Here is a 288,358-nt window from a genome sequence, read left to right as displayed (position 1 = left end):
TTGTTGCTGTGTTTGCCAGGTTTCAGAACAGATATTATCTTCGCCTTTTTAAACTCGGATGGAAGCTGGCCAGTCAGCAGGATGTCAGTGAAGAATTCTGCCAGCCATTTCTTAGCTTTTCCTCTCATATGGACCAGGAATTCTGGATGGATACCTTCGAATCTAGGCGCCTTAAGAGGTTTGAGGTCCTTCAGTCCAGAGGCAATGTCTGAAACTGTGAAGGGACAGGCATACTCAGCTGAGGAGATGCCGTCTTTTTCCGGTATGTTTCTTGTCGGGAGGGACTCTCGAGGTAGTAATGATGTGGGAAGCAATTTGGTCTGGTGTTAAAAATGGTTCAAATGGCTCCGAGCACTATGCGACTTAACTTCTGAGGTCATCAGTCGCCTGGAACTTAGAACTAATTAAACCTAACTAACCTAAGGACATCACACACATCCACGCCCGAGGCAGGATTCGAACCTGCGACCGTAGCGGTCGCTCGGTTTCAGACTGTAGCGCCTAGAACCGCACGGCCACTTCGGCCGGCGTCTGGTGTTACTTCAGAATTTTTTCTGCATGCTGGTGCACTTCCTCCCAGTCTTCTCAGAAGACTCCATGTTTCCTTGCTCGAGTGGGCATAATATTTGGAGGCTGAGGTCAGACAAGGGAGTGTCGGACTGCAAGGAAGAGCCACTCGACGTGGAACGGATGTGAGTATGTTCTATAGTGACAATAGACGTCATAATGAAGGCTCGGATGTGACTCAGAGTCTGAGTTGACAGTAGATTAGCATGCCTCCAGAAGGCAAACTCACTTTCGCTTTCCTCCTGTCTGATTCCCCATTGTCTACATTACTGATCAACTGACTGGCTATCAATCTCTGATGCACTGCACTGACTAATCTGACCACAGACTACCTCTCTTACTGATTGACCACTGACTAACTGCAACTGCTACTGCTTGGCAGTTTTATTACTCGCTCTAAATTTCCCATAATATTGTCTTTGTCATTTTTCAATAGCACCCAGTGAACGATCTATGCTTCATAACTGTACACCCCAGTCTTAGTACAGGGTGAAAATTTCTGATCTTGAGGCAGCTGACGTGTAATCTGGGAACTCACATGCCACTCTCAGGTGTTCCATGCTGTGGTACCTCACACTGTGGGCTGCAGCTCCCTAGCATATTGCATACCTCAAGGATTTTCTTCAAGTGTTTGTCTGCATTCCTGACTTGTCACCAAAGCAGTGACCCAGCACCAAATCTGCTTGTTTGTAACAGGAACGCTTGTGCTTTACTCAAGTGTCCCCAGATGTTTGGGACTCGACTGCATCCCTTTGGTTGTTTGACAGACTTTACACAGGGCAACCCTTTCAGAGCACAGCAAACATTTCAGTTAAGCTGTACCTGTCTGGTTTTCAGAAAAATCTCGTATTGCGGCTGAAGTGTCCTCTCTTCTCCTCAGCACATGTTGGTGAAGGTATACCAAAAAAACACCACCGGCAACGTCTAGTGTGTTGTGCGGCAAGGCAAACTGATCGGTTTTCAATAAGGAACCCATACCTGGAAACTGACGGCTTGGGCGCTGGAGAGCGGCGAAATCTGAGAAGAAACAATTGCGACAGTTTGCCCGATTCGTTTTTTGTTTCTGAATACGGAAGCGGCCGCGAGGGGTAGCCACGCTGTCTAAGGGGCCTTGTCACGGTCCGTGCGGCATCCCCCGTTCGAGGGTCGAGTCCTCCCTCGGACATGGGTGTGTGTGTTGTCCTTCGCGCAAGTTAGTTTACGTTGGATTAAGTAGTGCGTAAGCTTAAGGACCGATGACCTCAGCAGTTTGGTCCCACAACACCTTACCACAAATTTCCAAAAATACGGAAGCTATGCAAGCCTTCAGACGTCTGTGTACTGCGGATGGACGACTTGGGCCTAATAACATTCCCGCACATGCGCTACATTCCTCCTACTCCGGACCTTGCGTGCTCTGCCAGTGCAGTAACACTACTGACATCAGTGCAACATGTACCAGTACACAGATGCGAAAATGACCGCCATAATGTTTGTATACGGTAAAGCGGATTGCAATGGGAGAGCTGCTGCTGGTTGTATGCGGAACATTTTCCAAACAGACGTACCCCACATCATTCCACGTTTGTGGCCATCGAGAGACGCCTCAGAGAAGCCGGAAAGTGGCACGAAGTATTTTCTGTCTGAGGTATGTTCATTGCACGGTAAAGTTCAAAAATGTTCAAATGTGTGTGAAATCTTATGGGACTTAACTGGTTCAAATGGCTCTGAGCACTATGGAACTTAACATCTGCCGGCCGCGGTGGGCTAGCGGTTCTAGGCGCGCAGTCCGGAACCGCGAGACTACTACGGTCGCAGGTTCGAATCCTGCCTCGGGCATGCCTTAGGTTAGTTAGGTTTAAGTAGTTCTAAGTTCTAGGGGACTGATGACCACAGATGTTAAGTCCCATAGTGCTCAGAGCCATTTGAACTTAACATCTGCGGTCATCAGTCCCCTAGAACTTAGAACTACTTAAACCTAACTAACCTAAGGACGTCACACACATTCATGCCCGAGGCAGGATTCGAACCTGCGACCGCAGCAGACATGCGGTTTCGGACTGAGCGCCTAGAACCACTAGACCACCGCGGCCGGCTGGGACTTAACAGATAAGGTCATCAGTCCCTAAGCTTACACACTACTTAATCTAAATTATCCTTAGGACAAACACACACACCCATGCCCGAGGGAGGACTCGAACCTCCGCCGGGGCCAGCCGCACAGTCCATGACTGCAGCGCCTCAGACAGCTTGGCTAATCCCGCGCGGCGCACACTAAAGTAGTAGCACTTTGTGCTTGGTACTTGGGAATACTATCCTCAGTGTACTGTTAGTCCTCTAGTAGGTGCCAAAACGTGATGCGGGTCGTCCACTCTCGGTCCTGACACTATAGCTGGAGGAGGACGTGCTGTCAGTGTTGGAAGAGGTCCCTGCCACCAGCGCCCTGCATGTGGCACAGGCGCTGGACACGGATAAAAGTGGTGTTTGGCTCAAAATGGCTCTGAGCACTATGGGACTTAACATCTGAGGTCATCAGTCCCCTAGAATTTAGAACTACTTAAACCTCTAACCTAAGGACATCACACACAGCCATGCCCGAGGCAAGATTCGAAGCTACGACCGTAGCAGTCGCGCGGTCCCTGACTGAAGCGCCTAGAAGCGCTCGGCCACCGCGGCCGGCAGTGCCGTTTGACGTGTTATCCATGAACACCGGCACCATCCACACTTTCTGCAGAAAGTCCAGGCACTACGGGAAGAGGCCCACCCACGACGGATAGTTTGTACAGTGGTATTTACAACAAGGCATACTTCAGCCACAATTCACTAGCTTGATGCTATTCACAGAAAATTGCACGTTTACTAGAGACAGCTTGTTAAACTTGCAAGACATGCATGTTTGGGCGGATGAAAATCCGCGTGCACAGGTGATTCAATATCAGCAACACAGGGTCGGTATTAATATCTACACAGGGATAATTGATGACCGCAGTATTGGACTATGTCTATTGCGAAACAGACTAACTGGACCGATCTACCTCAAATTTATTAGAGATGTTTTGCCTACCCTATTGATGCAGTGCCACTACACGCTCGAGTGGACATGTGGCTGCAACACGACGGAGCTCCAGAACACTTTGATGTCGATGTGCGTAATCACCTGAACATCGCATATCCCAATCGATGTATTGGTAGAGGTGGGCCAGTTCCATAGCCAGTACAGTCGCCAGATCTGACACCTCTCGACTATTATCTGTGGGGTAGCATGAAAAGTATGGTGTATGATACACCTGTAACGTCAGCGGAGGACCTTATTGCTCGAGTCCACAGAGCGATTGCAGTACTTCAAAGTCAACTGCACGTATTTTCTCATGTGCTTGAGGCTCAGCATCGCCGATGTACCCTCTGAATCGATGTAGGAAGTATGCAGTTCGAAGCCCGTTTGTAATATGGACAGCGTGATGTGCTACTCATGTTGGGTTCATTTATATAATGTGGAACGCACACCTATCTCCGACTTCAATACACTCCAGCGCCCAAACCTTGCGTTCCCGAATAGGAATCTCTTCATGAAAACTGATCAGTGTGCCTTTCCGCACAACATACTAAGCGTTGTCAGTGTTTCTTGGGACACCTTGTATAAAGTGTGTTTTGTAGAATGTATACAAACATTTCTTCCGTCATTCACAATATTTGAAGACCTTACGCTGAAAATGGAGAGAAATAATTACCCATTGGTCCTTAACCTACACAACATATTTTATGCAAAGAACTAGTTTGTAATCAGTGGACAAAAAAAGTGGTTCAAATGGCTCTGAGCACTATTGGACTCAACTGCTGAGGTCATTAGTCCCCTAGAACTTAGAACTAGTTAAACCTAACTAACCTAAGGACATCACAAACATCCATGCCCGAGGCAGGATTCGAACCTGCGACCGTATCGGTCTTGCGGTTCCAGACTGCAGCGCCTTTAACCGCACGGCCACTTCGGCCGGCATCAGTGGACAAAGTTTGACAGTGTACTGAATATTCTCGCCAGAACAGATTCCAGTGTAAGAGAAGCTGAGAACAACATGAAGGCAGTAATGTCGGTTCTTAAAGAGTTTAGTACCAATAATGAAAAGCTGAAAATAAAGTAGAATTCTTCAGGGAATGGTAGCTGTTGTTCGTAAAAGAGTAGAATATAGCTCAAATTTAGTATACGCGGCCAATTTTTATTTTACATATTTCCTTCTGGCTACACTTTCTTAGAAAGAGTGAAATGCTGAGATTGCAACATCCAAGATATCTAAGTCAGCTAAAGGCAAGTTTCAGTTTATGACAGATTGGGACAAGAAATAAATAATAAAGAACTGAGTTAGCACTTACATAGAAAAACCAGCTCACAGCTTGCATAAATGAAAAATTATCTTTATATACACATTTGACAAGTCAGAACTATTCTACTTTAACACAACCATACAGGTTAAACAATCACAAATTCTGAAAGGTTGTAGTTGTAGTAATAACGGTGGCTCAACAGATTTTGGTACAGTCTGCGCTGTTGCCATGTTTCTGATTATATCATCAACGACATCACCATGCGTGGTCGCTAGACTTTCCTCCCATCTTCCCCCCCTCCCCCCTCCCCCTCAACCTCTCCACCCCTACAGGAAAATTTATAAAATTGTGGTAAATTTAAAACTATGGGAAATTCAAAATAGGCCACTTGTTCTTACTTTAAAATCCAAGATGGATGACATTAGAACAGCCTCTATGATCTGAGAATCCGGGAAGGTGGACCTAGTGGATGCCAGAACATCCTGCATGGTTGCTGTTATAACTAGGAATAACACAATAAATATATCACCGGTCTACGGTTTATTGACACAACACAGATACAAATAATTCTGTTACCAAGCGCCAAGTGATAGATGAACACTTTATGGAAAATTATATAAATTGATGGTGGTAATACCAGTGTCCAGAAGTGCAAGTCAGATGCAGAATTCCGGCGGAAATCACAAGTCAGTTGACATACTAAGCCTAGTGAACGCTGAGGTCCAAGTTCCAGTATAGCATTCGGATTCTAAGTCCAGACGCAGCCGAATCAACATCGAACAGCCGGTCCACCGCAGCGAACTGTGGAGTAGAAACATAGCGCGATGACAACTGTGTTGTAGACGTCAGGAGCGGCGTTAAATAAGGCTGTACATTCTGGCCGGCTAATCCATGGAGGTAAGAATAAGGGGAGATGGCGCTACGTATCCCAGCCGTACTACGTTTTGAAGCCATGGGGGCGTGGCTCGCTGCCATGACACTCTGACCAAAACATTGCCAGTGTGCTATAGCGCTGCGTGTATTACAGTCGCTAATTGCACCATGTACGCATGTAACGTCATCAGATTGGTTGTTTCAAAGTTTTTGTTTAAAATAAAATCTCGTAAAGGCGAAATTCCGCGTTTCTTCTGATTAAAAATGGTTTTTAATGTAATATTACGAACAGCTAGCCTTCAATGTAAACGATACAATTTTGTTAATTCAGTAATAAACGTGTAACACAAACTAAATAATAGAAACTGAAAACTAATTTAGCTATACCCTCCCTCCAAAGCCCCATAAATACATCTTGTTTGTAATACGTACTGGGACATTTCAGTTACGTTACACTACTGGGAACCACTGTTCATTACCACCAATATTTACTAAAATACGGTACATAGAATGGCAAATCTACACAGTGTCCTGTTTAGGCCTATACTTTACGCCAATTAATGTAGTGTTAGCTTTTAATTTTGTACATGATGAAGACAAAGTGAGTTACTCAACACTTGGATTATCGACGATACGTACGTATTATACTGAAACGTGAACTTGAAAACTAGGAATTTAATTCTTTGAATTAACATACCTTTTGCAAATGTTTTGGGTGTGTAGGGAAAACTGATGGTACAGCATTTTCTCGCAGCCTTACTGTTGAAAGGGAAGTTCGGTCTATGTCCTCTTCTCGGAAATGCTGAGAACATATAGTGCTCCATTTAGACGCACGCCAGTTCTTCCTCCTCACGGCATTCTCCCACAGAGCTTTCCGACTTTCATTTTTAGGAAATCTAAAATCATACAGGAGAAAAACGGTACCGATGTAGCACACGTTCATTCACAATGAAGTTGTAAAATCACACTTAAAGAGACAACTTACACATGAAATGTTATTCCCTTCGATTCGCATCACAATCAGAACGATTCGTACATCCGAACACCACACAAGTCACCATAATAGCGCAAAATCCTTCCAAAAGCGAGCGACAAGCCTATGCACACAAGCTTACAGCAGCAATGTTTTGGTAGGATTGAGATGGCTACCCTCGGCTTCACATGGCTTCGCAGCTGTGACGTCACGGCGTCTCCCTCTATTCTTACCTCCATGGGCTAATCGCTGAGTGTTATGAGTGGACAAATGCTGTGTTTTGAAGTGCGCGAGCGTGAAGGCGGCCTGTGATGTTAGCAGGGGGTCCCGCACGAAGAAGTGCCGGCAACGATGCATTTCTCGGCCGCGCGTAATGGTGCGCGCCGCTGCTCGGTGCGGAGATTTAATAGTGGTGTAAACCACAGTTGCCAAGTCGCTTGTGCTGATTATAGAATTCAAGATAACGATCCAAGATTCCCACATGGTTTTCCCCAGCCCTATAACATCAGAATCCAAGATGGCCGACCTGAGGATACTAAGATGTCCTATATTGTTGTCAGATTTCCTGTGTTCCCCACAGACCTGTGACATCAGTATGCAAGATGGCACAGCTGGTGGATACTTGGACAACCTGCATGGTTGACAGGTCACTTGTGCTAAGAACAGAATACAAGATGGTGGACCTGGGAATACTGAGACATTCTGCATGGTTGCCAGGTCACTTGTGCTAAGAACAGAACCCAAGATGGTGTACCTGGGAATACTGAGACATTCTGCATGCTTGCCAGGTCACTTGTGCTCAAAACAGAATCCAAGAAGGTGGACCTGGGAATACTGAGACATTCTGCATGGTTGCCAGGTCACTTGTGCTAAGAACAGAACCCAAGATGCTGAACCCGGGAATACTGAGACATTCTGCATGGTTACCAGGTCACTTGCGCTAAGAACAGAACACAAGATGGTGAACCTGGGAATACTGAGACATTCCACATGGTTACCAGGTCACTTGTGCTAAGACGGCCGCGGTGGCCGTGCGGTTCTGTCGCTGCAGTTCGGAACCGCGGGACTGCTACGGTCGCAGGTTCGAATCCTGCCTCGGGCATGGGTGTGTGTGATGTCCTTAGGTTAGTTAGGTTTAAGTAGTTCTAAGTTCTAGGGGACTTATGACCTAAGATGTTGAGTCCCATAGTGCTCAGAGCCATTTGAACCAACTTGTGCTAAGAACAGAATCCAAGATGGTGAACCTGGGAATACTGCGACGTTCCACATGGTTACCAGGTCACTTGTGCTAAGAACAGAACCCAAGATGGTGAACCTGGGAATACTGAGACATTCTGCATGGTTGCCAGGTCACTTGTGCTAAGAACAGAATCCAAGAAGTTGGACCTGGGAATACTGAGACACTCTGCAAGTTTGCCAGGTGACTTGTGCTAACAACAGAACCCAAGATGGTGTACCTGGGAATACTGAGACATTCTGCATGGTTACCAGGTCACTTGCGCTAAGAACAGAAACCAAGATGGAAAACCTGGGAATACTGAGACGTTCCACATGGTTACCAGGTCACTTGTGCTAAGAACAGAACCCAAGATGGTGAATCTGGGAATACTGAGACATTCTGCATGGCTGCCAGGTCACTTGTGCTAAGAGCAGATTACAAGATGGTGGACCTGAGAATACTGAGAAATTCGGCATGGTTGCCAGGTCACTTGTGCTAAGAACAGAATCCAAGATGGTGGACCTGGGAATACTGAGATACTCTGCATAGTTGCCAGGTGACTTGTGTTAAGAACAGAATCCAAGATTGTGGACCTGGGAATACTGAGACATTCTGCAGGGTTACCAGGTCACTTGTGCTAAGAACAGAACCCAAGATGGTGAACCTGGGAATACTGAGACATTCCACATGGTTACCAGGTCACTTGTGCTAAGAACAGAATCCAAGATGGTGAACCTGGGAATACTGAGACATTCCACATGGTTACCAGGTCACTTGTGCTAAGAACAGAACCCAAGATGGTAAACCTGGGAATACTGAGACATTCTGCATGGTTGCCAGGTCACTTGTGCTAAGAACAGAATCCAAGATGGTGGACCTGGGAATACTGAGACACTCTGCATGGTTTCCAGGTGACTTGTGCTAAGAACATAACCCAAGATGGTGTACCTGGGAATACTGAGACATTCTGCATGTTTACCAGGTCACTTGCGCTAAGAACAGAACCCAAGATGGTGAACCTGGGAATACTGAGACATTCCACATGGTTACCAGGTCACTTGTGCTAAGAACAGAATCCAAGAAGGTGGACTTGGGAATACTGAGACACTCTGCAGGGTTGCCAGGTGACTTGTGCTGAGAACAGAACCCAAGATGGTGTACCTGGGAATACTGAGAGATTCTGCATGGTTACCAGGTCACTTGCGCTAAGAACAGAAACCAAGATGGAAAACCTGGGAATACTGAGACGTTCCACATGGTTACCAGGTCACTTGTGCTAAGAACAGATTACAAGATGGGGGACCTGAGAATACTGAGACATTCTGCATGGTTGAATGGTCAATTGTGCTAAGAACAGAATACAAGATGGTGAACCTGGGAATACTGAGACGTTCCACATGGTTACCAGGTCACTTGTGCTAAGAACAGATTACAAGATGGTGGACCTGAGAATACTGAGACATTCTGCATGGTTTAATGGTCAATTGTGCTAAGAACAGAATACAAGATGGTGGACCTGGGAATACTGAGACATTCTGCATGGCTGCCAGGTCACTTGTGCTAAGAACAGAATACAAGATGGTGGACCTGAGAATACTGAGACATTCTGCATGGTTGACAGGTCACTTGTGCTAAGAACAGAATACAAGATGGTGGACCTGGGAATATTGAGACATTCTGCATAGTTACCAGGTCACTTGCGCTAAGAACAGAACCCAAGATGGTGAACCTGGGAATACTGAGACTTTCCACATGGTTACCAGGGCACTTGTGCTAAGAACAGAATCCAAGAAGGTGGACCTGGGAATACTGAGACACTCTGCATGGTTGCCAGGTGACTTGTGCTAAGAACAGAACCCAAGATGATGGACCTGAGAATACTGAGACATTCTGCATGGTTACCAGGTCACTTGCGCTAAGAACAGAACCCAAGATGGTGAACCTGGGAATACTGAGACATTCCACATGGTTACCAGGTCACTTGTACTAAGAACAGAATCCAAGATGGTGAACCTGGGAATACTGAGACGTTCCACATGGTTACCAGGTCACTTGTGCTAAGAACAGAATCCAAGAAGGTGGACCTGGGAATACTGAGACACTCTGCATGGTTGCCAGGTGACTTGTGCTAAGAACAGAACCCAAGATGGTGTACCTGGGAATACTGAGACATTCTGCATGGTTACCAGGTCACTTGCGCTAAGAACAGAAACCAAGATGGTGAACCTCGGAATACTGAGACATTCCACATGGTTACCAGGTCACTTGTGCAAAGAACAGAATCCAAGATGGTGAACCTGGGAATACTGAGACGTTCCACATGGTTACCAGGTCACTTGTGCTAAGAACAGAACCCAAGATGGTGAACCTGGGAATACTGAGACATTCTGCATGGTTGCCAGGTCACTTGTGCTAAGAACAGAATCCAAGATGGTGGACCTGGGAATACTGAGACATTCTGCAGGGTTACCAGGTCACTTGTGCTAAGAACAGAACCCAAGATGGTGAACCTGGGAATACTGAGACATTCCACATGGTTACCAGGTCACTTGTGCTAAGAACAGAATCCAAGAAGGTGGACCTGGGAATACTGAGACACTCTGCATGGTTGCCAGGTAACTTGTGCTAAGAACAGAACCCAAGATGGTGTACCTGGGAATTCTGAGACATTCTGCATGTTTACCAGGTCACTTGCGCTAAGAACAGAATCCAAGATGATGAACCTGGGAATACTGAGACGTTCCACATGGTTGCCAGGTCACTTGTGCTAAGAACAGAACCCAAGATAGTGAACCTGAGAATACTGAGACATTCTGCATGGTTGACAGGTCACTTGTGTTAAGAACAGAATACAAGATGGTGGACCTGGGAATACTGAGAATTTCTGCATGGTTGCCAGGTCACTTGTGCTAAGAACAGAATCCAAGATGGTGAATACTGAGACATTCCACATGGTTACCAGGTCACTTGTGCTAAGAACAGAATCCCAGATGGTGAACCTGGGAATACTGAGACGTTCCACATGGTTACCATGTCACTTGTGCTAAGAACAGAACCCAAGATGGTGAACCTGGGAATACTGAGACATTCTGCTTGGTTGCCAGGTCACTTGTGCTAAGAACAGAATCCAAGATGGTGAACCTGGGAATACTGAGACGTTCCACATGGTTACCAGGTCACTTGTGCTAAGATCAGAACCCAAGATGGTGAACCTGGGAATACTGAGACATTCTGCATGGTTGCCAGGTCACTTGCGCTAAGAACAGCACCCAAGATGGTGAACCTGGGAATACTGAGACATTCTACATGGTTACCGGGTCACTTGTGCTAAGAACAGAATCCAAGAAGGTGGACCTGGGAATACTGAGACATTCTGCATGGTTGTCAGGTCACTTGTGCTAAGAACTGAATCCAAGATGGTGAACCTGGGAATACTGAGACGTTCCACATGGTTACCAGGTCACTTGTGCTAAGAACAGAACCCAAGATGGTGAACCTGGGAATACTGAGACATTCTGCATGGTTGCCAGGTCACTTGTGCTAAGAACAGAATCCAAGATGGTGGACCTGGGAATACTGAGATACTCTGCATAGTTGCCAGGTGACTTGTGTTAAGAACAGAATCCAAGATTGTGGACCTGGGAATACTGAGACATTCTGCAGGGTTACCAGGTCACTTGTGCTAAGAACAGAACCCAAGATGGTGAACCTGGGAATACTGAGACATTCCACATGGTTACCAGGTCACTTGTGCTAAGAACAGAATCCAAGAAGGTGGACCTGGGAATACTGAGACACTCTGCATGGTTGCCAGGTAACTTGTGCTAAGAACAGAACCCAAGATGGTGTACCTGGGAATTCTGAGACATTCTGCATGTTTACCAGGTCACTTGCGCTAAGAACAGAATCCAAGATGATGAACCTGGGAATACTGAGACGTTCCACATGGTTGCCAGGTCACTTGTGCTAAGAACAGAACCCAAGATAGTGAACCTGAGAATACTGAGACATTCTGCATGGTTGACAGGTCACTTGTGTTAAGAACAGAATACAAGATGGTGGACCTGGGAATACTGAGAATTTCTGCATGGTTGCCAGGTCACTTGTGCTAAGAACAGAATCCAAGATGGTGAATACTGAGACATTCCACATGGTTACCAGGTCACTTGTGCTAAGAACAGAATCCCAGATGGTGAACCTGGGAATACTGAGACGTTCCACATGGTTACCATGTCACTTGTGCTAAGAACAGAACCCAAGATGGTGAACCTGGGAATACTGAGACATTCTGCATGGTTGCCAGGTCACTTGTGCTAAGAACAGAATCCAAGATGGTGAACCTGGGAATACTGAGACGTTCCACATGGTTACCAGGTCACTTGTGCTAAGATCAGAACCCAAGATGGTGAACCTGGGAATACTGAGACATTCTGCATGGTTGCCAGGTCACTTGCGCTAAGAACAGCACCCAAGATGGTGAACCTGGGAATACTGAGACATTCTACATGGTTACCGGGTCACTTGTGCTAAGAACAGAATCCAAGAAGGTGGACCTGGGAATACTGAGACATTCTGCATGGTTGTCAGGTCACTTGTGCTAAGAACAGAATCCAAGATGGTGAACCTGGGAATACTGAGACGTTCCACATGGTTACCAGGTCACTTGTGCTAAGAACAGAATACAAGATGGTGAACCTGGGAATACTGAGACATTCTGCATGGTTGACAGGTCACTTGTGCTAAGAACAGAATACAAGATGGTGGACCTGGGAATACTGAGACATTCTGCATGGTTGCCAGGACACTTGTGCTAAGAACAGAATCCAAGATGGTGGACCTGGGAATACTGAGACACTCTGCATGGTTGCCAGGTGACTTGTGCTAAGAACAGAACCCAAGATTGTGTACGTGGGAATACTGAGACATTCTGCATGGTTACCAGTTCACTTGCGCTAAGAACATAACCCAAGATGGTGAACCTTGGAATACTGAGACATTCCACATGGTTACCAGGTCACTTGTGCTAAGAACAGAATCCAAGAAGGTGGACCTGGGAATACTGAGACACTCTGCATGGTTGCCAGGTAACTTGTGCTAAGAACAGAACCCAAGATGGTGTACCCAGGGAATACTGAGACATTCTGCATGGTTACCAGGTCACTTGCGCTAAGAACAGAATCCAAGATGGTGAACCTGGGAATATTGAGACGTTCCACAGGGTTACCAGGTCACTTGTGCTAAGAACAGAACCTAAGATGGTGAACCTGGGAATACTGAGACATTCTGCATGGTTGACAGGTCACTTGTGCTAAGAGCCCAATAGCCCCAAGTATAAAATGGCAGGAAATTCGAAAGCCCACTTGTGTTAAGTTTAAGTTCACTTGTGCTGTACTCATATTTAATGTTTAAACAATTACATCAGTGTGTTTACTAGGATAGGAACATTCACTTATTTAAACAAATGCGGGGAGAGAGCTTTCATGGTCTGCATGCAAGATCTCTAGGTTCCAAATCTATCCAGGCAGTGTCCACATAAGTGCGAGCAATACCTCCTCGTGTCGCTCCATTGACCGTGTGCCGGCTCGGCATTACCTTGCTGCGCTGTTACCAGAGGATCGCAGAGGCATGCTGCAATCTACTCACCTGTGCTGCCGGCCTCCCAATTGTCTGGCGAGAAGTGCAATAAGTATGGAAAGTGCTTAACAGTCGTTTTTCAACCCAACAACACTTTTCATGAAGTGTAAATACATCCCCTTTTATGGAAATACCACGTGCAATGCAGATTTGCCTGGCCTCTGTGTGTGGTAAAATTGAACCCAGAAACACTGTTAGTCAAGTGTAAATGCATCCCTTCTTGTAGAAAAGACATGTGCAATGCAGTTCTGTCTGTCCATTGTATGTCTAGCAATCTCATGTGTAAACATTTATAAGAAAGGTTTGATGTAGGAAGAAACACGAGTAACCACAAATTGCCGGCGCGGAGTGGCCGCGCGGTTAGAGACGCGATGTCACGGACTAAATGGCACCTTCCGCCGGAGGTTTGGAGGTTCGAGTCCTCCCTCGAGCATGTGTGTGTGTGTGTGTGTGTGTGTGTGTGTGTGTGTGTGTGTGTGTGTGTATGTGTGTGTGTGTGTTATTCTTAGCATAATGTAGTTTAAATAGTGTGTAAATCTAGGGATTAATGACCTCAGCAGTTTGCTCCCTGAGAAATTCACACACATTTGAACAACCACAAATTAACAAAGCACATCTATTTTTTCTGGTCTTCTTTTTCAAAATAATTTTTACAGTTAACAGTTCAGCCACTTTAAAGTTCGGGTAATGATATGTTTTTGAAATTATACATCCCACAAGTTGGTTCAGTTCATACACCTTAACATTTCAGATAATAATTTATTTTTCAAAATCTATGTCCCACAAATTGGAGCAGTTGATACACTTTACATTTCAGGTAAGAATATGTTTTTACAGAAAACAAGGTACAAATGTGTATAGTACCTACAAATATGCTTTACTTTAATAGTATACCAAAGATGTACATCTACAGAAGGATCCAGAAAAATGTAGACACTCTTTGATAGTTAATATCTTTGAACAAAATGACGTATCGTTGCAATTTTGCGCGGTAGTGCAGTCTATTGTTTTCCCAAGAGATCTTGGCCCGCGTTTTCTATCAGATGGCAGTGCAATAATGAATGAAGTAAGATTGTCGTTTGAGCAACGCAAAGCCTTAGTAGTTCTGGAAGTACGAAACATAATGGAGGCACAACGGCAATGGCGTAATGTGTACAGAACTCAGCCCCCATCACGTACAGCACTTTACCGTATTCGGGATAAATCTGAAGCCGACGGTACTCTTCAGGATGTGCACAAGGAAAATTCTGGCCGACCAAATACATCACCAAGTCCAGCTTCTAGCGCTACTGTGTCGCAACATTTTACTAGCTCACCTTAAAAATCTGTGAAGTAAGGTGCACGTGAAAGCTGGGTAAGCCGACCAAGCGTACGATGAATTCTGAAGGCTACAGAGTTAAAAGAGTACATTCAAAGATCGCTGCACGCTATGAACGAGGATGACCCGTATCGAAGAATGCAGTACTGCGAGTGAATTTAAGGCATGCTTCGCGAGGATGAACGGTTTGCAGGGATGGTTATGGGTCTGACGAGGCGTAATTCAGACTGAACGATACTGCAAACCGCCACAACCGCGTGTACGGGGCTCCTGAAAATCCTCCCGCTCATGTGGACAAACATGTTAATCTACCGGTTATTAATGTGTGGTGTGATCTGTCATCGCACGGTTTGATTGGTCCATTATTCTTTGACGGTACTATAAATGGTGAGGTATATCTTCATATGCTGCAAATATTAATTTTACCTGCCATCCATGGAGGGTTTGGAAAAGAAAGTTGGCGGTCCGCCTCACTACCATAGAGATGTCACAGCCTACTTGGACGAAAATCTACCTGGACGATAAGACTATTACCTCCTTGGTCGTTCTTACTTCCGTTTTAAGTATACTGACATTCGCATTTAACCAGAAATCTGGTACATCTTGTTTTAAATGTACGTTTAAATCATCAACGTTTTATCCTTAGAAAGTGTGGTCTCATCCTAAATCACCCACACATTCTGTGACCATAATAGCGTTGAAACAAAGGATGACACAGAGAAGGCCACAATATTAAACTTCTCTTTCCAAAATTCTTTCACGGAGGAAGATCACATTGTAGTTCCTCCTTTACATCTTTACACGAATGTCAGGATCACAGGTATCGAAATAAGTGATCATGTGATAGAAAAGCAACTGAAATCGCTGAAAAAGGAAAGATCACTGGTCCTGATGGGATACCAATCCCATTCTATATAGAGCGTGCGAAAGAACTTGTCACTCTTCTAGTAGCAGTCTACCGTAGGTATCTGGAAAAATGTAGCGTTCCTAATGATTAGAAAAAACCACACGTCATTCCTATTATCAAGAAAGTACATTAAACAGTCGTCAAAAACTATAAATGAAATGATAACTAAATCAAGACCCTAGGCTGCCGACATGCGTTGATATACATCAACGGGGACAATTGAAAATGTGTGCCCCGACCGGGACTCGAACCGGGGATCTCCTGCTTACATGGCAGACGCTCTATCTATCTTTTTTTTATCTCATTTTGTTCGTTTTCGTTCGTTGCAACTGATCGGGGCGGATGTCGCAAGACACCCATTTCAGTTTGTCGTTGATTCATTAACTCAGTTTTTTTATTACAGAGGGGAGCTACCCCTCTGACGTCCATCTGAGCCACCGAGGGCACAGAGTATAGTGCGACTGCAGGAACTTGTCCCTTGCACGCTCCCCATGAGACCCACATTCCCAACTTAATGTCCACACACTAAATTCGTAGTACCCCTGCCCATTACACTCATTACTCGCGGCAGACAATCTTACCGAGTCCCGTAAGAGTTCGGACAATACGTGTGCATCCGCATAGAAGAAGAAGGTCAATGGCCGGTTAGCCTTAACTATATGAAGATGGTATCTGTTCTTTCGGTCATGTCCGGAAAAACAGATACCATCTTCATATCCAAAACTATAGGCCTATATCTCTGACATCGATCTGTTGTAAAATTCTGGAACGTGTTTTAGGAAAGGGGATTGAGAGTGTACAAGGACAGCACGTAAAACGCTGAAACTAATCATCAGGAATCATTTTCCTCAGTGTACTTTGACAGACAACATAGATCAGGACGAGATCCCTGTGAGATATCGGTTTTCAGGTATTCGAAGGGACAACTGGGAATCTGTCAGAGAATGTGTTGATCACTGTAAAATCCAATGGGCAGTGGGAACATTCCAAGCGTTCAGGTCACCTGGCCCATATGGTATTTTCCCAGTGCTCCTGCAACAAGCAGGAGTGAACTTAATAAGATTCCTATGCAGGTTACTAGCAGCAGGAATCATTCCTCACGACTGGAGAGCAGTGAAGGTTGTCTTCATTCCAAAGCTAGGGAGAACTGATCATACCAAGGCCAAGGATATGAGACCAAACAGTCTGTCCTCCTTTCCTCTTAAAACATTAGAAAAACTGGCCAACGTGCATGTTAGGGAGTGGTGGTTAACTAGGGTCCCTCTACACATAAACAAACATGCATACCAACCAGGAAAATCGGGTGAAACTGCACTCCACCAGCTTGTTGGGAAGGTGAAGAAAGCACTACACTTTCAGGAAATAGCCCTCTGCATCTTCTTGGACATCGAAGGGACTTTGAGCAATATGACCTACGAATCCATGGTTAAGGCAGCACAGGTGCATGGCTTGGAGACCATCATTTGCAGGTGGATTAGAGCCATGCTTAGTGATAGAAAGATATAAGCCACCATGATGCAAGGAAAAATGATAATCAACACCACCACAGGCTGTCCAAAAGAGGTGTCCTGTCCCTCTACTGTGGAACGTTGTGGTGAATGAACTCATTGTAAAATTATACTGTAGACAGTTATTTTGCCAGGGATATGCAGACAATCTTATCATAGTAATACTTGGCAAATTTTCAAGTACAGTCAGAGCTATGGCACAAGGAGCCTTAAAAATTGTGCAAAACTGGTGCAGGAAACAGGATGTAAAGGTCAGTCCTAAGAAGACTGTTGTAGTACCATTTACAAGGACTCAGATCCAACACACATATTGGAATCTCAAGCTTCTCGATGAAACTCTACCAGTGAAGGGGATAGTGAAACGTCTACGGGTAACCCTGGATGAGAAACTATTGTGAACCCCTCATGTAAGAAGCACTTGTTCCAAGGCGAAAGGTACTCTAATGAGTACGAGGAGAGCCTGTGGTAAAAACTGGGGCTTAAGCCCCAAGAGTATGTACTGGATATACACCATGGTAGTAAGACATATGATCACTTATGGAGCTACAGTGTGGTGGAAAAAGGTAGAACAGCAGGTAGCTGGGAGCTTGCTAAGGTGCAGAGATTGGTCTCCTTAGCCATTACAGGCGGAACTAGCAGCACACCCACTGCTGGGAAGGAAACCATGCTGGCCATGCCCCCGTTACATCTGTGGGTAAAGTTGGAGTCAGCAGCTAGAGCAAGCAGCTTAAAGACTCGCAAAAATTGGAACTCACTGGGGTATACTGGATCTCACACTAAAATACTGAGTGAGGCAGACATAGGTATGGCTGGGGAAATGCCAGACGACTATATAATAACTCCCAGCTGCTTCAACAAGCCTTTCAATGTAGTAATTGGAAGTAGAGAACTCTGGGAGAACAATTTCGACACCGTACTGGGGACATAGTGTGGTTAACTGACGGTTCAAAAACAGACCAAGGTCCTGGGGCTGGGGTATACGGGGTGCAGCCAAGGCTGGAGAGTGCAGTCTCTCTAGGGAAGATGGCCACTGTGTTTCAATCAGAAATATCTGCTATCAGGGTGTGCGTGGAGGAGAATTTGCGCAGGTGCTACAGAGGTCGGAGCAGTTTCATTTACTCAGAAAGCCAAGCAGCCCTGAAAGCACTGGCAGCCTCTGCAACAAGATCAAAGATGGTGGCAGAATGCCACAAAGTCCTTGTGGAGCTAGGGGAAAGCAATAGGCTAAACCTATTGTGGGTCCCTGGTCACTCAGGGATTAGTGGTAATGAGCAAGCCGATAGGTTGGCCACGATAGGGGCGACGACACCATTTACTGGACCGGAACCAGTCCCGACAATCACCAAGGCGTTGATCAAAATAAAACTACGAGACTGTACAAGGAGACAGCATGTAGAATATTGGGCTAATGTCCAAAAGCAAAAACATGGCAAGGTAGTGATGCCAAAGCCATGTTCTAAGAGATGTCTCTCAATCTTGGGCTCGCACAGGGGAGAAATGAAACTCATGGCTGGACTATTTACAGGCCACGGGAATTTCAGAAAACACCTACATACAATGGGGATAATAGAAGAAGACCCCAAATGTAAGACGTGTGGTGTGGACGAGGAAACCGCATCACATTTGGTCTTCGAATGTGAGGCATTGGAGACTAAAAGACACAGAATATTCGGATCAACCAGACCTGAAGAAATTGTGTCTAGCAGAGCACAGGTAAAGGATCTGCTTGCACTGTTCAAGGGCATTGGTTGGCTTTACTAGAGACACCGCACAGTTAACTCTGCAGCAGCGGGCTTGATCGGTGTTGTTTTTGCTTCCCTCACAAAATCAAATCATCAAATCAACCACGGAAATACCCAGAAACTGCAATATTCGCTGGAGGGGACTTCAACCTTCTGAGAAGATTGGGGCGTCTATGGATTCATTGCATGAGGTATGGACAGGCAGTTTTGTGACGCGCTGTTGAATACATTTTTTGTAAACTGTCTCGAGCAGCTAGTTTGGAAGCACACAAGCACTGGAAATATTTTAGACCTTGTAGCTATAAACATGTCTGATCTTATCAACAGCGTCAGTATAGGTTCAAAATGGTTCAAATGGCTCTGAGCCCTATGGGACTTAACTTCTTTGGTCATCAGTCCCCTAGAAATTAGAACTACTTAAACCTAACTAAACTAAGGACATCACACACATCCATGCCCGAGGCAGGATTCGAACCTGCGACCGTAGCGGTCGCGCGGTTCCAGACTGTAGTGCCTAGAACCGCTCGGCCACCCCGGCCGGCGTCAGTATAGGGACAAGAATTATTGATCATGATGTCACCTTAGTGACAATGGTTACTTAAGTTAATAAATCAATCAAGGAGGCTAGGAGTGTATTTTTGCTAGAAAGAGCAGATAAGCAGTTGTTAACTTCCCATTTAGAAAATTAATGGACATAATTTAATTCCAGTATGATGGACGTCGCCGAGAACCCGAGAAAACTCTGGTCCTCTCTTAAAATAGTTGGTTCAAATGGCTCTGAGCACTTTGGGACTCAACTGCAGAGGTCATTAGTCCCCTAGAACTTAGAACTAGTTAAACCTAACTAACCTAAGGACATCACACACATCCATGCCCGAGGCAGGATTCGAACCTGCGACCGTAGCGGTCTCGCGGTTCCAGACTGCAGCGCCAGAACCGCGCGGCCACTTCGGCCGGCTTCTTAAAATAGTCAAGCCGGTTGAAAACTCTATCCAGTTATCCAGTCACACGCTGACCGGTATGGTATGGCAATAGAAGATATAAAAAAAGGCAACCTGAAGTTTTCATTTCACGTTCAAGAAATCGTTCACCCAGGAGGATCGTACAAACATGTCGACGTTTGACCAGCGCACAGACGAACGAATGGAAGATATAGTAATAGGAATCCCCGGCGTAGAGAAGCAAATTAAAACGGGAGATGACGTCATAGCTTTCTTCACTCTCTCATCCACAGGCACTTCATGGCCTTCTTTAATAGCTACGTGAGTAGTCATACCACATCTGTGAACCCCTTTCACAAATTTCCTATAGTAATTTGAGATCCCTAAAAATGACTGTAGCTCTTCACCCGACTCTGGAACCATAAAATCCTGTACTGCTTGTATTGGTCTCAGGCTTGTCTTTACCCCTTCTTTACTAATTATATGCGCCAAGTAATATACTTCCTCCAAAACAAAATGATATTTTTCCGTGCTCAACGTCAGATAAGCGGCCGTAACCTTTCAAAAACATCTCTCAACCATTGCATATGTTCCTCCATGGCTCTCGAAAAGACAGTTATGTCTTTGAGGTATATCAAACATTGCCACCTTTTTAACGCCTTTAGTGAACTGTCCAGCAATCGTGGAAACATTGCTGGGCATTCTTTAATTTGAATAGCATCCTACAGCATTGATAATGGCTTCAAGGAAACGAGACTGCTGTCTTCAGTGGGTCCTCCAGAACCAGCTCTTTTTTGGAAATTTGTGGTAAGATGTGTGGGACCAAACTGCTGAGGTCATCGGTCCCTAAGATTACACACCACTTAATCTAACTTCAACTAACTTACCCTAACGACAACACACACACCCAGGCCCGAGGGAGGACTCGAACCTCCGATGGGGGGAGCCGAGCGAGCCGTGGCAAGGTGCCTGAGACCGCACGGCTAACTCGCACGGAGAACCAGTTCTATATTATAGTTATCCGCTCCTTAAACCCATGATAGAGCAATGCAGGCACTGCCCCACGTTATCGATGGTCTCTGTGATACTGGGTATGGGGTATGCATTGGTTCCCATCCTACTATTAAGATGATGGTAGTCACTTCTTGGAACCGTCTGGCGACTTATGAAGCATGGCCACAATGGTGGTCCCCCATGGAATAGTGCTCTCCTCTATCAGTCCATCGGTTAACTGGTCGTTTATGTAGTCCTCCACCATTGCCTGTAAATGCTGGGGTGTACAATACAGTTTATGATACACCGGTGCTTGATTTTCCATTGGAATTCAGTGCTGAAGAGTCACTAGCAGTGGACCCTGAGCATAAAAGAAGTCCTCAAATTCCAGTAGTAACTTCTCCATTTCTGCTCTCTTGTCCACTTCTAGATGTTCCAAGAGCATCTCACTAGCTGCAATAAGTGCTCTCTGCAGTTCTCACGAAACTGCAACACATGAGCTGGTTCTACTGATTTAAATAACGCGAGTTAGAAATTCTCTCACGTGGACGCTATCTCTTCCATACACAGAAGTAGAAGCAACAGTTTGCTCACTCACCCCACTGTGTGATGACACTGTATGCCACAGATGTGACGCCATGCTGTGTGGGGGCCAAACCTACCGATGCCCACTGAAGTTGATCTCAGCGTTTATGACACCAACTGAAATCTACTAGGGTGGGCGGGGCACTTCAGCACAACTGAGCTCATGTTGAGATTGTTGAGAATGTAGGCCGGAGGGGACAGCTCGTTACAACAGTACCAACAAGTCAATTTCTTCACTATAACTCATTAAGCTACACTCAGGTGCCTCAGTGTGGCAGCCATTCCCGTCACGAACGTGGTAAGGTAGGTGTGTGTGGTACAGTGTCAGCTACAGGTCCTGACGTATCAGCCTGGATTGCTGACACCCACAGCCTGCTAGCAGCACACATCCCAGTCAGGCTGCCACGCTGTGCAACTGCTGTCAGTGGCTCAGTAGATGACTGGAACACTCACAGAGGGTGCCAACTTCCGAGTGGGAAGTCCCACCTCCTTGAGTGGTGGCACTATGTGCTTCAGCGCCCACACAAGCCTAGAATGGAGGCTGGCTGAACTGTTCCAGTCATAGCCCACTGCCCCTTGGGCTGCTGGGCGAGCCTGGAGTGGCCCATCAGTGTAAAAGCACCAAGTTCCAGAAGGTCGGCTTGGCACTGGTAGATGGTGCCATTGTGGCAACTATCCAGGCTCATGGTGACTGCTTGCTGATCCATGGTGCGACAGTGTGTGCTGTAGCTCTCTCGTCATAGTTGTCTGCCAAGCTGTGAATATATCTGTCAAAAGTTATAGCTATTTATACGAAATAGCGGCTCATTCATTGTACCGACGTACCATTCCTCGCCACATTCCTGACAACATTCCCATAGCCAACCGGTGGAGAAATTGCTTGGTCCGATCTTTAAAACCCCTATCTTACCGCCGTACTGGTAGTTTCGTGGTGCCATGCCTGGTCTGTCTCGCAATGTATAAACAGTCCTGTCGCTGTAACCATCATTCCGACATCCTCCACCAGCTGGTTGCCTATGGCTTCTCCAGTTTTACCCTGTAAAAATAGTGGCAGCACAACAATGCGACGAGGGGTTCTAGGCGCTTCAGTCCGGAACCACGCGACCGCTACGGTCGCAGGTTCGAATCCTGCCTCGGGCATGGATGTGTGTGATGTCCTTAGGTTAATTAGGTTTAAGTAGTTCTAAGTCTAGGAGACTGATGACCTCAGCTGTTATTCCCATAGTGCTCAGAGCCATTTGAACCATTTAAACAACAATGCGAAGACCCAAACATCATCAGGAAAGGCGATGCTGTGTGTTTTCTGGAACTGCCATGGATGGCGCTAACTGATTATGTCTGTAAGAGGCGAAATGTGACAAGAGCATACTACCAAAATGTCCTCACGAGATTAAGGTAGGTTGTCAGTAAAAAGTCTCACCTAAACCTCAGCTGATTTTGTACAGGATACATACCGTATTTTTGGACTATCAAATGTTGCTTCATCCTTCGCATTCTCCTGACAGGACACCCAGTGCTTCTTCCTTTTTCCTCGGATTAAGAAACATCTGCGAAGCTAACGTTTTCAGAATGATCAAAAAACGTTCAAATGTGTGTGAAATCGTATGGGACTTAACTGCTAAGGTCATCAGCCCCTAAGCTTACACACTACTTAACCTAAATTATGCGAAGGACAAACACACACACCCATGCCCGAGGGAGGACTCGAACCTCCGCCGGGACCAGCCGCACAGTCCATGAATGCAGCGCCCTAGACCGCTCGGCTAATCCCGCGCGGCCTTTCAGAATGACTGAGGTGATGTTCGAGGTGGAACGTTTCCTGAGTAGCCAAATTATGGACTTCTACAACCAGTCTCTCCACCAAGTCATCCATCGTTGGGACAAATGTCGCATTGAAGGTTGAATATATAGAGAAGGACTGACACCATCAAAAAGTTTCATGGTTGCGGCTTGATTATTTCGAGGTTTTAATGAAACTACTGAGCTACAAATCTGGCTCAGCCTCTGATGTCCTGGATTCTTGGCTTCCACGGTGGATAGCTCTCTAGGTAGTGGGAAATTGTGCTACAGTATCACGTTTACAGATAATTTTAATGTGCTAGTGCTATTTAAACTTATGGAAAAGTGAAGAACAGCACCAAGGGATTGTGCGACATAAACGAAAGTTGGTAGGGGTGTTTCTACATATTATAGCACCACAACGAGGGTGCAAATCAGGTTTGCTTTAAATACTCGTTGTAACAGCTGTGGGCATTAGTTACATCTACATCTACATCTACATTGATACTCCGCAAGCCACCCAACGGTGTGTGGCGGAGGGCACTTTACGTGCCACTGTCATTACCTCCCTTTCCTGTTCCAGTCGCGTATGGTTCGCGGGAAGAACGACTGTCTGAAAGCCTCCGTGCGCGCTCTAATCTCTCTAATTTTACATTCGTGATCTCCTCGGGAGGTATAAGTAGGGGGAAGCAATATATTCGATACCTCATCCAGAAACGCACCCTCTCGAAACCTGGCGAGCAAGCTACACCGCGATGCAGAGCGCCTCTCTTGCAGAGTCTGCCACTTGAGTTTATTAAACATCTCCGTAACGCTATCACGGTTACCAAATAATCCTGTGACGAAACGCGCCGCTCTTCTTTGGATCTTCTCTATCTCCTCCGTCAACCCGACCTGGTACGGATCCCACACTGATGAGCAATACTCAAGTATAGGTCGAACGAGTGTTTTGTAAGCCACCTCCTTTGTTGATGGACTACATTTTCTAAGCACTCTCCCAATGAATCTCAACCTGGTACCCGCCTTACCAACAATTAATTTTATATGATCATTCCACTTCAAATCGTTCCGTACGCATACTCCCAGATATTTTACAGAAGTAACTGCTACCAGTGTTTGTTCCGCTATCATATAATCATACAATAAAGGATCCTTCTTTCTATGTATTCGCAATACATTACATTTGTCTATGTTAAGGGTCAGTTGCCACTCCCTGCACCAAGTGCCTATCCGCTGCAGATCTTCCTGTATTTCACTACAATTTTCTAATGCAGCAACTTCTCTGTATACTACAGCATCATCCGCGAAAAGCCGCATGGAACTTCCGACACTATCTACTAAGTCATTTATATATATTGTGAAAAGCAATGGTCCCATAACACTCCCCTGTGGCACGCCAGAGGTTACTTTAACGTCTGTAGACGTCTCTCCATTGATAACAACATGCTGTGTTCTGTTTGCTAAAAACTCTTCAATCCAGCCACACAGCTGGTCTGATATTCCGTAGGCTCTTACTTTGTTTATGAGGCGACAGTGCGGAACTGTATCGAACGCCTTCCGGAAGTCAAGAAAAATAGCATCTACCTGGGAGCCTGTATCTAATATTTTCTGGGTCTCATGAACAAATAAGGCCAGTTGGGTCTCACACGATCGCTGTTTCCGGAATCCATGTTGATTCCTACATAGTAGATTCTGGGTTTCCAGAAATGACACGATACGCGAGCAAAAAACATGTTCTAAAATTCTACAAGAGATCGACGTAAGAGATATAGGTCTATAGTTTTGCGCATCTGCTCGACGACCCTTCTTGAAGACTGGGACTATCTGTGCTCTTTTCCAATCATTTGGAACCCTCCGTTCCTCTAGAGACTTGCGGTACACGGCTGTTAGAAGGGGGGCAAGTTCTTTCGCGTACTCTGTGTAGAATCGAATTGGTATCCCGTCAGGTCCAGTGGACTTTCCTCTATTGAGTGATTCCAGTTGCTTTTCTATTCCTTGGACACTTATTTCGATGTCAGCCATTTTTTCGTTTGTGCGAGGATTTAGAGAAGGAACTGCAGTGCGGTCTTCCTCTGTGAAACAGCTTTGGAAAAAGGTGTTAAGTATTTCAGCTTTACGCGTGTCATCCTCTGTTTCAATGCCATCATCATCCCGTAGTGTCTGGATATGCTGTTTCGAGCCACTTACTGATTTAACGTAAGACCAGAACTTCCTAGGATTTTCTGTCAAGTCGGTACATAGAATTTTACTTTCGAATTCAATGAACGCTTCACGCATAGCCCTCCTTACGCTAACTTTGACATCGTTTAGCTTATGTTTGTCTGAGAGGTTTTGGCTGCGTTTAAACTTGGAGTGGAGCTCTCTTTGCTTTCGCAGTAGTTTCCTAACTTTGTTGTTGTACCACGGTGGGTTTTTCCCGTCCCTCACAGTTTTATTCGGCACGTACCTGTCTAAAACGCATTTTACGATTGCCTTGAACTTTTTCCATAAACACTCAACATTGTCAGTGTCGGAGCAGAAATTTTCGTTTTGATCTGTTAGGTAGTCTGAAATCTGCCTTCTATTACTCTTGCTAAACAGATAAACCTTCCTCCCTTTTTTTATATTCCTATTAACTTCCATATTCAGGGATGCTGCAACGGCCTTATGATCACTGATTCCCTGTTCTGTACATACAGAGTCGAAAAGTTCGGGTCTGTTTGTTATCAGTAGGTCCAAGATGTTATCTCCACGAGTCGGTTCTCTGTTTAATTGCTCGAGGTAATTTTCGGATAGTGCACTCAGTATAATGTCACTCGATGCTCTGTCCCTACCACCCGTCCTAAACATCTGAGTGTCCCAGTCTATATCTGGTAAATTGAAATCTCCACCTAAGACTATAACATGCTGAGAAAATTTATGTGAAATGTATTCCAAATTTTCTCTCAGTTGTTCTGCCACTAATGCTGCTGAGTCGGGAGGTCGGTAAAAGGAGCCAATTATTAACCTAGTTCGGTTGTTGAGTGTAACCTCCACCCATAATAATTCACAGGAACTATCCACTTCTACTTCACTACAGGATAAACTACTACTAACAGCGACGAACACTCCACCACCGGTTGCATGCAATCTATCCTTTCTAAACACCGTCTGTACCTTTGTAAAAATTTCGGCAGAATTTATCTCTGGCTTAAGCCAGCTTTCTGTACCTATAACGATTTCAGCTTCGGTGCTTTCTATCAGCGCTTGAAGTTCCGGTACTTTACCAACGCAGCTTCGACAGTTGACAATTACAATACCGATTGCTGCTTGGTCCCCGCATGTCCTGACTTTGCCCCGCACCTGTTGAGGCTGTTGCCCTTTCTGTACTTGCCCAAGGCCATCTAACCTAAAAAACCGCCCAGCCCACGCCACACAACCCCTGCTACCCGTGTAGCCGCTTGTTGCGTGTAGTGGACTCCTGACCTATCCAGCGGAACCCGAAACCCCACCACCCTATGGCGCAAGTCGAGGAATCTGCAGCCCACACGGTCGCAGAACCGTCTCAGCCTCTGATTCAGACCCTCCACTCGGCTCTGTACCAAAGGTCCGCAGTCAGTCCTGTCGACGATGCTGCAGATGGTGAGCTCTGCTTTCATCCCGCTAGCGAGACTGGCAGTCTTCACCAAATCAGATAGCCGCCGGAAGCCAGAGAGGATTTACCTTTGAGATTGGATGTGATGAGCCAATGTTAGGCAATAATGCCTTTAAAGTGTCCAAAAAGCCATTATCAACACCTCATTGAGTTTCAACAAGGTCGCATAATAGGGCTACAAGTAGTTGTATGTTCCCTCTGCGATGCTGCAGGAAGACTTGGCAGGAATGTAGCCACTGTACATGACTGATGGCAGCGGTGGTCACTAGAATGTAAGGTCGCAAGAAGACAGTTGAAGGCCTGCAACCAACCTGTCTGCATGCTGGACACACTGGACCGACACCTGGAATTATCGTCTGAGGTGCGATTCCGTATGACAGCAGGAGCACTGTCATGATTATCGCATTCACCCTGATTGCGAATTTGTGCATCAATCTGGTGATTCGTCCTGTTGTGCTGCCATTCATGAACAGAATGGGTATTTTCCAACTGGACAACGCTCGCCCACATACCGCTGTTGTAACCCAACATGCTCAGCAGAGTGTCGACATGTTGCCTTGACCTGCTCGATCACCAGCTGTCTCTCCAGTCGAGCACATACGGGACATCATCGGATGACAACTCCAGCGTCATCCACAACCAGCCTTAAGCGTCCCTGTATTGACCGACCAAATGCAACAGGCAAGGAACTCCATCCCACAAACTGACATCCGGCACACGTGCGACACATTGCATGCATCTTTTCTTTCTTGCATTCAACGTTCTGACGGTTCCACCGGTTATTAATTTACCAGCATTTCACCTTGGAGCATTTCTCGAGCTTACATTAACTTGTGATGGTAAAATGTTAATCACTTAAATATGTTACCTAGATAAATGTAGCCCTGACATTTCATTACTCTACATTAATAATTTTTTGCTGCTGCAATTTTTTTCCGTCAGTGTATATTCTGTATTAAAGTCAGGAGCTTATCTATAGGTTTAGTAATTTCCGAAAGCTAGCCTGATTTAACTGAAACGCTATTATCATTGTGATGAATGTGTGCAAGTTTTCCAACGCTGCGCTTTTGCTAGTAAAGGAAAGAAAGTCATATTGTGATGTCACACCCTCAATGGACAACGGTAAATCTTTAGAAGTACACTCCTGGAAATGGAAAAAAGAACACATTGACACCGGTGTGTCAGACCCACCATACTTGCTCCGGACACTGCGAGAGGGCTGTACAAGCAATGATCACACGCACGGCACAGCGGACACACCAGGAACCGCGGTGTTGGCCGTCGAATGGCGCTAGCTGTGCAGCATTTGTGCACCGCCGCCGTCAGTGTCAGCCAGTTTGCCGTGTTATACGGAGCTCCATCGCAGTCTTTAACACTGGTAGCATGCCGCGACATCGTGGACGTGAACCGTATGTGCAGTTGACGGACTTTGAGCGAGGGCGTATAGTGGACATGCGGGAGGCCGGGTGGACGTACCGCCGAATTGCTCAACACGTGGGGCGTGAGGTCTCCACAGTACATCGATGTTGTCGCCAGTGGTCGGCGGAAGGTGCACGTGCCCGTCGACCTGGGACCGGACCGCAGCGACGCACGGATGCACGCCAAGACCGTAGGATCCTACGCAGTGCCGTAGGGGACCGCACCGCCACTTCCCAGCAAATTAGGGACACTGTTGCTCCTGGGGTATCGGCGAGGACCATTCGCAACCGTCTCCATGAAGCTGGGCTACGGTCCCGCACATCGTTAGGCCGTCTTCCGCTCACGCCCCAACATCGTGCAGCCCGCCTCCAGTGGTGTCGCGACAGGCGTGAATGGAGGGACGAATGGAGACGTGTCGTCTTCAGCGATGAGAGTCGCTTCTGCCTTGGTGCCAATGATGGTCGTATGCGTGTTTGGCGCCGTGCAGGTGAGCGCCACAATCAGGACTGCATACGACCGAGGCACACAGGGCCAACACCCGGCATCATGGTGTGGGGAGCGATCTCCTACACTGGCCGTACACCACTGGTGATCGTCGAGGGGACACTGAATAGTGCACGGTACATCCAAACCGTCATCGAACCCATCGTTCTACCATTCCTAGACCGGCAAGGGAACTTGCTGTTCCAACAGGACAATGCACGTCCGCATGTATCCCGTGCCACCCAACGTGCTCTAGAAGGTGTAAGTCAACTACCCTGGCCAGCAAGATCTCTGGATCTGTCCCCCATTGAGCATGTTTGGGACTGGATGAAGCGTCGTCTCACGCGGTCTGCACGTCCAGCACGAACGCTGGTCCAACTGAGGCGCCAGGTGGAAATGGCATGGCAAGCCGTTCCACAGGTCTACATCCAGCATCTCTACAATCGTCTCCATGGGAGAATAGCAGCCTGAATTGCTGCGAAAGGTGGATATACACTGTACTAGTGCCGACATTGTGCATGCTCTGTTGCCTGTGTCTATGTGCCTGTGGTTCTGTCAGTGTGATCATGTGATGTATCTGACCCCAGGAATGTGTCAATAAAGTTTCCCCTTCCTGGGACATTGAATTCACGGTGTTCTTATTTCAATTTCCAGGAGTGTATTTAGACTAATGAAAATGAAACGCCTGAGGCTAAAAATTATTTCAGTAACTTCGATAATTAATGAGTAGACAAATTTCTATATCAGTTTTGTGTGCGAAACGTGGGCAGCTGAGAGACGATAAAAAGATAATGATGGCACACCCGTATTTTTCCCTGATTTTTTTTCCGAGTGAATACCTAACTGGATTATCAGTCATTATCAATTACCGACAAGATGGCGATTTATATGAAAACGAAGTCTTTGCTGGAACGTGAACAATTTCACATGCAGCGATAGATCAAAAGGTGAAGTTCACCGTTAGGAGACGGCAGTGCCTGACAACGTTTCAGCCGGCCATTGTGACCGAGCGGTTCTAGGCGCTTCAGTCCAGAACCACGCGGCTGCTACGGTCGCAGGTTCGAATCCTGCCTCGGGCATGGATGTGTGTGATGTCCTTAAGTTAGTTTGGTTTAAGTAGTTCTAAGTTTAGGGGACTGATGACCTCAGATGTTAAGTCCCATAGTGCTTAGAGCCATTTGAACCATTTTTGACAACGTTTCAGAGTGGCCCTTGCAGAACTGTTTCAAAAGACACGGCTATGTTGACCATGAAAAGTAGTGCCATTTTGAGCTGTTGTTTTCTTTGGGATCTGAGGTTACAAATAGCGTTCAAAGCGAGCAGCGCAGCTCACTTTTTGTACCGCCGTCAGGTTGTCAATACGCTTTTCCTTGATAGGCACAATCAGCCTACAGGCCACATAGACCAATAGTTGAGGCTCAATGTTGTAATAGTGTTTCTGAGGCGTTTATGTAAGGCTGCCAGTTTTCAATGAGCAAACCAGTTAAGTATTCTGTTTTTCGTTCTTCGCGAGAAATTCGTTAGTAAATATTACAATGATACCTCAAAAATAAGACCACAGCGAAATCTCGGAGTCATCCACGCAGCAGTTCAGATAATGCTGAAAGATGTACTGCTACCGTAGCATTGTCTGACAGGGTTTCTCATTTGCCTTCGCTTTCTCGTACATTTCATAATTTCGTGTGGTTTTCTCCTACTGACCGACCAGTGACTGCCGGTCCAATAACCTGTCCAAGTTGAATAGTTTAAGCACTCGTTTCAGCACTGTCACATTACTTAATTTAGTGATCATCTCTTTCTCTGAGTCTGTCTACACCACGTATTCACGTAGCTCTCTAACTCTCTAATCTTCTCGCCTGTTCGTAATTTCTGTTAGCAGCTTAATCATAATCAGAGTGACTGAGGTAGAGGCCATGGGTAGTTACGCCTGCAAGTGCGATAGCAAACTGATACTGTCAGGACAGGAAGTTTAAAAGCTGGTACTCATTTTAGCAATAGCAGACAGGAGTAGGAGGGTTTTACAATAGGGAATTGTTTACTAGAAGACTATGAATGATAAGTTCTGCCGCCTAACCGGACAAGATTTTTTCCCTTCATTTACAATGGTCTCTTTGACATGCCCAAACAGGCGCGGGTGTTAGTACGCCGCTTTCGGGATTCGGGGAGACGCCCTGGCATTGGATCGAATCTGCCCACTGGACTATCGGCGAGGTCTCGTGTGGGGGCCAGCTTGGATGTCGTTTTTAGGCGCTCTCCCACATCCGACTTGATGATTGCTGGGCTGATACCCACGTCCCGCCTCAATTACACGATTTACAAAAATTTCGAAAAACGTTCTCACACTTTCACATGGGACAACACTAGACGTGGACAGATGTGGGGTACTCGGGTACACAAATTCCGTCAGGTTTGTAGTGTATTACGATGAGACAAAGGAGAGGGTGGAACGTGGTACTGGCGCATAGCCTGCTCCTCTTGAACAGCACCCAAGGGGTTTAGAATAACCTCATTGATGGCACCAGCGAAGCCAATGAGCAAGATGTCCCCATCCGACTGACGGATCATCACCAACAATGACACAAGCCCTCACTACATTTACGTCTACATCATATTCCGCAAGCCACTTAACGGTGAGTGGCGGAGGGTACTTCTGGCACCACTAACTGATTCCCTATTCCAGTCGCGAATGGTGCGTAGGAGGAATGATTGTTGGTAAGCCTCTGCAGTTGCCGTATCTTCTCGTCGTGGTCATTTCGCAAAGTCTGTGTAGGAGGAAGCTGTGTGTTGTCCAACTCTTCCCGAAAGTGCTCGCTCGAAATTTCAATAGTAAACCTCTCCGTGATGCACAACATCTCTCTTGTAACGTCTGCCATTGGAGCTTGTTGAGCATCTCTGTTACGCTCTGGCACCGATTAAACGATCTGGTGACGAAGCACACCGCTCGTCGTTGGACCTTCTACGACTCTTCTATCAGTCCTACCTGGTAGGGATCCCAGATTGATAACAATACTCAGGAATCCATCAAATAGGCACCTTGTAAGCCACTTCCTTCGTGGGTGACTTATATACCCTTAAGAATCTTTCTATGACTCTCAGTCTGCCGTCTGCTTTCCCCACTGTTTGTTTTATGTGGTTATTTCACTTAAGGTCGTTTTGGGTAGTTACTTCTAGATATTTTACGGTAGATACTGTTTCCAGCAAGTTTTCATCGGTAGCGTAGTTGTACATAGTTGATTTCTTTTGCAGTGGCTGGCCAATATGTTTCACTTATTTACGTTCAGGGTTAACTGCGAGAGCTTGCACCACTCATCAATGGGTCGGTGACTTTCTCCGCCCAGGGACTGGGTATTCGTGTTGCCCTCATCATCTCATAATCATCACATCATCATTTGGGTAGTGGTGAGACTGGAAATGGAAAGATTGGAACTTGTACGGACGCTGATGACCATGATGTTGAGCGCTCCACAAACCAACATCAACACCATCACCATTCATCAGTCATGTGTAGATCATTCTGGAAATCGACACCGTCTTCTGGAGTTGTTGCTTTCTTACAGTTTACTGCTTCGTCTGCGAACAGTCTTAAAGAGCTTCTGATGCTTTCTACTACATCATTTATCTACATTGTAAACATTAAAGGTCCTATCACACTTCCGTGGGTACTCTGGAAATTACCTTTCCATCTGTCGAGTTTGTTCCATTAAGAACGACGTGTTGAGTTCTGTCTGCAAGAGAGTCTTGAATCCAGTCACAAATCTGGTCCGATACTCGGTAAGCTCGTATTTTTTCACTAAACGGCGGTGCGAGATGGTGTGAAATGCCTTCCTGAAGTCAAGGAACTTGGCATCAACCTGAACGCGCTGTGAATCTCATGGGGAAACAGAGCGAGCTGAGTTTCGCAAGATCTCTGTTTGCGGAATCCATGTTGATTTTTATGGAGAAGATTTTCAGTCTCCAAAAATGTTATAGTTCTTGAACATGAGACTTATTCCATAATTCTACAATAGACTGACGTCAACGATATGGGCAAATAAGTATGTGCATCCGTCGTACGACCCTTCTTGAAAACAGGAATGACCTGCGCTTTTTTTCCAGTCGCTAAGTACCCTTCGTTGCTCCAGCGATCTACGATAAACTGCTGCTAGAAAGTGCGCAAGTTCTTTCGCATAATCCTTGTAGAATCTTGCAGGTACCTCATCTGGTCCTGATGCCTTTCTACTACTAACCGATTGTAGTTACTTTTCTAATCCGAAATTGAGTATTTCAATATCTACCATTTAAATGTTCGCACGATGACTGGATGGAGGGACCGTATTATGACTTCGTAAGACCAAATTCAGTATTTCGGCCTTCTGTGTCTTATCTTTCGTTTCGGTGGCAGTCTGGTCACTGAGTGACTGAACTGAGCATTTCGAACCACTTACTGAATTTACATAAGACCTATTAAGGTTTTTAGTCATTTTGGTTGAGAAAATTTTACTTTCGATGTCACTGAACGAACGCTTCTCTCATCGCTCTCCTTATGCTCATTTTCACTTCAGCTTTTGTTTGTCAGCTAGGTTTTGACTTCTCTTGAACCTTTGGTGAAACTCAGTTTGTTTACGTAGCAGTTTTCTATTACGGCTATTAAACCATGGTGAGTACTTCCCATCCGTTAAGACCGTGCTCGGCATATACTTGTCTAAGGCATATTGAACGATACTTTTGAATTTTTTTCCATTTGTGCTCCACATCTTCGTCCTCAGCACAACATTTGATGCTGACTACTCATATACTCTGCAATTTGTGTCCTGTCTCTTTTCATCAGCCTTTCTTAACATTTCCTGAAGTACTTGTAGTCATAGATGCTATCACATCCTTCCTCTGTGTTAACTGATAAATGAGACACTACGGAGAAGTTTGAAATTTAACCCAGGGCATCGCCACCATCTCTCCTCCCTTTGTCGACCAAATACTGGTGGTGAAAATTTCTTCCACGAGCAGGGGTTGAATCGGCTGCCCCCAATTTGAGTGCAACAGCAGAGGTGCGCATAGAAGCCTCGACTACAGAGGTGGGTATAATCATCATTTCTCAGCATATCGGCACTGCTGGATACTGTGGCTATGTGATGTCTGCTTTCTGATGCCACAGAAGTCACAAATGCACTCTCAACACTGCATTGACCTAAAGCGTCACACGATATCATCACACGACACCACCTAGCTAATTGTAAAACTCAGTTCGAGGTCTTCTTCGCCATGGTGATACTTCAGTTGCAGTTCTGCAGAGACCTTAGCATTTATTATGTTCAGCTAGCTCCAGGGGACAGAGTCCTGTGCTGCCATGCACGGGGCGTACCCTAGTGCAAACCTGTAAGCTCTATGCATGTTACATTGTAGAACTAAGCGCCCCAGAAAACATTAGTAACCCCGAGGAGAGGTCACGCTAACACTATGCAACACCATCTCTAGCTTTGACAATGATTCAATGCAGCGAGGAAGAGAGTCCACAAATTACTTCAGGTACTCTAAGTCCAGCTGAAACCACTCAATGATGATCACATGCCGTATAACTACCAAACTGCAGTGGTATATATACTACTGGCCATTAAAATTGCTACACCACTAAGATGACGTGCTACAGACGCGAAATTTTACCGACAGGAAGAAGATGTTGTGATATGCAAATGATTAGCTTTTCAGAGCATTCACACAAAGTTGGCGCCCGTGGCGACACCTGCAACATGCTGACATGAGGAACGTTTCCAACGATTTCTCATACACAAACAGCAGTTGACCGGCGGTGCCTGGTGAAACGTTCTTGTGATGCCTCGTGTAAGGAGGAGAAACGCATACCATCACATTTCCGACTTTGATTAAGGTCGGATTATAGCCTATCGCGATTGCGGTTTATCGTATCGCGACATTGCTGCTCGCGTTGGTCGACATCCAATGACTGTTAGCAGAATATGGAATCGGTGCGTTCATGAGGGTAATACGGAACGCCGTGCTGGATCCCAACGACCTCGTATCACTGGCAGTCGAGATGACAGGCATCTTATCCGCATGACTGTAACGGATCGTGCAGCCACGTCTCGACCCCTAAGCCAACAGATGGGGACGTTTGCAAGACAACAACCATCTGCACGAACAGTTCGACGACGGTTGCAGCAGCATGGACTATCAGCTCGGAGACCATGCCTGCGGTTACCCTTGACGCTGCATCACAGACAGGAGCGCCTGCGATGGTGTACTCAACGACGAACCTGGGGGCACGAATCGCAAAACGTCATTTTTTCGGATGAATCCAGGTTCTGTTTACAACATCATGATGGTCGCATCCGTGTTTGGTGACATCGCGGTGAACGCACATTGGAAGCATGTATTCGTCATCACCATACTGGCGTATCACCCAGCGTGATGGTATGGGGTGCCATTGGTTACACGTCTCGGTCACCTCTTGTTCGTATTGACGGAACTTTGAACAGTAGACGTTACATTTCAGATGTGTTACGACCCGTGGCTCTACCCTTCATTCGATCCCTACGAAACCCTACTTTTTAGCAGGATAATGCAAGACCGCATGTTGCAGGTCCTGTACGGGCCTTTCTGGATACAGAAAATGTTCGACTGCTGCCCTGGCCAGCACATTCTCCGGATCTCTCACCAAATGAAAACGTCTGATCAATGGTGGCCGAGCAACTGGCTCGTCACAATACGCCAGTCACTACTCTTGATGAACTGTGGTATCGTGTTGAAGCCGCATGGCAGCAGTACCTGTACACGCCATTCAAGCTCTGTTTGACTAAATGCCCAGGCGTATCAAAGCCGTTATTACGGCGAGAGGTGGTTGTTCTGGGTACTGATTTCTCAGGATCTATGCACCCAAATTGCGTGAAAATGAAATCACATGTCGGATCTCGTATAATATATTTGTCCAATGAATACCCGTTTATCATCTGCATTTCTTATTGGTGTAGCAATTTTAATGGCCAGTAGTGTATATTAGGGGTGTTGCAGGGTACGTTGTGCTGAGAAATAATTGTTATTAAAAACAATTGCTACGTGCGCCGTTTCCGAGTTAATTAGAATTTAAGTTAGCCAGTCAGCCTATTGCGCACGCAGATTCATGCAGCCCGTCAAATAGGTCTACAATTAGTGACAGTTGTTATCATAGTGTAGGTGATAGCGCACGAGACTGCTCAGCTTTTGGCTCGGGTTCGATCCTTACTACCGTCCCATGTCCAATGTTTTTATCTGTCTCTTGTTCGGTTTTAGCAAATCAAACGAAGAACACGTTTGGTGACACCGACTCTGGCAGGCCATTTGAATTTACTCGTACTTCAATGCTAATTAACTCGGAAATGGAGCAATATATCTGAAGAATTATTTTTCAGCGCAGCCTACCCTGCCACTCCCTTACAAGCCTTTCAGACTATTTCTAACTACCCTGTAGACCTCTGTGTTTCACCTTTTGTTCCATATATTCCCAGGCATATTCTATGTGACTGATCGGTGTGAGTGTTCGCCAAACTAGGAAGGTTACATGCAGCCGTATGAACATGGCTGTTGTAATCTTGAAAGACAGAAGTATTTACAGTATATTCATAATGAAAGAGTAAATTGCTGTAGCCGAGAAGATTGAAATAAACGTGACAGTTCACGTTCACAGTAAACAGAATGATGGGTCCAAGTCATGGTGTGGAAAACACCTTCTGAAATATCACAGAACCATCACTTACCTCAACTAAACCCTCCGCATGCTGGGGATAATCCCGTCATTGGTCTGTCATTGTCTCGCATTATTTAAATAAGAGGCAAAATCACGACTCCCTGGACCACACTGCAAGCGTGCAATCTGCTGCTATCCGGTTTTCGCGTTTGTCGCACAGAAGACGAGACCCCTTGTGTGCCTCTGTGAACAAATGTGTGTGGTTCTCTTACCAATGTGCACTTCGAAACATGTTGAGATATACTTGCATGCACAGACAGCAACAACTCCTGTTGGGTTTGAAAGTGATTGTTATTGACAAGGCATGGCACTCATCTCTAGTCCGTGTTGGTTGGGGTCTTCTTACCACCACTATAACTGTGCATGGTACACCATTCACTGTAGACACATTGGACAGTTAGTGATGGCACACCAACAAATCTGGAAACTTCAGTTACAGTTTGATCATGGTAGCTCCTCTCTGCCATTCTGACGTCTTCACATCTTACTGTATTGAATGCACACAATTGAGTGTCACCACACACACACACACACAAAATCTTACATGCTACGGGGCTCTAGTTTCTTCACAAACTCTGGCTCCTCTCTGGCTGATTTCAAATCTTTCTAAGTATGTCAGATAATAACCACTACGAAGTGCACCATACCCTACAGGGTTACACGTCACAACCTCATTCTTTCCTGGAACTTTGGGATGGAAGATTACACTCTTTGACCCTGTCAGTGGTATCTCAATGATAATGTTAGGCATTCATCCGCGATTTTTTGTAACTGATAATCATTCCACTTACCTCCTGGGTCGTTTCTAAATCTCATTTTTAAGCCCTAAGTGGATAACTAACATCTAACAGAGAGACGGCAAGCTGCCTTCACGATTTACCATAAATCCACCCACCACTATACCCTTAGGCATTGCTTACTCTGGTCATCGTCCACTAGTATTCTCCCAGCCGCCCCACTCCGAGAAAAAACGCGAACACAGGAAGTACTCGCAGTCGCACCAGAGGGCTGCAAGCGTGCTGTAATCTACCTGAGCGGCACTTCACACACTTCGGCCACTTCAGACTGGCCATCACGGCACAATCGCGTCACCACACCGTCACAGCAAGGTGTATTCACACTCTCCGTCACCTCACGGCCCGTTAAGACAGTTCGAGTCACGTAATGTCAACTCGAATAGCTTTCCTCAACTGCTTCTTTCCGCGGGAATTGTTTTTAACGCAAAGTGCATATTCACAACTAGGGATGGGTAGTTCGCGAACTAACGGATCCAAAGGAACGGTTCACCAAGATGAACGAAATGACCGAGGAACGAATTCCAAGGGACGGTCTTTCATAGTTCACTTCGGTCGCAGCGGTCTACTTATAGTTCCCGGGAACGAGGAATGATCGGCCTCGCTCTCTCAACGGCACTTCGGCAGGTCTCGTTCCAGCCTCGGTCCCGTCCTCATCTCTGTCTCCTTCACCCTCGGCCACACTCGTCGCAGATCCACTGCCGACTGCTCCTAGTTAGTTCAGTATCCAGTTCTTCGATCCGTTCACCGCGCTCGTCCGTTCTACATCTGTTTGAAACTGTTCTTGAACTCTGGTTCTGGCTATTCAGCTTCCACGACCGGTAATTAAAAAGTATTTTATAGTTACGTTAATTACATAAAAATTACGTTTTATGTAATAGGTACATATTTTCAGGTAACAAAAGGGTATATCAGCTCATTTCATTATTTCGATAAATAGCAGAAGACATAATAAGTCAAGTTTTTTTGTTATTCATATATTTTTTGGTTTTATCGATTTGATTTAACAACTAACTTTTAGTAATTTGCTTAATTTGTAGTGTAAGAATATTCATATAAAACGTTTTTCGTGTGTCTTTCATATATAAAACATTCCATTTAGGCAGGCTCTATTTTTTTTAAGTTTGGTTGTTTCCAATTTGCATTACCTGCTAGTTTGGTTTCTTCACAAAAAAAAGGAAAGGTTGGTTCTGGGTCATTTTGGCTCAGTAGGAAAAGCGGTGCCTCTCCATTTGAAAAGACGTAGATTGCCATAAAATCGCAATTATTTACTATCTCAAAAATATTTGTTCAGAAGGAGCTCTCAAACCAAAAGCTTTTTTACTGTGAACTTAATTATTATTACTGCTGCATTAACTTTAATAATACAACATAAAAACTTACTTTTTACTAAGCGTGTGAGGCAAATATGACGAGAAAACCACATTTTATTTTAGAACTATTTATTCTTCCATAAAGTCTCTACTTCGCCTAGGAACTTAGAGACAACCTGAAGTATGTATAAGGTTTAAACGATAATTGTTTACAACGTAGCACAGTTGTGTAGAGGAAGTCGAGACGAAGAATTTTATACAAGACACTTTTGGTCTATTAAGTTGGGAAACAGCCACAAACAGGTTTACAAGACTACTTGAGCTATAGCCCATGCACGTCGCGTGAGATTTTCATGTTCTCTTCTCCGGCTCTCTACACGAAAACTATTAATGCTAGAAAAAATAAATAGGACCTTTTTTATAGAAAATTTAATGTAATTAAATATTATACCGGGATTCGTTTTCGCCAGAGGCCATGGTTTTCCACTTATTAAAGAAAAATATAGAGAAGTGACTTTGAAACTTTTCCATTTTCCGTTGAACACAGTTATCAGCATTGAACTAGTAATAGATTTCGTTTTTATTTTATTTTCATATACATTTGTGTAAAGTTTATATTTTAAGTGTAGTAAAACGTAGTTGTAAAATTACATATTCATTTCACTCTCGTCTGTTAATGGCTAGCCGGCCGGTGTGGCCGAGCGGTTCTAGGCCCTACAGTCTGGAACCGCGTGACCGCTACGGTCGCAGGTTCGAATCCTGCCTCGTGCATGAGTGTGGGTGATGTCCTTAGGTTAGTTAGGTTTAAGTAGTTCTAAGTTCTAGGGGACTGATGATCTCAGATGTTAAGTCCCATAGTGCTCAGAGCCATTTGAACCATTTTTGAACAGGGGGTGTGAGCCCATTTACAAATTTTGACCGCAACAACCATGTTAGATGCATTGTCGGTTACAACTGCCACTATTTTGTTGTTTATCCCCCAGTTGGTCGCTTCTCTTTGTAGAAAATTAGCTATGTTTTCGGCAGTGTGCCGAGACGAAAATTCCAGGAAACCGAATACATTCGAATGAAGTTCCGTGTTGTCATCCATATAGTGTGCAGTAATAGCAATAAAACTTTGATTGTTCGAGGAAGTCGACCCGTCAGGTGTCAGAGGGACTGCTATCGCCGAATTTAGTTTTCCTCCTAAATTATCCCGCAGTTGATTGGGTAGTTGTGGCACACCCCCTGTTACACCCACACTATAAATTTAGTTGTCAAGTCGGGTATAAAACCAACCACAATAGAGTGGTCGAAAAGATTAAATGACTGGTTCAATATTTCAAAAGAAAGTTCATTTGCAATGAATAAACTCAAGGAAACGCAAGTGCAGATGAATCTGCCGATACTAAAACTAGAACAAGAAGTCCCCACGCGATGGAATTCGCTTTTCGACACGCTAGTCCGTGTTTTGGGAACAAATTGCCATAATTTCCACTTTAGCTGTTCTCGGAAACAAACATAAACCGACACCAGAGGAGTGGGATATCATAGAACATTCAATTACGTTACTTCAAATCTTTTATGAAGTAACTAAAGAGGTGAGCGTTGAGGGAACTGTATCGTTGCCCAAAACGGAGGTTTTAACCTGGACACTTTTAAACTTCATTTCTACGTTTAAAAACCAGGAAGAGTTGCCCCCATTATAGTTGCAATGTCTGAGGCAATGATAAAAGCTGCTGAAGAGCGCCTTGGTAATACGTCGTGTTAACCAAGCGACGTTACTTGATACACGAAAAAAAAAAAAAAAAAAGGAAAAAAAGGGTTCATAGCAGGCAGCACGAAGTATATGCAGGCATACGATGGAATTGTGAGTTAAGTTCATCCGCTATTAGCACAAGAACAAGCTAATGAACCTACTTCAGTAACTTCCTCTTCAAATGCACTTCCAACATGACCATCTTTTCCAACATTAACAAATTTTAATTTATGGAAACTCTTTGACAATGAAGTGGCAAAAACAACACAAACTTACGATTTTAAGGCTATGGCTGTAATCTAAATGGACAAAGACATTTCTGAGATGTTGCTTCCGAGGAATGGTGATCCTCTATTGTGGTGGGAACAAAGAAAACTTCTTTACCCGCATTTATATTCATTGCCCCTAAATAGGCTGTGCGTAACAGCGAGTTCAGTAGCTTCGGAGAGGATGGTTTCGAAAGTAGGACAAACACTGACAGAAAAAAGAACTCGATTGGGGCCATCAAAAGTTTCAGAAATTATATTTATCAACAGCAATGTTTCAGTTTGTATGTATGTGTTCTAGAATCTGTTAAAAAATAAAATTTTAACAGCAAGAGAAATAAAATTATCTAAATAGTACCCTATAGCATTTTTACATTTAAAATTCTGTTTGTAATACTTTGGAGGAATTATAGAGCAATTTGACTACTTTGAGTTCATTCTAATCTCATTTACATTCACTAGCCACCAATTTTTTAAATACCACGTGTTTCGAAAATTTCTGACCACACTTGAGTTTGTAAAATGTAAAATATTTATTAAAATACTACAGTTTTTGTATTACCTGTAATACTTTTTTGTTGGAAATGAGTGTTTCATGGAAGAAAGAGATTTATGAATTGTAATTTTAAAAAATTGTTTCTACAATTTTTATCCAATACTCTAAAACGTAGTGCTTGTATGGTACAAACAGAAATTTTTCCAGGGGGGGGGGGGGGGGGGGGGTGAGGGAGAGGGCGGGGGGCAAGACTCTAAAATAGCCATTTTTGATATAAATTAATTTATCAGTTTTGAGATGCATCATGCCACCAGAACTCTCCGCGAAATGATGGATATCGACTCAATATTCGTATTTGTTATGGGTAGACTACTTTGATACTTACAAGACAGGCGTGATTCACAATTACCTTCTTTGAAGTAAACCTTTCTGTGTTACTAATATGATTCTGGAAGTGACACATTTCTGAAGTTGACGATCTAACGTTATATCATTTTACGATAGCATTCAACATGTATTCAAGAAAATGACCAGTAAGTTAGGAAATAAAACTGCAAAAATTTAGAAAACATGTTTTTATCAAGTCCCTGTAACGTTAAACTGATACTGAAAGAGAAAAATGTGAAGTATGAAACGATCAGAAATGAGAATACTATTGGTTATAAACAAAATGAATCAGTCTTACAGAGCCTTAGACTAATCTTTCTGGAAAGTGATAAAGCAGAAAACAAATTTTAAGGCATAGCGGAATGCTCACAGCACTCTGTTAAACAAAACATTGCTCTGGGAAACCCTACCTTTAGCTATTGCTGATTACGTTAAGAAAACTGTGACGTGGTATTCGGTTCCACGACAGCGGTGAAAGGCCTCATGCGCAACTCCACAACAATATTTCCAGGCAGGCAGTGAAGGAAGTCGGCACGGCACAGACGAGCGGCTATTTTCTGTATTGTTTTTGATCCGCTGTAAAACGGCATGTTCATTGTTATGGAAGGCAGCCCGACTTACAACCGAATGAAGCCCGCGCTCCATAATCGCGTGTCTCGTGTCATATTTTGTGAAGAGAATACGGTAACTCCTACAATACTATTTCAGGGGTACAGGCTGGCGCACGAAAAATCGGCCCCGAGTACTAGACTGCCCATTGTCGCCCACCAGTCGTCATCAATTGTTTCGCAGTTGGTGCTTGCATTAGCTTATTTGTTATTTCTTTATTGTCTAAGTATCACATGTTTATGTGTTTGTTGTATCTGCTCGTAACGGGCAACAAATCGTGCGTAGTTGGCGAGCACTCTGTACTCGGGGCCGGTTTTCCGTGCGCGACCCTATATTATTTCACTGCGAACAGCCACGTAACGCTACAATTTGCTAAACGAGAAATTCTGCAGAATCACGGAAATTACTTCTACTAGTGTCTGTGAGTCCATCCTTCACTCACCTACACTACTAGTTTTCAATTTTTCTTAAGAACCGTATACCATGCGAAAATGAACGGTGAACTAGTAAAAATGAACGGTTCCCAAAAAAGAACGATCACCAGTGAACTAGTTCCCAAGGATAAAAGAGTTTACCCATCTCTATTCACAACGCGGTAGCTTACATACGTGGGTGCTGGAGTGCATATTTGTACGAAAACGACATTTACAGGACTCAAATGGTTTGCAGGTTGCAGGAATGGCTTGTATATTAGAAAATGAAGACAGAAGTGCAAAATAACATAAAAAAGTGTGTGGGTTCGAAAAATATAATTATGTGGTACAGAAGAGGAATTTCACACACTATACAAGGAGCTCAAGGAGGAGCATCAGTTTTTTTCATTTGTTACTTTAAATTGCACCTAAAATTATTAAAAGGAACCTAGTGTTGCGTGCTGCCGTCAGTTTGTGAAAGGTTAAGATTAGTTGCTCGTCCAGTGCAAATTTTTGTGCAATAGTCACATTTCCCTCAATACCTTCCCTTTAAGATTTAAAGGTTTTCTTTACAACTTGTATTTGGCTTTTAATAGTTCAAGTGCCTCATTTGTGCTGGGGGTTAGCTATTGAAACCACATAAATATTGTCAACGAGTGCTTGCAAAACTGTTTCGCACACAATCCAGAGACCTACTTATAAATAAGTAAGCCTGCCACAAACACTTATTGAAACAAACAACTTGCAATGTCAATGTTTCAGTCCATTTCTTCTTGAAACACTACAAATGCGTGCCAACATTATTTTCTACCTACTAATCAATCTGATTCACACGCAGTACTTTTTTTTCACTTCAAGTTGCAGCCATATTGTAATCCATTTCATTGTAAGATATTAAATACAGTACCGGCATGTATAAAAATCCACTTAATAAATGTAGTAGAGGGCAAGTAATTCAGTATGCTCGTGTCGTACAATTCAGATTGCTACCTCACTGGTTCAATTAATCTTTCGTCATTTCTTATAAATTTTAACGAAAGAAATAATGAAACGAGATAATTTATAACAAATAACGAACATAAACCGAAAATCACGACCAAACGAAATTTGGAGATCTGCGCATGGCGATGCATTGGCATGGAATGAGTTTGGGGTCACGTGACCAACAACGGACGGATGACGTCAAACGTCAAAACTTTCTGCCGGGAAACCTTGACGGTGCCGTGGTGTGACGTGCCGGGACCAACGAGTTAAAATTTCATAGAGTGGCTACAGGTCCGCCATGTTTGAAGCAAATTGAAGTTCTGGCCGCCATGTTTTCTTTAGTCAAGGCATTCGTCTGCTGTGTCCCGCCCCCTTGTAACTGCGTTTGACTTACTTGAAACAGCCCATACTACCTTTATTTTTTCTAGAACAAGCAATAGACAGCAGTGATTTCAGTGTACACTGACAGCAAAAAGGGATGTTTTTGTCGAAATATGGCTAAACTTTTCGATGTAGATAACACTACAAGACAACTCAAATAAGTCTGTCCATCCACTATAACGTTACTTGTTGCCCATAAATTAATGCAATTAGAGCAGGTACCACCAGAATATTACGGTGAAACATCTAAACATGCTGTGGTTAACTATTAGAAACTGTAACGGGCGCAGAAATGCGATATTTTTGTCGCTATTTCAAAGTAAACAGTCAAAGCCTCAAAAACCAGTACACTGTGAACGAGAATTTATTTGAATTATGTATTACAAGTAGTTAACACAAGCATAGTAATTCAATAACAAAGTCGAAGCGTTCTTGGGTGAGGTAATTTCACAAATTTTCGTAAGTAGCTGTATTCCTTGGCAGAATAAAAGTGTAGGGTCAGGGCAAATTTCCTTATTTGCTGAGAATAATGGCATACTTTAGCACTGCACTGAAGTTCCAATAGCTCCTTCAACAAACCAACTACATGTTCACTGTTTAACATATCAGAAACTGAACTACATAGCCTTCTTCTCAAACCAGCAACTAAAGTCTGTAACTGCACTATTCTTCTTTTGTGTCGTACACTAAGTTGCTTCATTTGCTTTATCCGCTTCTTTAGTCGCACATTCTCTGCTTGTACTCTGTTATATTGTGTTTTCAACTTCTTAGGGCTTGGTAGACAGTAATTGTGGTCAGCAGAAACAGATGTGGGTCCGACAGGCACTGAAAGAATGTAGTTACATCATAAGTTTATAACAGAGTTACACCATAAGATTGTAATAGAAAGTATGTAATTCAAAGTAATAAGCACACGGAGTAAAATTAAATTATTGACTTACTTTGTGCTAATGATGTCACTGTAATAGCACTATCTTGCAAATTGTCGAAAGATCGCTTTCTGGGTTGTGGTCGTAATACTTTATCTTGCTTTTGTAAATGTGGTGGAAAGTTAAAGATAGTAGGTACTGGTCTTGACAAAAGGCGCCTCTGGACATTTGTGTGGTACATATATTTCTCTTGAAAATGAGCTGAACAGAGGTAACTGGCAGTAGTAGGAAACCAGTTTTCTCGCTTCATATTTATAACCCATCTTTTTGTAATTTCCTTATCTTTTAAAGGAAATCTGTAATCAACGATAAATAAATTACTTCCTGCATTTGTCTTAAGCATAATTACAGTTCCAATGCAAATGACTCTTTAATAAACATTAAAAAACGTGTCGTATTTCGGTACTAATATACTTACTTATAATATGAAATATTTGTTGTTTTATCGCTGCGATTTGTGCAGTTGAACGCTGAACACACTGCAGGCATGTTGACTTCATATTTTGTAACAAAAAAGTCAACTAGAAAAGTTAAATATTGCAGTAATATCACAACATCTGACACACTTCCAACACAAACAACAGCAACGCTTTCCTAATGTTTTGACTAAGGAGAACATGGCGGCCGAGTTAGCGTTGGTTGCCGCTAGGAGCGCTGTAACTAGTATCTCAGCCACTCTATGAAATTTTAACTCGTTGGCCGGGACGGACGACCAATGTGGATGCAGGCAGCCATTTGAAATTCAATGTAGAATGTTTTGACAGGACGGAACGCGATGTGATTTGACCACCAGTGTGAATTAGCTTTTAATCACATCTGTTGCAGTCGGATGCCTTTTCTGTTTATCGACGTGTTTAAATATTTCACCCTTTCAAAACGTTCAGTCCAGGTTCGAATCCCCGTTCGACACAAATTTTCATCTTCGTCATCCCATTATGCAGCTGATGGTTGTTCGTATTCGCAACAGCGAATACTTTTCATGTATTTCATAACGGCTGTAGTCGCCACAGAGCCTGTTCCATTGGACAATGCATGCATGTCCAAAGATATATTGCATCGTAATTGGGAATACCACAAATTTGCAATATCGTATTTATGCATAGCCACCGGGCAAGCGACTTTCAAGTAAAATGTCTCCCCTGTACGGGAATATACGTAATGGATGTATTAGTACATGTCGTAGACACATATTGACGACATAGGAAGTTTGTGGGTGGTGCTCGGATATACTAACGGTAAGGCAACCAGGGGCGGTGGCAAGGACGAACGGTGGGGGGGGGGGGGGGGGGTGGGGGGGGAGGGAATTTGGGGGCCTCCATGGGGCCTATAGCCCCCCCCCCTCAATGTAGTATCATATTATACTGGATAAAATGACTTCAGAAAACAGCGAATATATTACTTCAACAGATTCAATAATTCTTTTATAATTCTGTTGCAATGTATTTCATTATTATTTATTAATATACATAGGTTGTATATTAATGTACGAGTACCACTTACAATAATCTAGAAAGCTAAATATGCCTACCAACATTTAAATTGCTGACCGCAGACAAAAACTTTGAAATTGCCGGACATCTGGCTCAAAACGTATTATTTCCCGGGCACACACATTCTGTAGACACGTTTTTACCCTGAACTCCAAAACAGTTACCAAAAACTACTTTAAGCAACACCAAATTTTACCAGTTTGTCGGTGGAGGACCCCAACTCCCCTTTTGTTAAGCGATATTCCATTCCCCCAACCCCCGCCCCCTGGACCAACTTCTAGAATCGCCCCTGAAGGCGACTGCTCGCGAAAAGCGGGAAATCCGGTTACGAGTCCCGGTCAAGTACAAATTTTCATTGTTGTCACCCCATTATACAGCTGGTGGTTGTTTTCATATTCGCAGCTGCTAATACGTTTAGGGTATTTCATAACGGCTGTAGTTGCCGCAGTGCCTGGAACAGGCATGCATGTCCAAAGGAATATTGCATCGCAATTCGGAATAACACAGGAACTGTAATACCGTATTCAGTCACTTCACCTAGTCTAATATCTCAGCATGATCTGATGTCTCACTTGAGTCGCACAGTAAAACCTTTGAAGTGTCCAAACATTAAGACCTGACGTAGCTAAAATTGTGCAAGCTTGGGTACTGACAAATTTGGCAGCTTCACACACGAAATCAAATACAATGCTTACTATCCACGCCAATAATTGTGAAGGATAGGAGAAAACATTACACTCATCTCGTTTAAAAATAATGTCCTTTAATGAAAAACTACATTTTTCTTGTTGACTTAGGCTACGACACGATTCGAAAGTTACTTCTTTTCTAACTTCACTCACAGTGAAATCACAGTGAAAAGCAAGCGATGCATGTTTAATAGTTACTATCCCCGTACCTGTGACAGAATACAGACATCAGATTTATTTTGTAATGACAATATTGCTGTTATTTATAACATTATCATCAAGCAAACTGTTAGTAAAGAAATTTTTTGAAGAGAATATGCGCACCTTGAGAACCATTAGGTTTCTGCAGGATTTTTGTCACTGTTTCTGGGACCTTAGGTATATAATGAATAGGAAAATAGGAATGCGGGTAAGCTACTACAAACAGCATAGTGAACGCATTATTGTGGCCAAGATAGATACGAAGCCCACACCTACTACAGTAGTACAAGTTTATATGCCAACTAGCTCTGCAGATGACGAAGAAATTGAAGAAATGTATGATGAAATAAAAGAAATTATTCAGATAGTGAAGGGAGACGAAAATTTAATAGTCATGGGTGACTGGAATTCGCGTGTAGGAAAAGGGAGAGAAGGAAACATAGTAGGTGAATATGGATTGGGGCTAAAAAATGAAAGAGGAAGCCGCGTGGTAGAATTTTGCACACAGCACAACATAATCATAGCTAACACTTGGTTTAAGAATCATGAAAGAAGGTTGTATACATGGAAGAACCCTGGAGAGACTAAAAGATATCAGATAGATTATATAATGGTAAGACAGAGATTTAGGAACCAGATTTTAAATTGTAAGACATTTCCAGGGGCAGATGTGGACTCTGACCACAATCTATTGGTTATGACCTGTAGATTAAAACTGAAGAAACTGCAAAAAGGTGGGAATTTAAGGAGATGGGACCTGGATAAACTGAAAGAACCAGAGGTTGTACAGAGTTTCAGGGAGAGCATAAGGGTACAATTGACAGGAATGGGGGAAAGAAATACAGTAAAAGAAGAATGGGTAGCTTTGAGGGATGAAGTAGTGAAGGCAGCAGACGATCAAGTAGGTAAAAAGACGAGGGCTAGTAGAAATCCTTAGGTAACAGAAGAAATATTGAATTTAATTGATGAAAGGAGAAAATATAAAAATGTAGTAAATGAAGCAGCCAAAAAGGAATACAAACGTCTCAGAAATGATATCGACAGGAAGTGCAAAATGGCTAAGCAGGGATGGCTAGAGGACAAATGTAAGGATGGTTGGTTGGTTGGTTGTTTTGGGGAAGGAGACCAGACAGCGTGGTCATCGGTCTCATCGGATTAGGGAAGGACGGAGAAGGAAGTCGGCCATGCCCTTTCAAAGGAACCATTCCGGCATTTGCCTGGAGTGATTTAGGGAAATCACGGAAAACCTAAATCAGGATGGCCGGACGCGGGATTGAACCGTCGTCCTTCCGAATGCGAGTCCAAATGTAAGGATGTAGAGGCTTATCTCACTAGGGGTAAGATAGATACTGCCTACAAGAAAATTAAAGAGACCTTTGGAGAAAAGAGAGCCATTTGTATGAATATCAAGAGCTCAGATGGAAACCCAGTTCTAAGCAAAGAAGGGAAAGCAGAAAGGTGGAAGGAGTATATAGAGGGTCTATACAAGGGTGATGTACTTGAGGACAATATTATGGAAATGGAAGAGGATGTAGATGAAGATGAAATGGGAGATACGATACTGCATGAAGAGTTTGACAGAGCACTGAAAGACCTGAGTCGAAACAAGCCCCCGGAGTAGACACCATTCCATTGGAACTACTGACAGCCTTGGGAGAGCCAGTCTTGACAAAACTCTACCATCTGGTGAGCAAGATGTATGAAACAGGCGAAATACCCTCAGACTTCAAGAAGAATATAATAATTCCAATCCCAAAGAAAGCAGGTGTTGACAGATGTGAAAATTACCGAACAATCAGTTTAATAAGCCACAGCTGCAAAATACTAACACGAATTCTTTACAGACGAATGGAAAACTAGTAGAAGCTGATCTCGGGGAAGATCAGTTTGGATTCCGTAGAAACACTGGAACACGTGAGGCAATACTGACCTTACGACTTATTTTAGAAGAAAGATTAAGGAAAGGCAAACCTACGTTTCTAGCATTTGTAGACTTAGAGAAAGCTTTTGACAATGTTGACTGGAATACTCTCTTTCAAATTCTAAAGGTGGCAGGGGTAAAATACAGGGAGCGAAAGGCTATTTACAATTTGTACAGAAACTAGACGGCAGTTATAAGAGTCGAGGGACATGAAAGGGAAGCAGTGGTTGGGAAGGGAGTAAGACAGGGTTGTAGCCTCTCCCCGATATTATTCAATCTGTATATTGAGCAAGCAGTAAAGGAAACGAAAGAAAAATTCGGAGTAGGTATTAAAATCCATGGAGAAGAAATAAAAACTTTGAGGTTCGCCGATGACATTGTAATTCTGTCAGAGACAGCAAAGGACTTGGAAGAGCAGTTGAATGGAATGGACAGTGTCTTGAAAGGAGGATATAAGATAAACATCAACAAAAGCAAAATGAGGATAATGGAATGTAGTCAAATTAAGTTGGGTGATGCTGAGGGAATTAGATTAGGAAATGAGACACTTAAAGTAGTAAAGGAGTTTTGCTATTTAGGGAGTAAAATAACTGATGATGGTCGAAGTAGAGAGGATATAAAATGTAGACTGGCAATGGCAAGGAAAGCGTTTCTGAAGAAGAGAAATTTGTTAACATCGAGTATAGATTTAAGTGTCAGGAAGTCGTTTCTGAAAGTATTTGTATGGAGTGTAGCCATGTACGGAAGTGAAACATGGACGATAAATAGTTTCGACAAGAAGAGAATAGAAGCTTTTGAAATGTGGTGCTACAGAAGAATGCTGAAGATAAGGTGGGTAGATCACATAACTAATGAGGAAGTATTGAATAGGATTGGAGAGAAGAGAAGTTTGTGGCACAACTTGACCAGAAGAAGGGATCAGTTGGTAGGACATGTTCTGAGGCATCAAGGGATCACCAATTTAGTATTGGAGGGCAGCGTGGAGGGTAAAAATCGTAGAGGGAGACCAAGAGATGAATACACTAAGCAGATTCAGAAGGATGTAGGTTGCAGTAGGTATTGGGAGATGAAGAGGCTTGCACAGGATAGAGTAGCATGGAGAGCTGCATCAAACCAGTCTCAGGACTGAAGACCACAACAACAACAACATAGGTATCACTTCCGATGAAACTGGCTCAGATGACTTGTCGCAGCTAATAACATTCATTTCACGAGCGTTATGATTTCGTTGTTGGAAAGGAATTCGTATCTCCAAGATCCTGTTGAGAGCAAGTACTACATCTCCTGAATCCAGTATATCATTGTTGCCTGAAGATCTCCTCAAAGTGCTAAAGAACATTTCTATAGAATCACTGTTAAATACTCTGGTTAGCATGAAATGGAAGCCCGATGACAATAAGTATCAAACACACAGTACTGTAGAACAAGTAGTCTACCGAATTGCCTCGTAAGTCTTGTTGCTGAGGAAAACCAAACCCTTGCTCACAGCATGCTTTTTTCGCATCCTTGCTTTTTCCTCGTCCTCAAGACACGTAAGGAACTCATTTTCCAGCCAATGAAGACAGGCAGCATCTGTGTTAAAAAAATGGATCTTCTCATTTCAAAACTTAACATTTTTATAACTGTTAACAACATTAATGTTGAACAATTTCTGAATCATTTTCATGAAATATATGGTCTTTGAACAAATGAGCTTTTGGATATCCAGAATGTGTTTGCAGATATATTACTGGTGAAGAAAATTTGTGATGTTGGAATGTTGCTCTTCAATCATACAACCCCCTCCCCCTGCCACTCCCCCACATCCTCCTCACGCCCGAGACATAAAACTCTGAAGTTTTGATTTTTCAAAACTTGTGATAAAAATTACAATGAGAAATCATCTTCTACAAAATACTGTTCTGACATTCAATAAAACCACAAGACAACAGGTACTGTCCCCATAGCAGTGTCACTTTGCTCCATAGTTCTGCATGATACATATTGGCACAAATCAGTAGTCTTCACGAGTTATAGTTACATTGTCATTTAATACACATGTATTATTTTTAATCTCCGGTGCTGGCTTGTTCTAGTGAGATCAAAAAAAAATTCCCTGAGAGGTGCTAGAATGCCGTTCTGGCAGAAATTGAGCCCTTTAACACAAAAAAATTGTTTTCAGGCCATCAGGAAGCAGTGAAGTCTGTTCAAATATTGGAAAAAAAAGTGCACCATTTACAGATGCTGCCACTGAACCTTTGGCTGTAGCTGTTCCAAAGTCAAGAAAAAGGAAATACTCTCCAGAACACATTAGAGCAGGAATTTCTCACTGTAATTAACAATAATGCAGAACAACTTCATCAGAATGTAGATCCTGATGAAATGTTTTTACTGTCTCAAATTCCAATGATAAGGAAATTCAGTCAGACAAACATGAGTTTAAAGGGAAAATTTTGCAGTTGGTGAAGTCTTATTCAGAATTCCCAGCCATGGCACAAATTTTAATTCATTTCTTCAGCTTCTGTCATTATCATAGATAAAGATGAGACTCAAATGTCTTAAGGAAAATTTAATTATGTCAGATCTTATTCACAAATATCAGCAAATTCACCAATACAGCCTAATTTGATGCCTCCCTTAGTAACTTCTCTTCAGGCTGCAACCGAATTCCAGTATCGTAGATTCCCGTAACTATTGTCCTGAAGCACAATTATGGTCCATATTGGTTATGAAGTCTCCACACAATACTATTTAGTAATAGCCACGTGCTACCATCATTTCTAAAATATTTAGGTGGTCTACCATCTACTGACAGGATAAGAAACTGCAAGGCCCTGCATGTTAAAAAAGCATTATAGCAGCTAAAACATAAAGATGAAGATGCTTGTTTTTAACTTGGTCATCTTACTTTCATTCATGCTGAAAGCAAGATAAGAGTTCCCTCAAGTGAATTTTCTTTATTTACCTTATAATATATTTGGGATACATTATCTTTGGTTTGTTGCTTATCTGCTGATGATGAGTGAAAAATATGCAATAAAAGTAAAATGTGCAGGGCCTGACCTTGAGTAAAACAATGGTCCATGTTCCAGGGTGGAACATGGTTGTGTTCTATGTCCCTGACTGATGAAAATAGCTTTCTGGGCAAGTAATTCAAAGTATAAAGATAAATTAAGAGTGATAAAGTATATCTGGATTGTTTTAGATAATTTAAAGACAACATAGCTGACCCAACCTCTGGACTTATTTCATTTTCACCCTATGAAAATCTACCGGCATCAGACATAGGATGTATACAAAATAGTATCTTGTGGAAGAAAATACCCAACAATCCCAAAAGACATTTCTCCATCACTGTTAAAGAAGTTGGTGAATAAGTTGGCTAACAATGGAACTTCTAATTTGAAAGCTAGTTGTAGAAATCAGGACCCTACTGTCTCAACAAGAATGACGTTTTAAGCAGGTTACCAAGTAATAAACTTGATTCCTCACTGCCATCAGTGAGTGCTTCCTTCACGGATTATCTCAAATCAGTGAAGACAAAAGACACTCTCACCAACTCTGGTAGTACTATCAAAAGGACAGAAACAGTCAATGTTGAGCCATGGAAGAGTGTATGTGCTACAGATATTGCTGATCATTCAACCAACAGTGACCAAGAAGATGAACCTCTACCTTCAGGAATTTCAAAAAAAGAGATATACTGTATATTTACAGTATGTGTATATTATGTACATTATTCTCCTTTACTTTTTATTATTTGCATGAAGGCAATGAGATTTATATTAATTTATAATTTTCAGATTCCCAAAAACCCAGTGATCATCAGTAGTGATGAAGTTACAGCATGATTTATATCTGTTGGTGATAATGACTGACTTGAACAGATCAGAAGAAAGTGAAGACAGATTAATGAAGTCTGCTGATGGGACACAAGTATATGTGTCTCAAGTGGGTTATAATGTGACAGTTCAGTATGAAGGGGAATTCTGGCTTGGTGGTTACTGACAGTGTGTAAATCAGTCATCATAGTCAGCTGCATGGGCAAAGATGGGAGTTTTTGGAAATGACCATCTCTAACGGTTATTTTAACACAAAGAACATCATGTGAATGGAAAATTAGTGTGCTGGTGAAAGTCTCTTTGAAAAAGGGTGTGTACTATATCCCAGAGCTCAAAGACAAGTGGGTATAAGGGAATAGATTGTCCATTTCCTATAACATTGTACCACCTATGCTTACAGAAGTTTGAGAAATTATTTTCTTTGTACTGTAATTTTATTTTTTTGTTAAAATATTCTCTACATACACAAGAGTGTGAAAAGAGTACAATAAATTGTTTAAAATAACTGCATCAGGGAGACAGCAAGCAAATCAAAAGCAAAGTGTTCTTTAATTGGGCACTTTGGTCTATAACAATGCACCACATTTTGATACAATTTTTCACCAATACATTCACATTGTTGAGTGCAACACTCACTGTGTCTTAATTTCCTACATGACTTTCTATCTGTAAAAAATAAATTTATGAATTTCAGGAATCATACAATGAAGTTATTTATTAAAATATGTCAAAAGTGGAACATAATTGTAGGAAGTTACAGTACCAGGAAAAAATCCTAGCCGAATGTAACGTGGGATCTGAGTGGGATACTGATGATTCTGCCCTATCATTTTTCAGTTCATAATTCAACATGATAAATGTCAGTATAACAAATATTGTGATTACAATGGAAAATCCAGGATGGGGGCAGTACACACACACACACACACACACACACACACACACACACACACACACACACACACACACGACTGCAGTCACTGGCTGCTTACTTGCAAAGTCCTGCATGTGAGAGAGAAATGTGAAATTTATCTGAATCTGAGATTAATAGAGAGTGAGGCACATCCTTGAGATGCAGTGTTAAATTTAGTGTGTATAACAGATAACATTATGGTTTATTATCAAAAACACATCAATATTAATGCAGTAAATCACTACTCTGATGACAAGAACACTACACTATACATATTGCTAACTGAGCTGTGAGTTGGCAGTGTTACTGAAAGAGGCAGAGTTGTATCTTGGCTTTAGCTCTGCAAGATAGACACAATAGCCTGACTATGGTGATCAAAGAGACAGTTTGTCTAGGGTAAACACCCAAAAATCCTATGGAAACTGAGGCAGTATTGATAAATGAACAAGTGGCAGATACATTGTAATTTAAACTGCAACACTCTCAGTTTCCCTAACATGTCAGGTCTGTAAGCAATGCTTACCATAATCTTCTTTGAACTGTGAACAGTGTGGAGACACAGTGGCCCCACAATTTGAGAGCACAGCCGCAAATCAGCCTCCATATTTCTCGATTGACGGCTCTGTTCCGCATCCTGGACACGACTCTCCTCATCTGTGTCATCCGACTGACTCTTTTTTGCATATCTAAAAATGAAGCTTGCTGCTGTCTTCCCACCAACACTACACATCCACCAATCTTGTAATAGTTGCCAGCAGCACTAAGTGACTGTTTCTAGCCTAGACTTTTCACCCAAAAATGCAGAAACACCAACAGGATAATGACTCACATTCACTCCCCTCTTTTCTAAAAAGCTTGCTGCCATGTGTTACATACACGTGATGTCACAACTAACTCATCAAACAGTGCTCATTCTGCAACCAGCTAGCCTCACATTACAGGTCCCTTTGAAACATAAAAGGCTAGTAGCTGACTCTGCTACAGTGTCCATCCATAAAGTAGCTTAGAGCTGTTTTCAAATTTTTTTGGAACACCATGAGATGTTTATAGTCCCAAATATGTCACTTCCCAAGCTCCCAGCACCTATCACCTAGTGGCAAAGTTCTGTTTCTTGTTGGAATGAAGGCCTTAGTATCTCAGCGGCCCGCTACTTATTATAATTGAATAATGGCTTGTCCACCAGCACTCTGGCAGCCCAAATGACTGGGCAGTAGGCAAGGACCCCACCTTCCATTTTTCCCTGTTTCTGTGAAGGGCCGGTGTGCCTCCAATCTCTGTGGCTTGTTTCACTGGGCCTCACAACGTGGTGCCGGTCTCATGTCCATAGTGCTCCTCACTTCTAAAGTAAACCGAGAGCACAATTGAAAGTACCCAGCACCAAATTAGATTATAACAAAATTAAGAAGGGAGAGTGAACTCGTCACATCCTGTCACTGTAGTAATACATATCCCATCAAGGTAATTCAACTCCCCACCATTTGCATAATTAAATATGCTGAAAGAATGAAAAGAGGCCTGCCAAATGGCTTTCCACATCTCATAACATTCTGCTTCCACGAAAATTTTGTGTATGGGTGTTCCTCTAAAGAATATAGTGGGACATCAATAAGCATAATTTTACAATAATCTTTACATGGTGTGGCCTACAAGTTAATCTATAGGACCACCAACTGTCGTCATGCCCAAGAAGATCACAGAAGTATAAGTTTTGCTGCAATTATTGACATCTGAATGCTAAGACTATATCAGATGCCTGTCTTTTGCTGAACATTTGGAAATCATACACTATATGGGCCAGTACAGAACATTTTCAATGATGGACATAAGGAGGGGCAACCTGCTGCATTTCAGAGACTGTTAGACAAGAGTGCTCAAAGAGGGCTGAAACCACATCGAAGCTTGGTGTACCTTCATTATATAATTGTCTATGCGAATGATATGGAGCAGCCCGTGCAGTGCTTGAGGGATGTATTGTTAAGATTGAGGGCAGTGAATTTAAAAGTGTGTACAGAAAAGTATAATTTTGTGTTGGAAGGGTTGGCATACCTTGATCACATAATTAGTAGGGATGTGGTTAAGACAGACACAAGATTGACTAAAGCTATATGTGAATTTTCTGTGCCTAAGTCAGTGACAGGACAACTATCATTCCTTGAGGTCACAAATTATTACCAAAGGTTCATAAAGGTATCTGCGGATGTTGTCAGACCTCTGACACAATTGCTGAAGAAAGGTTCATTATTTGTTTGGTCAGAATTGTCAACATGCTTTTCAAAAACTGAAAGAAGCTATGAGATCAAGTCTGATCTTAGTGTTTCCATATTTCAGTAAGGAATTCATTCTGTTATGTGATGTGTCCAACCATGCACTTGGTTAGTTGTTATCTCAAGACATATAGGGTATAGAGAACCCGACAGCCTATGCGTCAAGACAAATAAAATCAGTAGGGAGGAATTATTCCATGACAGAAAAAGAGATGTTGAGCCTTATCTGTGAAAGTGCCTACTTCAAGTGTTATTTCTATGGGAAAAAGTTCCGAGTGATAGTGGATCATGGAGTGTTGAAATGGTTGCTGGGGCTGAAGGATCCTCCCAGTAGGTTGATAAAATGTGTGGTACAATTGAGTGAGTTTGATTTTGAGGTTGTACATAAACCTGAAAAGAAACATAAGAACACAGATGGCTTTAATAGGAGAGTAGCAGTGTTGCAAGTAAGTTGGTAATGAGCTTAAGGAGTGGCAGACATTGCAGAAGACAGACGACAAGTGTAATTAGTGTAGTAAACAACCAGCCACAGTTCTGTATTCATGGTACCATGAGGATCACATGTTAACAGATCATGGAGGATGCAGGGCTTCCAACAGTATTATTGCGGAGAGGTATTGGTGCAAGAATAGGAAGACAGATGTGAACAAATAAGTGCATCAAATGAGGCTACCATTGCAGAGATTACCTGAAGCATTAGCACCATTTGAATTTCTTTGGACTGATATTTTAGGTCCTTTAACAAAACAGCTGCAGGGAATACATACATACTCACAATTACAGATCATTTTCCAAGATGTGGAAATGGTCACAATGCCAAAACAACAGGCAGCAACAGTGACCCAAGCACTAGTAAATAATTAGATACTGAAGTTTGGGATACGTAGAATGACATTAACAGATCAGGGAACCAACTTTACGTTGGATTTGTTCAAGAAATTGTGCAGGCTGAATGTCTGAAAAAATTGAGGATGAGTGCTCTACATCCTCAAGCTAATGGGAGAATGGAAAGGGTGCATAGACATACAGGGAAGATGCTAGGACACTATGTGGACACACACCATTCTAATGTACGAGGTCTGTTCAAAAAATTCCAGAGCATTTGTAATTTTTTGCCAATGTGTGGAGTTAAATGTGGTTGGCATCCCTGCACATGCCTGTTTTAATGTTTAACTGCCAGAAGTTTTGTTGTTATATGTCTTTTAGTTATTGTTCAGGACAGTATTGAGTAGAACATTGAGTCTCACAGCTAGCGAATTTCGAGATGGCAGGGTTAGAGGAGCAACATTTTGCATGAAGCTCATGAAAACCTTTACAGAGACACAGTAAATGAAGCAGGAAGTCTATGCTGACATGTGTTTAAACCATACTCAGTGTTATGAATGTTCACACAGTTTAAAAGTGGCCGTATGGAAGTTAAAGATAACCCTTATTCAGGCTGCCCTTTGACATCTACTGATGATGCTCATGTCAGGATCATCAACGAAATTGTGTGTGCCAATCAAAGACTAACTGTCAGAGAAATTTCGGAAGAATGTAACATTTCAGTTGGACCATGTCACGAAATCCTGACACAGCATCTTGGAATGCATCATGTTATCATGAAATTCTGACACAGCATCTTGCAATGCATCATGTTGTCATGAAATCCTGACACAGCATCTTGGAATGCATCATGTTATCACCAAGTTCGTCTCACAGCTCATGAGTTCAATACCAGAAAGACCTTCACTTCACAATCTGTGAAGAGCTTTAGGATTGTGCAAATGAGAACAAGATATTCCTTAAGAGAATCATAACTGGTGATGAGACGTGGGTCTAAGGACACAAAGAGACCATGGTTCAGTCTTCACAATGCGTCAGGAAAGATTCTACAAGATCAAAAAAAGCTCATCAGATCAGGTCAAATGTCAGCACCATGCTGAGAGTTTTCTTTGACTTTGAAGGGTTAGTTAATCATGAATTCATGCCACAGAGACAAACTGTTAATCAATGGTACTAATGGGACATGCTGAGACGCTGTGAGAAAATGTGGAATGAGGTGATACCGCTAGAGGAAACCTTCGATAATTTTCAAAAGGTCGGTAGAGAACCCTCGAATAGGTGCACCTATGTATAAAGTGCACCAACCACAAATAACATTGTCTTGTTATTTCACAATTGTGAGACCATACCTGTTCCTTCATCATTGCTTCAGCTAACGTAGTGATAAGTTGTATTTTGATATGTCCAAGTGAGCAAAACAGCAAGGTAGGTGAGACAAAATTTGTGGTCCATGCAAGAAAATGACCCAGATTCTGAGCTAGCAGTACAATCACACAATGAGGCAGTTGTCTAAGAGATAACCAGTAATTGCGTAAGCATTTGGCAGGGATCTGATCCAGCTATACTGTTTAACGCTCCAAGGGGTCATTACTGTGGGGTAACACTTGTACACAGCAACAGAGTTATACAATGAAAGGTTACTTTATTATTGTTTAATTAATCAGTGGTTTAGCTCATATAAGTTTAATTTACCATTGTTTAACTAAACTAAGATTACATTGTGAATTTGCTCATTTATGTTTACTTTGGTAACAAAGTCAGCTCATGTTACAAAAATCGGCACAAGGTTAAAGGTTAAAGGAGTTACTGGAGTATGTAGGAGAATACAGATTTATAAGAATTTGAGGGATGAAATGATGCAGATTCTGGGGATTATGCTGCATACAGGGAGGAGGAGATGTTGGATCAATGCGGGAGGCTGAATTTTCAAAACTGTGTTTGGGACAAATGACAAGGAGGACATTACAAGAGTGAACAACACAGTGGAAGTAATGAAATGATGGGTGAAAGGAAACATAGCAATGATCAAATGGTGTATCACACATATCACAAGTTTAGAGAAAGATGTGTTGAACAATACTCTGTTACTAAGCCAGCTGACTGGGGATGTGATGAGCTGTGCAAAAACTGGAGAAGAATCAGTGAACAGGAAAATTAAGAGATTGCAAATTGACATAGATATACTGGATGAGGAAGTAGTGGTAACAAAGTGATGAAGTCCTTGGAGAACAGTGTGTAGGAAGCACAAACCAGGTTAGCAAAGTTACAAGAAGCCATGCAGCAAGCTGTGTGAGGCTACCTAGAACTGAGCTCTTTACCACCGGCACAGTACCTGGATGGGTTACGGAAAGTGCAAAAATAGCTACCACCAGAGTTGGAGTTGGTCTTGGAACTGAAGTACAAAATTTTACCCTTTTATTTCAACCTAGCCACGGTATAAGCAAGGACCAATGGAGCAAAGTTATACGTTTCAGTTTCTTTTCCAGTAGCAGGGAAGTAGATATGGTACCCATATCATGTAGCCCACACATATCCTATTAAGTGATGGATACTGAAGAAGTTTGTCAGAGTAAAGGTACAACAGGTGTTACTGGTTGCAGAAGATGAGGGCAGACATGTGAAAATGGAAGGAGTGGAGTTGCAGAAGTGTTACAGGGGTGAGATTACAGTTTGTCCAAACAGGGTAGCAAGAGTGGGTCTGAATTCCTGCACAGTGAAATTACTGCTGGGTCAAAAAGTGGAGAAAGATTTCAAGGAGGAGGTGATTAGGTGGTTGGTTCGTTCAGGGAAGGGGACCAAACAGTAAGGTCATCAGTCCCATCGGGTTAGGGAAGGAAGTCAGCCGTGCTCTTTCACAGGAACTATCCCGACATTTACCTGAAGTGATTTAGGGAAATCACAGAAAACCTAAATCAAGATTGCTGGGTGCAGGTTTGAACCATCTTCCTCCCAAATGTGGGTCCATTGTGCTAGCCAATGTGCCACCTCACTCAGTAGGTGATTGGTCCCGAGTTGTACTTCTGGCAGATTGAGGCACATTGATTGCACTCTACCTTCAATAAAGTAATACCCACAGCCAGTTTCTTCAAGTAAAGAAACTCGTGACAGCAGAAAGTTTGGAGTTAGACAGGAATGGATTATAAATAAATGGGACATAATGTAAAATACTGGGACCTACTTTCCATCTACCTGCCACAGTTTTGTGGGAACCCATGTAAGCATCCCACAGAATGTTACCAGCCACAAATCTGACAATGTTCATCCAGATTTTGGGACCGAGTTAATACATTCCACAGACTGACTCATTAGTGAGCAGGGGGGCCAAATCTCCATGGAGACACTGAGGCAGCATGCAAGTCAGTACAGGGAGAATCAGTAAAACAGGGAAACAATATTGACCACTGTCATACGAACTACTGCATCAACACTTGGTCTGCTAAGTGTAGCCCTTGTTTACACGTACATAAAGTGGAACACAAGACAAAGTTTGGACCCAGCCATTGTTCAAATTGTAGTGGACTGGATTCACAAAGTCTACAAGGTAGTAGAGAGAACTGTAACACTAAGTTAAGTTATGCAGAAAATTAAGGGACAGGGTATAGCAAAGCCCAAGTAAGCCCATGAGCATATAAATATGTTGCCACTTTTGCTTAAATCATCTTCTGTTCTTATCGCACCACTACCACCACAGAGCAGTGACACTTTGAACACAATCTGGAATGCTGTACAGGGTGCGTAGCTCGATCCCATGTCAGGGCGCCTGCCCTAAGACACGAGATGCAAAGCCACTGCTGCTGTGGGGTCAGCTGAGCCGTGGGACACAGTGCGCCAGCCACAGTGCTTCTACAATGAGTCACAGTTACTGCATCACCCCTTGACACCCCAGCCGGGCACTGCTGGAGGTATCAGGTGCACCTCACCCACCATCGTCTTACCTGTCGAGTCCAGCAATGTCGCTGACATTAGCAGTGGCATAACACCACCATTCAGCCATGTTGCGCTCCGTCAGCTCAGCATTGGGCGCATGTGTTTCCACACGTTGGGTACTCTTTCCATGATATAGTGCATGAGGACTTGACTTATTCTACTCATTATGTTCCTCCAATTTTCTTCCTAATAACATTTGCACAATGGTTCATCAACATGCCGTAGTTTCTTTGTATCTTGCCAGTAAATGACGTGACAAAAATATGCATAGAGTGATACATACATACATACATATACAGGGTGTTACAAAAAGGTATGGCCAAACTTTCAGGAAACATTCCTCACAAACAAATAAAGAAAAGATGTTATGTGGACATGTGTCCGGAAATGCTTAATTTCCATGTTAGAGCTCATTTTAGTTTCGTCAGTATGTACTGTACTTCCTCGATTCACCGCCAGTTGGCCCAATTGAAGGAAGGTAATGTTGACTTCGGTGCTTGTGTTGACATGTGACTCATTGCTCTACAGTACTAGCATCAAGCATACTCAGCATCAACAGGTTAGTGTTCATCACGAACGTGGTTTTGCAGTCAGTGCAACGTTTGCAAATGCGGAGTTGGCAGATGCCCATTTGATGTATGGATTAGCACGGGGCAATAGCCGTGGCGAGGTACGTTTGTATCAAGACAGATTTTCAGAACGAAGGTGTCCTGACAGGAAGACGTTCGAAGCAATTGATCAGCGTCTTAGGGAGTACGGAACATTCCAGCCTATGACTCGCAACTGGGGAAGACCTAGAATGACGAGGACACCTGCAATGCACGAGGCAATTCTTCGTGCAGTTGACGATAACCCTAATGTCAGTGTCAGTGAAGTTGCTGCTGTACAAGGTAATATTGACCACATCACTGTATGGAGAGTGCTACGGGAGAACCAGTTGTTTCCGTACCATGTACAGCGTGTGCAGGTGCTATCAGCAGCTGATTGGCTTCCACAGGTACTTCTGCAAATGGTTCATCCAACAATGTGTCAATCCTCATTTCAGTGCAAATGTTCTCTTTATGGATGAGGCTTCATTCCAACGTGATCAAATTGTAAATTTTCACAATCAACATGTGTGGGCTGACGAGAATCCACACGCAATTGTGCAATCACGTCATCAACACAGATTTTCTGTGAATGTTTGGGCAGGCATTGTTGGTGATGTCTTGATTGGGCCCCATGTTCTTCCACCTACGCTCAATGGAGCACGTTATCATGATTTCATATGGGATACTCTACCTGTGCAGCTAGAACATGTGCCTTTACAAGTATGACACAACATGTGGTTCATGCACGATGGAGCTCCTGCACATTTCAGTCGAAGTGTTTGTACGCTTCTCAACAACAGATTCGGTGACCGATGGATTGGTAGAGGTGGACCAATTCCATGGCATCCACGCTCTCCTGACCTCAACCCTCTTGACTTCCATTTATGGGGGCATTTGAAAGCTCTTGCCTACGCAACCCCGGTACCAAATGTAGAGACTCTTCGTGCTCGTATTGTGGACGGCTGTGATTAAATACGCCATTCTCCAGGGCTGCATCAGCACATCAGGGATTCCATGCGACGGAGGGTGGATGCATGAATCCTCGCTAACGGAGGACATTTTGAACATTTCCTGTAGCTGTTTGAAGTCACGCTGGTACGTTCTGTTACTGTGTGTTTCCATTCCATGATTAATGTGATTTGAAGAGAAGTAATAAAATGAGCTCTAACATGGAAAGTAAGCGTTTCCGAACACATGTCCACATAACATATTTTCTCTCTTTGTGTGTGAGGAATGTTTCCTGAAAGTTTGGCCATACCTTTTTGTAACACCCTGTATACATAAGCTGCTCCTATCCCCCATGAGGTGTTTAGCAGCACAAAGTATATCGCATAGGTAACCCAACCCAATACTATACTCAAATCAATTTTCTCTTATTGTGGGTTTTGCAATTCTGTATACGCTGATCATTCTCATCAAACACAATCCAACCCAATTTCCCTCACCTTCTCAGACCAATTTAGTGCGGTATGCATAATCCCTATGTTACCTAATAAAATTAGTATACTCATAATTTACTACTTAACGATATGTGTGACTACCTTCTCCTGTGCATCGCCAGATACTCGTATTCCTTGCAATCAATAGCAAGCTGAGCATATCTCCTACAAATAGAACATCGATCTGGTACAACTGGTAGCACAGAGTGTGGTGTCCTGTTAAGTAACATTGAGAGCACCATATTTCGTATCAGTCACCCTCCATTTGCCTAGTGTTTCCTCAAAATTTGCAACATCAATATCCATATACTTTCTGGTGATGGTATGTCCTAATTCCTGATAACACGATGGGCTCACAAATTTATCACTCAATGACAACATAAAAGCTATAGCTCCATTTGTATCTTTAACTGCTTATTGGTGAGACCAATGTTTAACAATATTACAGAACAGAAAAAAAAATTCAATGCTGATATTACAATGCAGATAATCACTCCGACATGGAACAGAATCCACGAAACATAGGCAGAAAGCCAAAATAAATGCACGTGTTATTTATTCATACCAGCAAAGATGCTCTACAGACTATTGCAGTTTTCAATGTGTTTCATTAATGACTCATTAAAACACAATTAGTTACTTACATGACTGCTTCCCAAAATGTCATTATTTCAATCTGATCCTGAAAGGATAAGCCAATTTAAGCAAAACCTTGCATGTGAGAGAGAAATGTGAAATCTATCTGAATCCAAGATTAAGCAACATCAGATGTATCCTTGAGAATCAGTGCTTAATTTAGTGTACACAACTGATTTACTAACACTGTAATTGAATGGCCCTAGAAAATAATCTGAAGGTGGGGAACTGATATAATATCCTTTAAGGGAATTGGTTATGGTAATGAACTTAAGATTTAAATAACACTATGGTTTATTACCAAAAACATATGAATATTAATGCAGCGACTCACTATTATGAAAAGAATGTTTCAAAGATGATTCCTACTACATGTATTGCTAAATAGCTTCCTGAGTTTGCAAAGTTTCTGAAAGAGGTGGAGTTGCATCGAATTCTGGATCTATCACAGTTTGTCTAGAATAAACACTGAAATATCCTACAGAACTGAGGAAGTGCCAATAAATGGGCCTGTGGCAGCTATCTTTCAATTGAACCACACCACTTTCAGTTTCCTACTATGCCAGATCTAACAAGGGAACCTCCCCATCGCACCCCCTCGGATTTAGTTATAAGTTGGCACAGTGGACAGGCCTTGAAAAACTGAATACACGCAATCAAGAAAACAGGAAGAAGTTATATGGAACTATGAAAAAAATAGCAAAATATACAAACTGAGTAGTCCATGCGCAAGATAGGCAACATCAAGGATGGTACAAGCTGAGGCGCACCGTGGTCTCGTGGTTAGCGTGAGCAACTGTGGAACAAGAGGTCCTTGGTTCAAGTCTTCCCTCGAGTGAAAAGTTTCTTTTTTTTATTTCAGACAATTATCAAAGTTCAAGCTCTCACACAATCAACTTCGCTCTCCAAAATTCCAGGACATGTTCAGATTTGCTTGGACATATGCAGGATTTGACAGTCTACACACAGAAAAATTTGAAGACGTTAAAAACATGTTTTGACAGAGCACAGAGAAAACTGTGCAACTGTGAAACTGTTGCATTCATTTGTTGCAGTTTATGTGACAAACTCTTGTGTTTTCATCACTTTTTTGGGAGTGATTATCACATCCACGAGAAAACCTAAATCGAGCAAGGTAGAAGAATCTTTTTACCCATTCGCCAAGTGTGCAAGTTAGGTGGGTCGACAACATATTCCTGTCATGTGACTCACATGCCATCACCAGTGTCATATAGAATATATCAGACATGTTTTCCTGTTGAGGAATCGGTTGACCTATGGCCTTGCGATCAAATGTTTTCGGTTCCCATTGGAGAGGCACATCCTTTCGTCTACTAATCGCACGGTTTTGCGGTGCAGTCGCAAAACACAGACAATAAACTAATTACAGTGAACAGAGATGTCAATGAACGAACGACAGATCATAACTTTGCGAAAATAAAGAAAGTAAAATTTACACTTGAGGGAAGTCTTGAACCAAGGACCTCCGCAGCTGCTCACGCTAACCACGGGACCAAGACACCCCTGAGCACATATTATCCTTGATGTTGCCTATCTTGCACATGGACTACTCAGTTTGTATATTTTGTTTGTTTTTTTCATAGTTCCACACAACTTCTTCCTGTTTTCTCGATTGATGTGTGTTCAGTTTTTCAAGGCCTATCCACTGTGCCACCTTATAACTAAATCCGAGGGGGGTGCGATGGGGAGGTTCCCTTGTAAGCAATGTGAACAGAGTGGAGACATAGTGGCCCGACAACTTGTGAGCACAGCTACAATCTAGCCACCATGTCTCTCGATTGATTCCTGTCTTTTACATCCCAGATACAAATCTTCTCATCTACATCTTCCAAGTGACACTTTTTCACATCTCTAAAACTGAAGCTTGCAGCTAATAAAAGTCTTCCCACCAACAATACACATCCATCAACCCTCTAAAAGGCTGTCAGTGCCACCCAGTGGCATAATTGTTTCATTGGCAAGATTTTTCACCCAAAAATTCTGAAACACCAAAATACCAATCAATCATATTTATTCCCTCCTTTTCTAAAAACACTTGCTGCCATTTATTATGTCTACATGACATCAAAACTAACTCACCAATTGGTGCTCAGTCTTCTACTAGCTAGCCTTGCATTACAGATCCCATCAAAATGTAAAAAGCTTGAACGAAGCTAATAGTCGACTCCACTACAGTGTCCAACCATAAAATAGGTCAGAAGTGACTTCCATCCCCTGGGCAGGAGGCAGGCACCCCCTCCCCCACCACCACCACCACCACCACCACCACCACCGCCCGCCCTTCTTTCCCAATTCAGCAAAGAGCCAGTGTGCTTCTGGCCTCCATGCCTCTGTAAGACAGGCCTCACAATGTGACACTAGTCTTGTGTCCACAGCATTCCTCACCACTAAAGTAAACCCAGAAAGCAATTGAAAGTGCCCAGCACCAAGTTAGATTGTAACAAAATTAAGAAGAGGAATTGAACTCATCACATCACACCACATCCCATCACTGTGATAATGTGTTTCCCATCAAGCTTATTCAACTCCCCTCCATTTGCATAATTAAAGCAGCCTAGATAAGCTCACTGGAGGGCTTGCTGTGTTTCACCCTCGTGTCCCGTTCCAGAATTATCAGTTTTCACCATAGATACATTTCTTGACTAAATTAACTGGCTTTCATTAATACTAAAAAAATGTACTGGGGTATTCCTTCAGTTCCTTATGTAGAACAAACTGTCACTTAATATACGGTCAACCCACAATTTCCTCTGCTGCCTTTCACTGTGACGATGATGATGATGATGATGAACAAACAACAGTGCAAAAACTGAATTGCTATGTAACAAAACACTCTATTGCTGTTCTCATGAAGTTGCTTCTCCGGCAAATGTAGCTGGTCATCTGAATGCCAATATCCGGCAGTTTTTCCCAGCCTGTGGGGCCACCACACTTGATAAAACTCCTGCAGAGTTTTCCCGGCTCAAATTCTCATGGAAAAATTGTGCATGTGGTCATAGCCCAAGCCAATGCCATAAATGGAGCTTCCAATGACCACTGAGAGAATTCTTCCCAAATGCCAAACAGAGGGAACAGACTGACAGCTACTTGCCAAATGTTGAGGTTCAGTGCCTGCCTTCTTCCAAATAATGGCAGTCTTTCATCCTAAATAAAAGCAAAATAATTGATCTAGAAGTTTTAGTTAACACTGTCTACACATTCGCTCCACTTGGAACCCTTTGGTGAGCACTCTTTCATCAACCTAATGACTTATTTATTGTATTTACTCCCAAGAGGACATATTCAACACATTTATGCAAAAAGTATCATTAAATTTATGTGCATTTGTATTTCATTGATTGTCATTTTCTTTAACTGATAATTGGAAATTTTAAATAATCATTCATCAATTTGCTTTTAATGATTCATTTTTATTATGCATCTGTTTTTATATTTACACACATTCTCCACAAACCACTGTACAGTGCATTGTGCAGTGTGTTCCCTACAGCCTTCACTCACGTATTGACTGAGGAAATAATTGCTAGTGGCATCCCCAAAACTTCTGGTCTGAGGTGAAAAAGACGGCATTTCCATGATCCTTTTACTGTTATTCATCATTAATGCAGTTAAAATGTGCATTAGACATTTCATTTCATGTATATTTTCGATGTTTCCAGATGGTTATGTTAGCCAGTCTGACATTGAGTTTGTACCACCACCACCACCACCACAAATAAATGTGTAAAGAAGGTAATGAGCAGAAGTGTATGTTTAACTGATTAATACATTTGTTTCTTTGCTTTGACACCATCCCAGTTCTTCACGCACTGCCAAATGATGGTACTACAGGAGCAGCTACACTAACAAGTTTCTAACCACTTTCCTTTCCATAGAGATATTAAATGACTAATATTTACAATTCCCAAAGTGACTATGCATGGCAATGTTCAACAATCAGGTTCAAGGCACTTACAATCTGGCCTGATGGTGAGGCAACCATTACTATGAGAACACCAGTTAAAGATTAAAATAAGATGTTCCAAACATTTCAGATATAGAGAAAGTAGACAGTACAAATAGTACTTACTCAAATAAACTACAAAGTGGAAATTTAGTTGATATACTTTGCCTGCCATACCCTCACGTAAAGACAGGATTAGGAATATTAAATGCTAAATGTTACATGACCTGATATTTTATTATCAGCTTCCTAGTGCACAAGCAATATAGATGGAGGAGGAGGAGGAGGAGGAGGAGGAGGAGGAGGAGGAGTAGTCAAATACATGAAAAATACTCACAGACTTGAAACCAGTGCTTTTTTCTGATAGACAACAGTCTTTGGAAGCGGTAACATCCATGAAGAATCTGTGTGTGACTATTCGAAATGATCTCAAATGGAACAATCAGATTAAACAAGTAATGGGTAAGGCAAACTCTAGATTGTGCTTTATTGGTAGAATCCTGAAGCAATGCAGTCCTTCAACAAAGGAAGTTGCTAACAATACTTTAATTCGTCCAGTCGTAGAGTATTGTTTATCTGTATGGAACCCTTACCAGCTGGGTCTGATTCAAGAGATTGAGAAGATCCAAAGAAGAGCGGCAGGATTTGTGACTGGTACATTTAGCCATTGCGAGAGCATTACAGATCTCATAGAAAGTTTGAAGTGGGAAACACTTGCAGATAGATGACGTGCTAAATGGAAGGGGCTGCTCACTAAATTCCAAAACCTGAACTTCGCCGAGAATGTAGAGAATATATTATTACCACCAACTTTCAAATCGTGCAATGATCACCATTCAAAGATAAGGGAAATTAGAGCTCATACTGAGGCATTCAGACAGTCGTTTTTCCATTGTGCGATCCTTGAGTGGAACAGAGGGGGGGGGGGGGGGGGGGGGAATACGACTTTGGCGCGAATAGTGCCCTCCGCCACACACCACTTAGTGGCTAGCGAAGTATATATGTAGATGTACTCAGTACCAGCACCTTACATTTTAATAGGTGTTCAATTTATTTAGAATGAAATGAGTGACAAATATTCCAGTAGAGGACACTGTCTTCGTGAATGAAATTCCTCGTAAACTGGCACCATATTTTTATGCTTTATACATTGGCATCTGAAACAGGAAGCTCTGTGCAGTTCACATGCTACACTATGTGATCAAACATATCTGGACATGCACAAAAACATATGTTTTTCTTATTAGGTGCATTGCACTGCCACCTACTGCCAGGTACTCCATATCAGCGACCTCAGTAGACATTAGACATCATGAGAGAGCAGAATGGGGCGCTCCACGGAACTCATGGACTTTGAACATGGTCAGGTGATAGGGTGTCACTCTTGTCATATGCCTGTATGCGAGATGTCCATATTCCTAAACATCCCTAGGTCCACTGTTTCCAATGTGATAGTGAAGTGGAAACATGAAGGGCAAGTACAGCACAAAAGTGTACAGGCTGACCTTGTCTGCTGGCTGACAGATACCGCCGACAGTTGATGAGGGTTGTAATAAGCAGACATCTATCCAGACCATCACACAGGAATTCCAAACTGTATCAGGATCCACTGCAAGAATTATGACAGGTGAGAAAACTGGGATTTCATGGTTGAGCGGCTACACGTAAGTCACACACCGCGCTGGTAAATGCCGAATCGCGCCTCGCTTGGTGTAAGGAACATAAGCATTGGATGACTGAACTGTTGGTAAAACATTGTGTGGAGTCGCAAATCACAGTACGCAGTGTGGCGATACAATGGCAGGGTGTGGGTATATGCGAATGCCCGGTGAAAGTCGTCTGCCAGTGTGTGTAGTGACAACAGTAAACTTCGGAGGCGGTGATGATATGGTGTGGTCATGTTTTTCATGGAGGGGGCTAGCACCCCTTGTTGTTTTGCATGGCACTATCACAGCACAGGCCTACATTGATACTTTAAGCACCTTCTTGCTTACCACTGTTGAAGAGCAATTCGGGGATGGTGTCTGCATCTTTCAACACGATCTAACACCTGTTCATAATGCAGGGCCTGTGGCGGAGTGGTTGCACGACAATAACATCCGTGTAATGGACTGGTCTGCACAGAGTCCTGACGTGAATCCTACAGAACACTTTTGGGATGTTTGGGAACGTCGACTTGGTGCCAGGCATCACCGACCGACATAGATACCTCTCCCCTGTGCAGCACTCTGTGAAGAATTGGCTGCCATTCCCAAGAAACCTTCCAGCGCCTGATTGAACTTATGCTTGTGAGAGTTGAAGCTGTCATCGAGGCTAAGGGTGAGCCAACACCATACTGAATTCCAGCATTACCGATGGAGGGCACCACGAACTTGTAAGTCACTTTCAGCCATGTTTCCATATGCTTTTAATCGTATAGTCTATATCAGTGTTTCTTGTTCTGTGGTATCTTCATCGTTACAAGCAGATGTTTGGGTTCTAACTTAAATCAGTGCAATCATTCTACAAAATAAGAAAAATAAGTAGTTTTTTTGGCCAATTAGTAGAAGAAAAGGAGGACAAAAAAGCAGAAATAGTTAAATCTGCACTTGGTCAAGTCAATGAAGATTCTGATGACTGGTCCGAATGTTAGACGCTGTTGCAGAAAAGTGAGTTTTGGGAGAAAAACAAGTGGCTGTATGTGAAGGATAAAATATAGGGCTGTAAACTGTGCCACAATGTTGGGAGTCTAGCTGTCGATAAGCATATGGGAATGAAAATTTCAACTGAGTCAGGAAATGGTAAATAAGTCATTCTGGAGAATCACAGAGATAACAGTTAGTGTCACTGAGAAAGAGATACACAATCTTGATTTTGACCTTATGAGTTGTACTCTCTAAGAGCTTAGGAAACTAACTCTAGGTCTAAAAGAGAAACACTGCCTTGAAAAAAGCACACTGGAAGATAAAGAATGAAGTCCAAATTTTTTTCAGGAACTGAAAATCCTGGTCCGTAATATAGTACCTCTTTTCAATGTAAGGAAACCATGAAGTTACAAACAACTGAACTAAACAAGAAGTCCTACAATCAGTTCATCTAATTTCTATATATAAGGGACAGTCGAATGAAAACAAAACTGACAAAAAAAGTTAGTTAGCTGTTTATTATTGTAAAAGTAATTGCCCAATGTAAGACACGACAGTCAATGCCTCCATGGAAGAATGTCTGAAGTTGCCTACCGAACCATTACTGCACACAGACATGCACCTCTTTGTCCAAAACAAATCAACAGCCCACTGCTTATTGACTTTCTGGAAAACAGCACAATTAACACACAGTGGTATGTGGACACTTTGCAAAAACTGAAGTGTACCATCAAGCCAAAATGCCCAGGAATGTTGAAGGATGGCATCATCTTGATGGAGGATAACACCTGACCATGCGGCAAGGTTGTTTCAAGAACATTGCAGAAGTTCCATTGGGATACCCTTAAACATCCTTGGTACATTCCCCATCTCTCTGCACGAGATTTCCCTATTTTTTGGAGTCCTGAAGAAAGACATTTGTGGCTATCAATTTGCTTCAGATGAAGAAGTGTATGCCTTTGTATAATCACAGTTATGTAGGCAACTGCAAACATTTTCCCATGAAGGCATTAACCTCATCTCACAGGAGCATACGCATACTAACAGTTACAGTGATTACATTGGAAGTAACAATAAGTTTATTTTTTTCCTATCAGTCTCATTTTCCTTTTACTGGCCTCTTACAAGCCTGTTGGTAAACACCTGCTTCAAGGAGATAATGACTTGCCTTAATGTGCCAAAATTTTAGATTCCAAGAATTGACCAGGAAATCCTGAGAAGCACCTGACATTTGGTGAAACAAAAATTAAGAAGTTAGCTTGCAAATTGCTTTTCTGGCATTAAAGAGATACTCGTGGCTCCCACAGATATCTTCACAAAAATAAATTCCCAAATATACTTCTTCCATTGAAGCACGCATTGAGCACAATTGCAATGAACCGAGGCGACGAAACTCATGGGATAGTGACATGCACATATAAGGATGGCACTAGTATCGCATACACAAAGTATAGAAGGACAGTACATTGGGGGAGAGCAGTCATTTGTACTCAGCTGATTGATGTGAAAAGGTTTCTGACATGATTATGGCCACATAACAGTAATTAAAATACTTTGAATTTGGAATGGTAGTTGGAGCTAGATGTGTGGTACACTCAATTTCGGAAACTGTTAGGGAATTTAATATTCAGAGATCTACAATGTCAAGAGTGTGTCGAGAATACCAAATTTCAGGCATTACATTTCATTATGGACAGCGCAATGGCCAAAGCAACACTGCACGAAATAACCACAGAAATCAATATTGGATGTATGATGAATGCATCCATTTGGACAGCGTGGTGAAATTTGGGATTAATGGACTATGGCAGCAGACGACATCCCCTGCAATGCCTCTCCTGGCTCGTGACTATGGTCTACAGATGACAGGGAAACTGTGGCCTGGTCATATGAGGCCCGATTTCAGTCGGTAAGAGCTGATGGCAGCGTTCGAGTGTGGTGCAGACCTGATGAAGCCATGGACCCAAATTGTCACAAAGGCACAGCGCAAGCTGAGGGTGGCTCCATAAGGATGTGGGCTGTGTTTATTTGGGATAGACTGGGTCCTCTGTTCCAAATGAAGTGATTATTGACTGGAAATGATTATGTCCAGCTACTTCGAGACCGTTAGCAGCCATTCATGGACTTCATGTTCCCAAACAACAATGTCACATCACTGGGCCACAATTGTCCAAGTGAATGATTTGGCCAACCAGATCCCCCAACATGAATCCCATCAAATATTTATTCACAACGACTTGCACCAGCAATACTTTCACAATTATGTGCAGCAACAGAGGCAGCATGTCTCAATATTTTGGCACGGGACTTCCAACAACTTGTTGAGTCCATGCCATGTTGCGGTGAGTTGCTGCACTACACTGGCCAAAGGAAAGTCCAACATGATATTAGGAGGTATCCCATGACTTGTCACCTCAGTTTATATTTCATCGAATGTGTATAGGGTTTCTCCCAAATGAATCTCTTGGTTACTTCATCTAGGTCATTACATTTGTAAGGGCAATTCATGTACTGCCATTCATCAGGGTGGTAGGGCCTCCTCTCACTCAGTTCAAACCTGACAAATATGTAGATTCACGGTTGTTCCAACATTCCCATTCTGCAGCTGATAGTAAAACGAAGAAGCAGTCAAGAAACAATGTGTGTTCATTGGAGGATATGTTAAAATTGTGAAAGTTTCAGGGATGATATTTTTTTGAGTACCAGCATCTTTTTCTAGAAAAAGCACTGTTCAAAATAAGTCTTATTGACTAACAACATAATTTTAATTATTGCAGTTTACAGGTACCCAGAGGAAAGTTTTCAGAAATTATTAGAAAACATTGAAACCCTAGTACCTCACCTATATGACAAAAAGGATACAAATAATAATTTGTAATGATTTCTGCAACAATTTTTTGAAGTAGACCGAGTAAAAATGTGATATAAAAAAATTACTTGAGACAGTTGAAATGCAGTCTTAAATTTCCCACTGAATTTGTGCAGGGTAGTAGCACTTTAATAGAAAACATTTTCACATGTGAGGACATAATCAACAAAGTTACTGCTCATACAGTTTTACAGTGATTACCAGACACTAACTACTCAAATGGTTTTCCTAGTTAACACAAGATTTAATGAGATCACAACATATGCCTTTAGATGGAAGCTGGAAATTACCAGCTGGAATGTGGTATGAGGCAGTAGATGTAAATTTTAAATTTACTGCCTTTCTTTTAAAAAAATTCCACCTTTAACAAAATGCATTAAGAGGATCAAGTAGCAGAAGAAACTACACAAATTTGCCAGGATAAGCACAAATGTACAGCTGATTTATATTCTTTACTAGAAAGTGTTTAAAAAAAGTTGATTTGTCACACCAGAGTTATAATTGAAAATTTGAAATAAAAAAGGCTCTCAGTGTCATAATCAGGAATTTTGAAGTTTTGTGCAAAACGGGTCTACGTACCAAGGCCAATAGCACATAAAAAGCTCAAATGCCATGAATAAAAATATAGTACCAAATGCAATCAACAGATGGTACATACACTCCTGGAAATGGAAAAAAGAACACATTGACACCGGTGTGTCAGACCCACCATACTTCCTCCGGACACTGTGAGAGGGCTGTACAAGCAATGATCACACGCATGGCACAGCGGACGCACCAGGAACCGTGGTGTTGGCCGTCAAATGGCACTAGCTACGCAGCATTTGTGCACCGCCGCCGTCAGTGTCAGCCAGTTTGCCATGGCATACGGAGCTCCATTGCAGTCTTTAACACTGGTAGCATGCCCTGACAGCGTGGACGTGAACCGTATGTGCAGTTGACGGACTTTGAGCGAGGGCGTATAGTGGGCATGCGGGAGGCCGGGTGGACGTACTGCCGAATTGCTCAACACGTGGGGCGTGAGGTCTCCACAGTACATCGATGTTGTCGCCAGTGGTTGGCGGAAGGTGCACGTGCCCGTCGACCTGGGACCGGACCGCAGCGACGCACGGATGCACGCCAAGACAGTAGGATCCTACGCAGTGCCGTAGGGGACCGCACCACCACTTCCCAGCAAATTAGGGACACTGTTGCTCCTGGGGTATCGGCGAGGACCATTCGCAACCATCTCCATGAAGCTGGGCTATGGTACCGCACACCGTTAGGCCGTCTTCCGCTCACGCCCCAACATCGTGCAGCCCGCCTCCAGTGGTGTCGCGACAGGCGTGAATGGAGGGACGAATGGAGACGTGTCGTCTTCAGCGATGAGAGTCGCTTCTGCCTTGGTGCCAATGATGGTCGTATGCGTGTTTGGCGCCATGCAGGTGAGCGCCACAATCAGGACTGCATACGACCGAGGCACACAGGGCCAACAGCCGGCATCATGATGTGGGGAGCGATCTCCTACACTGGCCGTACACCACTGGTGATCGTCGAGGGGACACTGAATAGTGCACGGTACATGCAAACTGTCATCGAACCCATCGTTCTACCATTCCTTGACCGGCAAGGGAACTTGCTGTTCCAACAGGACAATGCACGTCCGCATGTATCCCGTGCCACCCAACGTGCTCTAGAAGGTGTAAGTCAACTACCCTGGCCAGCAAGATCTCCGGATTTGTCCCCCATTGAGCATGTTTGGGACTGGATGAAGCGTCGTCTCACGCGGTCTGCACGTCCAGCACGAACGCTGGTCCAACTGAGGCGCCAGGTGGAAATGGCATGGCAAGCCGTTCCACAGGACTACATCCAGCATCTCTACGATCGTCTCCAGGGGAGAATAGCAGCCTGCATTGCTGCGAAAGGTGGATATACACTGTACTAGTGCCGACATTGTGCATGCTCTGTTGCCTGTGTCTATGTGCCTGTGGTTCTGTCAGTGTGATCATGTGATGTATCTGACCCCAGGAATGTGTCAATAAAGTTTCCCCTTCCTGGGACAATGAATTCACGGTGTTCTTATTTCAATTTCCAGGAGTGTAGTTTAACAGCCACTACTGTCAACATATGAAAGGCTCTAGGTCTCATGCTTACCCCGTTGTGCTTGATAAAATGGTGGCGACAGCACATGTTTGTAACAGTCTGAAAGGAAAGAAATGGAAAAATTCAAAGAGAAAGTATTGTGGCAACAATGAGGAAAAAGATGAAAAATGGAAGAAATGAATACTTAAGTCCAAATAAGAAATGTATTCCTGCAAAAGTTCATCCAACACAGGAAGTCTCATTACTGATCACTAACTTACAACATAGCTGGATAGACTGTTTATTCCTCGAGTTACCAAATGTATTGTTCCAAAAGAACATGATACAGCAATCACGACGAATAAAGCCAGTTATCAGTAACATGAACACATCCGACTACTTCGATGTCAAGAAAACAGCAGATAGTAAGATAAACACATTAAATCTAAACATATCCAAAGTGTAGCGGCTATAGTTTGATAAACCTACACCTCATGTAGTTGAGATGAGGAGAAGCTTAAATGAAACTGAGGCTTGGAAAGGTATCTCTATTTTAAGAAACCACATCGGTGAAGTAAAGAAGATAAGATTTGATTGAAATGAAACAGTACCTGAAAATGACCACATACAATTTTAGAAAAGCAGAATGAACTTTTACAGTCTCTTTGCCAAGTACTGAACTATGGTTCTTAGAGCTTTTCATTGCATTTCCACTTTAAGTAAGTTTTTCATACTATTACGAGGGGGAGTTGGAAAATAAGCTTCCCCTGTCAACTGTGGGCAGAGTTGTGCGATATGGGTGAAAGACGACACAGCAGGTGAATGTGCACATGCAAGACACTGATACACCATTGGGTACAGGTCGACTGCGATCAAGCAGATGGCACTGTCGTACTGCCTGTGCAAAGCAGATGCCAGCTGCTCAGGCTTTTCGAGAAGCTATGGAGAGAAGGTGCATTTAGGAGTCGTGGTCAAAGGCGGAAGTGAGAGCTGTTATCCATTATTAATTGGCATGTGGAGTATCAGGCACAGAAATTCATAACCACCTTGTTGAGGTGTATGGGTCAGGTGTGATGTCAAGGCAAATGGTGCAGAGATGGTGCCAGCAATTCAGTGATTGGCGTCTGAAAGAGCAGGACATACTGAGACCCGGACGGACGCGTGCACGGCCACTACAGATGCAAATGTCAGTAAGGTGGAAGACATGATTAAAGCGAACCGGCGTATCACCACTGATGGAGTAGCAGCAGAACTTGGAATCAGACATGAGCGAGCTCACAAGATCATCCACAACATTCTTCAATACAGGAAGGCGTCAGCACGATGGGTGCCCCGCCAACTGACCCCGACACACATGGAACAACGCACAGCGTTCAGCCTGGAACAGCTCATGCGTTACCATGAATCTGACAATGATCTTCTGTTTTGGATTGTGATGGAGGATGAAACGTTGGTCAACCATTACACGCCCGAATCGAAGGCCGCATCCATGGAGTGGAAACATCTGTCATCACCTGTCCAAAAGAAGTTCAAAAGCACTCCGTCTGCAGGTAAAGTGCTACTCACAGTTTTCTGGGATGCCAAAGGAGCTTTGCTGCTGGATTTTCTGGAGGATGCAACCATCAATGCTGCACGGTATTGTGCCACTCTGTCGAAATTGAAAGAGGTGATTTGGAAAAAGTGGCCTGGCCTTCTCATGTCTGGTGTTGTTCTGTTTGATGACAATGCGAGCACACACGGCGACGGCAATGCAAAACCATATTGCAACTCTGGGTTGAGAGTGCCTACACCATCCGCCTTACAGTCCAGATCTCGCACCAAGTGACTTCCATTTGTTTTCTGCTTTGAAGAAAACTCTTGGCCGAAGGCGCTTTAGCAGCAATGCTGACATCAAACAAGCCATTCAATGCTTCTTCCATATGCAATGTCCTGATTTTATCCTGGCATGCTTTTTGAAGCTTATAAAGCGATATGACAAATGTCTCAATGTACTTGGAAATTATGTAGAAAAACAAAGATATGTCATCTTTAATCTCTCTCTCTCTCTTTTTTTTTTCCCCCTTTCACACACAACTCTGACCACAGTCAACAGGGGAAACATTTACCAACTCCCCCACGTACAATACAATTTTTGTAATTTTCTTTGGAAACTAGATTCATACTATGCTTAACTTACAAATGAAACACATTAATAGTGTAGTTATGGCTATTAATTAGCTAGCAAACTTAAAACTCATTTTCTTCAAATTCATGATTTTGGCACTTAGAGCCTTTTTCTATTTCAAGTTTTCAATTTTGACTATTAAATCTAAATAATATGAAGCATAGTTAGAAGAGAAATGGTTAAGCCTATTAGGGAACAAGATGATTAGTAATTGAGGATAATTAACAAATGATAAATGACAAACACAAAGCACACTTCTTTAACAATCACTCCCTAACCGAGAAACATTTATGGGCAGGTCAAAAGAAAAAGCATTGCAATGTTTGTGACAATCTGTACCACAAGCATTTACTCAGTTTGAAATTACTCCAACTTCTTCCAGGTAAACCCGGTAAATAATTAACTCTAATTCTATGGGGTTGATATGATTGACAGAAAATTTTTAAAAACATGTTGCTCTGAAATAGCTACTGTATTTAATTCCAGACACCACAGTATGCAATAATTAAACATGTGATTAAGGAAGGTAGTAGTATAGATATTACCACCAACCATATTCAGTATGTAATTACCTTAAGTTTTACAATATGTCTAATTTAAGAATGGATGAACATACCTGCTAATATAAGATTCTGAGTCAGTCACGATTTGGATTCTAGCAAGTCTTCTTCACTGAATATGTTATCTGCCGTTTCACTGACTGTATATCAAAATATCTGAATGAGAAGATTTCACCTACCACAATTTTTTGTTGTCTGTACAAATCATTCTTTTGGAGAAATAAAGTTTATTCAGTTAGTGGTTTGTTTCATATATGATATGAGGCAAGAGTAATGTCAGACTCTTTGTGCAATACAATAAAATCATCTGAGTGGACACGAACTACTACTGCATTATTGCACAAGGTTTAATTCTCGGACCACTCTCATTCTTTTTATATGTAAATTATCTGTGATCCTACACTAGTCAAGCAGAAATAGTGCTTTCTGCTGATCCAAGATTCATAATCAAGCCCAGCAGAGTTGCAACAACATAAGGGGTGATAAATGAAACATTCGAAAGTATTATCAACTGATTTTTAGTAAACTGAAGAAGTAGTTGTAGTAGTAGTAGTAGTAGTAGTAGTAGTACATTCATCTCTGTGCAAGGCAAGATGCATTAATGACAACACCTACACCTGGCAAACCACTGAAGTGCATGGCAGACAGTACTTTCCATTGTAAAAGTTATTGGGGTTTCTTCCCACTCCATTCACAAATGGAGCACTGGACGAATGATTGTTTAAATGTGCATGCTGCAACTGATCTAATCTTGTCCTCACAGTTGATATGTAGGAAGTCTTAGCATATGGCAAAGATTCACAACTTATATCCGGTTCTTGAAACTTTGTAAGTGGGGTTTAATGGGGTAGTTTTCATCAATCTTCAAGAGTCTGCCAGTTTAGTTTCTTCAGCACCTCTGTGACACTCCCATGGGTTAAACAAAACTTGGACCATTTGTGATGATCTTCTCTGTATATGTTCAATATCCCCTCTTAGTCCTATTTGTCATGGGTTCCACACACTTGAGCAATAGTTTAGAATGGAATGCAAAAGTGATTTGCAAGCAATCTCCTATGTAGACTCATTGCATTTCCCCAGTATTCTACCAATAGTCTTTCTTTATAAGTTTCTTTACAGTGACTATGCAGGGGAGGGTCCTTCCCATTATGAACTGTCCTGGGTACATTTCTAGCCCATACATGGTCAAGCATTCTTTTAACTTGAGCCGTAGTTAGTCTACATGGTCCTGTCCTGTGCTGTGCTGAAAGTTTCAGGTTCCTCATCAAGATATGACATTACTGCCTCTCTTGCTTGCTTGACATGTAAATCTTTCTACTTGCTTCAGTAGCCCTTTGTACTTTGGTAATCATTGTTTCCACAACCATATCATGGTCACCGATACCGGTTTTTATGTGGACATCCTCAAAGAGGCAGGTCTATTTTGACATTATTGTGTGAGGTTCTAAACAATCACAGGTAGTTTTCAGAGAAAGTATTTAGTAATGTTGTACAGGTTGTCTTGTCATGCCCACTACTAACAAATATAATTTTCCCAATTGATTGTTGGACGATTAAAGTCTCCACTGACAATATCAGCACGATTGGGAAACTTACACATAAGCGAAAAGACATTTTCTCAAATTTAGCATTTTATTCCCACCCCTGGCTTGCCCAAACAATCTCTCATTCCCTCCAATTTTCTATCTATCTGGATTTGAGAGTCTTGTCCGTTGTGACAAATGCACCACCTCTAGTTCCCATTAGCTGTTTCAATACACACTTTAATTTTCCCCAAAAATCTCACTACTACCAATTTCAAGTTTCAACCAGCTTTCTGTACCTATTATGTGAATTTTACAGCTTTTTCAGGAGAACTTCAAGTTCTGGCACTTTGTTGTAAATGCTTCAGTAGTGAACTACAAGGATTTTAATGCCCTCACCAGTGGAAGGGACGGCATTCTTTTAGATCTTACACTTGTACTTCTGGGTCTCAAACAACTGTCTTGTCAACTGGGTAAAGAGTTGAAAAAAAAAAAAAACAACAACAACAACAAACCATATTCAGTCAGCTCTCTGAACTTCAAAGTCTCTGGTTCAGTCCTTCCACTCAACTGAGAACAGAGGGCGACCATCTGTTTTGGGGACTATACTGCACACTGTCAGCTTCGGTTAAACTCCCTGGTCAAAGTTCGTCTCATCAAGCTTCTCAATATATTATTATTATAATTATATTATAAAGCAAAGGGAAATGAAATAAGTAAAACATATCATTCAAAATTCATGGGTGTGTATATTAATCAGAACTTCAATTAGAAATCAGATCTTATAGACCTCGTCAAACATTTGAGTTCATGCACATTTGCTCTATGTGTAACTTCTGATACTGGTGATTAAAGCAGTAGAAAATTAGTTTACAAATAGCCTCTCCACTATCCGCAACTTAACCTTACTCTTGCACAGAAAGGACATTAAGTTTTGGCAACTTACTTGTGGATTTAAAGTGATGGCAGTAACTAAAGTGTTTGTTTGTTTGTTGGGGGGGGGGGGGGGGGGGGGGGGGGGGAACACACACAAACAGCTCCTTCTTCATCCGACTCTTTGATTGTATGTATGTGGTTCGGTTATATTTATCAATTTTTGTAGAGGACTAGGATTCAAAGAGGAACGATGTAGTCCTGTAAATGAGCCACATGTAGCCATGTTTTCACAGAACAAAATTATCTTATTTGTAAATCTACTGACGTGTTCAACATCATAACGCATTTTCACAACTATGATCCACTGAACACAGAATTTCATTGCACAAGGAATATGTGAACATACCATACCTTACTACAAAGCACAGGGGTATGGGATATAGAGAACCTGTAAACAATCAACTTACACCAAATACAATATCTCTGAGAGTGTACCTATATTTTACCAAAATTTCTTTACCTTCAACAACATATTACTTTATTAGGTTTAATAAACACAATCTACATCCCATCCAAATTTTAGCAAACACATAATAAAAAACACGCAATAATGATGGACATCTTTTATTGCTTTTCTCTCAATGACAGAAATAAGGAATGTAAACTGACAATGTAACAGTGTGCACAGCTCCTTAATGAAGAAGGGAGTTAACTGCTTTTGTAATGCACTTGGCCCCAATTCCGAACTGTTCCAGCAATACATCTGAAGGCCCAGACCTTGGAATGCCTGTAACTGCCAACTTCTTCACAGTAATATTTTCCTGAGCTACAACAGAGAGGACTGCTTCACCAATTCCACCTGTAAATACACAAATTTTCATAGTAACACAAACACATGTAGATCATTGGAAAAGTCATGTCATTAAGAACACATGATGGTAATATTTTGAATTGCTGTCTTAATTAAATTCAACAAATATTTTGGTAATCAACTATTGCGAGAACCTGTAGCAGAGTGTCACATCAGGAACCTACTGACTATAAATACAAGAACAAAAGGTTCATAAAACTCAATACAGTTTCTTACAAACCTTCAGGATAGTGGTCCTCCACAGTAACTATTTTGTTGCCTGCAGCTTTTGCATTCTTGATTATAGCTTCAGCATCAAGAGGTTTTATCGTAAAAGGGTCAAGAACTCTGACATGAATTCCTGATTTTGCAAGTTCATCAGCTGCTTTGAGGGCTTCATATAGTGTGACTCCAGCACCAATAATTAGAACTTTGTCATTGGAACTTTGTTTCAGAATGTGAGCTTTTCCAACCTAAGGAAAAGAAAAATCAATGAGACACAAATAGTGACATTCCATACACAAAACTTGAGCAATGAAGTACTAATGAGATTCTGACTTCAAAAGGTAATGCAATAAAATTACCATACAAAATAAACTGCAACCAGTTAAATAAGGATTACTGTTAACTAAAATTTTATACTTTACCAATAATTTTCAAAAGACAAGAATGAACAAATCTATGACAACATTATGAAATGGATAGTTTGTACTCACCATATAGCAGAGTTTCTGAGTTGCAAATAGTCACAACAAAAAGACTGTATGTGAGTTTTCAGCAAACAAGGCCTTTGTTGGAAATGGGGGCGCACGCACGCATGTGTGCACAAAAACCACAGTCCCTGCTGCTGAGGCCAGCAGCCAGAAACTGGCTGTGTGTGTGAGTTGTGGTTTGTTGTGCCTATCTGTGACTCAGCATCTCCACTATATGGTGAGTAGCAATGATCCTTTTCATAACAGTGTTACATTCAATTCCATTGTTTCAAATCTATTATGAGATCCGCCTGCTGTAATTCCACAGCAGACAGATCTGTATAAAGTCACTCTGGAACAGTGGAATAATAAAAACCACTTTTTAAAAATGGGGTGGCTACATTTTTCCACTTTGTCCTACACAGTAGGACTATCAGTACGAAGTTAGTGGTAGTTAATAAGAGTGCATTACTTGCACATAAAACTGCAACCTTCATTGATGCTACTTTCCCTAATTTCTTTGCTCCCTTCTATTTTACTAACAAATTAAACATCACTTCTCAGCCATTCCTTACTGATTGATGCTCTCTTACTGCATTCACTCACTCACTAATCAAATCAAATCAATCCAAACCAATCAATCAATCAATCAATCAATCAAATCAAATCAATCCAAACCAATCAATCAATCAATCAAATCAAATCAATCCAAACCAATCAATCAATCAATCAAATCAAATCAATCCAAACCAATCAATCAATCAATCAAATCAAATCAATCCAAACCAATCAATCAATCAATCAAATCAAATCAATCCAAACCAATCAATCAATCAAATCAAATCAATCAAACCAATCAATCAATCAAATCAAATCAATCCAAACCAATCAATCAAATCAAATCAATCCAAACCAATCAATCAATCAAATCAATCCAAACCAAACAATCAAATCAAATCAATCCAAACCAAACAATCAAATCAAACCAATCAAATCAAATCACTCACTCACTTTCATAATTTAACTCCATTTTTCCATGCATTCCCTTTATTTCATTACAATGTGCATGCATGCCCCTTTAACAAAGTGACATGACAAAGTGGATTTGTTTTTCATTGAGAGATGTATTGAAGGTTGTGAGCACAATCTGGTTCACAATGTGTGAATTACTGGAGAAAACTAAGGGAAACCAATGGTAACAAGTTAACAGACTGTGATTGTATCCAATGAACAAGCTAACTATTTCCAATACAGCGTCTAAGCAAATTATTTATACCTAACACCAGTTGTGTATGGGAAACAATTACAGTATCGTACTTCAAATAAAAAAGTATCATTTTTTAGTAAACAGAACAAAAAAATTAATAACCGACTCGAATATTCTCCTTTACTTACCTGGAAATTTTCATCATTCTTGTACAATATCGATGTGGATGGACGGGACGTACGAATGAAACAAACTCCTTTAGTATTTGCAGCCAGCTCAACAGCACGTTCACAACTGACTGCATCACTTGGATAAAACACAGTTGACCCTGTTAACATACTACCAATTAATGTCTCAGGAAAAGAAAACGAGCAGAGAACTAAATATCAGTACCTTTCTCATAAGGCACTCAACCACCTAACACAAGATGACTCCAAAAGTGCAAACACATTGGTATGGTGTCAACAAATCCATAACCAAGTTCTTCACCGTGTGGTGCTACACCGATTTTTAAGTCGTCATTGTAATGCCTTATGATCCATTATTTGATTTGTGAGAAAACTTCTGGTGCAGTAAACACTGCGGAAAACTGCAGACTGTATAGAATGGTTTAGTTACATCAAAGTTGACTAACGGGCTCAATAACTGGTTGTTGAAACAATGCTCAAGCAGTATTTAGAGGGGATTTGAAATTTTATCAGTTCCAATAAGATTATTTTCTAATTATTCCCACAATAAGTTCATTAGTACCCCATATGAAAAAATTTTGGCATTAAATTTCAGTCTCCTAGCCATCACTTTTTATTCACGTGTGCTCACCACAGTGACTAATTGTATTGATCTTCATATTGTACCACATACAGACATCATTACAATGAAAAACAGGACAGTATTTGTATTAATTTACAATCCGTGTTCATGGCTTGGCAGGACACAGATTCAACATATTGGCAATATAACTTGTACTGTCAATGTTTAAAACAGATTTCCTTACGAACTCCACATTACAACATTTTGACACTACTTTTGTTTTAATACTGAATGCTGTACCATATTGCACAGAACTTGGGTATGGATTATTTGACACACCACTATATGTTTGTCAAGATAAGATAAGTATAGAAGTTCTACCACCTTTTACATTAAAACTTTAAAGGAGCAGGTTGAATAAAAAACAGTATGAAGTTGCAAATGTCACTGGAATGAAATGGCAATTAAAAAGAGAAAAGCACACAACAGCATGGATATTATTGAAGCCCATTTATAAATAAAAAGGTTAGGGAGTGGGCAATAAAGTATCTAAAACTGCCACTCTCAGACAAATCTTAAAGAGAGAGTGACTTACAACCAACTTTTGCCATAATGTCCCCTGTATAGGCAAAGTCTCAGCCTTAAATATCTGGGCCTTACACTCAATGAAGGAATAACAGCAAAATTTGTAGCACCACTACCAAAAGCATCACACTTGACCATATTGGTGTTTTCCCACTAAAGACCGGTGACAAATTATCAAATTTAATTAGCAACAGCTAAATCCATCGAGGATATCATTGGTGCAGTATGAAAGGTTATCTTTAGCTTCTTTCAATATCAGGTAAATTTGCATCTCTTAGTATACTGAACATTGTTTCACAGATGTAGTTCCGCAGCACTCTTCAAACAAGGGGTGCTACAAAGGTTTTATAATTGACACTAATGTTCAATACACAAAAACACAAGATTGTAACACCAACAACCGCACAACACACAGGCATCAACTGAAGTGATATTAAAAAATGTATCTCGTCCCATAGGAGACTAGCTTACAGAATGATCTACCAGGTCAGAATGTCAATTGGCAATATACCATAGAGGGACACCTCAAACCCACAGGTTACAGCTTTTTAAATGGGAGCTCCCAACAACTGTTTCAATTTTTCTGAAGCATTCTCTAACATTTACCACTTAATCTCTGTATTTGTTATTAACTATCTTTACAAATAACAAAACTTATTTACACTCTTCCACACAAGCCCTAATATACATGTAGTTGCTGAACTATAACTGAAGTGTAAATAACGGTGTGTGAAATTTACGATGAGGAGTTGCTCCCAAATTTTAACAACATACTACTACAAATATTCACAACTAAATAACTGTATAGTTTAAAACTATCTGTCTGTTGCCAGTTAGAGTCACTTCTAGAAGAGAAAGGAAAGTTGAAGAGGAAGTAAATTCTCTTCAAACATTGAGCTCTAAAATAAATTTTGGAATATTGTACCACAACAGAACTTAATAAAATTAAAGCTATGAAATCTGTAAATTTCTGACAGTTCATTGCAGAGGAAACTCAAATATGATAACGAAAACCTTAATGGAAATTGGAACTGAAGTGTGCACACAAGCAAATTATTAGTGATGTTTACAAGCACAAAGTTCTCAAAGGAAGCTTAAAAATTGAGGTTAATTCTTTTTGATGAGGCTCCTGCATCCTTTCATGTCAGTTATACAACTTTTGTTATGAAGCAGGTAAAAGAAAATATTTTTGCTGTGAATGGAAGAAAGAAGATATGCAGTATTAGATTATTCACAATTTCATTTCTATAATATTTAAGTTAATGGCAAAAAACAGGACACACAGAAGAAAAAAAAATACTAGCAATTAATGAGAAGCTGGGAATTACAAATAGAGCCACACGAGAAATTAAGATTTTTCACAAGGGGAGCCTGTAATGACACGAAGACTTTTCACTGAGAAGTTTATCAAGATTATATTTTGCATCAGGTCAATTGGCAGCAAAATAAAGTGTATTTAAAATATGATGCAAGCACAGTGTCCCTGTTCGGGAACCGACACCCACACAAGCACGCCCCAGTCACATGATGCTCCAGCCTGATGCCAGGACAGTATGGCAGCCGGCATATCAGTTTTAGACAACAAACTAGAAGAATTACAGAGGGCCTCAGAAAATATTTTACAGCATTTAGCATTTCAGACTGCTATGCCAGCAACATCTGCTCACTGAGCTGCACTAATTCAGACTGATACCTTGCAAAGGAACCGCAGTGCACCAGCTAACCAATTCACATACTGCTGCTCAACATTAGTGCTGGAACGGCCTACTGCAGTTTATGTGCTAGACTATGCTCTTTTACAAACTAACAACACTTAAGTTTACCAGATATGAACTCTCAGAACAATTTCAGTTCGCTGTACGGTGTGGAAACAAATGTGGTATGCAATTAATCTAACAGAAGTGACTGTTCTATCATTTTCTATCATTTCCCCATCAAACTAACTTGTGATAGGTAAGTGAACAATACATTGCAATTTTTCTTTATATAACTAACAACTAACACAAAAAAAGAACCTAAGTTACTTCATGTAGGACAATCCGAGAGCACACACAGCAACAAAATGTCTACGACAGACCTAAAAGGGATTTTAGATGGTAGCAACTAAACCAACATTGAGCTACAGTATCTGAAATGATCAGCTGATGCACTACCATTATTTTTTTAAAGGTTTTAGTCAGAGTTTGTGCACAGTTTGAAAGTGCTAAATGGCACAATTATTTTATATTACTTTTTTGTGTGGTGATCCCAACCAATCCAGTCAATTCAACTAAAATCGATATGCCACCTACCACATTGTCCAAGTATCAAGTCTCAGTGTCATGTGTAGGTTTCCCATTCATACCCACTTTTCCAGAACAGTTCCAAGTTTTAACAAAATGTCATGGTGTCCTCAAACACTCTTAGGAGAGAGACAGAAATGTCCCAGATTGTCATTTTATGTAATGTAACCTTTTGTATCTTTCTAAACTAAGCACCTTTCTTCATCTGAAGTTTTGGATCAGCATTCACACTAAAAGATGAAATTAGTTGTCAAATATGATATATCAATTCTTTCAGAAACTTTACAGTACCACAACCTTGTAGTGAACTGCATGTGTTCTGACTTTGGTGTATTGGTGGCAATGACTTAGATAATAATAAGATTCATAAATTACTATTTTAATCATGGGGAACAAGTGCAAACAGACCATCGTATGTACAGCTTGCGGTGTGAAATCTATCACTGGACACTGAGTATGCACAATGGTTGTGTCACTAAGTTCAACAAAGCTGCCCATCAGATGAACTCTTCAATATAAAAAAACTGGGAACTATTTATCAGTTACAGTAGTTTCAGAGAGAGATAAGGGACTTTCAGCACAAGAGAGCATTTGCATATCACACAGTGATGCACAACTAGAGCTTCTAAGTCCATGGACTGCACAACTGACTTTGTCAAATCACTGTTCAACAAGTAGTTCATCTGCTCACAGACAAAAACCAAATTTATTATATAAAATATTTGATCAGACTAACATACACAACTCATGATTCAATTCCATCAACAAGTCTCTTCTCAATGTGACTGCACCATTTACTATCAAATAAATAACAAAGGAATCACACTATTTCATTGATGAAAGATTCTTCCAGCCATGTGTACTTAAAGCGGGTTCATTTAGTGGTTAGGTTTTACCATACAGATAAAGATGTTTTAATATGAGTGTTGTAGTGGGTGAAATGTGATGCTAAAAGAGCAGAGCATTTGGTGTAATATGTCTTAGGATTCTGAAAGATTTGATCTTCAGAAAGATCAGCAGCAATTTTGACTCAACACTATTACGAACTATAGAGAAAAAAGTAAAGGTAGAATGACTAAGCTGCAAGAAAAAGAGTCACAGTAATTTAATAGACGTAGGATGTCCTGGTCCTATTATGCGCAATGTTGTCCAAACTGGCACAGACAGATTACCCACTGATACAAAGCACACAATTGGTGGAATTAACCATTTCCATATTTATGCTGCACATTTTGAAAAACTAAAATCATTCTGTAAATTCACTTAAGTGGATCACAAGAAACTAAGGTCATAATAAAACTAGATAGTTATCTCTCCTACCAGCTGTTTAAAGAGTCTGATGTTTCCCAAGCATTAAAATGATACAAGTATTTTCTGTCCCTTGGAAAGGGTCTTAGTACCCTGAATTTTTTTTCCTCCTCCAAATATCCACTCTCTGTCTTAGCCTACAGTTCCTTTCAAGCCAGCTAAGTTTTTTTTCTACAGCTTTCAGTGCACTGAAGAATAAAATATAGCTCTAATTGATATTCCAAACAAAATAAATATGCTGCTTAGTAAATCAGGAGTCAGAAAATCTGAAACATTTGAAATCTGTAGCAAAACAGCAGCTACACGAGTTGAAAATGAGGGGCTACTAACATCATCAGTTCAATGGAATCACCACAGTTTTCTATGTACCTGCACTGGATACATTCTTGAATAGTGTGAAAACTTATGGAATCTCTGCAGCCAACGGAATTGATTGCCCTGAACAAAACTATCAGCTGTAATATTTTTGTGGAGTCCAGTGCCATGAACTTAATTATGGATGAAACAGAACCATTTGAAAAGTAGTGTTGTGTAAATAAATACTGTGGAGATAAACTGTGGGCTGGAAGGAGAACTCAAATGTTCGTGCCACTGAAAAATGACATGACATTTTTACTCTTTTTACAATGAGCAAGTATGCCTAAAACTCATCAGAAGCTTTGTTGAAATTTTGCTTCCGTTTCCAGTTCTAAGGCATCTAGCAAAAAGATTTTTCAGCAATTAATGCTTTGTGGACAGATGAGGAAAACCAGACAAGCTAAAAATGGTAAATGCTCTGGAAATAATAAAACCTACATTTGCTAGCTTCCTCTGTATGGGCTTCTACAATTTGATACTTAATGAAAAAACTTCTAGAGCAATACACAGCACCAAGAAGTACTCGAGTACCAGTGAATCATACTATCGTCTTTGATGCAAAATTTGTGACATTTATATTTACATCCAAATTGCACATGCAATACTGCTGTTTACAGCAGTGATACAGCAGATTATGCTAAAATAAATTATTACAATGCCAATACTGAAAGTAATCATACGAAGCCCTGATTGTCATTTATTTGTCTAGATGTTCTGTGTATTATTTTGAAAATGTCCAGCATTTCGTTAAAAATAATACGCTAACCCTAATCAGATCTATATTTTTCTTTGAACTCACCAGTAGGACCTACAACATTCTCAAACTCACCATCTTCATCCTCTCCAAGACTACTATCCAGTTTCTACCACTGCCCGCATAACCGGAAAAATCATCTAGAGTGTCAGGTGCAAGTGGACAATATCAGCCCAGGAGAGAGAGAGAGAGAGAGAGAGAGAGAGAGAGAGAGAGAGAGAGAGAGAGAGAGTGAGTTTGGAAGTATAATAAGCACTTGGGGCGTTACCTCTACAGGCAGAACTTTATGGTATAATAATTATTATTTACCAAAATAATGACCAATCAGTGCACTTTTTTCCCTGGAGACTACTCTAAATTTACTAAACAAGAAAGCATTTGAAAAGCTTTGTACGTTCTTCATCATGTGGACTACAGCACTGAATTTTTTCCTCTGTATCACTCTTCCTCTTATGGAGAAAATTTGCATTTTACACACTGGATCAATTAATGTTCATCTTACACTCACAATAGTTTCTCACAAACAGCTTTGTTAGAGGCTGTCTGATGCAGAGAGCCAGTCTTCTCACCCTGCCAGTGCTACACTACAACAGCAAGATCAGGCACTCAATATCCATGCTAAATCATAACTTTACACTTTTGTACCTTTAGTAATGGGGAAGGAGTCAACGAGTGGTAAGAAGTGACTGCAACATAACTTATCATACTCACAGAACTACAGTAGGAAGGAGGGAGCAGTATAGCACTGACATAACAATTGATAACATGATTTATAATGTATGCAACTGTCAACATTGGACTTTTATTCACTCCATTTCTGATTACTGGTGGCTGGCCATAGGGGTATTGGTCCCAGAGCAATACTGAAGACAGCACTTGTTTCACATTTTAAACATCTTGTAGAAAGGCCAACAGTAGTAAACATGAAGTGCTGTTATTAAATGGTGTTTCAATTAAGTAAAAATATATGTATATTTTTCAAATTTCCTGGACAAGGATTCCCCCCCCCTTTTTTTTCCTTCACACAAAAAGCAGTAAACAATTTTATCCCTCCCCTTGGAAGTCCCTAAATCACACTTTACCTTCATCTTATATAAAATGCTAAATTAACAAAAAGAGCAATAAATTCTCTTACACAGTTAACATTATTTCCCTATTTCCCCATAATCTGTACTATATGGTTTAAACTCTGGTGGCAACAGTCATTTCTGAAAAGCAACACCTTTGTAGAAATTTAACTGACTGAGTGCCCATTAATGTTTATTAGAAGAGCAGTTCAAAAGAAGGATGAGCAGTGATATATGATTTCACCAAATGTAAATTTAAGTGCATTTTTTATTCTATCCACACAATAAGAAACAGCTACCAGAAAAACTGGTAGCTTTCCATTTATAGAGCAGAGGCTCAAAATAGCACTGGTTCAGCAGTCTAATAATCTCTAAAAACATTTTGTCAATTAGTCTGAATATTCTCAGCACACAAAACCATGTACCATCCTAATTAAAGTAGCAGCCTAATTATCCTCGGTGAATTTAATTTAATACCAATAAATCTTATGGTTGCGTAGATATATGTCACACAATCAATCAAGCACAGCTCACACAAAATAAAAGAAATAGGAAGGAAGATTAGGATTTAATGTCCTATTGGTTGAGAGATCAGAAGAGACTCAACAGAAGCTCAGATTAGGGAAGGATGGGAAAGGAAACTGGCTGTGTCATTTTCAAAGGAATAAGCCCAGCATTTGCCTTACATTATTTTGGGAAACAATGGATAAACCTAAAATCTGTATGGCCAGACTGGGATTTTAACTACCACCATGCAAGTCCAGTGGCTTAGCACAGTGCCACCTTACTTGTTGCTTGCACAAATGTTGATACAACTGGAGGAGAGATGCTGTGTCCACATCACACGCCCATTTTAATCTTCAGTGCATTACATAACTTAGGCATGGCAATTAAGTGTGTATATATTAGAAAACCTTAGACCAACATAACTCAGAAGATTAAATATGTTATGCAAACAGTTAACATGAATACACACAAACTTTTTAATAAAAAAATCTTTTTGGGTGGTAATGTAATGGCATGATGGGTGGAATATAAATAATCCTCCCCCAAAGGTAGGTGTGTGTGTGTGTGTGTGTGTGTGTGTGTGTGTGTGTGTGTGTGTGAGTGAGTGAGTGAGTGATTTAAATGTTGTTTCGTATTGCTTCCTAACTGTCAAATGCAAATTATGTATTATTGCTGCAAGGCTGGAGAAAGACCAAAAAATTGGAACTCATCCAAAAAATAGCAATATATTGAGCCATTACGGTAAGGACATACTATTAATACTAACTGCGAAAGTGACCACATCTAATTCACTGCCTTGAGGAATGCAGTCCTCAAGGAAAGTTAAACAACAGGATTTCACTGACTCCTCCACACAAAGTCAAGCATAGTTCCAAGATCAAAGGGACCATTCATTAGGTGATGCCTGTGCAGGGAAGCTTATTGTATTAAACTCTTTGACAGTGATTATAAAAAATGGTGGAGTGATCTCTCCCAAACGCATGCTGGAAGTGCTCCCTTGATTATACAATCAAAAAAAATTGCAGTTAACTATTCATTCTAAGACTGAACTTGTGCTGTTGTTTTCAACCTAAAACAGGGGTAGAAAATTTACTGCCTGACAAGAAAAAGTGAAGCACCAGGAGACACGGTCAGATGCCAGTGTAACTTCATATATGTACAAATCATCTATAGGTAGATTAGAGTGCCAAGTCTCAGTGACAGCTGGGATGGCCACCTAAGTACATTAGTGTTGTTCGCGTTTAGTGCTGTTACCAGGCCTGATAGTGTATATTGGGGTACATGAACAGCATTAGATGTTGAGCTATCACTGTCAAGGGGGGCAGACAGTGTACTTTTATGATACATCATTATCAGCAGCTGATAAAGAGTTTGAAAGGGCCCTCAATGTGTTTCCATTTGGCTCACTGGTCAAACCAAGCAAAATCCAAAATTGTGGTGCATTCAGGTGTAACAGTTGCCCAGTGATTGATTGCATGGGAATGCAGGAACAGGCATACTAATCATCAAGGTTCCAGTCAACCTCATCTGACCACCACAAAGGAGGGTCTCTACTGTGCACCAAGCACTACTTCATGTCCTGGCCAGTACAACAGTACACCTGCATCCTCATGTGCTCTCAGGACACGATATCTTACTGTCATTTTTCAACAGGAAAACATTCATCCACAGACAGAATGTGTGTATGAACTGTGCACGGTTTTGGCATACCACTGTTGCCAGCAAGATCCCCAGATGTGTCCCCAGTAGTATGTGCAGGACCAGCTCAGATATAGTCCGTCGGTAAACTGAAGAGCTAGCGAGTCCCCACTCTGCCAACCTAGCTATGTCACAAGGCGCTTCTACAGGCTGTTTCACAACGTAGTACCGGCCCTGCCGTGGCATGCGCTTCAAATCTGTGGTGAAGCCATCTACAGATACGTTTATTTTTAGACAAATGCATAGAGACCATAATGAATACAAAAACGATAGCTTCTTCCGAAACACAACATTATAGAGTAAATAATATTAAGATAAGAGCGGAAGTCAGGATTATACTACAAACATAGAACCAAATGCCTGTTCATGTGAATGTATGTTCCTCTATTGCTATTCATAAAACGAACCCCATATAATGCAATCAGTCTACAGAATTTAATGCTTGTTCTTATTTTGTGTTTCTACTAAAAGGTAGAAGTTTTCTTTGAAGGACTCAAACAGAAATTTATAATTTTGTGTGTTGTATTAGTCCAATTTGCACCACTTTTGAGGCATGTTTACGAAGACAGTGACAAAAAAGTAAGTGTTCAATGTGCATATTGGGTATTTACTCTGTTAGCTGTCAGAAAGGTTACATGTGCTTTGGTAGCATTAACGATTTTTTTTGTATAAAAATGAATTCATGTATAAGACTGGAATAAAGTGTATGAAATTTTTAGAAATGGTAAATATTGCTTTTGGCGAGCCTGTTATGAGAAAACCAAGGGCAGGCAAGTGGTATAAACATTTCAAAGCAGGCCTTAAAGGACAGCTGTTTTACAAGCATGGATGAGATTAAAAATGCACAGTTACGAGACTTATAAAGAATCCCAAGGAAACAGTTCCTAAAGTGTTTCAGAAATTGGAAAAAGCACTGGCATATGTGTATAATATGTAATGGGGAATATTTTGAAGAGGATAACATTGCTGTAGATTAACAAATAAAGTTCTTACCAAAAAATAAAAATGTGTGAGCACACCTCATATGTCAAGGTTTTTGCTTAGAAGTCCAGAATCTGTGTACATGTTTCGAAGGAAATTTCAGCAGTGTTTAGAATAGCTATTGCGCAAATGTTTTAAGCAATATGTTTTAGAATCAGGTGAACAGTGGCCGAGATAGAGATTTAATGTTCCATAAGCATCAAAGGTTTTACGTGATTTTGAAACTGTCTGTAACTATGGGTTTGCTCCCAAACTTATTAGTTTTCCTTCGTGACGATTCCATTAAACCATGCGGCTTATTTTTCCATTCCTTACTTATGCGTCCAATTAGGCGAGGCTGACGTTTGCATAAATTGCAGGCCTTTGATTGGGACTGGTAATATTAGCCAACAGTTCTTTTTGGGTCGCCTCTATTACACGCTGTAATAACATTAGAGACGATCGAACACTCGTTACTCCCCAAATACCTCCTCTTCTTCATATTCTGCACATTTTCTTGCAATGCTAGACGATTATCCATCACTTCCGGATATAGAAGTACATCTGTAAATATACAAAGTTAACTTACTGACACTGGCAACTACGATCCCATGAACAGAAACGATGCATATCACTGCACGCCAATCTACACTGCTAGACAGATGACGGGCAACAGATTTTGGGTGCCCCTGTAGGCCGGTGGAAGCGTTCTTCCAGGAAAGGCCACTTCCCCCACCAAAAGCGCTGCTCGCTCTTGAGTTTACAGAGACTGCAACTCCATTCTAGTGTCTTTATCCACAATATCAAGAACCAGTTACAACAGTTGTGGGTCTGCCTGAATCAAGGGAGGTACAATGGCTTTATAACACCCTTCCCAACCAAATTAGTGCCTGCATCCATGCCAGAGGGAACAGAATATCAGATTGACAAGTGGACTCTTACTGTTAAGTTCTTTGTAAATTTGACTATTTTTTAATCACTGCAATGGCAATACCTCTCCTCTCAACCCGTGAAGTTTCATTTTGTTATAATCTCCCCTTCAGAGTGCTTCACTTTTGTCAGGTAGTGTATATCACTTTGCAAACAAACTTAAAATTAATGATTCAGGAGGGTTACTATGTGCAATACATATGAACACACACACACACACACACACACACACACACACACACACACACACACACACACACAAAACTGCAAACTGTAACTCTGTTCAAATCATAAATGCATATTTAGCAGCTTTAAAGCGGATGTGCAAAACATTAAAAACACCCAGCATTTGAACTGTGGGCTACAGGAAGAGTCTGTAATGATAACACACACTAAGTTGAACTACACAAGCAGAATATGATAGCCTTGTGGAACTACGGGTACACTGCATCAAAGTGAAACATGCAGGTATATTAGCAATCCAGAGGATGGATCATATTGGTTATCTGAAACTCCCAAGAGACTCTACCTTACAGTAAATACTTTCTTGTGATGCTTTAACTTGTAGAGTCAGTAGCTGAATGAACATCGCTGGTTGTCTCTTCAAATTTCCTTCCGGCTTGTTCAACTTAATTAAGTCATGTCAAAGAAAGAATCACTGTTAATTCAATGCATTTTTGTGATATTTCATTATTTACAAATTAAACAACACAATAATCTCACCAAAATAACGTTAATAATTGAAATTTATGTATCAAAATGTTATAAATAATACTGCTTTAAAAACAGACAGCACTTTCCTTCATTTGGACAATTCTGGTTTCTCACAGAAAAGAATTCTGATATATTAATCAGTGGTTGTACTAGTTACATATTATTTAAGCTGTTCAATGTATTTAATCACTTCTACTGCTTGTGGCCACCTCTAGTGATGTATCTTGCACAATGAAGATAACATAGAACACAGGCAGGCTTGCTTTATTTTCATGTTGATACCAATAAATTATTTTACTTTAAACTATACTGCTGTTTCAATAGCAGACATCTTGACCATTTGAAGACTGTAGCACATTAGCATATTATGACAAAATGCAAACAAAAAATTACTTGATATTTCAACAAGTTCCTTGCAGTACTGAAGTCAGCCAGCCTTTAAAAATAATTCATGAATGAATAATTAACTACATACACATTTTCAGTGTTTTTCCTGAACACATACGAGAGATAGCAAAAATTTCTATTCAGTATGCACATAGGTCTTGTATACAATTATTTCTGCTAATATTCAACAGACTTCAGTTTACCTGGAATTGTGCGGAACATGGCAATGTCCTCAAGACCCATCTGACTTGGGCCATCCTCACCAATGCTGACACCACAATGGGAACCAACAAAGTTCACATTGGTCTGAGAAATTGCACCCATACGGATCTGAAACAAAAAACCGGGGAAGTCTTACTTTTATGTGACTTATGTGAATGTTACAGAGCATTCTCGTTCTCATCTTTAGTCTGGAGACTCGTTTGATGCAGCTCTCCATGCTACACTATCCTGCACAAGCCTCTTAATCTCCGAATAATTACTGCAACCTAAATCCTTCTGAATCTGCTTACTGTGTTCATCTCTCAGTCTCCCTCTACAATTTTTACCCTACACACTTCCCTCCAATACTAAATTTGTAATCCCTTGATGTCTCACATTCTTATGAAAGGAGAATTAGGAAATGTGAGAAAGGCACTTCCATAAGATAGATAGATAGATAGATAGAGAGAGAGAGAGAGAGAGAGAGAGAGAGAGAGAGAGAGAGAGAGAGTGTGTGTGTGTGTGTGTGTGTGTGTGTGTGTGTGTGTGTGTGTAAATCATCTTCAACTTTTTGCACTGTCCATTATGATGCTGAAACAAGGCTTATAAACAAAGGTCTTATTTCTATAGTGATACACCTCAAAGTTTTGGGATCTTGAGGCTTATATGTACCCGAGTGGCGACAATTCTCCGACATATCTGAAACATTGCAAGGGATTATCATTTATTTCTATTGTCATCACTATGTTTAAGCCTCAGTATCTCAAAATGAACAAAATTGGAAGTGTACCACTAGTGAGATAAGACCTTCAAATGTCTACCATGGTCCCATGTAACTAATGACATTTCTGTTGCCTTTTGTAATCTAACCATCTAAGACTAACCATCATGCAACAGTTTTAATTATCTGATAAATGGTAAATGTTAGTTTGGAGAAGTGCCAACAATCTCGTACTCCTCCATGTCTTAAGGCATCAGTAAGATAGGACCCACCTCTACCGAGCCACAGTAGTGTCAGTTTGGACATACATGGGAAACAGTCCATTTGAGAAAGGGAGGGCGTTTCACGAATACTTTGCCCTACAGTGAGCCACAAGGTGGTTAGAAGGGTATTGCAATCCCTCACAGGCAGCAGATGCAAGTAAGATTACCAAAATCACGTTATCAAGCAAGAGTTTAAGACAGACATACAAAATTAAAAACAAAAATGGTTACTAAAATAACTATGGAAACTAGTAAACCAGATTTATACCTTCTGTAAATTTCTGCACAGTTTTTGGGGTAAACAGACTGCCCAATTTGCTTAAAAGGGCCAGCTGAAATAAGTTGCCTATAATATAAGTTAATATCAGGCAATTTGCAAAGGGTCAAGTGAAGTTGTTAGTGTGATTAACTATGTGATTGTCAGCACTGACAGATTCATTAAATATTCAGAATCTAGGAGTCCAGGTGCAATGATTTAACAACATGCCACAAGTAAAGTAAACACCTATGACGTCAAAACAGAATATATATATTATTTTTACACGAAGTCCAAATGCAGGTAAGCTGTACCAACAAGTTTACAACCAGCCCACCTACACATCACATGCAGAGTGTTATCAGAACTGGACCAAAGAATTTTATGTCAGTTCTGTTACCAACTATGGGTGGATGGACACACACACACACACACACACACACACACACACACACACACACACACACACACAAAATTTTGGCAGAACAATGTGGCATCAGCAATGCATGTTGTGGACTAAATAAAAAGAGAACATACACCCCAATCTATTTTGAAGGAAGTGTCAGAATAATAAAACCTTTGAGAAATACTGAATCTTAATAACCAATTTCTGAAGGTACATTTTAACCTTTGGTCTTACTACGCTATTTTATCCTCAAAATTCCTCTAATAACAAAAGTGACAATTCCTCAATGCCTCAGGGTGTATCTTATCAACCGATCACTTCTTTTGGTCCATCTATGCAATAAACTTCTCTCCAATTCAATTCAGTACCATTTCATTAGTTAGCCTATTTACCTATCTAATCTTCAACTGTCTCTTCTCAGCTTTTATTTTTTTTCTTGTCTAGATTGTTTACTATCGACATTTCACTTCCATACAAAGCTATAATCCAAAGAACTACCTCCATAAAAAGACTTCCTAACACTTACAATTTGTGTCTCCTAATTTGATTCCCTCAGCATTAATTGATTTAATTAGATTACATTACATTACCCTTGTTTTACAAAGCTGAATTTCCTCTATAGTTCTCTGTGTGGCTTGATTAAAGAATTTAAGATTCTAGCTAGTGAAAAATTGCACCACAGTTCAGAGATCAGGTTAAACACCATGTACCCATACAACTAGCTGGGTTATGTCAGCTCAAAGGTGACATGAAGTAAATTACATACCACCCCTCCAATGAGATCATGCCTAGTAAATCACTATCTTGCCCAAACCAGCCTTCAGTGCCACTTTTGATAACCAGTCATTTAGACACCAACTAGGGCTTTTCCAGACAACAGGCACATTTGATAAGTTAATTATGAACATTATTTGCTACTCATTTTAGTGAATTTTTGTGAGTTGATGGTTTCTGTGCACTGCTGTCTAATACGCATATGTGATAATTTAATTTTAGAAAATACCAAAATAAGGGACAATGTGCCAACGGTGTATCCTTTTTAAGATACAAACTTAAACCATACCTATAAATGCTACAGATGATCTAACACCACACTGCTATTACAAACATTCAGAGTTAATAAGTGATTATATTTTACAGTAAAATATTAGGATTACCAAATTTCACAGAACAACAGTGTAATTTTATCCTTTTGTCAAAGTAGAGTGAATATTTATAATACTAAACCACTATCCCAGAACCCAGTATCAGTTGCAGGTTGCCTAACAGTACCCAGAGAGGGGAGGGGGGAGGGGGGGGGGGAGAGAGTGTTTTCGATATATCAATTATTGCAATTATTGACCAAATTTAAAATGCTGTCATAATCTTCTTATTAAGAGGCAGAATCTTACGTTAAACTTTTAAACACAATAAGACAAGTTTTACAGTCAGAAACTGCATGTTCTTAAACATTTAGTAACCAGCAACAAACTTTATATATGAATTCAAATCTTTCCTAAGCTTTTTCTCATATGCTTTAAGTCAAATATTTAACACATTAACTCATTTATTAAGTAATCAGACATTTGAAGCCATTTCATACTTGGGAGTTTGATTATTTATGGAATTGGAGTTAATTGGCACCTGACTAAATAACTACAATGTGTGTGTGTGTGTGTGGGGGGGGGGGGGGGGGGGCGCGGATAATTCAACCAAGAGGAATGTGTCCAACAGAACTGAATACTCTGTAAACTTAATCTGCCAATATCACAAATAATTAGCAATAAAAAGCAATGAGCCACCATGAAACTATTTACACCAGTCTTCAATATTCAGAATCTAAACTAGGTAGGTATAATACATTTGTTGTTCACACCTGATCGAATGCCCTTGTGAAGAATGTAGCAAAAGTTGACACAAATGCCACAGTGCGGTCACGACAAGCAGCTCCAATTGCTATGCCCACAAGATTTTGTTCTGCAATGAAGCACTCTATGTACCGGTCTGGATACACCTGCAGAAACACCAAAATCAAATTGATAATCTGCTGTCACAATGGTAGGAACATCATTCTACCAAAGAGATTAACGCATAAAAACTTCACAATTAGGTACCATAACTGGACTATAACAGGACATACCTTCCGAAGCTTGTCAGAGAAGGTAGAATTCTTTGTATCACCATCAAGAGCTATGACACGACTATTGTTGGCAGCAATTTTTGCCAGTGCAGTCCCATATGCCAGTCTTGTTGCCACACTTTCTCCTGTCTTGTAGTTTGGAGGTGAGGATAATTTCACATTTGTTATGTCAATAATAGGAGCATCTTCTTTCAGAGGCTTTTGGGGATGCAGTTGCAGTGGACCTTTATTTTTTATTAAAGATTTTAAATGCTGAAATACAACAAAATGGGAAACTTGAGAGATGAGGTAAAAAGTACATTTACCTGGTAAGTTGATGGCTAAATGACAATTTATCATTCTTTTTTTATTCTTGACAAAAAAGAGCAGCATACCTCAAGAACTGTATCTGCCTGAGCACCAAGTGGTTTACCATGCCAATTTTCTTGATCTTCAATTGAAGGAAAATGTTTTCCTTTGTATGTTTTTGCCACTATAGCAGTTGGCTTTCCTTTGGTGGTGGAAGCTTCATGGAATGCCTGTTAGGAAGAGCAACATTCCCCGTCAACACCTTCGATGAGAAAATCCCACAAGCATACATAATATCAATACCATAAATAAAATTGTGTTCAATTTATCAGTGCAAACATGCTTTCCCCCTTTATTAGGGGAGTTTCCTTCTTTAATCCTCTTTTCATAATTTTATTATAAATACTCTAAGCAATGTAACAATAATACATTTTTACACACATGCCTAAAACACCAGACTTAACAATCCACAGCTGTACAAAATTCTTTGAAGTTTATTCACTGCCTGTTAATTGCTTAACAGCAGATACATTTGGGTTGGTCCAGGGAAAGGGCACAGATAGCTAAAGGGGTAAAGGGGACCACTTGAGGTAAGTCAGAAATCCTGATTTGAGTCCCGGTCCAGCAGAGATTTTCACGTGTTGCTGTTGGGTGTTAGATGTATACCTAATACAGCTGATGTCGAGGAAATCACAGGCAGCGAATAAATTTTAAAAACAATCACAGAATAACATACTGTTCTGAATACCTACAATGATAATTTTATGGGACAGCCAAGAATATGTTCTATTTTAGGGTCAATTTTATTTAGAATTATGTTAAACATTTATCTACAAAATACATTATATTTATTAGAGTCTATATTGGAACATGGGAGGTATGTTTTGTTGCCTGCAGATGTTTACAATGTCCACATATTATTGCTGGTATGGAAAATAGTTTTCATATAAATGAAGGTACAAGTAGTCCTTTAGAATATCTGCATTGCCTGAACCTGGTATGGAAAATAGTTTTCATATAAATGAAGGTACAAGTAGTCCTTTAGAATATCTGCATTGCCTGAACCTTTAATTCCACTTTGTCTTGTCAATATTGACAGAGTTCATTGGTATTATCCTAGTGTTGGAACAAGAACCTACGTCTGTTAACATAGACTTCCATGGAATGTGATCCTAAGAGTTGTCAGCCTAGCTGGAATGTGCAACCCACTGTATTTCAATGTTTGTTTCACTTTTCTGTAAACTTTGTGACTCCTTCACCTTTCTGTGAACTTTGTGGCTTAAGTTTTATAAAATCTTGTTGGTTTCATCACCTAAAATTCCTTTTCCCACAATAATTAAGCCATCTTCAACCTGTTTTGACTTTGAACAGAATTCATGATAAATTGCACATTTTGAAGTTTAGTATAATGTCATAAAATTAATCCACAGGCACATTTTTAACAAACCTAGTGTCCACAATAGAATTTACATCATCTGAAAGTCACTTAAAATATGCAATGCCTGCATTTGTCAAGTTCCATATATCATCACTAAGGAAAGAATTCCACTATGTCTTCAAATATTGTGCCATGTAAGTGGCTATGGAACACCAACAATTCCAGCATTTTAATACTGACACAGGAAAGAATCTCCCAATTTATTTTCTCGTTACAGAACTGTGAATACTAATGTTTTCTCTTTTTATTGTGTTCAGAAAAGCACTCTAAGTTCATTATTGTAGTGTTCAACTTTGAAGGTTAATTAGAAAATACTATTTCCAACTAGATTCAGTTAGTGTGCCCAACACTAAACATGGCTCAAATAGTCTCCAAGTATTGTTTCTGAAGGGATCAAGCATTTGCTCATATATTCACACAGTGCAACACACAATGCCATAGATATGTAAACAATATTGCATTATGTTATTGTGACAGACATGCGAAGCCTGCTTCAAATTCACTTTAACTGTCAGATAATCTTGTGCTGTATGCTCTATGAGGTAGCCAGATGCAATTTTGGGGGGGGAGTACAATTTCACAATCAGTCACAAACTCTGAAAGTAGCACCTATTGTTATTGTTCATTTATTGCCATGAAAATATTCTTATACTTTATTCATAATGATATGGAAATAAGAGAGGTAAGTTCATACCTAACATGGAAAAGTTCCTCAAATCTGGCTCCTTCCTAGTAAGATCAAAATGACGATGTTTTACACAATAGACAGCCCCATTTATTTACAAAGCAAATAACTGAACATCGCCATCAAAGCTTACTATTTTCCTGTAGGTCTTTTGTCACACTAACATTTCTGGGGCATCATTTATGTCCATAAAGTTAACCTCCACTTAGAGGAACAAGTCAAGATTCAATTTCCAACAATATTAGTAAACCACATCCCTTAGATTTTGCAACACTTCATTAAAATCCACAGCTTTCACTTTGCCATTTTATCACACACACAGTATTTTCCTTTACCGACTTACCATTAGTAAGAAAAGGTAACTGAGCAATATGGAAACAATTATTCTTAGTTCACTAGCATCAGCAACAACAGACAGCTGAATACTACTGAAACTTACCTTGCTCAATTCTTCCACATCATGGCCATCAACAACTATGGCATTAAGTCCAAATGCATCCAACCTTTTACGATAGGTTTCCATGTTGTGCTGCAGCACAGTTGGATCAGACTGACCCAGACGATTGACATCAAATATAACACAGAGATTGTCCAGTTTATAATAACTGGCAAAATTGAGAGCTTCCCATATGGATCCTTCTGCACTTTCTCCGTCACCCACAAGGCAATACACTCTGTAAGTAATAAATAAAATATGCATCATTTATCACACACACAAAAACAAGTGTGACATCTACGTCAACTTTGAATGCTGTTGACTAATCCATATCGTGTTACATTACACTGCTGCTAGGACCACAGCCAACACTATCCATTTTCAAAATATGGCCTAATAAGTAACATTTTGCTAACTACCGTATTTACTCGAATCTAAGCCGCACTCGAATCTAAGCCGCACCTGAAATTTGAGACTCGAAATTCAAGGGGAGAGAAAAGTTTTACGCCGCACCTCCAAATCGAAACAAAGTTGGTCCATTGCAATATGAGACACAATTTAGGTCGAATGAATGACGATACACCTACAGTAGTTTGGTTCGAGTCGTAAGCTTAGCAGTTAAGCTTTACCAGGTAGCCATTGCTATGTGTCAGACGCTCCGTCCGTATTTATACGGGTACCCTTTCTTTTTCACGTGCTTCGTCTGGTTTGAATCAATTGCTTATTTTGCTTTGATCTGATAAGTGTCATTCTCTTTGTTATAGGTGTTTACGTCACCCTAAGCTGAAAATGCATTACTATACTGTGTCATGCATTGTTTGTCGCATTCTGATAGTGCGTATTTACGACCTGTCGGTGCTCGCAGCATGGCTTGCTTACAATTAAAAAAAAAAAAAAAAAAAAAAAAAAAAAAAAAAAAAAAAAAAAAAAAAAAACAAAGAAAGAGAGGAATCGTCTCATTAGTGAAACAATGGCAAAAGAATGCTATTTGTTGTTACTTACACTGCTGCTTTCTTTGATAATGATCAACAAGAACCAAATAATAGACTGCGTATGATAGAACATGTTCTGAACGAGAGTTAGGCGAAAATTTTTCTCCGTTTGAAAATCTTTGCGGCCGCTTCTTTAGTACATCAAATTCAGCACAGAAATTAGAGTCATCTTAGATTTAAAAATCTAGTCAGTTGCCATGCTTCATTTCTGACTGTATCACTACTAGGCATAAGAATAATACGAATATAAACATGACACGATACGTATATTCTTCCGCGTTTGCTGTTGTCTCACTCTAGTTTCGTAGTTTATTAGGCAGACAGGATTTAAATGAGATAGCAGCAAACATGAAAGAATACATGTCAAAATGTTTATATTCGTATTATTTTTATGGTGAAGAGAATACTGTATGTGATTCACTTTTCATGAGGTTCTTATTAGCAACCATCACTTCTCACAGGTAGGAAAAAATTCAGAACGTAGAGTTGGCCATATTGACAAACATCCCAAACAGTCTTGCCAGTCGGATTTTCGTAGTACATTGTAATTCTGCTACATTCGAAGATGAACAATGCGGAATTTATATTTACTTCGTTGGATAATGTATGAGAATGCAGTGGTTGAAACTCGGGGCGGAGAAAAAAAGCTCGTCTTCCACCTTTTTTTTTTAAATTTATTTACAAACGCATAGGTTCTGGCGCCAGTATTTATCTTTGTGCCTACAAAGCATGCCTGTGTAGCGCTACATATATTCGGCGGCAGAACTTCCGCTTGCTTTGCACTCGATTCTAAGCCGCAGGCGGTTTTTTGGATTACAAAAACCGGAAAAAAAGTGCGGCTTAGATTCGAGTAAATACGGTAGTATCTACACAAATTCTCATTTTTATAATAAAATCATCACTTCTAACATAAATACCTGATTAGTTGACTTGTGCAAAGGAATATCTCAGAAATGTTTGTACACAGAATGCCAACAGAGAATGGTTTGCTGGTGTATTTTCCAGTGGTAACTATACTCATTTGCCACAAAGAAACTTAAATATGTGTAAAAATAATTTTTGTATTTGTCCTTTGACAATTCTATATGGTAGTAATGATCTTATCAAATACCTACCACTTGGAATTTTCCTACTTTAATCCACTTGCCCAACTACATCTCATTACAAAATACAACTGGATTATACACAGATTGTTGGTAGGAAATTCACCATGTCCTTTTTTAATGGAACTATGCCAGCATTAAATTAACATTTATAAGCTTCATGACAAACCTAATACTTAAACATGAGGGAAATTAAAATTTATTCTCTGGTATAATTAATTATTCAACTTTTTATTAAAACATTCAACATTAAGGTTATTAATACAACTACATGTGCTTCCTATAGTCCCACTGACGAAAACTTTGTGCTTAGAACAAAACACAGAAGTGTTGATGTTCTACAACAACCTATTTAATTTCATAAAGGAACCTGTAAAACCAGCCTCCTCTTTGATGACAGGCTGCTATTGTTATGACTAAGCAAACCAAGAAGTCTACAAGTCACAAACAACGTTTACTTTCAAGAAGGTAGATTGCAAAATCAAACTGCTCTTTGTACAGTACATCTAATACTGGAAGAGTATAACAATTTGAAGACAATATCTGGTTTTTTGAGTTATCACCAAGAATGGAAACTTACATAGAACCATTGGATAATAATGAACTGTGCATAATACCAACCATACAGAAAACATACATAATTTTGAATTTGAGAAAGCTTTGTTGAAAGCTTACATTAGCACTGTAACAAGCAGTCTTTACAGCTTACATACAAGAATTCTAGAACCTGAAAGATGATTACAAAACCCAAACTAAAAAGTAAGGAGACGAGATATTTACTTTTAGACAATTCACGGACAGAAATGAGAAATATCAAGTGAAAAATTAAAACAGGTAGTGTTAGGTAATGGTATTCATCTCAACTGATCAAATGGAAAAATCCTCCATTGCATTCAGAAGTTTCCCATTTAGCAAATGTAATGTGTCCTGGACTCCTCTGAAGCATATATTAACATTAGGCGTTATGAATAGTTGGGGACATGAAGCAACAATAATATTTTTAGCAAATCACACTTTGGATTTCATAAGAGTTGTTCTACCGAGACTGCCATTTATGTGTTCACTCATCAAGTTTTGTAAGCATTAAATAATAAAATAGCATCAGTTGGTATTTTCTGCTCCCTACCTATGGTATTTAACTATGTAAATTACAATGTTTCCCTAGATAATCTGATGTTTTATGGGACTGACAGCATAGCCAACCAGTGGATAATGTCATATGTAACCAAAAGAATACAGAAAGTTGTACTTAGTAAATAAACCAATCCAGTACAGGGCATTATTCTGACTGGGGAGAAATCACATATGGAGTTCCCCAAGGTTAAATCTTAGGTCCACTATCTTCCATCTAATATACAAGAAAGTTAGCTCTTTCTGCAGATGACATTAGTACTGTAATCAGTCCTAGCAAACATACAGAAACAGAAGAAATGGTAAACAAAATTCTTAAAGTAACATCGATTCATTTTCTGGAAATAGTCTCACCTCAATTTTAAAATGGCACGAATATACTCTTATTCAGTTCTGCACATGCAGGGGTACTACACCAATGATGTGTATAACACATGATGAGGAGGTAATAAATAGGGCATTAACTTCAAAATTCTTACGTACCCATATTGATGATAATTTAAACAGGAAAAAGAGCATATTGGAACTCCTAAAACAACTTAGTTCAGCCATATTTGCACTTAGAACAATTGCAAATCTTAGGGTGAGACAAATCAGTAAGTTGACATATTTTGTCTATTTTCATTCAATAATTAATATGGCATAATGTTCTGGGGTAATTCATCTTTAAGAAAGAAAGCTTTAATTGCTCAAAATCACACTATCAGACTTGTGGTGCTCACCCATGCTCATCTTGTGGACATCTGTTTAAGGAGTTTGGCTTTCTAACGACTGCTTTGCAGTATATTTATCCTGTCATGAAGTTCAATAGGAACAATGATGTGCATAATCGCAATACCAGAAGGAAAAATGACATCCATGACTCCACATTAAGGTTGTCTTTAGCACAAATGGGGGGTGCACAACACTGCAACAAACGGGTTTGATAACTCACCCAGGGATATAAAATGTCCAACAGATAGCAAAGTAAAATTTGAAAACAAAAAGTTTCTCCTGTTCTGCAGAAAAAATTCTATTACTTTAATGTGTAGACTGTAGAAGGTGGTGGGTAGGAATTACTAACTCACACCTGTAGATATTTAAAAAAACTCCGTTATTCCATTGACAATCTCTTCTGTCACCTTTTTTCAAGTTGTTCATTACATTTGACATGCTTTTGATCTGTCAAAGTTAATGGGACCCTCACTGTGTCAACATATTGCATGAAGGTGCGAGGCCAAGAATGACACACTATTATTGCACAATATTTATGCTGGGACTCTTCAGAAATCTGTCAGCATTCGATGACGTGCAACTCTCATGTACTATCTTGGACTTTTAACCTCCAATATAACCAACTAGCTACTTCATTTTTCACACTTTTTCTAACAAGGATAAAAGTCCTCATGAAAGTTATTTGCACCTCTTAAGTAATTGCATATATATCAGATATCTGACATAGTTTACTGAATGCATTGCCCTACAAATGAAGAATTCAATATGGCAACACTGCACAAGCAATAGTGAGCAGTCTTGGTTGTTTGTAGTAGGTCTATGATTGTTGAGAGAGAGAGAGAGGTATCTGGGGTTTCTTAAACAGTTAGAAATTTCATTTCTCAAAGTACCGCACAATGCTTTAACATATATCCTCCAGCTTACACCAATATTTGGCAGTTACCTTTTTTTAGCTTTTTATGTTAATTTGTTTGGATCAAATTTTAATTTCTCTCATTCTTGGCAGGAACTGCCATGTATTGCACAATGTATTTTGCAATATGTTGAGCACGCATCAATATTTTTACAGCTCATCAGGCTCCTTCAATATATTGCGCAAACTGTCAATACTCATAATCAGATTTCATTAATGCTGCACCTGGCAAGAGCGCTACAACACAATGTAGTCACCAATAAACTGTTCTCAGAAATGTAGCACACTATCCTTAAAAATGCTACAGACACAACACCCTGTATTGCACAAAGCACCACTTGCTACTTTATATGACATGCTTAACCTTAAACTGCTTTTTTGCAGAGTGATCATTGGGTCATTTGTATGCTCTATTTGCAGGTGACAGCACTTTGCATGTTGCGCATATTTAGGTTTTGTATTTGAAGAGAGGGGTGTGGTGTTACATCATGCAGAAATGAAACCAATCCATAGGAATTTTTATTTTAGTTACCTATAACATTCAATAATAAAACTCTTTAGGTTGCAATACCTAACACTGGAAGACACTTCCATGTTCCTTTGCTTTAGTCATAAATATTTTTCTGCTGTTGGCAACTGAGGCCAACAACTGCAGAACAGCAGTTGGTTTGATGCAGCTCTCCATTCCCATCACTTGCCATTTATCTTCTTCATTTCAACATACACACTGCACAATAATCATCAAAACAGTGTGTTACACATTCATATGTAGGTCTGCCACTGCATCTCTTTCATTCCATCATTCCTTCTACAACAGTTTTGAACAACTTACATTCTAAGACATACACAACCATTTTATCTACTTCATATTCTTTGCTATTCTTTTTTTTTTTTTTCTCATTGGCTCAGTTCAGGACTACTACATTTCTTACTGTAACATCACATTTTAAATCTTTTAATCACTCCACTATCATCCCCACATTTTGCATCCATGCACAGGTCTGCTCCAAACTTAGCTTACCACAAACATTTTTCTGGTCTCACTGTTTATCTGGCTTATGATGTCTGCATATATTTAATGCAACCGGCCACAATTGCTATTAAAATGCTTTATTTCAATGCTAGAACTGGTTTCAGACTGCCATGCTCATCTTTAGATGGCTAACTTTTCTAATTACATTGATGTTTTTGTCAGCAGCATCATCTACTTAGGCATTTTACAAGAATATTTGAGTATTCAGAGCCACTTTGTATGTTTTTTTTATTATTGAAACAATGCCAGTGCACCTGTATTTATTTAGACATAAGATGAAACAGTTTCAGAGACTTGCATATCTTCCTGTGGACAGCAGTTCATTCTGTGGTGGTCCTTTAGGTTTTCAAGGACACACTACAAGCTGTTGCATTGCAAACAGCACGCATTACAAATATATCACTGTAGCACACTTCGTGATATTCTTAATGTCAGTTTGAGCATCACACATAGGCCTTACCCTCAATGATTTTGTATACAGTGAAAAGGCTTTCCATTAATCAAAAACATAAAGGGTACCATTCATTCCTATTGAGCAAATATGGTGTATCAGATGTGCAACATGTTAGTAACTGAAAAATGTTATTTTGAGAGTTAAAGTGCTCATCAACTTTTTTTATGGACAAACCTACTATTGAGCAAGTTTTTTGCCCTCATCCCAAACACCACTTCTTTTTTTAAAATTTTTTTTGTAATGCCCTCAGATACACTATGTGATTGAAAGTATCCAGACACCTGCTTGAAAATGACTTCCAAGTTTGTGGCGCCCTCCATTAGTAATGCTGGAATTCAGTACGGTGTTGGCCAACCTTTAGCCTTGATGACAGCTTCCACTGTCACAGGCATATGTTCAATCAGGTGCTGGAAGGTTTATTGGGGAGTGGTAGCCCATTCTGCACAGAGTGCTGCACTGAGGAAAGATATAGATAGAAATGATAACTACAGATACCAATCTAGTATATATTCTTCCAGAACAGTTACTATCTTCATATATAGTTGAAGGCTACCCGGCCATTGACCTCTTCCTGTGCCAATGCGCACACTTTGCCCAGACTCTTAAGGGAATTGTCACCTTAGTTGGCGCAAGTAATGAGTGAATGGGTAAATATCCTTTAGGAACATTACGTATGTAGGTTGTGGACAGTTGGGAATGTGGGTCTCACGGGAAGCGTGCAAAGGTTAAGTCCCTGTAGCTGCGCTATCCTGTCCTTGGTGACTCAGATGGATAGTGTCTGCCATGTAAGCAGGAGATCCCAGGTTCTAGTCCCAGCCGGGGCACACATTTTCAGATGTCCCCATTGAGGTATAACAACAACACCTGTTAGCAGCCAAGGGTTTCGATTAATTATCATTTCTTTCTAGAGAAGCTGCATGGTCATCACTGGTATCTGTTCTTTCGGAACAGTTACTATCTTCATATTGAGCTATAGATGTCTGTCTGTGAGGCCTGGCACAAAGTTGGCGTTCCAAAACGTCCCAAAGGTGTTCTATAGGATTCAGATCAGGAGTCCATGCAGGCCAGTCCATTACAGGATTGTTATTGATGTGTAACCACTCCACCACAGGCCATGCATTATGAACAGGTGTTCGATCATGTTGAAAGATGCAATCGCCATACTGGAATTGCTCTTGAACAGTTGGAAGCAAGAAGGTGGTTAAAACATCAATGTAGGCCTGTGCTGTGATAGTGCCACACAGAACAACAAGGGGCCAAGACCCCTCCATGGAAAACGCGAACACACCATAACACCCCCGCCTCTGAATTTTACTGTTGGTACTACACACACTGGCAGATGAAGTTCACTGGGCATCGCCATACCTATACCTTGCTATCGGATTGCCACATTGTATACTGTGATTCTTCACTCCACACAACATTTCTCGACTGTTCAATCGTCCAATGTTTACACTCCTTACACCAAGAGAGGCATGGTTTGGCATTTACCGGCATGATGTGTGGCTTATGAGCAGCCGCTCAACCACGAAATCCAAGTTTTCTCACCTCCCATTTACCTGTCATAGTACTTTCAGTGAATCCTGATGCAGTTTGGTATTCCTGTGTGATGGTCTGGATAGGTGTCTGCCTATTACACATTACAAACCTCACCAACTGTCTGCGGTCTCTGTAAGTCAACAGACAAGGTCGGCCTGTGCGCTTTTGTGCTGTCCTTGTCCTTTCTCATCTCCACTTCACTATCACATCGATAATAGTGGACCTAGGGATGTTTAGAGTGTGGAAATCTCTTGTACAGACGTATGACAAATGACACCCATTCCACCTGACCACACCTAAATTCTGCGAGTTCTGCAGAGCACCCCATTCTGCTCTCTCACAATGTCTAATGACTACTGAGGTCGCTGGTATGGAGAGTACCTGGCAGCACAATGCACCTAATATGAAAAATATATGTTTTTGGGTGTGTATAGATACTTGTGATCATGAAGCGTAACTTGTCAATTATAATCATCAAAAGTTCTATATATATAAATGTGTGTACAGATATGTATAAATTTAAAGTATACAATTTGATGTGTTTATAATATTTTGTTAAAAATGCTGGAAACAACTTTTCATATCAAAGTCTTAAAATACAAGCATTTTTCTGTCTCATATCCCACACGTCTTTTTTACTTCGTTTACATCTTTGGTCAACAGGAAATTAATATCTTTATATCTTTTACTAATGGATAAACTGTCACATAATACTGATCAATTAAAATCTGGATGGTAAGTCAGGATTTGAAATCTGCCGTAACCACCTAGTTCCCTCACTTAGAAGATAATGGAACACAGATTCACCATTCCTATAAGAGGCTGCTCATGTCTAATAGGAAACTTCACAAAAAAATGTCAACAAGATCCACCAGAACATTTATCGCAAAATTGGTGCTGACAAAACTAGATGAGCAGTTTGAGTTGAAGAAAGTATATGTGGCCAGAATAAATTCAGGAGTCTGGGGTCACCCAAGTTCTGGATATCTCCTGCATAACCTACAACTGACTGACAACCAAAAGAAAGCAGCCAGCTCACCTTCAAACTGTCAGCTACAACTGAGGTTGCCACAAATGTAGTGGGTTCCCATGGTTAGCTCATTCATAACCAGAAATTTACAGGCAATACCTGACACCTTTTGGGTGTGATGCAAGTTTGAAGTTAACAGTATAGACATGTAGTAAAAGTGCACTATTCATGTACCACAGGTTTTCTGTTGTGTGCTGCAGCTAGCAACAGTTTGCACAGCGAATGAATGGAGTGAACAAGGCGAATCACAAGTGGTTATTAGTCAATATGGTAGAACCAATGAGAAAATAGCATTGAATAAATGTCTTACAGATTTACGCACACGCACACGTCACAAGTTATTGATAGTGAAATTAATAATCAACAGTGAAGGTAGCATTAACTCTGTCCCTCTATTTTCTGATAAAGGAGAGAGCAGGATTCCACGCAGAATTTAAAGAAAAACCACAATCCCTCTTTATAAGGTTAGTTGCTAACTTAATTTCAACAGCTTCCTGAATAACACTATCCCAATGGCTGGAAATGCATGCCAGAATCTCCATGTTGTTATACTCCACAGGGTGACCAGCGCCAAGACAATGTTCAACAATGGCAGATTTGCTCGGCTGTTTTAAGTGTGTGCCACTTATGTTCAGCACATCGGACCTCCACAGTCCTGATAGTCTGCATGAAAAACTGCTCTTACCCTTGTCAAAAAAAATAGAACAGAGTTAATGCTACCTTAACTGTTATTAATTTCAATCTCAATAACTTTATGTCTGTCATCTTTGATTTGTGATGGTGCTAATGTTTACACGGTGTGCGAGTGTTAACTTTCCGGAGTTTCTCTGAAAACCAAGGCTGTACACTCCATCGCACAGCACTTACTTGCTGCAATTATTGCTTGAAAATAGCAGTGTGTGCTCCTGTTGAAATTTCTGATGTTGTCTACGACATCACCTGGCTGCATTCCTGCAAGTTATTTGAACACTGTACACGCCGGGAGAAACTCTGGTCTCAGTATTGAGGTAGCTTTCATGACATCAGTGTGCAGTTGCATTATGCAACAGTTCGGCAAAGCCTTAAAAAAACTGCAAGCCAAGGTTTTAGACATTTCAGCTTCTCTTTAAATATGGCACACCTGTAATGTTTTTAGCTGAGCTTTACACATTTTTTTCAGTTTACAAGGATTGATCTGAAAAGAAACTTATGGAGGTCAGGAATTCAGAATCAGATCCACCTCCTTCAGCTGCTGATAATCAAAACTGGAAATCTTCAATAAAATTCTTCAGGGTATCAGACCGCATCATCATAATTTAAAATGCGCCAACGTTCAGCCAATGATAGATAATAAAGGAAACACCAATAAAGTATACCTTTCACCCCTCCTCCTCCTCCTTTTACGGCCAATCAAGTAACGACACGGTTTTCTCGTGCAGCTATTTAAGGAATCAAGTGTGTTCATTTAGCAGTTAACGTAAGGCCCTGATGAAGGCTAGCTGCAACGCTGGCCAAAACGTTGGCGCATTTTAAATTATGACGATGCAGTCTGATACCCTGAAGAATTTTATTGAAGAAGACAACGGCCGCGGAAGCCTACGCTTACAAAACTGGAAATGTCAAATTAAATACCAGGGATTCTTTGACAGATTATCTGACTCTGAAGAAGAACCCATATGTCATAAAATAGAAACTGGATCAGATAATGTTGAGATATGGAGAAGGATCAGAAACTGATTCTAAGGTGATACAAGGACTTGCTGAAAAATGCCTCCCATTTTTTAATGTGAAAATTCAAAGTTTTTTAAAAAATAAAACCAACACTGTTAACATTTTCCATCTTTATTCTTCATTTTTACAAATTTATTCCACACCAGTCATCCTGACAACAAACAAATTTTTCCCCATGAGGGACCAGTTTGGTGGTAACATCACTAAAATGTTTGACTGTTAATGGAGCTCCAACCCTCACCTCTGCTTGCACCACTTTGTCACTATGAAAGTGAAGTTCTTGAAGGTGTTCTTTAAGTTTTGTAAACAGAAGAATATCAGATGGGGCCAAGTCAGGACTGCATTGAGGATGACTAGTGACAGTGAACCCAAAGCATCGGGAAAGGAAAGGAATGTAGATGTTGCAGCATTCTCATGTGGTTTGGCATTGTCGTGCTGAAGAGGAGGGCATTCCATGTGCCATGTGTGGACTAGTACTTCAAATTCTCAGCTAGCTTTCAGCACGCTGTTCCTCACACACCAACAAGTTACATGGTCATCAATCTTCTGACTGGTTTGATGCAGCCCACCATGAATTCCTCTCCTGTGCCAACCTCTTCATCTCAGAGTAGCACTTGCAACTTACGTCCTCACTTATGTGCTCAGAACATTCCAAGCTCTGTCTACAGTTTTTGTCCTCTACTGATACCTCTAGTACCATGGAAGTCATTCCCTCGTGTCTTAACATATGTCCTATCATCCTATCCTGTCCCTTCTCTTTGTCAGCATTTTCCACACATTCCTTTCCTCTGTGCAGAACCTCCCCATGCCTTACCATATCTGTCCACTTAATTTTCAACATCCGTCTTCTCAAATGCTTCGATTCACTTCCGTTCTGGTTTTCCCACAGTCCATGTTTCACTATCATACAATAGTGTGCTCCAGACGTACATTCTCCTAAATTTCTTTCTCAAATTAAGGCCTATGTTTGATACAACTGCTCTTGGCCAGGAATGCCCTTTCTGCCAGTACTAGTCTGCTTTTGGTGTCCTTGCTCTATCTGTCATTGGTTATTTTGCTGCCCAAGTAGCAGAATTCCGTAACTTCATGACCATCACTCCTGATAAGTTTCTCGCTGTTCTCATTACTTTTGTCTTTCTTCGATTTACTTTCAATCCATCTTCTATACTCATTAGATTGCTCATTCCTTTCAGCAGATCCTGTAATTCTTCTTCACTTTCACACAGGATAGCCATGTCATCAGCAGATCATATCACTGATATCCTTTCACCTTGAATTTTAATCCCACTCCCGAACCATTCTTTCATTTCTATCATTGCTTCTTTGCTGTACAGAGTGAACAGTAGGGGTGAAAGACTACATGCCTGTCTTACACCCTTTTTAATCTGAGCATTCTTGGTCATCCACTCTTATTATTCCCTCTTGGCTCTTTTACATATTGTGTATTACCCGTCTCTCCCTATAACTTACCCCTATTTTTCTCAGAATTTCAAACATTTCCTCTTTCATTTCATTTTACATTGCTGAACACTTATTCGGGGTTGACAAATGCTATGAACATGTCTTGATTTTTCTTTCATCTTGCTTCCATTATCAAACAATGTCAGAACTGTCTTTATGGTACCTTTAGCTTTCATTAAGCCAAACTGGTCATCATCTAGCACATCCTCAATTTTCTTTTCCATTCTTCTGTATATTATTGTTTTAAGTAATTTGCACACATGAGCTGTTAAGCTGATTGTGTGATAATTCTCACACTTGTCAGCTCTTGCAGTCTTCGGAACCGTGTGGATGATATTTTTCCGAAAGTGAGATGCTATGTCACCAGACTACCAGCACCTTATAATGCCTAATGCCTCAATTTTGAATGTAAAAACTGAAAGCTTTTTAAATTAAATAAACTTCACTAACAATCTACATCTTTATTCGTCATGTCTACATATTTGCAGCCCTCTGCCACTAGAGGGTTCTGAACTGTAGTGTGTAAATATCACCTAACTACAAGCTGCTCCAATGTACAATGCTGCAGAGAAACAGAGACATCTATAATTTAGACAACAACAACTTTGGCGAAGAATGTACACATTTCGAAAGCTATCTGTTAGTTATGAAGATAGAAGACAGTAACAAATTGTTGTCCCCCTTCATTTGTTTGTGGAATTTATTTATTTATTTTTTTTTAATTAATGTCTATACAAATATGTACACAACATTCATTCAAGATTTAAAACTTTATTCGAGCAACAAAGTGTATTGCTGCAAGGTTCTTTTCTGTTTTCAAACAGATTAAGCACGACCTATGGACAGCAGAGAATAAAGAACAACTGGTTAATCGTCAAGTTCTAGCCATAGAATCACGCATAACCGTCAGTCTGGATTTTGAGGAAGTGGTAAATGAATTTGCAAATAAAGTGAAAAGGAAGTCATTTCTTCACGTTCAAAATTTTGGGAGAGGTCAGTTAAATGGTGTTGTACCTTAGATTTGTACTAATTAAATTTCACATTTACGTGAAGTAATTCTGGTGTAAGTTATTAAACTGTTGTGATTTTCTTTGTATTTTACCATATCTTGTGTCCAAGTTTGGTGTTTCTGTGGTAATTTTTCACTGAAATGGGCTATTGAAATTTAGTAGTTATTTTATTATTTTTGAACACTCATGTGCCTTGTGTCATTTAAATACTTCAATAAAGTTTAAAGTTGAGGTAAATGAGTACAAAGCTTTATTCAAGTAGTCCATAAATGAATAGCAATATTGAAGTTCATGAAAATAAATTACTGTACAGGAGCTTCCCACACCCTAAATGCAGTCTGCTCCTATTCATTGACTGCCAACTCTCAACCAAAGTGACATTTTAACTGAACCTAGACCTCGGGCTATGCTACCAGTAACCACAGCCCGTTTCCAGGCATATTTGTTGGCTTTGCCAGCTCACAACCAAACTATAACACTGGAATGTTTAACAATAGCCCAAGGAAGCTTATCATATTCCAAAAAACATACAGTGCAAGGAATAAATACAAAAACCAATAATCAGCCTTATAATTCATAATAGGTAGATCAATAATTTCTCTCTCTCTCTCTCTCTCTGTCTCTGTCTCTGTCTCTGTCTCTGTCTCTGTCTCTGTCTCTGTCTCTCTGTCTCTGTCTCTGTGTGTGTGTGTGTGTGTGTGTGTGTGTGTGTGTGTGTGTGTGTGTGTGTGTGTGTGTGTGTGAAGTTACACCTTTGTGTATTATGGTAATGTATGTTCACAACCTTTTTCATAATTGTGGGACCTTCATTATCCAGCATGATATGATCCATATGAGAATGATTTGTATTGTATGATATACAATGGAGCATTTCTTCTCAATGTCTTACACTATTTAAATTAGTCACATTAGTTTATTTACTGTAGCTGTTATTGTAATTTTAACAGATGCTGATGCAAAGAATTTATTATAATGTCTTACATAATCCCAGATATATTCAATTTACTAAGTACAGTAAGTGATATTAATACAATGATGAAGTAAATTGAATGCATCGGATTTATTATAAGACCTTAGGATTAATTTTCTGTATCATTGGGTCAAAATTACAATAACATACGCAATAAATAAACCAATGTGACACCCAGTTTAATCCAATGAAAAAGACATTCCCCATTGTATATAAAATATCATTAGCATGTGGATCGCATCATGCTGAGTAATGAAAGTGCCACAAATAAGAAAAATATACATTATGCACATATATCAACACAATACATTAAGATATAATTACAATTGTCATACCTTTTAAGGCAAATCTGAGATACACTGAAGCACGAGGACCTAAATAGATCTGTCCACACGGAACATATCCTAAATACAAATACTTAAGTAGTTACCACATGTAGCCACCTTTATTAACCACATTCAACACATCCACTCCTAAATTTCGATCCCTGTAATAGGTGGCATGTGAAAATGGGCAAAGGCCGAATCTAATCAGTTACTAAATAAATAGCAGCTTTGGTGTTAAACATTTTCAAATCTCTTTTCTTTGTCACATAATTAGTTTAATGGTAATAAATATATGCATGAGAAAGCTTCCAAAGTGAACTAAAGACAAACAAGCATTGCCAACACCGTACTTTGTGATTTATGGTTATAAACAGTGAAGTACCAGCATCCTTTGTTACTACAAACACAATATGTCTACAGAAGTTAATGGGACGAATTGAGTTCTAAAGGGACACAATTACAGGAGTTCCATAAATACGGCAATATTCAATGGTTAGGCTCTTTCTATGAACGTTCGGTCATTTGTCCCCTTCCAGAATATCAGTTTCTAAACACCCTCTACAATAGGGTACAATACTGTTGTTGACCTATTAAACTTTCAACAAACTAAGCAGCTCCAGATGCCTATACTGAATTCTTCAGAACACTAGGCATCAACCCTAAGATTTGTTTGAAAATCGAAAGGTCTAAACTACTCTCCGATTAAGACTATTATTTGACAGTAGCTATGTGGCATTAGTGCTGTCCCGTCAGATTTACCTCTAAAAACTTATCACATGGAAGAAGTCACAAACATGGTCAGAAAATTATTCTACCTGTTGTGGCTGGTGACAGTAAACTGGTCTGCCAGCATGACCCATAACAGATTTCACATGTATACTGCACTACTCCGGTGCTTTGTTCTGGGCCACTGGCAACAGACTGTTCATGTTTGATGTTCACGAGTCCTTTCTTTCTAGTGAATTACCAATACAATATAGTGTACCACAGGGCTCAATCTTAGGCCCACTACTGTCCTTGATTATGTGGACAACTTAGTTGAATATACAAGTCCCACAAAAACTATCCTGTTTGCTGATGACACCAGCATATTGCTCACTGGATCCAGAACAGAAACTTTGCAGTCCACAGCATAAAGTTCTATGAAAAGACTTTCTGAGTGGTTCACAAAAAACAAAACTCATTACAAATACTTAAAAAACTGTGGGTGTCAATTTTCATTTAATTCCTCCAACTAATCACATGTCTATTCAAGCACAATTAAAAAATGATCCCTAGAAAATGTAAGTGTCCCAAAATTTTTGGGTCTATGGGTTCAACAAGACAAAGTGGGACACACATATAAATAACTGGTCTAGAAAACTTATTAAGAATTTTAAAGGCTACAACAAGCAAAGCAACAGCACGGCAGGCATACTATGCACAGTTCCACTCAAGTCCAATATGGGATCGTTTTCTGGGGATACTCAACTCGCAGTGTAAAGGTTTTTAGAAGGCAAAAAAAGAGCTCTAAGAATAATTTGTGGCCTTAAAAAGATGGAGTCCTGTAAATCCCATTTTACTGAGCTTGGTGTTCTAAATGTTTCAGGTTTATTCATTTATGAAACTATCTTGTTCACTAGGGACTACCTCCTGAAAACAGGCAAACCGCTACAGAATAAAAACTATACACAACTATAGTACCAAAAGGAAATCAAACACACATCAAAAATATCCCAGAACAACCACCTATCAGAGGAGCTTAATTAACATTGGTGTAATACTACACAATAAGATACGAGAGGAAATAAAAAATGCTACTCATCCAATATTTAAAGCTAAACTAAAGGCATTTCTAATAAAGTGCTGGGAAATATGGAAGCGTCCGATCTCACCCGTCTGCTTTGACCCATGACGTCACAAATATGGCGGAAACAAAAACAAACGCACACACTTTCCACAAGAAGCCTAATGACACTAACGGGACAAGCGTGGGAAATGGGGTGTTTTGGGTGGGGGGCAAACTAAATATAAACAAATTTAGACGCCTTGCGTAGCTACAACGTGTAAGTGAAGACAGCCATGCATGAATACCCACCCACCTCCCCAGGGGTCGTAACCCCTGCAACCCATAGAAAATAAAGATGCTTCAGTAGCTGATTAGTGTTTTTTTGTCTTTTTAAAAAAAAAATCTCACGGGATAGAACGAACAGATCAGAAAGATAAATATAATAAACTAAAACAGAAATTCGAGGAAACAGATAATTAAAATAAGTAATAAATGTTTTTAAATTTAAAAAAATCTCACGAGATAGAACGAACAGATCAGAAAAGTAAATAAAATAAGATAAAACAGAACTGGAGACAGCCACACTCAAACCAAACTCCGCGCCGTCATGACGTCACACACGACAACACCCTTACATCACGGGTCAAAGCCGACGCGTTGGATCGGACGCTTCTGTCGACCCAAGCGCTGTTTCTATTCTGTCAGAGAACTTCTGAATACATAATAAAATTAAATTTAATAGGTACCTATTTTTAATTTGCCTACTATATTGCTAATACTATGTATTATTGTAACTTATCTTTGACCTGTCCAATATCAATTGTACAATTTGTGCTGTATGATAAAAGTGGACCAATAAAAAATCAAATCAAATCAAATCAAGTTCGGGCAAGAGGCACCAAGGATTGAAGTGATGAACAACTAGTAATTTTAATTTGACTAAAGGCAGAATACAACTGGATATAGTACAAACTTAAGAGGAGAATGTAGAAAGCTTCAAATGGAAAATCTGAATGCAAAATCCACAAGCACACAATGTTGGTAGTCATCACTATGTGATTAGAAGAGCCTACCTGTAGGACGCCTTGTCATAGTTCTTTCCAACGTATGCCATTCCACAAGCAATGGAAAGACCCTGGCCTAGAGACCCAGTTCCAACATCAATAAAGTTTAGGCGAGGAGTGGGGTGGCCTTCAAGATCACTATCAATTTTTCTCAGATTCTGCAGGTCTTTTACAGGGAAAAGACCAGCTTCTGCCCATGCTGAAAGAAAAGACTATTTTTAATAGGAAGCAAAAACTCAAATTTCATTTCAGTTATATGAGAGCTAATCTGCAGTCCAATGTGACTGTATGACATTGTCAAAATAGCAATAACAAGGACAAAACAATTGGTTACATACGAATGGCCCGACAACATGAGCAACTGATGTTCCTTTTAATGGAGCAAATCCAGAGGCCTTTACTTTATTTGTGTGGTTTGGCAAAGTAAAGTAGGTCTTAGATTCAGTCAATGATATTTATTACTGGCAAGTAAAAGGGCTAAAAATAAAAAGATAGCACAAACCTGCATACAAAATAGGTGCGGCATGACCCTTTGATAGTATGAATCTGTCACTTGATGGGTCTCGTGGCTCCGAAATCTTGTAACGCATTGTATTGAAAAACAGAACAGACATGATTTCTGCCATTGATGCACATGATGTTGGATGGCTGAAACAAACAGTACTAGCAATTAACCAAGAGTTGTCTTTCAATAAATTTTAAACTACAATACTAGAACTGCTGTATCATAAGAAGGTAACAGTAGCCAGTTGCTTCCACAAGAAACATATAGAATAACAATACTTGTCGCTGAAAAGGAGGAATACACAGTTGTTATACTAAAAATGCAAATTTTTCCCTCTGGTTAAATCGGTGTGTTGGATCAAATTGTTCCCCTATCAGCGCCTGGTAAGTACACACTTATCTTCAAACAAATATTATCATTATGAAGCAGCCAAAGTTTTAACGATGATCTACTTAATTTGTGTCTGATAATTCTCAGCCGTCTCAGATTCTCATGTTTGCCCTGCCCAATAGTAATTTTTTTCCCCCCAACAATCTACAATAATTGTAGCAGGAGCGGATAGTACGTCACAGTGACGTATACGCGAGTGCGAAATGCCCACTTAAAATTCGGCTCAGTCATCTGCGGTTTCTTTCATAGCTGGCAATATCTTTTTGGAGCTTTTTTAAAGGATCTTCGCAAAGAAAGCTCATACTCACAGTAGATCTGAGAAATGACACGAATTGCCGTGTGCCTCACAGTGTAATTTCGTTCGCCTAACAAGAAACAAGAGGATGCGGCATTGTACACACAAAACAATTCCGTCCATATTTAACACCTGCTGAAGCCCTTTATACAGTCCTCTGACTTACCAACTATTTAAATGTCATTATGACCAATCACAATTATTTTTCTTTAAACTTTTAATAGGTATGTAATTGCCTATAGAAAATATTACGAAGAAAACCTCCCTTAGCAAAATTTCGGTCTTTTTCGTATCAAAATTATCCAATACAAATTAGACGGTTACGCGCATGCCGTACATTAAACGAATGTATACATTTTGAAACACTTCGTATCACTTGTCACGCGCTTTAACAGGAGAGACCTTCTTACATAAACAGCGGACAAAAAAGGTTTATTAAAAAGACACTTCATCTCTTTCTTGCTACAGAATTGGGCTTCATGCATATGCCACTCATGGCGATAATACCCCAGCAGCAAAGAACAAGCATTATCAGGCATCTACCTGCACACGTGCAGACGCAAGACCGGTACCGGCAACAAATGTGAACTTTCGTCCATTTTACAAGGTTATGAATACTCAAAAGGAACTGATGCATGTTGCAGGCCTATTCCACATGCGAAGGATAACTAAAACGGCTACAATTGGCAGGCAAAATAATTGTTAGGCAACTTTGCGTTATATGAATTTTCAGAACTTATTTATCTCGAACACCTTACTTACCCTGATTTTGCAGTATTTGTTGCTTCTATACTGTGGATGCGCAGCTTATTCGCGATATCCTGCAGTTCGGCAACATTTGGTTTGACATATGTTTCCTTCATTTTATTCAAAGTATAGTATCACTACGGCAGCAAGCAGTCCCTCTACACTGTAAATGTAAAGGATCAGGCGAGCTCAGTGGGATATATAGCTAGCTCGTTACCGCGCATGCGCAGAACTGCTCACGAGGGGGGAACGAGTCACCTTCAGGCCTGACGCCTGTGTAGCAGTGCAACGGTGATAACACAACGCTTATTTTATTTTCGATCACCAGCTAATGAAATACTGACATAACTCATTGCTACTTACATCACTACTATGGGGTATCACGGTCCTTTAGAAGATATATTAATGGCGAGTATAAGGTTAGAAGAACACGGAACTTTCTGGTGTAATTTATTTATTTAGACAATGTACGTAACGTTAAGTAGAAGCGAAACCAGATTTTTGACAAATTATAGATAAGATTAGATGTACTTTTCGTTCCAGTAGATCCATAGTGAGTAGATTCTCAAGTATGTAAAATATGTCATAACAACAAGAATACACAATGAATATTTATAAAGAAAAACAAATATACAAATATGGTATGTACAAATGTATCTTCAACAGATCCCAAGTAAAATGGTCCTAAAAGATGTGGACTAAGTAAAAAAATCTTGAACATATTTTTATTTGAAAGGTGATAAATAAATAGGAAGTAAGTATGTCTGGTGCTTACGGGCGCAAATAAACAAATAGGCCCATGCATGTATCTGCCGATGGGGCGTCTGTAAAGGGGGAAGATGATGGCTCGGATTAAAAAATGGTTCAAATGCCTCTGAGCACTATGGGACTTAACTTTTGAGGTAATCAGTTCCCTAGAACTTAGAACCACTTAAACCTAACTAACCTAAGGACATCACACACATCCATGCCCGAGGCAGGATTCGAACCTGCGACCGTAGCGGTCGCTCGGTTCCAGACTGTAGCGCCGAGAACCGCTCGGCCACCCCGGCCGGCTGGCTCTGATTACTTCCCCTCTACCACTAATTATTACCATAGCTAGGTTTTTAATGAAGATATGGGAGTAAAATAAAGTTGATAAATGCAGACGTTGATACCACACTTCACTCAGAACCATTGATCAGCGACATGATTGATCAAACACCTATATTGGCTATGCATTTCACCATTGAGAGAGGCGTCAACTGCTGGTCAATAACAACAGAAATTCTCAATTTGTAACGTATTTTGCTGTCAAATGTACGAAATAGATGTATCACGGACTAAGTCTTATCGAAAACTATTACTCTCTTCTGGTATATGCGAATTCAGCATTCATGGATTCAATTATAGTTGAAATTAATTTTATTGGTCGATATTTAATATCGGTAAATAAATGAGGCATAGACTTAATGGTTTAGACTTTAAAGGAGTTTAAACATTTCAGGGAAGATGCACGGGCTCATTCAAATTCACATTGCCTTAAAGAAATAGCGACTGCAGTCAATTTTTATGTGATTATGTGAGGACAAAGACAAGAATGGTTATTGAAAAATCGAACTCAACCATGGCTGAGTAAATTGAGATGAACGGAACCAAACATAAGTCTATTCCAAAAACAATAATACTTTGTTGTGTTCGTGACTTTTCACTTCGTGGAAAATACTCTAAAGGTAAGTATTTGTAAGACCCACTTCCTTGCTCCCTAAATACAGGAAATAAAATTCTTGGATTTCACATACGGACGCGCTCAGAAAAATTTAAATCTCTGTATCACATGGTCCAGAATGATCTTATTAACATTTGTCAATCTATACTCAAGAAACTAATGAAAATTGGTCAAAGACTGACGAGACTGCCAACATCGGTGGCAAGGAGCAAAAATCTAAGATTATTAAAGATGACGCTGGTGTTCTCTGTACAACGAAACAAGAATTTGTCGAGGACGTGTTAGAGGGGATGTTATACATTTCACGGAAGAAGTTGGATTAGAAATTACTACGACTATTGGTTTAGGATTTGACAGGTAGTCCACAGTGGTTAGTAAAGTTAATGTCGTGGCATTCAGTTACTGATCAGAAATAAAAACGCCGGCACGGTAGCTCAGCGTGTTCAGTCAGAGGGCTGCGTGCTCTCTCTAATAAAAAACTGAGTCAAGGAATCAACGATCAACTTGAACGGATGTCTCGTGACGTCCACCCAGACCAAACGCAACGAACTATACCGAAAAAAAGTGGTCAGCGCGGCGGTCTGTCACGACAAGGGCCCGGGTTCGATTCCCGGCAGGGTCGGGGATTTTCTCCGCTCTGGGACTGGGTGTTGTGTTATAATCATTATCATTTCACCATCACCGGTGGAAGGCAACGGGAAACCACCACTGGGATTACTTCCCTAGACGCTCATGCGGTGGACCTCTCTGACGAGGCTTCCCCCATGACAAGACCTGCCGTAAGGCAGAACACAAAGTTTTTTCTCATCAGTTGAATCTAGTGGTCAATGACGTCTATGATCTGGTAGATATTAGAAACACAATGGAAACTATGAAGTATGTGATCAAATTTTTCAGGGAGAGCAGTCTTAGAAGGCAGAAAGCTGCAACCAGTGTGCAATCTGGAAAACAAAAGTCTGTGCGTCTGCTTTCTAAATATTTTATGACGAGAAAAGAAGCGCTTCGTTGTCTTTCTACTGATTACAAGGCGAAGCGAGAAACATTATCCGTAACATTCATCGTATGTCTCAATACAATATCAAGCTGTTCTTTGTGTCGGGAGCCAATTGCCAATAAACTGCAGTCTATATTATGTACACATACATGTAAAAAAAAAAAGTGGATGTTTTCCTGAATAGGATGACGAGTTTGCAGAGCTTTTCATTGACGTAAAATATACTTTCCACCATCAAACCAAACTTTGAGAGTTTGCTCAGGGATATCTTCTGGTATTTTGGTACAAGGGCCGCTCGTTAGAGAGTAGTAATGTAATTATGGTTTATTCGGTTTGTTACGCGCTAAGGTTCTGTGTTGTGCTTGCCGTCGGTGCGGAACAGCTCAGCACAGCGTCAGTCGTTGTACAGTTCTTCCATTGCATTCAGTAAAATCATACCATGGGCATATCGGCCGATTCTTCATCAATAACCCAATCCATAGTACTGCTGTGTATCACTATCAACGTATAGCTCTCACTGCTGGAAACAAAACTCTAGACAGAACCGAGCAGTACTTAATGCAAACTTGACGGCAACGAATTAAAGTGGGCATTACTGTTGTGAACAACAGGCACCGTGAGCGGGGGAAACAAGACACACACAGTGCATGCCGTCGACTTTTGCAGTGTTGCGTACTATTTTAAGTGAAACCAAACGAGCCAGAACTCCACCGACACTTCCAGAGGTGGTAGTATGGAGCAAAATAGTATCGAGTAAGCTAGGTCTCTAAAATGCATACCTCAATATCTTCGAAACTGTGAGACACGTCTCTTCTGCTGAAAGCTCTTCGCTTTCCATATTTGAAAAGTGCTAGTATAGTCCAAAGCAGGGGTTCTGAAGTGCATATCTTATGAGGCACGAGCACTTGTTTATCTTCGCTACTGCGGAATACCGGTACATCTGCCCTAATGAACAAGTGCTCATGGCTGTGACGGTAGGCATTTTAGTGCCCATGTTTATCAGTTATTTTTTCTTGTTTTGGTCCATTCTACCACCTTTGAAAGGAACCCTTGTGTGCGTGTGTGTGTGGTTTCCTAGAAACTGACATCCATATCCGCAGAACTTCTGCAAGACAAACTAATCGTTTGAACATTGATGCGATCGCTCAACTTCGTTACCACAGACGCAAGTAGCTCTTTTTATTCCTTAATTAGACTCTAGTTATATCACTTGAATCAAGGTTCACATGCAACAAGGAGATGCCTTTTAAAGAAATTTTAAATAATCCCATAGTTATTCATAAAAGGTACATATCCGTAACTTTAAATTATGAAAATATGGAAAGCAGAAGCTGAGATGTTTTACTGAGAAACAAGGACTGTGACAAAAAGTTAAATGACATCCTTTCGGAACGACACTGTGTGTGTGTGTGTGTGTGTGTGTGTGTGTGTGTGTGTGTTCCCATACTGTCACTGAACAGCCGCGCTGGGGAAAGACCCACCTATTATAGTTCAGGAGATATGACGTCATAAACAATGAGATGCGTGAAAAACTGTCGCATCATGCATGACGTTTAAATGTATTACTTCTGCGCTACTGACTGTATTCGCAATAAATTTCGCAGGAGTATCCACATACGCAGATAAATGCACCTCCAAAAGTATATCATGGTACCATCCATACCTCAGGAGGTATGACGTCATAAACAGTGAGATATGTAAAAAAAAAAAAAAAAAAAATGCCGCATCCTGCATGAAGTATTTATTCTTTACCACTAAGACACTCCTACTGTCGACTCAATTTAAGGAGGCCCTTGACATCTGGCAGCCCTTTTGACAACTCAACTCCGAAGCACAAATGGCTGTCGGCGAAAACGATAGCCGTCTATAGAGCTATGAAGACGCGTTGCCGCAGAGACGTTTACAGAATCGCGTTGTAGACACACGAAGCAGTGGCGTCCAGCCTTCGGAAACTGTCCGGGATAATGTTTCTTAATTTGGATACTGTACTTACACATTTGTACATTGTGCTTATTTCTTCGTACGACTGTTTCATAATTTCAAAGGTGTTTTCAAGAATACATGGAAATGAAATTTTTTCGATACTTCGCTACAAACACAGTTCATTTTTTGCTTTCGTTTCTAATACAAAATTGGCTAGATGAAAGCCCGGGCAATGCCGAGTTTGTCAATTAGTCAGTCTGCAGCTCCACTCTTATTTCCGAGCTTCCTATAGGAGCGATTCACAAGGGACTGTGGAAGATTCCTTAGCTAAAACTGGTTCTTGAAACTCTGAAGATAGGCTTTCGTGGAATAGCAAGCGTCTTTCTTTAGCCTTTTGCCAGATCAGTATTTTCGGTAATGCTCTGACGCTCGCATTTCCTTGACGCTTTACGTAGGGCCGTGCCAAGCGAGTGGCGAAGTAGGTGCCCCGGGACCAGGAAACCACACACACACATACACCCCCCCCTCTCCACCCCCCCCACACACACACAATTAGAAGAAAACCCTCGTCGTCCTGTATTCTGTCTACGGGAAGAAGCCATTCCGTCTGCCCGCGACTGTAAACGCACGTTCTCGGCACAGTTTCGTTCCTACAATGTCATTTCGTCCACGTAAGGTCATAAAAAAACTATTGTAGCGAAAATAGTCTATCGCCAACATTGTTTATGTAGCAACAGTCCCGGTTATGATACAACTAATTCCGTGAATTTCAAGGGCGTCCATACCCGGGGGAAGGGGGGTGGCCGCAGCCCCCCCTCCCCCTAGCTCTCAGGGAAAGGAAAAATATAGTGCAGTCAGGTGCTTTTCTTCCATTAAAATGACTGAAAAGTCGGCATTACGCAGGTATTTAACAGGATTGCAAGAGAACCTTTTTAATGGCAACTTGCAAGTCACTATATATCTTTCAAAATATTAAAAATAATCCGTGCCCCCATGCCTTGCCCCCTCCCCCCTCTACAAACTATTATACGGCCGCTCTTGGTGAATTTGAAAACGTGTCATACCCCAAGAATTAAATTTGTCCAGAAGTACACAAAACTAATTATACATCAAGAGATGGATAGTTACCCATTTTATGGTAGATTACTGTGGTCTCCAGATACTAAGCATTTATGCAAAGGTCATCTTCTTATGTCATTAATATGAATGCCACCGTTTTGAATCAACGGCCTGAAATACAGGGTGTCCAACGAGTTATGAAATAAAACTAGGAAATATCCACAAAAGCAGTTTATTTGTACTCCCATTCAAACTGAAAATTAAAACAGTATGTTGTTAATTATTACTTTGTGACTGTCTAATCACAGCTGCATAGAACACAGTTTTTGTGCCACATGCTTTTCGTCTTTATTGTTTGCAAACAATCTCCAGAGGCCTGGAATATGTACAAATCTTTGTTTATATTATTTAGTTCACATTTAGGACGTTGTACATATAGGTTATAAACAGCTCTGTCACTTTTTGCTTTTCTATGATGTAGTAATAATTTAAAGCACTACTTTCAGATTTTGACGATGGCGAAGTGTTTTGTGTTTCCTGATGGAAATCCTGTTAAATTTACGTTTAATTAGCTCCCTCCTTTCCCAGGTCATATTTGTCAAAGTCTCTTCCGCAGCCCCTCGTGAATGGAAGAGAGAGTAGGACACTCCTGTTTACGACAAATGGCAGAACGTCGGATACACAGATTTACAGGAAACTATCGGTAAAGTCCGTCTGTTGCAGGATACAGGACTTCCAGTAAACCCCCGATTCTTTTAAGAATCGATTCCCATATATAAAACAGCTTCAAACGTCTGATTGCTAAATAAATTAGGTGCTGTGCTAAATAATTGACTTACGAATGTAAGCGAGAAAAAGTTTGGATACGCTAAAGGTTTGTTGGAAGTCCCTAAGTGCTTTCACAATGAAACACTGGACAAATATAGTCTGTGTATTCTGCGCTCCATTTTAAACAAAACAGGTTTCTCACGCATCACTATGTTTATGACGTCATATCTCCTGAACTATTTGTCTTACAATAGGAATTTCTACTGCATGAAGAGCATAAATGTAATAAGCGATAAACTTCTTTCCTTCCGTCATTTTGGGGGGGTATCAGCGAGAAAAAGTTTCGTAAAGGTTTGAAATTACGTGTACAGTCTGCTAGAAGCCGCTAAAGTGATCTCATTCTCAAATACTGGATGAATATAGTCCGGGTATTTGTTCGCTTTAAGTTAAACTGCCTCCATAGAACACACAATTTCGAACTGCAACACTTGTCTTATTGTGTTAAACTTTTAACATAAGATCAGACCTCTTCATGAGTAGATTATGACAGCATTTTAAATTTTTAAATTCGGTTAATAACTACGCAAAACATTGAAAATGAAATTGTCGCTGCCCCTGGAAGCCGTTAGATAGGTAAGTTGTAACTAGAACCGGGTCTGAGGCAGCTGCTTAGTAATATAAATTCTAACATTACGACTTTCCTGGAAGAGATGTTCCTTCTCTCAGTGAATAAGCATGGATTCAGGTAAAATCATTCGTGTGAAACATGGTACTCAATATGATACAAATTTTGCACGTTAGCGTGTTTTTCTGCATTATTAAAATCATCCATAAAACGTATAATGTGGCGCCACCTACGCAAATACCGTTCTGAATTGTTGTAAAACAAAGCGCGGCCATCCGAAGATGGCTACGAAAGCGGTAGTGGCAATAAAGTAGACCTTTTCCAAAACTATTTGGGACTAATTCGTTCTCCATCAAAATTCCATAAATGAATAACAACTGCGGAGGTCAGCAAGATCGAGCATGGCAAAAAGAAATTTACAAGAAAGTATCAACGTAGGATAGATGTAAGGAGATGCAGAAAGACTTGGACTAAGTACCTGTTTAATGTAATGAATGGCTTTGCTTTGCGGGTATGTGCAAGGGCTGGGCACAAATCATCGATTCACATAATTTATATTTTTCTCAGCATAATATTTCATAGTTTGTTTCGGTTTTCCAGCCAAGCTGAAGCTTGCGGGTTGAAGATGTCCTTCAATAAAAATAAATAAAGAACAGCTAAACAGATAAGAGGCCACCCGATATCTGGGGTTGCTGAGACACATCTTCTCATTCCACATACAGCGCGTCTGCATCTGAGGACGTTACATAATGAACAGATCAGCCGATACAGAACAGAAAAGGTTCGGACTCCCGTCACATATTATTGGCTATTGCGACAGCTGTTGCCCGCCACTGACCAAGAGCCCGACGGCACGGTAACTCAGCGTGTTCGGCCAGAGGGTTAGCTACCCTCTGTTAATAAAAAAACTGAGTTAATGGATCAACGACGAACTGAAACGGGTGTAAAAAAAAGGCCCTGGGCAGACGGACGGGTGGAAAGGGTGGGAGGTCGCAAAATACATTTTAGTGGAATTGTTTATATTTTACACGTACCAGTTTCCAATTTCTCAGGTAAATTATGGAAAATAAAGACACGCGAAAATTAAGGGACTCGAAAAGGACAAGGAATACTTCAAAAATTGTAAGCTATCTTTAACATAGGATTCTTTCTAGTTTCTTGCCTGTTGAATCCTGCCGATTCGTCGAACATGGGGTGTCCAGGAAACATGCTTTCTTGGATCGCTAGACAAACAATTCAAGCAAATCGTATTAATGAGTTTTATTACGAAAGGAAAAAAATACAATACTTAACTTTGTGTTGTAAGTAAAGGGCGACAGACAAAATAAGAAATCTATTCATTGTAACAATTCCAGGTTTGAGCTACATAGAATGTACGAGCAAAGTAATGAGCTTTGAACGCTTCTACACAGGTCGCTGGTCTTGAAGCTTTTCGTAGAACTGACTAGTCTTCAACTGGCTGCTCTTCGCATAGAGGCCGCTGCTGTCGCGTTGTCGTCCTCTGTGGAGGGGCGGTCAGCGTGCAATTGGGTGACGTCTTCTTCACAGCCTTCTCTGCTCTCTCGTCCCCGATTGGGGTGTCGGCGCTTGTGTTTACCATAGTCTAAAGCCGGGTTCACACAGGCAACAAAAGTATCGCCACTGCTAATGGCGAGCTGCAGTTGCTTTGCAGTTGCATGTGTGAACTCCTAGTTTTCGATGGCGCCATTTAAGAAGCGCAACTTTTGTCACGCCACAAAAAGTTGAACTTGGTTCTACTTTGTTGCGCCGTTTTGCCTTCTACACCTCGCGGCTGGATTCAAACCTTTCTAGTGCGTATTCGTTCGCAGATAGTGCTTTTGTTTGTGCGTTTGTTATTAATATGTCGAAAAAGTGGTCAACAGCGACAATTATGAGGTTCTTGGAGGTGTATCAAGAACGAGGATGCCTTTGGAACCACAAAAGCGAATCATACAAAGACAGAAATTTGAGAGATGCTGCATTAATTGAAATAGTAAACAGTATGCGTGAATATGTACCTGGAATTGATGTAGCTACAACAAAATTAAAAATTCGAAGCATTTGAAATGCTTACATAACTGAACATAAAAAAGTACTGAAATCACTTAAGAGTGGTGCGTCTACAGACGGTATTTATAAACTCAGTCTTGCTTGGTTTGAAGCTGCAGACCGGTTCTTAAAACATGTAGTCGAGACAAGAGAGACGAGAAACACTTTGGTAAGTAATATTTTACATTTATTATGTTTCCAAAACATCTTATTTAGTAATATGTACAGCCGTTTAATCAGCTGAGACAGGTGACGCCATTTTGCAAACTGCGCAATTACTAAGAATTTGTGGCGTCCTGTGTGAACGGTAGCTCACAGCGCCACTTCAGAATGACTTTACTTGTGGCGATACTTTCGTTGCGTGTGTGAACCCGGCTTTAACACACCTTTACGCCGTGACATTGCCCACGTATCTGGGCTTGCCTTCTAACCGCCTGTAGAGGACATGACAGCCAGGTACCCATTCGTTGGCTGACTGTAGCTGTGCTGACAACAAATCCGACTCGGTCCATGGGTTCTCAGGTATAACCAACAGTACCAAGCAAGTTAGCCAAGATCACTAACATAAAAATAACAAATGGCTCTGAGCACTATGCGACTCAACTGCTGAGGTCATCAGTCGCCTAGAACTTAGAACTAATTAAACCTAACTAACCTAAGGACATCACACACATCCATGCCCGAGGCAGGATTCGAACCTGCGACCGTAGTGGTAGCCCGGTTCCAGACTGTAGCGCCTAGAACCGCACGGCCACTCCGGCCGGCTAAAAAAAATAACAAAACGACGGACTATCCGAATGTATTAGTCTCCTCATTTACGTAGATATACCCACAGTCTACAGACCTGTGTTCACAATCATCGAAGTGCTAATTGAAATACAGTGGTGAATGATAGCGAGGTGGCGCAGTGGTTAGCACACTGGACTCGCATTCGAAAGGACGACTGTTCAAACCCGTGCCCGGCCATTCTGATTTAGGTCTTCCGTGATTTCCCTAAATCACTTCAGGCAAATGCCGGGATGTTTCCTTTGAAAGGGCGCATCTGATTTTCTTCCTCATCCTTCCCTAATCCGAGTTTGGGTTCCATCTCTAATGACCTTGTTGTCGACGGAACGTTAAACACTAATCTCCTCCTCTGATGGTGGTGAATGAACACTTCAGTATTATATCGTGTAAATTTTGATGGTCTCAAAGTTGAGAGAGTTTGTTGTTATTATAGTTCTTAAATCAGTTGTGGTACACATATAAGTTACGTCTCATATTTTCTGACGAATGCTTTACAAATACTGTATTTCTCTAAATCGCAATTTCTTAAGTTAAGCTAAAGCGACGTTCTAAGCACGAATTATTATTATATGCCAGGCGTGATGGTGCACTGGTAAAGCGCGTGCCCTATACCGAAAGGTCGCAGGCTCGAATCCCGGTAGGGCCACGAAAGTTTTCAGTATCTCTGTAATATACACTTCACATTACAGCGATGGAGGAGTCGCCAGGAATGACACGTGGTTCGAGCTCCACGTAAAAATGTGCGTCCACTTTCCCCGGTTGGATACTGCGTCCACAGGCCCTGGCGCGCCCAACGATACCGACCGATCGACATGTCATCCTCCGTCAATGGCGTCATTGGATGCGGTATGGGGGGCGTGGTGTCAGCACATCGTTTTCCCAGCCGCTGTCAGTTTCCGTGACCTGGGGCCGCTACTACGCAGTCACGTAGCTCCTTAACTGGCCTCACGAGGCTGAGTGCTCTCCTACCAAGGAAAAAGCCCTGGAAGTACCGGGAATCCAGCCCTCGTGCTCCGCATGGTAGTCAGCTGCGATGACCACTCAGCTACGGCGGCGGACCCCGGTAGTATAACTGGGGTGTGAATGAACATGAACAGTCACAACCGCAAGAAACTTCTTTTTTCCTTGAGGTTACCGGTTTGGTTTCGGTCTGTTTTATACCATCTTCAGATCTCCCCCATGATGGTAGACAATGGCGGTTAAAGGAGCAGGTGCTATATCTCCACGAATGCAGTTAGCGATCCTGGAGACACGTTACTGCAGTGCAACTTGCAAGGGCAATGTGCCTGACACCTGAATGACGGACTGCAGATGACGATGTCTCACCATCTGTCAGCCATATGTTGTGGACACGCTACAGGGAGACAGGTGAGCACACAAGGCGAGTTGGACAAGGTCGCCGACGCATTACAACCCCACTGACCATCTCTGCGTTGCGGCGTCGTACAGCTGCGGTACGATCTCAGACGGGCTACAGGAGCCTCTGTGTCGGATCAGACTTTAAGGAAAAGGTTACATAGAATACATAGAAAGAAGGATCCTTTATTGTATGATTATATGATAGCGGAACAAACACTGGTAGCAGTTACTTCTGTAAAATATCTGGGAGTATGCGTGCGGAACGATTTGAAGTGGAATGATCATATAAAATTAATTGTTGGTAAGGCGGGTACCAGGTTGAGATTCATTGGGAGAGTGCTTAGAAAATGTAGTCCATCAACAAAGGAGGTGGCTTACAAAACACTCGTTCGTCCTATACTTGAGTATTGCTCATCAGTGTGGGATCCGTACCAGATCGGTTTGACGGAGGAGATAGAGAAGATCCAAAGAAGAGCGGCGCGTTTCGTCACAGGGTTATTTGGTAACCGTGATAGCGTTACGGAGATGTTTAATAAACTCAAGTGGCAGACTCTGCAAGAGAGGCGCTCTGCATCGCGGTGTACATTGCTCGCCAGGTTTCGAGAGGGTGCGTTTCTGGATGAGGTATCGAATATATTGCTTCCCCCTACTTATACCTCCCGAGGAGATCACGAATGTAAAATTAGAGAGATTAGAGCGCGCACGGAGGCTTTCAGACAGTCGTTCTTCCCGCGAACCATACGCGACTCGAACAGGAAAGGGAGGTAATGGCAGTGGCACGTAAAGTGCCCTCCGCCACACACCGTTGGGTGGCTTGCGGAGTATAAATGTAAATGTAAAAAGGACCTTACGTCCTGTTCGAGTACCCCGTTTGTTACGACAATATCTAGCAACTTGCCTTCAGTTCTGCCGTTCCCATGTCAACTGGCGACATCGTCACTGGCGAAACGTGTTGTTCCCAGACGAGTCCAGATTTCCCCCGACACAACGTGATGGTCGCTTTCGTGTTTGGAGACACTGATGTGAGTCGTACCTGCCAAATAGTGCCCAGGAAATCGATAGATTCGGCTAAGGTTCTGCGATGGTGCGGGGAGGCATCAGTGTTGACAGTCGTACGGATCTTGTCGTTGTCCGTGGTCGTCTTGCCGCCAGGCAGTACATCGAACAAATCCTGTTGGACCACGTGGTGGCCCTGAATTCTTTCTCATGCACGACAGTGCAAGGGTACAGGTGGTAGGCGACACGTCTTGCGAAGCCTGGACGTTGATGTAATGGAATAGCCAGCGGTGAGCCCCGGAACATACCTGACAGATGTGTTCGTGGTCTTCCTGTTCCACCACTCCAAGAACTCTCAAGATCTCTCACTGAAGAATGGGAATGTATACCACGGGGTGATATCCGCGGACTTACACAGAACATGCTACATAAGGTTCGGGAGGTGATAAATGCTCACGGAGGGCATACACGTTTTGAGGCAGTCAAAGTGCAATGTAAAGCACCCAGGATGACGGGACAAATGATTGTTTCCACTTTGTTTTCGACACCTGTCATGCGTTTCAGCAATTATTGCTCGGTGGAATATGGCAGACGCCCAATGTTATGTTCGCCTAATTCTTTTGAGCAGTACAATTTTGTAGATGCTACTTTGTTTTATCATAAACGATTTCCGATTCATTGAAAATCACGCAATTAAAAGTAACGAATATTGCAGTCATAGATTCTTGTTAGTATTCTCAATCCAGGTACAGTGAACTTCAATGAATTTCATTGAGTTGCTTTTAGCGGTAATATCATACAGGGCACAAGACCTAAAACGAAAATGAACTTCAGGTAACAACATCAATAAAGTTCACAATAAATATAGAGTTCACAGTAAACAATAATCACAAAAAATGGTTCAAATGGCTCTGAGCACTATGGGACTCAACTGCTGAGGTTATTAGTCCCCTAGAACTTAGAACTAGTTAAACCTAACTAACCTAAGGACATCACAAACATCCATGCCCGAGGCAGGATTCGAACCTGCGACCTTAGCGGTCTTGCGGTTCCAGACTGCAGCGCCTTTAACCGCACGGCCACTTCGGCCGGCCAATAATCACAGAAATTCACTTACGAGGAGGTAATAGCTAACACCAATAGCACTGAGATGGTATGAAACAAACTACTATAATTTACTTTAAGGAGACTACAATAAATTGCTGTTCCTGCGGTATAGTTAGTAAAATGAAGAAAACCGACCATAAATAGACTGCAGACGGCGGGGTAACGCCTCAAAATGGCCAGTCTGGTGAGTTTCAAAGAGATACGGAAATGACGGATAACCTAAAACTAAGATTTGAAGCCCTGTCCTCCGAAATACAGATTTATTGTCTTGCCACCTTGCTCGTAACCTAGAGCTGCAGTTGTCTACTGGAACATATCGTCGTTGGTCGGCTACAAGGAAATACGAAATAATTTTCGAAAATTTTTCCTTGCTGTAATCTATGACAGATCTCTTTTAAATTGGATAAATACCCTAATGTTCATCACAAGAAGAAAGAGCCTTACACTGTCGGATTACAAGGTTAATAGTGAACTTGTTGAACATGTCGCGTAGTATAAATATTTAGAGATAATATTATGTGGTGCAACGAAATGGGTGGAACATCCAAAATCAGTAGTATGTAAGGCGAATGGAAACATTACATTTGTTGGAATGTGTACTACATCGGCCAGACGAGACGCTTCGCCTGCCGTCTAGCCACAATGGCCGCCTGGTACATCAGCCTCCAAATATCTGTGCAGTCGGCAGCCAAGGAAATGCAGCCTGTATTTTACGTCCGAACAGGTATCGGACCCACACCCATTCTGTGACTGTTGTTGTTGTTGTTGTTGTTGCGGTCTTCAGCAGGAAGACTGGTTTGATGCAGCTCTCCAAGCTAGTCTATTCTGCGCAAAATGCAACCTGCGTCTATTTGGATCTGTTTAATGCGTACACGCGTTAGTCTCCCTTTACAGGTTTTACCCCCTCCCCCTTTACACACACACACACACACACACACACACACACACACACACACACACACACACACACACACATTATATTCCATTACGAAATCGACGATTTCTTCATGCCTCAGGAAATGTCAAATCAGCCAATTCCTTCTTTTGATCAATTTGTGTTACAAATTTCTTTTTTCCTCAATTCGATTCCTTGCCTCCATATTAGTTACTGGATTTACCTAACTTTCAACATTCTTATGTAGGACTACATTTCAAAAGCTTCTATTCTTTTATTGTATGATCTGCTTATCGTCGATGTCTCACTTATGTATAAGGCCGCACTCCAGATAAATACCTTCGGAAAAGCCTTCCTAACATTTCAATTTATACTGAAGCGCCAAAGAAACTTGTATAGGCATGCGCATTCATATACAGAGATATGAACACAGGTAGAATATGGCACTACGGCCAGTAACGCCTATGTAAGACAACAAGTGTCTGGCGCTGTTGTTAAATCTGTTACTGCTGCTACAATGACAGGTTATCAAGATTTAAGTGAGTCTGAACATGGTGTTATAGTCGGCGCCCGAGCGATGGGACACAGCATCTCCGAGCTAGAAAATTAAGTAGGGATTTTCCCGTACGACCATTTCACGAGTGTACCGTGAATATCAGGAGTCCAGCAAAACATCAAATCTGAGACATCGTTGCGGCCAGAAAAAGATCCTGCAGGAACAGGACCAACGACGACTGTAGACAATCCGCAAATTGCTGCAGATTTCAATGCTGGGCGATCAGCAAGTGTCAATGTGCGAACTTTTCAACGAATCATCAGTGATATGGGCTTTCGGAGCCGAAGGCCCATTCGTGTATCCTTGATGACCGCACGACACAAAGCTTTACGCCTCACCTGGGCCCGTCAACACCGACATTGGACTGTTGATGACTGGAAACATGTTGCCTGGTCGGACAAGTCTCGTTTCAAATTGTATCGAGCTGATGGACATGTACGGGTATGGAGACAACCTCATGAATCCATGGACTCTGCATGTCAGCAGGGGAATGTTCAAGCTGGTGAAGGCTCTGTAATGGTGTGGGGCGTGTGCTGTTGGATGTGATATGGGACTCCCCATACGTCTGGATATGACTGTGACAGGTGACACGTATGTAAGCATCCTGTCTCATCACCTGCATCCATTCATGTCCATTGTGCATTCCGACGGACTTGGTCAATTCCAGCAGGACAATGTGACATCCCACAAGACCAGAATTGTTACAGAGTGGCTCCAGGAACACTCTTCTGAGTTCAAACACTTCCGCTGGCCACCAAACTCCCCAGACATGAACATTATTGAACATATCTGGGATGCCTTGCAATGTGCTGTTCAGAAGTGATCTCCACCCCGTCGGTGTCTTACGGATTTATGGACAGTCCTGCAGGATTCATTACGTCAGTTCCCTCCAGGATTACTTCAGACATTAGTCGAGTCCATGCCACGTCTTGTAGCGGCACTTCTGCGTGCTCGCGGGGGCCCTACACGATATTGGGCAGGTGCACCAGTTTCTTTGGCTTCTCGGTGTATAATGGATGTTAACAAATTTTTCTTTTTCAGAAACGCTTTTCTTACAATCGCCGGTCTGCACTTCATATTCTCTCTATTTCCGCAATCATTTCTTATTTTGATGCCCAAATATCGAAACTCATCCGCTATTTTCAGTGTTTCATTTGCTAATCTAATTTCCTCGCCTCGCCTGATTTAATTCGACTACGTTCCATTACCCTTATTGTACCTTTGTTGATACTCATCCCATAACTTCTCTTCAAGTACTATCCATTCCGTTCGACTGTTCTTGAAAGTCCATTGCCGTCTCTGACAAAATTACCATATTGCCAGGCTGGAGGGAAAGCGGACGTTTGCAGATTTAAGGGCGCATTTCGAAGGTAGAGATGAATATTGGATGCATCCATGGGACACAAAAAGTTGACACTTAACGGATGAAACGCATCTTGCATAGTGAAGGAATGCCTTCTAGGAATAACTTTCTTGGAAGTTGTGTGTGGTCTTTCTACCGTGGGAATTGTGGTCGGTACAGTTAAGAAAGATGTCGCGAAATAATTTGATTGGCCAGGATAAGGACATCAACCGGCCAATCGGGAGCACGATCAGATATATTTCCCGGCGAGACTCAATAGTACAGACTTCACTTGGAGACACCAGAGCAAGGCCACCTGTAATGGCCTTGTTAATACTCCACCTGTGAGCACAGACCCTAACGTCCGACATCAGTTCAAAGACACGCACCGCTAGCCGCGCGGGATTAGCCGAGCGGTCTTAGGCGCTGCAGTCATGGACTGTGCGGCTGGTCCCGGCGGAGGTTCGAGTCCTTCCTCGGGCATGGGTGTGTGTGTTTGTCCTTAGGATAATTTAGGTTAAGTAGTGTGTAAGCTTAGGGACTGGTGACCTTAGCAGTTAAGTCCCATAAAATTTCACACACATTTTTGAACACGCACCGCTGCGAGATGCTGCCAGCCGACCACCGCCTGTTAAATGACTTCCATTACAACATTCCCATCAAATTCCGCCAGCCAGTTCCGTTTGTCTCTTACCAGGCACCATTACAACACTGGGAACGATCTTAACTATACGACCGCGCTTCGCAACAGTAATTAAACTAGGGCCTTTGATTACAGTCACTTTTTCGGGTTCCGTACTTTAATCGGTCAAACGGAACCCATATAGGATCAGTGTGTCAATAAATTAATTTTTTTTTTCCTAGCCAAAAATCAAACATAAATGAAACCTGTCGAAAGAAACAAAGCAGTTTCGTTAAATTTTAATATACAACGTGAAACCAGTAAATCCGCATGTCCTAGCCAGGTAAAATCAATGTTAATCTGTATTCGTAAAAATAAGATTGTGGCGCTTAACTGTAACGTAAACATCCTAATTACTAAGCTGAGCATACTCCAAAAACTTCAAATCACGATAACTTTTTTTTTATCCGAATTTGATGAAATAAAACTTTTATAAGCCCCCCGCCACACTCAAGTTATCTGTGAAAATCTCACAAAAATTCGTCAACTAGTTTTAAAGATTAGCGTGTTCAAACGGACAGACATGGCGGTTTTGAAGTTTTGTTACTATATAGATATAGAAGATAGTTCATTCCTGAACCTCACCCATCTCCTATCCGAACAGCTATTCAACCGTAAATTCGCCAATTTGTTCCCCTGACCTAGTGGAACCATACGACCGTGTATGGCATTCTGGTCTCCTTTTCAAAATCCAGACTTCTGCACTTCCAATCAACCATGGCAACCTTATTGCATCCTTCATCTCCAATCGCCCATCCTACATCATTGTTAACTACACCAATTCCCATACCTTCCGCCCCACTGCAGGATCGCCCCAGGGTCCCGTTATCTCCCATCTCCTTTACCTCCTATACAGTGCCAATATGCCCAAATCACCTCCTCCCATCCACCTCCTTCAGTATGCTGATGAACCGCTTACCTCGCCATCTATCCTACGCTTCAATAGTCCCAAAGATCCCTCCAAATCCACTTCAATCACTTTACCTCTTGGTGTAACCAATGTCTCCTAAGACTAACCCCTCCAAAACCCAGGCTATAATTATACGCCACACTACCCGCACCTTCCGTCTTGTACCTCACCAATTACAAGCGTCCCATCCAGCTAACTAACACATTAAAATACTTTGGACTAACCTTTGACCGGCAACTACCATGGAAACCTCACACACTAACCATTCAACAGAAAGCCAACCACAGAATAAATTACTCACTAGTCAAAAATGGGGACTACACCCTTCTGCTGTCCTTAATATGTACATATCCCTGATCCACCCCATCATTTCCTATGCAAATGTTGCATGAATATCTGCTGCTGCTAAATTCTTTAAGTTCCTCCAGATCCTTGAATGCCATGCTCTCTGCCTCGCTTTCTGCATCAACTTATCTTCTTCCACAAGGATCCTTTTTACTAACTCATGAAATTCCCACCTCTCCTTAGTCACTTTGAACACCTCCAAATAACCTACACCATCCACGGGCATGGTTGTGTGTCTGTTATTCTTAGCGAAGGTTAGATTAAGTTAGTTTAAGTAGTGTGTAAGTCTAGGAACCGATGACCTCAGTAGTTTGGTCCCTTAGGAATTCACACACATTTGAACATTTTCTAACACATTTAGTTTGTCAAAACAAATGTCTGTGGGAATCTAACTAGATCCGTTTATTTAATATGCAAATGATACACTCGAGTGCTAATAAAATTAAATTATAATTCATAAATGTCCACACAAATCCAGTCACCACCATAAAGGATTCCGGGAAAGTGCGGTGAATTCGTAAAGGATTTTGCAGACAAGACATTTGTGCACCCAGGTCTGCGGCACTGTTCGAGTAAGTATACACGATAGCAGAAATAGGGTGAATTGAAAGACGTGCTGCTACGATCGCAACAGGTCTCCATAGGTGCTACGAAAGCTTAACAGAAATGTTCAGTGATTTGTATGGGAATGTTTGCAAAGACGTACTTCTCGCGGTAATTTGTTGAGTAAATTTAGAGAACCAGTATCAGAGTAATACTGGTAGGAAAGGAAGGAATTTGGGTTTATTATGAACTGTTATTCAATCCGTATATTGAGCAAGCAGTAAAGGAAACAAAAGAAAAATTCGGAGTAAGTATTAAAATCCATGGAGAAGAAATAAAAACTTTGAGGTTCGCCGATGACATTCTAATTCTGTCAGAGACAGTAAAGGACTTGGAAGAGCAGCGGAACGAAATGGACAGTGTCTTGAAAGGAGAATATAAGATGAATATCAACAAAAGCAAAACGAGGATAATGGAATGTAGTCGAATTAAATCGGGTGTTATGAGGGAATTAGATTAGGAAATGAGACACTTAAAGTAGTAAAGGAGTTTTGCTATTTGGGGAGCAAAATAACTGATGATGGTCGAAGTAGAGAGGATATAAAATGTTGACTGGCAATGGCAAGGAAAGCGTTTCTGAAGAAGAGAAATTTGTTAACATCGAGTATAGATTTAAGTGTCAGGAAGTCGTTTCTGAAAGTATTTGTATGGAGTGTAGCCATGTATGGAAGTGAAACATGGACGATAAATAGTTTGCACAAGAAGAGAATAGAAGTTTTCGAAATGTGGTGCTACAGGAGAATGCTGAAGATTAGATGGGTAGACGACATAACTAATGAGGAGGTATTGAATAGGATTGGGGAGAAGAGAAGTTTGTGGCACAACTTGACTAGAAGAAGGGTAGGGCATGTTCAAAAATGTGTGTGAAATCTTATGGGACTTAACTGCTAAGGTCATCAGTCCCTAAGCTTACACACTACTTATCCTAAATTATCCTAAGGACAAACACATACAGCCATGCCCGAGGGAGGACTCGAACCTCCGCCGGGATTAGGCGCACAGTCCATGACTGCAGCGTCTTAGACCGCTCGGCTAATCCCGCGAGGCGTAGGACATGTTCTGAGGCATCAAGGGTAAAAATTGTAGAGGGAGACCAAGAGATGAATACAGTAAGCAGATTCAGAAGGATGTAGGTTGCAGTAGGTACTGGGAGATGAAGAAGCTTGCGCAGGATAGAGTAGCACGGAGAGCTGCATCAAACCAGTCTCTGGACTGAAGACCATAACAACAACAACATGAACTCCATCTTATTTTTTGATTCACGCAGACATGTTTCAACATCTATGTGTCATCTTCCGCGGTTCAATTTTATTTCTGAAAATTACACCGATAGCGGAAAATGCATGTTTACAGACCGGTTTTGTGCCGCTTTTTTGTCGTTTTGACGGCATGTTACATTTTCCGTCCAGTTGTATATCTCTGATGGGTATCTCTCTCTACTGCTCTTGTGTGCACTGTTTTCACACCATTATATAATCTCACTCTCACCTTTACTTCACACGTTTTGTGGAAAATACGTGTGAAGTGAAGGTGAAATCGGATGAATACCTCACGTAGGGATCCCCGAGAATAAAAGGATCCCCGTAAATAAAATATCCTTCCCACGTGGATCACATCAAGCAGGATAATGAAGGTCTGCGATACATTTAAGTATAATGACATAAACAGAACTATTCACACCACATATATTCCATGTAAAAAATACGTGGCTTATGAAAATGGGCAAAGCCGAAAGCTAGTCAGCTAGAAAATAAATGGCAACTTCGGTTTGAAACAATAAAAAAGTCTTTTCTTCAATAGCTTCTGGTTGTCTGTTACTTTTATCAAAGCAGATGCTGTACTGCGATGTTTACGGAGACCTTATTGATATTCGTCTTGGACGTTGTTTGTAGCTAATTAGTTTAGCTGGTCGTGGACTACACACTGAGGTGAGAAAACTCATGGATTTCCACCTAATATCGTGTCGGACTTCTTTTTGCCCGATGTAATGCAGCAACTCGATGTTGCATGGAGAAGTCGACGTGGCATGGACTCAACAAGTCGTTGAAAGTCCCCTGCAGAACTATTGAGACATGCTGCCTCCATAGTTGCGGTGCAGGATTCCGTGCACAAACTGACCTCTTGATTATGTCCCATAAATGTTCGATGGGATTCATGTCGAGCGATACGGGTGGCCCAATCATTCACTCGAATTGTCCAGAATGGTCTTCATAACAATCGCGAACAATTGAGGCCGGTCATGGTGCATTATCATCCATAAAAGTTCCATCATTGTTTGGGAACATGAAGTCCATGAATGCCTGCAAATGGTCACCGAGAAGCCGAAGATAACCATTTACAGTCAATTATCAGTTAAATTGGACCAGAGAACACAGTCTATCGCAGAAAACATAGCCCACACCATTATGGAGCCACCACAAGATTGCACAGCTTGGGTCCATGGCTTTGTGGGGTCTGCGCTGCACTCGTACCCTACCGTACCGAGCGAGGTGGCGCACTGGTTAGCACACTTGCCTCGGCATTCGGGGAGATGACGGTTCAAACCCGCGTCCGGTCATCCTGATTTAGGTTTTTCGTGATTTCCCTCAATCGCTTCAGGCAAATGCCGGGATGTTTCCTTTCAAAGGGCGCGGCCGACTTCTTCCCTATCCTTCCATAATCTGATGGGACCGATGACCTCGCAGTTTGGTCCCCTCCCCGAATCACCCAACCAACCCCACCGTCAGCTCTTACCAACTGAAATCGGGACTCATCTAACCGGGCCATGATTTTTCAGTCGTCTAGGGTTCAACCGATATGGTCACGAGCCAAGAAGAGCCGCTGCAGGCGATGTACTGTTAGCAAAGGCAGTCACGTCGGTCGTCTGCTGCCGCAGCCCACTAATGCCAAATCTCGCCACACTGCCCAAACGGATACTTTCGGCGTACGTCCCATGTTCATTTCTGCGGTTCACGCACCATTGCTTGTCTGTTAGCACTGAAAACTCTACACAAACGTCGCTGATATCGGTCGTTAAGTGAAGGCCGTCAGCCACTGCGTTGTCCGTGAGAGTCAATGCCTGAAATTTGGTATTCTCGGCACACTCTTGACACCGTGGATTCGTAATATTGCATTCTCTAACTATTTCCGAAATGGAATGTCCCATGCGCCTAGCTCAAACTACCGTTCCACGTTCACGTCTTTTAATTCCCGTCGTGCGACCATAATCACGTCGGAAACCTTTCCACATGGGTCACCTGAGTAGAAATGGCAGCACCGGCAATGCACTGCACTTTTATACCTCGTGCAAGCGATACTACCGCCATCTGTATGTGTGCATATCGCTGTCCCATTACCTTCGCACATATTTTAAGGCCTTGGACAGTACCGGAAGAATGTAAATACGTCGATAATCAGAGGATGCTGTGGCCAAGTCCTTATTGGGTAGAGATTTGATATCACTTGTTTCTATGCCTGAGGTAAGCCACTTGTGGTCAAGGAGTAGTTGAAGATGTCTGTTATTGTGGGCGGTAGTGGGTAAATGATAAGCTTCATCATTTGGACTGTGATGCCATTGCATCCAGTAGATGCTGATCTGATATTCATTATGGATTTTTTCTCGGTATTGGTAGTAGTGTACTTAAGACAGAATTTTTTGAGGCTACCGGCATTTACCCTATAAAGGAATCGATACGTCTCAGTTTTATTTGCGGTTTTTGGAGAGACCACACCCTGCGACCCTCCCATTTCGGCGATCTGCGGCATACTTGTTGGGAGTTTTCGGAGATTACTGCTTTGAAAGTGTTTAGGTCACTACATATCGGTTTCTGATAAAAAAAATAAAAAAATAAATAAATAAAAAATAAACTATTTCGAAGATCACGATGCAGTATCTGTTTCGTACAGCTGAAATTGTTACACCTTAGAAAATATAAAATTTTATTTATACAACGGTGGAAAGCATAATCACAACACCAAGAGGACACCAGTTTCGAGGAATAAAATTTAGGCTAAATAACTGCCTATGTAACACATTTATTTGATTAAAGTTTCAGGCCACAGGAATGTTCGAGAAGAAATGTGAAATAGTGGTACCTTTAATAACAACATATACACAGTCGCCTCGATCTGGAATACAAGCATGCAACCGCGTATGCATTGTGTCGTGCTGGTGAGTAATTCTGTGCACTTGTAAGCTCATACAGCATCGGTTAATATTACTACTGGTCCAAAGGCCCCATACACACTCAACGTGAGAGAGATCTGGTGATCTCGCAGGCAGAGGCAACTGGTCGATACCCTCTAGAGTACGTTGATGGCGCGTGTTATCCTGTTGGAAAACTCCCCCTTAAATATTGAAAATGAACTTAGCAAACCGGGTCAATCAACAGCCTGCGGCACCAATTTACTGTCAAGCTTATTGGGACAACGACGAGTGTTCCTGATGTAGTAAATCGCTCCCCAGAGAATTATTCCTGATGTAGGTCCAGTGTGTCTACACTGCAGAGAGCTCGGGTCCAATCTCTCAGCCGCGGGGTAGCCGCGCGATCTTGGGCGCCTTGTCACGGTTCGTGGGCTGCCCCCGTCGGAGGTTCGAGTCCTCCCTTGGGCATGGGTGTGTGTGTTGTCCTTTGCCTAAGTTAGTTTAAGTTAGATTAAGTAGTGTGTAAGCTTAGGGACTGATGACCTCAGCAGTTTGGTCCCATAGAACTTACCACAAATTTCCAATTTTCCTTTCAATCTCTCAACTGACTTCCTCCTCACCAACATACAGAGTGGTTATAATTAAAGTGCAGCTACTCACGGAGGTCTAATGTGAGCTGTATGACAGCGAAACTTGTTAGATATGCAAATGCGTTAATGCCGACCCGATTTACGCTGGGAAAAGGTGTTCGATATTTGGCCACCAGGTCCAAATATGGCGCTGTACACTGTTAGCATGAAGGTGTGACGCCTATTCTGTCATCTGACAAGCCATAACGTGAGCGAACAGTATGACTATTGAGAACAGAGACAGTGCGCTCTCAGTGAAGCAGTTTTATGCTAAAAGCAGCAATTACAGTGCTGCACTGAGAGAGTACCGCCGAGTTTTAAGGCCTGAGAAGAGGCCCGATGTCGTTAAATGGTTTAAAGAAGATGATACTGAAATTCGAAAACACGGGTGAGCTTCGTGTGGCAACTGGAAGAGGAAGGCGTCATATCCCCGTGGAAGTTATTGATGAGGTTGCTGTTCCTGTAACTGACACAGCACATGGCCTGGGTACTGCTAGTACTCGTGCAATGTCACAAGAGCTTTTCATACCACGGTCAACAGTATGGAGAGTTTTGCAGTCTATTTTACACTGGTACCCGTACAAGATCCAGACGGTGTAGCAACTGATATCTCATGATCAGCGGCAACAATCTGAATTTTCTCTTCGGTTTCTGACCGGGCAATATTCTGTGGAGTCATTAAGCACAGTTTACACTACAGCGTGCACCGAATACACAGAGCTGCCACCTTTGGGGCAATGCTAAACCGCGTATTGTGTACAAAGAGCTATTGCACTCGCCGTATGTCACTGTGTGGTGTGGATTCCCAAGCACAATTACTCTCCGTCTGTTATTCTTTGAAGAGAATACACCCAGAGGGCCTGTCAGGTGTGCCGTGACATCACAGCATCAGGATTGTGGCCTACCGAGATAGTGGTTTATTGTTTCACGATATTGTTGCTAGGATTATTCGGAATCGAACGAGTGATGTGCGAATATGAAAACGAGGGTTTCATACGGGTCATGTTCAACGCCATACAGGCCGTCGATGGCCCCAACGAATAGCGCCCGAGAGGACCAGCACGCGTCGATGTTCGACAGCAGCAGGATCGTAGCCTACTGAGACTGTTGTTTAGTGTTGCTAGAATTAGTTGAGATCCCACGCGTGTCGTGCGATTATGAAATCTAGGGTTTCAGACGGATCATACTCAGCACCATGCAGAAGCTCAATGGGCGCACACGACTAGCGCCCGAGAGGACAGACACGATTATTCATTCGGCTATTCAGGATTGTACAGCCATGTACCTCGAGTCAGGAAATGAGCTTGTTATCAGCAAGAGAAGTGCGCCATCTGGTGCACAACGGACTGTCAGCAGGCGACTATTGTTGCGGCTACCCTTTTGGCACGGGCAGCAGAGAGAGGAGCGCCGGCAGTGGTGCGCCTAGCGACAACACTGGACACAGGAGTACCATCACGTCGTCTCCTCAGACGAGCCCCGGTTCTGTGTATAGAATCGCGATGGGTGTATCCTTGTGTGGAGGCTACGAGGGAAACGAACGTGCCAGATTGCATTTGTCGTAGTCCAGCACCTGGCACGATGGATAGGGGTGCTATTGATTACACAAAACCATCACCCTTGGTGCCCATCACCGGCAATTTGGACACCAGCCATTACACTGATGTCATGTTAAGGCCGGTGGCTGTGCCCGATCATCGAGGTCTCCGTGATGGTATCTTTCAATACGATAACGCACGACCGCAATTTGCCTGGGCAGTCCTAAACTACATCGACGCAGAGGGTGTTCGATTGTTGTCCTGGTCAGCACGTTTTCCAGGTTTAAGGAAGGAAAGAAGGTTAGGGATTAGTATCCCGTTGATATCGAGGTCATTAGAGACGGAGGACTGACTCAGACTGTTTCAAGGATGGGGAAGGAAACCGGCAGTTCCGTTCCGAAGAACTCCCGTCATCTACCTCGAGCGATTTATGGAAATCACAGAAAACACAAATCTGGATGGTCGGACGCAGATTTCAACCCATGTTCCCTCCGAAAGCGAGTCCAGTGTGTCTCCAGATTTCTCACCCGCTGAAAACATTTGGCCACAGGTTGTCGGGAGACTGGCACGCCACCATTGATGAACTAGAGTTGAAGCAGCATGCAATGAAATACCCGTATCTGCCATCCATGCTCAGTCCGACTCGCCGCCCATTCGTGTTACAGCCATCGCTGCTGTCAGAAGTGTACCAAACTTCTCATCCAGCATACCACCGAATGACATAAAAATTGAATCGTGAATTCTTCCTACTAAACCGTACACGCAAAATAAGTAACATCTTGTTAATTTTTACCCTTCCCGATGATGCAGTGTTAATGACCAATACTCCAGGGACAAGTAAATAAGAGAAATTCTTTGCATCGAGAACAATGGGTGAAAGCTACTTTACGTGGATATTTGTCACTCGGTATGCAATGATAAGCAAAATTGGTTTACACTGGTAATGAAACGTCTCTTGTCAGTTAATTTGGATGCATTCCATTCGTACGATAAAGTCGTGGGATACACGATAACAGATAAAGCACAAGGTTGCGGATTTAACAGTAAAAAAAAAGTTGCAAAAAGTGTATGTCGAACCCAAGAGCACGGAGATTATCTGAGACTTCAACCCAGACTTTCTGTCATTCGACTACCGCCTCAGTTAGCAAGGTCGTTCCTCATTCAGTAAGGTGTGCAGCGCAAGAAGATTGCAACGGAATGCAGGAAGACTGCAAACGAGCGACGAATGGTGCATGGACACGCAGTTGACCCTGAAAGTAAATAAATGTAACGTGTTCGAATAGGCGAAGAGAGAATTACTGCTCGATCACACTATTGGTGACAAATCACTAGAAACAATAACTACCGTAAAATATCTAGCAGTAGCAATCCAGAGCAACCTAAAATGAGCAGCGCGGAGTGGCCCAGCGATTAGAGGCGCCATATCACGGACTGCGCGGCCCCTCACGCCGGAGGTTCGAGTCCTCCCTCGGGCATGGATGTGTGTTTGTTGTTCTTAGCATAAGTTAGTTTAAGTAGTGTGTAAGTCTAGGGACCGATGACCTCAGCAGTTTGGTCTCATAGGAATTCACACACACACACACACACACACACACACACACACACACACACACACAACCTAAAGCAAAATGTAGGAAAAGACTTTGCCCTGAGATTCATTGAGAGAATCTTAAGCAAATGTACATCTATCAGCCAGAACATTATGATCACCGACCCACTATCGATATAAACCCGCCCAGGCAATAGCAGCGTCGTCTGGCGAGGAGTGACTGCTTCTTAAAGACACGCACTGTGCATGTAGTATCAGTGAGCGTCAGGTCCGTTTGCAGAATGGGGAAGGTACGCGATCTATCTCAGTTTGACCGAGGGCAGATTGTGGTGGCCCGGAGACTCAGCACGAGCATTTCGGAAACTGCACGACTTATCCGGTGTTCGAGGAGTTCTGAGGTGTGGGTCTTCAACGTGTGGCGAAACTAAGGTGAATCCACGTCCAGACGTCCTGGAGTTCGCCGGCCATCATCCATTTGCAGATGCCAGACGTCGCAGGCTGGGTAGACTGGAACAGCAGGGCAGGTGACGAAGTGTGGAGGAACTAACATCAGACTTTGATGCTGGGCGGAATAAAAGTGTGTTTGAACACACAATGCACCGAACAATCCTAACATTAGGCGCCAGCCGGTGTGGCCGAGCGGTTCTAGGTGATACAGTCTGGAACCACACGACCGCTACGGTCGCAGGTTCGAACCCTGCCTCGGGCATGGATGTGTGTGATGTCCTTAGGTTAGTTAGGTTTAAGTAGTTCTAATTTCTAGGGGACTGATGACCTCAGCAGTTAAGGCCCATAGTGCTCAGAGCAATTAAACCATAACATTAGGCCTCCGCAGTCAACAACCCATGCATGTGTCAATGTTAACACCACGACATCGGCAACTACGACTAAAATGGGCGTGTGACCATCGGAACTGGACGTTGGCACAGTGGTTGAAAATGGTTCAAATGGCTCTAAGCACTATGGGACTTAACATCTGAGGTCATCAGTCCACTAGGCTTAGAACTATTTAACCCTAACTAACCTAAAGACATCACACACATCCATGCCCGAGGCAGGATTCGAACCTGCGACCGTAGCAGCAGCACGGTTCCGGACTGAAGCGCCTAGAACCGCTCGGCCACAGCGGCCGGCTGGCACAGTGGCAGAGCGTTGCTTGGTCTGATGAATCCCGATATTTTCTTCATCATGCCGATGGGAGGATGCGAATCCGTCATCTTCCAGGGGAACAGCTCCTTGACACCTGTACTGCGGGACGGAGACAAGCTACCGACGGCTATATTATTCACATGAGCATCCAATGGTCCAGTGGAGCTCGTGCAAGGCACCATGACGGCCAAGGAGTATCGTACGCTGGTGGCAGAGGTGTACACCCCTTCATGACGATGATGTTTCCCGACAGCAGTGGCACTTTTCAGCAAGATAATGCGCCATGTCACAAGGCCAGGAGTGTGATGGAGTGGTTTGAGGAACACAGTGGCGAGTTCCAATTGATGTGTTGGCCCCCAGCTCGACAGATCCGAACCCGATCGAACACATCTGGGATGTGATTAATGTGGCGTCAGAGCTCATCGCCCCCTTCCCGGAATTTACGGGAATTACGTGACTTGTGGGGGCAGATGTGGTGCCAACTCTCTCCAGCGACCTACCAAAGCCTCACTGCTTCCACGCCACGACGCGTCGCCACTGGTATCCGTGCCAAAGGTGGACACACCGGCTATTGGCTAGGTGGTCATAATGTTCAGGTGTAATTCATCCACGAGAAATGTGGTTCACAAAACCTTTGTTAGACAGATTCTTGCGTATTGTCCATCAGTCTGGTGCCCTTGTCATGCTGGATTAATAGAAGAGATAGATGAGAACCAACGAAGAGCGGCGCGTTCCGCCACGGAATCGTTCAGTCGACGCGAGAACGTTCGGTGATGCTCCACAAACTCCTATGGCAGACGCTACAAGAGAGGTGTAGTGCATCACGGAGTGGTTTACTGTTGAAATTTACAGAGCGTACGCTCCAAGAAACGTCAAGTTAGATATTACTTCCTTCCACATATGTCTCGCGGAATGGTCATAGAAGGCAGCCACCTGTGATTTCCGATAATTCTCTACGCTGGTCTATAGCGTGCAGCCTGCACCCAAATGTTGTCTTCGTATCCAGCGTACCATGTAAACAGAGATGATACTCAGGACGAGCCAATTAGGGCTGTGTTGTGGGTGATTGAACACTTCCCACCGAAAAGGCTGCAGGAGCGTGTTCACTGCCCCTGCAGAGTGCGGCTGTGAACTGCCATGAAGAAGGAAGTGCGTGGCACTTGTGTTAGGTGGGCTGTATTCATTAAGGCGAAGACTCTCAGCAGGCCCTCCTACTTGGCGGGAAGACATCGTTACATCGTTGTTCTAGGCACCTTTACTCGCTCACAGTGCGCTCTCAACTGAAAAGAGCGTTTTGATGCGATCGACGGACATACGAGAGACACTACCCAACACACCTGTAAAAAGCTTCATCGGGTTTTCACTGTGGGTTCATTTCGCGACCGATCGGAACTTACTTTCTAGAAAACCCTCGTATTAAATTCAAAGCGGTACATTAGGTGACAGACTGAAAGCTTTACAGGAAGACAAAGAAGTGACCATTCAAACATGTTTAAAAAATAACAAATTCTTTTCCAAGAACATTCAACGATGAACAGGAAACGATACTGTACGATGAATGAAACCTTAGAAGATTCGATGCAACGTATGTGAGGGTTGAGCCCAAGAGAACTGGGCCCATATACAGTCTTTACTACAAGTGGGATCAATACTTTACTACAGATGAATCAAAATTTTATTTTAGACCTTCTCTGTTCAAAACTTTACTATGAATATTTCTTTATTTGAGTCAATTTTCTCCCATCGTGGGACGTTAGTAAAACTTGTGCTTCTTTTAGTTTAACTTTTATAACCAAATTCAATTTATTTAATAAAACTAAGTTTTTGCACGTTAAAATTTCAGGTCCGATGCAACCCTCAAAAAATTTAAACGGTGAAATGCAAAGGGTGGGAAAAATCTATAAAAAATCAACGACCGTAGATTCTTATGAAATTCGTTTTTACTGTTCTGTTCAGTAAGGTGTCGTAGTATTCTTTAGTGTGAAGAACGTTCCAATACAACCTTCAAAAAAGTTATAATTTCGAAAAAGCTTACGTGGTCGACACTACATGACTTTCCCTTATATTCTCAAAACCATATTCTGTGGAAGGAATGCTTGTATTCCAACAGCGCCACGTAACAGCACACGAATCACTATCGATCAGAAGTACCCGGTATTGACAATTAGATGCCACGAGAGAAGGACCAGCCAGCATAAGAAGCAGAAACAGCACAACAGGTCCGTCTGGACAGCTCAGTAATTTAGAACGTGGATTAGACATCGGATGTCCCTGAGTAACAAATCCATCATGGGTATTTCAAGCTTTCTAAAGCTATCAACGTCGATTCTTGTTGACGGGACTGTGAAGTGGAAACGCGAAGGAACAACCACAGCTAAATCATGACCAGGAAGATCTCATGTACTGACGGACAAAGACTGCGATCGTCGAAGATTGCGTAAGGTGACCGTATAAAATCAGCGAATGGAATCACCCGTGAGTTCCACAGTCCTATCAGAAGTGCAAGTAGCACTCTGACTGCGTGTAGCGAGTTAAAAAGAATGGAGTAAAATGGCCGAGCAGCTCCTCATAAGCCACACATTTCAATAGTCAGTGTTAAGTGACGCTTGAGGTGCTGTAAAAAGCAACGCCACTGGAAAATGGATGATTGGAAATGAGTTATTTGAAGTGATGAATCACGCTATACCCTGCGGCAATCCGATGGGAAGCTGTGGGTTTGGCGAATGCCTGAAGAACGTTACCTGCCATCACGTATAGTACCAACACTGAAGTACACATGAGTGGTGTTACAGTATTTGGGGTGTTCTTTGCGGTTAGGTTGTAGACATCTTATTGCGCTTAAGAAAACGCTAAATACGAAATTGTATGAGCACATTGTACAGAATTGTGGACAGCATACAGTAGAGGAACATTTCGGAGATGATGATTGTATTAGCATGACAGTCTACCCCACCACGAAGATGTATCTGCAAGGCAATGGTTTGTGGACAATCAAATTCCTGAAATGGACTGGCCTGCCCCACAGTCTCGATGGCTCTGAGCACTATGGGACTTAACATCGGAGGTCATCAGTCCCCTAGAACTTAGAACTACTTAAACCTAACTAACCTAAGGACATCACACACATCCATGCCCGAGGCAGGATTCGCACCTGCGACCTTACCTTCTCTGGTTTCGACTTGCGAAGAAGAAACGGTCGCCATCTCTCCAGACATTTAGACACCTCACAGAAAGTGTCCCCAGCAGAGTTCAAGCCATCATAAAGACAAAGGGTGGACACACCCCATATTAATGTCCGCAACAGGTGTCCCGATACTTGATCAGATACATTATTTTCGTAACATAGCGTTCCCGCGTATCAGTGCGGCGGGACACTAATATTTAGTAGCGTGTCGCAAGTGGTCTAGGTGCGGCGCGTTGCAGCAACTGGGCGCCTTTCGACAGACCCTGGCCAACTGTTCCGCCCGCTTTGGCCGCGCCTGCACACAGCTTTAGTAACACACTAGCATAACGATACCAACATCCGTTTCACGTGAAACCGATTTCACCGTACGCTCTGGCCGCGGCGCGAGTTGAACACAATAAATGCTCAGCTTCGTATCGAGGCTGATCCACGTACTCGATTCAAAGCGATGCCCTTCAAATAGCACACTGGTCGCTGCGAAGCTTTCTAAATAGTGTAGAACCGCTACGAGCCGGTGTCATGACAGACTCTACAGCTGACTTAAGTCATGGGAGCAAAGTGGTGTTTAGGTGCGAGTGCAGTAAGATGGGTCAACGTATAGACGTGACGGAATGACAGAAAAGAGCTCTCGTGTTCGGACGTGTCCATGACTAGATCTCTAATAAAGCTGCCTGATTTTTTGCTGTTTCGGTGCGGGGTATCCAACGTGTCCACGATGCATACAAGGAACTGCACGCAATGAATATTTTGAGTCGGTTAGCTAGCAAAAGGATACGGCTCACAAGCTGCATATAAAGCCGTACGTCTTGTATGGGCCAAACAACACAGACACTGGGCAGTGTGTAGTGTGGTCCGATGAGCTGCTATCATTTGTTTAATGTCATTAGGTTGAAATATTAAACAAATAAAATTACAAGACGATCACTGTGTTTCCCTAAGACACTAAGCATAGCCTAGCAGTCGAAGTCAGAAGCCTTATTCGGTGAGAACTGTAATATAATGAATACAAATTATTCCCATGGTGTTTACAAGTTAGACCAACTAGTCACTGTAGAAAAGAACCATGGACAAAAATTTTCATGATATTACTGAGTTCCAGAAAACTACAGTGCTGTATTAAACCGTGAGCTGTGTGTTTCGTCGACTGATTCGGTGAGCCTCCGGCTGACTTTCAGTTTCTGCTAAACTTTGGCGCCGAGTGATAAAACGTATCGCGTCGCTGCGCAACGCACTATAAATAAAGAGGCGAGGGAAACGAAGGCAATCTTTAAAAGATAAAGGTGTTACGTGACAGAGATCACGTGATCCATGCTCTGGGCAGGCGTGCTTCGTGGACGAGGATGTCATGTGCGCTTCACAAATACGAGGACCTTGTTCCACGCCCATCTCTAGGTAAATGGATTTCTAGAAACTTTTGGGGAAACATCTAAGGGCTAACGTGTTGGCATCCAGACTTACAGAAACTTAGAACATACTGTAAGCTCAAATGCAGTGAGGTATCTTGAACAGAATGTCCTAACTCTGCCAACCAGCATGGATACCGCAAACATCGGTCATGCGAAACCCAGCTCGCGCTTTTCTCACATGACATTCTGAAAGCCATGGATCAAGGCAATCAGGTGGATGTAGTATGCCTTCACTTCCGAAAAGCATTGGACTCAGTGTCACGTCAACGTTTATTAGCGAAAGTACGATCACATAGGGTATCAAACGAAATTTGTAACGTGATTAAGGATTTTTGGTAGGGTGGAAGTAGCAAGTTGACCTAGCTGGAGAGTCATCGACAGGTAGAGAAGTAACTTACGGCGTTCCCCTTGGAAGTGATTGTGACCCGTCCTTTTTACCCAAGTGGTTACAGAAAAAGCTCTCACCAAGACAACATCAAAAGTACAGTTTGGGGGGACCTTACTGAACCATTTGAAATCAAAACAGGGGTCCAGACACGGAGTTGACGTAATACGGAGATGGATTATCGCAATTACTGTTCAATTTATTCTGGAAAAAGCTATCAGGAAATGGCAACATGAAAGTAAAGATATAAATATTGACAGAAGATTCAAAAATAAAATTAGCCTCCATTGTCTAGCCTCTGCTGATGACATTGCAATCCTGTCTAATGACAGACCAGAAGCACATAATGTGTAGAGAAACTCCTTGAAATAGCGAGAAAACTGGACTCCCAAGCTTCGTATGAGGTGAGGCTATATGTGAAAGGGACAAGATAAAGTTTCAACAATCAATCTTCAGTCGCCAAATTAGTCGAAGTTTTCCAAATAAACAGATTCAACTATTTAGGGGTAATATTGAAACGGATGGGCTCAATCGGGAAGCTAACAAAGAAAGAATTGCAAAACTACAAGGATCATAAAAATCAACTGGAACAGATACAACAAAAAATCTGTATCTCGAAAAGGAAAATTACAACGTTGTAACTCAGTCGTTAAAACAGAAGCTTTTTACGCATCTGAAACTTACATCTACATAAATACTCCGCAAGGCATTGTACATAGCATGGAGGAGGGTACATGGTACCAATATTACTAATTTCCTTTCCTACACAATATACGTACTGAGCGAGGGAAAATGACTGTCTAAATGCTCAGCATGCGCCCTTATCTCTCTTACCTACACGTTCCAGCCACATTACTGCGACCACCGCCTATGTGTCCTCCCCCGGTAGCTGAGTGTTCAGCGCGACAGAATGTCATTCCTAAAGGCCTGGGTTCGATTCCTGGCTGGGTCAGAAATTTTCTCCGCTCAGAGACTGGGTGTTACGTTGTCCTAATCATCGTTATTTCATCCCCATCGATGCGCAAGTCGCCGAAGTGGCGTCAAATCGAAAGACATGCATCCGACGAACGGTCTACCCGACTGAAGGCCCTAGTCACACGACATTTACATTTTACCGCCTATGCTCGACTTCAAAGTGCAATAATTATTCACAGACGGGAGGTGGTAGCACTAGAAGTGCAGGGTAGTATGTCAGGGGGACGTGGAAAACACTGCAGTCGTAGTCGTAATGCGGAAACAGGGCGATTTATCTGACGTCCAAACGGGAATGATCATTTGCTATTGGGCCAAGGTGGACGCATTTCCGAAACAGCCTAAGTCTGTGAACTGTTCACGTGCTGCCGCGGTTAAAGTATACCGTGCGTGGCAGAATGGCGCTATACAAAACCGGCGCCGAGAAAACTACGATGCACAACTGGCCATAGATGACGGGAATGAACGACGGCTGTGGAAATTTGTACGGACGAATAGGCATGAAGCTGTTGAGTAACTGACCGCCCAGATGAAAAAAGGGTCTACCAACAGTGACTCCTCAAGGACTGTTCAGCGAACGTTGCTGCATATGGACCTCCACAGCAGGCGCCTAGTCCATGCACGTATGCTAACTGCCTGGCGTTCATCGGCCACGAAGACTGGAATTTTCACCGCAGTACCGCAACTGGACGCCCGTTGAGAGGTGCCAGGTGGTCTTGTCAGTTGAATCACGTTTTATGCTCTATCCGACAGAAAGCAAATACCCTGTAACAATCGTTGTAAAGGCCCAGGTCGGAGGGGCAGCGCTATGGTCTGGGGAATGTTTTCGAGGCATTCCCTGGGTGATCTCATTCCGGAAGGCACGATGGTTCGACACAAGTTTGTTTTTCCTCGGCACGATAGCATCTACCAACAGGACACTGCAATGTGCCACACAGTTCTCAGTGTACGTGCCTGGTTCGAAGAGCACCAGATGAGTTTATTGTACTCTTCTGACCACCAAACTCCCCGGATTTAAACCCAATTGAGAATCTGTGGGACTACCTCGATCGGGCTGTTCACGCCATGGCTCAGCCAAGAAACCTAGCGTGGCTGGCCAAAGCACTGGAATCGACATGACTCCACATCCCTGTCGGTACCCTCCGGAAACTCATTGACTTTCCTCCCGCAAGTCTCGCAGCAGCAGTCCGCGCTCCAGAAGGTAGTTATTCAGGCTTTTGACAGGTAAAACACTCCGTCTTCAGGCCACGAGTGGCCTACCGGGACCATCCGACCGCCGTGTCATCCTCAGTGGAGGATGCGGATAAGAGGGGCATGGGGTCAGCACACCGCTCACCCGCTCGTTATGATGGTATTCTTGACCGAAGCCGCTACTATTCGGTCGAGTAGCTCCTCAATTGGCATCACGAGGCTGAGTGCACCCCGAAAAATGGCAACAGCGCATGCCGGCCGGGATGGTCACCCATCCAAGTGCCGACCACGCCCGACAGCGCTTAACTTCGGTGATCTCACGGGAAGCGGTGGATCCACTGCGGCAAGGCCGTTGCCAGGCTTTTGACAGGTGGTCACAGTAATGTGACTGGGCAGTTTATTTCCGATTATCCCTCCGCGAGATGTTGTTGGCAGCATAATGGTGGAACAGCCATTTTCCAACACGGTTTCTCGAGAACTACGTAGTATTTCTTCCAAGGGTCCTCATATCCATTTCCCGAGCGTTTCTGTTACTCTTTCGTTATGGGCTATAACGACCTGTTACGATTCTAGTAGCACGTCTCTGAAATCATTCGATGTGTGTTGTCACGTTTACTTGACAGAGACTCCAAACACTGCGACAATATTCTAGAACTTTTCGTAATAGCATGCCGTATGCGATTTCCTTTTCATATGCACGGCTCTTTCCCAAAACCCTTTGCACAAATCTTAATCTTATATTCGTCTTTCCTAATGCTGATTTTACGCAATTGCCTCATCTCTTCTTAGTATTAGCCCTAAGTACTTATACGATGATATGTGCTGATTTTGTAATCATATATTATCGGGTTTTTCTGTTGTTATAGACATTACCTTACATTTACCCACATTGAACGAGAGCTGCCATTTATTAGTATTAGTATTAATTTGTCCAAGTCTTTTTGCAGTTCTTTACGATACTTTCCTGTGCTCAACTGCATCGTCAGCGAACAATCTTAAGAGTCCTGCTGATCCTATCTCACAAATCATTTATAGAGAGTGGTCAGAACGTAACCTGCAGCACCCTTACTAGCTATTCAGACCACACTATACAGGATTAACACTAATAAAACCGACAAACTGTAGGGAAATATTCCTGACCGGAAATGAAGGTAAAAAGGTACCTTTCTTGGGCATTGGTATGACTTGCGCAACTTTCCCTTCTCTGGGTGCGGATCTTTCTACGAGCGAGCGGTTGTGTATGGCTGCTAAGTATGGAGCGATTGTATCAGCATACTCTGAAAGAAACCATGGACAAAATCCTTGCCGGCCGCTAGTGGCCGAGCGGTTCTAGTCGCTTCAGTCTGGAACCGCGCGACCGCTACGATCGCAGGTTCGAATCCTGCCTCGGGCATGGATGTGTGGTGTCCTTAGGTTAGTTAGGTTTAAGTAGTTCTAAGGTCTAGGGGACTGATGACCTCAGATGTTAAGTCCCATAGTGCTCAGAGCCATTTGAACCATTTTTGAACAAAATCCTTCCCGTATAGGGAAGTACGCTGCGGAAATTCTTGCACTCGTTTCAGGTTATAAGGATAATAGCGGTTGTCATGCACGATACATACAATCGTATGTCGGTGGGCCACTTGCCTGGAGCTTTTACTAGGGTTTGACTCAATATTCTGTAGAACCCGATCCTCCAGATCTGGTGCACGCAGAGTCCGCCTCCTCCCTCCACGTTCGTCTGTCTGAAAGGACCCATGATCACACAAACGCCCAAAAAGGGCTTCAAATGTTACGTGACGTGGTTGGTGTCTGTGAGGGTACTTGTTATGGCGCAGCCGTGCTGCCTCTCGACCGTTTCCATCTGCTTGGCCGTACACAAACACCAACTCGGCTTGTTCTCGACATGAATACCGGACCATTCTGCTGCTTACAGTGCGGCGCGTCTATCACACAGCCTTCAACACACACGAAGACACGTTACGAGGTCAGAGGAACTGTCATTCGTCAGCGCCATCCGCCAGTGGCAACGAAGCATTAACGGACACATGTTGAGAGGACGTTTTTCCCTCCATTTCCAATCAGGAATACGTCCTTGAAGTTTGTCGCTTTTATTAATGTCCACTCTGTATAATCTGAAGACATCTGAGCCCCTGTTTCGCTTCGCTGCGCAAACCCGATGTTACATTTCCTGTGGAACATTCGCCGTCCAGTGCAACGTACTTGGATCTAAACAGTTCTGGCACATTCTGCTTATCTATGATGTGGTGATAGTACAAATGTATACTACAAACTTATTAGATGCTGGTGTATATGCACTATTTTTCCTATTTTGCAACTGTTATTCTTGTGCTTACTGCGAAAAGAAATTTTGTTTCCACAGCACTAGGATTGGTTCAAATGGCTCTGAGCATTATTAGACTTAACATCTGAGGTCATCAGTCCCCTAGAACTTAGAACCACTTAAACCTAACTAACCTAAGGACACCACACACATCCATGTCCGAGGCTGGATTCGAACCTGCAACCATAGCGGTCGCGCGGTGCCAGACTGAAGCGCCTAGAACCGCTCGGCCACACCGGTCGGCAGCACTGGGAAATGAACATTTGTTTACTTGATGTTGTGCTTCAGATGGTGTTCTGTGTTATTACTAACTGTTGAACGTATATTTCTGATATCAGGGGCATATCCCTGTGTGTGTGTGTGTGTGTGTGTGTGTGTGTGTGTGTGTGTGTGTGTGTGTGTGTGTGTGTGCGCGTGTGTGTGTGTGTGTGCGCGTGGCATATTTTGGGAGGAGGTAGTATATACCAAAACAAGAAATAACTGTCTAGTAAACACAGGTTCTAAAATGCATACCTTAAGAGGTGGGACCACTTGTTCATCTTCGCTACTGTGGAACACATCTCTTCTACTGAGCAAGTCCTCACTGCTCTTAAGCTATGCACTTTAGATCCCATCTTTACTAGACAATTTTTCCTTGTTTTAGCCCATGCTGCCTCCTCCTAAAATATGGAAAGTAAAGACATCGTAGCAGAAGAGATTTGTTTCACAGTATCGAAGATGAAGAAGTGCTCATAGCATTGTAGAGTCGAATGTTTGAATTCTGCCTCGGGCACGTTATTTAGGTTTAAGTTCTAAATCTAGGCGACTGATGACCTCAGATGTTAAGTCCCATAGTGCTTAGAGCCATTTGAGCCATATTGAGTAGAGTCCGTGTTTACTAGACTTCTTTGTTTCGAATGGTCGTTCCTGTCATATTCCTGAATATTGAACATTGCTCCTAGGACACCCTGTATATTTGTTTTAACATGGTTGTAAGTACGAAAGGATTATTTTTAATTGCTTTTTTTCATTTATTTTGTTAAGTTTAGCAAGCAGTTTGAACTGATGTCTGTCTGGTCGTTTATCACATGTTTGTTGTCTGCTGTGGCTTTCTGGATATAATAGTGTCTCTACATTGGTATAAGACACATGTTGTGGTTGCTTGTCCTAATGATTTTCGTATCTTGTTCTAAGTTGACTGTATAATGATTATGGTGCTTTAAGTGTTCTGAAAACGTGGAATGATGTGTTTCATATTTGCAGCACCTAATGTGTTCTTTCTATCGTGTTTTAAAATTCCTGCATGTCATGCCTATGTACACTGCATCACAAGTGTGATACTCGTGTTTGTATACGCCTGATGCCTGGAATTTGTCCCTCTCGATTGTGACAGGACAATAAATAGCTAACGATGTTGCTGGTTAGTGAAATATTCCTCCAGACAATCACATACTTGGTTAGTAGTCGATGTTGTGGTACAATGTCGAACATGTTAGCGAAATCCAGCGAGACGCAATCTACCTCTTAAATCGCGTATACTGTTTGCGACATAGTGTGTAAGGAAAGTAATCATTTTTGAGCTTAGAATATGCTCTAGGATACATTGGAACCAAGATATTTGGAGGCAGATCCCAAATAAAAATCGATCAAAAACAAGAAAGAAAAATTCTCAAAAAAAAACCTTACGACCAATATGCGCAGATGGGATTTGGTTGAGAAAGAAATGACAGATCCTATCAAGGTACAGAGTAATACACGAACATAAAAAAAGAATTAGTACACCTGGAAAGACCACGTCGATTTTGATCCGATGACGGGATGTGCCACCTGATGGATATTAGATGATAACGGTGTCAACGTTTTCTGCCAACAGGTAGCATTTGTGCATAGCTACCAGAGCGCCATCTGTGTCTATCCTTTGAAAGGGAATGCTCACAGCCAGAAGGCTCCATGTAGTGCAAACGTTTGAAGTAAACATACAATCATGCCACGGAGATGCATTCATGTTCCCTACAGCCAACCGAGCGAGTTTGAAAGAGATCAAATAGTGGTCTTCTGAGTGGGCGGATGGTCCTTTCCGAGAACTGCCGCACAAGCTGGACGTGCTGTGTCAGTTGTGCAATGATACTGACATTAGTGGTCACGTGAACATTCTCACACCCGTAGACGAAGTTCTGGACGTCGACTTATCACAGACGCTCGCCAGGACCGTCGTATTACAAGGGCAAGCAGCAGATCGTACAGCTACCACAGCACATACAGGGTGTACCATAATTAATGGCGTAAACGCATACAGTTGAAAGTACACGACCCTAAAAGCAAAAAAGTCTCAGTAAACATGGGATTGAAAATGCATACCTTAAGAGCTACGAGCAATTTTTCATCTTCGATACTGTGCAAATCTCTTCTACTGCAAGTTCTTTACTTTCCATATTTTGGGAAGCGGTAGTGTGGACCAAAATAAGAAAAAAATGTCCAGAAAACATGTGGTCTAAAACGCATACCTTAAAAGTTACGAGCACGTGATCATTATAAGAGTTGCGTTTCAAAGTAGCAAAAATGATCAAGTGCTCATGGCTCTTAAGGAATGCATTTTAGAGCACATGTTTACTAGACTTTTTTTCTTGTTTCGGTCGATACTACCAGTTCCCAAAATATGGAAAGCAAAGAGCTTGCAGTAGAAGAGATTTGCTTCACAGTATCGAAGATGAAAAATTGCTCGTAGCTCTTAAGGTATGCATTTTCGACCCTATGTTTACTGAAACATTTTTGCTTCTAGTATCGTGTACTTTCAACTGTATGTGTTTAAGCCATTAACTATGACACACCCTGTATAACAGGGCTTCTGAGCCGAGACGTGTCAACTGTTGCGAATCGGTTATTAGCAGTCGGACTACAGGCGTGCACACCTCTAGCCCGCCTTCCACTTACGCACGCCACAGCGTCGACGTGCTCGGCTTGAATGGTGGCGTCAGCGGATCACTTGAAAGATGAAATGGCGGTATGAAAGCACATTCTGCCTGCACAAAGGCGATAGTCGTTTGCGCGTACGACGCAAGCCGGTAGGCGCTGTTTCGTGGAGTGCATTCGTCCAAGACACACTGGCACCAGGCCTTATGGTCCGTTAGGTCCGTTCTCTTGCTGTTCTCGCAACAGGAAGGTGATGTGATGTTCCAACAAGATAATGCTCGCCCACACATTTTCCATGAAACTCAGCGTGCTCTGCAAGACGTTCAGAAGCTTCCCTGGCGAGCACGATTTGCGGACTTATCTCCAATAGAGCACGTGTGCGATATCACGGGGCGAGAAGTTACTCGTGCGACTCGTCAACCAACAACTCTTGCAGAACTACCTGAACAGGTCGAGCAATATTCGCCAGCTGTACAATCGACTGGATGCCAGACTCATCGCCTACATAGCCGCCCGTGGAGGTTACACCATGTGCTAACATGAGTGTTTCAGCAAGGGTCCATACTTGGTAATTCAGAACCGCTTGTGCTATTGATCAGTAAATATAATCATTTCATGTACTCCATATGTACTGTTGCAACAATAAATCTTGAGTTAAATGGTAACCTCTAAAATGGTGTACTAATTTTTTTCCGGCAGTGCATAACAGATACTACCTGGGATTGGAGTTTTAGAGTCAGTGATAAAGAACGAACAACACGCTAACATAGACAATTGTTAATTTGCCCTTCTCGGTAAAAAAAAGAAAAAAACTACACATTAATGTAACCAACACCTTTATTTAACGTGAACGTGTAATAACGGGACGGCAGGTAGCAGCACTAGCAGTGCAGAGTATATAAAGTGTGCCAGGGGGACGCCGAAAACACTGCAGTCGTCGTAATGCTGAAGCGGTGCGATTTATCTGACGTCCAAATGGGCATGATCATTGGCTTTCGGGCCATGGGTGGAAACATTTCCGAAATGGCTAAGCTTGTAAATTGTTCGCGTGCCATCGCGGTTGAAGTATACCGTGCGCGACAAAATGACGCTAACCAAAACTGGCGCCTAGGCGATTGTGGTGCACCACGGCGCACAGATGACAGGGCTGAACGATGGCTGCGAAGATGTCTACGGGCGAGTAGTCGTGCAAGTGTTGAGCAACTGACCGCCCAGATGAAAATGGATCTACCAACAGTGTCTCCTCAACGTTCAGAGAACGTTGCTGCGTATGGTCGTCCGCAGCATTCGCTTGGTTCATACACCCATGCTGAGTGCTGTTAATGGGCGACGAAGGCTGGAATTTGCATGCTAATACTGCAACTGGACGTCCACTGAATGGCAACAGGTGGCCTTTTCAGATGAAGCTCGTTTTATGCTCCATCGGACAGATGGCCGTTGTGTGTACGGCGTGGAACGTCTGAAAGCAAACACGCTACAACAATCGTCATAAGGATCCAGGCTGGAGGACATTCCCTGGGTCATTCTGGAAATCCTACTGGATCAACACAAGTATTCATCTATCCTTGGGCACGATGTTCACTCCTACGTGCAGTTTGATTTTCCATGGCATGACGGCATCTAACAGCAAGACAATGCAACATGAAACACAGCTTACAGTGTACGTGTGAGGTTCGAGTAGCACCAGGACGAGTTTAACGTACTCCTCTGGCCACCAAACTCTGGGGCCACCTCTATCGGGCTGTTCGTGCCATGGATCGTCAACAGGGACGCCACTGGAGTCGGCATGGCTCCACATCCCTGTCGGCACCTTCCAGAACCTCACCGACTCTCTTCCTGCACATGTGATGTCCTTAGGTTAGTTAGGTTTAAGCAGTTCTAAGTTCTAGGAGACTGATGACCTCAGATGTTAAGTCCCATAGTGCTCAGAGCCATTTGAACACTTCTTCCTGCACGTCTCGCAGCATTCCGCGCTGCAAAAGGTGGTTATTCAGGCTTTTGGCTGGTGGTCACATTAATATGACTGGACAGTGAAGAACGAAATTTAGAAGTTTAATTCACAAACACGAGAGCAGTGTGCTGACCCCATGCCGCCCCCCCCTTTTTATACACATCCTGTGACTCTTCCCGTCTGAGGATCACACGGCGTTCGGTCGGTACCTTTGGGACTTCCGAGGCCTGTCCGAACGATGTTAATTCACACACATAAAATAGCTAAGAAGCCCAACCAACAAAATACAAGATGGATAGAATAACTTAAAAAGAAGATACTAGAAAATATATTAGGAGGAATAGAGGGGAAAAATGATACGTTCATACTGGAGTTTCTGGTTCAAATCCAACCGGAACATCGTCAGATGGCTGTTTATTTTTTAGAATTTCATTTATTTTGTGATTAACACGAGATATTGCTATTTTTGGTTTTAGTGGTTCTAAATATTGCAATTACTCCGAAACTAGTAATCGATTTGAAGACTAAAACTCCGTTTAATTCGTCTCTTTCAGAACTGCGACACTAGCAGCAGAAATTACTACATTTCCATTTGAAAAAGAGAAGTCGATACCGATATATTTGTAATTAATACAGTTATGAAAAGACACTATACCGCGTTTAGTGGGGACTTTCATTAGAATTCATCTTAGTGAAAACATAATTACGATATCTACGGTTCTTGAAATATCTCAGGTGAACAGCTTAGCTGAATCACCTTGTATATTTCTTTCTTCTCAAGCAGATTCATGACAGTACCTTTCTGAGGATGGTGATCTTCAACGCTTTTAATCCCATGACCTATTTCTGTTTATTGAATAAAGTGGAGCTCTCCACTTGCCAAACCAAGTGCCAAGCATGACCATTTATGTACACACATTTGGTACTGCAGTATCAAATGTATACAAGTTAGTAAACCCGAAAGCCACCATCAAAATTTCGGATGATATTCAGGGATATTTATTTTGTGTATTTTGGTATAAAGAGCTAGTGGTCGGTCCATTGTGGTTCGTTACAGAGAAATAATGAAATTACGATTTAGTGGCATTTGTCTCCCAATAAGGAAAAGTGAGAGATCATCCAGATGTATAAAGGAAAATCCGTTTAATTTCGGTTACACGATAAAGCAAACAGATTTAAAGGCTATCAGCTCAACTAAATACATAGGAATAACAATTAAGAACATCTTAAATTGGAACGATCACATATATGATGTTGTGGGGAAGGCAAACGAAAGACTGCATTTTATTGGCAGAACTCTTAGAAGGTGCGACATTTCTACTAAAGAGACTGCTTACACTATTATTATCCGTCCTCTGCTATAGCATTCGGATCCGTTCCACAAAGGATTCACAGAGGACACTGTAAAAGCTCAAAGAAGCGCAGCTCGTTTTTTATTGTCGTCAAATAGGGGAAAGAGTGTAACGGACATGACAAGCGAGTTGGGGTGGCGATCGTTGAAACAAAGGAGTTCCGGTGCAGATCTCGCGGCCTACCGACCTCGTCCGCGCACTAGGGCCTGCTGTTTCTCTTTTGCCCAAGTAATGTAGATTATGACTAGTTACTACGGTGCTACAGATTTATACTTGACATGGCCAAACTTTGGCATGCAGTAGTTTAGTGTCACTCGCTTCTGAAGAAGGCCAAAGTTCAATTATCACAGTTGCTGATAGGGCTGCACAATGTTATCAGTTCTGAAACAAAGGCGTTTTTCGTTGCAGCGACATCTTCCCCGAAATTTTAATCACCAGCTTTCACCTCTGAATGAAAAATTTAACACTGTCGCCAACCGACACAGGAGAAATAATGATCGTAATAAAATAAATCGCAGCTTGTGCGGAAAGATTTAAGAGTTCATTTTTCCCTCGCGCTGTCAGAGAGTGAAACGGTAGAGTAGTCTGAAGGTCGTTCGTAGAACTCTCTGTCAAGCACTTAAGTGTGGATTGCAGAGTAGCCATGTAGATGAAGGTGTATTCCGTTTGTTACTCCAGTTGCCCTCATTTCTGTGAAAATACCTTCACAACAGTATATAAGATTGCAATATGCAATCACCAAAACATACAACACATAACAAAGGGTAATGCAACTCTTAGAATGATGCAAAAGTACGTGACGATTGCCGTCGTGCGTAGCGTAGTTGTGCCGCTCTTCCGTAGCATTTGGTGGACCCATACACAAGGAGTCTGTCGGCCAAATCTTCATCAGTAAACCTGTCCATACTGCTGTGTACCATCGTTAACGTACAACTAACACTGCCAAAGAAACAAACCCCAAGGAGAACCAAGCACTCTGGAGGCAAGCTTAAGGGCGAAGAGTAAAGAAGGCATTACTTTTGTCAACAGGTATCGTGAGGGAATGGATCAATTTCGTTCCTGAAAAAGGCATGTTGTGCACACAGATGTCGTTTGCACTTTTGTGCAGATATTTTCGTTGTAATACAGATACAAGGACAAATCGGTATAATAAATCAAACGAAATACAAAAAAGAGCCAGCGGAGATCACAGGTCACGTGAACCAAACAACAAATTTGGCGGTAGGATTTGAGTTCACCCCGTATAAAAAACCCAACAATTTTCGATATACTTCATTTTCGTCTTTCTTTAATTTTCTACCCGACGAGGAGAGGAACACCAACAACTTCCCATTACATTTGGAAATGGTGCGACATATAGAAAACTAAAGGAACAGACAAAAGTTGTTGCAGATGAGGCACGAAGGCTGTTAATCCGTGTCAGTCCGCGGCCAAGCCAAGGCAGCTGCTCGTGACGAAACGCAAGTGTTTCATCCGCAAGGTCGCAGTTGGCGAACATTTAGTCTTTATCTACAAGTAGAGCCGGATTTTCCGTAGCCAGCGCGGGAAGTTCAGAGACATGGGTAGAGTGCTTGCTTTCTGTTTTCACCACAAGTTTTTAATTCATTTATCTTAAGAAATTATTGTATTTCTTTGTGCTTCAGAGGGATTATCAAACTAGACAAGAAGAACAAATGCCTACAAACTACTGCCACCTATTGAATACCCGGGAAATAGACGTCCATTTAAATGGTTTTATAAATAGAAATATGGAAAAGTTTTACAAATACCGCTGCTAGTCAAAAAATTTGTGGTCTACTTAGATTATTTGATTATTAACATGTTTCCAGATTAGACCTCATCATCAGGCTACAGTGGCGGTACAAAAACATTTAACACAAGTGCACACAGATATTAAAGCTTGTGGATAGTCACGGCATGTGCTGTCGTCATTCTGTCGAGAAAGTCAAGGGAAGAGGCAGTGGTGTCTCACTGTATGTTGCTCTGCTTTTCAGATGAAAAATTTTAAATAATCCGTCACTTTGTTCTTGTGAAGTGGTTGTCTTCTTATGATGTGTTCAGGCATCTCCATTTCTATGGATTTTTTTGAATTTGTTAGTTATTATTCTTAAACTTCTAATAGTAATCTGAAACACGATATCACAAACAACTCAACAGTGCAGAAAACAAAATGGCGGCCAGAACAAAGCTTTTTCGATTTAACATTAAAAAGGAAAAGTTCGTTTGCATCGGTTTCGCCGGGCACAAGTCTTTCGATTTGATGCCACTTCGACGACTTGCGCGTCGATTGGGATGAAATGAAGCTGATTAGGACAACAAAACACCCAGTTCCTGAGCGGAGAAAATCTCCGACCCAGTCGGGATTGGAATCCGGGCCCTTAGGATTGACATTCTGTCACTCTGACCACTCAGCTACCGTGGGCGGACGTTGTCCAGCTATTACAGTATCACTTTCACGTAACTTGTAAGGTGTCAGGCAAACCCAACACCTTTCATGAAAACCCTGACATGATAAGCAAATCCAGTAGTATATCACATAGCTCCGAATAAATCGTGACATTAAATTAACCAAAGTAATACGAGTAACGAGTGAGCAAATGGAATACCACAGACTAACACAAGAATCCCTAAATGCATGTAATACCTTCCCACCGTTAGACAGACGCATTTCCGAGGGCAGAAACGAGAACAGAAGCCGAGAGCAGAACCGTGTTAAGCGAGAAGGCCCTACGATAAGGGACGAACACCCACGTCGCCAGCTAACCGCTACGACTACACCACCCGCAAGTTTTTAGCGTGAGACTTTTTCGCGTCCCTGTTACGTTAGGACCACCCCCCAGCCCATGTTAAAAGCTAGAGCCCTCCAGAAGAACAGTGTAGATCTTACGATAACACAAAAAGGGCTACGTCACCCGCAAGTTTTAGCGTGGGACTTTTTCGCGTCTCTGTTACGTCAGGACCACCCCCCAGCCCATGTTAAAAGATAGAGCCCTCCAGAAGAACAGTATAGATCTTACGATAACGTTAAAAGGACCACACCAGCTGCAAGTTTTAGCGTGAGACTTTTTCTCGTCTCTGTTACGTTGCAAACTTTAAAAACATTGCCCCACCACGAAAAGTATAACGTTTCTCATTGGATAGACAGAATTTTTGTAGACGGAGCTTAAGGTTAACATTGAGACCCTGATTGGTCAGATGAAAACACAGCCAGATAGTTTTTTTTAAACCAACTTCGGTAAATTGTAGTAAGGAGAAGTTAGGAGAGAGTTGCTTCCGAGAGGGCGAGCTGGACGGAGCTGCGCCGGCCGCCGCCCCCTGACGAACACCGACAAGGTAATGAACGCACGCGATGCCGCATTTTTGAGCGCATAAGGCTTCACTCAGAACTACAGAAGTCTCATCTGTTACATCCCCTTTTTGTGTAATACTAGTGCCGATCGTCAATTAAAGCTCATGGTGTTCACATTTGCCACTTGAAGTAAAAATCTGAAACGCGATGATTTTTCTGTTATATAGTTATTGAGAAGCCACATCAGCCACTGTAATTTACGACAAGTTAGATTAGTAATTAAAGATAATTGAGGGTCACTGTAGACCATTTTGATAGTTTTCTCTTTTGTGAAACTTAATTTAAACCTAGATTATAGATGTGATATGGCATAGGTCATCCTTCGATTCATTGTAGAACTTGGAAACCCACTCAGGGAATATTCGTTCACATTTTTGTTGAACGCAGTTGGTTTTTACCATCCTGTATTAAAACATTTCCTTTTATCAATAGTGCAATTTATAAACAATGTTTTGTGAGTAGAATAAAATTTCCAATGGTAAACTTAACTGCTTTTTCGACGTTATTTTACCAGCTAACTAAAAATAGGAAAGCCTTGAACCCCTTCCAATAAATTTAGTTAGTATTAAGATTCTTTTACAGGGAGTGCAGTGGAGCTGACGCTGAAATCATTAAGTATTTGGTTATATCATCGCTAGTCTCACTGAACTCTTCTGGATTCTAAATGTCATGTGTGGTCTGACGTCTCCTTACCAGCAACAGGTCCCAGGTTCAAACTAGTCAATTCCCTAAAAAACACGCTCAGAGCGTCGTTGCGCGAAAGTGGTAGGGAGACACGATATAGAACAAACAGACACCACGCAGAATGTTTAGAAACTGGTTGATGAAGTTGATAAAAAATTGCCCAGATGGTTAACGCCTATTGGGATATCTTGCAGTATACACAGTACAAGAACGAACTGAATTCTTCCTACACTCTCCAAAAAAAAATGGTTCAAATGGCTCTAAGCACTATGGGACTTAACATCTGAGGTCATCAATCCCCTAGACTTACAACTACTTAAACCTAACTAACCTAAGGACATCACTCACAGCCATGCCCGAGGCAGTATTCGAACCTGCGACCGTAGCAGCAGCGCGGTTCCAGACTGAAGCGCCTAGAACCACTGGGCCACAGGGCCGGCACACTCTCCATACACCATGAGCATGTCGGCTTTTTCTGCATTGGTAAATCCCATCGATACTCACGACCTACTGTTTGTACTGTCACACACTAACTGACTAGCAAGTCGCAATGCATTCAAGGAACACACAAGCACACTGTAAGCGAAAAAACGAGATCGCATCGAGCAGCTACGCAGGTCGAGTGGCACAACCAGTTGTCGGTATGGAAACGTTTCAGAATACAATATCCCGTTAACGACTCGCACTAGAATTCTGCAACAACATCACTGACATTCTAATTTACCCCACTTTTAGTTTGTTAATGTCAATATGCGTTGTCTGCCCCTGGTAGCTGAGTGGTCAGCGCGACGGAATGTCATACCTAACGGCCCGGGTTCGATTCCCGGCTTGGTCGGGGCTTTTCTCCGCTCAGGGACTGGGTGTTGTGCTGACCTTATCATCATCATTTCATCCCCATCGACGCGCAAGTCGCCGAAGTGGCGTCAACTCGAAAGACTTGCACCAGGCGAACGGTCTCCCCGTCGGGAGGCCCTATCCACACGACACGGCAATATGTATTGTTCCATTTAAAAAAGTGTATGTGTCCGCAAAAATACAGTTTCTAAGTATTTTTAGAGTCTGTTGATTGGCTAACAATACGAGCCCCAGACTACCAATACATTCTGCGAAAACCGCATATCAACAGCACTTTCCATTGCCGCAATAATTGCGGTGCGAGTTTAAGGTGATTCACCTTGTATATAATATGTCGTTCTTCGACCTAATACGTGCTACCGGACTATCAGAAAGAAAAAAGATGGTTCAAATGGCTCTGAGCACTATGGGACTTAACATCTGAGTTCATCAGACCCCTAGAACTTACAACTACTTAAACCTAACTAAGGACATCACACACATGCATGCCCGAAGCAGGATTCGAACCTGCGACCGTAGCGGTCGCGCGGTTCCAGACTGAAGCGCCTAGAACAGCTCGGCCACAACGGCCGGCCAGAAAGAAAACTTTTTGGATTTATTATTTGACGAACGTCATTAACAATCTCATTTCATTCTGGAAATCTTCTCTTGCTTTCTCTCTATTGGGATTTATGATAACACTAGTACCGCCTGATAAGTACCAGTCCTATTAGGTGGATCGCGGCAATAGCCCTGGCCCTGTTGCCTACTGCATCCTGGATCTCCAGACATCATGTTGGTTACAACGGCCACGGTGTGCACATCCTGCGCCGGGTCATCACTATCGGAGTATATCGTTGTTGAACTCGGCGACAAAACGCCGGACTCTGATGGAGGGTGCTCGTGACGAGCTTATTATGAAGTTGGCGAGCTTTCGCCGACAATAGGGCTGCGCGGGCAGCCGAGGTCGCAGTGGGGCGTGGGAAGCGCGCATGCAAAGCTGCGGACCAGCTTCGTCCGCAGGGCCGTCACAAAACTTCTTAAGCCGCCCAATACAACAGGCGACTGATTTAGATGTGATAGAACCACGCCCATTTGTAAATGTCATAAAAAACTGTTTCCAGAAAATATAAATGATCAAACCGAAACCACATGTCACAAAAATTGCTAAACGGACTGAGAGATTCCTGGTCGCGACAATACAGTGATGTGACGAAAGTCGTGGGATAGCGACATGCACACATACAGATGGCGGCATCGTGTACACAATGTATAAAACGGCAGTGCACTGGCGGTGACTCGTGTGAAAAGGTTTTCGACAGGGTTACCGCGGTACGGGAATTAACAGGATTTGAACGCGGAATTGTAGTTGGAGCTAGACGCATGGGACATTCCATTTCAGAAATCGTTAGTGAATTCAATATTCCGAGATCCGTACTGTTAAGAGTGTGCCGAGAATACTAAATTTCAGGCATTACCTCTCACCACGGGCAAAGCAGTGGCCGGCGGTGAGAGCAGGGGCGTTAGTTGTCAGTGTTAACGGACAAGTAACACTGCGTGAAATAACCACAGAAATCAAAGTGGGACGTAAGACGAGCGTATCTGGGTAGCGTGGCGAAATTTGGTATTATTTGGCTATAGCAGCAGGTGACTTTGCTAACAGCACAGCATTACCTGCAGCGCCTCTCCTAGGCTTGTGACCATTTCAATTGGACCCTAGTCGACTGGAAAACCATTGCCTGGTCAGACGAGATCCGATTTCAGTTGGTAAGAGCTGATGGTAGGGTCCGAGTGTGGCGCAGGCCGCACGAAACCATGAACCTCAGTTGTCGACAAGGCACAATGCAAGATGGCGGTGGCTCCATAATGGTGTGGACTGCGTTTACATGGAATGGACTGGGTCTTGCGGCCGGCCGGAATGGCCGTGCGGTGCGGTTCTAGGCGCTACAGTCTGGAACCGCGTGACCGCTACGGTCGCAGGTTCGAATCCTGCCTCGGACATGGATGTGTGTGATGTCCTTAGGTTAGTTAGGTTTAAGTAGTTCTAAGTTCTAGGGGACTGATGACCTCAGAAATTACGTCCCATAGTGCTCAGAGCCATTTTGAACCTGGCTCCTGCGGCTGTTTGGCTACTTGGAGACCATTTGCAGCCATTCATGGGTGTCATGTTCCCAAACAACGACAGAATCTTTGTGGATGACAATGCGTCATGTCACTGTGCAACATCTGTTCGCAATTGGTTTTTTGGCCATCCAGATCGCCCGACATGAATCTCATCGAACATTTATAGGTTATAATCGAGAGGTCAGTTCGTACACAAAATCGTGCACCGGCAACACTTTTGCAATTATTAGCGGCTATAGAGAAAGCATGGCTCAATACTTCCAAGGACTTGTTTAGTCCATGTCACGTCGAGTTGCTACACTATGCCGGACGGGCAAAAGGAGGTCTGACACCATATTAGGAGGTATCCCACTTCAGTATATGTGACAAGACCTATTCTCCGCGGTAAGAAATCCGATATCCCCGAAAAGATTACAATGGTTACACGAAATTTTGCCTAAGATATGGAAAATTAGCCCAGCTTTTGTAACTAATAGCAAGTTCTTTTCGTCCAGCTACAGAAATAGTACAATTTTGCAGGTTTCTCTTTTTCGTAGCGCGGTACTGTTCACCAATTTGGGACCCTTATCAAGCAGCATTAATAGAAGCGGCAGCGAAGATCCAACGAAGAACGGCAGGTTTCGCTACGAGATAATTTATGCGATGCGACAGCGTTGCAGAGATGCTGAAAAAGCTCCAGTGGCATACGCTACAAGAGAGGCGTTGTGTACCACGGAGAGGTTTACAGCTGACATTTCGAGTGCGTACGTTCCAAGAAGATTCGGACAACATAGGGTCAATACTGTTTCACGTGTTCCCAGATTTCTGCGCAATCCAAACTAGTCATCCCCGAGGTCGGCTTCTAGCAGTCTTTCCATTCCTCTGTAAATAATTCGAATCAGTATTTTGCAAAGATGACTTACGGTAATAAACTCATGGTTCTGTAATATTTACGCCTATCAGCACCACATAAAATACTAAAATGAAACAAAACTTATAACCTATAGATTGACAAAACATTATCAAAAACCAGAAACAAAACATTTGTCCATAGGACTCGTACAGTATCTACTTTTCATCATCAGTTTCCTCTCTAAAGAAGATATTCTACATATTCTCAGCGCCATTTGATATCCCCAATAAAGTACTATAAACGCCATGACTTGGAAATCTTTCTAACACGCTGCGCCACACTTGTCACATGACCAACGATAGTTTTATACTACGTTTATATGGACTACCAAATTAGGTTCTCGTACATCCATTTTCCGATTCCACTTCTGGTTGTTCACGTAAACCCTCAATTATCGGTCCTAGAACTGTTGTTCCGGCTATTGCGTTTCAGCTTCCACAGTCGGTTTCCGCTCCATGTACCGCGTTAGCGCATTGCCATGTCAAGTTAGACTTGCTTTCTAAATGTTTGTTACAACGGACGGCGTAATTTTGTGTGGAATAAAGCAAAAGAAGTACTGAATTGGCCAGGAAGCTGTACATATGATTTATTCGCTAATTCTGTGCACAGGACTATGAATGTATCTTCACTAATCAGGAAGTTTTTTCGTTACTCCAAATCTCCAAACCGCTGGACCGTAATAATGTTCCACCAGTGATAACGTCGCACTATTTCCACAACGCCCGTCATGTATATGGACGTAATAAAACAGTTTGTCAAGAATGAATTGGGGTGACAATGTTTTTAAACCTCTTTTCACGAACAGTCCCCTTCGTAAGAATTTATCAGTAATAAAATCGTACTCTCTGTTTATTAGAAATATTACAAAGGTACTGAAAACTTCTTCACCGTACTGATGAAATCGGAACGGCTATTTTACGGACTTTTTATAAGAGTCGGGCACGGTGCGCAAAACTTCATGAGTGCAAATGGTTGCAGACTGGTCTCACATTTCGGAGAATGATGGTTCAAATCCTCCTCCGGCCATCCAGGTTTAGTTTTGCCCTAAATCGCTCCAGGAGAATGCCGGAATGGTTATTTTGAAACATGGGCGGCCGATTTCCTTAACCCTTTCGTAATCCGAGCTTGTGCTCTGTCACTAACGAAGTGCTGTCGACGGGACGTTAAACTGCAATCTCCCTCCCTCTCCTTTACACGCGTCCGCAATTGCGCAATGTAATGCACGCCTGCAGTCCGGCTCGGCTTGTTTCGGCAGCACTCGGCACGTCTCGGTTTTGCTCGGTCCCTCTCGCAACCACTCCTAACAACGCGACATAGCATTTAGCAGTGCGATGCGACACTGCTGTGGCGTTTAGTGCGGCACTTTTCCGACCGGCACGACTTTCTTCAGTTCGGCAGAATTGCAGTGGTAGCGCTGTTTAAACTTCGAATTTTTTGTCCACCTCAGTAGCTGCGGGGTCAGCGCGGCAGATTTCTAATGCCGGCACGGTAGCTCAGCGTGTTCGGTCAGAGGGTTTGCTGCCCTCTGTTATAAAAAACTGAGTCAACGGCTCAACACTGAACTTGAACCGGTGTCATGGGACATCCCCACCGAACAAATTCAACGAACAAAATGAGAAAAAAAACCGAAGGGGCCTGGGTTCGATTCCCCGCACGGTAGATTTTCCCCGCTCAGGGACTAAGTGTTGTGTTGTTCTTACATTCGTATCCTCATAACTGAAAAGAAAATCGTCTCCAATACACTGTCGTACCGTCTTTCCATTATTGCAATGGCTGAATAGACACGCACCGAAAGCCAATAAATTGATATAAAAAATCTTCACTATTTGCTCGAGGTACGAAGGACGTTTAAAGATCCAGTGTATGTTTTCACCAAAAAGAGGCAGACTAGCCATCTATCGTGAGAAGTCATTAAAAACGAATATTTTGTCCAAGATAAGGATGAGAATTCTCAATATTCATTATGCATTCGCATAATCGCCGGGTACCGTACAGATGCTATACAATGGCATTTCTACACGATGCACAGAGAAATTAAAGAACTAGTTGACGAAGAAAGAGCAAAAAATTACAAAGATTAAGAGACGATTTGTACGGAAGTCACCTTGTTTGTACGCCAAGAGGTACTTTCGCTAAAAATGCAGGCTTGCAGCACGTGATGAACTTCGTGGTACAATGACAAATTTTTCTGAAGCCACACGAACTATTGCATAGTTTCAAAATTTGTTGATGGAATTGAGCGAAGGGTACGCAGACGTCATACATTATTGCGAAATACGTTGTGGTTAAATCGACCAGCCTGTATGGAACGACTTTTCACTTTTAAAAGCCGCTGTTGTTGAATTTCTGAAGGAAATGAAGTAGATACCACAATCAGAAGATCCGGAAAGGAATGCAGACGTCGCATTTTTAGCGAACTTAACTGCACACTGAGTAGAAAGGTGAGCAGCAATTTATTTCTGATGTAATGAGGAAGGTGACTGCCTTTAAAAAAAAAGATCGCCTTGTGGAACGAGCAACTTCCGACAAAGAACACGAACCATTTCCATAAACTCTTTGGCAGTAAACATAATACGAATTTTGAGGAAATCATTGCGGCGTTGAAAGAATTACAGGAACAATTTTCTAAGCGTGTTCGGGACATTGCCTCTCTCTTCTATTTTTGAACTGTTTTCGAGACCGTCTGCTGCTCCAGTTGAAAGCACCCTGTGCATGCGCTGATGGAAGTTTTCGACGTGCAATGCAATTCCCATTTAAAAAATTGTTTTACATTAAGTGTTACGGAGTTCTACGAAGATTTCTTCGGGAAGAGTTGCCGCGTCTCCAAATGAAGATGCAAACGTGATATCAATGTTTCGATCAACAGATGTGTGTGTGAAAGGTTTTTTCGATTATGGAACTAAATAAGTAACGATTTCATGGTAATATGAGAGTCGAAAATCTGCAAAAATGTCCGCGTCTGCCCGTGTACCGACTGTTTGTGCCAGATATTAATTTTAAGAAGTCTTCATCGAGCCACAAATGAGTAAATAATAGTGAAAAATTGTTTTGTTTGTGAGCTGTGTTGTTGAGAAACATGAAACCGAGCCGCATGCAACGCGTTTAATGTTCCTTGAGCGAATGCATTGCCATCTAATGGCTGATGCACACTAAACGTGAACGGATCGTAATGTCATGTCAGGGCGTACACACAGTGGACGCCACGTCACGTCCATTCCCTTAAAGCCCGCAACGGTGAAAGTGGGATATACCATCCATGATACAAAAAGTCGGACTATAGTATCGGAACTGAGGAACTAACAACGATAAAACTTATTAATTGCCAAAGCAAACATCGGATCGATTTCGTATGATAAAGAGCTGTGAAGTGAATGGAAACTTCAAATCATCGATATTTATTTGCTAGCAAAAATATATACGTACAAACACACCAATCTGTATTTCTAAGGGAATAAATAGAGCCTGTTTACCTAATCCATTACGTTTTTTTCTTAGATAACTAGTAACGTCGTAACAACTGTATTCGTCTCCTTCATTCGAGCTGACTTTTTCGCTTGAAAATGTTGTTTAACGAAAATTCGAAAATTGTTTCATCAACTTATGTTCTTATTTATACAAAGTGTACGCGTCAATTCAGTTCCGTAATTGTAAAACATAAATTATGTTTCGCTTCCAGGTATCTGACCTCGTTTATGGAGGAACATTCTATGGAAAAAATACCCGAGGCAGTAAACAGTTTTTGATGTTGCTGAGCAACAGTCATAAGATAATTTTTAAATTAACACACCGCCATTTGACTGTATTGTTGTTTATTTAATTACGACCCAGGTTTCGGCCTTCTATGCCATTTTCAAATGACTGAGTTTATGTCATTAACATATATTGCAGGACATAAACTCAATCACTTGAAAATGGCATAAAAGACCGAAACCTGCGTCGTAATTAAATAAGCAACATTACAGTCAAATGGCGGTGTGTATATTAAAGAAAAGATATCAAAATTGTTACGGAACTTTTGCAGTTTGCTACGAAAACAAAGCGAGATAATAAAATAATGATTAAGAAGACAATAAGGCACAAAATCTACCATTATTAAATGCGTGACCGCGACGAAAATATGTTAATTTCCGGTGTTAGCAGACGACGACATCATCGAAACTTCCTTCGCAAGAAACCTTGACGGTGACGTGACGTCACGTGACCGTCATTGACGGCCTTTGTGAATGCTGCCATTTGATATGCATGGAATGTTTTGACGTGACATGGCGACAGTCTGCACTGGCCTTAATGCAGCGCGTTCGCAGTTTCCCCAACTTCCCGCTCACACAACGTGGCGTGCTGGAGAGGAAAGCGATCAGAAAGACGAGAGATCCCCGAAAAGTCTTGGTCGATCCTGATGTAAAATAACTAGCGGTCGGTGAATCGATATTTGATAGGACTAGCAAAATCGTATTAGCCATAACGCGCGAACGTGAAAGCGAAACTCGGTTCATAAACTCCTGTTTACGTCTTCTGGAAGTTGTCTCATCCGTATACGTGTTGCTAGTAACAGGTGGCGTTTACATTCACACTTTGCATTCAATCGCATTCGCTTCCAGCAGAAAGAAGCAGACGTCGAATAAAGTTGTGGCAAAAGTAGAAGTGCGGCAAGGGGAGCCTGCCGGAGGAATTGGTATAGGTAGACGCAGACAGGCAGAGGAATTTGCGATGCAAGGTCAATGGCCGGAGCAGGAGCAGCAGCAGCAGCAGCCGGGTTGCGTAACGGCGACATCCGCTACGGGCCACCGGGCGCGTTCCTGGCTCTGCCCTCTGTACTACTGCTGCGCTTTCTGGGCTAAGGGCCGCTGAAATTTAGTATCAAAACGAGAGAAATTAAGCTCACCGGACAATAAATAAGTCACCCCTTAGAGAAATTATTACAAGCATCATTTAATACGGTCTAATTCCGCCACTGGACTTGATAGCCGCCTGGATTCGGTGAGGAAGTGACTGCAGAAGGTTGTGCCGGTACGTCGCATCCACGTTTAGCCATTCGCTAAGGATCTGATCGTGCAAGTCCACCAAATTGCGAAGACGCTGATGTCAGTGTTCCACATGTCCCACAGATTTTACACTACTGGCCATTAAAATTGCTACACCAGGAAGATGACGTGCTACAGACGCGAAATTTAACCGACAGGAAGAAGATGCTGTGATATGCAAATGATTAGCTTTTCAGAGCATTCACACAAGGCTCGCGCCGGTGGCGACACCTACAACGTGCTGACATGAGGAAAGTTTCCAACCGATTTCTCATACACAAACAGCAGTTGACCGGCGTTGCCTGGCGAAACGTGATGCCTCGTGTAAGGAGGAGAAAAGCGCACCATCACGTTTCCGACTTTGATAACGGTCGGATTGTGGCCTATCGCGATTGCGGTTTATCGTATCGCGACATTGCTGCTCGCGTTGGTCGAGATCCAATGACTGTTAACAGAATATGGAATCTGTGGGTTCAGGAGGGTAATACCGACCTCCGTGCTGGATCCCAACGGCCTCGTATCACTAGCAGTCGAGATGGCAGGCATCTTACCCGCATGACTGTAACGGATCGTGCAGCCACGTCTCGATCCCTGAGTCAACAGATGGGGACGTTTGCAAGACAACAACCATCAGCACGAACAGTTCGACGACGTTTCCAGCAGCACGGGCTATCAGCTCGGAGACCATGGCTGCGGTTACCCTTGACGCTGCATCACAGACAGGAGCGCATGCGATGGTGTACTCGACGACGAACCTGTGTGCACGAATGGCAATACGTCATGTTTTCGGATGAATCCAGGTTCTGCTTACAGCATCATGATGGTCGCACCATTGTTTGGCGACATCGCGGTGAACGCAAATTGGAAGCGTGTATTCGTTATCGCCATACTGGCTTATCACCCGGCGTGATGGTATGGGGTGCCATTGGCTACACGACTCGGTCACCGCTTGTTTGCACTGACAGCACTTTGAACAGTGGACGTTACATTTCAGATGTGTTACGACCCGTGGCTCTACCCTTCATTCGATCCCAGCGAAATCCTACATTTCAGGAGGATAATGCACGACCGCATGTTGCAGGTCCAGTACGGGCCTTTCTGGATACAGAAAATGTTCGACTGCTGCCCTGGCCAGCACATTCTCCATATCTCTAACCAATTGAAAACGTCTGGTCAATGGTGGCCGAGCAACTGGCTCGTCACAATACGCCAGTCACTACTCTTTATGAACTGTGGTATCGTGTTGAAGCTGCATGGGCAGCTGTACCTGTACACGCCATCCAAGCTGTGTTTGACACAATGCCCAGGCGTATCAAGTCCGTTATTACGGCCAGAGGTGGTTGTTCCGGGTACTGATTTCTTAGGATCTATGCACCCACATTGCGTGAAAATGTAATCACATGTCAGTTCTAGTATAATATTTTCTTCCAATGAACACCCGTTTATCATCTACATTTCTTCTTGGTGTAGCAATTTTAATGGCCATTAGTGTAAATGCGGCTCAAGTCAGGTGATTTTGCAGGGCAGTCGAGATGTAATAAGGTGGGGGAATGTTAAGAAAACCAGTTTCATATTCTTTCAGCCCGATGAACGTTTTTTTTTTTTTTTTTTGGTCATCAGTCTACTGACTGGTTTGATGCGGCCCGCCACGAATTCCTTTCCTGTGCTAACCTCTTCATCTCAGAGTAGCACTTGGAACCTACGTCCTCAAATATTTGCTTGACGTATTCCAATCTCTGTCTTCCTCTACAGTTTTTGCCCTCTACAGCTCCTTCTAGTACCATGGAAGTCATTCCCTCATGTCTTAGCAGATGTCCTATCATCCTTCCCTTCTCCTTATCAGTGTTTTCCACATATTCCTTTCCTCTCCGATTCTGCGTAGAACCTCCTCATTCCTTACCTTATCAGTCCACCTAATTTTCAACATTCGTCTGTAGCACCACATCTCAAATGCTTCGATTCTCTTCTGTTCCGGTTTTCCCACAGTCCATGTTTCACTACCATACAATGCTGTACTCCAACGTACATCCTCAGAAATTTCTTCCTCAAATTAAGGCCGGTATTTGATATTAGTAGACTTCTCTTGGCCAGAAATGCCTTTTTTGCCATAGCGAGTCTGCTTTTAATGTCCTCCTTGCTCCATCTGTCATTGGTTATTTTACTGCCTAGGTAGCAGAATTCCTAAACTTCATTGACTTCGTGACCATCAATCCTGATGTTAAGTTTCTCTCTGTTCTCATTTCTACTACTTCTCATTACCTTCGTCTTTCTTCGATTTATTCTCAAACCATACTGTGTACTCATTAGACTGGTCATTCCGTTCAGCAGATCATTTAATTCTTCTTCACTTTCTCTCAGGATAGCAATGTCATCAGCGAATCGTATCATTGATATCCTTTCACCTTGTATTTTAATTCCACTCCTGAACCTTTGTTTTATTTCCATCATTGCTTCCTCGATGTACAGATTGAAGAGTAGGGGCGAAAGGCTACAGCCTTGTCTTACACCCTTCTTAACACGAGCACTTCGTTCTTGATCGTCCACTCTTATTATTCCCTGTTGGTTGTTGTACATATTGTATATGACCCGTCTCTCCCTATAGCTTATCCCTACTTTTTTTCAGAACGTAGCTATTGTCTTCTTTATGTGCCTGTGTGAGCAACTACCTCTTGAGACGTGACTGACGGCAAATGTTAACAACATGCAGTCTCAGTCGCAATGTTCTATCGCTAACAGGTTGCTATGGAACTTCAGTCACTGCCTGCAGCAAGTCATGTCGGGTTTGGAAGCGACTTTAATTCACAACCTACGAAACGCGTCTCCGGTCGCTTTCAGTCAGGATCCTTTTCCGACCACAATTTTGACGTCGCGTTTCGTGGCCACTTGTGTTATACCACTAATTGTACACAGGTTGAACAGTCCGCCGCGAACAACCAACAAATCCAGCAACTTCACACAATGTACGGCCATGGGCACTGCCAAACTCGATTGCCCCTTTTTGCCATAAATCCAGCAACTTCGCACAACCATGAGCATTGCCAAATACAATTGCCCCTTTTTGCCATTCTGTCATGTTCTTTCATTACCCATAACGACGCACAATGTCTGCTTGAAACGTGTCTCACTGACTGCTACTGCCTTACGCTCACGTAGAGGCAGTGCCTGCGCGGTTGAGCACGTGACATGATCGCTGTCCCATCTCTAATGGCTTCACGATTCATCTAAGCGTGCGCACTGGGGTGACTAATTTTCTTCCGGTAATTTTACCAATCCGTTAACGTCACACTGAATGCTACATCGTATTCGGATATCGAACATTACGAAAATTAAGTATTCAAAGTACAGCACTCGTCTGAAACACAGTCTGATTAATTCACACACGGTATCTTGCAAGCAGTCCACGCATAACATTGAAGGCTCAAAAGTCCAACTAAAAGCAACTCAGAAATGACCTTCTAAGCCCAAACATTATGACGTTTCATCACAAAAACAAGCATTAAAGAAGGGGTCATATTTCAGTTTCTATTGCATTTGTTTTAGTGGTACACAACTGAAGGACGGAAGGGAGACTAGGGTTTAACGCCCCGTACACCTCGAGGTGATTAAAGACGGAGAACAACCTCCGATACTTTCAAGGACGGGGAAGAAAATCGGCCCTGCTCTTTCAAACGAACCATCCCGGCATTTACCCGGAGCAATCCAGGCAAATCACGGAAAAGCTGAATCTGGGTGACCGGTTGCGGATTTGAATCACTGACCTCACCAGTGTGAGTCCAGTGAGCTAAACACTGCACCACCTCGCTCGGTGGTACACGATTCATTTCTGCCTTTAGCCCATTTTCAAATTATTCTCTGCATAAAACAAGCCACACTACGTTACCTCCACGAATAGAAACCTAACTACAGGGTGCTTGGAAATTCCCGTTAGGAAGTTCTAGGACTTGCAGAGGGAAGTGAATACATAATATTTTGAATAGGAACCCATGTCCGTATATGTCATCCAACGATGCTACAGAGCGTTGAAGTTATAGGTGCCGGCGCCTGTAAATGTATGTACAAGGTGATTCCGTGATGATGTTACGAACTTTCAAAGAATGGAGACAGATAAATGTATTAGTTTGAGGTAAGGGTCCCTGGTACGGAAACAAACGAATCGAAAGTTACAAGCGAAAATCGTTCTCGTTCTGATACCTCTGACAGATGAATGGACGTACCGGTACTGTTGTAGCTAAGAATTTGGGGCATAGAGATGGTAAAAAATGGTTCAAATGGCTCTGAGCACCATGGGACGTAACTTCTGAGGTCATCAGTCCCCTAGAACTTAGAACTACTTAAACCTAACTAACCTAAGGACATCACCACACATCCATGCCCGAGGCAGGATTCGAACCTGCGACCATAGCGGCCGCGCGGTTGCAGATTGAAGCGCCTAGAACCGCTCGGCCACACCGGCCGGCATAGAGGTGGTAGTATGGACCAAAACAAGGATAAAATGTCCAGTAAACATGGGCTCTAAAATGCATACCTGCGGAGCTATGAGTATTTGTTCATCTTCGCTACTGTGAAACACATCTCCTCAATTGAACAAGTGCTCATAGCCCTTAAGATATGCATTTTAGAGTTCCATGTTTAATAGATATTTTTTCTTGTTTTGGTCCATACTACAACCTCTGAAAGTTGCCTACCTTGCAGTCCTAGAAGCAACAGTACCAGGACATGTATTCCATTGTCAGAGGTATCAGAACGGTTTTCGCTAATAACTTTCGACTTGTTCGTTTGTGTCTCAGGGACCCTTACCTCAAATTGATACATTTATCGTTCTCTATCAGCCTAGAAAGTTTCTAACATCATCACGGAATCCCCTGTATATACGTGGGTAATCCCAAAAGTAAGGTCTCCTATTTTTTTACAAGTACATACACCTGTTTATTTCTACAATGGTTTACATCAGTTTACAGCTTGAACATTTAGCTATTTTTCGACATAATCACCATTTCTGTCGATGCATTTTTGTAGACGCTGTGGCAGTTTTTGTATGCCCATGTCATACCCGCTCGCCGCCATGCTGTTCAGAAAGTTATGAACTTCTTCTTTCACCTCGTCGTCGGAGCTGAATCACTGGGACCACAATTAACGCTGACAGGTACTGTGAGACTCTGAAAAAACTCAAACGGGCAATTCAGAACTGGAGAAGAGGAATGTTGAGCAAGGGCGTACACATTCTCCATGACAACACTCGCCCACACATCGCTCGGCAAACCGTTGTTCTCCTGCAACAGTTTCGTTGGAACATAATCACCCACCCACCCTATAGTCCTGACTTAGCGCCCAGTTCCCTAGCTTAACAGAACATTTGGCCGGAAAGCGATTCAGCTCCGACGACGAGGTGAAAGAAGAGGTTCACAACTTTCTGAACAGCATGGCGGCGAGTTGGTATGACATGGGCATACAAAAACTGCCACAGCGTCTACAAAAATGCATCGACAGAAATGGTGATTATGTAGAAAAATAGCTAAATGTTCAAGCTGTAAACTGATGTAAATCATTGCAGAAATAAACAGGGGTATGTACTTATAAAAAAAATAGGAGACCTTACTTTTAGGATTACCCTTGTAATTTATATTTACATGCGCCATCGCCTATAACTTTGACGCTCTGTAGCGTTGTTGCAAGACGTTTCCGGGTATGGGTTTTTAACCAAAACATTATGTACTCACTCCCTTCTAAAAGTCGCAGAAGTTTGTAACGGGAATTTCTGAACACCCTGTATATGACTGTATCTTTTTAGACACTTATTAGAAAGATAGTTACCGGTACCTGCAGTAGAAAAATGTGTCATATGCATATAAATGGCAGCGTCTTTAAATTTACGAGTTCTGTTACTTTTGGTTCACAAAAAAATCGCTTGAACATGGCCTAAAAGGCACAGCCAGTCGTGCACCAATACGATAAATACAGCAGAAGTGGAAACATTCACCTTTTAATAAATTTATTACTGTGTATCGACTACGAGGAGAAGAAAACAAGCTTCTCTCAGACGATCAAAACGAACTCAGAGAAAAAACTACTCCGTGAAATAACAGCTCACTTTCCACAGCGAGTTCTCATCCTGCAGCGGAATGCGGGTTGATTTGAAACTTCTTGGTTGACTAAAAGTGTGTGCTGGACAAGGACTCAACCTGGGACCTCTGCCTTTTCGCGAGCCTGTGATCTACCTACTACTTCTTTCTATCTATTTGTTTATTCGTCGTTTTATCTCCATCAGTTTTTTTTTAATTACAGTTTGCCCACTGACCGAACATACTGTCGTACGGGCTACCAACTGAGCTCCCCAAACACGACTCACGACCCGCCCTCACAGCTTCACTTCCGCCGGTACCTCATCTCCTATCCTCCAAACTACGCAATTTCTTCGCAAAATCTTTTCTTCCACGAGTGCAACTTCCACAAGGTACGCAGGGCAACTATAGAGCCTGGGAGGTAGGAGAACGGTAAAGCTCGGCGCCGATAGCAGTAGTGCTGGAATGATTCAGTCGGTAAAGCACGAGCCCGCAAAGACTCTTTCAGGCCCAGTTCAGCATCCATTCGTAATCTACCAGGACCTATCACACCATGCTATATTCGCATACAATCTCTGTCAAACAGAAAGTCTGAGTAGAAGCAAATCATTAAAAAATGAGGTTAAAAAGTTATATTTCGTTTATTTTTCAGTCCCAGCTATATGCGAGGTGTGTGAGAAAAGTTTTTATCTTTTTCAATCAACAATTTTGTCCCCTTCAAAGTAGTTCCTTTCGGCAACTATGCACCGGCGGAGTTGTTATTCCCAATCGTGGTAGCAGCGCTGGCTCTCCAGAGTCCCAAAATGACGTCCATTTAAGACATTTTTTTCATTTCGGGAAAAGAAGAAAGCCACAAGGACTCAGATCAGGTGAATAAGGGGGCTCTGGAACAACAGCAATGCTTTTTGAGGTCACAAATTCCGTGACGGAAGTGGTCGTGTGACATGTGGCCTTGTTAAAAATGTTCAAATGTATGTGAAATCTTATGGGATCATCAGTCCCTAAGCTTACACACAACTTAACCTAAATTATCCTATGGACAAACATACACACCCATGCCCGAGGGAGGACTCGAACCTCCGCCGGGACCAGCCACACAGTCCATGACTGCAGCGCCTGAGACCGCTCGGCTAATCCCGAACGGCTGTGGCCTTGTCATGATGCAGCATCCACTTGATGCGATGTCCGGTCTCACACGATTCACCTTGAACCTTTCAAGGACATCTTTATAAAACATTTGGTTCACAGTTGTCCTGGAGGAACAAATTCTTTATGCACGTTACCCCTACGGTCAGAAAAGAAAATCAGTATTATTTTGATCTTTGATTTGCTAATCTGAGCTTTTTTCGGCCGAGGAGATGTCTCAGTATGTAAGTAGGCTGTTAGGTTTTTATGTTGGTAACGTCACGTAGTGCTCTGTATGAAAATCGCTGACTGCGCTGTGTGCAGTCTGTGGCTGTTTGGACTCATTGTTGGAATATTCGCTATTGTAGCGTTTGGCTGTTGGATGTGAACAGCCTGTAGCGTTGGGCAGTTGGAGGTGAGCCGCCAGCAGTGGTGGATGTGGGGAGAGAGATGCCAGAGTTTTGAGAGGTTAGTATGAGGGGACGATCTGGACGTGTGTCCGTCAGGAAAAGGAAATTTGTAAGACTGGATGTCATTAACGTATATATATATATATATATATATATATATATATATATATATATTGTTGTGGTCTTCAGTCCTGAGACTGGTTTGATGCAGCTCTCCATGCTACTATGTCGTGTACAAGCCTCTTCATCTCCCATATTATGACTTTTGAACACTATTAAGGTAAATACATTGTTTGTTCTCTATCAAAATCTTTCATTTGCTGACTATTCCTATCAGTACTTAGTGTCTTCAGCAGTTACAATCTTTTATTTAGCTGGCAGTATTGGCGCTCGCTGTATTGCAGCAGTTCGAGTAACGAAGATTTTTGTGAGGTAAGTGATTCATGTAAGGCATAGGTTATTGTTAGTCAGGGCCATTCTTTTGTAGTGATTATTGAAAGTCAGATTGCGTTGCGCTAAAAATATTGTGTGTCAGTTTAGTGATGATCAGAATAAGAAAAGAGAGGACTGTCTGAGTACGTTCAGTTTTGCTCAGCTGTTTGAAAATCAAATAACGAAACAGTTTTTCCAGCACTGTCATTCATAATTTTCTAAGGGTAAGTTTCAAGTGTGCCATTTCTAACTTTGCCACTTTGTCTCAGTGTCGCACTCAAAAATCCATAATTCATCACCTGTGACCGCAAGACTGAACCATTCGTGGTCATTGGCACTCCTCTCAAGAAGATTAACGCACAGGTCTCTATTATTGTCCTTTTGCTCAGTTGCGAGGCTTTTCGGTACCATTTTGGCACAAACCTTTCGCACGTGCAAAACTTCAATCAAAATTTGATGTACAGTGAAAGTGTTTAACAGGTCACCCAGGTCGAGGTTCATCTTCAGCGTGCTCTCTGCCTCTCAAAAATGGTTTGTGCCAGTGAAAGACGGCGCTCTTGATAAGGAATGTTCCCCATAGGCCTGTTTCAATTTTTCAAAAATCACATCCGTGGATTCCCCAAGTTCAACACAAAACTTGGTGGCACAACGTTGCTCTAAATTCTACTGTTCCGTTTTCGTAACACACAACAAAAACACAACTTCACTGATGGCGCTCTAAAAAATCACGTGATGGCTGTACGGAGCTGAAACTCGGGCTGAGCATCTGGAAGCGATGAACACACCGGTCTACACAAGTGGAACACCACAGCGTTGCCAGATCGCTCGAATTTCTGTCGGTCTCATTACTTTTCTCATACACCTCGTATATAAAAAAAACTGGGATTGAAAGATAAAGGATATATACATATATTTAAATATCAATATAGTTGCTGTTCTCTCGTGACGAATGTGTCAGCAACAGCGTTTGTGGCATTCCTTAAGGAAAACTATCTTCCGTCGGAGAATCAGCACGGATTCATTAAATCATAAATTGGAAAATAAAATTTTATAGAGTTAAATAATAAGCCTCAAATGCTGCGTTATCGGCTTCTAATTCAACAACGGCTTTAACATGCTATTTTTCCGGGTTAGTTATCACGAAATTTCCCAGCACCACAGGGCACTGTAGGTCCTAAATACGGCGCTATCGCAAGGTTTACAGAGCAAATGACCATCAACCTAACAGTTATTGCTCGGAAGATATCTGTGTAAACAAATAAACTGCAGCTTACGCTTACGCTGGACAGCTTTCTGTCGACAAAGAGTGCAAACAAAGAGTTTAATCCCAAATTACTAAACCCTCGTAAACTTTACGACTGCAGGTGGTACCAGTTCGCAGTTCCCACTACTCAGGTATTGTCAGTACAGGATGTAAAACAGGACATTTCGTACTTATTTTGTATGTGACATACCATTGAAGATCTTTTAATTAACTAGCGCACAAACTACATATAATGATTTCCTTTGAATAAAATATGTAGTAAAATTTACGATGGTTTAGTAATAATGTAACATTTCCCCCCCTTAGTGTTCTTGGGTGAAACGGGTAAGCTGGAAAACGTAAATATATTCCGATGCGGAGCTGTCACTTAATTCCCGGCTGAAAGCTGCTCTTAGTGTAGCAGGAACGACTCGATAATGGATACCGAATTAGAACACTGTAATAAATAGCCTAGTCAAAGACGCCAACGTAATTGTTCGATGCGAAATGGAACGGCGGAAAGCCCCAGGCATCGGGGCTAAGTAATAATCAGAAAGAGTGATGTGAAACCTTGGCGGGTGATTATCGTATCAGAGATCTAGAACTCATTCGGCGCGGTTAGCCAAGACTTGGTGGGTCTGCTACAAAGTAAGAATGCCTTGGACTGCTTTCGGTAAACTACATACAACTTCTTTAGTGTTTATCCCGCCTGGTACGGGCTCCGCTGTACAGAAGTTTTGGCAAATTTATGTTATTTGACTTTGGGGCCGGATGCCCTCCGTGTTACCTAAGGAAGGGAACCCATGTGCACCACCCATCTGTGAACTGTGTAAACTTTGTTCTGTGTGTGATCGTATTTTCTGAGGCCAGCATTTACCTACAGGGGCTCACATACGCTCAATATTTATTGCGCAGTAAGTTTGTGCCAATATGTTGTGCGAAAGCGCAATATTCATGCCCAGGACGCGTCAGTTAGAACTCTACCTTCGTAGCGAACATGGCGGCACTCTGCGATATGGAATTTGTATGTTTTGCGACTGAGTTGCTTGTTTGAAAAGAAAAACACAAGAAGAAATTACGCAGAACGGACGAAATAAGTCATAAAAGCTTCCAGTGCCCATCTCACTGAACCATGGGCTCATTCACTACACATTCGTAAACTACAACAATTAATTACAAATTAAACAAGTGAACCTTGTAAATTTATCGTCTACATATGCTGTAACAACTTTTGCAAACGATATAAAACTGTTATTTACTGGCTACTGATTGAAAGCTTACATGATCTTATGTCTGTGGTGTGACAATTGTTGAAAGGAAAAATGAACACATATGCTCACAGACAGTTGATCTGATCTCATTCGCCAATTCTGAAAACTTCTACAAGTAAATTAAACATTTCTTTTTACTGTCATGACACCGTGGTCTTCGGTTTCTTCCGTTATTAAGGACAACGAGGTATCTGGCGTTTCCTAAACGGTCGGGAATTTCATTTCTCAAAGTACCGATGGTGCCTTAATATAAACCCACCGGCACACTTTCTGATCTTCTGTTATTTACTTTTTTCAGTTCCTTGCGGAAATTCGTTTGGAATGAATTGAACTTCTCTCTGCCTCGTCAGGAGCTACCATTTATTGTGCAGTACTATCCTTACACGATACAATACATTGCGCAATACTACCCTTATACGATACAATATACTGTGCAATATATCGAGCGAGAGACAGTATTTTCTAAGTTCTCCCATACCTAATTGAAATACCTAAACGTTCATTATTGTTCCAATCATTTGTGTTACGTATTTTGGTTTATGTTTTAAACTGTGTATTTTGTTAACTGACGATAATAATTAACCCATTATTATGATCCAAAATTCTTACAGTAATGGGAATCAGTAAAAAAATGGTTAAACATACACCATGCTCACAAAATGAACGAATTTGCTCCCGTACTGGGAAAAACAACGTCCATCAAATATCGTTTGACTTTTTCAGATGTTAGCTTACCAGATTTCGACGGCATCAGTAGCACAGTTGAGGCTTTAAAGAGATTCCCGAATTCTTGATCCAAACTCTAAATTAGTTTCTTTTAAAACTATGAAAAGTGGGGTAAGCAATTCGCCAGCTGCAGAGACTGAGGGTTGAGTAGTGTAAGGAAGTTCTCTTCGCGGTGCATCTCCGTAGCATCTTGAAGAAAAGATCTCACAAACAATCAAATAGCGTACGTATCGTCAGTAAACGCCGGTCTGTAGGGACGATGCGTTCGAGTACATCTTGCTCGATGCGCTATCCGCCGAAAATAGTCTTTGCGACAAGTTGTTCTTGAACCGACGACTGCGATTTCAGAACTTGTTTCGCAGATCAATAGCTGTTTCTAAAGACTGTTATTTGAAGATTATAAAAGGATTGCAACATGCAGTAACAACGTACCGCGGCCGACCCCGCCCGGCACCTTTCCTCGCTAGCCGCAGCACAGAGATGCTGCAGTGCCTGCAATCTACGCTTCTCATTGGTGCCTCCTGTTATATAAGCCCGAGCCGACAGCTCTGCTGCAGTCTCGTCTGCCTGTTGCTACTACTACGGAACTTTATACCGCCGCATAACTTCTGGAACACTCTTCAGGACCTCTCCCTCACGAAATGCTCTTTGGATTACCGCGCATCGCACGGATTTTTGGACATGGCCATCAACACGGCCGTTTCTTCGGATTCTTCTTCGAACTGCTGGCACTTGTCGGTATTTACTGAACCTGTAGTGTTGAAAAATGGTTGTAGGCGAACTGACGTGAGGTTTTATATTGTGTATAAAGTACATCTGTTTACAAACAGGTAAGATGCCAACTGTTAACCCAGTTAATATCTGCCGAATGCTATTGATCATTCTGCTACGGCCGCAGGTTCGAATCCTGCCTCGGGCATGGATGTGTGTGATGTCCTTCGGTTAGCTGGGTTTAAGTGGTTCTAAGTCTAGGGGGCTGATGACCTCAGATGTTAAGTCCCATAGTGCTTAGAGCCATTTGAACCATTTGAAGCACTTCGGTGATCTTCGGGTCGCGCCTAACTTCGATGGCGGGCGAAGTGGTTCGGCTGTAAGATCAGAGCTGGTTCGACAGTGTCGGAAGACAGACATGTTGTCTGCCGGGGTAGGTGTCAGTGAAGACTTTATTAGCACTCTGTGGTTTGTAAATTGAGAGCTGGTTCGGCAGTCTCCGAGGACGGACACGTTGTCTGTCGCGATATTAGTTAAGACTTAATTTGCAATGTCTAGTTTATAAATGTAGGATCATAGCTGGTTCCGCTGTCTCGGAGGACAGACATGTCTGCCGCGGGCGGCATCAGGTTAAGACTTTATTAGCAATCTACGGTTATTTGGACATGTAGTCGAGAACAGTGTGATAATAATTACGGAAATACGTATTTCATTATTTTGTTGAAGAATGGAAATTATCTGTTACTCTAAAGTGGACTGTAATTGTGCAGTTTATCGTGTTCTACCACTAAAAAGAGAGTGGCATCCCATATAAACAAACCAATTGGAAATTTAATTATTCACATAATTTCAATTCCTCGCTATGGGTTTCTTACAGCCTCAAGATAACGGATTCACGACCTACGTGCTGTTTTCTCCACAGGGGACAACAACTACAGAAGACTGCAGGTTGATGAACACTTATTAGAACTTACGAATTCCACTCAGGGCGGTGAAAGCAAATAGGCTCCTCGCGTGTACTGCAGTCTTAGTACAAATGAGATCAGTGACACCATCTGCGGTAACACTGAGGAGGTATGAAGGAGAGAAATTGTCGAGGGAAGGGGTTTATCATACGCAGGTACTGTATATATACCATCCTCTCTCTCCCTAACTCCCTTTTTCAACTTGCCGCAATATGACGTCTCGTTCAACTTGGCACCTTTCCAAATCAAACGTCGTAGACAAAACAATTTTTCGCAGAGTTTTCTTGCTACCCTTATAACATTTGTGAAGTTTTCAAAATGTAGATATTTCGTAGTGTTGATGATAATATCGCAGCAACTGCCTCCTCGTAAACGCTCAGCGCGCTAGCTTGCCAGACAGGGTCGCATTTGCACGGCGGATTGACAACTGTGGCTTGTGCATCGACCAGCCTGAGTGTGGTTTTTAGGCGGTTGCCCACACTCGTTTATGCAAATGCTGGCTGGTCCCCAATTTCTGCTTGAGAAAATACGTTACACAAACAATTAAAATACGGTCACATACAGAACAGAGTTAATGCAATTCACGGACAGGTGGCACACGAGACTTCTCTCTGACTGACGAGAGGGTTACACATTATAAACTAGCCATACACCCTTGCTACGCGACGGTTTTGAAGAAGGGCATTTGCATTCCATCGCTTTTTAGGTTTCCGTACCTCAATCGGTAAAAAACGATACCCTTATAGGACCACTTTGTCAAATAATTCGTTTTTCTTAGCCAAAAATTCAAGCACATGGTGGCCAGAAACAGTCTGTACAGATTTTGCAGGATAGGCTATGCTGGGAAATAATTGTTAAGAAAAAAATCGATGAGTTGCGCAGCTTCCGAATTAAGTATCATTCAAGTTCGCCATCACGCCGTTGCGTCCAAATTCAAGCGGCCCTTCAGAGACGGTGTCGCCAAACGCATTCTTCGTTTGGTTTCCTAATATTGTTCGTTTGGTTTCCTAAAACTGAACAAGAAAAAGACGAAAAAATTGGCCATGGAACGGTAGTAAGGATAGTACACGTGTCAAAGGCTGGGCAGCCTCGTGCGCTATTATCTACGCTATGACAACTGACACTAACTGAGAACTACTGACACGTATCGCATTTGGCGGGCCGCTTGAATTTGCGGCTGCAACGGCCTGATTGGCTAACTTCGGTGCTAATTAGCTCGGAAACAGCGCAACGTATCAAATATTTTCCTTAACAATTATTTCCAAGCACAACCTACCGTGCAACACCCTTGCAAGCTTTTCAGACAGTTTCTGACCACCCTCTATAAATGAAACCTATAGAAATGCAAGTTCGTAAAGTTTTTAATACACAAAGCGAAATTACTAAATTTGTATATCCTGGTTCGATGTTAGGTTGTTTATCCTACTCAAGTAAATTCAGTATTAGTTTTTATTAGTAAAGACAAGATTGCGGCGCTTAATTCTGTTGCTGATGTTAACTTTCGAAAGTACTTCTGTCACTGCGATAAAAAAGAAAAAAAAGACTAAAAGCGCGGTTTATTGGTTCTTTGGTGTACTAAGCCGTCACTAAGGTAAGCATCGTGTCTAACAGTGTGTTTGAGCACGCTGATCCCCCAATTACTAGAAGAATTTTCATAGGTGACTTGAGCGTAGCTTGGACAACGTATAGGCCTTATTTAATCAAAATAGGATCACGTAAAAAGAAGATATCGTAATTAAAGTCTATCTAAAACCGTCGTGTCCGTTTGAACACGCTAATCTCCAAAACTTGTAGACGAATTTTCATGGGGTTTTCACAAGTAATTTGAGCGTGGCTTGGGACAACATATAGTCTTTAATACTTGTTTTGTATTTACAAAACAAGTATTTCTGTGCTTGCTGCGGAGGATGGCCACGCAGACAAACTTGATATAGTCTTTGTTTTATCACAATCGTACCACAAAAAAAGATGTCGTTATTTAAACTTTTATAAGTCTGCTCAGTTTAGTAGTTAAGGTAAACATCCGAACTACTAAACTGAGCAGACTTATAAAAGTTTAAATAACGACATCTTTTTTTGTGGTACGACTGTGATAAAACAAAGACTATATCAAGTTTGTCTGCGTGGCCATCCTCCGCAGCAAGCACAGAAATACTTGTTTTGTAAATACAAAACAAGTATTAAAGACTATATGTTGTCCCAAGCCACGCTCAAATTACTTGTGAAAACCCCATGAAAATTCGTCTACAAGTTTTGGAGATTAGCGTGTTCAAACAGACACGACGGTTTTAGATAGACTTTAATTACGATATCTTCTTTTTACGTGATCCTATTTTGATTAAATAAGGCCTATACGTTGTCCCAAGCTACGCTCAAGTCACCTATGAAAATTCTTCTAGTAATTGGGGGATCAGCGTGCTCAAACACACAGTTAGACACGATGCTTTTACAGTTTTATTATTAGTGTAAATCTGCCAAAATTTGAGTACAGATGGTGCCTTATTAAAACGGCATTAACACTCAGGAAAAGAATAAGAAGACGTCCTTAATATCGCTGAACCTGCAGTCTAATAACACTTTTATCCATATCGTCAATAGGATATTCATTGCGTGCGCTTTGCTCTCTCTTTGGGGCAGAGATCTGAATAGCGCTTCACCCACCATCATGCCCCTCCAGTCGTATTCACACACCAACGACTTCCTCAACTTTATCATTCTCCTTGCATGTTCCATTACATTTTCCCTCAGCAGCGTCACTACATCCTGTTCATCATCGTCAAAAAGTTTAATGCCGTTAACAGCGAGCCGTTGTTGCTGCTCACGAAGGTATTTTCCGCGACAACTTTCCGCTACTTTGAACTTGGAACGTGACAGTACTCAGTCACGCGACCAAGTCGGTTCCTCGTAAGCTCGGGTCTCCGATTTGCTATTTCGATCTATACAGTGAGTTAATGGAACAAGTCTGTTTCCTAACAGGACACCTAGCGCACAGCATCGATATTTGCATTGTTGTGCATATACTTTCAGTGTAATTCAAGTACAATGGTGAAAAGAATTAAGAAATCAAACCGGATACGATTACGTCTAAGACCGAAATATTCAGAAATATCCCTGCACAACAACTGAAATTTTAGAAGTGGAGTTCGGGTCTAGCTTGTATATTCTTAAACAGTTACGCTGAGCCTCATTTCAATTTGGACCTTCGTTTACAAACGAGAAAAATAACATTGGACATCCGTTCACGTACGAAACTGCTGGCAATGAGTGGGTGAGTCTTTTACTAACAAGCTTCAATAACAAACTGTTATAAAGGAAACCTACCGAACAACCTGCGTTCACGATGTATTACGCTCATATTTCTGTAGTCACAGATATGAAAAGCAAGAAGAAAATGCGGGTGTAAAAAACAAACGTTAGGCCGACTATTTGTTTTATATAATAACATTACTGTGCGCCTTCCATCAATCGGGGTGAAAACACCCAAGACGAGGAAAGGATAATAAAATGACGTAAGCAGTGACTACATGCTGCAGTTCCTTCCTTCGTCAAACATTGGAGTACAAGCGATAGTTCTTTCTACGTCACATCTGTATTGCGATTACGAATCCTCTTCAGTGCACATTTTGTACTATTCTACTAATTCTCGGAGTGTAGTTTTAGTTGTGGAAAGTCAGTGTGTGCAGAGATAAGTGCAGTGACAGATCCATAAAGAAACTAAAAAGTATGCTAGTCGAGAGTACACAGAAATTTTTGAGCTACAGCAACTAACAAAGGTTGACTTGAAAACTAACGTATGGCAGAAGAGAGAGCTGTCGCTCGTTCCGACAGCATTTTGAGTGAAATCGCTCCATCCCACAGCTAACTGGTTCTACAACGGAAGATTTCTCCATTGCCCTAGGGTGCGAGCAGGTAGACCCAGGGGTGTACAGGGCTGTGCGAGGCATCTAAAGCTGCGGACACAGAGGAAGCTCGCTCGCTAGAGTTGTTCAGTTCTCCCCCCGGTTCAGGTGTTTGACCACATAGTGCTATGTCTCCTTAATCTACATACTTACAAAAGTTTTTCTTCACTTGTTTCCCTGCATTCTTGTTTTCCCATTCCAGTTTTTCTTCTTCCATTGTTGGAATTGCAGGGGTTGTGCTTGGCCAACGCAGGAATTACGGAGGTTAAAGCAGTGGAAGTAAAAATGAAACATGATTCAGCGCACGTGTCGTTACAAAGCACTCGCTTCGTGAACCCATATACACTCTAAATAAAGCCATTTACATATTTTACAAATTATTTACGGATGAATGGAAAAAATTGTTAGAAGTCAACCTCGGAAAAAACAGTTTGGGTTCCGTATAATCATAGGAACACGTGAGGCAATACTGACGCTATGATTTATCTTAAAAGAGATTACAGCGCAAAATGCGTATCTGACAGGAACCAGGATTTGCAGTCGACTTTATTTTACTTATTGATATACCAATATTTTGCCGATAAAATGACTTTAGTTTTGCCCAGTATAATATCTGCATTAAAGAATAATACGGATTTGTCTTACATTAGAATATACAAACATAGTGCATACTTCATTAAAGAGGGCTATGGCTAATACTAATTTTTAATATCTATTATGATACTGACAGATGTACTCTTGGGGCTAACAATATCTTTTCGTCAACAGGCGATGACACATACAATTTTTTAACGGCGATCAGACACTAAAGCAAATACCATCTTCTCTCAATTACGATTCTTTCTTGTTTAGTTTCTCGGTCCGTGAGTCACATTCCTGCCCCCCCCCCCCCCTTTCAATACTCTTGCTTCTTTCACGCCCATTGCTGCCACTGTCCTCAGTTTAAACCTACCTTATTGTAATCAGCCTTGGTTGTTACACTTTTATGAACTAATATAAACTATGTTTTCTTTTTCAACTATTGCTAGCGCTGCTTTCTACTATTTACGTTACAGTTACTTCTAAGTGTTAAATGTATGTCCTATTTTTACATATACGTCGTTATGTGAACATAATGTAAAACATGTAGAATGCCTGGTTAGATGCATGAGAGGGCCTGGTGGCACTAAATTAATTAATTAAAAGTCATTTACAAGTTTATTAATTTGATTACATGTTTGACATTTACGTTGTCTTTCTTTATTAAAAGTGGTCATTGTGGGCGCCAATAAATACAAGTCGACGTAAATAGTGAAGTGTTCATGCAACATAAGGATTGGGCTGCACATGTTATTCTTTCTTTGTTCGTAAAATACAGTAAAAGTTATGAATGAATATTTTGTTTACTAATTCCAGTTTTTAAATTCAGTAAAATGTTACTGGATGACTTTTTACGTCTGTAGATATCAGTTTCTTCTAGAAAATCCATCGTTTTACATTTTTAGGAGCGTGTAGTATTTGCGTGTTCTTTTCAATATCTGTGACTGGGAGTTTACTCTCAGCCAAGTGGCAAACAAAAAAAAGTTGATCTGTTTAGATTTTTTGATCGAATGTCCGAGCGGATCAGAAACAATAATCTCTAGCAATTACAAACTGGTTTTTGTCCAAATTTTCATAGCAAAAGAAGAGTGGGAAACTGACAAATAGGATATCAAACACTGACAAATAGGGTATCAAACTGACCAGTGTAATGCCTAGTTTCGCAAAAAAAGCTTGGACATTTCGAAAGTAATCTGGGCAATTAACAAAATATTAATTAGTAATTTGACAGAGAATTGAAATATTTCACTTTCAGCTGCTGCTATGTAGCTGAAGTGTCGAAAAATGTCAAATCACAGCATAAATTGAAACTTCTCTGATTTCTCTTCGATATACAGGGAGGGTGTTTCACAATTCATGTTACACACTTCTAGGGATTTAGGCGGGACTTAGTAGATCAAGTTTTACACAGGAACTCATGTTCAGAAACGTCATCCAACTACGCTACAGAGCGTCAAAGTTATAGGCACAGGTACCTGTAAATGTGTGTATTTATAGACAGGGTGATTCAGTAATGATGTTACAAACATCCTAGGTTAATGGAGAAGGATAAATGTATCAATTTGAGATAAGGTTCCCTGTACCGGATACGAACGAGTCGAAAGCTATACTCGGAAACCGTTCTGATACCTCCGACAGTGGAATACATGTGCTGTTGTCGTACGATTTTTGAAATCAAGTACAGCAAACGAGGTGCCGATAGAGAATTTAAACTCCAATGTTTAACTTGGCATCTTGAATTTTAAAGACTGCTACAGGATATCTGTCTGGTGGAATTTCACTCAGCCCTCCTTACGTCACTGAAGTATGAAGACCTCAGTCGATGTCCATGATTTCAAGCGTAATTCGATGGCGCGTAAAAATGTTTCTGTAATCTATTTTATTTCTTACTTTTAGTCAAATTATTTCACAAAAATGTGACCAATTTTTTATTGTAACGCATCTAAATGTTCTTTGTATCGGGTACTACAATAATAGAAAAAATTATTTTACTATGCTTATTTTATATGGGAGCAGAAGAATACTGCAAGTTGGTTCAGAAACTATTTTGTCGTGGTAAGTATTTTTCGACCCGGTATTTTATCCCCCACTCTAACCTGCGTGCATTTTTCCCACTGTCGAAAATATATCCGCGTCCGCCGTTTTTGTCTTCATGTAAAGCGGGAGGTATGGCTCACCCAGGTACCACCACAAGGCTTTGGAACCTAAGTTAAGAAACCAAATAACAGGCGTGGAAACCTGGATGAAGAAACCTAAGCCGGCCGCTGTGGGCGAGCGGTTCTAGGCGTTTCAGTCCGGACCCGCGCTGCTGCTACGGTCGCAGGTTCGAATCCTGCCTCGGGCATGTATGTGTGTGATGTGCTTAGGTTAGTCACGTTTAAGTAGTTCTAAGTCTAGGAGACTGATGACCTCAGATGTTAAGTCCCATAGTGCTTAGGATCTTTTGAACCATTTGAAGAAACCCACACACGGCTGGTATTGCGTGGCCGCTATGGCGGAATTGGCGGTTCATGTTCTTCAACCAGTAGTACAGTAACACAATGTCACCATGGACCAACACGAGGTAGGGCGATACTACTTGTCTATTTAAAAATAAAAACCACATGCAACGAAACAGGTTGCTGGAATGAATACTGCTGTCGTGGTACATTCCCTCACTATTCGTCTGTCATTTTCAGGTACTGTTAGCGCGCATTGGAAAATCGAACCTGATTTTCTGGATGCCAGGAAACATGCTCTTTCCACCTGTGGTTGGATTGGAATCTGTAATGGAGTAAAAAATTTCTAACAGGAAATTAAATGTCATCTATTTTTGTAATTTTTACGAGAATCAGGTTTGAACTAATTTTGTAGAAAATTGGCAAGCAGAACGTGAATGATATTTTATACTGGAATACGTTACGTCGCTAAGTGGTTGTATCCAAAGTTGCATGTTTTTAGGTTTAATCAACGAGGCATCAGAAGTCAAAAGTTAAACTTTATTCGCACAGTTTTTCCGACTACTTTGCCTCTATTTATGTAGCATTGTTAGCCCATGTTGTAAGTTAAACCCACTGTTCTGGGAGGGCTTAAAACACGTTGTTTCAGATGAGACTGGTTTTGAATCTTTAATGGAAACCGGTATTTGTAAAAGAAGTGTCGAATATACCCTCTTCCCACTCTTCACAAAAATCATAGTCTCTTCGACAAATTTGTACATTATCGGAAAATAGTAGGTGAATGAAACTCCGTGCTCCACAACCCTGCGCTACCGAGCCATTGCATGTTATGTTTCATTTTCGGAATGACCTCAGCAGTTTGAGTTTGGTCCCATAGGAACTTACCATCACCATTGTTAGCCCGCGTTGGAAAACGACACTTTTTTTGCGGTTCAAACCATGAACTTTCTAATTACCACAGTTTTTTTTTTTGCAAAATAAGGTCGAAAATACCGCATTTATGACATTTTTACAAAAGCTTCAACTTTGCACTTAATTTATTCAGTATTTTAAAGTGGCACATAAACTAAACTTTATATTTGAAAACCTTGTGTTGTTAGGTTACCACAAGCCAAGTTTCACGTTCGTCATACCTTTGGTCCCTGAGTTACAAGAAGCCAAACATTGAAATTTTTTCGGACGCCGATTCTTTCTGGCGACATCGCTTAAAATGTTCCGGCTGAATATCGCTCGTAAATGTCTTTTCATTATTATTTTTAAGTGAACGCATGAAGTTGTGCATGAGGGCTAAATTTAATTTCTTTCAACAAAATACCGCACGAGATATAACAGCCCAAATTCGCCAGAAATACACGCTCGCTCTGCGCAAAGTCGCGCATTGAGTCAAATAAGTGATTATATCGAGGCTGTTATTGCTTCGACGAACGTTAAACTTTATAAATGTTCATTGGGGATTCGGGCGAATGTTCATATAAAATTTAATAGGAATCCGTGATGGTCGCGCGGAAAATGTTCCTAAATTCAGGTGGTTTAATATGTGATGACCCAACTATTGCTTCTACACTTAACAGCGGAGATGTGAGAATCGATACGGTTTTACTTCTCTATGTACAATTTTTACTAGTCAATAAAGGTTGATTCTTGCAAAGAAGATAACAGCAAACAGCTACTTCTGACAATGCTATTCATTCACATAACCGACAGGCTCATCATCAGACGGCCTGTTCACGTTGAGATACATTTTTGTTGTAGTTTAGATTAGTTTCACTTTTTATTCCCCCATGTGACGAAAATTCCTCGGGGTGGTGGTGAAGTTGAAAATCCCACACCATTACGTTGCAATGTATAATAGTTTCACTTTTTATTCCCCCATGTAACGAAAATTCCTCGGGGTGGTGGTGCCTTCGAAAATCCCGCGCCATTACGTTGCAATACTTACTGCTTGTGTCCATTTAGTAGTGAAGTCTACATGAAGCACTTTTTTGATACACTGTATATGTACACACATAGTGTAAAGCATCACTCACACACACCAAAATGTTTTTCCATATGGAAAGATGCATACAAAGGCGGCACCACCACCCTAAGGAGTTTTCACCACATGGATGCATAAAAATTGAAAACTAATGTAAACTACAACAAAACTGTATCTTAACGCGAACAAGCCGTGTGATGACGGTTCGAAACCTATAACGGCGCCATTTACGTGAATAAATAGCATTATCAAAAGTGGTTGGTTACTGTTTTCTTCTCTTCCAGAATCGACACGTATTGTGTACACAACTACTGTCTCAAAATGTTAGTTGTCAAAAAAATAGAGTTTTACTAGTCATTCTCAGACTATGGGCAGTGAGAAAATACAAGACACTTCTGGAAAAATTAAAAATGCCTGACGGCCGTAAATAGGTGTGTTAAAACATGGACGGATGGTCACTTCAGTCTCGTTGCAGCGCAAGCAATCTTTTGAATTCACTGCGAGTCAGTGGTTAACTCCAGGACCAGGCTAAGAGAACCGTCCGAAGCCGATCGGCCGCCGTGTCATCCTCTGCCATATGGCGTCATGCGGATGCGGTAAGAAGGGTGACGGGGCCACAGCACACGGCTCTCCAGACCTTTGCCGGCTATTCGGGCCTCAGTTGGCATCACGAACCTGAGTGAACTCCGTTAAGAGTCCTTCCTCCACGGAAAAATCCCTGGCAGTATCGGAAATTGAACCCGGGTCCTCCTCACGGTAGTCAGCCACGCTGAGTATTCAGCTACGGTGACAGACCCGTACCAACGAGTGGCTGAGAGAAACAAAACGCGTCTGAAGACTTGTATGCACAGCAAAAGGTTGTATCGCAAATGAGCGCTACACGCCACTCGTACCTGTGGTGTAACGTTGAACTGACGTCTGGTGGAGCACACGTCACGTTCAGAAAGCAGCCCAGTAGGCTGTTGCGTAACTGCGGTCGTTGCTCCGGCCTTCTCCGCACGTATGCCGGCAACCCAGTTGAACCAGATGCTTGTAAGCTCACAGGACAAAAGACAAAAGTCACAACACGAAGTGAAATCATTACAAGCACCATTTAATACCGTTTAATCCCGCCCCGTACCTTATAATCCACTGGATTCGGTTACGAAATGAGTTCAGAAAGTTGTACAAGAACGTCGAGGTTGAGTCACTCTCTGCGCATCTGATCGCGCAGTGCCACCAAATTGCGGCGATGCTAATGTCGGCGTTTTACCCACTGTTCCAACACGTACCACAGATTTTCTATGGGGTTCGACTTGGTGACTTTGCAGGCCAATCGAGATGTAACAGGGTGGAGAAGTGTCCAGAAAACCCATCGCATATCCTTCCGGTCCTATCAACTTTGCTGCTGCCGTCTTTTGTGCCTAGGTGAGCAATGGCCTCTTGAAAGGTGACCGACTCCAACTAATAATTGCATGCAATCCCCGTCGTGATGTTCTCTCGCCTGAAGGTTGCGATGGACCCTCATTCATTGTCTACAGCAATTCCTGTCGCGTTTGGAAGCGATTTTGGTTCACACGCCGTGAAACGCATCTCCAGTCCAAAATGGTTCAAATGGCTCTGAGCACTATGGGACTTAACATCTGAGGTCATCAGTCCCCTAGAACTTAGAACTACTTACACGTAACTACCCTAAAGACATGACACACATCCATGCCCGAGGCAGGATTCGAACCTGCGACCGTAGCAGTCGCGCAAGTCCGGACTGAAGCGTCTAGAACCGCTCCGCCACCACGGCCGGCTGCAAACAATAACATCGAAGCAATAGATGACTATTGGTGGGCGACGATGTGCAGTCTCGCACTCGGGGCCGATTTTTCGTGCGCCACCCTGTACCACTGAAATAATGTTGTAGGAGTTATCGTATTCTCTTTCCAAAATGTGAGCCGGCCGCGGTGGCCGAGCGGTTCTAGGCGCTTCAGTCCGAAACCGTGGGACTGCTGCGGTCGCAGGTTCTAATCCTGCCTCGGGCATGGATGTGTGTGCTGTCCTTACGTTAGTTAGGTTTAAGTAGTTCTAGGGGACTGATGACCTCAGATGTTAAGTCCCATAGTGCTCAGAGCCATTTGAACCGTTTTACAAAATGTGATACCAGAAACTCGGTAATGGAGCGCGGTCTTCATTCGGTTGTAAGTCGGTCTGCCTTACATAACAATGAACATGCTGTTTTACCTTGGATCAAAAAAAGACGGAAACTGGCCGCTCGTGTGTGGCGTGCCGACTTCCTTTGCATGTGTAATACCGAGAAAACTTGCCTTTTCATAACTATGTCTTTTGCTGTTTATCGAAATAATGAAACTGTTCTGTCCTTTTATTACCTGAAAAGATGTATGTATTACATATCACGTAATTTTTATGTAATTTACGTAATTGTGACTGCGTATGTACAAATATAATATCTTATACCTTACACGTTATAGCGGAGAAGGTGAGATTATGGGACGTGGTAGTAACTTGACACACCCTCTTACGTCTCACAATTTCAAGGAGAGTCAGTTAATCACACTGCAGCATTGAAGGCCAGAGTCCCCCACCCCCTTTCTGTACTCAGAGCGGCATTCGAGCGAGAGACGAGTGTGTGAGAGGATGCGATTTGTGTAATAGCTGTTAAAAGTTTTTGTTAGTGAAGAATTTCTCGTTCATTGTATCAAGAAAAAAGTATGTCACGATTAGTTATTACATTACAGTTATAGATCATATTGTAAAATATATTTTGTCTCATTAGGTCCACCTTAATATATTTATTATATTTTTGCAAATATAATTTTTATTTTATTTTAATCTTTTCATAGATAAACATGAGTTCTTCGCGTAGAGGTTGTTTCATCTCTTCTGATGTGTTCTGCTATATTTGTGATGTGTTCTGCAAGAACAACGGGAGAACATCACTGACTTCGTGAAACAGACCTATCTTGCGTATTTTGGAATTAAACTGGGATACCAAGATAAACATCGGGCTTCTCAAAGTTTGCAAAATGTTCAAATGTGTGTGAAATCTTATGGGACTTAACTGCTAAGGTCATCAGTCCCTAAGCTTACACACTACTTAACCTAAATTATCCTAAGGACAAACACACACACCAATACCCGAGGGAGGAGTCGAACCTCCGCCGGGACCAGCCGAACAGCCCATTACTGCAGCGCCTTAGACCGCAAAGTTTGCAGACTGTGCAGAGTCTATACGACTGTTGACTAATGGTAAACAAAGGAGTTTAATATTTTGAGTGCCAATGGTGTGGCGAGAGCCAAAGAACCACAATAATGATTGTTATTTTTGCATTGTCAATGTAAAAGGTTTCAATCGCTAGAAGAAGCGTAAGTGGGAATATCCCCATTTAGAATCAGCAAGGCGACCTGTGCCCCATAGTAATGACTCTCCTGTACCAGTGTTCACCACACTCGCAAAACTACTTCCTTCAGGCAGAGGTTGAAAATACTGCTTCAGTTGTAAAATACTTTATTTTCACACGACCGGTTTCGGACTGTTATAAGTCCATCCTCAGGTGTCGTAGCTGTGCTGTGTTTCCCGAGCGCCGCGTGTACCAGGTGCGGTGTGTTGCCTATGAGCGCAGAACAGGGATCCTTCACACGATGATGATGATTTTCAGGACTTGAACACTAGTAGTAGTGAATCTGAATACGAAGGAAGTTCCACAAGACATCAGCACTTCAGTCAGGAAGAGCTTAACGATTTGATAAGAGACCTCGGTCTTTCTAAACAGTCTTCTGAACTCCTGGCACCTAGACTAAATGAGAAGAATTGTCTACAACCAGGAACTAAAATCACAGTTTACCGCATAAGAGAAGAAGATCTACTTCCATACTTCAGTCAAGATGATGCACTTGTTTACTGCAATAACATCCCTGGTTTACTACTAAAAGTGGGATTACCAAAATATCAACCTCAAGACTGCAGGCTTTTTGTCGACTGCTCAACCAGAAGCCTAATACACTCCTGGAAATGGAAAAAAGAACACATTGACACCGGTGTGTCAGACCCACCATACTTGCTCCGGACACTGCGAGAGGGCTGTACAAGCAATGATCACACGCACGGCACAGCGGACACACCAGGAACCGCGGTGTTGGCCGTCGAATGGCGCTAGCTGCGCAGCATTTGTGCACCGCCGCCGTCAGTGTCAGCCAGTTTGCCGTGGCATACGGAGCTCCATCGCAGTCTTTAACACTGGTAGCATGCCGTGACAGCGTGGACGTGAACCGTATGTGCAGTTGACGGACTTTGAGCGAGGGCGTATAGTGGGCATGCGGGAGGCCGGGTGAACGTACCGCCGAATTGCTCAACACGTGGGGCGTGAGGTCTCCACAGTACATCGATGTTGTCGCCAGTGGTCGGCGGAAGGTGCACGTGCCCGTCGACCTGGGACCGGACCGCAGCGACGCACGGATGCACGCCAAGACCGTAGGATCCTACGCAGTGCCGTAGGGGACCGCACCGCCACTTCCCAGCAAATTAGGGACACTATTGCTCCTGGGGTATCGGCGAGGACCATTCGCAACCGTCTCTATGAAGCTGGGCTACGGTCCCGCACACCGTTAGGCCGTCTTCCGCTCACGCCCCAACATCGTGCAGCCCGCCTCCAGTGGTGTCGCGACAGGCGTGAATGGAGGGACGAATGGAGACGTGTCGTCTTCAGAGATGAGAGTCGCTTCTGCCTAGGTGCCAAAGATGGTCGTATGCGTGTTTGGTGCCGTGCAGGTGAGCGCCACAATCAGGACTGCATACGACCGAGGCACACAGGGCCAACACCCGGCATCATGGTGTGGGGAGCGATCTCCTACACTGGCCGTACACCACTGGTGATCGTCGAGGGGACACTGAATAGTGCACGGTACATCCAAACCGTCATCGAACCCATCGTTCTACCATTCCTAGACCGGCAAGGGAACTTGCTGTTCCAACAGGACAATGCACGTCCGCATGAATCCCGTGCCACCCAACGTGCTCTAGAAGGTGTAAGTCAACTACCCTGGTCAGCAAGATCTCCGGATCTGTCCCCCATTGAGCATGTTTGGGACTGGATGAAGCGTCGTCTCACGCGGTCTGCACGTCCAGCACGAACGCCGGTCCAACTGAGGCGCCAGGTGGAAATGGCATGGCAAGCCGTTCCACAGGACTACATCCAGCATCTCTACGATCGTCTCCATGGGAGAATAGCAGCCTGCATTGCTGCGAAAGGTGGATATACACTGTACTAGTGCCGACATTGTGCATGCTCTGTTGCCTGTGTCTATGTGCCTGTGGTTCTGTCAGTGTGATCATGTGATGTATCTGACCCCAGGAATGTGTCAATAAAGTTTCCCCTTCCTGGGACAATGAATTCACGGTGTTCTTATTTCAATTTCCAGGAGTGTATGTGCATTGCTGCATAATTGGTCACTCGACGAAACTTCATGAGGAATAAGAAAATATCCAGATGATCCTCCAAAAACTTCGTTATTGTCAACACCAATGGCCTGTGTGTTGATTGGAAAATAGTTAACTTTTTGCTTGGACAGCAAAGTGGATACACAAAATTCCCTTGCTATATTTGCATGCGGCACAGCAGAACAAAGCATAATCACTGGGAAAAAGTTTCATGGCCATCAAGAGATAGCTTTACTGTAGGAGCAGCTAATATTCTAAGAGAACCATTAATTGACGGGGACAAAATCATTCTTCCACCACTTCATATAAAGCTTGATCTAATGAAGTAATTTGGGAAAGCAATGTACAAAAATAGTGTCTGTTCCAAATATATATTCAAATCATTCCCTGGACTCAGCAATGAAAAATTAAAATCTGGTATATTTGATGGTCCCCAAATTCGGAAGCTTATACATGATTTGGAGTTCATTAAAGTTATGAATTGTACTGAAACGTCTGCCTGGAGCAGTTTTGTCTCTGTTATCAAGAATTTCTTGGGAAACCACAAAGTATATAATTATGAGGAAGTGGTGCAAAACATGCTCAGAACCTTCAAAAGCTTGGGGCTAATATGAGCATTCAGATTCACTACCTCCACAGTCATCATGATATATATCCGAACAATTTTGGTGACTACAGCGAGGATCAAGGTGAAAGATTCCATCACGATGATCAGGTGATGGAAGGCAGACGGGACAAGCACATGATGGCAGACTACTGTCAGAATCTTCAGCGTGATTGTCCTGACGATCAACACAAGAGAAAATCACACAGGCAGAGTTTTTCCATATGCTAATATTGTAATGTTCTTAAAAGACTGTTTTTTCCCTTTCTTCTTCTATTACATTTTGAATCAACGATGAAACAGCATTTTTGTGATCCTTTTCATATATTTTTCTCATTTTCATTTGACTGTCATTACAAAGTATCTTAATTAATGTCTTGAATTTTTGTTTGTTTATCTACATGTTGTACGTTACCACAATAAATAGAGCCAATTTTGCAATACGAGTGATATATTCGAAATCGGCGCCATAAAGTTACCCTAAATTCGCTGTCAATTAATTGGCAAGAAAATCACTGTTGACCAGTGTTGTTAGATCCCACAGAGCAGCCAACTGAGGGATTGTGGATTACCATAATTCACCTGCTGTTTTGAACAGTCGCAATTCTTGTTTAAGATATGCTGATTTAGCGGGCAATAGGGTGGCTGAGTGTTCGCGAAACAAGGAATGTATACGTGCAGCTCTGGGTGAACATAGCTGCTATCATCTTGGAAGAAGGGAGTGTCTACGTAGTAGTCATCGTGAAGATGAATAAGCAACGTTTCGTCAGAGAGAATATTGAAATAAACAGCCCGATATACACTACTGGCCATTAAAATGGCTACACCAAGAAGAAATGCAGGTGATAAACTGGTATTCATTGGACAAATATATTATACTATAACTGACATGTGATTACATTTTCACGCAATTTGGGTGCATAGATCCTGAGAAATCAGTACCCAGAACAACCACCTTTGGCTGTAATAAAGGCCTTGATACGCCTGGGCGTTGAGTCAAACAGAGCTTGGATGGCGTGTACAGGTACAGCTGCCCATGCAGCTTCAACACGATACCACAGTTCATCAAGAGTAGTGACTGGCGTATTGTAACGAGCCAGTTGCTCGGCCACCATTGACCAGACATTTCCAATTGGTGAGAGATCTGGAGAATGTGCTGGCCAGGGCAACAGTCGAACATTTTCTGTACCCAGAAAGGCCCGTACAGGACCTGCAACATGCGGTCGTGCATTATCCTGCTGAAATGTAGGGTTTCGCAGGGATCGAATGAAGGGTAGAGCCAGGGGTCGTAACACGTCTGAAATGTAACGTCCACTGTTCAAAGTGCCGTCAATGCGAAAAAGAGGTGACCGAGACGTGTAGCCAATGGCACCCCATACCATCATGCCGGGTGATACGCCAGTCTGGCGATGACGAATACACGTTTCCAATGTGCATTCACCGCGATGTCGCCAAACATGTATGCGACCATCATGATGCTGTAAAGCGGTTCTAGGCGCTGCAGTCTGGAACCGCGAGGTCGCTACGGTCGCAGGTTCGAATCCTGCCTCGGGCATAGATGTGTTTGATGTCCTTAGGTTACTTAGGTTTGACTAGTTCTAAGTTCTAGGGGACTGATGACCTCAGAAGTTAAGTCCCATAGTGCTCAGAGCTATTTGAACCATGATGCTGTAAACAGAACCTGGATTCATACGAAAATTGACGTTTTGCCATTCGTGCACCCAGGTTCGTCGTTGAGTACACCATCGCAGGCGTTCCTGTCTGTGCTGTACCGTCAAGGGTAACCGCAGCCATGGTCTCCGAGGTGATAGTCCATGCTGCTGCAAACGTCGTCGAACTGTTCGCGCAGATGGTTATTGTCTTGCAAACGTCCCTATCTGCTGACTCAGGGATCGAGACGTGGCTGCAGGATCCGTTACAGCCATGCAGACAAGATGTCTGTCATCTCGACTGTTAGTGATACGAGGCCGTTGGGATCCAGCACGGCGTTCCGTATTACCCTCCTGAACCCACCGATTCCATATTCTGCTAACAGTCAATGGATCACGACAAATGCGAGCAGCAATGTCGCGATACGATAAACCGCAATCGCGATAGGCTACAATCCGACCTTTATCAAAGTCGGAAACGTGATGGTACGCATTTCTCCTCCTTACACGAGGCATCACAACAACGTTTCACCAGGCAACGCCGGTCAACTGCTGTTTGTGTATCAGAAATCGGTTGAAAACTTTCCTCATGTCAGCAGGTTGTAGGTGTCGCCACCGGCGCCAACGTTGTGTGAATGCTCTGAAAAGCTAATCTACATCTACATCTACATCTATACTCCGCGAGCCACCTTACGGTGTGTGGCGGAGGGTACTTATTGTACCACTATCTGATCCCCCCTTCCCTGTTCCATTCACGAATTGTGCGTGGAAAGAACGACTGCTTGTAAGTCTCCGTATTTGCTCTAATTTCTCGGATCTTTTCGTTGTGATCATTACGCGAGATATATGTGGGCGGTAGTAATATGTTGCCCATCTCTTCCCGGAATGTGCTCTCTCGTAATTTCGATAATAAACCTCTCCGTATTGCGTAACGCCTTTCTTGAAGTGTCCGCCACTGGAGCTTGTTCAGCATCTCCGTAACGCTCTCGCGCTGACTAAATGTCCCCATGACGAATCGCGCTGCTTTTCGCTGGATCATGTCTATCTCTTCTATTAATCCAACCTGGTAAGGGTCCCATACTGATGAGCAATACTCAAGAATCGGACGAACAAGCGTTTTGTAAGCTACTTCTTTCGTCGATGAGTCACATTTTCTTAGAATTCTTCCTATGAATCTCAACCTGGCGCCTGCTTTTCCCACTATTTGTTTTATGTGATCATTCCACTTCAGATCGCTCCGGATAGTAACTCCTAAGTATTTTACGGTCGTTACCGCTTCCAATGATTTACCACCTATGGCATAATCGTACTGGAATGGATTTCTGCCCCTATGTATGCGCATTATATTACATTTATCTACGTTTAGGGAAAGCTGCCAGCTGTCGCACCATGCATTAATCCTCTGCAGGTCCTCCTGGAGTACGTACGAGTCTTCTGATGTTGCTACTTTTAATCATTTGCATATCACAGCATCTTCTTCCTGTCGGTTAAATTTAGCGTCTGTAGCACGTCATCTTTGTGGTGGTGTAGCAATTTTAATGGCCAGTAGTGTACATTCACAGTAGCCTGACTGAGTGGCCTCAAGTTATGGTTTGAAAAACACACGCACATCATCACAGGAGTACCTCCAGCCTGAACTCTTTTCTCCAGGCACTGCATTTTTGTGTTGTTTAGCCAAACGAGACGTGCAGCTTTAAGTGCCGCTGGTCTTCTGCAAGGTACCCGAGGTCAAGCGTCCTTTGCATGCAGTGCCATTTGCACTGTTCGCTCGGTTACTAGTTGACACCCGCATTCTCTTACAGCAGTTAATTACTGCCGGGTTTGAAACCAATTGTCAGTGACAAGATGCGACTCTCGTCTCCAGTCCTGGTCTGTTTACGACCGCTGTTGTTACACTTTATTACGTGCCTGCGAGTGGTACACCATTCTTCGTAGACAAGTTGGGCACCTGCGCGTTGATACACCGATAAAGCAGTCAATTTTATTCAAGATGTAGTCATCGGTAGGTCGAAATACAACTGTCTGTACATCAACAAGCCCATTTGCTGCAGTGTCGGGCACATTCGGCCTGGAATCTCACTCAATGGAGTAGAATTGCCTCCAGTGATGAGTCCCGCTTCGCAATGAGCCCCGATGTCCAGCGAAGACGTGTCTGGAGATGCTCTGGACAGCGTGTGATACCAATCTGACTGTCGCCCGCAATAAGGTCCGACAACCAGGAGTGATGGTGTGGGGTGCAGTTATATTTCATTGCAGGACTCCTTTGGTTGTCATCCTCTGCGGGACCCTTACCTACATGACAGCGATACGTCGACGATATTCTTCAACCCGTTGTGTCGCCCTTCGTGACAAGCCATCCTGAGCTTACAGTTCTGAAAGGTAATGTCCGCCCACACACCACCAGTTTCTAATGATTGTCGTCGTGCTTGCCAAACCCTCCCAAGGTCGCCAGATATCTCTCCAATCGCCGCGCGGGATTAGCCGAGCGGTCTGTGGCACGGCTGTCATGGACTGTGCGGCTGGTCCCGGCGGAGGTTCGAGTCCTCCTTCGGGCATGGATGTGTGTGTTTGTCCTTAGGATAATTTAGGTTAAGTGGTGTGTAAGCTTAGGGACTGATGACCTTAGCAGTTGAGTCCCATAAGATTTCACACACATTTGAACTTTTTTTTTCTCTCCAATCGGGAGCGTTTGGAGCATTACGGGCCCTAGGGAGGGATGCTGACGATAACCCTCAGGAGGACATCCAAGAATTCTATCAATCAATGCCTAACTGAATAACTGCTTGCATATGGGCAAGAGGTGGACCAACACATTACTGACTTGCTCAGTTTGTGGAGCTGTTTCTCTTGAACAAATCATCAAATTTTTCTGCAATTATAATGATTTGTTTGAGTGTACAAGTACATCACATCTACCGATTTCCGTCCCGTTCTAATAATCCCTTCGCGGTTCGTCGTTTTTTTCCCCCCCCCTTAAGAGTGTACATCATCAGTGGAGGGTCACATGACCGCCTGCTGCGACCTTCAGACCATCTACAGAACTCCAAAGCGACCATTGTGCCCTTTAAAGGAGGTGACTTAATATTTACACCTGTGAGCTTCCGCACTCCGTAAGTACTCTACAGTGCGTGGCAGTGGGTACTATAAGCGATAACCTATTGTATTCCATTTGTGTGAGGAGTTAGAAAAAACTGACTGACCCTACCGCCTGACGAAAACAGTGAAACACCGATAAGACATGGTCGGAGATCAGCGTAACTTCGTAAAAAAAATTATCTGTGACAGGTAGAACGGCCAACAAAAGCGCATTAGCATTGCTCGTGTTTAGTGGTGCTACAGAAGAATGCTGAAGGTTTAGTGGTGCTACTGAAGAATGCTGAAGGTTAGATGGGTAGATCACATAACTAATGAGAAGAGAAATTTATGGCACAACTTGACTAGAAGAGGGGATCGGTTGGTAGGACATATTCTGAGGCATCGAGGGATCACCAATTTAGTATTGGAGGGCAGCGCAGAGGATAAAAATTGTAGAGGGAGACCAAGAGATGAATACACTAAACAGATTCAGAAGGATGTAGGTTGCAGTAGGTACTGGGAGATGAAGAAGCTTGCACAGGACAGAGTAGCATGGAGAGCTGCATCAAACAAGACCACAACAACAACAACAGTGTTGTTACCAGGCATAGTACGGTTCATAAAGGGGGTGGAGAACGGCAGATGATGAGTGATCACTGTGAAGGACACTGAGATGCCGTGTACTCGCATGAGACAGCATTATCAGCACCTGATAGACTTTGAAAGGTGCCTCATTGTGTTCCTGACTGGTCGAATCGTGCAATATACAGATTTGTGGGTCATTTGGATGTGACAGTGGCCTGATTCTGGACAGCATGGGGTAGACATACTGGCCAAGGTTCCGGTCGGGAACGTCTGACAACCACAAGGGAAAATTACCGTATTGTGCACTAAGCACATTTTAACCCAAACATATCGCCCCTGCCATCAGAGAACAAGTAATGGTCTCACCTGCAACATTCTGTCATCCCGCACCATTGGTCGGAGGATAGCAGCAGTTGGACTAGAGGTCCATGTGTAGACTGCCGAAAACTACACAACACAAACGACTGCGTTTGGAGTGGTGCCGTGACTGAGCAGCATATGCTTCTGATGCATGATGACGCATTGTTTTCACTGACGAATCGCGATGCTGCACTACTCTGGATGACTATGGCCGACGAGTATCGCGACGACCTGGGGAGAGGTCGCATTCTTCCAATGTTTTGGACAGACACAATGCTGATACGCTTGGCGTCTTGGTGTTGGAAGCCACATGGTGCGACTTCAGGTCACGGCTATTAGTGATTGAGGGAACTCTGATGTCACAATGCTGTCGCAGACATGCTGTGTCCTCATGCATTACTTCTCATGCTACACTATCGTCGTGCCATTTTTCAACAGGACAATGCTCGTCCATTCATTGCATGTGTCTGCAATGTCTGCGTCATGTTGAGATACTCCCGTGGCCAGTACGATCCCCAGATCTGTCTCCGATAGCACATGAGTGGGACCAGCTCAGACTGTAACTCCGTCCCAGTGCCTGTGTCCAGAATATTAAGGATTAGGTACAACAGTTTTCGGCCAGTTTACCTCAGGAGAGGATACAATGGCAATAGGACACCCTTCCCATGAGAGTCAGTGCATGCATCCACGCCAGAGAAGGCGTAATGACATACTGGTACGTGGGCTCATTCCGCAAGTTTTCTATAAATCTGACATAATATTGTTATCACTGAAATAACATCACATACCATCTCAACACGCTTCCTCCTTCCCTTCTGGATGCTCTAGTATTTTTGTCAGGGAGTGCGTATGCAGACGAGTAAATGTGTCGAATTTTCTTATGTACAAAAGTAAATTTAACATTTGTTGCTAACAAATTATGACAACGACTTTGTTCCTTTTTTAAATTAAACTCTTTACTGTGATCTGTGCCGCTGAAAAGAGTCTGTAAAGAGGATATCAACGATATAGACTGAAGTGACAGAAGTCATGGTATAGCGATATGCACATATACAGATGGCTGCAGTATCGCGTACGCAAGGTATAAAAGGGAAGTACATTGTACTCAGGTGATTCACATGAAAAGGTTTTCGACGTGATTATGTCCGCACGACGGGAATCAAAAGACTTTGAACGCAGAATGGTAGTTGGAGCTAAGAGTATGGAACAGTCCATTTCGGAAATTGTTAGGGAATTCAATATTCCGAGATACACAGAGTCCGGAGTGTGACGAGAATACAAAATCTGAGGCATTACCTCTCACCACGAACAATGCAGTGCCCGGCGGCCTTCACTTAACGATCGAGAGCAGTGGCGTTTGCGCAGAGTTGTAAGTGCTAACAACAAGCGACACTGCATGAAATAACCGCAGAAATCAATGCAGGACGTATGATGTACTAGCGCAGCGGCATCTGGCGTCAATGGGCTAAGGCAGCAGACGGGCGAAGCGAATACCTTTGCTAACAGCACGACATCGCCTGCAGCGACGACTGGAAAACCGTGGCCTGGTCAGATGAGTCCAGATTACAGTTGGTAAGAGCTGATAGTAGGGTTCGAATGTGGTGCAGTCCCAGTGATGCCATAGACAGAGGTTGTCCAAAAGACAGCCGGCCGCTGTGGCCGAGCGGTTCTAGGCGCTTCAGTCAGGAAACCGCGCTGCTGCTTCGGTAGCAGGTTCGAATCCTGCCTCGGGCATGGATGTGTGTGATGTCCTTAGGTTAGTTAGGTTTAGGTAGTTCTAAGTCTAGGGGACTGATGACCTCAGATGTGGGTTGTGTTTACATTGAATGGACTGGGTCAGTGACTGTAAATGATTACGTTTGGCTCCATGGAGACGATTTGCAGCCACTCATGGGCTTCATGTTCCCAAGCAATAACAGATCTTTTTCTTTATTTTATTTTATTTTTTTCGATGACAATGCGCCATGTCATCAGGCCACAATTGTTTGCGATTAGTTTGCGAAAAAACTTGCCCTCCTTCTAACAGCCGTGTACCGCAAGTCTCTAGAGGAACGGAGGGTTCCAAATGATTGGAAAAGAGCACAGATAGTCCCAGTCTTCAAGAAGGGTCGTCGAGCAGATGCGCAAAACTATAGACCTATATCTCTTACGTCGATCTCTTGTAGAATTTTAGAACATGTTTTTTGCTCGCGTATCATGTCATTTCTGGAAACCCAGAATCTACTATGTAGGAATCAACATGGATTCCGGAAACAGCGATCGTGTGAGACCCAACTCGCCTTATTTGTTCATGAGACCCAGAAAATATTAGATACAGGCTCCCAGGTAGATGCTATTTTTCTTGACTTCCGGAAGGCGTTCGATGCAGTTCCGCACTGTCGCCTGATAAACAAAGTAAGAGCCTACGGAATATCAGACCAGCTGTGTGGCTGGATTGAAGAGTTTTTAGCAAACAGAACACAGCCTGTTGTTATCAATGGAGAGACGTCTACAGACGTTAAAGTAACCTCTGGCGTGCCACAGGGGAGTGTTATGGGACCATTGCTTTTCACAATATATATAAATGACTTAGTAGATAGTGTCGGAAGTTCCATGCGGCTTTTCGCGGATGATGCTGTAGTATACAGAGAAGTTGCTGCATTAGAAAATTGTAGCGAAATACAGGAAGATCTGCAGCGGATAGGCACTTGGTGCAGGGAGTGGCAACTGACCCTTAACATAGACAAATGTAATGTATTGCGAATACATAGAAAGAAGGATCCTTTATTGTATGATTATATGATAGCGGAACAAACACTGGTAGCAGTTACTTCTGTAAAATATCTGGGAGTATGCGTACGGAACGATTTGAAGTGGAATGATCATATAAAATTAATTGTTGGTAAGGCGGGTACCAGGTTGAGATTCATTGGGAGAGTGCTTAGAAAATGTAGTCCATCAACAAAGGAGGTGGCTTACAAAACACTCGTTCGACCTATACCTGAGTATTGCTCATCAGTGTGGGATCCGTACCAGGTCGGGTTGACGGAGGAGATAGAGAAGATCCAAAGAAGAGCGGCGCGTTTCGTCACCGGGTTATTTGGTAACCGTGATAGCGTTACGGAGATGTTTAATAAACTCAAGTGGCAGACTCTGCAAGAGAGGCGCTCTGCATCGCGGTGTAGCTTGCTCGCCAGGTTTCGAGAGGGTGCGTTTCTGGATGAGGTATCGAATATATTGCTTCCCCCTACTTATACCTCCCGAGGAGATCACGAATGTAAAATTAGAGAGATTAGAGCGCGCACGGAGGCTTTCAGACAGTCGTTCTTCCCGCGAACCATACACGACTGGAACAGGAAAGGGAGGTAATGACAGTGGCACGTAAAGTGCCCTCCGCCACACACCGTTGGGTGGCTTGCGGAGTATCAATGTAGATGTAGATGTAGAAGAACATTCTGGACAGTTTGAGCGAATGGTTTGGCCACGGAAATCCCCCGACATGAATCCCATAGAACATTTATGGGACATAATCGAGACTCAGTCCGCGCGCAGAATCCTGCACTGCAACACTTTCGCAACAATGGACAGCTATAGGGGCAGCATGGTCCAGTATTTCTGCAAAGAACTTCCAACGACTTGTTGCGTCCATGTCACGTCGAGTTGCTGCACTACGCCGGTCAAAAGATGGTCCGACACGATATTACGAGGTATTCCATGAATTTTGTCACTTCGGTGTGTAACGCGTAGAGCTTCATCAAACAGTTATAACTGTGCTGCAGAAAACTGGCCCATGGCTAGGAAAAAAAGACCCACATATCAGTACAAAAACTTGGTCCCCTGTGACGTCACCCTCGAGCTCGGCGACCATTCAGACAGCAAGGTGTCGACATCTATGGGAAAAAAAAACCGAAAACTCAGAAGTTCATGTGAGGTGTAATGTGGGCTAATGATAAAACATCGGAACCATATTTCACCACAATTTTGCCCAATACTACCGTGAACGTGTCACACGATGTGAAGGCCGTCACATTTCCTCTCAGCCACATTTCACCGCTTCTTTTGACGCCTCTGTGCTGTAGGTCAAAAGCGCGTTGAAATCGCACTGTTTCCTTACGAACGACCGAGGAAAATATTTCAGACACACCGAGCTCAGAATCGACACGAAAAGACCTCAGGAGGTGGCGCAAAGGGCGTCATTGAAACCACCCATCCCCTTGGAGCGTTGATTCCCACAAATTTCGTGGTCGACAATTACAGTTCGCAGAGCGAAATGCAATAGGAGGACGTTTTTGACATCGTTCAACGGTGCTGAGATCCCCCAGACGATTCAACCCTTCTCTAAAGACATCGTAGGGCTGCAACACCGTTGGTTGTGATCTGACCCTTTTCTGCATCTACATGGATACTCTGCAAATCACATTTAAGTGCTTGACAGAGGGTTCATCGAACCACCTTCACAATTCTGTATTATTCCAATCTCGTATAGCGCGCCGAGAGAACGAACATCTATATCTTTTCGTACGAGCTCTGATTTCCCTTATTTTATCATGATCATCGTTTCTCCCTATGTAGGTCGGCATCAACAAAATATTTTCGCATTCGGAAGAGAAAGTTGGTGATTAGAATTTCGTAACAAGATTCTTCTACAACGAAGAACGCCATTGTTTCAATGACGTCCACATCCTGTATCATTTTGAGTTACACTCTCTCCCTTATTTCGCGATAATACAAAACGTGCTGCCCTTCTTTGAAATTTTTCGATCTACACCATCAATCCTATCTGGTAACATTTTCTGTGTGTTCCTTCCAATTTAAGTTGTTCGTAATTGTAATTCCTAGGCATTTAGTTGAATTTACGGCCTTTAGATTTGACTGATATCTCGTGTAACGGAAGTTTAACGGATTCCTTTTAGCACTCATGTGGATGACCCCACACTTTTCATTATTTAGGATCAATTGCCAATTTTCGCACCATACAGATACCTTTTCTATATCGTTTTGCAATTAGTTTTGATCGTCCGATGACTTTACTAGTCGATAAACGACAGAGTCATCTGCAAACAACCTAAAACGGCTGCTCAGGTTGTCTCCCAAATAGTTTATATAAATAAGGAACAGGAGAGGACCTATAACACTACTTCGGGGAACGCCAGAAATGATTTCTCTTTTACTCGATGACTTTCGGTCAATTACTACGAACTGTGACCTCTCTGACAGGAAATCACGAATCCAGTCATATAACTGATACGATATTCCATAAGCACGCAATTTCAGAATAAGCCGCTTGTGTGGCACAGTGTCAAAAGCCTTCCGGAAATCCAGAAACACGGAATCAATTTGAAATCCCTTGTCAATAGCACTCAACACTTCGTGCGAATAAAGAGCTAGTTGTGTTTCACAAGAACGATGTTTTCTAAATCCGTGTACACTGTGTGTCAGTAGACCGTTTTCTTCGCGGTAATTCATAATGTTCGAATACAATATATGTTCCAAAATCCTGCTGCATATCGACGTTAATGATATGGGGCTGTAACTTAGTGGGTTACTCTTACTACCTTTCTTGAATATTGGTGTGACCTGTGCAACTTTCCATCCTTTGGGTACGGATCTTTCGTCGAGCGAACGGTTATATATGATCGTTAAGTATTGCATCAGCCTACTCTGAAAGGAACCTAATTGGTACAGACTCTGGACCAGAAGACTTGCTTTTATTAAGTGATTTAAGCTGCTTCAGTACTCCAATGATATCTGCTTCTACGTTATTCATGTTGGCAGCTGTTCTTAATTCGAATTCTGGAATGTTTACTTCGTCTTCTTTTGTGAAGGCGTTTCGGAAGGCTGTGTTTAGTAACTCTGCTTAGGCAGCACTGTCGAATCTCCATTGCTATCGCGCAGAGAAGGCATTGATTGTGTCTTGCCGCTAGCATACTTCACATACGACGTGAATATCTTTGGGTTTTCTGCCGCGTTTCGAGACAAAGTTTCGTTGTGGAAACTGTTCTAAGCATGTCGCATTAGAGAATAGCGCGACCGCAGATTTTGCTCTGGTACACAGGCTAGAACCATTACGGACTATCCAAAACCATTCGACGAAATCTGAACCTAATACGGAGCAGCAAAGGATGTTTATCCTCCTGTGGTGTGATCACAGGGAGGTGCAACACTGCCACAGGAGTGAATATAACGGAAAGGGTCCCTCTAAACAGCACTAGGTCGGCAGCACCTCAGTGCCGCCTGCACACGTTTGTTGGGCACTTTAAAAATGTGCCTGTACAGAAACTTGGACGCCTATTCAGCTGAGTGGTGTTGTGCTCCTGTTATAGCGCCTGAGGCCAGGTAACACCTTTGACAGCCCTTACGTTCGGCATACCTTCGAGCAGGTGCTACAGCAGCGGCAGCAGAGCACCACTCAGCTGAATTGACGTCGAAGTTTCTGTACAGGTACATTTTTAATGTGCTCAACAACGGTGTGCAGGTGACACCGACGTGTTGCCAAACTGGGGGCTTTTACTCTAAAAGCCCCATTCCGTGTTATTCACACATGTGTCAATGTTGCACCTCCCCGCGATCACGCCGTAGGATGGCCCGAAACATCGGAACAGCAGAAAAACCTTTTGCTGCTTCGGATTAGGTATAAATTTCGTCTAATGGTTTTGAACAGTCCCTGGTGGTTCTACCCTGTAAACCAGAGAAAAAAATTATCGTCGCGCTATACTACTCCAGAGGGTCAGATCATGATAAATGGGGTTCTAGTCCCCCAAGACGTCCTTGGAGGAAGGTTGAATCGTCCGTAGGATGTCAGCAGTTTTGAACGTTGCCAAGAACGTCGTCCTGTTGCGCACTGCACTGCAAACTGTCGTTTACGACCAGGAAATGTGTGGAAATCAACGCCCCAAGGGAAGAGATGGTTTTATTGACGCCCCTTATGTCACCTCATGAGGACTTTTCATGTCGGTTCTGAACGCCAGTGTGTCTGAAATGTTTTCCTCGGCCATCCATAAGAAAACAGCGTGATTTCGATGGTGGGCGCAGAGATGTCAAAAGAAAGGGTGAAATCTGGGTGAGAGGAAATGTGATGACCTTCCCATTGTATGACATGTTCACAGCCGCATTGGGCAGAATTGTGGTGAAATTTGGTGCCAATCTGACATCATTAACTCACCTTACGCCTCACGTGAACTTCTGAGAGTGGCTGGTTTTTCGCATGTGTCGACAACTTGTTGTTTGAAACATCGCATAGACCATGGGTGACGTCGCAGGGGGCCGTGCACCTTTAAAGAAGAAGATTGTTGGGACCTTTGAGACAAATTTCAAACTTCTGCGTCGCAATGGGAGACAATTACCGAGGTTTCAAAAAAGTGACCCTTTATTGTATTGTGCAGTGTAGATGACTGGCGGTCGGTCCTTCTTGGGACCCATTTACACTCCTGGAAATTGAAATAAGAACACCGTGATTTCATTGTCCCAGGAAGGGGAAACTTTATTGACACATTCCTGGGGTCAGATACATCACATGATCACACTGACAGAACCACAGGCACATAGACACAGGCAACAGAGCATGCACAATGTCGGCACTAGTACAGTGTATATCCACCTTTCGCAGCAATGCAGGCTGCTATTCTCCCATGGAGACGATCGTAGAGATGCTGGATGTAGTCCTGTGGAACGGCTTGCCATGCCATTTCCACCTGGCGCCTCAGTTGGACCAGCGTTCGTGCTGGACGTGCAGACCGCGTGAGACGACGCTTCATCCAGTCCCAAACATGCTCAATGGGGGACAGATCCGGAGATCTTGCTGGCCAGGGTAGTTGACTTACACCTTCTAGAGCACGTTGGGTGGCACGGGATACATGCGGACGTGCATTGTCCTGTTGGAACAGCAAGTTCCCTTGCCGGTCTAGGAATGGTAGAACGATGGGTTCGATGACGGTTTGGATGTACCGTGCACTATTCAGTGTCCCCTCGACGATCACCAGTGGTGTACGGCCAGTGTAGGAGATCGCTCCCCACACCATGATGCCGGGTGTTGGCCCTGTGTGCCTCGGTCGTATGCAGTCCTGATTGTGGCGCTCACCTGCACGGCGCCAAACACGCATACGACCATCATTGGCACCAAGGCAGAAGCGACTCTCATCGCTGAAGACGACACGTCTCCATTCGTCCCTCCATTCACGCCTGTCGCGACACCACTGGAGGCGGGCTGCACGATGTTGGGGCGTGAGCGGAAGACGGCCTAACGGTGTGCGGGACCGTAGCCCAGCTTCATGGAGACGGTTGCGAATGGTCCTCGCCGATACCCCAGGAGCAACAGTGTCCCTAATTTGCTGGGAAGTGGCGGTGCGGTCCCCTACGGCACTGCGTAGGATCCTACGGTCTTGGCGTGCATCCGTGCGTCGCTGCGGTCCGGTCCCAGGTCGACGGGCACGTGCACCTTCCGCCGACCACTGGCGACAACATCGATGTACTGTGGAGACCTCACGCCCCACGTGTTGAGCAATTCGGCGGTACGTCCACCCGGCCTCCCGCATGCCCACTATACGCCCTCGCTCAAAGTCCGTCAACTGCACATACGGTTCACGTCCACGCTGTCGCGGCATGCTACCAGTGTTAAAGACTGCGATGGAGCTCCGTATGCCACGGCAAACTGGCTGACACTGACGGCGGCGGTGCACAAATGCTGCGCAGCTAGCGCCATTCGACGGCCAACACCGCGGTTCCTGGTGTGTCAGTTGTGCCGTGCGTGTGATCATTGCTTGTACAGCCCTCTCGCAGTGTCCGGAGCAAGTATGGTGGGTCTGACACACCGGTGTCAATGTGTTCTTTTTTCCATTTCCAGGAGTGTATTTTTACTCTTTCACTGCTCCTTTTTTACGTAAATAAACAATTCAGGACGGGTTTAAAAAAAAGTCAAAATAGAAAACTAGTAGTACTGTACCCTGTAACAAGAGTGTGTCCAGGATCTGCGCTAGGGGCGAGGGTGGACTCATATTTGTTTTGCGGTGAATAGCGAAATATGATCTTTTACAATAAATAGTTCTGGGTAGACTTGCCATTTTCTCTACGGCGGGAAGAGGTGAGGGGGAGTTCTCGCTGCTGAGTATCCCAGCTCCCTATACCCAGTTTATAATATTGGATAAAAATTATGAAAAAGATTTTTTTAATGAAAACTTATAAACATATTTCTAATTAAAGCTCTTTCTATCGGGACAGTACTCCATTTCAATAAAAGCAAGTATAAAGCGTGTCCGATTAATCTTCATCACACTAAATAACTGTGTGTCCAGATGCAAATTACAAGATGTTTCAAGCAAATGTTCTTTAGCCGTCAGGGGGACATCAATCAGCATTATTGCCTTCGTTGTAGCTTTGTTTTTTACAAAGATAGGAACAGCGGTATGACTTTTTTAAATGGCACCCTGTATTTTTTATTCGGTAGTTAATTTCCTCTCTTAAAGATCTATTAAAAAATGTATCACAGTGTACCATTCACTGAAACACAACGCTATTAATTACATAACACAACATTGACTTTGAGCCCAGGATCACAAACTCGTCCACTTGCTGGAGTTGTCAGAAAACAAATGAAAACCAAGTAAAAACATAACACAAAATTGACTTTGACTTTCCTGTACCATTGTCCAGGAGTAGAACATTCAAAGGTGCTCAAAGTGGTGACCCTGGACACCGATACACTGGTGCACTCGTTGAATGAAAGAATCATTTACTGCTTCCAGTGTTGCCTGCTGAAGAGAATTACAAGCAAGCACGATACGTTCCTGCATGTCCTCTGGAGTTGTTGGAATATCGCGATAGACAACGTCTTTAATACATCCCCAAAGAAAAAGAGTCCAGAGGATTTAAATCAGGAGACCTAGCAGGCCAAGTAACTGTTCCTCCCCGACCAATCCATCTGGCAGAATACCTTCGGTTCAGAGCACGACGTGCACGTAAGGCATTATGTGCTGGGCATCCATCGTGCTGACACCACATAAGCATTCTGGTTCTTGGCGGCACTTCATCCAGAAGAGGAGGAACAATTCGTCTCAGGAAGTTGGCATACGCTGTGCCGTTTAGACTACCATTGATGAAATAAGGGCCAATAATTGTAGTATCAAGCATCCCACACCAGACGTTAACCCTCCATTGACGCTGATGTTCCACCTGTCTAAGCCATCGTGGGTTGTCGCTGGACCAATAATGCATGTTCCTTGTATTTACCTGTCCTTTGTTTGAGAAGGAACATTCAACTGTACACAATTCTGAAAATCTTTCCCATGCAATTCTTGATGTATGTGTACACGGTAAGGATGGAACCGGTGACGTATAAGAATACGATGTACACTGGTATCAGGAATGCCATTCTCTTGTTCAAGCTGTCGTGCGCTGACATGTGGATTCATAGCAACGGAAGCGAGAACAGTAACTTCGGCAGCTTCATCTGTGCGAGTGCTACGACGATTGCGTTGTCGTAGATTGAAACTCCTCGTTTCCTGAAGCGTCGCAACAAGACAGGGAAACATCCGTCGGGAAGGTGGGTTCTTGTCAGGATATCGCTCTCTGTACAGTTCCGCTGCCTGCGTAGCATTTCGCCTACCTTCAACAACAACAACAACAACAACAATAAAAGAAACGCTATATCGATGCAGTTTGTAGGAAGGACAGCCTTTACTGTATGCCTACTCTACACAACAGTATTGAAAATGGCCGAGGGGTCTGCCGGCACGGTAGCTCAGCGTGTTCGGTCAGAGGGTTAGCTGCGCTCTGCAATAAAAAAAAAACTGAGTTAATCGATCAACAGCGAATTTAAACGGTTGTCTTACGACGACCGCCCCGAGCTGATACATCGAACGAAAGCGAACAAAATGAGATTTAAACAAAAAGGGGGGGGGGGGGGGGTTTCAAGGCGCTACAGTCTGGAACCGCGCGACCGCTACGGTCGCAGGTTCGAATCCTGCCTCGCGCATGGATGTGTGTGATGTGTTTAGGTTAGTTAGGTTTAATTAGTTCTAAGTTCTAGGGGGCTGATGACCACAGTAGTTAAGTCCCATAGTGCTCAGAGCCATTTTTTGAGTATTGAAAATGGCCAAACTACTGTACTAAATATACCCGTACATAAGAAAACAGTATTGCAATTACTGTTGTGCTAACAGTAGCATTTCTGCCTTCTCTTCGTTGGCGTACATTCTACTCACACAACTCTTCAACTGACGATGGTTGACGGAATGACGGGTGTGCATTCTACTTATGTTTACACATTTCCTCTGTCAACGTCAGCACGTGGGTGTGTTCCATTTCCACGAGTACCTGCGCAAAGCGATGGTAGCGTCAACGTCAATGTTGTGTTATGTAATTAATAACGTTGTGTTTCAGTGAAATTTGAAATAATTACAAGGGGCCCTTACGGACTGGACCTCATCGATTTCCTTCACATTTACAGGATTCGAAGTTCAGTGTCTAGACGTGAAATACTACAAAAAAAAAACCTCGCTGAAGTCACATTTTCAGATTAGAAGAGTTCCAATTTCTGTTAAGTACAAAATATTTCCAGCTCAACGTAGTCACCAGTACCGTATGACATGAAAACGCGAGTATTCAGAAAAAATTAAAATAAAAATGCGAAACATCAAACAAAAAATAAAATATATTTTTCTTTCTACATACTGAACATTACTGCTGACGCATATAATTTTTGCATTTAACAATAAGGCATTTTACATGTCAGTATCAAACTTTTATTTATTTTCATATGACCGGTACAATAAATGCGCTTGCAGTTGATTATGAATTAAGATACACTATAGGATTTTCACTGAAAACAGTTTCAAATAATCTTTACATTCATTTATTTTTTTTAATTCATTCACCAGACATATAATTAGTAGGCGAATGAAAACAACGTTATTTCAAAATACGTTGGAAAATATTCGTGTAATAATCTTCTACCGACATGGGTAGGTAAATGACAAACAAAAATAAAAACAAAAATTGGGTTTCGAACACGGGGCGGAGAAGTGTGAGGCCGGAACACTAGCCGCTGTGCCACTGCTTCGGCTGAACTATTTATTCGCTAAAAGGGGCATTCCGTACGTCGAAAACTTTGACCGTCGTTTTTTCGGGAACGGGAGAATATCTACGAGTAAACCGAGACATGTTTTCCCTTATTTTGACCCCTCTTCCACTGAGCGAGGTTCCTGGCAAAATCGGCTATCGCATTCCTCCTTAGAGGAGGAACTAATACTAATGTTCCTCACTGAAACAATTTTGAAAAAGGCGTTTAGCATTTCGGCAATCTTTGTGTCGTCCTCCGTTTCAATGCTTTTACTGTCACAGACTGTCTGTACAGACGGCTTCGATCCGTTTACTGATTTAACAAAAGACCAAATTTTCTTAGAATTTTCTGTCAGGTCGGTGGATAAAATTTTACTTTCGACTTCGTTGAACGCTTTATGCACGGCTCTCCTTATGCAAATTTTGCTTTCGTTCAGTTATTTTTCTGTTAGGCTTTGGCTACGTTTAAATTTACAGTGAAGCTCTACTTGCTTTCGTAACGGCTTTCTAAAACGACTGTCGAACCACGAGGGGTCTTTCCCAATCCCTCACGACTGTGCTCCGTAGATAACTGTCAAAGTCGTGTGGTACAATAGGCGCCAAGGATGGTCCTTGTGTCTTTATAGGGGTTATTTTGACTTTTGCGTTGTTTAATGATGATAAATTTAGTTCAAATGTTCAAATGTGTGTGAAAACTTATGGTACTTAACTGCTAAGGTCATCAGTTCCTCAGCTTACACAATACTTAACCGAAATTATCATAAGGACAGCCGGCCGGTGTGGCCGCGCGGTTCTAGGCGCTTCAGCCTGGAACAGCGTGACAGCTACGGTCGCAGGTTCGAATCCTGCCTCGGGCATGGATGTGTGTGATGTCCTTTGGATAGTTAGGTTTAAGTAGTTCTAAGTTCTAAGGGACTGATGACCACAGATGTTGATACCCATAGTGTTCAGAGCCATTTGAACCTAAGGTCAAATACACACACCCATGCCCGAGGGAGGACTCGAACCTCCGCCGGGACCAGCCGCACAGTCCATGACTGCAGTGCCTGAGATCGCTCGGCTAATCACGCGCGGCATAAATTTAGTCATGGGAATGGATGGCTCACCGTGGTTATTGCTCGCTGTGGAAGTAGTGAGAGAGTAGGTGGCCATTGAAGTTTTAATAACCGTGACGTCATTGCCTATCGTACTTTCAATGTTGATGAAGATTTTAGTAAGGACATTGGTACCTCTTATTATTGTTTTACGGTGCCTTTCGTACTGATGACTCGAGGACGTCGTAAGATGAACCTATTTATATGCGGTGTAAAGTATCTGGTGAATATTATCAGTGCTCGAGATGAAAATTTCACGTTGACCGCTTAGGTAATCTGAAAACTTAAAAATTATTCCATTCCATCTTGGCGTGGTAGCACAGCAACCTTTTATTGGAACTATTTAAAAAACAGTCGTAGGTTGCACAATGTACTTTATTAACACAAGAACGACGCTTTTCTCCCGGATAGGACATCATCATGTTATCTCATAGAGGCGACGACAGGCATAGCAGCCGCGCGCGTGCGGCTTGACGAAAAGCCGAGCCGCACAGCACGCCCGGCGGGCCTCGGTGCGCCTGTACCGGCCGACAGCGCAGCCAGAGTCGAGGCTCGCCCTGCAGTCAAGGCTACGGACCCCGGCGGGCCGCGAAGGCTCGGTGCATGCCTCTGAGGACAACGTTCTTTACACGGGTGAGCCCCGATTTGGCCTGGAGAGTGATTCTCGACGGATTCACATCTGGAGGGAACGTGAAACACGATTTCGGGATCCAAACATTGTGGAAAGGGACCGATACCGAGGAGGATCTGTAATGGCGTGGGCAAGGATTACGTTGTTCACACTTACAGCTCTTCATGAAACTGTACGGGTGACTCGACAAAGTTTAGCTGCTATCAGGTATCGTGATGAGACTTTGGAACCTCACGTGCGGTTGTTGCGAGATGTGGGCCCAGTCTTTGTATCGATGGACGACAATGTTTTTTTCTGCTCGCTCCCCCGATTTGAATCCCATAGAGCGTGTCTAGGATGCAATAGGGAGACGGGTTGAATCACGTCAGCATCCACCAACCACTCTCCAAGACTTGAGAGCACCTCTGCAGAAGAGTGATGACATCATTCACACCATGCCCCGTCTTTGTCAGGCCTGTATTGCTGCGAGAGGAGCACATTAACCTGTTGTCGGAATGTGTGTGCATATCCGTGAAGTCGGAAAAAAACGAAGAGCATTTTTGTCTACCGTTATGCACAATGCAGTTGTTTACGCTTTGTATTCTTTACATTGTTTCTACTTTACTATCATCTGTTTATACTGTTTTGTGGCAAAATAAACGCAACCTCGCAAAATTTCCGTTTGTTGCTTTAATTTTCGCCACCAGTGTAAATACATTTTTTTGTGTGTAATAATGTAATTTTGAAAGAGCTATTAACGGCTAGTGAAAAGAAAATTTGTGTTGGTCTGCAACAACGTATGTGAAGAAATTTCAGATTAATGTCTACATCAACAGTGGGACCGAGCGAGGTGGCGCAGTGGTCAGACACTGGACTCGCATTCGGGAGGACGACGGTTCAATCCCGCGTCCGGCCATCCTGATTTAGGTTTTCCGTGATTTCCCTAAATCACTCCAGGAAAATGCCGGGATGGTTCCTCTGAAAGGGCACGGCCGACTTCCTTCCCTAATCCGATGAGACCGATGACCACGCTGTCTGGTCTCCTTCCCCAAACCAACCAACCAACCAATCAACAGTGGGTGTTTTCATAAGCTGTCGACTTGTCCTCAGTAGCTTGTTTAATAAGACACTCTACTTCAGAATTTCGTCAAAATTGAAAGCTGCATAATCATGCTAGTAAGGCGAAGTTAATATGCCCTGCCGTGTTTTGGTGCAAGAAGCATAATTTAAGAATTGGTTCAAATGGTTCAAATGGCTCTGAGCACTATGGGACTTAATATCTTAGGTCATCAGTCCCCTAGAACTTAGAACTAATTAAACCTAACTAACCTAAGGACATCACACACATCCATGACCGAGGCAGGATTCGAACCTGCGACCGTAGCAGTCCCGCGGTTCCGGACTGCACCGCCTAGAACCGCACGGCCACCACGACCGGCTTAAGAATTGGAAATTGGAATTTGGGGTAAGGGTTTATGGGACCAAACTGCTGTGGTCATCGCACTACTTAATCTAACTTGAACTAGCTTACGCTGAGGACGACACACACACCCATGCCCCAGGGAGGACTCGAACCTACGACAAGGGAAGCCGCGCGGACCGTGACAAGACGCCTGAGACCGCTCGGCTACCCCGCGCGGCTATAATTTAAGATGTCAGCAATAGAAATGTAGGCGTTCCCCCTAGAACTCTCCATTGACGCATCTCTGAAGAAAAAAAATAATAAAAAATAAAAAAAGGTTAACAAATTGGAGAAAGTTCGGCGGAATCCTGTAATCGTGTGTATTTTCAATAATGAACAGTTTGAATGAAAACTTCCAGTAATTCTTATTGATGCAATACGCCAATGACTCACACAGATCGCTGAAGTGTAGAAAAAAAAAGTCCTTTGATAAATTTCAGTCTCAGCTCCTCATGATTAAAAACACAATGTGCTGCAGGATTCCTCAGAGATTGCAATAGATGTGGCTTTTAACCTGTTTTTTCCTCAGAGAGGCGTCATCAGTGGCGAGTTTTGAGTTATGCCTACACATACAGTGCATGGTCAGAAATATCCAGACACACTTCTGTAACGCGGAACTGACCACTAGATATCACGAGAAGCGGACTCGCTTTTATAATAAAGGAGACACGGCATTATTATGTCGTCGGCAGAGAAGAAGTAAAAGCAGAATGGGTCTGTCAGGAGAGCTCACTGACCTCGAAAGTGGACTAGTCACTGGATGCCACCTGGGTAACAAATCCATCACGGGCATTCAACCCGTATAAAGCTACCCATGTCGCCTATTGGTGATGTGATTATGAAGTGAAAACGCAAACGAACGACCTCAGCTTCGCCAATACCTGATAGACCTCGTGTACTGAGGGATGGAGAGCGTCGAGCATTTGCGGAGAGCGGGTGTAAGAAATCGCATGAAATCAGAGGTAGGAATCATTCGTGAGTTATAAACTGCAATCAGCAGTCCAGCTTGCACAATGGCTGTGTTTAGGGAGGTAAGCCCAGATTACTAACACCTCGTAAAATTTAAGATAGCAGTACGTTATAAAACAGGACACTTTTTACTTAATTTGGTCTATAACACACCAATGGAGAAGTTTGTGTTCTCCCTTACGGCAGGTCTTGTCATGGGGGAAGCCTCGTCAGAGAGGTCCACCGCATGAGCGTCTAGGGAAGTGATTCCAGTGGTAGTTTCCCGTGCCTTCCACTGGTGGTGATGAAATGATAATGAGGACAACACAACACCGAGTCTCTGAGCAGAGAAAATCTCGGAGCCAGCCGGGAATCGAACCCGGGCCCCTTGGCGTGACAACCCCCGCACTGACGACTCAGCTATCGGGGCGAACAGTGTAGATCTGATAATGGTACTTAACTAACGCATAATACATAAATTGTAATTTTCCTTGAACAAAATGTAGAGTACTAAACTTTACGATGATATAGTAGCAATGTAAATATCTCCCCCTTTAGTATCCTAGGGTTAAATGAATGGGGTACAATAGGCGAGGTATTAAATGCTAAGCGACACACGAGGTGGTATAAAGAGCGTCACCACTGGACAGTGAGTTAGTGGAAACGAGCGATTTTGATTGGTGAACCACGATATACCTTGCTAGAACTCGATGGAGAATGTTGTTCTCAATCATATTTTATGATATTGTGGTTAGAACTTGTTTGTCTTATTGCGTTTAAGAAAACGCTAAATTTTGAAGAATATGAACATATTTTACAGCATTGTGTACTGCATACAATAGAGGAACATTTTGGAGACGATAATTGGTTGGTTGGTTCATTAGCGGGTGGGGGAGGGGGGGGGGGGGGGATCAACCAGCGAGGTCATCGGTCCCATCGCATTAGGGAACGATGGGGAAGGAAGTCGGCTGTGCCCTTTCAGAGAACCATCCCGGCATTTGGCTGACGTGATTTAGGGAAATCACGGATGACATAAATCAGGATTGCCGGACGCGGGTTTGAACCGTCGTCCTCGCGAACGCAAGTCCAGTATGATAACCACTGCGCCACCTCGCTCGGTAGACGATGATTGTTTCCATCAGCATGGCAATGCAGTCTGTCAAAAGCAACATATGGGAGACAACTATTTGTGGACAATAACATTCCTAAAATGGAGTAGTCTGCCCAGAGTTCCGATCTGACCCAATAGAACACCTTTGGGATAAGTTAGAACGTCAGCTTCGCTCCAGACCCCAGCATACAACATCATTACCTTCTCTGGTTTCGGCTCTTGACGTAGAACGGACTGCCGATCCTCCACAGACACCTCACTGAAACTGGCCACAGCAGAGTTCAAGTGCTCACAAAGTTGAAGGATACACACATCACATATCAAAGTCCACTAATGCGTGTCCGGATACTTCCGGTCATAGAGGATGATTCAACTATCCGTACCGCTGTCGTTATTTGTTTAATTGATACTGCACAAATAAAAATGGATTTGGTACCTTTTGAAAGAAAATTGTGTTAAGTTTGGTAAAAGTTGTTCTGGAGTTTCTGTTGGTGATTCACAGTATTCATCTAGTGTAGCAGACGCCATAACTTATTTAAAAACTCACAATGAACATAAAGAAACGACAGACACGTCTTTACAACATACAATGTCATGTAAACAAATGTCGGCCATGTTGTGCGTGTCGTCATTACCATGAAGAGTAACAATTGGCTGTCGGGATTTGGTACTTCTTGGAAACGTAATATGACTGGATTTGGTACTCTTCGCCATAAACAGCAAGTCTTAAGGGGAAATATGTAACGTATATGGCACTTTTGGCATACATAACAGTTCTTTTCACATAGGTAAAGGTTCTAAGTAGTGCTGCCAGCTGTTATCTCATTTTTCAGTTTTCGGATTTGGTACCATTCGGAAATGAGCTTCTCGTATTTTAGTGGCACTTGAAACTTCTGAAGCATGCCAACGTAAACCTGGGTTAAAACATATTTTACGATTAACGAGTATAAAAAAGTTATATAATATTAAGATATAATTTATCGACCGTGTATGTATTATTATTATGTCCTAAACAGCCGTGGAAACTATTTCACATTAAATAGATTTTCAAAGTAAATTCTGCTTGGCTTTTATTAGGAATGTAATTAAATAGAGTATTACGACGCTCCGGCCGCTGGTGGCCGAACGGTTCTGGCGCTACAGTCTGGAACCGCGCGACCGCTACGGTCGCAGGTTCGAATCCTGCCTCGGGCATGAATGTGTGTGTTGTCCTTAGGTTAGTTAGGTTTAAGTAGTTCTAAGTTCTAGGGGACTTATGACCTCAGCAGTTGAGTCCCATAGTGCTCAGAGCCATTTGAACCATTTTTTATTACGACGCGATTTTATTTGGTTTATTTTTCAGACACTAAAACTACATTTTAAAATATAGAAATACGTGGTTAAAAAGTCAGAACTAAATAGTATTTCAAGAGCATAAGGTAAAATAATCTTGCGAAGTTTATCCCCATAGTGTTCAAATACATTTCTCCTGTATCAAAAAGCCTTTGCTGTGTCACTGTTGTACGTAGCTAGTTCTTCAGTCGTTCTAGAGCAGTAAAACTGTGTTCTGCTTCGCAGCTTGAACCTGCGCACACAAGCATAAGTGTAACCAAAAAGTCTAACCTTAACAAATAACTCTCGAACTGCTTTTTTCATCGAAACTAAAACATCTTTTGCGTCTTCCAGGCATTTTACGGTGTATCATAGCTGAAAGAATTCAAGTTCTGTTTTCAAGGACTGAAAATAAGATTTCCGGGTATGTCGCTGCCACATCATGACCTTATTTCTATAACGACACTTTTTCCACGGAAACCTGTTTCTTCATGCCAGGTTGCTCACGTATTGGCTACCGAAGCCCTTGGACAGCCATATCATTGATATCTAAATATTCCTGTCGGTAGAGATCTTCGAGCGATAGAAATTCATGTGGATCCGTGCCCTCGGATAATCGATTAGGAACTCCTCTCTTCCTTGGAAGCTGTCGCGTGCCATTCGATTATTTGCCGTCTGCCTCCTGCTCACATTCCAACAAACTTACAGCAAAACCAAGAAAATTCGTATTTATCTAACCCGCTCCTTCATCAATCGTAGTCTTACCAACATTATTTCTTAAAGTTTGGGATACTGTGTTTTTAATGAATGATTTATTTCTCCACATTAGTAAATCCTGCTAAACATTAATTCTTACCGCACACGAGTTTTTAGCACAATGGAAACTCGATTAACAAGAGTAAGTGTTGTCGTAAGTCATTCGGATAATCGAAAATCCGGATAACTGAATGTTTGAGAAAAATGAATCTTTATTAATAACTGTAGAAAGATGACCTCCGTCGCTCGCATGTGGTAATCTTTTAGGTACGTTGCATATGATTATCTTTCTAGGGTCAATATACACTGAAGAACCAAAGAAACTGGTATACCTGACTAATATAGTGTACGGCCCCCGCGATCACGCAGAAGTGCCGCAACACGACGTGACATGGAATCGACTATTGTCTGAAGTAGTGCTGGAGGGAAATGACAACATGAATCCTGCAGGGCTGTCCATAAATCCGTAAGAGTACGAAGGGATGGTGATATCTTCTGAACAGCAAGTGGCAGGGCATCCCAGATATTCTCAATAATGTTCATGTCTGGGGAGTTTGGTGGCCAGTGAAAGTGTTGGGGTGTCGCATTGTCCTGCTGGAATTGCCCAAGGCCGTCGGAATGCACAATGGACATGAATGGATGCAGGTGATCAGACAGGATGCTTACGTACGTGTCACCTGTCAGACTACTATCTAGATCTATTAAGGGTCCCATATCACTCCAACTGCACACGCCCCACTCTATTACAGAGCCTCCACCAGCTTGAAGAGTCCCTTCCTGACATGCAGGGTAAATGGCTACGTGAGCTTATCTCCATACCTGTACACCTCCATCCGCTCGATACAATTTGAAATGAGACTCGTCCGCCCAGGCAACATGTTTCCAGTCATCAACAGTCCAATGTAAAGCTTTGTGTCCTGCAGTCATAAAGGGTACACGAATAGGCCTTCGGCTCCGAAAGCCCGTATCGGTGATGTTTCCTTGAATGTTTCGCATGTTGATACTTGTTGATGGCTCGGTACTGAAATCTGCAGCAATCTGTGGAAGTGTTTCACTTCTGTCACGTTGAACAATTCTCTTCAGTCGTCGTTTGTCCTGTTCTTGCAGGATCTTTTCCCGGCCGCAGCGACGTCGGAGATTTGATGTTTTACCGGATTCCTGATATTCACGGTACTCTCGTGAAATGGTCGTACGGGAAAATCCCAACTTCATTGCTACCTCGGAGATCCTGTGTCCCATCACTCGTGCGCAGATTGTAAAACCACGTTCAAACTCACTTAACTACTGATAACGTGCCATTGTAGCAGCAGTAAGTGCTCTAACAATTGCGCCAGACCCGTGTGGTCTTATATAGGCGTTGCCGACCGCACCGCCATATTCGGCCTGTTTACATATCTCTGTATTTGAATTCGCATGCCTATACCAGTTTCTTTGGGGCTTCAGTGTATGATGTTTGGTGCTTATTCAAAACAACAAAAACAAATGAAACTCATTAAAATCAACAAAAATCAATGTTTATTAAGAGATCAGTGACATATTTTCGTACGTATTTACATATTTTCTTAAAATTACTAAAATACTGAAACTTTAATCATTAAACACCTGCCAAAAGTCACATAGGGCTGTCACTGTACTTTAATTTTGTATAAATATATGTTAATTGTCATTAGACGTATACAATTTTTTTCTCTTCATTGCTGCTACATCACATATTCGTTTTAATTACAGTACACTCATACTCCGTTTGCTTTTTGAACCATTTGAAAGCTGTTTCCAGGGCTTTGAAATGCTTCCGCATGACATGGTCCTGCGCCATTTTGTGCATCTACGTTTTCTTCTGTTTCATCTTCTTACATTTCCTGCTGTTCGTTCGTCTGCAATAAGTTTACAACAATTTCGTCATCTGACATGCTCTGAAAACATTGATCATTACTCGCCACACCCGAGACTCAATTTCACATCATTTTATCCTTAAGCGATAACACCCCTCCCGTCCGCTTTGACATTTTTAAGCACAGACGCGACAAGGTGTAGCGATTGGCAACTGTGTACCTCAAACGATAACGAAACACGAGCGGGTGGCACCAGCGCAACCTGTGCGTGCATGCACGGACTAGACTGCAAACATACATGCTCGCGGTTGACAACCCGAATAATCCTGAATCCGTGTAACTTAGGTCCGGATAAACGAGTTTCCACTGTATGTGTGATTAGTTAAGCTTGGATATATTCACTGAAAGGTGAAATTTCTTTCCAAAAAATACTGGCTGGAACGCATCACCCCCTGTCCACCTAGCGGTGACGCCCATGAAAGAATTACATTATTTAATCGAGGAAAAAAATTACTATTCTTACATCGTGGTAGATAAGAAGTCTCGCTTATTAACCATACAGCAAACTATTCCACTTTTTTCAGAATGAAATTTTGACTCTGCAGCGGATTGTGCGCCAACATGAAACTTCCTGGCAGATTAAAACTGTATGCCGGACTTAGACGTGAACTTTGGACCTTTAACTTCCGCAGGCACTTTTTTTAATTGTTCTATTTTTTTCGTTGCATTTGTTCGGTGCGGATGTCCCGTGACACCCGTTCAAGTTCAGTGTTAAGTCGTTGACTCATTTTTATTACAGAGGGCAGCTAACACTCTGACCGAACGCGATGAGCTACCGTGCCAGCGTTAAATGATGAGGACGACACGAACACCCAATCCCCAAGCGGAAAAAAATTCCCAAGCCGGCCGGGAATCGAACCCGGGACCCCGTGATCCCGAGGCAGAAACGCTAGCCACTCGACCACGAGCTGCAGACATACCTCGTCTCCTACCTTCCTAACTCCACAGAAGCTCTACTGCGAAACTTGCAGGACTAGCACTCTAAAAAGAAAGATTACTGCGGAGACATGGCTTAGCCACAGCCTGGGGGATCTTCCCAGACTGAAATTTTCACTCTGCAATGGAGTGTGCGCTCGGTGCGAGCACAGTTTTAATCTGCCAGGAAGATTCATTCCGTTCTTTGCTTATAATCATTTCTAGAAACTCAGTTTGAAAAATCGAATCGTTTATGCGACATGATGGACGCTACGAATACCACCCGGATAGCTGCGTGCTGACGCACGCAGCTTCCTGGAAACGGTGAGGCGTGCCTGCCAAGGATCGAATCAGCCCGGCGGATCAGCAAAGAGGGCCGGTGTGCCTGCCAGTATAGAGGTGGTTTACAGGCGGTTTCCCACATCCCACTAGGGGAATACCGGCCTGGTACGCGCTTCATACCTCAGTTACACGATTCGCAAACATTTAGAAGAATGTTCGCACACTTCCAGCTGGGGTAACACTAGATGCAGACAGTTGAGATACACAAATTCGGTCCCTACGATGAAAGGGGTGGCGTCAGCAAGGGTATCCTGCCACCAGAAACATTGCCAAATCCGAAAATTAACATTTCGACCCCGTGAAGATACGTAATAAAGACCAGGAAAAAGAAGATGATGCATGTTATGAATGCCTCTCTCTTTCTGTAGTGTGACGTAATGGATTTTTTGCGATATTGGAGATATAGATATCCTCTTAGGCTTAAAAAAAAAAAGGAACTCAATATTTTCGCTACATTTCGTAAATGGCAATGTACGAAACCAAACATTGTACCAGCTACTCCAAGATGCAGAAGACTGGAAAAATGGAGAGAGACTGTTAAGAGGATCCTGTGATGGGTCACCAACTTTCAGCTATGAAAGATGGAGTATTTGATGATGAATGTATGACCGCAAGGTGCACCAAACATAAACGCGTAGTGACTCATAATTTACAATGTAAACTAATCTAATTTTGTGTGGTGGGGTATTTAATTTCGAATTGCCACAATAACTAAAGTGATTAACGAAACGATAGGCACTTCTCTATGAAGCTACAATATGAAGCATATTTCGTTTTTTACCGGACAGTTTCTTTAAAATCACCTGAGAAAATACAGAGCAGCCGGAGTATTGGTACTGTTGCACCTTGATTGGCCCGGTAACCGGCACCAGCATTGTATATCTGCACTGTGCACCAGGACCTCACTGGTGGAATAACAACTCATGCCAACGGCTTTCTTGACGGTAGGAACACGATCCTGAAGGAGGTTATCAAAACGGAAACACACATAACTGACGTCCTCGAGAGAGTAACCAGGCTCTAACGGCAATGGTCTAGTCACATAGCACGGCGAGACCACAATAGGTGGAGCCATAATATGGTGCGCTATACTCATGTTCATCGTTAAGTTTAACACGGAAGTAAACATTGTGTTATGTATTACTCCACTTTTGTTGTTACTTCAAAAAAATGGCTCTGAGCACTACGGGACTCAACTGCTGAGGTCATAAGTCCCCTAGAACTTAGAACTACTTAAACCTAACTAACCTAAGGACAACACACACATCCATGCCCGAGGCAGGATTCGAACCTGCGACCGTAGCGGTCGCGCGGTTCCAGACTGTAGCGCCAGAACCGCTCGGCCACCAGCGACCGGCGGTTGTTACTTCAATGGTATTTCTTTCTCGTGGAACGTAAATGACGGCCTGTCGAGTATGCATTTTGCCTGTATCTGCATTGTCCTCCACGCCCCTGAGATCCGTGCCATGCCAGGATTAACCTACAGCTGCGGCATTAACGAACCGTTACCGCCGAACAATAAAACGCCAGATACTCTGCCTATGTGATCGGTAAAAACGATGAACAGCAAGCAAACAGTATAATTTCAAATTCCATTTAGTACAATTTGTAAAGACAATAAAAAAGTACACGGTAAAACTCTGTAATACGATGCACACGGGATTAAGCGAGAAGCGAAACATACGAGAGGGAATAAGCAGCAGAAAAACGAGTGGCAAACATAAGACGTACGATCTCTGTGATTCATGTGTAATGTAAGAGCTTATTGTCGAGGTTTCAAGAGTTACCGGCATTCTGTTTTTCTTTCCGTGCACTTAATGCACTCGACACAGAAACTCTGGGAAACACAAATGTTATTTCTGAAATAAACAGCGAAAGCGAATGTCCACTAAGATTTGAAACAATAACTACACGAGTTAAACATTTAACAAGATGACTGGCAAACACATTGAGGGTTTTCAGTGCTTAGCGTGCCTTATTGTGTCATTTACGCTAGCATAACAACGAAATAACAGGTACAAAAGTAGCGTCCATTCCCAGTGGCGTGTCATTTGGTGCAGGTGTTGGTGCACTGCGCTCGAAGGCAAATCTCTGAACGTGCAGAGCAGGCATTTGTTTACATTTGGTTTCAACTTAATACGAAAAAAGAATAGTACTTGGAGCAAATAAGCGGTATAAAACGCGATCTGCAACGAACACGCTGCAGGGTGTCAAGAAAGTTGTCCTGAGTGGCGAACAACCGCGTGTTTGATCTGCCCCATTAGACACCACTTGTCACAAGTAACAAGTGCTGCTGCGATCGCAGCGCTGTTTCTGCTGCGTCAGTGTGGGGAAGGCCACACACGGTCAGAGTGACACTGCACCTATTGGCACCGGCGCGTCACTATACGGATCACGAAGTCAGAAAGCTGAATTGCAAATCTGAAATCTAAGTACATTTAGAATGAAAATAGCGAGACTACAAATTAAATTAGCACCCTCATTACCTCTCTGCATCTCTAAAAAAGGTTTCTTCCACAATAGTTCTCTTTACCCTGAAACACTAAAGGGAGAACTGTCACGTTCCTATTAAACGACTGTAAAGTTTATTACTCCACATTTTATTCAAAAGAAGTTATAATTTATAGGTCATGCATTAAGGAATTACAATTATTAGATCTCCAATCGTATGTTACATATTCAATGAAGTACAAAATTCCCTGTTTTATACCCTACTACAACTGTAAATTTTACGATGGTTTGGTAATCCAGGGTTAAAAGGAGTTCTGGAACGGTTTGTAACCTATCAGATTCGACACGATTTTCTGTTGAAGGGTAAAGCAGTTCGGCGTGCAGTTGCCAATCACCACGTTAACAGGCGACACAACTTACGGAAGATGAAAACTGAATTTCGGAAACCGATTTTCGTAACCTTGTTTACTTGTAAGGCCAGAACTGATTTTGCAAGCCTGATTAAATAATGGCTATTCGAACGTCAGTTGTTTTGACTGTACATAAACTGTTCCTTTCCCTCAACATGATGTAGTCAAGTTATCAGCACCTTGGTAATATTTTTAACAACGGAAAGAGGGCGATTTTCTTATGGATAGCAATGAATTATTCACGAGGAGGAGGAGGAGGAGGAGGGGGGGGGGACTATTCAAGAAAAGGTACTTAAAAATTTAATTCACCCAATTAAAATGTGCGAAACAATTTCATTAAACCCGCCCTCCCCTTAGATCACAGGCGTTGCGGAAAAGTGCGACAAGGTCACTGGTAGAATACTGTTGCACTCCAACGTTTCGCACGCTTGAAATAACTTGAAAATTTACTAATGAGTTAATTCCCATTCTTAATCATATGCACAGAATTAGTGACTATTTTGTCACCAACCAGTGACTGTGCTCGCTGCACAAGACCCCTTCCGGTAGAAGCTGGAGCTACAACCGATTTTGGAAGCTAAAGTCCGGAGGACAGAATCGCATTTCCAGAATCGATCGTGAAATATTTATAGACCAAACAGAAGCAGAATTGCGAAATCCGTTTGGGAAACCCATATTTGGCTCATTTTCCTCAACTGTTTGTTAGCCGAAACGATTTTACAACTGCCATGTTTGTACCAACTATGCTGGCGGAGAGCAAGATGCATAACTGCTGAACGCGGAGTGCTGCAGTGGGCAACAGGTGTCAGCAGCGTACGTAATGCGGCGGTCGCGCTGCGCCTGGATGACGTAACCAGCCCGGCGCTTCCGTCCGTTATCAGTTGACGCCGCGACTTGTATTACACAATACTTTTATCATCGCAGTTCCATGCGTGACATATCACTGTTGGAGAACATTCGCTCTCCAAACATAACGCTGAAAACGAGCGTGAATTTGTCGCACGACGAACAGTCCTAAGCGATTGCAAATATGCATAGGGTACACAGGGCGAGTGACTTAAATTTGCGTCCGTTTTGTTTCGAGAACGGATCGAGATATTGAAACGGAATTTTTGGCAAATGATAATTGGCAGGCGGCACTTGATTTCGTTGCATATGTGATACTCTCAAGTGCGGAAGCAAGTACGGATTTATTTAAAAAATGGAACGATTTATTTTTTATCGGCAAGCGAAACCCCTCTAAAAGCGGTGGACAGTGGTATAATGCTTGTTGATATCGTCGTTGAAACTTTCGTAAAATTATCCGAGAAATGTACCGAAACTGAAAGGCAAGGTGGCCATTATACGCAGCAAGATGATATGCCTGTGCTTACAGCCCATGTAACAAAATTGCGTGCCCCTCTGTCAACCATTATTTATCGAATTTTGAACGAAAAACGTTTTATTTATCTTAGTGCACGAAACCAATAACGAATATAAAACGAGACCCCAGCAGGAAAGCAAGACAGTTTGTTATAAGAGTCATTTGAAGGAAGATTTCTAAGAAACCCGAAACTGGTAATAGTTTGCTTTAAATAAACTTTTTAAACTGTGCTTTTGGGAAGTTGGTGTTTCAAATTATAAAACTTATAATTACACTACAGCCGCGGTTCTGATAATGCCCATTTTCGACAAGATCGTGAGATCAGAGCTCGTACGAGGCAATAATTTTTCCTCAGTGGAACAGGAAATGGAATGATTAGCACAGAATCCTCCGCCATTCACAGTTCAATGGCTCGCGCAGAATGTATGGTATATAGTTAACTCTGAACGGGAGCATCGCGTGCCAAATGCAACCCCACCGTGCAGCCTAATTTCCATGTCTCATACATACTCAACGAAATTTTATATTACGAATATGTTAAGCTGCTGTTACCTCACAAACATCACAAAAGAAATGCTCACATAGCACATTATTCAAACAAATCTCAAATTTTTATCATCTAGCATGCAATGTTACACATGCATACTATCGAGAGATTGCGAGAAAGTCGGCTAGTTTCCTCACGGATCTGTAGAACAATAAGAACAGTATCAACGTAAACCTGCAGCACAGGAATTCAGATGAAATTCTACAATAAAATAACAGTACCACGTATGGCAATGGTCTGTGGACCCCAATGGCCAACGACTGGAGCTAAATTGCTGCCACCGGAGAGGAATGAAGGCTGTAGCAAATTGCAACACACACACACACAATGAAGACATCAGAAGATAATCTCAGTACTACAACAGAAATAGAAGAATACAGGCACAATGTCCTTCAAAAGGGCAATGAACAGCTAAAAAAGGGCATCGAAGGGCGACCGATAGGTAAGAGGAGGATAAACGAAGAAAGGTTTTGGTGCAACGTCCCTTCGATGGCGAAATTATCAGTGAAGGAACACAAATTCCGTTTGCGATAGGAAATCGTTCGTGTCCTTTTCAAAGGAGCCACCTCGTCATTTGCCTTTAAGTGACTGCGTAAATGTGGATGGCCAGGCGGGGACCTGAAATCGTGTTTTCCCGAATGTGAGTCCAGTGTCTTAGGATCGCGCCAGTCCATTTAGTATAGACGAAAGACGTTTTAGAAGAGCTAATGGACGAAAATAGGCCGACAGATCCAACTCGTGGAATAGATGGTGACGACGATGATAGTGGTGGTGGTGGTTAAAGAATCCATGTTCGCTTCACTTGGCAGGAAGTCTAAGGTACACAGTATGTTTAAAGTGTCACACATTCTTCGAAGAAGTAGTACTGATTAAAACAAAAAGAAAAGTTAGCATAATGGTATGTCCGGAAACCAATAGCTTTGAGATATGGGCCAACCTCTCTTCTTGTCCCATCTGTCTGTTACGTAGAAAGAGAACTATAGACAGTGTTGTGTGTGGTTACCACGCACCCTCACACACCCTTCTGCCATACCTCGCAGTGAATGACGTGCTCTTACAAATACACATAGCAACATTCGGTTTGCTTCACATGCTCCTGTAAACCCAGCACATTGTCGATGGGTTGGGCATACACCACTGCCAATTCTGGTAGCATGGCCACCCCGTTCAGGAGACCTGAATCTGTTGGATTTCTGGCTGTGGGGATATTTAAAGGCATTGATGTATGCCCAACCCATCGTCTATGTGCAGACGTTACAGGAGCGTATGTCGCAAAAAGAGTGCGTGATTCACTGCGAAAAGGGCTGAAGGATGCGTTACGATGCGTGGTAACTGCATACAGCACTGCCTATAGTGTCTACTTCTGCATAACACACAGATGGGAATGAAAGAACAGATTAGCCCATATCTGAACAGGCATCGGGTTTCCGGACATATCACTAAATGAACTCTTCTTCGGGTTTTGACCAACAAGACCTTCTGTGGGACTACGAGGAAGTTTTTTTAAACACCGTGTATATTTTACTAGATAAAGCCAGACGCCTATCCGCAAAACCTATACGGTACGCGTTTCAAGATCAAAGATCTGCAGTTGACCCGCTCACTCTGACGTACGAACAGCAAACCGAAGACTGTCATTTTACTGCGAACACTGGTGAAAACTGCAACGCCGTGAACGAAAAGATCTGTATACCACAGAGTGCTAGAAAGGTTCTGGGAAGTACGGTGCATCAGTAAACGAAACCGCATAAAGATGCTACTGCGATCAGTTCCAATGTTTGGAGTCCTTACCGGGTAATCATGGTAACAGAAACCGAACGAAGTAATAGGCGTACTGTTAAGATAGTCGGTGCTGTCCATACTGATGTGTAAAAGTCGGCCGGAGGGGTGACCGGCGGTTCTAGGCGCTACAGTCTGGAACCGCGCAACCGCTACGGTCGCAGGTTCAAATCCTGCCTCGGGCATGGATGTGTGTGATGTCCTTAGGTTAGTTAGGTTTAAGTAGTTCCAAGTTCTAGGGGACTGATGACCTCAGAAGTTAAGTCCCACAGTGCTCAGAGCCATTTTTGTGAAAGTCGTGCTCGGGACACTTACATGGGAATTTGTGGGGAAAAGACGTTCTTGTCGCGAACCTGTTGCGTAGGGAATATGTAAACAAGATAAGAAGGTAGAGCACAGAAATTCGCTAATATTTGCCTCGCACTGTGCAGTGCCTAGCACATAAGTGCCGTGATTGGGAATAAATGCAAAAGAAGTAGAAAAAATGGCTCTGAGCACTATGCGACATAACTTCTGAGGTCATCAGTCCCCTAGAACTACTTAAACCTAACTAACCTAAGGACATCACACACATCCATGCCCGAGGCAGGATTCGAACCTGCGACCGTAGCGGTCGCGCGGTTCCAGACTGAAGCGCCTAGAACCGCTCGGCCACTCCGGCCGGCTAAAGAAGTAGAAATGATTTTTGTTGTTTCTAACACGAAAAATGACTTCAGAGTCGACAAGGTGATAAAGAGACGTCTAGGTAGGTATTCCGTTGCTACTGTTCAAGCGAGTGCTTTGAGGAAACTAGGAAGTCCCAGTTTGGTCCCCAGTCGTCTGTAATGAGAGTTCAGTGCCTTAACCGCTAAGCTTCCTCACTTGGTAAATGGGTATCTCGTCGTCTATTGGATTTGAGCGTCTGTTATACAGATTAACAAGGCAATGAAGCGGGAAATACTTTTGAGTTCAAGGACAGGTGACGTAAGTAAATAAACGCCGCGCGCATTTCAACACTCACTCGAACTCGAAGCACGTTCGCGTTAACATCGCGCGTCGCCGTCAAATGCGGCTGTTATTGCTGGGTCATCTTCTGCAGACATACAGTAGTATATTTCCCTACAAGAACTGCTCACCATGTACCCTTCAACGGATGAGACATAATAAGGCTTGCCGGATCTATCAGATGTTCTGCGAGTTGCAAGGAACAGTACGGACGTTCATCTACTCTGAGCATGTCTATCACACTAATAACTTAAGCAGCTGCACAGTGTCAAGTAGAGAACGAAACGAAGCAGTGCTACCACACAGACGCAGTCGGATCACCGCCAATCACTCCGGCAGTCATCACATGTAGCAAACTGCCAGCAGTTTCACTGCCACTGTGCACTCGAAGGAATCTCGGTTTCCTCCTTGGAGTAGCACAGACAATCGTCGCAGGGCGTTTTATTGTTAGCTGTCGACACCACAATACCGCAATCAGCATCAACAGTGTTAATGGTGAAAAGGTACTGCAGCTATCTTGCTGACCGTCGATAAAAAGATACAATTATATGAAAAATGTTTCGCTGTGAAATTATTTACAATGCAACGACTAGGCTTAAGCTGTTAATTTACAGTGCTGCGCGCTCCCGCTTCCCCACCTGATAAGCACCTACGCAAAAGTACATGGAGAAAAGTACTTACCCTGATTTGGATGCATTTGTGGAGGTAATTGAGTGAATGCGTAATTTGTTAGCAATGTCTTTGAGCTCTTGCACAGTGCGCGCTTCAGGCTTGTGGTAGGTGGCCATTATTTCCCTGCTGTTGAGTCGGAAGGCGGGCGCTGAACACACGAGCGGTGTACCGGTGGACACGCAGAAGCCGACAGGCCGGTACCGCCACTGTCCGCAGCAGCCGTAGCGGCGCTGTCGGCGGCCGATAGAGCGCGCGCCTGCCAGTGCCGCGTGCTGCAAATAATACCGTAGCTGCGTGCTGGAGACGTGTACCGGCACAGTCGTATGCCGAATCAAGATGTATTGATATAACTGAAAGATCTCTCCTGTAGAACAGTGTGACTAAGGGGAAATGTTATTTTATGGCTTCAAACGCCTTTTCATTGTTGCTATATAATATGTAACTTACATCCCAGACGCGTTTCTTCTCTCGAGCACAACAGATACCTAGGAACAAACAGTTTGGCTGGTTTACAGCAGAGCATCAACGAACGAGGAACGGTTGGGGTAATTTGAGTATAATGGGGTAATCTGCGTGTAAATAAATTTTTCATAATTCTTAACCTAATTTTCTACATATTCAAATTTAATATATATTTTACATCTCGCAGGTGACAATAATATGGCGTTAATAACATGTTGGCTACAGTGATACAGCCATTTTGAAATAAATGTTTGTTTTTCTTATCAACGCAACGAAGACGTGCAGTTGTAGTTGAAGAGGCGCTGTTGCGAACTCAACTGTCATACAGTAACCAAATTCAAATACGTATACATTACACATGTTTTAAACATAATTTTAATAAAATTAGAAATATGTCACTAATAGTTTGTTAGTAAATTACAGTTTATGAATGTGGTGTAATTTGGGTATAATTGTATGTTCGCGTGGACAACGGTCTTAGTTTTCCTTTGCAGATAATGCCTCGTGCATATTAAGAAAAGAATAAACCATGTACGACTCAAATGATCTTCAGAAGGCCAGAGAAGCAGTAAAAAAGGGAATGTCAGTGTATACTGCTGCAAAAAAATTCAACATTTCACATGAAAATACTAAGGCGTTCTTTCTAGACCTAGTGCCGAAAAGCTGGCCGGTGTGGCCATGCGGTTCTAGGCGCTACAGTCTGGAACCGCGCGGTCGCTACGGTCGCAGGTTCGAATCCTGCCTCGGGCATGGATGTGTGTGATGTCGTTAGGTTAGTTAGGTTTAAGTAGTTCTAAGTTCTAGGGGACTGATGACCTAAGATGTTGAGTCCCATAGTGCTCAGAGCCATTTTGAACCTAGTGACAAACGTAATGAAACTGAAGACGATTAAGAAATCCTTGGTTCTAACACAAGAATTAACTCAAATTCAAAAACAAATAATAGGATCATGGGTTTCAGTACATTACCAAAATGAATGTGCTAAGATAGTGCTGGAGTATAGGGGATAGGCAACAGAACACGCTCCAGACAAGAGAAACCAGTATTGAGTGAAGTTTTTATCCAGATGCAAGGAGGATGGTCATTGCTACATTTTCACGAAGATGGATGACATAGAAAGGATTGATTCAGGACAAATAGTTGAAGTGTTTTTTGCACCTCATTTTCATGGGAGATATTTCATATTAACTTGAATGGCATGAATCACAATTATCTGTTAATCTCGTCATGTAACTCACATTATTGATTTCTTATTAATGTTTTTGGAAACTTAGACATTTCCGCTTTGTCGTGGGTTTCATTGGTCTACTCTTGTTTGGGGTAACTATAGCACAATAGGACATTAAAGCATGTTTTACTTGAATAGTACACTTTATACCCAAATTTCCCCGTCCATGGGGTAAATTGGGTATTGTTCAACACATCGATATTATGATGATAATAATGGGTAATCATACTTGAAAATACACTCCTGGAAATGGAAAAAAGAACACATTGACACCGGTGTGTCAGACCCACCATACTTGCTCCGGACACTGCGAGAGGGCTGTACAAGCAATGATCACACGCACGGCACAGCGGACACACCAGGAACCGCGGTGTTGGCCGTCGAATGGCGCTAGCTGCGCAGCATTTGTGCACCGCCGCCGTCAGTGTCAGCCAGTTTGCCGTGGCATACGGAGCTCCATCGCAGTCTTTAACACTGGTAGCATGCCGCGACAGCGTGGACGTGAACCGTATGTGCAGTTGACGGACTTTGAGCGAGGGCGTGTAGTGGGCATGCGGGAGGCCGGGTGGACGTACCGCCAAATTGCTCAACACGTGGGGCGTGAGGTCTCCACAGTACATCGATGTTGTCGCCAGTGGTCGGCGGAAGGTGCACGTGCCCGTCGACCTGGGACCGGACCGCAGCGACGCACGGATGCACGCCAAGACCGTAGGATCCTACGCAGTGCCGTAGGGGACCGCATCGCCACTTCCCAGCAAATTAGGGACACTGTTGCTCCTGGGGTATCGGCGAGGACCATTCGCAACCGTCTCCATGAAGCTGGGCTACGGTCCCGCACACCGTTAGGCCGTCTTCCGCTCACGCCCCAACATCGTGCAGCCCGCCTCCAGTGGTGTCGCGACAGGCGTGAATGGAGGGACGAATGGAGACGTGTCGTCTTCAGCGATGAGAGTCGCTTCTGCCTTGGTGCCAATGATGGTCGTATGCTTGTTTGGCACCGTGCAGGTGAGCGCCACAATCAGGACTGCATACGACCGAGGCACACAGGGCCAACACCCGGCATCATGGTGTGGGGAGCGATCTCCTACACTGGCCGTACACCACTGGTGATCGTTGAGGGGACACTGAATAGTGCACGGTACATCCAAACCGTCATCGAACCCATCGTTCTACCATTCCTAGACCGGCAAGGGAACTTGCTGTTTCAACAGGACAATGCACGTCCGCATGTATCCCGTGCCACCCAACGTGCTCTAGAAGGTGTAAGTCAACTACCCTGGCCAGCAAGATCTCCGGATCTGTCCCCCATTGAGCATGTTTGGGACTGGATGAAGCGTCGTCTCACGCGGTCTGCACGTCCAGCACGAACGCTGGTCCAACTGAGGCGCCAGGTGGAAATGGCATGGCAAGCCGTTCCACAGGACTACATCCAGCATCTCTACGATCGTCTCCATGGGAGAATAGCAGCCTGCATTGCTGCGAAAGGTGGATATACACTGTACTAGTGCCGACATTGTGCATGCTCTGTTGCCTGTGTCTATGTGCCTGTGGTTCTGTCAGTGTGATCATGTGATGTATCTGACCCCAGGAATGTGTCAATAAAGTTTCCCCTTCCTGGGACAATGAATTCACGGTGTTCTTATTTCAATTTCCAGGAGTGTACAATAGAATCATTCTAAAAGGTCACATTGCTAACATGAAGAACTGACGGGAAAATTGTGTGATAGTAATAAGCGATAAGTTATTAAACTAAAAAATACTGCTCTTTTATTCCCAAATTATCTCAACCGTCCTTATCTCTGGTATAAACGGCAAGGGATCGCGAGCCAACTGCGTTCGGTAATGTTTGGTCCGCATTCGATGATGCTCGGTCGTGATCCGCTGGTTGTTGGCGTTTTTAGCGAATCATCAAACGAAGTTCACGCCCTCTCCACTTCTGCACTAGTAGCACTGTGAACAACTTTTGTTGTTGACAAGAGCTGCGTGAGCGATGAAGTGTCCGAAGACAATGTGATGTTGGTGTTAGAAGAATATAGATATCACTGGCCCTTGTGGGATCCAAGAGATCCGCAGCACAAATGACAAAAGGAAAGAAATATGACCGGTAGGAAACTGCCGAAGAGCTCACAAGGCCCACCTGAGAGAAAGAGCTTGCATCAGGTGGGAACTGACGGAATAAGCACAAGCTCTGTATTTATTTATATTTAAAAGAATCAGCATAATAAATGTTCTTTGGCTTATTTATGGATTGTTCCGTTACTTCTTGATAGAACAGTTCCATATTTAAGGTTGAATAACAAGTCCGCTGTTTCTGTTCTACTGATTTTTGTTCACTTCAAATTACTTTTCGTCTTTTTAGGCCCTCTTCAGGAAACAACTGACTAGCTTCTGAAAGGGACATTAGTTCTTAGTTACCAAAAATTATAAGCAAATATACAATCGCTTGCATAGAATGTTGCGTATCAGACTTGTTTGGTTATGTTGAAATTACACTTTACACAATGGACAATACAGTACAATAATTAAGCTACGCAATATTTAATACTGTGAACTAAACGTCGCCCAGTGTGACGACTGCTCGCATCCAAAGCAGCCAGGAACCGCCATAGAGAATCCACTTTCGTCAGTAGCAATTTTCGAATGGTGGAAGATGGAATGTTCAGGTGTCATGACACAGCTCTTGCACTGCTTAAAGACTGCAAATTGCGTCCAGCATTTTCAGCCATGGCAACAGTAACTTCTTCTACAATTTGTGCCGCAATCTCCCAGGAGCAATTTCCAAATCGCCAGTTAATTCGAAATTCCTAATAATGTAATTCAACCACTGTTTTACTGAATGCTGCGCTACACTTCAAAGGGATACGGATACATGACACTATTTTCCAGCATAGACACCAAGTCTCGGTAAACAACAGTCGAAACTTTCTACCAATCGTTATTTCCTCGGCAGCAGAAATCCGCTCCTTCGTCATGGAGCTATTCGAGAACCGCTATGAGACCGTCCACATCATTAGAAAATTGCTTTCCCTCAGATGTTCTTTCAGCTTGCCGATTGCTTTGGCAATGCCGTCTAGTCTATGTCGATGGCCGTCCTAGCGTTACAAAATGACAGTCTTCATAAAAGAGGACATTTCTCGATTCATACAAAAATGTGCAAAAGTGTTATACGTTACTCGACATTTATACCTAAGTAGCGACATGATAAATTGTAGTATTTACAACTACACTCTTATATCATGAAAATATTTGTACTACGTGTACTGTACTGTATGATTTGCAGCCGGCCGCGGTGGCCGAGCGGTTCTAGGCGCTACAGTCTGGAACCGCGCGACCGCTACGGTCGCAGGTTCGATTCTGCCTCGGGCATGGATGTGTGTGGTGTCCTTAGGTAAGTTAGGTCTACGTAGTTCTAAGTTCTAGAAGACTGATGACCTCAGATGTTAAGTCCCATAGTGCTCAGAGCCATTTGAACCATTTGTATGATTTGCAACTGAATCATATACAGGGTAAAGCGAAATTCGCGCACTCGGGCTTCGCAACGGGACTCCTCAGATGCCAGCGATAAAAAATGTCTCTCAATAAATTTCGTCTGGCGAGTACATCTGGCAGGAAAAGAACGTTAAAGACTGGCAATCTGGCAACACTCTAACCACATGTATGGTAACTACCTCTGTCAGCACAAATTAGTCATGCAAAGAAGTTGGTCTAGTGGAAGCCGGCACGGTAACTCAGCGTGTTCGGTCAGAGGGTTAGCTGCCCTCTGTAATAAAAAAAACTGAGTTAATGGATCAACGGCGAACTGAAACGAGTGTCTTGCGACGTCCACCCCGAGCAGATACAAAGAACGAAGACGAACAAAATGAGATTGAAAAAAAAGTGGATAGAAGTTTGGGTTAGCATGCAGGAAGTCCAAGGTTCGTTCCTGGCTTGGGGCGTTTCTTTTTTTTTATTTGCTAATTTCATACAGGGAGCGAAAGGCTATTTACAATTTCTACAGAAACCAGATGGCAGTTATAAGAGTCGAGGGGCATGAAAGGGAAGCAGTGGTTGGGAAAGGAGTGAGACAGGGTTGTAGCCTCTCCCCTATGTTATTCAATCTGTATATTGAGCAAGCAGTAAAGGAAACAAAAGAAAAATTCGGAGTAGGTATTAAAATTCATGGAGAAGAAGTAAAAACTTTGAGGTTCGCCGATGACATTGTAATTCTGTCAGATACAGCAAAGGACTTGGAAGAGCAGTTGAACGGAATGGACAGTGTCTTGAAAGGAGGATATAAGATGAACATCAACAAAAGCAAAACGAGGATAATGGAATGTAGTCGAATTAAGTCGGGTGATGCTGAGGGAATTAGATTAGGAAATGAGACACTTAAAGTAGTGAAGGAGTTTTGCTATTTAGGGAGTAAAATAACTGATGATGGTCGAAGTATAGAGGATATAAAATGTAGACTGGCAATGGCAAGGACAGCGTTTCTCAAGAAGAGAAATGTGCTAACATCGAGTATACATTTAAGTGTCAGGAAGTCGTTTCTGAAAGTATTTGTATGGAATGTAGCCATGTATGGAAGTGAAACATGGACGATAACTAGTTTGGACAAGAAGAGAATAGAAGCTTTCGAAATGTGGTGCTACAGAAGAATGCTGAAGATAAGGTGGGTAGATCACGTAACTAATGAGGAGGTATTGAATAGGATTGGGGAGAAGAGAAGTTTGTGGCACAACTTGACTAGAAGAAGGGATCGGTTGGTAGGACATGTTTTGAGGCATCAAGGGATCACAAATTTACCATTGGAGGGCACCGTGGAGGGTAAAAATCGTAGAGGGAGACCAAGAGATGAATACACTAAGCAGATTCAGAAGGATGTAGGTTGCAGTAGGTACTGGGAGATGAAGAAGCTGGCACAGGATAGAGTAGCATGGAGAGCTGCATCAAACCAGTCTCAAGACTGACGACCACAACAACAACAATTTCATTCTGACATTTCATACTGTAATATACACCGTTTATTAGGTCACAGGTATCCTAAATTTACAACATTTTGTAACACCAAACACAACAAATACGTGGTTAGACAAGTAAGATCAATTTCTAGATAATAAAGATGATAGCACAGCACAACAACAACATCTACTTGTTATTTATACTACATGTAATATGATCGCTCAGACGTCGCACATTAGCAACCAGTGACAACAATCATGTCTATATTAATGGCCTCATGACCTTCACAACAGAATTCGTTGTCCTCAGAACAACAGATGCTCAAAGCGACCTCCCTGCACGTCTAAACATGGCACACTCCACCGTATCATACAGCTCTGGACCCTTCACATCAAAGCTGCGTCCACAGTAAGAAGAGCAGCATGAACAGTCTCTACCAATTCTTCCACATTCGTAGGCGGAGTAGAGTACACGTGCTTCTTCAGGTGTCCCCACAGGAAGAAATCCAGGGAATTTAGGTCAGGTGAACGCGGTGGCCATACAACTGGACCTCCACGTCAGAGTCATTTCCCTGGAAATGTTCTGTCCAAATACTGTCGCACACTAATTCCAGACTGTGGAGGTGCACCATCATGTTGAAACCATATCCTCTGCCGAACATGTAATGGAACATCTTCCAGCGCATCAGGCAGATATTTTGAGAGAAATGCATGAGATCTTCGTACAGTCAACCGGTCAGGCAACAAGTAGGATCCTAAACATCTGAAGCTCGGTATTCCAGCCCAGACGTTGATACCAAAGCGAACTTTACATCCAAAGTCGCGGGTGACGTGCGGGTTAACCTCACACCGACGGTGGGCATCGTACATATTGAAGACACCCTCACAAGTGAATGCTGCTTCATCCGATCATATTACGGTGTTCATGTAGTCATCGTTGGATTCCTGTTGTTGGAACCATTCACAGAATTGCATCTACTGATGGCGATCTACAGCATTGCGTGAAAGCATAATGATAGGGGTGCAGCCCATGCTCGTGCAACACATTAACGATCATATATAATAAGGTAGTGAAGGGAGACGAAAATTTAATAGTCATGGGTGACTGGAATTCGAGAGTAGGAAAAGGGAGAGAAGGAAACATAGTAGGTGAATATGGATTGGGACTAAGAAATGAAAGAGGAAGCCGCCTGGTAGAATTTTGTGCAGAGCATAACTTAATCATAGCTAACACTTGGTTCAAGAATCATGAAAGAAGGTTGTATACATGGAAGAACCCTGGAGATACTAAAAGGTATCAGATAGATTATATAATGGTAAGACAGAGATTTAGGAACCAGGTTTTAAATTGTAAGACATTTCCAGGGGCAGATGTGGACACTGACCACAATCTGAACTGTAGATTAAAACTGAAGTAACTGCAAAAAGGTGGGAATTTAAGGAGATGGGACCTGGATAAACTGAAAGAACCAGAGGTTGTACAGAGTTTCAGGGAGAGCATAAGGGAACAATTAACAGGAATGGGGAAAGAAACACAGTAGAAGAATGGGTAGCTCTGAGGGATGAAGTAGTGAAGGCAGCAGACGGTCAAGTAGGTAAAAAGATGAGGGCTAGTAGAAATCCTTGGGTAACAGAATAAATATTGAATTTAATTGATGAAAGAAGAAAATATAAAAATGCAGTAAATGAAGCAGGCAAAAAGGAATACAAACGTCTCAAAAATGAGATCGACAGGAAGTGCAAAATGGCTAAGCAGGGATGGCTAGAGGACAAATGTAAGGATGTAGAGGCCTATCTCACTAGGAGTAAGATAGATACTGCCTACAGGAAAATTAAAGAGACCTTTGGAGATAAGAGAACGACTTTCATGAATATCAAGGGCTCAGATGGAAACCCAGTTCTAAGCAAAGAAGGGAAAGCAGAAAGGTGGAAGGAGAATATAGAGTATCTATACAAGGGAGATGTACTTGAGGACAATATTATGGAAATGGAAGAGGATGTAGACGAAGATGAAATGGGAGATATGATACTGCGTGAAGAGTTTGACAGAGCACTGAAAGACCTACGTCGAAACAAGGCCCCCGGAGTAGTCAACATTCCGTTAGAACTACTGACAGCCTTGGGAGAGCCAGGCCTGACAAAACTCTTTCATCTGGTGATAAGATGTATGAGACAGGCGAAATACCCTCAGACTTCAAGAAGAATATAATAATTCCAATCCCAAAGAAAGCAGGTGTTGACAGATGTGACAATTACCCAACTATCAGTTTAATAAGTCACAGCTGCAAAATACTAACGCGAATTCTTTACAGACGAATGGAAAAACTGGTAGAAGCTGACCTCGGGGAAGATCAGTTTGGATTCCGTAGAAATGTTGGAACACGTGAGGCAATACTGACCTTACGACTTACCTTAGAAGAAAGATTAAGGAAAGGCAAACCTACGTTTCTAGCATTTGTAGACTTAGAGAAAGCTTTTGACAACGTTGACTGGAACACTCTCTTTCAAATTCTGAAGGTGGCAGGGGTAAAATACAGGGAGCGAAAGGATATTTACAATTTGTACAGAAACCAGATGGCAGTTATAAGAGTCGAGGGGTATGAAAGGGAAGCAGTGGTTGGGAAGGGAGTGAGACAGGGTTGTAGCCTATTCCCGATGTTATTCAATCTGTATATTGAGCAAGCAATAAAGGAAACAAGAGAAAAGTTCCGAGTAGGTATTAAAATCCATGGAAAAGAAATAAAAACTTTGAGGTTCGCTGATGACATTGTAATTCTGTCAGAGACAGCAAGGGACTTGGAAGAGCAGTTGAATGGAATGGACAGTGTCTTGAAAGGAGCGTATAAGATGAACATCAACAAAAGCAAAACGAGGATAATGGAATGTAGTCGAATTAAGTCGGGCGATGCTGAGGGAATTAGATTAGGAAATGAGACACTTAAAGTAGTGAAGGAGTTTTGCTATTTGGGGAGCAAAATAACTGATGATGGTCGAAGTAAAGAGGATATAAAATGTAGACTGGCAATGGCAAGGAAAGAGTTTCTGAAAAAGAAAAATTTGTTAACATCGAGTATAGATTTAAATGTCTGGAAGTCGTTTCTGAAAGTATTTGTATGGAGTGTAGCCATGTATGGAAGTGAAACGTAGACGGTAAATAGTTTAGGCAAGAACAGAATAGAAGCGTTCGAAATGTTGTGCTACAGAAGAATGCTGAAGATTAGATGGGTAGATCACATAACTAATGAGGAGGTATTGAATAGAATTGGGGAGAAGAGTAGCTTGTGGCACAACTTGACTAGAAGAAGGGATCGGCTGGTGGGTCATGTTCTGAGACATCGAGGGATCACCAATTTAGTATTGGAGGGCAGCGTGGAGGGTAAAAATCATAGAGAGACATCAAGAGATGAATACACTAAGCAGATTCAGAAGGATGTAGTGCGCGCTGTTCCAACAAGGTTCAAATGGCTCTGAGCACTATGAGACTTAACATCTGAGGTCTTCAGTCCCCTAGAACTTAGAACTACTTAAACCTAACTAACCTAAGGACATCACACACATCCGTGTCCGAGGCAGGATTCGAACCTGCGACCATAATGGTCACGCGGTTCCAGACTGAAGCGCCAAGAACCGCTCTGCACACGGGCAGGCCGCGCTGTTCCACCTGACACGCATTACCCCTCTGACAGATGTTGTTCTGCATGAGTCATCCCGACGCCGCTAATTGTGAAACGTTCGGTTTCGAATTACACTGTTTCCCTAACGGTAATAGACGTGATGTTTCCACAATACCATCGATAGAGTAATAATAATAATAATAATAATAATAATAATAATAATAATGCATTGAGATATATACTAAACAACATGTGGTTATCAGACTCAATGTTGAAAGGCATAATTAGTAAGACCATGGTGATAACACAAACAAATAGTAACCGAGTCTGGACATCATTCGCAAAGCGCGTTGCTAGTCCTACTGGTAACGTAAGGCCCAAACTAAATGTGATGGACTTGAACGACGTAAGAATAATAGTTGGTACTAATCTATAGGCCCATTGGAGGAGGGTACAAAGAACGAAGGTTTCGCATGTAGTAGTAGATGAAGGGCTTATTTCACAGCTGTCCCATCTCCCATTTCTACGTTTGTAGTATAAAAGTGCAAATGTTTTCTAGAGGACCCGCTGCAGTCGCTGTTGACGATTAAGATGCCAGATACCGTACCACCTGGGCTACATTTACCAAACATAAAACATATGCTTCAACCCAGGTTGGAACCATCGACTTCCTGCATGCTAACCCAAAACTCTCTCCACTGCACCAACTGTACAGCATTCCGAAGCTGTAGTGACAGAGGTTGGTACTGTGGTTACAGTGTTGCCAGATTGCTACCCTTTTACGTCCTTTTCCTGCCGGATGTACTAGCCGGACGAAATTTTGTGATATACATTATTTTATCGCCGGCATATGAGGAGTCGCGCTGCGAAGCCCGAGTGCGCGAATTTCGCTTCACCCTGTATAATAGATAGTATTTCATGTCAGATTAATTAATCATGCAATGTTATATTAATTTGTGGCTGATTTTAATACAAACCATAAAAAATCATCATTAGGGAACTAGTCATCTTCACCTATATCATTAGTCTCGAAAGTACTCGGAGTTCGAATCCTGCCTCGGGCATGGATGTGTGTGATGTCCTTAGGCTAGTTAGGTTTAAGTAGTTCTAAGTTATAGGGGACTGATGACCTCAGCAGTTAAGTCCCATAGTGCTCAGAGCCATTTGAACCATTTTTAAATACTCGGATATTTATTTGATGATCCAATTTCTGAAACTAATTTCCTGTTTCGCAACAAATAATCATAAAACTGCACGCGAGAGAAAGCCTTTTAACTATACTGTACACTAACAGATCAAACACTGAGTCTATTTCTATCTTTGGTCCACTGACTGTTTATTAGTGAAAAACTCCTTTCTACATTAGCACTGTGACTAGGAATAGCAAAGAAAAACTCTGTGATTTGTAGTAGCCCTGAGAAACAAGCAACAGCCTATCATACAGCGGCCCCGCGAGCACGCAGAAGTGCCGCAACACGACGTGGCATCGACTCGACCAATGTCTGAAGTTATTGTCTGACTTTAACTAGTCAAATACTTTGACCAGTTTTTAGGTACCGTGACATTTTGACCCATGCAGATAGTTTCTGACTCATTAAGGTCATTAGACAGAATATGATGACACTGGATGATGTACTTAAGATCCGGATAGTCATCTCATACGCTACTACACCAGCCCTTAATGCCAACTCAGAATGATTTGACATGGTAATACGTTATACCCTTAGTCTTAGGGATGTTATGTTAACCGGGGACCTAGAAACGACAGAGAGGCTCCGTCCTCGCCGTAGCCGCAGTGGTCCACAATCCCACGACGACTATCGCAGTCCACTTCACCGCTCCGCCGCCCCATACCGAACCCAGGGTTACTGTGCGGTTCGGCCCCCGGCGGACCCCCCCCCCCCCCCCCCGGGGAACGTCACACACCAGACGAGTGTAGCCCCTATGTTTGCGTAGTAGAGTAATGGTGGTGTACGCGTACGTGGAGAACTTGTTTGCGCAGCAATCACCGACATAGTGTAGCTGAGGCGGAATAAGGGGAACCAGCCCGCATTCGCCGAGGCAGATGGAAAACCGCCTAAAAACCATCCACAGACTAGCCGGCTCACCAGACCTCAACACTAATCCGCCGGGCGGATTCGTTCAAAAAAAAGTTGGCTCTGAGTACTATCGGACTTAACTGCTGTGGTCATCAGTCCCCTAGAACTCAGAACTACTTAAACCTAACTAACCTAAGGACATCACACACATCCATGCCCGAGGCGGGATTCGAACCCGCGACCGTAGCGGTCGCGCGGTTGCAGACTGTAGCGCCTAGAACCGTTCGGTCACTCAGGCCGGCGCGGGATTCGTGCCGGGGACCGGCGCTCCTTCCCACCCGGAAAGTCTTAGGGATTGTATACATTTCATTTTTAGATTTATCTTCATACATATAGGCGGCCTCCTGTATTTCTCTTTTTCTTCCTTTCCTTTTGTTCAATCGATTCCACTTGGTATAATCCTGCATAATGTATAGGACTTACATGTAGGGAGTTAGACATTTCTTGATACACAGATACTGAGAAACTTCTTTGTAACCATGACTACATGAGGCAGCTACTGGCGTTGCATTAATCCAATCAGCACAATGTGGGGTTGTCCTACATAAGGGTCCTAATGAAGTGTCTACGATGACCAGGTGTTTGATGATTTTATAGTACGATTGCATTGGTTTACTTTGGGAATGCAATTGGGTTTTAATACAAACTCTTTTATGCTTTTTATCGTTAACATTGCGCCAGCTCATAATACGACCTAGACCACACATAAGTAACTATGTAATCTGACATGGTTGTCACATTTTCTTGTATTTTAATTTATTTTATTGTTATTTATATTAGTTAATTTTTATTAAAAAATCTTCCACTGTTCCACTGGACATACGAATGTATGCAGTACACCTGATGTGTTGCATGGCCTATTACAGCAGTGTGTTACTGTTTTATGAATAATAGCGTACACATATGTTTATATATCATGCGTTATTTGAGTAAAACAGGGAAAACTATTAACAACAGCATGACATAGGCAGAAGCGTATGTGCCCTAATGTTACATGTAGTTTTAATGATATACAATGTATCTCTTTGAGCCACTTACATAGTTAACATGATACCTGTCAATTGTTAACGCATGTTCTATATTTTTATAAATTTTTCATAATATTACATTTCTTCTACTCGTTGTACAGGGGCCTGAAGATGGCATCAATGTAATGCCGTAACTGGTAGCACATAGAAGTTCATAAAATAAAATAAATTTCTGCAATACATTCGGCTGTTGGAAATTATTGCATCAAGAATGACTGAAGTAGTGCTGGAAGAAAATGACACAATGAATCCTGCAGGGCTGTCCATAAATCCGTACGAGTACGAGGAGGTGGAGATCTCTTCTGAACAGCACGTTACAAGGCATCCCAGATATGCTCAATAATGTTCATGTCTGGGGAGTTTAGTGGCCAGCGGAAGTTTTTAAAGTTCCTGGAGCCACTCTGTAGCAATTCTGGATCTCTGGGGTGTCGCATTGTCCCACTATAATTGCCCAAGTCCGCCGGAATGCACAATGGACATGAAAGGATGCAGGTGGTTAGACAGGATGCTTACGTACGTGTCACCTGTCAGAGTCGCATCTACACGTATCAGGAGTCGCATATCACTCCAACTGGACACGCCCCATACCATTATAGAACCACCACCAACTTGAACAGTCCCCTGATGACATGCAGGGTCCATGGATTCATGAGGTTGTCTCCATACTGGTACACGTCCATCCGCTCCATACAATTTGAAACGAGACTCGTCCAACCAGACAACAAATTTCTAGTCACCAACAGTCCAATGTCGCTGTTAACGGGCCTACGCGGGTCTTAAACCTTTGTGTTGTGCAGTCATCAAGGATACAAGGATTAGCAACCACAAGGTAGTTGCTGCTAGGCTGAATACCGTAACACCCACAACCATCAAAAAGAAACGCAAAGTACATCTGTTTAAAAAAGTTGATAAAAATACTCTTAATGACTTTTTAAGAGACAGTCTCCACTCCTTCCAATATGATCAAGTAAGCATAGAAAAGATATGGAATGCTTTGAAAGAGATAGTATCGACGGCAATTGAGAGATATATACCACATAAATTAATAAGTGATGGTACTGATGCCACGTGGTACACAAAACGGATCAGATCGCTGTTGCAGAGGCGACGAAAAAAGCATGCCAAATTTAAAAGAATACAAAAATCCCCAATTGACAAAGTTTTGCAGAAGTTCGAAAGATAGCGCGTGCTTCAATATGAGAAGCTTTCAATAATTTCCACAACGAAACTCTTGTCTCGGAATTTGGCAGAAAGCCCAAAGAGATTCTGGTCATACATAAAGCACACCAGTGGCAAGGCGCAATCAATATCTTCACAGCGGGATAACAACGGTGAAGTCACTGATGGCAGTGCCAGTAAAGCAGAGTTATTAAACAGGGTTTTCCGAAACTCCTTCATTAAAGAAGACGAAGTAAATATTCCTGAATTCCAATCAAGAACAACTGCCAAGATGAGAAACATAGAAGTAGATATCCTCGGTGTAGCAAAGCAGCTTAAATCACTTAATAAAGGCAAGGCCTCCGGTCCAGATTGTATACCAGTCACGTTCCATTCAGAGTATGCTGATACAATAGTTCCATATTTAGCAACTATACACAGCTCCTTTACTCCCCCCCCAAACCAACCAACCAACCACAGCTCCTCGCTCATAGAAAGATCCGTACCTAAAGACTGGAAAACTGCTCAAGCCACACCAATACCCAAAAAGGAAAATAGGCGTAATCCGCTGAATTACAGGGCCATATCATAACGTCGATTTGCAGTAGGGTTTTGGAACATATACTGTGTTCGAACATTATGAATTACCTCGAAGAAAACGGTTTATTGACATATAGTCAGCACGGATTCATAAAAGATCGTTCTTGTGAAACACAACTAGCTCTTTATAATCATGAAGTAATGAGTGCTATCGACAGGGGATGTCAAATTGATTCCATATTTTTACATTTCGAGAAGGCTTTTGACATCGTACCTCACAAGCGTCTTCTAACCAAACTGTGTGCCTATGGAAGGTCGCCTCTGTTATGCGACTGAATTCTTGATTTCCTGTCATAATAACAGACGGAAAGTCATCGAGTGAAACAGAAGTAATATCCGGCGTTCCCCAAGGAAGTATTATAGGCCCTCTATTTTCCCTGATCTATATTAACGATATAGGAGACAATCTGAGTAGCCCTCTTAGACTGGTTGCAGATAATGCTGTCATTTACCGTCTTGTAAAGTCATCAGATGACCAAAACGAATTGCAAAATGATTTAATAAGATATCTGTATGTTGTGAAAAGTGGCAATCGACCCTGAATAAAGAAAACTGTATAGTTATTCGCACGAGTACTAAGAGAAATCCGCTAAATTTCAATTACATGGTAAGTCACACAAATCTGAAGGCTGTAAATTCAACTACATACTTAGGGACTACAATTACAAATAACCTAAATTGGGACGATCACATAGATAATGTTGTGGATAGAGCAAACCAAAAACTGCTATCCATTGGCAGAACACTTAGAAGGTTCAACAGGTCTACTAAATAGACTGCTTACACCACACTTGTCCGCCCTATCCTGGAATATTGCTGTGCGGTGTGGGATCCACATCAGGTGGGACTAACGAATGGTGGGACTAACGAATGACATCGAAAAAGTTCAAAGAAGGGCAGCTCGTTTTGTACAGGGTTATTACAAATGATTGAAGCGATTTCACAGCTCTACAATAACTTCATTATTTGAGATATTTTCACAATGCTTTGCACACACATACAAAAACTCAAAAAGTTTTTTTAGGCATTCACAAATGTTCGATATGTGCCCCTTTAGTGATTCGGCAGACATCAAGCCGATAATCAAGTTCCTCCCACACTCGGCGCAGCATGTCCCCATCAATGAGTTTGAAAGCATCGTTGATGCGAGTTCGCAGTTCTGGCACGTTTCTTGGTAGAGGAAGTTTAAACACTGAATCTTTCACATAACCCCACAGAAAGAAATCGCATGGGGTTAAGTCGGGAGAGCGTGGAGGCCATGACATGAATTGCTGATCACGATCTCCACCACGACCGATCCATCGGTTTTCCAATCTCCTGTTTAAGAAATGCCGAACATCATGATGGAAGTGCGGTGGAGCACCATCCTGTTGAAAGATGAAGTCGGCACTGTTGGTCTCCAGATGCGGCATGAGCCAATTTTCCAGCATGTCCAGATACACGTGTCCCGTAACGTTTTCTTCGCAGAAGAAAAAGGGGCCGTAAACTTTAAACCGTAAGATTGCACAAAACACGTTAACCTTTGGTGAATTGCGAATTTGCTGCACGAATGTGTGAGGATTCTCTACCGCCCAGATTCGCACATTGTGTCTGTTCACTTCACCATTAAGAAAAAATGTTGCTTCATCACTGAAAACAAGTTTCGCACTGAACGCATCCTCTTCCATGAGCTGTTGCTACCGCGTCGAAAATTCAAAGCGTTTGACTTTGTCATCGGGTGTCAGGGCTTGTAGCAATTGTAAACGGTAAGGCTTCTGCTTTAGCCTTTTCCGTAATATTTTCCAAACCGTCGGCTGTGGTACGTTTAGCTCCCTGCTTGCTTTATTCGTCGACTTCCGCGGGCTACGCGTGAAACTTGCCCGCACGCGTTCAACCGTTTCTTCGCTCACTGCAGGCCGACCCGTTGATTTCCCCTTACAGAGGCATCCACAGGCTTTAAACTGCGCATACCATAGCCGAATGGAGTTAGCAGTTGCTGGATCTTTGTTGAACTTCGTCCTGAAGTGTCGTTGCACTGCTATGACTGGCTGATTGAGTGCATTTCAAGCACGACATACGCTTTCTCGGCTCCTGTCGCCATTTTGTCTCACTGTGCTCTCGAGCGCTCTGGCGGCAGAAGCCTGAAGTGCGGCTTCAGCCGAACAAAACTCTATGAGTTTTTCTACGTATCTGTAGTGTGTCGTGACCATATGTCAATGAATTTATGAAATCGCTTCAACCATTTGTAATAGCCCTGCATTATCACAGAATAGGGGAGATAGCGCCACAGACATGATACGTGAATTGGAGTGGCAATAATTAAGACAAAGGAGTTTTTCGTTGTGACGAGATCTTCTCAGGAAATTTCTATTACCAGTTTTGTCCTCCGATTACGAAAACATTCTGTTATCACCCACCTACATAGGGAGAAATGATCATCACGATAAAATAGGAGAAAGCAGGGGTCGCACAGAAAAATTTAAGTGCTCGTTTTTCCCGCGCGCCGTTCGAGAGTGGAGCGGTAGAGGGACTGCATGAAGGAGGATCATTGAACCCTCTGTAAGGCACATTGTTGTGAATAGCAGAGTAATCATGTACATTTAGATGTAGATACGCGAGTGGGCCTTCGACTCCGAAAGCCTATATCGATGATGTTCCGTTGAAGATTTGCACACTGACACTTGTTGATGGCCCAGCATTGAAATCTGCAGAAATCTGCGGAAGGGTTGCACTTCTGTCACGTCGAGCGATTCTCTTCAGTCGTCATTGGTCCCGTGCTTGCACGATCTTTTTCGGGTCGCAGCAATGTCAGAGATTTGTTGTTTTACCGGATTCCTGATATTCACGGTACACTCGTGAAATGGTTGTACAGGAAAATCCCCACTTCATCGCTACCTCGGAGGTGCTGTGTCCTATCACTCGTGCGCAGACTGTAAAGCCATGTTCAAACTCACTTACAACTTGATAACCTGCCATTGTAGCAGCAATAGCCGATCTAACAACTGAGTCAGACACTTTTTGTCTTATATAGGCGTTACCGACCGCAGCACCGTATTCTGCTTGTTTACCTATGCCTGTATTTGAAAACGCATGCCTATACCAATCTCTTTGGCGCTTCGTTGTATTTACACCAGATATCATTTGGCAGCAACTGATCTCCACCATTAACATTAGCATGGTCCGTCAAAAACTTATGAAAATCACTTTACACAACCCATTTTAATATTAAGCTTATCACTTAGATACAGAATTGTTTGTTCCACATCTTCCCAGTTCGAAAATTCTTTAAACCCATTCATGTAAACACTAAAACTCCTGATACTGAACCAACCTTTTCTTAAGATATTTAATTGTTGCATCATACACATGTGCTATTTCTCCTCCTAGTATATCACATTTGTAATGATAATCTTCATCCTTCTTTTTCCTCAATATTTCTTTTTGTTTCAAAGATTTGAAATTTTTGATTTGTCTTTCTTGAAGAACAATGCTTTACTAATAACGGCTTTTGTTTTAGTGCGAGCACATGACATTTGTTTAGCTATATTTGAATCTGTAGATAACACTCTCTGCAGTTTTCCTGTACAGTCTATTGATTTAAAACATTAATCGTGTTTGACAATGTGAAAAGATAGGATGCCTTCAGCTGCATGTGCCAAATCACTAAGTTTGGAACAATATTCTGCAAAAAAGCCGTCAACTTTGGATGAAGGCGTAGTAGTACGAACCCACGTTTTGTGTTTACCTGCGTTTTTGTGGTCTTCTGTGTCTAACTCCACAGCAAAATAATAATTGTACACAGTATTAGAAGTTATTCAGTATAACAAAAGCTGAAATATTATAGGCGAATTGTCAATGTCATAATACAGTATTTACGTACAAACGGCCGCAACATAATAAACCTTACCTTTGTTAGCAACTGAAGCGAATTTACCAGGTAGACAGCTAACGCGTTCTGTCTCGGAGTTGATTCTTCCCGAACTGAAGTCAGGAAATCATTTTGTAATCCTTCACAGGAGACACATTTGTGTTCTGGCACGAACACTGCTGCACTTCACAACAGCCAACAAGCAACTGAGATCAGAGCAGTTGAAGATAATAATTCTAATTTTAAATTATTAGACGCCAAGGTATATGGCAATGTTGCATTCATAATGTTTTTAACTGGCCACCTCGCAGTTCGTATTTCAGGACACCTGCCACCCCACTTATTTCAATAGGATATCTTTCTGTTTTCTGGAAATAGTCTTAAATGATTAATTATGTCATTTTATGCTCTTAACATGCTTTTTCATTGTTGAATTTCAGTATTCTTTTATAAAAACCGAAATGAAATTGGAAATAATTTGAAAGACCGCTAAAATTCTCCATTCGAGTCATGTGTTGCCTGTGACGTCACTGGCTAGCTCATTGCTCATATTGTCATAAAGTTAATTCACAGTGATGTCTTGTTTTGGAATTTAAGTTTCAGAAAACGCATTACAAATGGTGTGTAGTACTACACTGTGCAAATAAATCTATAAAAACTCTTGAAAAATTGATTTTCAATGATTCAGAGAATGAGAAGGTGCGTAAAAATTTGTTAACGGTACCGGAAAAATGCCACCACGTTGATGCCCAGGTTCCCTTACTTGATTAAAAATGTCTTGCACTCTGAAGTTAACATTCGACGAAATTAAACTCTTAGTAACAACATTACACACACTACGTTTCACAGCATTGGTAGCTCTGTTGGTAGAGCAGTGGACAGTAGACTATGAGAAGATCATACCCATAGGTGGCTGGTTCGCGTCACATCAGTAAAAGTATTTTAACTTATTTATAAGACAAATCGACAGTCCTTTCATATCAAAATCAAGTCAGAATTACAAAACTTCACCACACCGATTAGAAACAGAGTATTATTGTGTTGTCTTTGGCGTTTACATGCGTTTACATTTGCAATAGCTCTTCACACATGTCACGTTCAAGAAGATATTTTCTAGTTAAAGTGACCGCCCACTTTTAACTTTATTAGAAACTGCTTTTTTATCTTCGTACTGTCCAGCTAGAATCCTTATAGTTTAAGCTTTTAAAGTTTCACCATCTTATAAAAAATAAAGTTAAGTCTGCTTCAGACTCACAAACACCACAGCCATTAATTCTGTGTTACCTGCATCTTCCACATGCTTTATATCTCCCCACGTACAAAACCTCATCGTCATACACCTCATTGTAGTGTGGGAGTATGGTGATATCTTCACTACTAGCAATTCTTTCTAGAAAAAGGTAATTGTTGTAAGCAAAGTAGATGCATTTATCCTCAGTTGTCGGTTTCTCAGACTAAGATTGATGTGAAGCTATGTACAGTACATCCCACCATCGAAACAACCCCACTTATTCGTACTCACTTGCGCTATACGTTGCGCCACAGACAGCGTGCTTGTGGCAGTACCTCTCCCGAGTATCTTTTATAGCAGAAATCAGCACTAAGATTTGGCAAGAATAATTTTATTGTGCTTTGGATCTTATTTCATGACTGACAGTCGACAATCTAGATATACGATACGGACCCATTTTCGAAAGTTCCAGAATTCCATAGTTTTAACTGGGTTTAAATGATGTTGCAGCGAGGAGGGAAAAGAATGTCCATCCTTGCACACATCGCTGCTCTAAATTAGTGGAGCATCACCGGATCGGTTTTAAAAGTTGTAAATGCGTTTTGCATCACTAAATAGCTAAACTACTCGCTGAAAAAGTACGTAAAAACCTAGTAACTTTGGCTAATACTCCTGTAACACATGTACAGCTTCGTCTTAACGCTTAGTCTGTGACGTCACCAGAGCTTCAGCCAACAACAGAGTTTTCGATCACGTGCGAAATCTTGATATTTAATGATTTTTAAGCCTTAATTAAATAAAAATAAGAAAATATTTTGTGAGAATATTGACCATAAATGTGACATGAATGTTATAATCACTCCAAATAACAACAATCCGAACCATATTTTAACACAGGAAAATACCGTGTTGCTCTGAAATCGCAACGTAAGTTCGGCGCGTCGCGTCGCGGCGGCGATATATAAAAAAGAAAAGTCTTGAAAAAATATCACATTGTTGGAAGAAAGTTTAAATTCTTTAGAGTTTGCCATTGTAAGGGTTCAGAGAGTTGTATTTCAGCACTTACAGGTAGAAGCAGTTGTATTACTCAGAAACGATGACGTTTACCCATTTTCCTAAAAACCTACCCGGACCATTTTAGGGTCCAAAAAAGAGGACATGTCCGGGTAAAATTGGACCTCTGGTAACCCTAGACGTTCCTTCACCGTCGTCTGTGCGGCTTTGACCAAATTGTTGACACTATGGCTGGACCCGACATTGCATATGGTCCATTCACTGCCAGCAATTCAGGCTGAATAAGAATAGCACTGTGAGGCCTACTTCAAATTTGAAATACGTTTCCAGTTGGCACGTCATTTCACTCGCACACTGTGATACACTTCCTAACTGTAATACAGTATAACTGTGCCTGCAGGAAAACCAGAACATGTGCTCTCTTCTGATAAATTCTTATTAACGTTTAAGAACCACCGAGGCGACGTAGATGTCAATGAGAAAAGTGATTTGTTATAAGACACGTGGGGGCGCAATTGTCGGGAAACACCCGAAAAGTGGATGGCAGATGTTGAACGTGTTCAGAATGTTCAAATGTGTGTGAAATCCTATGGGACTTAACTGCTAAGGTCATCAGTCCCTAACCTTATACACTACTTAACCTAAATTATCCTAAGGACAAACACACACACCCATGCCCGAGGGAGGACTCGAACCTCCGCCGGGACCAGCCGCACAGTCCATGACTGCAGCGCCTTAGATTGAACGTGTAACGTCACCAAATGATGTAAGTCGCCGCACGTGCAGCAGCTGAGTTTGTTAATCCTACACTCATCTGTAGGGGGCAGTGCTGCACAAAGCTCCAAGTCACATGTTCACGTCGGTGTGGCTCTGGGCCTACGTGCACCACTATAGTATGTGAGGCTCAGGATTCGAATCTTGTGTGTGTGTCAGGAAGTATTTTTTTCATTAGCTTGAGAGGTAATACTTATTATTTCATTTAATAGTCACGCAGTCAAAATGGTTCAAATGGCTCTGAGCACTATGCGACTTAACATCTGAGGTCATCAGTCGCCTAGAACTTAGAACTAATTACACCTAACTAACCTAAGGACATCACACACATCCATGCCCAAGGCAGGATTCGAACCTGCGACCGTAGCGGTCACGCGGTTCCAGACTGAAATGCCTAGAACCGCACGGCTACAACGGCCGGCGTCACGCAGTCCCCGCTGGTTTATTGCAAAAAAACTAGTGTATTGCGTCACAAATAAACGAGTGTTTTTTTTTATTTGCGACATGCTCCATTACAACATTTGCAATATTACATGTATTTATTGTGTGTGTGTAGTGTGTAGTGCAATGTTTGTGTTGTGTGATGCTGATCGTGAGAGAAGGGAGAGGGTGAAATCCGGTGTCGGCACTGAGCCTACACCTCGCAAATAGCACCAAGGGTGCCGGCAAACTTAACGTCTCCATCCAACCGATGGATCACCATGAACTGTACCACGTGCCCTCACTTTATGACAGGCTTGGTATTTAAACCAGGACATTGGCTCAAATCCTGGTGATCAGAAACTGTACACCACCACCTCTCCTCTTTTTTTTTCTTTATTGTATTTCGATTCCCCCCTCCCCCCCCCCAGAGGGGAGGGGGGGGGGCGGGCTGGCATTAGCGTAATACGCCACTCTGCAGCCTACAGATAAAGTTAAAAAACATAATGAGGAAATATAACAATAAAAAGGTGATAAAACGGTGACTGTTTAAAACTGGTACATGTCAAAAAAGTTGTGAGGAAGACATAAAAAACAAAGAGCTCAGTGATGCTGATTAAAAACACCTAAGAAATAGACAGGCACTATTAAAAAACACAGCGACAGTCTGGTTTCTGTTCGCAGCACTTTAAAAAGGGGGCGCACAACACTCAACACTCACGGAAAAACACTGCACTATAGAGTACGAAGACACAAGGGTATAGGGGGGGGGGGGAGGGGAAATACCGGACAGATGAGGGGAATAGGGGTGGAGCCACTGGAGGGAGAGGGCACAGAAAAGGGGGAGCAGGGGAGACGTGAGAAAGGAGTAGGGAAGATAGTGGAGGGGAAAGAAAAAGGACTCAGGGGGGAGAGAATGGAGTCAAGGAGTAGGTAGGTGGAGATAAAACAGGGTGGGAGGGGGGGGGAGATCGAGCCCGGGAATAGGACAGGGGGAGGGAGGGGGAGGTGAGAACTATTGTTGATAGGAGGGATAAATGGAGGGAGAGAGGGCATCATCCGGGAGGGGGAGTTGATGGAAGTCAGCACAGGAAAGGAGATGAAGGGTGTAGAGGTGGAGGGTAGGGGGACACAACAGTGAAGGCGCAGCAGAGGGGTGGGGGTTGGAGAGGAGAGGAGCAACCAGGGGATGAGGGGGATCAAGTCGACAGGAGATTTAGAGGATGTGGACATGTTCGAGGAAAAGTTGCCACCTCTCCTCCCCTTGCCAACGAAATACAGGCAGCGAAAATTTTTCCCCCTACCAGGACTCGAACTGCCTTACCGCCAAACGTGCATTCGCGATCTCGGTCACGGAGGCGGGTGAGTAAAAGCAGGTTTTGCTTGATTACAGAGAGGGCAATAATTTTGTAACTTCGTTTATAACAGGTCACATTTACAAAAAGTCTTCGAAAAAAGGATAGCCTAGTGGAGCAATGTGGAGCACTGTTCCCTATCGGCGAAGGTAGGACCGACCAGCCCAACCGTTGCATGAGCGGCGAGGTACGTCATCTGGTGACGTCACATGCTCAACATTTGTCATCCACTTTCCGGATATTTCCCGACATTTGCGCCCCCCATATGTCTCATATGGAATTACTTGTCTCAGCGTCATCTAAATCGCTTTATGGTTCTCTAAATGCTAAAAAGAATCACCCCGTATAGCAGATATTAACAAGTAGCCAATGTGACAGGTTGTATGTATATTTTACATTTCATTAATCATGTTTCATTGGCATTATCTCCCTTACACGCACATTAACAAAATCCTTGAAGTGCTTCGCATATGTCACAACAGGTATCAGGCACTGTCTGAGATACAGTAGCTACTGAAATGGGAAACATTTACTAACGTAAATGTCTCCATTTGCTAATAACCAGAGCATAAATGCCAGCCTTTCTTCAGATTATGTTTATCACCGGTAATTGGTGTTCTGGTTTTAAATTTGTTCTTTAATAGCAATGAGAATCCAGCGAGACGTTCAAGCGACACATGGGCAAAATTTCAGAATAATGTTAAGGAAAGCTGGAGCTGCATTACCTCCTCACATTTCACGCTTCTATACAAATTCGTAAGTCGAAATTCTTCTTCTCTTAGACCATTTTTCTTGCATCGTCAAGAACAGTGCGCCCACCAGAAAAATAATCTTCTCTGAATTTTAAAGTTTTGCAGTGTAGCTCAAACTAAGGAGCGGGGGTGGGGAGGGAGGGGGGGGGGCACTGGTTCCCCCTACCCTAGCTCTCAAAGAAAGAAAACAAATGGGGTGTAGTCAGGTGCTTTTATTTCAAGAAAATGATTTAAAAGTTCTCGGTTCACTTGCCACATCAAATTCGGATAAAATTCCAAACTTTCGATGATACTCTCCATCATCATATCAGGGACTAAACTGACACTCATGCACTTTTTTTTGGAGGAGGTTGTGGTACAGCGTCACTGGTGTAAAGCAGTCTACGTGTCTTGGTGTAGGAGTAAAATTTTCCTATCTTACAATGACATCACTGTATTCCACGTTGAAGGTGTGGTGGTGACCTTAAGTCTCGTACCATCCTCCGACAGCGGAAATTCAAGTTTGCTGGTAAGAAGTGATACAGCTACCTAGGTAGTTATAGCAGTGGTCATATCAAGGATTTCACATAATGCGTGGCTGTATCACATTATTAGTGTCCAAACCAGGGTTATTGTTAGCCAAGGTCCAAATCTGAGTCCTTGAGGATGGTAAGAGGAACAGGATGGCAGTGCCCGTGCTGGGGAGTCGTGATGCCAATGTGTTGCAAACCATCAACTGTGTTATGCAAGACATCCACTTTGTCATAGAGTCACCTTGCCTTCTCTCGAATGGACCTCTTTCGAGGGACCATGTTTGTCTCCTTATGTAGGGTAACAATCCTTGTGAGTGAAGGGGCATGCAGGCTCTACCGAAGGACCTCACTCTGCAGGCACTGGAGGGTCAGCATTCAGGAGGTACTAACCCTGGCCCACGCAGTGGAACAATAGCTGAGGGAAGGAGAGACAACCATACAGTACAGTCAGAGCTTGGTGTCTACGTTCAGTTTCCTGCTGTTAAAGAGCAGTATAATGTTTTTAGCAGTTTGTTATCCATCCAGACTCCTAGACATTTGCTATTCGGGGACCATGGGATCCAGATGCCTGAAATAATGATGTTGAGGCAGAGGGTAGGGCGCTATTTGGTGGAGCAGACAGCCATAGTTTTGGCGGCGTTGAGGGCGATCCTGTTTGAATGACACCATGTGACTGTTACGTACCCCTGCTTCTGGAGACGAGCAATGAGCTATTCGGTGTTGCAGCCGATCATATAGAGCGCTGTATCGTCGGCACATTGCGCCAGGAGGCAGTGTGCAATGATAGGCATATTATTAACACAAATGTTAAAGAGGATAGGAGACAATACGGAGTTTAGAGGCGTACCCATCGAACGTGCCGTATACTCAAGCGTTTTCCTTGCTGAGTAACCAAGAACGTCCTATTGCAGAGGAAATAATCCACGATATTGAATAGATGTCTGGGATGGTCGTCTGCATGAGCATTTTGTACACAAGATTGCGGTATCCAATCCTGTCATAAGTGTTTTGCTGGTCCATGAAACCTGCTGGCGTTGATGCGGTGGAATCACATGTTCTGTGATTCTAATAACTTGTAGTTCGCCTGACAGGTGGAAAGTGAAACAGAACTGTTCTGGACGGATTGTCCCAGCCGCTGTCAGAGGCTGGGAAATGCAGTGGAGGAGCAAAGCTTCCTGGACCTTCGTCATGATGTCCAGAAGGCTAATGAGCCTTTTGTTGGTAGCGACCATACCATCATTCGACGGCTTAGGGACGTCAGTGAGTTTGGTCTGCTTCCACTGTGAGGGTAAAAGGCCAGTCGTGAGACAGCAGTTCAGAACGCTCTTGAATAAAACTAGTGGCTTGCGCGGGAGCCGATGAAGGTGTTCGTTTAAGATGCTGACAAATCCAGGAGTCGACTGCCTATGTTTCTGCTGGAGGATCCTTTGGATTTCTGTGGGGAGGTATGGTGAGGGGCAGTAAGAGGAGGTCTCCTTCTGAAAGCGGTAACGGGTGCCAGAATATAGTGTTCATCCTGGAGATCATCAGGCATGAGGTCCCGGACAAGCAGTTGATTCTAGGCCTCAGATTCATTGCCTAGAGTTTCCACTACACGGAGGGCATCATAAGTTAAGCCATCTGCCATGCAGATGGAATGGTTGGTCCTCACAACATAGCGCCTCAGGGCTTGGACAGCAGCCCATTTTGACCTGTCATGGAGAAGAAAGGTGGAAATTTTGTTTTTCCATTGTTCCGTTTTCCATTCAGCAAGGCGATGGCAGAATTCACGTTGGAGATGAAATTGCTTCCACTGCTGGTAGTAGCACTTCTTCTGGATATTCAGTTCATGCAACAGCGGAGGCAAGTCATCCAGTGGGGTTAAGGCCCTAGGTACAGTGAAAGTAGAGGCCTCCATTGCCTTCTGGATTTTCGTAATCGACAGCGCTAACCAGACTGACAGGCGTTGTAAGATTGAGGTGTTGCTGGAGGAGTGACGTTGAGTATCCTGGCAAATTTGTCCCAATGCACGATGGCCAATGTAGATCGGACATCTAAGGACAGAGCTACATTGGTAAGGTGCAGGAGCACTGGGTCGCAGTCAGATGCTAGTTTGTGGAGAATTTCTAACAAACGCTGTGTAAGGGAACCCCGGTGGCGACTGTCTAAAGTGATTGAGAATGTTGGCATAATTTTAGTGTTCTAACAACACTTATTTTTTCTAAAAACTGACATAAATTATGCTAAACAAGTTATTGATTGAATACCGTAAACAATTAACAGGTGATTTAAGACTACATGGGACAACAATCCTGGGTGCAGAGACAGTTTAACTAGTGGAGTGAGTCAAGTACTCTGTCCCTAAAAATGTGGATAACGCAATCTGAATTGCTCTGACGCTGAGCAGACTTTGATTGATCAAATCTACTGAAAGTTCTCTACATAGGTGCAGCTGAGAGCAACTGGCGATTGAGATCTGTACGCCCTGACAATGCCGGAGCAGCAGTACGTTACCCTGTTTGCTTCGTGCGGCGATGTAACTCGCAGCTTTGCGAGAAGTGTGCGGCGGAGGTGAGACGTGGAAGCAGCACCTGTGAATCGATAACGAAAGAAATGCAAAAATCTCACAGTCTAGCGATCAGGCAGACGGATCCCAATTTACTCTTTGCCAGAGCCCTGAAATCATGGTAGATTTCAGTGTGTGACACACCCGTTCACTGGTTGTACCAAGGACCGATTTGGCTCACTTATACGAGAGAGTGCACAAGGATACCAAACGCCAAGACTGGTAAACCAAAAACGAATAAGTGTGCCCTCGGCAAACAAGTAGTGCGAGATGTTTGAAGTCACACTGTCGGTACAGTAAGAACTTCACCACAGGCTCTCCAGTCTGAACTACTAGCAAGTGAAGTCAGTCTCAGGACAGGTCCCAAGTACCAACCACACATGCCAGAGCTTCGACCAGAAGTGCTTACCACATCAAAGTCCCGCACCTGAGTGCTTCGCACCTCTCCAGAAAAAAACCGTTTTTCCGCAAAGTGCACAAACGACACCGCCTTCACCCCATTTTGAGCCAGTCACGGGGCTCCAGAGGCGCTAAATCTCCCCTCCCACACGACAGCACAAACTCATGTCGAACCAGGGCAAGAGTTAAGAAACCTGCGTCTGTGGAAAAAAAATAAACTGCCAATTACAGGCTTTTTTAAGTTTTCACAGAGTGGGAAGATGATTTTTTCCAAAGTCATGTCTCTTCCCAAGGCAACAAGCCAATAGATACAATCTCAAAGGTCTTTATCTAAATCGCGTGTACCTTGGAGCTTGTTAGTCCTAGCTATAAGGTGTAATAAAGATTCTATCTCCAAACGTTTCTCAGACGCTGGACTTTTCTTATACAACCGAGGCAGCCGGGGAAGTGGCTCACTGGCCTATTTGCACGGTTGGCGAACTTGGAAACTTGTGAATTTTTACTACACATGGTTCTGCACACAGTGCCAGGTTTACAACTATACTGTGTACATGCATTCCTCTAGACCGTCGCCCCAGCCCAGGCTTCCACTGGCGCCATGGCAGGTATCACGGCACTGTTCTGCTGGAGACCTGTCTCGATGAGGGGCTGCCCTGTCTGGCCGGCATGGCTGTGGGCATGTCTGGCAAGAGTTACTAAGGGATGGGCTCGCCACCAATTGCTTTCAACTCCCAACGTGCCATATCTACAAGCTAAGAACAAAAAAAAAAAAAAACACCTCATGCTTTTAGCGCCCTACCAGGCTCCATCAACATCTACTCAGGTCATTAACTTTCTAGAGTCTCACTCTAGGTTCGTCAGGTTGCAATCAAATCTTTAATAATTTTCTGAATGCGAAAAATAGGAGAGAGAGTAACTTGTCCTCTCTCAACTGCACCACGATGTTCTTGAAAATGTCCACATCCAAAAAGTCTGGCTGACAGTTGGAGCAGACTGGTATAAGTGTTGGGGCCATAGACAGACAGTGCCAGAGTATCTTCCAGTTCAAGGGGGAGTCTGCCCTTCAGATTGGCAATATGAGAATGCCAAGACGGATACTTTGCATTGAGATCAGCACCAACCATTATTCTGCCAAACAATGCCAACGTGTGGGAGTCTACTTTGAGAAGTGGCAGGGTAGGGCTCAGATACACCACAGAAAAAGTGATGGCTGCAAGGTGGGTAAAGACAGTGACCACTGTCATCTCTATATGTTCCAGTGGTTGGATGGCATCGTGACTGTGGAGGAGAGTCTTATGTAGGAACACTGCCATACCTCCACCTCAGCAATGGAGCCAGTCTGTGCGATAGCAAACCATATTGCATAGACGAAAATTGTCCACTGGTTCGAGGTGGATTTCTGTAACGAATAAAATGTCCACATGGCGGTCATAGAGGAAGGTATTCAGTTCAGTCTTCATTTGTTTAATGCCATTAGCATTAAAAATACAGAGACTTGATCCTGAGGGGGCTGGTGGTTGTGCTGTGGGCATTTCGCCATTATAACAAAATCTGGCCATGCTCTTCAACCAGGGCGTTGACCTTTGTGAGCCTGTCCTCTGGCTGACGGATCTTCTGAGCTATTTCATGAATGACAGCCCTGATGTGGGGTTGCATGTATAGGGAGATGGCCTGGAGGATCTCTTGCATGCCATCCCAGAATGAAGCATCTGCTTCCACCTTTGGTGGGATATCCCAGGTGGGCTGCTTGGCCCTTTGGTGGGCAGGTGTGGGCATTGTAACAGGTTGAGAAGGTGCAGCAACAGAGAATTGGAGCACTTCAACAGGAGGCTGCAGATGGTGAGCATTGGTATTCGTCACAGGAGACGGATGAGCAGGAGGAGGTTCATAGGGGATGGAGCCAGAGGGGTTCCCTGCATCACAGATGCATCAGGTGCTGAGCATTTTTGGTTTGATGGTTGTCGGGTTGGCCCCATGAGACAGGGAAATGAGTGTTGTCCTACAGTGGTGCACGTGGCTGATTCGTCCTGGGTTTCCTTCTTGGAGGGTGGAAAGACTTCATCACCTTCTGGTATATAAGACAACCCTTCCAGGAGGCCAGATGGTGGGGGTCATGAGAGGTGGGTTTTTTCTGAAATCAGGAATTTGCAGTCCTCCGACACACCTCAAAGGCAATGTGCATTAATTACTGGTGTGTCACAACCCTTGACACCTACAGCAGATGGATGATCCATTGTGGCCTTCATGTGATTCAATATGCACCTTGGTGCCCAGGGGATACTTGGTTTGGTAGATACATTCAACGTCTTCTCTCCTAAGAAGGGAGACAATATGGGTTGGTAAAGGGATTAACTTCCAGGTCTAAGTGTCCCTCTTATTGTGCTGGTGGACCAAAAGGTTCAGAAACTTGAGATGGAGTAATTCATCTCTGGTGTCTGTTTCCATAACTTCAGAGGGAAGTTCTTCAATTACAATTTTATTCTTCTGTCGCCAAAAGCCTGATGTGTATAGTAATTCAGAGCCCTCGACTTCACAATGTTGAGGATTATGATGTAGTCGCCCTTCGTGTCAAGCAGGTACTTGACATGGCCTGCCTTGTAAACCACATGCGGTTGGCCTGTAATAAGGCGTTGCAGTTCAGTATTCAGTGTAATGTGATTTGTGGGATTGTAAACCACAATAGGAGGTGTAATCACCTTCTTTGGTGGTGTTGTCCGATGATTCTAAGAAGTGGGGTCAGGAGAGGGACCTATGTCCTGGTCCATGGCACCAAAAGGTGCAGCTTCCCCTGGTAAGGAGGCATCTGATTTTGCTAGATAAACTTTTGTCTTGAATCTGGTTGAGGATTCGCATGCCGATCTCTGAGGGTGGCATTTATTCTTCACCCTGTATAGCTACAACCTTTTGGCTATGTGAATCATTAGAAACGTCTTTTCCATTATTAATTGCAGTTACAACATAGTCACAGTCACACCACCAGGTGACTACTTTTATGGGAACGGGACAACTTATCCCCAGCATTCAAAGGCATCCACTGTTCCTAATTGCTTTGCGCATATTGTCCATCCACTCACAAGTGTTAACCTGTTGTTCACTGCAACAACGATTTTAAGGTTCGCGAATGGTGGCACAACCGCCTCGCATCTCGGACAGTGCAACTTCAGTGTGCAAAACTGTGCGTTACTTCCGTCCCGCCTGTGCTACCTCCCTGTTTCACTGCTCTCAGGCATTTGCACCAATTCTCTGTGAATTGGTCATACTTCTCTGTGACGTCACTATGACGTATATTAAGGTGGCCATATTTTCTAGACTCAAATTCGGGACATTAACATATTTCCTAGGCCCAAATCCGGGACACATTAAAAATTTTGCAAAATAGCCTATATTTATTTATTATATGAAAAGAAGGTTTCAATTAAATGTAATAAATACAAAATTTCAATTAAATTTCTTACAAAGAAAAGCACATTTACATTTTATTAATACCTTCTAAGATGAATGAGTGTGATCAGGGCAACCGTATTTATCAGTACTGTGAATTTTCTTTATCAAGTCTGTATTTTTCAACAACATATGAAAAAACTCGACACAAGTTTCATCATAATTTATTCTACTTACTAACATTGCTTTCATGGTTTCTAAAGCCAACTGTGTTTTATCACTTGTGCATATATTGTTCATGTGGGAAAATAGCCTTTCAGTAGCAGCATTAGTGCCAGGAAGGCAGAAAAGAAACTCCACTAGCTTGAGTACATTTGAGAATGGCACATGATTCTGGCTGAAATGAGAAATCATCTCAACCCATCTTTAACCTGGGACAGTGTTGTTAGCAGTCCATTCAATGATTTTCTCAGTGGTTACAAACTGTTTGACACTGACATACTCATCATACATTACATTTTCTGCAAAATGAATATATGGCACAGTTTCGCTAACTAGAGAAGAAGTTCTTTCAATGTCATCCCATACAGGTATTTGATTCAAGGTAACCCAATTGTAGCAGTCCAAGTTCTCGAAACTTTTTTCAGTCCACCTTTTTTAAGTAGGATAGAGCAGTTTCATAGAAAAATAATACAGCACCATGAAAACTCTTTAACTCTACTGGAAGCAGACCTACCTCTGTTTAAAGAAGTTAAAGAGTTAAAACACTCTTGAGGGAAGGAACTGGTCTTCAATTTTTGACTGCAATATAACTTTCAACTTACTAATACAATCAGCCACTTCAAATATAGTGACTGTCTGTCCTTCAACTTTTTTAACTGCTTCATGAAATGATGAAGCCCGACTGTGAACAAAGTATAGCCATACTTCAGACAAAGGGTTTTGAAAGAAGTTTTGAAGTAACAATGGACACTTTTTTCACATTGGAAGTACGATTTAAACATTTTGATGACTCGCTCAACAGCAATATGCAGATTTCTTCCTTCTTCTGTTCGAGTTATGGTTAGAACCGTTTCGACCGCGCGAATGCGTTCGAGTGAGACTTTTTCCCAGCTGCCGTGGTGTCTCACTGCCCATTAGCTGTTCGAGCTGCGGCCAACACGTGTTTGCACAGTAGAAACAGTTTGATAACTGTTTCGACAATTTGTCGTATCCTCTTGTCAAACAATTTCCCACCATAACTAAAACTAATAATACAATATACCGATACAGGTAAAATGAATGTCTAATTCGGGACAAAATGGGTCATGATTGTTAATTTCGGGACAAACAGGTGTCCCGAATTACCTTTGAAAAAATTCGGGACAGACACACAAAAATCGGGACTGTCCCGAAAAAAAACGGGACGGATGGTCACCTTACGTATATGTGCCCAGTCTCGACCGTGCGCAGGGTCTACCAACTTTTGTGGTCGTATTGTGTTCTGTGAAATGGAGAAGCCGTTTTGGTCGTTTTAGTCGAAGCTCGTTTTTGATAGGATTTTTTATTATAATTTGTGTGTTATGAGTGCCAGTTGTTTCAAATATTGAGGATTTATTGAAAACGCGTAGTACTGGTACGATTTGTTACAGTTAAACGTATGACGGTGACAGATTGGCAGCTGAAGCAAAAGTTGCGCACATTCACTGTGGTGTTCGGCACAAAGATGTCGAGTTATCAAGTGAGATGTGGCTAATGACCGATTCGCGTTCTGCTACTTATAATACTTTTTTGTCTTTAACTTCGCGTTTCCAAAAATTCTGGGACCTTCTTATTAACTTCATAAAAGTATGTTCTGTAAATTTCAATATAATGTACATATAAGAGCGCTATCTCGAAGAAGTGAATTGTCATTGTCAATTATTTACAAATTAAACATGAAACCTACATTAAAATGAACATGAACAGTCAAAATCTCAAAAATTAATGAAACATGCAAATGACAGCAAATATTTAAAACACGTTGACCACCTGGTAAAATAAACTACAGCATAAAAGGCACAGATTCATTTGAAAAGAGTTAAAAAGGTAACTCAGTCTCAGCCATCTATAAAGTACCAAAAAAAAATTTGCAAGCTAATTATTTTAGTAGAATTCTTTTCCAAACAATAACATTTTCACTTAACGAATAGATGCAGACGAAATGTACTCTGGTACCGATACAGGAATGTTACTGTTGCAATTTTTTCTCGTTGTTTCGATTACTTTCAAGTGCAAAGGAAGTTAATTCTTCTCAAAGTGAACTGTAATTCTTCGCACAAATTAGAACATACTTTACACAACCAGCACACTTTTACCATTGGGGGAGCTTCTTGTTGAGTACTTTTCGTAATACATAACGAGTATGAAACTGGCCGCTTCTCACCTTCAAAGAAAGAAAAGGCAGCAATAGCTTCCAAAATTGCAACGAACGTACCAACTGAAGGTATAATGACTTTCTGCATTATCTTGCGAGCAAGAATGGCTACTACAGTCACAAAGACTCTGTATTTACAATCTTTTTATGGTTTCAGAAGTTCGTTATAAAAATACTACAGTTAGTATTCTGATGAATAAAGCACGTGTGATTTTATAAACGTAACTAGACGACATTACCTTATATATATGATCCTCAAATGAATAAACAGACCTATTAAAACGAAGTCAAACCGAATACGACGAGGCAACAAATGACTTGTCCTCTGGCGTGCTACCTATAAATACCGTTGCACTTATTATATATAAATTATATAATACTAAATATAATGAGGCACACACAATGACTGTGCATTTGCAGACAGCTTTTACGAAATGAACATAACCTGATAAGCCACACATTATTTTCATGCTTTAAAACAATCACGTTTTCAAAACAGCAACCAGTCACATTATTTATAAGGACCATTAAGTCACAACAACAAGTACACCAAATGTGAGCTTCGTTCTACGTGTCATCGCGCTCAGTCTCTATACGACCATGAAAGTCGATAGACATCCTCAACAGTCGAAACTGATGCCACTGAGATGTATAAAAACGGTGAGCCAAACATCTCCCTCTAATCACAAGTTTCCACCTGATACAACTCGTTTTCTAAAATGAACCTAAACGATCAGCTGTTGTCATTAAAAATGTTTCAAGCGGGTTTCAGGAACGCGACTTATAAGTGAGCAGTCCATATTAGCAGCATAAGACTGCCGAAACCTCAGTGAAAACTTCCTAATGGCGCACAATGGTTATAGTGTCAGCACGTTTTCGGGTGCTCGTGTCTTATATCTTCCAGTAGCATTGTATTTTCTGAGGGGTGGTTTAAGCCTGATTCATGTTTTACCTACATCTTTGACTGACTTATTGTGGGTTTTACACTTTTCTGCAGTGTTATTTAGTTCCTTTGTGTGTTTTCACTTTTTTAGTAGCGTTTTATATTCAAAATTTATTTTTTCATTTATTTACTCATTGTGGATGTTCTACTCACAATTTAGATGAACTATTTTGTGATTCCCCTTCCATTCATGTACTGAGCGAGGTGGCTACTCCAGTCTGAACTCACATTCAGGATGACTGGGATTTATTACCAATCTGGCCATCCATACTTGATTTTTAAATGGTTTTTCCTTGACACTAAGGTGAATGCTAGGATGGGCTGTGGCCCATTTCCTGCCCTACTCTCACCTTAACCTATCCTGTTTCGTTAATGTTTTATATGCATGTATTATTTCTGTTTGTTTCTGACATGGCAGATACTATTGTACTAAATGGTCTAAGAACGAACAATAAATAAATATATAAATAAAAACAAAGCTCAAAAATCAACCCAACAACTATTTTCCTTCACCAGCTTTGCCATGATTTGCCCATAAACTAAGCACTCTTCAAGGATCTTTGCTTTGAAGTTGCTCCACCTTGTGAAGACCTCTCAAGCCTGGTAAACCACAAGAAAAACTGTAAACAGTAGGGCTCCTTTACTGATCAGAAACAGTGAGAGGTAGCCAGAATCACTACTTAAAGTGCGTATATCCATGAGGACTTTGGAATGCTTCTCAAACAGTCCTAGAATCTGTTGTTACCACTTAACACGATTTTGCGCCATTCATCTCTCCAGCTACACCTTTCGCCAGACCACTGGAGGTAGAATGCATATTGATGAGGTGGGAGAATGAACTTGGCATTTGCCACCCTTTATCATAGCACATTTTCCAGCAAACGGTTTCCTATCTTCACGTTGCAGTCCATACAACATTGATCCTAATTTGGTCTGTGGTCACTGTACTATCGACAACAGGGTGATTACCTGTGCACACTGGACAGACAGCACTAACATTCGACTCCACATGTCCATCTTGCTGGGCAGTTCTTCAGAAGAAAGCCCTGCCCCTGCAGTATGATTTTCTTGAAGTCAAGATACTCTCTGGCGAATTTCCAGTTCTCCTACTGGTTACCCGTAAACCAGAACCTCACAGGGATTGAATCTTGGTCTGTATGATCTTACAGAGTGCATTGAGGCAGGTGAGTCTTGAGGAGCATATCCAGCATCCCATTAGCTGTCTTTGTATACCCACCATTAACCTACCTTAGTGTGCCTCCAGGATTTATTGGTATTCTTCTGAGGATTTTATGAAGTCTGACCCTGAGAGGTGCACCTTCCACCTCCTTGCAGAAAACCTTCCAGGATGATTCTTTCGCTTGCTTAATAGCAAGATTGTATTTGGCAAACGATCTCCTGATATACCTTCTTGCAAAGTTGAACAGTTTTCTTATCTACTTCCTTTGTAATTCTAATTATTGTTCCAGCAAGGCTCATTCCAGTTTGTGCCCTTCTTGGTGATTGAACAGTTTTCCATGTATGAGGCCTTGATGGCAGGTGTCAGTCATTTCATCTGTCATTTCCTCTAAATATACTGGATTTCTTATCGAAGTTTTAACTCCAGATAAGTGTGAGTTTGGGTCTTTCCTAAATGAGTCCCGGTCTGTTTCCTAGGATTCCTGTACGCAATAGTCTGTTTAATACCCATTTCAATCCCAAAACCAAGAAGTTATGTCTGTTCCTCTTTCCGTCCTTATGTTCCTTAAGGTATGATCCTTATCTCTAGATTGGTCTCCAATACATATTCAAGTAGGTACTCACCTCTGCTGTTGGAATCGCTGCTTCCTCACGCCAAGTTGCGGGCATTGGCATCACAACCAACTAGCAGTTGTTGATTCAGCTACAAGTAGCTGTCCCCCTGTCTCCTCACCTCCTGGGGAGGGGGAGTACTACCCTCACAAGGAAGGTAAGCCGAGACCAGTACAAAATGCCTCGTTCTTCCCTCCTTGTGCTGTTTCATCCTGACAGTCCCTGGAACAGAAGTTTGCGATCAGCGTGAACAAGATTCTGTTCTTAACATGAGTGCATGCTTTGAGGGTTTTTAAATTTCTACCGTAAATTAGCTTATCTTTACTAGCTCTGAGGCCTGATACACGTCTTTATATATATAGGGTACCTGTATCAGGCCCATGTTTTTCCCAGAGGGCAAGTTGACGTGGATTTTGCCTCCTTATTGTGTTGCGCATTTATCTGCAACACTTCCAGCCTCTAGCTTGCTGGCGTTGTCATTTCTGACGTCCTTATAATCACCCTGATAGTAACATATGAGAACTCTAAATACAGTCTTAGGCCTTGCTCTCTCATAGCCTTCAGGGATTTCCCATGAACAGGGATTTCCCATGAACGTCAACCACAAGGGTTTGGCAATCACACGCAACCTTCCAGTTACTTATGCTCCAGTCATCTGTCGAGACTTTCTAGTTCTGCAAAAGTACTTTCTTGAGCAGGGTCCTTGAAGTTACGTTCTTTCGTCTTTTATGTACCCAGATTGATAGCTTCATGGTCTTCATGGCTTCCTCTGCTGTCTTTACCAGCAGCTTTGCCTCCTCCCGTGGAGATAAGAGTGTTCAAATGGAAAAGTGCGAAATGTTGTAATATAAAATGCACTCCGCCTTCGGACCACAAGTGGCCCATCGAGACCATCCGACAGCCGTGTGATCCTCAGCTGAGGATGCGGATAGAAGGGGCATGTGGTCAGCACACCGCTCTCCCTGTCGTTATGATGGTTTTCTTTGACAGGAGCCGCTACTATTCGGTCGAGTAGCTTCTCAATCGGCATCACGAGGCTGAGTGCACCCTGGAAAATGCAAGAGCACATGGTGGCCCGGACAGTCACCCATCCAAGTGCCGGCCACGCCTGACAGCGCTTAACTTCGGTGATCTGATGGGAACCGGTGCATCCACTGCGGAAATGCCTTTGCCTTATAATATAAAACCGGCTGAAATTTGAATACGCTGCTTTGGGATAATGTAGTGAGGCATCTAGGGCCGTGAATATAGTGTCGTCTAAGCTGTGCCCTCAGCAGGCAACGTGATGCTCACCGTCTTTTTCAATGTGTCCAGGGTCCACTACTCATCAAATTCTTCAAGCATGGAAAAACCATTAACATCAACGACTACTGTGAGACACTCCATAGCTTAAGGAAGTCCATAAGTGCAAATGGCCTTGGCTGCTCATGAAGGGAGTGATTCTGCTCTACGGTAACATGCATCCACATGTGTCCAAAGTCACACAAAGTATAAAGGCCAAGTGCAATTGGGAGCAGCTTGAACATCCGATCTACAGCCCAGGCTTGTTGTTGTGTGGCTTCCACGTGTATGGTTCAGCAAGGAAAAAAAAAAACAACTTAAAGGGAAGCACTTCAACTCAGACAATAAACTGAAGGACATAGTGGAGGACTCGCTACTGTGACAGGCAATTGTGGGAACAGGATATCCTTTGGCTCATGAAACAGTGGGATAACTGCGCTCAGGCCTCTGGTGATTACTTTTAAATAAAGACTTCTGTTATATCCACAATGTTATTTTGTACCTTTTCTTTCGAACACATCTCGTATATTGTGCACCATCTCCTGCAGTCAATCTACTCTTCCTACCCCTCACAGTTAAATATTAAAGCACATTTATCCAGACGCTCAATGGCCATGCCACACTGGAAAAACCAAAGCTAAGCACTTTAGAATGTGGTTGGCACTTGGTTGGATGACCATCTGGGCCATCATGTGCTGTTGACCTACTGGGATGTACTCAGCCTCACGACGCCAACTGAGAAGCTATGTGACCAAGTAGCAAGTAGTCGCAGCTTCATGTCGAGAAAGCTGACAACAGCCAGGAGAGCGACGTACTGACCACACGCACCTCCCTCTCACCATGTGATGATGCCAGTCAGCTGAAAATCACACAGTGGTTGGTTGGTATCGCTGGGCCTTCCGAGGTCTGTTTTCACAGAGAGTTTTGTCCAGATAGACCCTACTAAATTTGGGATCTTGATTTGCATCGTCAGAAATCTTTTCAAAGAGAGTCGTCTGAACTAGCTCCTCCTGCTGCTAGATCAAGTTAGCAAGTGGATATTCTTGCTAGATTACCTAAATATTAACAACTGGGACTGCAGTACTATGGGTGTGTTTCCATGTTTCCTGCTTCAGCTTTTTCTGGTGCTAATTACCCTGAGAAGTGGAGTAATGTACTCCTCCCTCGTTCTCATATTCCCTGCCTCAGAAGTGGGAATGGTCTGTTTACGCCCTTCATTCTGAGACAGCGTTTTCTTGGATGTCTTAAGTTCAAGACCTTTCCATTTCCTCCATTTATCCTTAGTAAGCCATTCTTTGCCTTGCTTTTCGCTATATAAGTGACTTACTAAAAGAGTGGTTTGTTGTTTTGAGCATTGTATAGTGTTGGTACACATGGATGAACAACATGTTGAAGACATTTCGTGCAGAAAACAACAATAGGAACGTTTTGACCTTTCAAGTCACCGGGCCCAGATGGATTTTTTCCAGCTCTACTGCAACAAGCAGGAGAGGCAATTAATCAGACTCATACGTAGACTGTTTAGAGTCACTGTAGCAGCAGGAGTCATTCCTAATGCTTGGAGGGAGCAAGGAGACTGACCTTACCGAGGCTAAGGATATGCGACCAATCAGACATTAGACAAACTCGTTAATGTGAATGTTGGAGAAAGGAGGTTAACTGAAAAGAAAACCAAAACAGAGGTGAAAACCAGCACACATATCAGTCAGGCAAATTATGTGAAACAACACTTCAGCAATTTGTTGGGGAGATAGAAAAATCTCTACATTTCACGAAATTGCTATCTGCATCTTCCTGGATATTAAGAGGGATTTTATCAATAAAATTTTCAAATTCGTGGTTAGAGGTGCAGAATATCATGGCATTAAGACCTTTAATGTCAGTGGATTAAGTAGCAGCCACCACGATGGAAGTGAAAATGGTGATTAATACCACGAGGGGCTGTCCGCTATGTGGGGTTTTGTCCCCATTACTGTGGAACCTGGTGGTGAATGAACTCATTAAAGAATTAAATGCCAGAGGTTGTTTTTGCCAAGGATATACAAACAATTTTGTCGTAGTAATACCTGACAAATTTGCAAGTACCGCTGGAACAATGCTCTGTGAGCATTGTGCAAAATTGGTGTAACAAAGAGGATCTAGGGGTCAGTTCCAGGAACTGCTGGAGTGTCATTCACAAGGAAGCATATCAAGGAGACATACTGTGATATTAAGCTCCTCAACAAAATTATATCAATAGAAGGAGAATTGAAGTACTTAGGGGTAGCCCTGGATGCGAAACTAACATGGACTGCTCACATAAAGAATATAAGTTCCAAGGCAAAAGGTGCTCTCACATGCACTAAAATGGTCTGTAATAAAAACTGGGTCCAAGCCTGTGCAGCATGTACTGGATATACACATCTGTAATCAGACCTATTATAATCTATGGGGATACAGTATGATGGAGTAAAGTAGAACAGAAAGCAGCTACTAAGGAGATCAGGAAGGTGCAGCAATTGGGCTTACTAGCCATAACAGGTGGAATTAGCAGCACACTTCTAGGATAGAGATCATGCTAGCCATGGCCCCATTACACATTTGGGTTATAACAAAAGTAATGGCAATGTCATACAAGTTAAAAACTGGGAGAAACTTTGTATATTTAGGACACCCAAAATCCTACACTAGTATAATGATGTGTTAAATACTGGAATGGCCAGGAAAATGCCATCTGACTATATAACAGCTTCCAGCTGCTGCAAAAAACCTTCCAGTGTAACAACTGGAAGTAGGAAGCAGCAGAAGAATGAACCATGATATCAGTCAGGAGACATAGTCAGGTTTATAGTCAGGTCGAAAACAGACAAAGGTGATTGGGAAGGGGGGAGGCGGGTGAGGGTGAGGGGCAGGGTATACTAAGTACAGCCTAGACTACAGTGTGCAATCTATCTAGGGAAGCTGGCCACAGGATTACGGGCAGAGATATTCACTAATGGAAATGTGGACAGAGGAGAATCTATATAGGTGTTACAAGGATTGTAGCATCTACATTCATTCAGACAGTCAAGTAGCTTTCAAATCTCAGTCACCCCTTGCAATGAGATCAAAGGTTGTTGCAAAATGACATGAATCCCTTATGAGGATAGCGGAAAGCAACCAGATAAACCTACTGTGTGTCCCAGTCCATTCATGAATTAGTGGTACTAAACAATCTGATCAGCTAATCAGAGCAGAGGCAATGACACCATTTGTGGGACTGGAACCTGTGATAACCACCACTAAGGTGACTGTAAAATCTAAACTATGCAGCTGGATCAGGGGGCAGCATACAGAATTTTGATCTAAAATGCAAAGGCAAACACATGGCAAGCTATTGATGTCAAAACCACATTTTAAGAGAAATTCTGCAATCCTGGGCTTGAAAAGGAGGTAGATTAGGTCTAATGACTAGCTGTGTGAACTTCACAAAACAGCTACACATGATGGGTATAGAGAAAGAAACCCCTAAGTGAAGACTGTATGTTGTGGGGGATGAAGCAGCATCACATTTAATCTTTGAGTGTGAAGTACTGAAGGTCACAAGACACAAAATATTTGGGTCACTTATTACTGAAAAGACTGTGTCTAACGAAGACCTGGTAAAAGGGTCTCCTACTACTCTTCAGGGGTACTGGCTGGCTTTACTAGAATCATAGGAAGAGAAACTGCACAATGAACTTACTTTTGGTGTCTCCCAGACTAAGTCAAATCAAGTCACTTATGTTTGCTATGAACTCAGGTTTTCATATTAACTTTGTGATGCATCTTCCATCCACAGCACTGCATTTCAAGCCAAATGCAATGTCTGATCAAAAGCATCCAGACACCCCTATTTAATGCAGAATTTCCCACTAGATATCGTTAGAGGTGCTCCCATCAGAATAAAAGGAGGCAGGGAGTATTGTGTTTTCAATAGAGAACCAAATATTGCAGAATGGATCAGTCAGGAGAGCTCAGCGTCTTCAAATTTGGGCTAGGCATTAGATTTCACCTGTGTACCAACTCCATCAAAGACATTTCAAGCCTTCTAAAGCTGCCCAAGTCGACTGCTGATGATATGACTGTGAAATGGAAATGTGGAAGAGCAGCCACAGCTAAACCAAGACCAGGCCGATCTCATGTACTGACAGACAGGTACCACCGAGCACTGCAATGTGTGGTTGTAGTAAACCACATATAATCAGTGGAAGGAATCTCTTATGAGTTACAAAGTGCTGTCAGCAGTCCAGCTACCAGAAAGACTGCACGTAGGGAGTTGAAAAGAATGGTAAGCAATGGTTGAGCAGTCCCTCAGAAGCCACACATTTCTGTAGTCAGTGCTATGTGATGCTTGAGATGGTCTGTAAAGAGGGGCGCCACTGGACAATGAATGACTGGAAATGTGCGATTTGGAATGATGGATCACGCTCTACCCTGTGGCAATCTGATGGAAGAGTTAGGGTTTGGCTAATGGCTGGAGAACGTTACCTGTCGTCATGTGTAGTGCCAACAGTGAAGTAGGGAGAAGATGATGTTACAATATGCGGTATTTTTCATGGATATTGGATAATCCCTTTATTGTACTTAATATAACCCTAAATGCAGAAGGATATGAACACATTTTACAGGACTGTGTAGTACATACAGCAGGGGGACAGCCTGGAGATGGTGACTGATTGTATTAGCATGACAATGCACCCTGTCATAAAGCAGCATCTGGGAGGCAATGGTTTGTGGAGTGCAACATCACTCACATGGGCTGGCCTGCCTATGTTGCTGGCCTGAACCCAATGGAACACCTCTGGGATGAGTTTGAATACCCATTTCATTCTAGAACCCAACGTCCAACATCACTACTTTCTCTGGTTTCAGCTCTTGAAGAAGGATGTGCTGCATTTCCTCCACAGGTATTCAGACACCTCCGTGAAACTGTCCTCAGTAGAGTTCAGATCATCATAAAGGCGAAAGGTGGACACATCCCATATTAACGTCCAGTATTAGGTATCCATATACTTTCAATGAAATGGTGTATAAATGCCAGATCATATCTTTAGATGTATTAATTTTTCATGTTTCAGCAACACCTTTCAGCATGTCATTTTCATTTTGTATATTAAGTATTATGCCAGCTAGATGATTGTAATGCTATAAACTACATAAAGTTTAACCATTTCGATAGACTGTCATAACCAAAGTAATATTCCAGTCAATGTCAAAGATGGTTTAAAACATAATGTAAGAGAAGAGTGGGTGCAGTAAGACACAAATTATTCAGTTCATTTTCCAGTGTGAAATCAAATTTATTTAATCTAATGGTAAAGACTGTATTGAGAGACACTTTGTTTACAATATAAAAAGTAATTATTTAGCAATAATAAGAAACAGAATGAAAATGCGGATTAATAAAGAAAAGTGAAATGGCTCAGTTTTCTACTGCAGAAGGTACAGTGTGATGCAACAACAAATTATCGAACAGGGTCAATCCAGATGATGGTCCAAGTTACATTTTTGTATGTCCATCCTTTTAACAGGAGGTCTCTGGAACGACGACCGTTTACTATCGTGACAAAAAATAAAAACACCTACAGTCATCCTTACGATTTTATTTTATTTTGTCGTTACCAGTTTCAACGCTCCATTGCGTCATCTTCAGGATGTTTTTGATTTGGTACAAGTTGATAAGATCCCCATGCATAACCCATCAGTTGCCATTTTTGTTTGTAAGCGTGCGACGATGTTTCAGTTTAGAGACGTTAGCAAAAATAAGAATATCTATGCACTGGGTTAAGTTACAACATTGCAACTGACATGATTGATTTTGGAAAAGTGTCCTCTACAACATTGTATATTACACAAAACACCCTAAATTCAAAAGTAACCAGTGAAAATGACCTCCAAAGTTCCAAATTTTCAAAAATCCACTTTTCAGGCCCAAAAATAACAAAGAAGGAGTGATTTATGAGAGTCTATTTTTTCCTATAATTATATATTGTACACTAGTAGCCTCATATGCAGCAAAAACACTTACAAATGTTCCCTTAATTTCATAGGAATTTTTGAAATTTGAAAATTTTTAGTTTGTAACATTTGGTGTTAATTGTCTCAGGTGGGACTGAACATAAAAATATTATTTTTGCACAGTTTGTACACCTATATGATAGCAACGTACTGTAAAAATTTCAACATTGCTATCTGACTGTGCACAAAGATATGCATTTTTTAAAATGAGGAGATAATTCACATTACTCTACAACTGATCTTATGGCTGTTGACTATTCATGTGTGATATTGGCAGGATATAATCAATTATGATTGAAGTAAGATTCTGAATTATTTACAAAAAGTGGAAACAGCACTTAAATTAACATTTATATTATTTTGACATACTTAAAATAAATATTTTCATTTAACATCCTTCGAGATGCAACTGTTCCTAAATCTGGTGGTGAATGTTAAGAATACTTATTTTTGCAGACAGCTTCTGTGATATAGAATAAGACCTCCCAGTTGCTGTGGTAAGTTCAAGCACTGAAAGTTTCCTTCAAACATTTTTCATTGGTATCCAAATTTTGTCACTAGTAGATTTCTTGAATGATGTTCTTAGGCCAGCAGGGTGGTAAAAATGCACAAAAACATCATTGTTTTCCAAACTTATTCTTTCAACCTCTGCAGGCCACTACTGTCCATCATACACACATGCCACTAACTCATTCGAAGTTAAAGACAGAGATGTGATTTTACTGACACAATGATCCTCATAAATTTCGGTTTCTGATGTTACATAGCATCGAACTAAGTTTTCTGCAATGCCAAGGAATTTGTGGAAATGCCTTGTTCCTTTTATTGCTATACACTTTTCAAATCAGGTTTGAAGTGTTGTTTTCATATGCAGAACCACTTGTTCTTTCTTGATCAGAAAATAGGTAATGCCTTTAATATTATCCTTGCAAAAGACATACATGTGTTGTACTGCGAGAATTTGGTCTGTGGTTGGTCTTTGTAGGCTGACTTTCCTTACTTCACATTTTGTTTTACCTCCTACTCCATCACATGCACTTTTACCATGGCGAGATGCAAAAAAGTGCCATTCAGCCGCCAACCCAAAGTCTACTTTGTGGTTGCACAGATTTGAAAAATTCTTTTTGTTTTTATACTGACTACCAATTCCATCTGAAAAGTATATCAGCTTCTCAACCTTGGGAAAATTTTCTTTTATGTAATTTATTACATACTTTTGAAACACATATACAGCCAAAGTGTTGGGCTCCAAGTAGTTGCATAGAATGCAAATTGAAGAACTGCAAACTTCATCTTTCTCATTTTTAAAGTAGAGAATAAATGGATGCACTGTTGCCTGGTCATTGACCCAGTGGTACCCTTGTATTGCATCCTGAAACACAAATGTAAAATTTTCTGCAAAAACAGCTAGCACTATGCATTTAGTTTTATGAAGTTGTGCTTTTTTGTCCTTCAAAAACTTATTTTGTATTTTAGAAACATAGTGGTGACTTTTGAGTTTTTGTAAGTTATCAGTTAAAGATTCCAAGTACTCTTCCTGAGATTTATCCACTGTTATCATTCCTGCCCTGTCAGTTGTGACCCACTGTTTGAAGGTAATACTGTCTGGCACTTCCACATCATATTTGTGAAACAATTCAATAAGTTTCCTTACCAGGGCATTTATTACACAAACTCATCATGCAGTTACAACTGTTAGTGTCACAGACTATTAAATCTACTAACTCTTTGTAGTTAAGATCACTAAGTTTTGGACCCACAATCATCAGTTTGATGATATAAACAAACACATACGGAGTGTGTCCCTGACGATCCAACCAAAATACACCACTTAGGGCAGAGGTCACAAAATTTTGACCTTCCAATTTTGCATTTAGGATGAGAATTTTTGAAACCTACATAAAGTTCATTTAAATTTGACAGCACTAGTCATTTCTGCTTTGTCACTTTAACTCCATTTATAACCACTCTTTCGCTATCTTTGCAACCTGGGCACATTCTACTGTTTTCACCATCTTCAAAAAACTGCTGGATCTTTTTAACTGCTTCTTTACTTATACCTACTCCTTTCTTCTTTCCTAAAAAAAGAATGCCTTGCTGTTTCACTAATTTTTGGGTTAGTTTAAGCAAACGATGAGAAACATTGAATTCATGAACTATTTTTTCTCTTGACCATGAGTCAGGGACAAACTTAAAATTTTAACTTTTTCCTCTTTAGATGTCACTGAACATTTAATTTTTAATTTCTCTATTAAGCTCAAATATTCAGTGTCAGATGATGCTGGTGGTAGGTTTTCTTCTTCTTTAGAAATAATTTTGGTATATGTATTATTAAAGCATGATTCAAAGTCTTTTCTAATTTTGTCTGAAATTTGTTGTATCTTATTTTCAGTAGCTGCTTTTCTTTTTCTGGTACTTAATTTTATTATTTTTTAAGCAGGAGATATGTCTAACTTAGAAAAATCAAAATCCAATATGCTAACAGCTTCCTCATCAAGAACATAAATGTCATTAACAAGGTTACATGATTCTGGTTTTGGATTCACAACAAATATTTTTGAGTAACAATTTGGGCACAGGGAATTTCCAGGAATCACATTATGTTTCACTTGGGAAGCTGTTTCACTCTCACATAACAACGACAAATGTTCAAGTTTTATTTCCCTCAAACCTTAGTAATAGGCTTTTTATCACATCACTTTCTTCCAAAAATGCGGTTGTCCTCCAGAATATATTTCTTCTCATGATACCCACACACTAATGTTACAGAAGAACTTACTTGGAATTTAAACAAAGTTTGTCTAACTTCATCAAAGTCATTGAAATGTATCAAGTTTTTTGAAACTGAACCATAAACTGTTTTGTGACAC

At 42.5% G+C, this 288,358-nt stretch overlaps 1 protein-coding gene across 2 annotated transcripts; it reads right to left on the bottom strand.

Annotated features, from left to right (window-relative positions):
* Positions 1 to 80,836: 80,836 nt before the first annotated feature.
* On the bottom strand, positions 80,837 to 241,897 carry LOC126470619 (transketolase). Of its 2 annotated transcripts, none has more exons than XM_050098577.1 (11): positions 241,711 to 241,897; positions 119,810 to 119,955; positions 119,317 to 119,506; positions 102,093 to 102,327; positions 99,617 to 99,760; positions 99,243 to 99,494; positions 98,979 to 99,116; positions 95,480 to 95,606; positions 83,166 to 83,305; positions 81,320 to 81,551; positions 80,837 to 81,087 (listed from the first exon to the last, which is right to left on the bottom strand). In XM_050098577.1, the coding sequence occupies exons 1-11, from the start codon at positions 241,815 to 241,817 to the stop codon at positions 80,921 to 80,923; spliced, it is 1,878 nt and encodes a 625-aa protein (XP_049954534.1). In that variant the 5' UTR covers positions 241,818 to 241,897; the 3' UTR covers positions 80,837 to 80,920. The 2 variants fall into 2 exon arrangements, with proteins under 2 accessions (XP_049954534.1, XP_049954535.1); XM_050098578.1 differs by lacking the exon at positions 241,711 to 241,897 and adding an exon at positions 121,260 to 121,436.
* Positions 241,898 to 288,358: the final 46,461 nt, after the last annotated feature.

The sequence above is a fragment of the Schistocerca serialis genome, chromosome 3, assembly GCF_023864345.2.
Source record: "Schistocerca serialis cubense isolate TAMUIC-IGC-003099 chromosome 3, iqSchSeri2.2, whole genome shotgun sequence".
NCBI lineage: Eukaryota > Metazoa > Arthropoda > Insecta > Orthoptera > Acrididae > Schistocerca > Schistocerca serialis.
Note: the sequence above shows the minus strand (reverse complement) of the source record. Positions and strands in the feature narration are given on the sequence as shown.

Coding starts and splice junctions, on each gene's coding strand:
- LOC126470619 (XM_050098577.1), bottom strand. CDS start 241,817: ATGGCCACCTACCACAAGCCTGAAGCGCGCACTGTGCAAGAGCTCAAA. Junction 99,761..102,092: donor ATGTGGAAGAATTGAGCAAG/GTAAGTTTCAGT, acceptor TCTTCCTAACAG/GCATTCCATGAAGCTTCCAC. Junction 81,552..83,165: donor AGAATGATGAAAATTTCCAG/GTAAGTAAAGGA, acceptor TCTTTTCCTTAG/GTTGGAAAAGCTCACATTCT.